This window comes from Mus musculus, chromosome 14, assembly GCF_000001635.26.
Source record: "Mus musculus strain C57BL/6J chromosome 14, GRCm38.p6 C57BL/6J".
Taxonomy (NCBI): domain Eukaryota; kingdom Metazoa; phylum Chordata; class Mammalia; order Rodentia; family Muridae; genus Mus; species Mus musculus.
The window spans coordinates 30,692,348-30,948,207 of record NC_000080.6 but is presented as its reverse complement, the minus strand read 5'-3'; the positions used below and the strand labels follow the sequence as shown (position 1 = coordinate 30,948,207).

The 255,860-nt window shown below is 45.3% G+C and overlaps 6 protein-coding genes, 1 long non-coding RNA gene and 1 pseudogene across 28 annotated transcripts; 3 read left to right on the top strand and 5 right to left on the bottom strand.

Moving 5' to 3' along the window:
- The first annotated feature begins 4,918 nt into the window (after positions 1-4,918).
- Itih1 (inter-alpha trypsin inhibitor, heavy chain 1) lies at positions 4,919-19,028 on the top strand. Of its 3 annotated transcripts, none has more exons than NM_008406.3 (22): positions 4,919-5,049; positions 5,294-5,314; positions 5,582-5,748; positions 6,180-6,284; positions 6,564-6,726; positions 7,223-7,336; positions 10,124-10,249; positions 10,335-10,451; positions 11,084-11,252; positions 11,380-11,505; positions 12,312-12,493; positions 12,742-12,927; positions 13,962-14,101; positions 14,696-14,850; positions 14,933-14,947; positions 15,323-15,343; positions 15,729-15,806; positions 15,895-16,008; positions 16,846-17,047; positions 17,795-17,967; positions 18,307-18,418; positions 18,569-19,028. In NM_008406.3, exons 1-22 carry the CDS (start codon positions 4,942-4,944, stop codon positions 18,696-18,698), a joined length of 2,724 nt encoding a protein of 907 aa, NP_032432.2. In that variant the 5' UTR covers positions 4,919-4,941; the 3' UTR covers positions 18,699-19,028. The 3 variants fall into 3 exon arrangements, with proteins under 3 accessions (NP_032432.2, NP_001293007.1, XP_006518647.1); NM_001306078.1 differs by having other exon boundaries at positions 5,570-5,748; XM_006518584.3 differs by lacking the exons at positions 4,919-5,049; positions 5,582-5,748 and having other exon boundaries at positions 5,297-5,314.
- Positions 19,029-24,420: 5,392 nt separating this feature from the next.
- Itih3 (inter-alpha trypsin inhibitor, heavy chain 3) lies at positions 24,421-39,636 on the top strand. Of its 6 annotated transcripts, none has more exons than XR_003950825.1 (22): positions 24,421-24,751; positions 25,368-25,388; positions 26,172-26,338; positions 26,442-26,546; positions 26,766-26,928; positions 27,432-27,545; positions 28,792-28,917; positions 29,144-29,260; positions 29,765-29,933; positions 30,421-30,546; positions 30,795-30,976; positions 32,391-32,576; positions 32,728-32,867; positions 33,401-33,555; positions 34,157-34,159; positions 35,015-35,140; positions 35,297-35,332; positions 35,479-35,592; positions 36,079-36,283; positions 38,335-38,507; positions 38,699-38,810; positions 39,396-39,636. XR_003950825.1 is itself a non-coding variant. In NM_008407.2 (22 exons), exons 1-22 carry the CDS (start codon positions 24,659-24,661, stop codon positions 39,523-39,525), a joined length of 2,670 nt encoding a protein of 889 aa, NP_032433.2. In that variant the 5' UTR covers positions 24,621-24,658; the 3' UTR covers positions 39,526-39,636. The 6 variants fall into 6 exon arrangements, 5 of the variants coding, with proteins under 5 accessions (XP_006518650.1, XP_006518648.1, XP_006518649.1 ...); NM_008407.2 differs by having other exon boundaries at positions 24,621-24,751; positions 35,015-35,047; XM_006518588.1 differs by lacking the exon at positions 35,297-35,332 and adding an exon at positions 25,028-25,143 and having other exon boundaries at positions 24,660-24,751; positions 35,015-35,047; positions 35,398-35,592.
- A 6,585-nt stretch (positions 39,637-46,221) lies between these two features.
- Positions 46,222-61,732, bottom strand: Itih4 (inter alpha-trypsin inhibitor, heavy chain 4). 4 transcript variants are annotated; one of them, NM_018746.4, is made up of 23 exons: positions 61,590-61,732; positions 60,243-60,403; positions 58,531-58,635; positions 58,249-58,411; positions 57,999-58,109; positions 57,431-57,559; positions 56,711-56,827; positions 56,336-56,504; positions 56,130-56,255; positions 55,761-55,942; positions 55,487-55,672; positions 53,041-53,180; positions 52,650-52,804; positions 52,368-52,397; positions 52,046-52,105; positions 51,438-51,650; positions 50,635-50,685; positions 50,319-50,351; positions 50,112-50,228; positions 48,720-48,888; positions 47,169-47,323; positions 46,977-47,073; positions 46,222-46,573 (listed from the first exon to the last, which is right to left on the bottom strand). In NM_018746.4, exons 1-23 carry the CDS (start codon positions 61,677-61,679, stop codon positions 46,504-46,506), a joined length of 2,829 nt encoding a protein of 942 aa, NP_061216.2. In that variant the 5' UTR covers positions 61,680-61,732; the 3' UTR covers positions 46,222-46,503. The 4 variants fall into 4 exon arrangements, with proteins under 4 accessions (NP_061216.2, NP_001152771.1, NP_001276562.1 ...); NM_001159299.2 differs by having other exon boundaries at positions 50,635-50,682; NM_001289633.1 differs by lacking the exon at positions 50,112-50,228 and having other exon boundaries at positions 50,635-50,682.
- Positions 61,733-66,597: 4,865 nt separating this feature from the next.
- Mustn1 (musculoskeletal, embryonic nuclear protein 1) lies at positions 66,598-68,951 on the bottom strand. Its single transcript, NM_181390.3, has 3 exons — positions 68,593-68,951; positions 67,459-67,591; positions 66,598-67,284 (listed from the first exon to the last, which is right to left on the bottom strand). Exons 1-3 carry the CDS (start codon positions 68,599-68,601, stop codon positions 67,178-67,180), a joined length of 249 nt encoding a protein of 82 aa, NP_852055.1. The 5' UTR covers positions 68,602-68,951; the 3' UTR covers positions 66,598-67,177.
- Positions 68,952-70,997: 2,046 nt separating this feature from the next.
- Positions 70,998-122,633, bottom strand: Stimate (STIM activating enhancer). Of its 2 annotated transcripts, XM_030247992.1 has the most exons (9): positions 122,318-122,633; positions 85,280-85,328; positions 84,941-85,020; positions 83,684-83,779; positions 81,464-81,585; positions 77,345-77,457; positions 76,650-76,727; positions 75,509-75,658; positions 70,998-73,830 (listed from the first exon to the last, which is right to left on the bottom strand). In XM_030247992.1, the coding sequence occupies exons 2-9, from the start codon at positions 85,280-85,282 to the stop codon at positions 73,732-73,734; spliced, it is 741 nt and encodes a 246-aa protein (XP_030103852.1). In that variant the 5' UTR covers positions 85,283-85,328; positions 122,318-122,633; the 3' UTR covers positions 70,998-73,731. The 2 variants fall into 2 exon arrangements, with proteins under 2 accessions (XP_030103852.1, NP_083115.3); NM_028839.4 differs by lacking the exon at positions 84,941-85,020 and having other exon boundaries at positions 122,318-122,614.
- A 2,853-nt stretch (positions 122,634-125,486) lies between these two features.
- Positions 125,487-233,359, bottom strand: Sfmbt1 (Scm-like with four mbt domains 1). Of its 11 annotated transcripts, none has more exons than NM_001166531.1 (22): positions 232,967-233,041; positions 209,578-209,669; positions 182,107-182,245; positions 178,315-178,409; positions 174,083-174,323; positions 170,216-170,304; positions 164,019-164,265; positions 163,419-163,507; positions 162,293-162,394; positions 160,601-160,751; positions 157,392-157,474; positions 151,756-151,882; positions 150,519-150,632; positions 148,425-148,467; positions 146,289-146,350; positions 145,537-145,676; positions 137,803-137,912; positions 136,644-136,819; positions 132,956-133,134; positions 132,555-132,800; positions 131,332-131,460; positions 125,487-130,500 (listed from the first exon to the last, which is right to left on the bottom strand). In NM_001166531.1, the coding sequence occupies exons 3-22, from the start codon at positions 182,132-182,134 to the stop codon at positions 130,360-130,362; spliced, it is 2,592 nt and encodes an 863-aa protein (NP_001160003.1). In that variant the 5' UTR covers positions 182,135-182,245; positions 209,578-209,669; positions 232,967-233,041; the 3' UTR covers positions 125,487-130,359. The 11 variants fall into 11 exon arrangements, with proteins under 11 accessions (NP_001160003.1, NP_062333.1, NP_001160004.1 ...); XM_011245121.3 differs by lacking the exon at positions 232,967-233,041 and adding an exon at positions 233,242-233,331 and having other exon boundaries at positions 125,495-130,500; XM_011245120.3 differs by lacking the exon at positions 232,967-233,041 and adding an exon at positions 232,333-232,585 and having other exon boundaries at positions 125,495-130,500.
- On the bottom strand, positions 142,808-144,002 carry Gm15667 (predicted gene 15667; annotated as a pseudogene).
- Positions 170,184-177,529, top strand: 1700087M22Rik. Its single transcript, XR_874489.3, has 2 exons — positions 170,184-170,379; positions 177,496-177,529. It is a non-coding gene; the product is annotated as an RIKEN cDNA 1700087M22 gene (long non-coding RNA).
- Positions 233,360-255,860: the final 22,501 nt, after the last annotated feature.

The following is a 255,860-nucleotide window of genomic DNA, read 5'->3' as shown; positions in this document are numbered from 1 at the left end:
TGGTGAAAATAAGAAAGACTGGCCAGTGACATGCTCAGCAGGTAAAGGCTGATGCTCATCCTAATGCCTTTTAAGTTCCACCTTCAGACCCGTGTGGTAGAAGGAGAGAATTAGCTCACACAAATTGTCCTTCGACCTCCACATGCACATACACAGTAGCACAAGCACACACACACACACACACACACACACACACACACAATTGATAAATTAAAAAAAAATAAAAGTAGTTGGGTATAGTGGCACAGTGTGAAATCTCAGCATTCAGGAGGCAGAGGCAGGAGAATTTCCAGTTGAAGGACAGCTTGAGCTATTTAGAGAGACTGAAAAAAAGTATAAGCTTTATTCTTTGCATATTTTGGCACAATAAAAAAGTTACTTTTAAGCGTTTTTTATTTATTTTTATTGAGTTTTATTTGTTTTGTTTGCTTGTTTGTTTGTTTGTGATATAGGATTTCAGGATCTTCTGGCTGTCCTGGACCTTACAACATAGTCCAGGCTAGCCTAAATTCACAGAGATCTGCCTACCTCTGCATCCTAAGTACTGAGGTTAAAGGTGTACACCATCACACCTGGCCAGAGTTTTAGGCTATAAAGTCAGGTATAGAGCAATTTTCCAACCTTTCTTTCAATATCACCTTAAGGAGACTTTTGTTTGTTTGGTTTTGTTTTGTTTTTTCGAGACAGGGTTTCTCTGTATAGCCTTGGCTGTCCTGGAACTCACTTTGTAGACCAGGCTGGCCTTGAACTCAGAAATCCTCCTGCCTCTGCCTCCAAAGTGCTGGGATCAAAGGCGTGTGCCATCACTGCCTGGTTTAACAGGGTTTCTTACAGAGTGCAGAGCTCATCGATTTGGCTAGGCTGGGTGACCAGTGAGCTTTGGGGATCTGCCTCCATGCCCCAGTGCAAGGCCTTTATGTGAGTCCTCAAAGATCAAACTCAGGTCCATACAGGCACATTACCATCTGATCCATGTCTCTAGGCCCTGGACAGCTTTTTCTAACCAATTCTACTTTTAGTACCACAGATATATTGTCTGTCTGTTCACATGTTGTGACTTTTTGGAGGGCTACAATCCATTGTGGTAATCTAGGGTTTAGGGTAGGCGATGTTTTGTTTTCTTTTGATTCTCTTTAAGACTCAATAGTTGCACCATCTGAGACAACATCTATTTTACTTCTCCCTAAAAAGACAACTTTTTGTTGTTGCTAGTTTTTGAGACAGGGTTTCTCTGGGTAGCCCTGACTGTCCTGGAACTCACTTTGTTGACCAGGCTGGCCACAAACTCAAAAGTCCGCCTGCCTCTGCCTCCTGAGTGCTGGGATTAAAGTCGTGTGCCTCCACTGCCTGGTTCCTAAAAGGACATCTTTGTCCTTTGGGAAATCTTCCCCATTATCCCTTTCTAGAATGTTCCAGATTCTCCTACTGTCCTGTCCACACTGGTTTTCCTTTTGAGTACTTCTGCTTTCTACTGGTTTGATGTCTCCCAGGGTTTGGTGCTGTTTGTATCTGTGCTTTAAAATGGACAGACAGAAGGACGAACAGACGGATGGGCAGGCAACAGACAGGCAGGCAGACATCCATATGCTATGTGGATGGTGAACAGCTGTTTACAGAAGTCTCACACAGCCAGCCCCATAGGGACCATGGATGAGGTGAAGAAGAAGAGCGGGGAACGAGGATGGAACAGTGTGGAGCATGGTGAATTTTTTTTTAACATCCTTTTCACATCTTTGTTTTTTCTTTGTTTTTGTTTGTTTGTTTGTTTTTTAGCACTACTCTGGATTAGACCCAGGGCTTCTCAGCTGCCCAGCAAGCAGTCTGCCACTGAGCTGCACTCCCAGCTGTATGAGTGACTTTTGCTGCCATCACTAAATATCTGCCGAGAATCCACTTAAGGGCCTTTGGCTCACAGCCTGAGGGTTCAGTCCATCATGGTGCAGAGCGCACAGCATCAGGAATGGGAGGCAGCCATCTTCCCAGGCCCTCAAGCTTAATCCTTAGCAACCTCATCTGCTTCCTGTCTATCTCCTCTTCCCATAGCCACGATTGGGCCAATCGCACTCTTCATCCTAAACATGGGGTTTGGAACAGTAGCTGACTCCTGGGGGAAGTTGAGAACAGCAATGGAATGGGGCATACAAGATGCTCACACTGGTCATTTTCCCCTCTCCTTGTCCTTTTCTGTCACCTGCCACCCCTGGAGCCAAATCAGCATGCTCCTCGTTTCCTTCTGTGAACCGGATTTGGCATGACTCATCTCTCTCAACAGCCAAGAATCTGCTTGTGTTCCTTGCTGTCCCAAGCTTCCATGGACCCTTGATCCTCAACTGATCCTCTTGCCTCAGTAGCTGGGACTGCAAATGTATACCACAGTAACTAGCTCTCAGCATTCCAGTCTTGGGCACCTCGGTGTTTTCCATCCCACAAGCTAAGGGTCTACAGATACTCCGTCTTAGTTTTTTTGAACTGTCAACTTGACAAAGCTTAGAACCACCTGAGTCTCAGTTGAGGGATTGCCCAGAGCAGATTGACATGTGGTAGTGTCTGCAGGGGGTTGTCTTGATCGTTAATTGATGTAGGAGGGCCCAGCCCACTGTGAGCAGCACCATACCTTATGCAGGTAATCTTCAGCTAGCTAAGCATGGGTCCATGAGTGAGCCACCAGGTAGCATTCTTCCATGGTTTCTGTTTCACGTTCCTGCTTGGAGTTTCTTCCCTGGCTTTCCTCGATGACGCCTTGTAACCTACCAGCTGAAAACAAGCCCTCCTATCCTCTAGTGTTTGTAACAGCAACAAACTGAAACTAGAACCCACTGGTTCCATCCAGTTGATCCTGATCACTTGCCAAAGTTCCTTCTCTCCCAATGTTCACTTTCCCAAGTGTCACACTTCCCCAGACACCTTCTGATTCCCACGGAGATGAGTTCCCAGGGTCTACAGATCTTTAGGCATCCCCAGCCTCCAGACAGTCCCTAGGATTCACTGTTCCACTGGTTTGTCTCCCTTCCCGATCATATCAGGGCAACTAAGTTCCATCATCCTTGCACCCCAGCTCCTACCATTGTGCCCAGCCCACCAGGCTCTTTTTGTGCTGCTAAAGAACAAAACAGACCCTCAAATGTACAGAAGCATGCTGACCTGTCTAATCTTCCACAAAGGCAGAAAACAGGTCAGAAGGTCACCCTGCCCCAAGGCCAAAACCCTTTTCCCAGAAGCTGCCTCTGGGAGACAAAGTCCAGGATAAGCAAACAGCTCTTCTGCAAGGTCCCCTTCATCTCACCAGGGTCACATCCCAACCCAGGTCATAGAGTGACCTAACCAAATGACTGCAGCTGTCCAGTGGATTGTCGGGGACAGGGTTTGCACATAAAAGCTGAGCCACTTGTTGGGCAAGCCAGGCCTCTGAGGACTCTCCCCTCTGGGGTCTCCACTCTGTTTTCCCGGCTTTGTGTCTCAGGGCATATGCCTACCTCTCTACATGATGGGCGCTGGAGCCTGAGACCTCAGTTCAAGTGTGGCTGTCCCAGAGACACATGACTAGACCTTAGACAGTAAAGAACAACTGCTCGAGGCTTCCAGAGGCCTTGATTCTAAGAAGGTGCTGCCATTGGTGTCTTCCATGGTGACAGCATGCTGGCCTGGTGGGAGCAGGACAAAGCTGACTTCTGTTTTTCTTTCCAAATCCAGCAAGAAGGTCAGCGAGATGATGCAATACGCCCGGAGCATGGGTCACCGCTGTGCTTCCCCCAAGCCTCCCGAATCATCAGAACCAAATGTGTCACTGGGTGTCATAACACCCAGTCACATCTGTGGCCAAAGCATGACTGGAAAGTTTGTTGAAGAATTCTGGACGAAAAGCTTCATTAAGCTTAGAAATTCTATTGTATCGCCTCTGTCCTCTTGCCAAAAGTTAACTGTATATGAGACTGGTGCTGCCTGGTACTTGAGACAGGAAAGGAAGCATTTGAGGGCTCCACAAGCCTTCTTGACGGAGTGCAGATAAATACACAAGGGCAATCTGGAGTCTGGCAGGGACTTTCCACAGCCCTGAGCTGCCTGTTTACAAGAAGAAAGTAGTAACTGCCATGGTTTTAAAAGTTATTTTTCCTACATGTGGGCCTATGCAGTACCCACAGAAACCAGAAGGGGGTGGCGGTTCCCAACACAGGGGCTGACAATTAAACTTGAGTCCCCTGGAAAGGCAGCAAGACCTCTCCGCTGTTGATCCAGCTCAGCACCCTTCCTCACCCATGTTTAAAGACAAGATCTCATATAGCCCAACTGGTTTCCCAATGTAGCTGAGGCTTGTCTTGAACTCATCCTCCTGACCCCACCTCCCTAGTGTTAGGATTGTAGGTGTGTGCCACCAAGCCTAGCTGCCATGAACACTTTTTGTTGCTTTCTCTCTCTGTGTGTCTGTCTCTCCAACCATCTCTCTCTGTATGTGTGTCTGCCTGTCTTTCTGTCTCTGTCTCTCTGTCTCTCTGTCTCTCCATCTCTCCGTCTCTCTCTCTCTCTGTCTCTCGGTCTCTGTGTGTGTGTGTGTGTGTTTGTAAGTACATTCATGCCACAACCCATAGGTGGAGGTCAGAGGATAACTTGAGGGAGTTAGTTCCAAACTCAGGTAGTCAGGCTTTATGGTAAATTTCTTTACCTGCTGAGCCATCACCCAGGATCTGCAAACTTTTTCTTCAACTTCACTTAACATGTTGAGATATATATATACATATTCCCCTAGGAATTAAATCCAGAGCTTAGTGCATGGCACCTACCAACAACGGTAGACAAACCATCTACCAGTGAGCTACGTCCCAGCTCATTGATTCCCTAAACCCTGCTATTTGCCTCCGCTGTGTCTAATGTTTAAACTGTGTTTGTCCAGCACAGTATTAACTAACAGTCTGAGGGAAGTGACGGGGAATTGAGAGCCTGGAGATCATGGAGGGTGCCACAGGGCTCCGGGTGCTGCTGTGCTTGCTGCCGCTCCTCACTCTGCAGGCCAGGCCTGCTTTGGGCTTGGCAACAGGCAGACCCAGGGGCAGTGAGGTATGTGAGTAAGCCCTTAGCATAGATAGGCAGTTGTCCCTGCACTGGGCCCCGGGGCTGCAGCTCCTGCATCAGGGACATGAGCCTCCCTCACCCACTGATCATTTCTTCTTGAAGAGGAAGCCTCCCAGCGGCAGGAGGGAGGTGGAGGAGGAGAGCACACAGACCCCATTCCCACCCTTAATAAATGGATCAGGGTCCCTGAGCGTCCCCACTCACACTTAGTGGTGGTTTTGTTTTGCAGAAGCGACACGCTGTGGACACTGTAAGTTATTTGGCCAAGGGGTCCAAGATGGGGCCCTTACTACAGGTTTGCTTTTTCCCATCCCTGTATGCCTCTGTCAGTGCAACAGGCAGGGGGCTCCCATCACTTGAAATGTGACCTCATGTCTCCAGCAAAGAAAGAGGGTCTTCTTGGGAGGTCTGGTGTATTCTTTGGGAATCTGGGCACTTTGCTCTAGAGTGGGTAGAGTCCATTATTATTATTATTATTATTATTATTATTATTAATTATTATTAGTATTATCTTCAGTCAGTCAATGGTGTGTCCATCAAGAGCTTGAAAGTCAATTGCAAAGTCACCTCTCGCTTTGCCCACTACGTCATCACCAGCCAAGTGGTCAACAATGCTGATAAAGCCAGGGAAGTGGCTTTTGATGTGGAAATCCCCAAGACAGCCTTCATCAGTGACTTTGCCATGTGCGTGCGTGCCCTGTCTAACTCTTACACTCTACTCCACTTGTGTCCACTCACCTGTTCAGCCTGAGTTCAGAGTAGTGAGATCTCACTTGGGTCATGGCCAGCCCCAGCTTAGAGGGGTAGGAGGAAAGAGGTCCATTAGAGGTCTCACCTCCCACCTTACACAGAAAATCAGAGCCTCTGACTGCTTGTTTTCAAAGCTTTTGACTTGGGGAGCAAATCCAGTGAGTGATGTGGCCTCTGTGACTATGGTTATCTACTGACTTCCTATGGGTCCTCTCAGCAGTGGACAGTAGAGGCAGCAGACAGCAGAGACTCCCTTTTCAAGGAGTTGTGTGGACAGGGTCCTAGGCTCAGAATACTCAGTACAAAGGACAACCCAGGCAGTGAAGTCAGGCCACCACTACTGGGGGCTTTTCCCTTTCATGCAGAACATCAGATGGGAAGGCGTTCATTGGGGACATAAAGGACAAAGTGACTGCATGGAAGCAGTACCGGAAGGCAGCCGTTTTAGGGGAGAGCGCTGGCCTTGTCAGGTAAGTTCCAGGCCTTAGTGGCCAAGCTTCCAGGGCTCTCCCTTCTGACCATCCAGGATGGAGCTGGGGACTGTGAGGAGGGAGCACCTCCAGGAGGATGGAAGCTTGAGTAAGCCTGTCTAAGCTGGCATCTGGGGCTAGGGTGGGGTACATCCTTGAGCTCTTGCCTTGGGGGGGGTGGTGTGATAATAAGAGGAACTGGTTCTGAGGGACAAGCTTTAGGTGTTGAAACTGTACATGTCACCCTTTGCCTATTGCTGCCTCTGGTGACATGTTCAGAGCCTCGGGCAGAAATATGGAGCAGTTCACCATCCATATCACTGTTGGAGCCCAGAGCAAGGCCACGTTCCGGCTCACCTATGAGGAGGTACTAAAGAGGAGACTGATGCAGTATGACATCACCATCAAAGTCAGACCCAAGCAGCTGGTACAGCATTTTGAGGTACTTTGCAAGTTCCCAGACAGGATTCCTCACGTTCTTTCTCCCACCCCCAATCCCACACCAACTGTGGCTTTCAGCAATGGTTCAGCCCTCTCCCTTAGCCCAGGCCCAAAAAATACAAGGAATGAGAGTGAGTCCTTAGGACGGGTTCCTGTGGGCTCTTCCGCAGCAGGAAGCCCCTTGAATCTCCCAGCTTTCTTGTCATCCATGATCCCCCAATTTCTGTACCTGCTAAATACATCCCTGCATTTCCCAAGACTGCCACCAGATTACAAAAAGTACTGACACTTATGTGTCAGTCAGCAGGAGGGGCCAAGTTGAAGGGTTCAGGCATGGGCATCTTTCAGTCAGTATTTCTGGACTGACTATGATGAGCCAGGCCCTGCTAAGGGCTGGGTGGATCCTGCACACAGTAGAAAGGCAGATCCACAGGGCTCTTGGCTGAAATTTGGTGCTAGCCCACATGGGCCTTAGCACAGAACTGGCTTCCATGCAGATCGATGTGGACATCTTTGAACCCCAGGGGATCAGCAAGCTGGACGCTCAGGCCTCCTTCCTCAGTGAGGAACTGGCTGCTCAAACCATCAAGAAGTCTTTCTCAGGGAAAAAGGTATGTGAAGAACAATGGGATGGGGATGGGACCTTAGAGACTTCTCAGCTCAACTCAGCCTTTCTAAAATATCCAGGCTGGGCACAGGACCAGGCAGTGTAATTAGGCTGTCCCGATGAGTTATTAGTCAGACTTTCCATCAACTGTGGCAAATCCCTGAGAGAAACAGTTTCAAGGAAGAGGGATTTAGTTTGACTCCTGGTTTCTGAGGTCTCAATCCATGGTCAGCTTGCTCTGCTGTTTCTGGAACATGGTGGGGTAACATTATAGAAGAAATGCTTGCAGGAATAGAGGTTGTTCAGCTTATGCAGCCAGGAAGCAGAAAGAGAGGGGGGAGAAGGAGGGAGAAGGAGAGGGGAAGGGGGAGGGGAAGGGGGAAGGGGGAGAGAGGGGAGGAAGGGGGAGGAGGGAGAGAGAAAGAGAGAGATAGAGAGAGGAGGAGGAGGAGGAGGAGGAGGAAGAAGAAGGAGAAGAAGAAGAAGAAGAAGAAGAAGAAGGAGGAGGAGGAGGAGGAGGAGGAGGAGGAGGAGGAGGAGGAGGAGGAGAAGAAGAAGAAGAAGAAGAAGAAGAAGAAGAAGAAGAAGAAGAAGAAGAAGAAGAAGAGACTTTCAAAGGCACTTTTCCAGTGACCAACCTAGCTTCAATTTTCTTGGTTAAATTTTGTTGTGATTTATCGAGGCAGGGTCTTATTATTCAGCCTAGACTGTCCTTAAACACACAATCCTCCTGGCTCGCCCTCCCGAGTGCTGGGATTACAGATGTGATCAACCACGCTGGGTAATTATCTATTCATGTTCTGGATTTGTCGTGGATCAGTCCACTGATGGAGGCAGCACCTCAGGATCCAGTCACTCCCCCAAATCCAGGCCTCAGAACTCCACTTGCCTCACTGACCTTCAACATATGAGTCTTTCAGGAAGATAGTCTATATCCAAACTATAATGGGTGCATGTATCCAGGTGGAATCTCAGAAGTGTTCTAGTCTCCTGCTCATCTGAGATAGGAAAGAACTAGTCTCAGCACACTGGCTGTGTCTTGACAGCTTGTATCAGTTTCTTCTTTGCTTATATCCTGCCCTTGGAAGATCATTGGGGCACATCAAACAACCCTTAGCTTTTTGTTTTGTTTTGTTTTGTTTTTGACACCCAACTTTGGAAAGGTCTGTGACTTGTCACTGACCACCCAGGATCCCCAGAAGTTCTGTTCTTGCAACACCCTACTTCCCAAGTAGCCCTGAACCCAGGCCAAGAGCCATCTTTCAGCTCTCATGCCCTATGCACGGGGGCTCCATAAGTCACTGAGAAAGTGTCTCTTACAATTCATCAGTGTATTGGCTAGTTTTATGTCAACTTGACACAGCTGGAGTTATCACAGAGAAAGGAGCTTCAGTTGAAGAAATGCCTCCACGAGATCCAGCTGTAAGGCATTTTCTCAATTAGTGATCAAGAGGGGAGGTCTCCTTGTTGGTGGTGCCATCTCTGGACTGGTAGTCTTGGTTCTATAAGAGAGCAGGCTGAGCAAGCCAGGGGAAGCAAGCCAGTAAAGAACATCCCTCCATGGCTTCTGCATCAGCTCCTGCTTCCTGCCCTGTTTGAGTTCCAGTCCTGACTTTCTTGGTGATGAACAGCAGTATGGAAGTGTAAGCCGAATAAACCCTTTCCTCCCCAACTGCTTCTTGGTCATGATGTTTGTTCAGGAATAGAAACTCTAACTAAGACAATCAGGAAACCTTTAATTTTCATTATTTGAAAAATTATTATTAATAATTGTTTTTATGTGTGTGCAAGCATGCCACAGTATGTGTTTGGAGGGATGAGGACAGCTCCATGGGTCACTTGTCTTCCATATGTTAGGGTTCTGAGGCTCAGAATCAGTCATCGGGCTTTTCAGCAAGCGCTTCACTTGCCAAACCACGCCCTAAATCCGGAATACCCTTTCAACAAAGCCAGACAGACACCTTGAAATGTTAGCAGGTTTATTGTTGACTGGGTGGGGATGGGTCCTCTTCTAACAGTCATTGTCAAGCCTTCTATTTTAAAAGATGAACATATCTTATTATAACAAGCTAATTAGCCTTTAACATCCTTTAAAGAAAGCATAGAAAGTCCAGAGCAGAGAGAGTGGTGAATCACCGGTAGCTTCCGTGAGTGTCTACATCACTCAAACTAGATGTCATCATCTTCCTGGGCCTGCCCTCTCCTCTCTGCTTTTTGCCAATCAAATGACCAAGGGTTGTTGTTGGGGGGGGGGTTTGGTTTTTTTCCATGCATAAGATTGTTGTCTTACTTTTTGTTTTTAAAGACCATATCTGCTCTATCACTGTGGAGCCCAGGCTGGCCTTGAACTAGAGATCCTCTTGTCTCAGCCACTTGAATGGTGGGATCACGGGATCATGGGCATTGCTATCATGATGGCTCATCGCCTTTAACCCCACAGTTTGAGATGACTGATATCTTTTACACTATCATACTGCTATTATTTTAATCTTGTTCTTATACTCTAAATACTGGTGGTTATTATAAAACTTCCAACAATTCAGGAGCAAACAAAAAAAATTAGTCTTTTCTCTTACTACAGGCAAGTATACTCACTCAAACCTAAAAGAATGACCCACCACTGGGCTTACTCCTATGCCTGTAGGCAATCATATTCAGGTGTACACACACACACACACACACACACACACACGCACACACGCACACACACACACTCACAACACACCCCTTAAGCTATCTAGCAGACATCCTATCTGTACCCCCCCATGCCTCACACCTTCTTTGCTTTCAGGGTCATGTGCTCTTCCGCCCCACTGTGAGCCAGCAGCAGTCCTGCCCCACATGTTCTACATCCTTGCTAAATGGAGAATTCAAGGTGACCTACGATGTCAATCGAGACAAGCTCTGTGACCTCCTGGTAAGCCTAAGGCTCATGGTGCAAGCCCTACAGGGCAGGGAAAGTCAACTGGGAGAAAGGTCTCTCTGCCTCTTTTCTGTTCCAGGTGGCCAACAACTACTTTACACATTTCTTTGCCCCCAAAAACCTGACCAACATGAGCAAGAACCTGGTTTTTGTGATTGACATCAGTGGCTCCATGGAAGGCCAGAAAGTGAGGCAGGTAAATGGCACCTTTGGGCAGCTCACCCAGCTGCAGCGTCTCTGGCTCGCCTTCATGTCGTGAAGGTTTGGCTGTAGAGCGCCTTGGGACTTGTGCTGATGGACAGAGAAAGGGATGTAACTGGAAATCCCTGCTGGGGAATCAACGAGTTTCCTTGCTGTGCAAATACAGGTGAGCACAGCTCTTCTCAGTTTTGAGACAGAGGATAATGGTGCCTGCGGGTCACACGGAGTTTCCCATGGAGAAGTGCTCAGAAGAGAAAGTCCATGCTCTGAAGATGCTGGGAGTGATAGAGGGTCTATGGGTGGCATCTAGTGCTCTCAATGCTTTACCCAATGGGCAGGGACGACATGTCTGCACAAGACAGGTTCTAGAAAAACAGCTCTGGTAGGAGATGGGGGATATACTCAAACTCTCCGGCATTTCTTCTCCCTATACTTGGTCCTTTTGCCTTCTCTGTGCCCCTCAGACACCCCAAGTCCATCAGGATGCTATTTCCTTGGGGACTGTCTGACCGTCATCTCTGCTTGTCCACTGTGCATTTCTACAGTGGCTACCTGGGTTCCCGGAAAGAGCTGTCCTTCACCACCTAGCAGCTCTGTCCCTCCTCTGACTTCCTCCTGTCCTTGCAGACAAAGGAGGCACTCCTTAAGATCCTGGAGGACATGAGGCCAGTAGACAACTTTGACCTGGTCCTCTTTGGCTCTAAAGTGCAATCATGGAAGGGCTCCCTGGTACCTGCGTCTAATGCCAATCTGCAAGCAGCTCAAGACTTTGTGAGGCGCTTTTCTTTGGCTGGAGGTAAGGAAGGGGGTCTCAGAATAGCCTGGCATCATGTCTGTTTCAATGGAATATGACTGTACACTAGTCCAATATTATTATATTATATTATATTATATTATATTATATTATATTATATCCTTTATAGCCACAAACCTGAATGGAGGCTTGCTCCGAGGAATCGAGATCTTAAACAAAGCTCAAGGAAGCCACCCAGAACTCAGCAGCCCGGCCTCAATTCTTATCATGTTGACAGACGGAGAGCCCACTGAAGGTGAGTACTTCAGGGGCTGCCCTGGGAGGTGGTGATCGCCTCACTTCCAGAAATGATCAAGCTGATACTGGAAATTCATCTGTTGGAGAGGCCACTGGGCCAGAAAATCAAGTGCTGGTCTGAAAACTGTTCAGACCGCAGTCTGTGGGAGCTATGCGCACCTCTGTCCTGCGAGTTGGTAACGGCACATGGTTTTGTAAGAAGCTGGGATGCTTAGGGGCCCCAAGGATGGGCAGGATTTACCTACGTTGTGCCAAGCCCAGGGCAAGGGGCTGAAAAGAGACACCAAGAGAATGAGATGTGTCTTTTCCTTCAGCTGATGTAGAAAATCTCTACCATGGAAGCTAGAGGGCCAGGGTGCCACGGGGCCATGCAACTCCTGACAGGGGTACCTGGCTCCAGAGAGGCCTGGGAAGGCCTCTTGGACGAAGTAAGCCCTGAGTTGGAAGAAAGCAAAGGGGACAGGAAGAGATCTCGCAGGGCCTGCCCAGTAAAGAGGACATGTGCCGAATCAGGCAAATTTGGGGAGGTGGGGTGGCCTGGCCTCACAGGCTATGGCAAAGAGCCATAGGAGAGTTTGGCGCAGCGTCACGTCTGCCTGTGATGGGTCTATATGGTCAGGCAGGGCCTTCAGTGAGCTGTTTCCAGCTGTCACAGTTGCCCTGTGCTGCCCCCAGTTGTCAATGGGGACTGAGGTTGATCCGGGATGAGAACCTTGCTTCCCAGGAAGTATTTTCCAAAGGTTTCTAGGGCTACCCTATGCCTGAAATCTAGCATCTCATCACTGTCTGGATGTGTGGCTGCAGGGGAGACGGACCGTTCCCAGATCCTCAAGAATGTACGCAACGCTATCCGGGGCAGGTTCCCGCTCTACAACCTCGGCTTTGGCCACGACCTGGACTTCAGCTTCCTGGAGGTCATGTCCACTGAGAACAACGGATGGGCCCAGAGAATTTATGAGGACCATGATGCCACCCAACAGCTACAGGTCTCCCTGACCCCTCCCATTCACCATCAGCAATATGCCAAGGGGCTCTGGTGGCCGTTTGCCTAACAGCCTAGAGAAGACAGATATCCAAAGTTGAAGTCAAGTACACAAGTATAAGTAGTTACTTAACCTCTCAGAGCCTAGATTCCCCCTCTAAAGTGGGATACCAGCATTCCACTTTGCTCCTAGTCTTCTGGTCAGGTTCCTGGGTGCTCTGTTTGAAGGAGACTCCCTTTCCATCCCTGCAGGGTTTCTACAATCAAGTAGCCAATCCCCTGCTGACAGATGTGGAACTGCAGTACCCCCAGGATGCTGTCTTGGCTCTAACCCAGCACCGACATAAACAGTACTATGACGGCTCGGAGATTGTGGTGGCTGGGCGCATTGCTAACCACAAACTGAACACCTTTAAGGCTGACGTTCGGGCTCGTGGGGTAAATGGTGAACAGTGGGGGGGGGGGTAGAAACTGGACAGTGCCTAGACACTTAGAACTCCCCCCTTCTGACCATCCCAAGTAGTGTCTATCTTCCTCCTAGGGGAGGACAAATATGCCCAGGCCCAGAGACTGGACAGGTTGGAATGGAATCAAAGTGGCGTTAATTAGTTGTCATCCGTTAGCTCAGAAGGGTCCCTCAAAACTCCTCACATCCTCTGCTCGCAAGCATGAGAGAATGGGAGGCCAGCCTCTGCTCTCACTAGGTCTCATTCCTGGACATACATACCCTGTGTACCAGGCCCAGCATCTTGGCACAGTGAATGCAACTACATACACATCTATGGAAGGTTCTAGGGATACGAGACCTGGCTCATCCTCCAGGGTGTGAATTCAACCCACAGTGAGGTTGAGGGCTTAGGACTTTCTTCCCTGGAGAGAAGAGAGTTAACCAGACTCTAGCCTGGCTCTCTTCGGCTTTCTAGGCTGTGCTTTGTCTGTACTGCAGTGGTAGCATGGCCCCGAGTGGGTGTGTATGCGTCGTGGGGAAGTGGACTAACCCACATAGTACCAGATGCAGGCGTCGGGATAAAGAACATCTTGGGAAAGACTTCATTATTGTAGCTGGGGATCACAGCGTGTGCCTATGCCATGGCAGGCTGACCAGGGCAGCCCAGCTGAACTCTGTGACCCTTGGGAGAAGTGAACAGCAGAAACAGTAGGTGTTTGTTGGACTCTTCCACAGAGAGTGACTCCATGTGGACAGGCCTGCACCTCCTGTCCAACTGAGCCTTAGGCCTAGGCTAAGCCTGGCTCACAAGGGGTGATTAGCCAGCATCTGTAGAATGAACACACAAATGAATGAATGAATGAATGAATGAATGAGTGAACATAAATGACAGCAGGCAACAGACAGGTCACTGTACTGAGAATGAAGATACAGAGACCAGATGAGGGTGCTTGCCAGAGCCGCGGGTACCATCCAGGGCATGTACTGTCATGGCTTACGGCCTTGCTCCCCTTTCAACTCCCAGGAAAAGCAAGAATTCAGGGCAACCTGCCTAGTGGACGAGGAAGAGATGAAGAAACTGCTCCGAGAGCGTGGCCACGTGCTAGAGAATCATGTGGAGAGGCTCTGGGCCTACCTCACGATCCAGGAGCTCCTGGCTAAGCGGTAGGGTCCCTGCAGCTGCCAGGAGTAAACTCCGTTTACTGTAAACCCTGTTCCTGGTAGACAGAGAGAGGTGGTTCTGAGCCAGCAGGCCGAGGGGAGTGGGTGTGCTTTCCCCCTCTGCCTTACTCAGGGTCTGCAGTGTGGGTCTTCCACGTGGATGGGGTTCAGGAAGAGGAGAGTCCACTTGCCCCATTGAGCTTCCTCAGAGCACGTTCCACTTACTACAGAACTGCTATGCCCAGACATATTTCTCCCTCATCATCTCTACTTAATGGGAGAGCAATACAAAGCTCAGAGAGGCCGGCTACCATGGCCCTGTAGCACGTAAGCTTCTTGATTTTCTCTGAGGCACACACACACACACACACACACACACACACACACACACACACACACAGAGAGAGAGAGAGAGACACACACATGCCTCTGCCCTGTGATAGGTCTCGCAATCATGAGATCCCTGACGCACAGCCATTGCTTTGGCTGGGCGCTGTGAGTGCTTGGATGTTTGATGAATGAGGGAAAGAGTGAGCAAGCAGAGCCCGCCATCACGTGTACAGAGGCCTTGGAGTCAAGCACATGTCTCATACACAGGATGAAGACGGAAGGGGAGGAGAGGGCCAACCTGTCATCCCAGGTCCTGAAGATGTCACTGGACTATCATTTCGTAACGCCACTGACCTCTCTGACTATCAGAGGCCTGACAGACGAGGATGGGCTGGAGCCCACCATTGACAAGCCCCTGGAGGGTACAGGCGTGGGGGATCTGTGGTCAGCAGGGTCATGGGCCAAAGTCTTCCCCGGGTTAATTCTCTTCCGTTTCCCTTTCAGATTCTCAGCCCTTAGGTGAGTTTTCGGCCTGTTGGTTTAGCACCTGGCATCACGTGACTGGAAGCTGCCGTGTAGTATGCTCGCCCTGCCCCCCAGCACAAACCCCATTGTTCCTGCATCTTCCCCACCCCGCTCTGTCCTGGGCTTCTGAATCTCAGGGCTGCATCCTTCATGCATCACGAGCCTTTGCCTTCCCTCGGGTCTCCATCAAGCCCCTCTCCCCGGTGTCTATCTGAGGAAGTCGAGGGCATTTGAGAGGCCCCTCAGCTTCAGCAGGGCTGAGCCTACAGTAGTTCATCTCTCACCCTGAGGTTCACTTGAGGAGTGAGCTACATGCCCTGGAGGTGGGCTTGGGTATCAGAGTAACAGTGTTTTCCTTGTCTTTTGCAGAGATGGTGGGACCCAGAAGAAGTAAGTGGTAGCCATCTTGGGGACCCCCTTCTTCACCCCTTCCTCCTACTTACCCTGTTGGCTAGCCAACTGAGCACTTAGCTCTGACCAGAACCCTGGCTATCACTAGCTCTGGTTCCCTTTGGTGCTTCGGTGGGATTCCTTAGGACAATGCCTCCGTACAGGCTTGGCTTTCCCAGGGTCCCCATTATAAAAGACATAGGAGGCCAGGTCATCTCCTAGGACCAAACTTTTGTACCCAAACCCTGAGAGGCATGGAGCATGTGTGCTGCTTTAGTGTCCGCATTGTTTGTAGTGTCAGGCCAGCTCCATGGATAGGGGTGTTGGTCTAACTCTAGGAGACTGTGCTGCTCTCCCCCTCAGCACCGTTTGTTCTCACCTACAGCGTTTGTGCTGTCAGCCATACAGCCATCTCCTACAGCCCACCCCATAGACTCAAAGTTGCCACTCCGTGTGACAGGTGGTAAGTCTTGGGAGGGTCTAAAGGATTCCCCTAATCCACTCCATCTGACCAACCCCTCAATGGAACGGACTCCATGTTGTGTTCCCAGTGGACACCGATCCCCACTTCATCATCTATGTGCCCTCAAAAGAGGATAGCTTGTGCTTCAACATCAATGAGGAACCTGGTGTGATCCTGAACCTAGTACAGGACCCTGACACAGGTATGGTGGGTAATGTACCCTCCGCCAGGTGGGGCAGAGCCAGTGTTCCTGTACCTTCCCTAGTTAAACAGAAACTATTGGGGTAGCTTTCACTCCTTCTGCCTTGCATACTGTCCACTTGACAGGCACCTTGTCTTCCTCTTACTCCATGTCCTTCCGTATGAGTGTGTGACTCATACAACACACAGAACCCATGACCAGATGAGTCCCCTACTTAGTCTAACGCTCAGGCCTTGCTCTCTTGACATCCTTGGGAATTATTTTTAAGGAGCCTCTGTCTTATATCAGGGCCTGAACATCACATGGGTCCTGAGGCACCTGCCTATAATCATGGCTGTGCAGAGCTGGAAAGCACCCCTCTAGCCAGGCTATAGTAGGGAAGGCTTTCCTGACCCCCAAACCCCCTCCTCATCCATCCCTCTGACTCCATGTCTGTTGAGCATTGACTAGGGGCTGGGAAAGGGAGGGAGGAAGCAATGGGAGATCTGTTTCTCCGAGTGTCAACTTAGGAGCACGAGACTCAACTTGGGGTCAGTGAGGACAGGGCTGTTCAGGGTCTGGCAAATGTATTTCCAGACCTCCTGTGAGTCTGTCCCTGTGTGAGAAGGATGTCCAATCCTTTCCTCAGGAGTCCAGAGCTCAGAAGAGAAAGCTAAATATAGGGTATCTAGTAGTTACGGTATGGATGGGGGGAGCGGGGAAGGAGCACAGGTGGTCTTGGGAGCAGGGCCAGTCCTGGAGGTGACATGGCCTGTGGCATGAAGGGGACCTCCTGGGAAGGATATTCGACGTGCCAAAGGCCCCACCTTGACTGGATGGCTCCTCACCCCACTGCAGGCTTCACCGTGAATGGGCAGCTCATTGGGAACAAGGCCAGCAGCCCTGGGCAACACGAGAGCACATACTTCGGGAGATTGGGAATCTCAAGTCCCACATCAGACTTTCAGCTGGAAGTGACTCCTCAGAACATTACACTGAACCCCAGCTCCAGCGGGTCCATGTTCTCCTGGAGGGACCAGGCTGTGCTGCAGAAGGATGGGTAACAAGGCCTGGCCTGGGCAGGAGGAAGGAAACCCACTGCGACATGGGTCAAGACGCAGAGATCTCATACCACCTGTGTTTCCTGAGCCTGCAGAGCCCACATTTCCTAAGCAGTGTGACCAAGGGACACGCATAAGGCCTGTACAGATGGCCAGACTCTGGACTACTCCACCATCCATGTTTTCTCGGTTCCTGGGCATGAGCTTTGGGACTGGAGTCTTGAATCCCACCCCTACCTTCACTCAGGCTGGCACAAGGGCCACTCCTTCCCCACAGCCCTCCTACTTACAGCACTGAATTCCAGTCCTCTGGGCTTCCTTTTTGGCTCTCTCATGTCTGTTCCTTCCTTTGCTCATTCATTTATTTAACCAAGTCCTCAGATCACCAGCATAGCTCAAGGAAGAGGTGTTCTGACAAGGATGGAAGGTTCAGGAATGAGCAGGATTCATAGGACGCAGACTCAGATAGCCACTGACTACCAGCTATATGACTTCGAGAGCATTACTTAATCCCTTTGAACCTTGGTCCTTTCACAAGGTCAGAGTGAAAATTGGGTGATTCAGTTTACACAGAGGACTTGGCACTGGGCCTGGGACATTTTAAGGCATACAGGACAGAGACATATGGGAGGGAACAAATAGCAACCAGACCTCTCAGAGTGAGGGCCACCAGGTATAGGTGTAATATCTGGGTCCCAGAGGATGAAGGCGGCTAATCTTGTCCCGATGCCTGCCTGGCCCTGCAGGGTAGTGGTGACAATCAACAAGAAGAGGAACCTGGTGGTGTCTGTGGATGATGGGGCTACCTTTGAGATTGTCCTGCACAGAACATGGAAGGGGAGTGCAGTCCACCAGGACTTCCTGGGTTTCTATGTGCTGGACAGCTTCCGGATGTCAGCCCGGACAAAGGGGCTACTGGGTATGACTGGCCAGCTAGGCAGAACTGTGTGTTGGTGCTCCAAAGCCAGTGTGTGTTCACGAGTCCTCAGTGACAGGCCCATCTCCAGAGCTTCAGAGCTCTCCAGAGCCTGAAGTGAGGGCCCTGTCCCTTTTGGAGATGGTGACCAAATGTAGGATGAGACAAAAGCTAAGTGAACTGGGGGATGATGGGCAAAACATCACTTCACAGAAAGGTCAGAGGTCACCAGAAACCTCATATGAGTGGCAGCCATCGGTCACCAGATCGGTGTAGCACTTCTGTTCTTCCCCCCTCTCTCTTCATTCACCACTAAGCCCGGCTTCCAATATACCTTTGCAGGACAATTCTTCTCCCCACTGGATTTTGAAGTATTTGACCTCCACCCAGGCTCTGACCCTACAAAGACAGATGCCACAATGGTGGTGAAGAATCGGCAGCTGACAGTCACCCGGTGAGTGGGTTAGTGAGTGACCAACGTTTCTGTTCTTGACTGCATTTTGTTCTCCCTCATAGGTCTAGGCCTTCCTCCTGGTGTCATGTGGGTAGGGTGAACCTCCTGGGAGGTCTAAAGAGGGACAGCAGCTATCTTGCCTGTTTCCAGAGGGTTGCAAAAAGACTACAGCAAGGACCCCAGACATGGAGCAGAAGTGCCTTGCTGGTTTGTCCACGACAATGGAGCTGGACTGATTGATGGTGTTCACACTGACTATGTCGTCTCTGACATCTTCTGAGCCCTCCAGCTAACACAGCAGCCTTTGCCTGGAACGGCCTATGAAGGAGGAGAGGAGAGCAGAGCATCAGATTAACTCCACCTTCCTGAGCATACTGGTCCCTGTGTCAAGACATCCTGTGATCTCATTAAAGAGAGGCTGTGTCCAGTGCAGAGTTGGCTGCCTTTGGGGAGAGAGGTAGCAGGGGGTAGCTCAGGACCTCATCAGACTCAAAGATGGGCAAAGAAGACAGAAATGGGAGGAATCTACCGATTCTGCAGCATTGACTGCATCCTGTTCTCTTCTTGGCACATGGCCTCTGAATCCCTTGAATAAACCCTTCACACAGTCCAGGAACCCAGAGATGTGTGACCAGCACAACTAACCCAGAGCTTCCTATGGGCAGGCCCATTAACAGATGAAGAAGTGGAAGTTAGGTGACCTGTTGAAAATCCCTCAGCTAATGAATGACAGACCTGGGTTCTCAACCCATGCTGTTTGACACCAAGCAGGTCACACGTATGTCCTGTGTGACTCTTCCAGTCAGCTGTGAGGTGCGTGGTAAACATAAACACTTGAAGACTCTTTGTAGGTAGACTTGGGGTCCTGAGGAAATCTTACAGGAGCGTGCACCTTAGACTCTCCCTTTGTCACATTTCCTTGTGGGGATGGCAGCTTGTGAAAGTCAGATTGGTACATCCTGAGGACAGAGACAGCCACTGTCCAAGGCTAGGATTTTAGGGTCCTCGAACGGGACCCCATTGTCTCCTCATACTGTCTAGAATTGTCCTGTTAAGGCTCCTTTCCCTGGGTTGATCACAGGACTATGTTACAGTGAAATGTCACACAGCACAGGACGATGCACCCCAACTTGGGGGAGCCATTGCCCTTCGTGTGAAAGTGGACGGGACCCTGCCCACTCTGGTTAAGAGTTTCTCTTTCTCTTCTGTCTTCGGACAGTCCCCATGACAAACAAAACTCACCAGGGCCCAGATTAGACAAAGCCTGGTCTTGAGTAACAGATTATTATATTATGGTCTCATTTGTGACAAAATAATTTTAAAGAAGAAAATTTTATTTTGGCTTACAGTTTGAAGAGATATAATCCATCAGCCCTGAGAAGACATGGTGGCAGAAGCAGGAGGCACCCACAATCAGACAGCTAGCTCATGAGTGCTTGGACTTAGCTCAGGTTTTCCTTTGTATTCAATCGAGAAGCCCAGCTCCTGAAACAGTACCACCCAATTTAAAGAGGGACTTCCTGATCAGATTAACCTAATATAGATAATCCCTATAGGCATGCCCAGAGGTTAACCTAATCTAGATATTACATCACAGGTATTCCTAGAGGCTTGTCTCTTCAGTGATTCTAGATCCATAATCAGAAGTAATTGTCACAAGTTTATCCCTGTCAGTCTGGCACTGGAACATATCACTTTTAACATATACCCCCTACTCCTTTGTTCTCTTAGGCTCATGGGCATCTCAATGCAAAATGCATTCAGTATAACTTGAAAAAGTCCCCGCAGTCTTTTTGTATTGACACAATTTACAAGTCCAAAGTCTTTTCAGAAACTCAAGGCAGTCTCTTAACTGTGAACTCCTATAAAAATAAAAAGCGAGCCACGTGCTTCTAGTGTTTGCTGGTACACAAGTAAACACCCCCATTCTAAAGGAGGGAGAATGGGGTAATGGGAATGACTGGGCCGAAGCAAGACTGAATGAAATTCAGAAGGGGAAACGCCAGGTCCTGGAGCTACATGTTGAGCGTCTATGAATCACCTGGGTGCTAAGGAGTCTAGGCAGCCATGCCTCCCCAGCTGCAGCACATGCAACCTCTCTCTTGAGTCGGACCCACCCCACACATGCAGAATTCCTCAGCAGACAGCTCCAGGCTTGGGCACCTCCATATCCTGGAGTCTCCATTACAACTGAGGCTTCACCTTCAGAGCTTCAGACTGGTTTCTCAGGGCTACCTTGCAGGGACTATGACCTGCCACGCAGGCCTAAAGAGATCTCTGTCAACTTGGATCTTTTATGCCTGCAAAAACAGTTCCACTTGGTTGAATGTTGTATAGCAACAGTTCCACCGAGATTGAAACACTCCACCCTGCAGGGAATCTCATTAAGTCAAGAAGTAAACGACTCAAAATAGCTTTAGGAAGCTCCTGAAACTGACCAGATTTCCTAGGACCCTTCTTTTCCAAGAGTATATGTCTTAATTACTGTTAACACTGCTAGTATGTGTTAGTTTCTGTGAAGAGATACCATGATCAAAGCAACTCTTATAAAAGAAAGCATTTAATTGGGGCTGGCTTACAGCTTAGAGATTTAGCTCATTATCATCACAGATGGAAATAGTCAGGCATGGCTCTGGAGCTGGACCTGAGCTTTGCATCCTGATCCACAGGCTGTAGGCAGAGAGAGAGAGAGAGAGAGAGAGAGAGAGAGAGAGAGAGAGAGAGAGAGAGAGAGAGAGAGAACAAACACTGGGCCTGGTGTGGTCTATTGAAACATCAAAGCCCACCCAAATTGACACACTTCTTCCAACAAGGTCACATCTTTCAATCCTTCTCAAACAGTTCCACTCTCTGGTGACCAAGCACTCAAATATATGAGTCTCTGAGGACACCCTCTTTTAAACCACCATAGTATGTAAACAGCAAGAGCTACTTAGAGTCACTCTTAGACAAGACAAACAGACTGGAGGAAGCAGAGACCCGTTGAACTGCCTAGAAGAGAAAGGACACTCCCCACCCTATTGAGAGACCCATTGAACTGCCTAGAAGAGAAAGGACACTCCCCACCCTATTGAGTGCCTGCAGGCTGTGCCCTGTGCTCCAGATTTCTAGCTACTGTGAGCTGCCACCAAAGCCGGGTGACCTTTGGCGATGCAGCTGTCTTTGAGTTATTTCTGCTCTTATAAAAATTGCCTCTCAGCCAGGCGTGGTGGCGCACGCCTTTAGTCCTAGCACTTGGGAGGCAGAGGCAGGTGGATTTCTGAGTTCGAGGCCAGCCTGGTCTACAAAGTGAGTTCCAGGACAGCCAAGGCTATACAGAGAAACCCTGTCTCAAAAAACCAAAAAAAAAAAAAAAAAAAAAATTGCCTCTCTCAGGCCCCTTGGTCTTTCAAACTTTATATGCCCCAACACCAGGGCCAAGAAGTGGGAGTGGGTGGGTAGGGGAGCAGGGCGGGGGGAGGGTATAGGGAACTTTTGGATAGCATTTGAAATGTAAATAAAGAAAATATCTAATAAAAAATGCCTCTCTCATATTCCTGTAAGTAACCCCAATAAAACTCATTGGTTCACCAAGTTGGACTTAGGTGGCAACCTTTCCTTGGTTTGTCATGGCCTATCTATCTGGAGTGAGTAGATTTTGTGAGCATGCGTGCATGTGTGTTTTGTGCTGTGTTCCTCACAAAAGTCTGTCACACACAACAGATTCTGTGATAAAAATACCCTGACAAAGCAACTTAAGACAGAAAGTGTTTATTTTTAGCTTACAATTCAAAGAGCACCCGGGTAGGCATGGTGGCAGGAATAGGAGGTGGCTGGTCACATTGCATCCCGAGTCAGGGAGCAGCGAGCAATGAGCTCTTGTACTCAGCTCATTTTTGTTTTGCTCAGTCCTGGATCCCAGCTACTGGAATGGTACATCCACAGCTAATGTGGGTCTTCCCTCTCTAATCTAGATAATCCTTCCTAGTACCCTGAGAGGCTTGTCTCTTCAGTGACCCAGGTTCACAATTTTAGCATCACAGATGCTGAGCTCAAAGGCTACCCCAGGTTGGGGAACACAGAGTCCTTCAACAGCAAGTCCATCAACTCGCTGTGGGAGGAGAGATCAATTTACCTCTCAAGGCATTCTGGGAAAACAGGACTGTCAATAGACTGGGCCAGCCTACTCATCTTCCCCTTCTGAAGAGTGGGCGGGGACAGCCTAGGGATGGAACGGAATCTCTACAATTCTAATTTTGCATGATTCTCATTTTCTCCAAATTCTTGGCCATCCTTCTTCTTCTCTTCTTTTTTTTTTAAAGATTTATTTATCATTATTATATCTAAATACACTGTAGCTGTCTTCAGACACACCAGAAGAGGGCATCAGATCTCATTACGGATGGTTGTGAGCCACCATGTGGTTGCTGGGATTTGAACTCAGGACCGTCAGAAGAGCAGTCAGTGCTCCTAACCGCTGAGCCATCTCTCCAGCCTCTTGGCCATCCTTCTTAAGTAGCCATAAAATTCCTATTTCAAGTTTTCCTTGTCCCCATACTCAGAGCATCTAGGGAGAAGGCAGGTTCAGATGAGAGGCAGGAAAGGTTCCACAGGTAGCTGTGAGACCAGAGAAGCAGGCTTCCTCCAACCCCAGCCTGCTGAAAATGGCCATGTGACTGGGACGTGCCCAGCTCTAAGAAAGAGGCCTGGTTTTGAGGGATCTTCTCTCTACATCAGGTGTTGGTGTTCTCTCTACATCAGGTGTTGGTGTTTGTTTGTTTGTTTGTTTGTTTGTTTTTTAAGAACAGGTAGGTGCTGCCCAGCTGGGTGTCTCTCTGCAGCGGCCTCTGTCACCCCAGCCTCTGTGCTGACTTGGTAACCCTGCCACTATTGCTCTGTGTCTCTTGCCACATCTAATCATTAGGCTAAGCCTTTCTGCAGCCTACCCCACCTCTCCATGTCTGCTCTCAGCCATCTCTCTGTAGCCAGAGCACTCTCCACATGTCTGACAGGCATGCCCAAGCTCTGCATGTCTGACTGACAGGCATGCTCAGAGCTTTCCGTGGAGAGCACGGTGCTGTCCATACGGGAGCTGGCCTCAGCTCAGATAGACAAGGGTCTACTCTGCTCAGCACATAGAGGGTACTCAGAGAAGTCACGTCATGGTGAGCATGGGGCATCTGTCCTAAAAAGGCCAGAGGCAGTAGGACCCTGGTGTGGCTCCGGAGGTCCCAACCCTCATGCAGAAAGTGCCAAGAGTGAACCCTTGGCAGGGTCCTAGGGTACACAGTGAGCAAATTAAGGCTTGTCCTATCCAGGAAGGGACAGTCCAGTATAAGGTGACAGGATGGACTCCCAGAGTACCTGTTGGGACCAGGGAAATGGCTCAATGATAACCTCTACTACTCTTGCAGAGAACCTGAGTCTGTCTCCAGCACCTATGTTAGGGTCAGGCACCTACACTCACATACACATATGCCCACACTGACAAATGGACACACACACATAAAATAAAATAAAATAAAATAAAATAAATCTTTTAAAAAAGAAATACACTATCATACTGTGAATGACCACATGACAAGGACTTGATGTCTAAGAGACATCCAGAGCTTTTTTTTTTTTTTTCTTAATTAAGAGCATCTTTTGTCTAATAAGGAAGAGGGAAGCCAGGGTCCTTGGGCTGGCAGAGGAAGATGATACACACAGTGAAAGACAGGCACACAGTCAGGGGAGAGACACTGAGAGAAGCACAGTTTGGAGTCAGATCCCAGAGGGAGCTAGGGTACAGGGTCCCTGGCAGACACATCAGGTAATAGAACAAAGGGCTCAGCCATGGGGGGTCTAGCCCTGAGAGTGGCTGCCTTGTGAGGACTGGAGCTGGGATCTAGGCCCAGACTAGAGGCAATGTGGGTGGTAAGGACTAAAACACTGAGCCCTAGATGCAGAGATGCCAGCTGTTCTAAATGCAGCTCACACCACCCTCACCAGGGAGAGTGGGGGTCACTTGGTTCACACAGCTTCTGCCTTCCTGAGGGCCTCCAGACTTCAGACTATCAGGAGTGCCGCCCCAACACTGTTATTGTATCCACGGGGTCCTCTTCACACAGACTTTCTGGGTGGTTACTCCACCCACCCCCAGTTCCCGGAGCTGCTGTCTGCTTCCTGAGCTCTGGCCCCATGGTCCAGGTCCTTGACCCTGCTTGGAAAACACTGGGCTGGCATATATAAAGAAAGCAGGCCAGGCCCCTGTGCTCAGCAATGAGGACTATGTGGTGGCCCTGCCTTGTCTTGGCTCTGCTCTCTGGCTTGGAGACCTCTGGCTTTCCGAGAAGTCCCCTCCAGCTGCTTGGGGTGAGTCGAACTTCCTATCTGATATCAGGACTTTGAGGGTCATACGGGCAGAAAATCCCCCCCCCCAAGTCCCCCAAGTGAGGGGAAAAGGAAGCTTAGGACTGGACAGTGTGTTACTGGGACATCGTTGGACTCCAGAGAGCCAAGCTGCAGACAGGACTGATAAACAAACATGCTATTTAACACTAAGCAGGGTTCCCCAAACTACCAGGCCTCAGTTTCTCCACCTGTCAAATGAATGATGAATTGTGAACTTCTCATCTTGGCCTACCTTAGGTGCAAAGCAGTGCAGAGGCCTCTACAAAATGCTAGGTTGAGCCTGATGGGCGGGCAGGTGTCCTGGGAGGATGACTAAAGCAACCAGAGCAAGGGAGAACAGAGTGAGAGGCCAAGTAAGTTGGTGACATACGGAGCAGGAGGCAGCTTAGGATCTTCTGATCTCCTCCATAGGTGACCTGATGGCATATCCCTTTCTCCAACTATTCATTGTCCCTCTCTAACTCATGGCTGGGAGGGACCTGTGTCTCTGAGCCCTGGCCCTAGCCCAGAACCTGTTCCCAGGCCTCTGGTGAGCTTGTGCTTGCCCTGACCTCTTTGTTTATCTTTGTATTTACAGAAACGGAGCCTCCCAGAGGGGGTAAGAACTTCAGGGGGACACAGACTGGGCGTGGAGGGGGGCAGAATGGAGTGCTTGTCCACTTGCTGAAGGTACAGATCATAACAGCAGCTGTCCCAGAGCTGGAAAACAGCTCATGGCCCCATCTTGGCAGAGCCCCATGTGACCCAAAGACCCTTGGGAAAGGGCATTGTAGCCACGGTCCTCCAGCTTTGTCAGGGTCTGCACGAGGGCGGGGGGGGGTGGGGGGGGTAGGTGGGGGGGAGGGCCTTCCTTTCACTCACACTGATCAAGTTCTTGCTGGCTCTTGGCTGCTGGAGGACTGGGAGCAGATGGTGAAGCACGCGGTTACAAAGTATTTAGATTCTTTCTTTACCCAGCATGCCCTGCTCTATCACCCCTATTGGAAAGAGAGTGTCTGGGAACTTGGCACAGGAAGGAGGTGTGTGTTTGAATAAAAGTACCAAAGGACATAGGAAATAGAAAGAGTAAGATGGGAGAAGAGTGTGGAAAACCTAGGGCCAGGTGGAAGAAGAGCCCGGGAAAAGATCTGGACAGCTGCAGCTGTGTGCTGATTGCAGCATTAAGAAGGCAGTACACGAGCATTGTGGCAGTCAACTGAATGTGGGACAAAGGGCACTGTCTAGATCCCCAGTGTGGATGACTGGGAGGACTAAGACACCCCGAGACTTCAGAGCCCATGAGGGGGAATTTGGAAGGGAAGCAGCCAGGCTGGTGAGTTGGTTTCCCAGGATGTAGTTCAGCTAATTACCACCCAGTGATCCTGGCCCACCTCTCCCACAGGTGGTGGATGGCATTGAGGTTTACAGCACCAAGATCAGCTGCAAGGTGACCTCCCGCTTTGCTCACAATGTTGTCACCACAAGGGCTGTCAACCGTGCAGACACAGCCAAGGAGGTGTCCTTTGATGTGGAACTGCCCAAGACAGCCTTCATCACCAACTTCACCTTGTGGGTGCCACTAGAGCTGCTCACTCTAAGTTCCTTGCCGGGGTGGGGTGTGGTGGGGTTCTGGCCCAGTGTGACAGCCCCTTCCCCTACACTCAATCTGCAGGACCATTGATGGTGTCACCTACCCCGGGAACGTCAAGGAGAAGGAAGTTGCCCAGAAACAATATGAAAAGGCTGTGTCCCAGGGCAAGACAGCCGGTTTGGTCAAGTGAGTGTGGCTCTTGGGCTTTGAGAGAAGAAAGCAACTATGACTGTTGCTATGGTAACCATACATATCCCCAGAATATCCCATTGCAAAGCAACTGAGGTTTGGAATAGATAGGAAGGTCTCTAACCTAGGATCTGAGACTTGAACCCAGAGCCTTGAATGAAGGAGGGGTTCCTGAAGTCTTTGTGCTAAGGACTGTCTTGCACCCCTGTCCCTTAGGGCCTCTGGGAGGAAACTGGAGAAATTCACAGTGTCTGTCAACGTGGCTGCAGGCAGCAAAGTCACCTTTGAGCTAACCTATGAAGAACTGCTCAAGAGAAACAAGGGCAAGTACGAGATGTACCTTAAGGTCCAGCCCAAACAACTGGTCAGACACTTTGAGGTAAGCAGCCATTCCTGCATCCTCTGCTCGGAACCACAGAAAGCCCAGGGAAGGGCAGTAGGGTCGAGGTGGGAGAAGGAGAGCATGTCTCAGAGCTGAGCCAAGGACATGTCTCCAAGTCCCTGTGCTGGGCTGAGGAGGGTTGGAAGCAGCACATTGGCTTTAGCTACAACAGTTGGGAGCCAAGGGGAGGAGGCTTCAGCACCGGGGCCCTTGAGGACTGTATCACAAAGCACTTCAGAAACACTGCAACTGGTCCGTTTTATCTACATCAAGGTTAAAAGGAAAAGGAAATAGAAATACTGTGGTTGTGGAACTCAGGATCAATGGCAGACAGATGACGCAAATGTTTTGTGCCACCATACCCTTTGAACTTTCCTAGTAGTCATCACTATCATCCGGGAGGCTCCCGGTATCACCACAGACCCATGTCATTTCCCTTGAATGTGTCCCAGACCACTGCACCATTGCAGTATGACATCTCCTTCGTTTGGCCATTTCAGATTGATGCACACATCTTCGAGCCACAGGGCATTAGCATGCTAGATGCTGAAGCCTCATTCATCACTAATGACCTCCTGGGAAGCGCCCTCACCAAGTCCTTCTCAGGCAAGAAGGTGATGTAGATACCTCTGGGGCTTGGGGTGCAGGGGGTAGACCATCAGCCTTGACTTTGCTGATCTAAGCATGGTGGGGGTTGTCTGTCTGTGATGTTGCCGTTCTCCTCAGTCAACTGGGTCATCAGGGTGAGTGCTAATGCTAACCTGCTAGAAGATTTGGGGTCTCAACAACTACCAGTACAATGGGGGAGACAGGAAGCCATTTATAAAGCCCAGTTCCATTCTACCCTGGCAAATAAACAGACGGGGGCGGGTTTGCAGACCAAGAAACTGAGGCTAGCTTTGCTGACTCCGCATTAAGAGATGGGAGATTTATCTTAGTCAGGGTTTCTATTCCTGGACAAAACATCATGACCAAGAAGCAAGTTGGGGAGGAAAGGGTTTATTCAGCTTACACTTCCACAGTGCTATTCATCACCAAAGGAAGTCAGGACTGGAACTCAAGCAGGTCAAGAAGCAGGAGCTGATGCAGAGGCCATGGAAGGATGTTCCTTACTGGCTTGCTTGCTTATAGAACCCAAGACTACCAGCCCAGAGATGGTCCCACCCACAAGGAGCCCTCCTGCCTTGATCACTAATTGAGAAAATGCCTTACAGCTGGAATCTCATGGAGGCATTTTCTCACCTCAAGCTCCCTTCTCTGTGATAACTCCAGCTTGTGTCAAGTTGACACACAAAACCAGCCAGTACAAGATTCAGGATATTTGGTTTAATTCTCATTCTTGGTGCTGGGCAGTTGACACCAGTCACTAAGCCCCGTGCAATTCCAGGGCAGGAGCCCAGTGCCAATGGAAAGTGGATGAGGAAGTATAAAGATCAAATCTCAGCTGTCTAGGCTCTCCAGAGAGACGTTCAAAGAGCCTACATTCAAGAGAGCTGCTAGCGTCTGGATGCTCCCAGTCTCTAACACCCACTTCCCCATTTGCATCCTTCTGCCCTTTGGGTACCAACTCAAAAGTGCAAACCACTCAGCACAAGGTTCTCTCTTACGGGGCAAAACTCCCATGCCCAAGTAACTTCTGGAGCTGAGCTAAAGAGTTAAGATGAGGCAGTCAGAAGGGAGGAGAAAGACTAAATGAAAATGACAGCCTCCCCACCCCAGACAGGTTCTGGTCAGCCAGGGAGGGAGGTATTCAAAAAAATGGGGTCTGGGAGCAGCTTTATCCAGGAGGAACTGCCTATTCTTTCTGTCTGCCAGTGCACCACCCTCACTAAGCTCAAGGCTCTTCCCTTCTCCCCACAGGGGCACGTGTCTTTCAAGCCCAGCTTAGACCAGCAGCGTTCATGCCCGACCTGTACAGACTCCCTCCTCAACGGGGACTTCACCATTGTCTACGATGTGAACAGAGAGTCTCCAGGGAATGTGCAGGTAGAGCTCGATGGCTCTATCAGGCTTGCTTGCTAATTCATCATCATGGTGGGGAGAGGCCCAGTATCCTAAGGGGCTCCAGCGGTGGTCCTTCCTCCTGTCTTTAGCACCAGATCCCTTGCACAGCAGCTCCTGGAGAGTGGAAATGACAAACCTTTGACTTCTGCTTGCAAGACAAGGCATTGTTAAACAGGCATTGGCCTCCCCCTCTCTTCCACACTTGCAGATAGTCAATGGCTACTTTGTGCACTTCTTTGCACCCCAAGGCCTTCCAGTGGTGCCTAAGAACATAGTCTTTGTGATTGATGTCAGCGGCTCCATGTCTGGTCGGAAAATCCAGCAGGTTTGTCTTCATCCAACGCCCTCCCAGCACCCAGGGCAGCCCTGGGGTATAGAAACATGAGGAGGAAGAGATTTTGTTTTTTAAATTATTATTATTTTTTTTAATGTATGAGTACTCTATCTGTTTATACACCCATATGCCAGAAGAGGGCATCAGATCACATCATGGTTTTGAGCCACTATGTGGTTGCAGGGAATTGAACTCAAGACCTTTGGAAGAGCAGCCAGTGCCCTTAACCGCTGAGCCATCTCTCCAGCCCCAAGATTCTTTTATTTTTTTTTTAAAGTGGGAAGATTCTAGTATTTCTGGTGGAAAAGGAAGGATCAGACAGAATGTAAGAATATGCAAAGCTTTTACCCACTTCCACAGGGAATTGGGGGCCTTGGGCAATGCTAACTCATAAGGATAAGGCTAATAGGCGATCCTCTGTCGGCCTAGGCTAGAAGCAACTGGCTCATTTCTCTTGCGTGTCTTTATGGTCTGTTTGTCTTCTTCTTCCTGCAGACCAGGGAAGCCCTTCTTAAAATCCTGGATGACGTGAAAGAAGATGACTACCTGAATTTCATTCTCTTCAGCACCGATGTGACCACCTGGAAAGATCACCTAGTTCAAGCCACCCCTGCAAACCTCAAGGAGGCCAAGACATTTGTGAAGAACATCCATGATCAAAGCAGTGAGCTGGGGGGAGGGGACAGATGAGCACTCCGTGCCGGCAGCCCCTCTCCTTTGTGTCTCTCCCTTGGGGTAGACCTCAGACTTGAAGACCAGACACCAGGGTGCCTCCTTTGCTGCCTAGGGAAACCTGTTCTCCGAACTTCTAACCCATCATCCTGGTGCTCACAAGTCTTATCGTGATAAGGCACAGGGACATGACATCTATATCATTTCCTTCCCACTCCTGGAGACTCCACCTGACTTCTTGCCAAACTGCTATCATCTCACATGCTTGGAACCTCTTAGCACCCCTTTGATGCCTGTGTGAAAGTCTATGCTGTTTGTCCACATATGTCAATGTTTTCTGAGTACTTCTATGTCCAGGATGACACAGTCCTTGGCACAAGAGCAGGGTCCACTGCTCGAGTCTCCTTCAACAGCCTTGTACTCTGGTGCCCCAAGGACACACCGTACCCCACTGGTTCTGTCTCTCTGTTGGTGTACAGTGACCAACATCAATGATGGGCTGCTGAAGGGTATTGAAATGCTGAACAAGGCCCGAGAGGACCACACTGTCCCAGAGAGGAGCACCTCCATCATCATCATGTTGACAGACGGGGATGCCAATACTGGTGAGGGAGAGGGAGGCTTGAGCCCAAGGTGAGAGCGTGTCTGCTTGCCTGCCTGCCTGCCTGTGTGGCTGACTCACTACAAGACCTTGGATGTCTTTTCTTGGGGTTCCCTAGCATCTTGTGAGCCCCTTAAAGGCAGGTACATGCCTATCCTTGTCAGGGCTCCCTATGAGCTCTGTATATAAAGAGCCAGGTCTCCCCAGCATAGCCGTGGAGATGATCCTGAACATGAACCATGCTTTCTACAGGCGAGAGCAGACCAGAAAAGATCCAGGAAAACGTCCGGAATGCCATCGGGGGCAAGTTCCCTTTGTATAACCTGGGTTTTGGCAACAATCTGAATTATAATTTCCTGGAGACTCTGGCCCTGGAGAACCATGGGCTTGCCCGGCGCATTTATGAAGATTCTGATGCCAACTTGCAGCTGCAGGTACATCTTACCTCACACGCTATTTCTCAGGCAGCTCTTTCCACGTGACAACTTCAGGTGTCAGATGGAGCCTCCTCTCTGTTAAAGTGCACCCCTGGCTGCATCTTGTTCTATTCTATATAAAACAGAGTTGCCTCCTCTGCAGGACTGGTAGATCAAACACAGGACATTCTATATTTGTCTCACGAGCAATAAGACATTTTTATGTAAGCATGCCCAAACATTTCACAGGACAACGGTTTATTAAGTCTGTCGTAAGGAATAATATGGCAACTGACAAGGTGGCTTAAATAACAGAAACATTGTCTCACAGTCTTAGAGGCTACAGGTATGAGATCAAGTGACGGGGGTTGGTTCCTCTCTGAGGGAAAGGTCTGCATAGGCTTCAATTTTTGACTTGTCACAATCCTCTTCTTCTTGGGCCTTCCCATGCATTCTTTTCATTGTGTGTCTGTATCCAGTTTCCTCTTTTTATAAGGACACAAGGGATACTGGACTAGGGCCCAACTTCATGACATCATTGGATTATCTGTGTAGAGAATTTACCTCCAAATAAGGTTGCACTCTGAGGATTAGGCTGTTGGAATTGCAGTACAAATCTGACTCATGACAGACACAGATCTTTATTCAATAAAACAGTATTTAAAAATATTTGCTAGCCAAATGTAACTGTGTGTCACACTCTTCAATCTGAATCTAGGACCTCCCACTGGTGGTGGACCACACCCCCACATGTAGGGGACTCCAGGGCTTTCCTCCCCTCTGACCACACCCCTTTCTCTGGCTAATATTTCTTTATCTAAAGTTCTGCACCCAGAATTATGTCCTTTCCTTCTGTCCCCTCTAGTCTTTAAGACGGTGGGAACAGCCAGGCAGTAGTGGTGCACACCTTTAATCCCAGCACTGGGGAGGCAGAAGCAGGCAGATCTCTGTGAGTTCAAGGCCAGCCTAGTCTACAGAGAGAGTTCTAGGACAGCCAGGGCTACACAGAAAAGCCCTGTTTTGAAAAACATAATAATAATAATAATATAAAAAGAAGCTTAAAAGCTTAACATTTATGGGCTGGAGAGATGGCTCATCAGTTAAGAAAACTCACTGCTCTTCCAGAGGTCCTGAGTTCAATTCCCACATGGTGGCTCAGAACCACCTATAATGGGATTGGACGCCCTCTTCTGGTGTGTCTGAAGACAGCTACAGCATACTCATACAGACAGTGACCTCGTAGGAGACTGTGCCTTCGTAGACTCCAGGGCACAGCCAGGACTATTCAGAAATGAAGACCAAGGGAAAGGATCTGTTCAGCCCTTGAGAACCAAATGTCACCTCATAGCATTTGTGAGACCAACCTATCCTGGGCTTCTCCATGTCTCCCCTGGGAGGTCTGAGGTGACCAGATCCCTGATCTGACTTACAGGGCTTCTATGAAGAGGTAGCTAATCCACTGCTGACTAATGTGGAGGTGGAATACCCCGAGAACGCCATCCTAGACCTCACCAGGAACAGTTACCCCCACTTCTACGATGGCTCTGAGATTGTTGTAGCAGGGCGCCTGGTGGACAGGAACATGGACAACTTCAAAGCAGATGTGAAGGGCCATGGGGTGAGTGGGAACAGATGCCTGGGGCATGCTGGGAATGAAGAGTCGGCAGCGACAGACACGAGGCTTCTTGGAGTGGTGTCCTCTGAACCCAGCCACCACAGCTCCACAATCCGGCTCTCAAGTCTCTCAGTTGCCCCATTTCCCCACCCAGGCCTTGAATGACCTGACCTTCACAGAGGAGGTAGACATGGAGGAAATGGATGCAGCCCTGAAGGAGCAAGGCTACATTTTTGGGGACTACATTGAGCGACTCTGGGCCTACCTCACTATTGAGCAGCTACTGGAGAAACGGTGAGTTGGCCTACCCTCCCCTTGAGGAATACCCAGCTGCCTAGCACCGTCCACAGCTCTGATTGTGTTCTGGCAAAGCCAGAGGAGTAAGACAGCCACCCACTGAGGAAGGATGTCACTGTGAACATTCTTACTGCTCTGCCTCTCCCCTAAGATGTTCCCTTGTGTCCCACCCCTCCTGCTTGCCCATCTCAACCAGCAAACACTGCTGAAGGCTGAGAGTGCCTCTAGGGCAGAGGAGGGCTTTTTCTCTTCATCAGCACCACCCAGTGATAGGGAGGTTGAAGAGCAGTGATGGGGGGCAAGCCCCAACACCCTGAGGGTGTAGCTGAGCACCCTTGAGAGGACAATGTGTCTGCTCCCCCACCCCCATTCCAGTGAGCTCCACTGAGCAGGAGCAAGGATGTGGGCAGTGGAGAGAGGGGAGTTGGTCCCTGGCTGCCCCTGGAGAGTCTGGTCTGGTTGGGGAGTTAATGGGAAAAGGAAGCAGTATGGTGTGTTCTGGGCTGACTCTGAGCTGTTCCTCCTTCCAGCAAGAATGCCAAAGGGGATGAGAAGGAGAACATCACAGCGGAGGCCCTGGATCTGTCCCTCAAGTACCACTTTGTAACCCCACTGACCTCCATGGTGGTGACCAAGCCTGAGGACAATGAAGACCAGACATCCATTGCTGACAAGCCTGGGGAAGGTGGGCACAGGGAGAGAAGGCCAGACTCTAGGATCTTCCCTCTAAGTCCCTGGACCCTAGAATCCCAACAGAGGACTTGGCTAGGCTGGGGATACCAGACCTTTTAAGAGAGGGGCGTATTTAGAAGTATCTGCAGGGGTATGAAAAGAGTGAAGTGGTTATCAGGGGTGTGGTGTGGGGGCCAGTAGGAGTCTCTAAGTTTCTCAAGGGATGGAAGCCAAGAGAGCACTCCATCTAGGGACAGTTAGACAAGAGGTGCTCCTAGCCCCAAATTTAGACCTGTGACAAACTACCAAGGACCTGGGATGTGTGAGAAAAGAGGCCCTGAGATCTGGAATCCAAGACCAAACATCTTTAACAAGACCCCAATTGTACTCACCAGGAGAGCCCCGAATGTATATAGCGACTTCATGGGGAGCCTGGCACTGAGAGGCACAGTCCCTGTTTTCTAGGAGTGCTTTGTTCTAGGGGACACCCTATGGGGACAAAGCTAGCTCTAAGCCAGGCCACAGAGCACCCTCACTGGCTGCAATGGACTTAGTCAGTAGCCTATGTCTAATATGGCTTTTCTTCTTTCTCCCTCGCTATGACTGCATGTTAGAAGGTAAGCTTCATGTGATGGATGGAGGGAGAGAGTAGGGGAGGGAGAGAGGGAGTGAGAAAGGGAGGGAGGCATAAAAGGAGGGAGAGAGGGACTGAAGAGAGCTTTCAGACTCACGCCAAGTCTCAGGGTTCCCATTCATTAAATTGAAGATGCCTTCCTTATCTCAAGATGGGCCAATCAATGACAGTGTCCTATTAATCTGCAAAAACGATTAATTTTGATATCTAGCACTTTTACATGACCCCTAGCAACCCATATGTGACTCTTTTCCAACTCTCATTATGTGAGTGCACGAAGTCCAGAGAGGACTCAGCCAGTAGCTGATCTGGGACATAGGCCTAGGCACTTGGGCCCGGTGCCCATGCTGAAGGTGTCTGGGACCCAAGGCCCCCATTTCTCTCACTGTGAAATCAGAACACTGTACCCCTCCAGTGCGTTAATGTCAAGCAAGACTCAGCCCCTGGCAAGCTGCCCACCTGAATCTCCAAGGAACACAAGTACATTAGGTCACCATTTCCCCTCGGGAGCAACCAACCATGAAGGAACAACAGACATTGTGGGTCTCACCCTATCCCATCTAGGGGCTGAAGAGTTCACAGAGAGCTGTGAACATTGGGCATGAGGGGTAGGCTGGCGATGTGATAGATTTACATTTTAGCCATATCAAAATATGCTCCTGTCATTTTATATGACACCTGCACTACCAACAGCTCTGAAAGGGATTTCCTGGGCAAGTCTACCAATGTTGGGGCCCTGGTGGGGACCAGTAGCCTTCAGGCCAACAGGAAGTACAGGATTGGGAGCTGGGGGAAGCCCTTGGCTGTTGCTCATGCCTGCCCTTTGATGTTTTACTAGCCATCGCTGAGACCACGACCATGTCCTTCTTGAGTGAGTACATGAGGCTGCACCCAGAGCCTTCCCTGCTCCAGCCCCTCCTGTAGTGTTTCCTCAATCAACCTCTGTCACAGGCCGATTGACCAGGTGTCCTGGGGTGTCTGCATGCTGGTGGAGGGGAGAGAGGGAAGGAAATCATTGGGGGGTCAGATTGGGAGAGGTATAAGCCAAATTCCGAATGGAGGTCCCAGATCTCCCCAGGACAGCTTGCTTTGTTCAATCTGGTCTCCCTTTGCTCCGTAGCCACTCAGCAGTCCAGTCAGAGCCCCTACTATTATGGTGAGTTGCTTGGCTCCTCCCCTGGTCAAGGTTCAGTGTTACGGGTGTCTTGCTCCTGCCCACAGGCCCAGGAGTCCTGGGAAGTCCAGGAGGCCAGGGAAGTCTTGTGGCACAGGGTGTCAGCCCATTCTCTGATGTGCTCTCAGTGGATGGGGACCCCCACTTTATCATCCAAATCCCGGGAAAAAACGACAGCATCTGCTTCAACATCGACGAGAAGCCTGGAACCGTGCTGCGCCTGATTCAGGACCCAGTCACAGGTGGGGCTACAAGCTGGGGTGCTTTCTGTCAGGATCTGAGAGCCCAGGTGAGTCCATGGCCCAGATCCTCCTGACTCGAGTAATTAATTATTCGTCTTCACTTATAGAACACTCTGCACAAGGGAGGAGGGGCCAGCCAACCAGCAAGACCCACTAAGTACCTAGTGCTATTAGGGACAAACCCACTATAAGTGTCTAATGCTATTAGAGAATGGTAGATATGGGAAGCCTGGCCTGTATATTGGGAGCAGGTTTTCCCTCTCACAACACTTCCTGACCCAGGAAAGAGAGAAGGTCCACAATGTCCCAGCATGCCCCAGACCCGAAGCTTCTAGTGTGGAATTTGGCTCTGACCCTCTGGTGTTTCCTTGGGACTCTGCCTCTGTTTCCCCTCAGATTACCTTGCTAAAGAGGAAGACATCCCTACAAGCCATAACGGATTCAAAGACCTCACTAGTCTCTCTTCTTGGCTCACCCTTCCGGCAGGTATCACTGTGACCGGACAGATCATCGGAGATAAGCGAAGTAACGCTTCTTCCAGGACAGGGAAAACTTATTTTGGCAAACTGGGCATTACCAATGCTTGGATGGACTTCCGGGTTGAGGTGACCACGGAGAAAATCATCCTAGGGACTGGGGCCGAGCTGAGCACGTTCAGTTGGCTAGACACAATCACGGTCACACAGACTGGGTAAGTTCTCTGTACCTCCAAGGCTGAGGAGGGAGGGAAACGCAGGATTCCTACAAGAGTCACAGGAGAGACTGACAGCCTGAATCCAGATCCCCAAGGGTGGTAACCGTGGGATAGAGCACCAATCCTGAGACCCCTGCCATAGCCAAAATTTGTAGCTGGACAGTATGCAGGACTCACTTTGAGGACAACCATGACAGTATGAAAGCCTTAGGTGGAAGCCAAATGCAGAGGCACACACATAGTCCAGTGCTCTGGAGGCCTAAGGGCAAAGGATTGCTTGAGGCCACAAGTTTAAGACTGGCCTTGGTAATATAACAAGGCGCCATCTCTAAACTTTTATCTATCATCATCACCATCACCATCATCACCATCACCATCATCACCATCATCACCATCATCACCATCAGTATTTCTTCCTCTGCCCCTTGCTCCATGCCGCTTACAGCACGTTGTGAGTAAGTCAGAGGACGACTTTGTGAACTCAGTTCTCTTTCCTTCTGCCTGAGTTACATGGGTTCTGGAGGCTGAACTCAGGCCACCTGGCTTGTGTAGGAAGCACCGTTGTGCAATGAGCAATTTCATCCGCCCTTGCAAGAACCCATTCCTAGACAGACAGGAGGGTTGAGTGTGATTGCAAACATCTTTAATCCTGGCAACTGGGAGACAGAACCAAGATGATCCCAAAAGCTCCAGGTTGGCCTGGGTTACATGACAAGTTCCAGCCTAGCGTGCGAGCTCACAGAGACTGTGCCTGGAACTTGAACGAGACCTGCATAGTTGAGGCCAGATGAGGTGTCAGCATGGAGAAGGGCAAGCGGACTCCAAGTCCTACCCCTCTCCAAGAAACTACTTGAAGTTGATACCTCATGGCAAAGGAAGAATCTGTTTTCTCCAGTGGAATGTCACTGGGTGTAACAACTACGTTCCAGGGCAGCCCACGCCCAGGAGTAGTTAGCCAGTGCAAAATCCACTCCATGGTGTTTTGCTTTTTTTTTTTTAGAACTTCTTTTCTTAGATTTTATTTATTCATTTAATGTATATGAGTACACTTCAGACACACCAGAAGAGGGTATCGGATCTTATTACAGATGGTGGTGAGCCATCATGTGGTTCCTGGGAATGGAACTCAGGACCTCTGGAAGAGCAGTCAGTGCTCTTAACCGCTGAGCCATCTCTCCATCTTTTGTTTTACTTTGCTTTTGTGGATCTTTTGTTTTGTAGTCTGTTTTGGTTTGTTTGTTTGTTTGTTTTATTGGTCTTTTGCTTGTTTGTGTTTATTTTGATTTTGTTTTTGTGTATCTATCATCTATCTATATATCATATATCTATCATCTACCTATCTATTATCTATCTATCTATCTATCTATCTATCTATTATCTATCTATTATCTCTCTATCTCTCTATCTCTCTATCTCTCTATCTCTCTATCTCTCTATCTATCTGTCTGTCTGTCTGTCTATCTATCTATCTATCTATCTATCTATCTGTGTGTATGTCTGAGGAAGAATGGGCAGGAATATATAGCTGGGTTGGGAAGATCTGGAAGGAGATGGGGAAGGGAAACATGATAAAAGTATATTGTATAAAATACGTTTTACTTAAAATATTTTTAAAAAATTAAAATTAATTTTACAACTAAGCAGGAAAGGAGGGAAGGTAGGCGGAAGGAAGGATTTGCGAATTCTCTTGCTGAATCTGCTGATTCCAAAGCTTCATAGCTCTTCTTGTTTTAGAGTCCCAGGGATCCCGCTATTCCCACTAGGCTCAAAGAGGGTACAGCCTGCCCAGGACCACACAGAGCCTGAGCTGGTCCCAGGCCTATAGGTTTCTAGACCTCTTTCCTGCCCCCAGAAGAACCAAGGTCCATTCTGTAGAGGGCACAGATAACATATTTGTGGTAGTCTTATCCCAACATTGAGGTAGTGTCTGGCATCTGTGTGCCTTCAGGTGACATACACTTTGGAGGACTTGTGGAAAAGCCCTTGATTCAGATTGTTAATGCCACGGCCGCATGGCCTCCCTGCCTAGGCCTCCTCTTCTCTCCTAGGCTGTCTGTAACAATCAACAGGAAAAAGAATATGGTGGTGTCCTTTGGAGATGGGATTAGCTTTGTGATCATCCTACACCAGGTTTGGAAGAAACATCCAGTTCACCAGGACTTCCTAGGGTTCTACGTGGTGGACAGTCACCGGATGTCAGCACAGACACATGGGCTGCTGGGTATGAAATGCTAACACTGCAGGCTGCTTAGTTACATGGAAGCACTGCGAATAGATGCGCAACAAGCCACTTAGTCACCCATACCTGGTTCACAACATGCCTGTTCAGCCTTTGCTCCAGTCCTGAAAAGCCAGTGGCCATGGCCCCCCTGGCAACAGACAGAGGCTCACTGTTAATGTTTTCATTCGCAGGCCAGTTCTTCCAACCCTTTGACTTTAAAGTGTTTGGCATCCGCCCAGGCTCTGACCCTACAAAGCCAGATGCCACAATGGTGGTGAAGAATCATCGGTTGACTGTCACAAGGTGAGGTGGCATCTCTGACACCTTCACCCCACCTGGTACCAAGACAGGAAGAAAGAACCCTCCATGCATGGCACCCAGTTTGGCAGGCTCGTGTTTCCTCCGGGGTACCCTTATTTCTTTTTGAGGTTTTGGCCCTCCTAGTCAAGGATTAGCTCAAACCTGGCTCCCTCGAAAGAGCAATCACAGGACACAATCACATTCTCGACAAAAGAACTCTAGTCTCTTCAACCTTAAGCCAGGCATGGTGGCATGTGCCTGCAATCTCAGTCCTTAGAGGTGGAGGTAGGAAGATCAGGAGTTCAGGTCCTTGGCTATTTAGCAAGTTCAAGGCTAGCCTAGGCTATAGGAGACCCTGCCTTAAACATTAAAATATCAAATAAAAAATAATATATCAAAAAAATTTCAGGAGTTAGATGGAGGGATACAGCAAGGTGGTAAAGTACTTACCTGGGACAGGTGGGGCCCTGGATTTAATCCTAGCACTGCAAAACCACTAAAAAAAAATCTCCTTCAACTTTCAGTCCATGATGTCCATAGGCAAGTTGTTCACCCCCTGCCTTACAGCATCTCTTTCTTTTCTCCCAGGGGCTCCCAGAAAGATTACAGGAAGGATGCCAGTGTTGGCACCAAGGTCATCTGCTGGTTTGTCCATAACAATGGAGAAGGACTAATTGATGGTGTCCATACCGACTATATTGTTCCCAGCTTGTTCTGAGTAGCATGTCAGCTGCTGATGAAGTAGAAGGCCTGGGTGGCCTGGAAAAAGGACACAGAATGGGGCTTGTGGGAAAGACCGGGACAATAAAGCCCACCATGTAAACCAAAATGACTGTTAGTCTCTGAGAGCCTTCATGCGCCACCACTCAAGAAACAGGGTGGCTGTTAAGAAGGCAACTTCCCGGGGTCTCAGATGAGACAAATGTGGGACAGAGTTGGTTGGGGTGACACCTTGGGGAATCCACAACTGATGATGAGCGAAGGATCTCCAAGTCATCAGGAGGGGTGCAGTGGGGTGAGGCTAAAATCCAGGGATGTCTTACATCAGGGGTCATGGCTCAAGAGCTCCTTCTCACATCGTGGTGACAAGCAGCAGCATAATGGAGAAAGGGAGGAGGGTTTGAGAGGATATAGTTCATCATGGTGGGACACACATGTAGTTGGAATGACCTTGGTCAGGGGTGGTAGGAGCTTGCCACATGGCTTCCTTATATTGAAAGATCAGAAGCAGAAACTGGAGCGGGAAGCAGGTCTAGTCTAACTCATGAAGACATGCCCCCTAGTGACCACTTCCTCCAGCTAGGCCCCACCCCTTAAAGGTTCTATGACTTCCCCAAACACAGTGCTACTATCTGGTGGACTGAGTGTTTAAACACTTGGAGGACTGGAGGACATCACACACTTACAGAATAACAAGAGGGGGCGTTCATGTTGGCTCACACTTCCAAAGTCAACTTATGGCTGCTTGGCTCTGACACTGTGTTTGTGTAGTGGCGCAATCCATCATGGTAGGAGCATGTTCCAGCAGAAGTCTGTTTACCTTATGGTAGCCCAAAAGGAAAAAGAGCCAGGCATGGTGACACATGCCTGTAAGCCAGAATTGGAAGGCAGAAGCAAGATAATTGAGGTCATCTTAGGTTATATAGAGAGGTGCTGACCAGCCTGGGAACATAAAAGACTCCATCTCAAAAACAAAACAAAACAAAAACAAAACAGAACAAAAACAAAAAAGAAAAAGAAAGAAAGAAAGTTAAAAACTGAAGGAGGACTGGAGAAGGAAGAGGGGACAGGGGGAGGACAGAGAGATGCAAATGATGGCTCATTCCTGTGATTCCCAGCACTGGGGAGGTAGAGAAATGAAGATCAGGAGTTCAAGGCCAGCCTGGGATACAGGAGACCCTGTTTCAGAAAGAGAGTGAAGGAGGTGGGGAGAGGGGGAGAGAGAATGTGTGTGTGTGTGTGTGTGTATGTGAGAGAGAGAGAGAGAGAGACAAAGAGAGAGAGAGAGAAAGAGAGAGAGAGAGAGACAGAGAGAGAGAGACAGAGACAGAGGCAGAGAGACAGAGGCAGAGAGACAGAGACAGAGACAGAGAGACAGAGACAGACAGAGACACAGAGAGGGTTCCCTTCAAGGGGCCCAAGTTCCTTCCACTACGCCCAACCTTCTGAGGTTCCATCGCCTCCTACTAGAGCAACAGACTGGTGACCAGGCTTTAATTACATGGGCTTGTGGTGACACTCCAGATGTAAAACATAACACCACTTATCTACTCAACTACCCACCCGGCCAACCACCCACTCACTCCCCTCCATGCATCCAACCACCCTTGGGGTCAGCAGCCCAGGTGTGATACCCACGGCAAGGATCTGAGGCAGAGTGTAACACAGTTCTTATCTTCACAACTGTCACTGTTTGCCTTCAGGAGGGCCAGGACTCGACAGATCCTCCTGGCACCTCGTGATGACCACTTTCTCCCTTCCAATGAACCCAGAGTGAATTAGGGAGACACAGGGCTCCCTAGAGAGGAACTTGAAGGTATCTCCAGCCCGAGTGCTTGGTCTTCTAGGGAGCTTTGTTTACAAAGAGCACAGCTGACTTTTGCTTTACCTGAATCTGTGCACTAGCACATCCCCTCCATCCCTCTGTGCACTAGCACATCCCCTTCATCCCTCTGTGCACCAGGAAATCCCCTTCATCCCTCTGTGCACCAGGATATCACCCTTCATCGCTCTTGGGACAGGAGGCCTTCTGTCCTCTTTACTTTCTGTCCATACTCCAGGTGTTTCTCTGTACCATTCAGCTTCCAGACACATGAGCCGCTTCTAACTGTCATGTGATCATCCTGCTTGGATCCTTTGTGCTTTCAGCGTCTCTGACTGAGGGCTTAAGGGATGCTGGGCAAAAGATCCTGGAGTGGAAGCAGTGGGTAGCTTGCTAGATGGCTGAGCAGAGATTTTAATAAAGCTAGTGTAAGGGATCGAACCTGGGACCGTCATCAATGCAGAGTACATGTGTGTGTGAGTGTGCATTTGCATGCATGCATGCGTGTGTGCGTGGGTGTGTATGGCACGTGGCTATCGGTCACAAAAATTGTCATACCTCCCACTACAGAAGGCCCACAGAATTTCCCACGGCTAGTGTCATGTGTCATAGCTGGCTTTCCAGTGCTCAAACTGGCCAAGGGCCTGGAGGGGAGGGGAGGTGACTCCTGGTTGCTACTACTCTAGAGTGAGTGTTAATATGAGACTTGGCTCCCAAACTGAAGGCCTTCCCCTGATCCAGGGGGAATGTGGGAAGAAAGCTGGAGAATTAGCCCAGCCCAAATGCTGCCTCTTCCTCAACACACAAGCAGGGAGGCAAGCCGCTCAGGAAGACATTAGGCTGGCTATGTTTTCACCTCCTCACAAAGTACCCCAGCTCCCCCAGTCCTTGCTGAGAGCCATACGTGGGAACCTAGGCCTTGCTCCAGGTGAAGGGTGTGCCACCTGGGCTGGCCCTTTCCTAGCCTACAGCACCTTTTTTTTTTCCCCTCTTTCCCAGAACTCAGGTAAGTGTTCCGTCTCTAGGCCAGGCTTCTGCTGGCCCCGTATATGGGCGCCCTTGTTCTATTTACTCAAAGTAACCTTCCCTTTGTCCTTCAGAATTACCCCTAGGAGGCCTTTCTTGCCATCTCCAGAATGGGCAGGAGCACTAGCACATTGCCTTTGATATCCATCAAAGTTAATTTCACCACCTTGACAGAATCAGAACCACTTGTGAACGGAGTCTAGTGGAGGACTTGTTTAAGACTTGGTCAGCCTGTAGGGGATTTTATTAACTGGGTTAGTCCAAGTGGGAAGACACCCCCTGGAAGCAGGCAGCAGCATTTCTTGGGCTGGGCCCTGGACTGAAAGGACAGCAGGAACCCTCTGAGTGCCGGTGTGAACGTTCATCCATACTTCTCTGCTCTACAGTGTGGATGCGATGCGGAAATGATCCACGCAAGACAGACAATGGGACTAATTAAGCCGAATAAAAGTACATAAATAATCTCATTAGCCAATGTTCAAAAGAAGACTCATATCTCTTGGTATTGAAGACCAGAGGTACAACATTTTAAAAGACAAAAACCACAATTACATCACTGTTTAGGGGAGGTTGAAGCAACATCTGTAGTTTTGTGGAGCTTAGCAGGATTTTCCAGATACCACATGACAATTACTTCTGATTTACGCTTCTTCTTCTTCTTCTTCTTCTTCTTCTTCTTCTTCTTCTTCTTCTTCGTTATTTTAGTTTTATGTTTTAGTTTGCTCAAACATCAGTTATTCTGGTTAATATGTCTGGACCAGGGTTGGGGTCACAGACAGCTCCAAAAGATTTGCAAAGGCAGATGTGGCTATTGGAGGTACTGTGATGTGTGTGTGTGTGTGTGTGTGTGTGTGTGTGTGTGTGTGTGTGTGTAAGGAATGTCTAGGCAGACACAAAATAAAGTCAGGAAAAGATGGGTCCCCGTAGCCATTTCAATGTGACTAGCTGAGTTAAGGCCCTGGTTGCCTTAACTCCCACAATGATAGACTTTGTAACCCGAAATCATCACAGACACCTTTATCTCTTAAGTTGCTTCTGTCAAAGTGTTTTGTCACAGCAACATGGAACAGAATGAAGACAGTGCCCAGTGTAATCCAGCCCTTGGCCCAGGGCCCTGAACAGCCCCCAGAGGGTAGAAAAGTGAAGGCTGGGGTTCAACTGTCCTGCAGGTGCTGGACAGCACTGACTTTTGTGTCCTAGGAGGGTGAACTTGGGCCAAGCTAGTCCCACAGGAAGTCCCTCGTCCTGGGCACGAAGTCCCCTGCCAGGGTGGCTAGGCGGAGGAACCTCAGTGCAAGACGAGTGATCTCACACACTGGGCAAGGCTGCCAGAAGTTCATCCACTGGCCTGACCCCTCATTCTTACAGAAAGACTCATTCCTCCAACACCCCCCACAGCTCAAGAGCTGGCACGGAATAGTTTTCTGATGATCTGGTCTATTTCCCCTAACAGGCAAGTGGGCTAGCTCACTTGGAGTTTTATCCTGGCTACGAAGTTTAGAGCGTAGTTGTGGCCAGCTGAGCGTAGTTTGGTGGCATCCTCTATTTTGATGGCTGATTTTACCCTCCGACTGCTTGGCTCTTTTATTCTTATGCCTGTGGTTTTATTCTCCTTATAGTGACTATCGGTAAGCCACAGGTTATGCTCTTATTTTTCTAGAAGCAGGTTGTTATAGGAGTCCAGTTGTCCCTTGGTCTCCATAGAGGATTGGTTTCAAGACTCCCTGGGATACCAAGAATCCACAGATGTTCCAGACCGTTATGTAAAACAGTGTTCTATTCATTTACAACCTGCTCATGTCCTCTTGTGCTCTGTGCATCATCTGCAGGCCACGTGTAATTCCCAGTGCAGTGTTATACAAAGCTAGGAAAGAGCCAAGGAAAACTCTGTACCTGATTTGTACAGTTGCAACTTTTGGGAATAGTTTCAGTCCACAGTTGGTTGAGTCCATAGATGAAGACACTCTAGATACAAGGCTTGTGATGGGGGTCTATGTAGCCTTGGTTGGCCTGGAACTTGCTATGTAGGCCAGGCTGGCCTTGAACCCACAGAGGTCTGTCTGCCTTTGTCTGCCAAGTGCTGGGATTAAATTTGTGTGCCATGAAGCATTATAACACAAAATTAATATTTCGGGTGGAATCTCCAGGGTGCTTAACTCTGTGGAATGCTCAGGAAAGGCGACGTCAACAACGTGAGACTTGAGAGCCTCATCACCCCTATATGAGAGGCTCCTGGAAGCAGCCCTTGCTCTCCTCTTACAACTGGGCCTCACCATCGTCTTCTTCTGCTGGTAGGGTGTTTGTTTGTTGTTTGTTTTGAACCAGGCTTTGGGTCTGTACCTAAAGCCTAGATGTAAAAGTCTGGGAGCTGGACTTGCCAGGTGCTGTGAGGTTTTTTCCTCAGACGGGAAGTATTCCCCACCCCCACTTCGAGGAAAGAAGGCAAGGGAGGAGGGAGGAAGAAAAAGGGAAGAGGGAGGAGGGAAAAGGAATGAGGGAGGAGGGAGAAAGGAGCAGTAAAAGATAAGGAAGCTCAGAAAGCAACAATCTTCTTCCCCAAGCTGAAATTGCCAGGGGAGGAGACTCTGGTAAAACTGCCTGCAAGCTGGGCAAGGTGCCCTAGGCGGCAGTGGAGGGGGATTTCTCTTTCTCTCTGCTTCCCTTTCTCCCTCCTTCTCCTCTTCCTCATTCTTTTCTTCTTCATCCTCCTCCTCTTTCCTTTTCCTCCCTCCCTCCCTCCCTCCCTCCCTCCCTCCCTCCCTCCCTCCCTCCCTCCCTCTCCTTCTGTCTCTGTGTAGTGCTGACTGAATTAGAACTCCACATACAGACTGGCCTGGCCTTGAACTCACAGAGTTCTGCTTGCTTCTGCCTCCCGAGCACCAGGGTTAAAAGAATATGTCATCACGTCCGATTCTTCCTCTTTTAAATAAAGGGTTCAATATTTTATTTTTCACTTACTTCTAAAATGTAATTTATTTTATCTTGTGTGTGTGGGTGTTTTGCCTGCATATATCTCCATGTACCACTTGCACGCAGGCAAGAAGAGGCCATCAGATCTACTAGAAATGTCGTTACAGACAGTTCTGAGTCACTATGTGGGGCCTGGGAATCCAACCTGGGATCTCTAGAGGAGCAGCCAATACTCTTAACTGCTAAGCCATCTCTTCAGCCCCTTAGAACATTTTATTTTTGGGGGGGGGGTTTCTGGGAACCAAACTCTGGGAACAGCAAGGGCTCTTTTTTGTTTTGGTTTGGTTTTTTGGTTTTGTTTTGTTTTGTTTTGTTTTGTTTTGTTTTGTTTTGTTGAGACAGGGTTTCTCTGTGTAGCCCTGGCTGTCCTAGAACTCACTTTGTAGACCAGGCTGGCCTCGAACTCAGAAATCCACCTGCCTCTGCCTCCTGAGTGCTGGGATTAAAGGCGTGCGCCACCACGCCTGGCTAGCAAGGGCTCTTAACCACCGGCCAGCTCTCGACCCGACAGGGATGCATCTTTCAAGGGTGGGTGGGATTTACAGGGCTCACTGGTATTCTTGTATGTAACCCCCATCCATGACCCTGCAAGTACTCAATAAACTCACTGCTTTACCAACTAGACTCGGTGGAATCCTTTCTTTCATCTGTCGCTGGTGCCCTCTCTGGGATGAAAAGACAATCATTCACTTCTCTTCAGGAACTAAGGCGTCATACACCTGCCCAACCCAGTTTACCCCTTTTGAGTAAAGCTGGTTTTCATGGTCCAGGCAATGCCCTGTTCTCTCTGGAGGGAGAGTGCTCTGAGGCCTTCACTTGGTGCTGCATTGACATTGTGAATGGCTGGTTTTAGATTCCTGTGACAAAGACCAAGATGGTGTGAAAAGTTTCCCTGGTCCCAGGCTGTCAAGGGCCAGTTCCAGAAGAGTTTAATGTTCTTTGAGACAGAATATACAGGTTGGGACCCTAAGTCCCACAGGACTGGCCACATGGAATCATGACATCAACTGCCTGGGTTCACACTGCCCTTCTTTATTTGTAACAAGGGAGCATCCTCTTCCCATCAAGGTCTCGGCCTCACAGGCGTCCCTGTTGGCATAAGGTGTCATCTGCCTGCGTACGAGGACAACATGGCAGGGAGTGGCGCTCCTAACAGTTCTATATCTCCACTGTCCAGCAGGAAATCTCTGCTCCTGGGAACCCTTCTTGGTAACTCAACTTGAGCTCTCTGGGGTAGGAAGACAACAGAGAAAACATAGGTAGGTGGCCAACCAATCTCAGGTAAGATGAAGGAGATGGGGGAGGGGTTGTAGACTGGAGCACAGAGTGCAGAGCATCTCAAAGTCCCTCAGAATTCCCTCTGATACAGGCCAGGAAGGCCCAGTTGCCCAAGGATTATTCAAGGGGATTTCTTTGTGATGTCTTCTGGGCCCAAGACTTTGGAAGTTTGAAAGCGGCAAGGAAACCATGGTACTGCCCACAACCTAGAATCCAAGCTGACCATCCTCTGTGGGGATGTTCTCAGTTCCCAAGCATGGACAGGAATGGGGTTCTGCAGATCCCAGCTCTCACCCACACCCCCAATCCCTACCCGACCATAGCCGGGCTCAGCGGCCTGTCTGCAAGGTTACCTGGTAGCCAGGTAGTCAACTCCTTGAACTTTGACTGTCCGTTTTGTATTATCTGGCTCGACGGGTGGCTCCCAGACGATGTCCCGGTAAAACTGACCTGAGGTAAAGGGTAGGTTGGTGAGGGTTAAGGACAGTGAGGGAGATGGGCAGAAGTGAGTGGCCCAGCCTGTGCCCAGTCCAGTGGAATCCTACCAAGCTCCCCTTTAACGTTGTTGGAGAAGTGCTGGGTGTCATTCAAAAGCAGCATTAGTCCTCTCTGAGGGTCATCCAGGGACAGGAGGCCGATGGTGACTTTGTCTGGGCCACTGAGCTGTAGGAGTCCCATCATATTCATGGTCATCTTCAAGCTGCAGAGAAACACCAAACCCTGAGCAGGAAGGCAGAGATACCTGTGTGGAGGAGTCTCCGTAGGCTGTGCCTCAGCAGCAGGGTGGGACCTCTGCTCTTGACCAGGAAGTCACTGTGTAGCCTTAGACAGAGCGTCCCTTTAATCTTCTAGGCTTAGTTTCCTCATTGGCAAGAGAGCACTGAAGTGAGCTTAGTGATGTCCAACTTCTCTGCATTGTTTGTAAAAGAGAATGGTGAGTCCTTTGCTCTGGGTGTAAGTTTGCTTTCTCATGAGGGAATTTTATATGATTGTATTGGGGGTGATGGGTAACAGTCACTGTCAATTTGACTGGACCAAGAGGCACCTGGAATAGTCATAAAACTCATCTCTGGATGTGTCTATATTTTTGGAGGTTAAGTGAAGGGGGAATCTGTCCTGAACTTGGGCCACACTATCCCAGAAACTGGGAGTGGATGGTATAAAAGGGAGGAAGAGAATGCTCTTTATTTCAGGCACTCTCTGCTCTGCCATGTCCTCTGCCCTGAGGGACTGAGGCCTCCTGTGTGGACAGGATAAGTCCTCCCTCCCTCAAGCTGCTTCCTGTGGGTTTCTGCTCACAGCAGCAGGGAGTCTGCTACACCTATGTGTTTTCAGAGCTTAGCTAAGCTGCTCTCTTCTTGCCAAAGCTTCACACAGACTGACGATTCATTTTCATTGTCAATTTGATTGGACTGTGAACTATTTAGCAGATTACAAAAGAACCTTTTCTAATGTATTTATTAAGGCATTGCAGAGACCATTGTCATGTTAAAGAGCAGCTCAGCAGGAAGGGCTAACCTGATTACATGCAGCAGCATGCATTAGGGTCGGCCCAGATGGCACAAAAAGCAGAAAAAAGTTTGTGAGGCCGGCTAGACCCTTTGCTTTCTCCACCTCTTGGCTGCCCTGAGGTGAGCCGTGCATGCTTGCGTCCCCTTAGGCTCGCCATCATGATGATCTCTGTCCAGGTCCAGAGACAGTAGAACTTCGTACTGCTTGGCCTGAACACTGGCCAAAATAATCCTTTGTCCCTTGCTCCTCCCAGGTGTGTGTTACAGCAGCACTATTCACCTACTGCAGGTGAGAGTAACATTCATGAGCCCTGATGTCAGGCCTCGGGCTTTTCCTGAGTGCCACCTTGAGCTCACCAGGCAGGACATGTAAGACACTCTGTACCTGAGTTAGTGATGAGGTCCAGGTCCCAGGACAGGGCCTCAAGAGCAACAGGACATTACAATGTACCCCCACCCCCGTCCAGCCAGGAGTGCAGCCTACTGCCGGGGACTCAGAACCAACCACTTCATCTGTGGCCTTGGGCCACCCATCATCCTTAACATCATGGCCAGCACAGCCTGGGACCCTGCCCTGGGACTTACCCAGGTAACACAGAGAACAGCGTCTTCTTCCACTTGTATTCAGTGTTTTTTCTGCCTCGTGTCACCACCAGTCGTTCAGGGGTTGCATGGACCTGCAGGTGAGGCTTCTGGATGGTCACTTCGAGCCACGAGAACCCAGTATTCTCATACTTACCAGTCACCTCCAGACCTAAGAAGGCCAGACCAGAGATTTCAAAGTCAATTCAGAGCAATGGCCCAAACAAGGAATCTCCCCTATGTCCTTTCTGGAACGGGGTCCCCAGAAGAATCTTTCTTCTTCTTCTTCTTCTTCTTCTTCTTCTTCTTCTTCTTCTTCTTCTTCTTCTTCTTCTTCTTCTTCTTCTTCTTCTTCTTCTTCTTCTTCTTCTCCTCCTCCTCCTCCTCCTCCTCCTCCTCCTCCTCCTCCTCCTCCTCCTTCTCCTCCTCCTTCTTCTTCTTTCTTTTTTGAGACAAGATCTCACTTGGTAGGCCAGGCTGGTCTGGAAACTCACTCTGTAGACCAGGCTGGCCTCAAAATCAGAGACCCGCCTGCCTCTGTTTCCCGGGTGCTGCTATTAAAGCTGTGTGCCATTGTGCCTGGCTCAGGTCTAGTTCTTATAATCTCTCCACTCAAGCTTTCGTTTCCTGAGGTTTTGTCCTTAGATCCAGCTGATGAACACCTTGCTAGACTTTTGAGAAGTGTGTGTGTGTGTGTGTGTGTGTGTGTGTGTGTGTGTTGGGGGAATCTTGCTTCAAGTATGGAAGCATGCATCAGTCCTCTGCAGTGTACCTAGGTCCCGAGCTTGCTCTATGGCTGAGAGTGAGGTGGAAAGTTCATGCCTCAGAGAGCAGAGCGGCTCCAGAGCCTGGGTGATGATGTAGGAGATCACATGATTCTCAGAGGTATGAGGGGACTGTGGCTCTCCGCGGGGTATTTTGTGGCTCAGCCTGAACATTCCTGAGTTCTGTACATCCCTGTGTCTGCCTGGATACTTCATCTTGACCAGTGAGGCCAGTCCAGGATTAGTGAGCCGGTCTGGCCAGCACATCTGCTTCTCCAACCATTCCCCTCCTCAGTACTACGAGGAGCCCATGGAGACACAGCGGGCATGTGCTCTTCAGCTCTGTCTCCTCTACCGGGAACATCCTTACCCTGTTCTCAGCCCATCTGACAATTTTGGGTGACCCTGCATAGCTCCCTGACACTAGGCGACTTTGGCCCTCTCTCAGCTCTGGAAATTGACCCATGTGTGCAGGCCTTGTGGAGTTCCCAGGAAAGCTTACAGGTGTTTATGGGAGGAAGGGCTCTTTTGGTGCACAGGACATTTGCCCACGCTGGGCATGCTGCTGCGGTTAGTGTTAAGTCATATGAGGTCTGGGTTTCAATGTAGATATCTGGGATTTATCTCTTACCCTGACTGGGGTCTACGAACAGCTTCATGGGCTTCTCAGAATGTAAGATATCCACACAGAGCTGGTCCACACTGGATCCCGGAAGCGGCAAGGTAATAGTAGGAACCTGGGGGTGGTCTAAAATAGCCGGTATATAGTTCCTGTGGCAGGAAGCAAAGTCTGGGGGGGGGGGGCGCAAAGGTATAGGGGGGCAGGAGGAATGCTTACCTGGGTTTGGGGATTCCTCTGGTATGGTGCTTTCTGAAAGAAGGAAGAAAAAGTCTGGGTTCAGGGCATTGTGGATAGGGTGGTAGGCAAGTGTGGTTCTGTCTCTCTTTCCACTTTAGCATGGGCAATACCATGTAACAGGTTACAGAGACCCAGGGTTTTTCCTTTTCAATATCTTCTGGAGCTATTGGGGGGGGGGTCTGGTAAGGGTATCTTTATGTTCTTTGTTTGCTTTCAGTGCTGTGGAGCAAATTCAGGGACTGGGCTGCATTTCAGGCAAACGCTCTATTGCTAAGCTAGGTTAAAGCATCAGTACCTTTACTTTTTTCCGTCACAACCAGATGTGGGTCAGCAGGATATTGTGCTGCTGAGGGGAGCGCGTGCACAGGAACATTGGACAGCCAGGGAGAGGCCGTCAGGATGCAGGGACATAGGGCAGAGAGGGAGAGGCCGTCAGGATGCAGGGCCTTCTGCACCCGAGGCCCCTGACCCTTCCTTACGGTCCACCAAGCTCAGGCCTGGGGGGCAGGGGAGATTTCAAAGAGACAGGTCCCAACTGAGTCTGAGTTCAGACTGGGAACAGAAGCAGGATAAGGGACCATAGTTGGTGCTGGAAACAGGAAAGCCTTCCTTCTCCATCATGGGAAGTGGATCCTCAGGGAACAAAGGAAGTGTAGAGTCCTGCTCTGGGGGAGGGAGGCCTGGTGTCCAGGAACTGGCTGGGGAAGAGGTGCCTGGAGAAGGGAAGAGCTGGCCACGGTGGTCTAAAGAGCCTAGTCATGAGCCCTCTTGGGACCCAGGTTTCACAAGTGAGGCTACATTGTCAAAGTTTGTGGGCCGGCAATCTAGGGAAAGAACAAGAGCCGGGAGAACTCAACCCTGAGATAAAATGGTGAGGACAAGGCAGAGAGAGGCTGGCTGAGAACTAGAAAACTGAGGGCAGGAAATAGTATACTTATCCCCAGCCCCTGGCTCCTGGCTCTGCCTGAGGACAGGGTCTCAGCTAGGCCTAGTCTCCCTGCATGTTTTGGCAAATGCCCTTGCTGCTGTCCCTCTATGGGCCAGAGTCATTAAGCTCGGAAAAGAATAAAGCCCACTGTGAGTCAGAAAGGGGCTCACCAACGGAGGGCAGGCTTAGCATCCTTTCATAGGAAGGCTGAAGGCTGAAGTCAGAGCCAGAAGCAAGAGGAGGTCCAGGGGGTGCAGGAAATCCAGGAGGTCCAGGAGGTGCAGGAAATCCGGGAGGTCCAGGAGGTCCGGGGAATCCGGGAGGAATGTATTGCCTAGATGCCCTAACGGCATCACCGAGTCTGGGTATCTGGGACCTGCTTCCTAGTTTTAAAACATTGACATGAACAGTTTATCACAGGCAATGTCCTGGGTCCCCCACAGTCAGGACTAGGATGTAGAGAAGGTAGGTAGCCCCTGCTTCTTTCTGGAGAGCCTCCCCTAGCCAGGAGATGGACACTTGTGGAACTCTTCCCCATGGAGGGTCCAGCCTTCCTGGGCAGTGCCCCTTCAATCACCCTGATTGCTGAATCCTCTGGGCCGAGTAAGATTCTAGACAGCCAACTCCTAATTAAATCCACCTGATCTTTACACATGGGCCTGTGACCAGCCAAGTGACCGAGGCTAGGCACTGTCCTTCCATAGCCAAATGTAGAGCCCAGCCTATTTCCTGGCACAGTTCTAGAAACCTCCCTTTGCACCCCAGTGTGACTTGTCACCTTTCAGCACGGTCATCAGTTTAGATCCTCTGACAGGAGGCCTGAAGGGGTGGGCTTGAGCTGGAAGACAGGGAGACGTGGGTTTAACTCTTTGGAGCCAGCTCTCTGAGGCTCCATTCTGGGTGGGGGTCTGTGTACCTAGAGCCCAGGGGCAAGGTCTGCGGGGTAGCCAGTATTTGGGCGAACGAGCGAGCGACTAAGTACACAGGCATGTTTGGTCAGATGACACCAGCTCCCAGCAGCAGGGGGTGCAGGGGGAAGGTAGCCCTCAGAAAGCTGGTGGACCCTACATAGGCAGGCCTTTGAGCTCCGAGGCCCTTACCTGCTAAGGGGAGTCTCTGCATGCCATCACCTGTACAAAGAAGCAGGAAGTGAGAGAGGCGGGTATGATGGGTGGTTCTGCCACTTTCAGGAGCTTTTGTTTAAATTTGCTCCTCTAGCCCTGGACTCTAACGTGTGCACGCAGTGAGTCTGGGGGCCGGGCTGCAGGACCTGTCCTCAGTTTCCACTTTAGTGAGTTAAGACAGGTCTCTGGGAGTCTATGATGGCAGGGTCAGGGCCATGATCTGAAGCAATGGAGGCTGAGACCCAGCCCCACACTCACCGACTTCCACAGGCTTCTCAGCAACTTGGAATTGTTCTTGACCTTCAGGTTTGGTGACCACCATGTGCGTGAGAGGGGTGACAAAATTGTACTTGAGTGACAAGTTCAGAACTTGGGCCTCGAGGGCCTCTAATTCGGCACCTGACGCTGAAATCCTGCGGGTTGAAGGCATGAGAGAGCTCAGGAGGTCCCTGGGTATCTCGGCAGCACCCCCCTGCCCCCACCGGCCCCTTCTTGTGAGTGCCGTTGGGAGAATGTAGAGTTTGGACATAACACTTCATGCATACCTGGTAGATAGCCTGTGCCAGATGTGCCTGCCCCACCACTAAAAGGGCTCAATGGTGTCACGTGAAAGCCACTGCAGTGCCTTACAAGGGTCAGGGTCACTCACCTCTGCTCCAGCTGTTGCTGTATAGTCAGCAGTGCCCACAGTCTCTCCATAAAGTTGTGAAAGATGTACTTGGGGCTCTTAAACTCCTTCTCTTGTTGGGCTACGCTGGCCTCCGTTTGGAAAGTGATGTTCTGCATGTGCTGGAAAGAGGTGCCCATCCAGGCAAGCACAGTGAGGGCTTTGGGCCCACACCTGCCCAGCCTGCGTTACTGTTCAGCATCATGAAGCTGGGAAGGGAGTTCAGGAGTATGATGGTCTCCCACAGGTGCTCCGGGGTAAGAAGGAGGTCAGGTAAATGTTAGCAGCTGATCGGGTGTCGCAAGACAGCTGTGTAGCCAGGAGCTTGGGTCAGCTGACCTTTTATAAGAAGGGACAGCAACTTCCAGGCCAGACCAGAAGGAAGAGGCCTCAAACACAGTGTGGGCCAGAAAGGTGTCCGCGTCCCCAGACATGGGGGAAAGGAAGGGAAAGGAAAAGCCTTGCCCAGTAGTTAGCAGTGGGCCTGAGACCAGTATTTCAGAGTCCTAGCAAGCTGTCTGCTCCACATTGCCCCTCTGCTGGGACAATGACACCCTGACATTGCCACCCTGGGACAATGACAGGAAACAAGAGCCTCAAGAAACACAGTCTGACTGCTTTCTTCCCAGGTGGCTATGGTCTTAAGTTGGACCAGATGGCAGCCTAGGAAAGGGGGCCAGGAGCAAGGATGTCCCAAGCCTACTTCATCAGAAGGACAGGCAGCTAAGAGGCCCTGTGCAATCTTCTATTAGGACATAGAACCTTCACAGGACCAAGGGTCTCTCCTCCTATTGATGACCGACTAGGCCATCCTCTGCTACATATGTAGCAAGAACCATGGGTCCCACCATGTGTTTTCTTTGATTGGTGGTTTAGTCCCAAGGAGCTCTGGGGGTACTGGTTAGTTCATATTGTTGTTCCTCCTATGGGCTACAAACCCCTTTAGCTCCTTGGGTCCTTTCTCTAGCTCCTTCATTGGGGACCCTCTGCTCCATCCAATGGATGGCTGTGAGCATCCACTTCTGTATTTGTCAGGCACTGGCAGAGCCTCTCAGGAGACAGCTATATCAGGCTCCTGTCAGCTTGAGTCTGACGCCTTAGACCACTTGGCCATCCTGACACTCATCAGGCAAGAGTTTATCTTCCTGCTTGGTGCCCTAGATTCAATTCCCTGCACTAAAACCAAAGTGTACACAGCCCTGTCCATTATGTTTGAAGTCATGTTTGTGATTACACAGGGCTAGGAAGTATTCCATGGTAACTCTACGAAGTAGGCACCTGAATGAACTACATTTGTGTTCGGGAGGAAACAAGTTTAAGTCACTTGTCACCTATGGGGTGACAATTAATGGAGGTTGGTTTGAAGACAGGTTGTTTGGCCATACAGTCTTCAGGACAGTCCTACTATTTGACTATGTCTGAGATGAGGCCCTGGGCCCCACTCCATCCCCACCCACTGCTGTTTCTCGCAGACAAGGTGCCCTGATGGCATATGAGCCCATTTCTGGGTTCTGCTGCTCCTATGGCTCGCTCAGTCTCAGCAGACCCTCTACAGGATTCCCATTCTGACCCCAGGTCAGTGCTCCCAGCACTGTTCTTCTGAATTCCTGGATATGTGCTGTCAGGCACATTCTAGGCTGTCACTCTGTTTTTGTACAAGTTGTCTGTCCCAGGAAGGTAAGGAGGGTTGGCCTTATTTACTGCTGCATCCCTCAACCTTAAGACTCTGACAGGCTGAACCTGCTGCACCCAGAGCCAGAGGCATCAGAGCAAGGATGGGCCAGCTCTGTGAGGTGAGCCAGAAGCAGTGGGGACCAGCGTACGTTGTCTGTCCTACCTGGAGCTTGCTCTGCTCTCCTGTGAAGTGGGAGTAGTTCTCTCTGTCTGCCCACACCCTCAAAGGCCTATTATGAGGGAACAGGGCATCGGGAAGGTACATCTGCTGCCATCTGATTCTCCAGAAGAGTCAGGAGGCAGCAGGGTAGACCGAGTTATCAGTTCCTATATGCGCTAGAGTCTCTTATGAGCAGTAGTATGTTGTCTTACTGGATCTCTACCATGAACCCACGCAGCCAGGGCTGGTATCCTTCAGGAAAACCCGAGGAAAAGGGACCTTAGACACTCACTCAAGGCCAATCAGCTGGAATTTGGTATGACTAGTACTTGAGCATAGTTCCTTGGGAGCAAATACGAAGGCTGTCCAGGCTGCCCAGGCTGCCCAGGCTGCCCCAGGCTACCCCAGGCTACCCCAGGCTACTCCAGGCTACTCCAGGCTACCCTAGGCGGTTCCAGGCTACCCCAGGCTGTTCCAGCTTCCCCAGCTTCCCCAGGCTGCCCCAGGCTGCCCCAGGCTACCCCAGACTGCCCCATGCTGCCCCCAGCTGCCCCAGGCAGCCCCTTTGCTCCAGGATGACTCCCCCAAGCTTACCATCTGCCCACTGACTTTGGCTAAGAGGACATCAGGACCCTGGTCCTGGAGCTTCCCAGCCACCACCATCTCTGAGCCCTTAAAGTGGTGTTGGAACTTGTACCGAGTGACTTCCTCCACAGCATCACTGGGGTATTCGAAGGCCACTGATGAGAGCAGTGGATTGGCTACTTCGTGGTAGAAATCCTACGGTGGGGGTGGGGGACATGTCACAAAGGCCAGGCAAACGGGGTCTGCCTAATGGTCTGCACCCAACCTTGGATCAAACCGGTACCTGAAGCTGCAGTGCAGAGTCTGAATCCTCATAGATGCGCCTGGCCAGGCCACCATTGTCCAGTGCCATCTTCTCCAGGAAAGGATAGTTCACATCAAAGCCGAACCCCAGGCAGAAGAGGCTATACTGCCCATTGATGGCTTCCCGCACGTTGTTCTGGATAATCGTGGGGTTGGTTTCTCCTAGACACATGGATTTGGGAATCGGATGAGAAAGAATGATTTGCTCAGTGGATAGTTCTGGAATTTCAGAGCCAAAGGGGTCTTAACGATTCTCCCTGTCCCCGTCTCAGGTTCCACAGCCAGCCTGGAAGCAGGTCCAGCCTCGCTCCACGTCTAACATGCCCAGGAATGGCCACAGTGTCCTCACCCACAGTGGGGTCACCGTCCGTGAGCAGGATGATAAGGGAGACGCTCTTCGAGGGCAGTAGCTCAGCTTGGTTGCTTCTGTCCAGCAGCTCCACAGCCAACAGCACTGCATTATTGATGTTGGTCCCTGAGGGGCACAGACTCAGGGTTGGTCCCAGCCAGTGACCCATGGAAGCCCCCAGCCTCTTAAGATGCAGAGGCACCCACCTCCGTGAGCCCGGATCCTGGAAGCATAGTTTACAGCCTTGTTCAAATTCTCTTCTGTCGCTTGCACCAGTGACTGCTTCCATTGGTTTGCTTCCCCACTGAACTCAATGAGGTTGAACTGGTCTTGGGGGCTGAGGTCTTTCAAGATCTTGACTAGGGCTTCTCGGGTCTGATCAGGGTGGAGAAGACAAGGCAGGTATCTTAGAGGAGCTCTCCAAAAGTGCATGATCCTTGGAGTAGTGTCCTGGTATCTTAGGTGGGCTCATAGTGTACGCTTCGGGCCAAACTTGGTCCCTGGAAGCCCCCTACCCCCCACCCAAGATGCTGAAACAGATGAGGCGGCAGCTGATCTCAGGGCCTGGGAGACAGACCTACCTGCTGGATTTTCTTGCCTGACATAGATCCGCTTTTATCAATGACAAAGATCACATTCTTGGACATTGTAGGAAGGTTCTCTGGAGCAAAGTGGTGCACAAAGTAGCCTTCCTCAATCTGTGACCAGAGCGAGTCCACACTCAGAGGATCAGAATGTAAGCCCCACCCACCCCCACCCACCTCCATCAGGCCAGATCACCGTCCTCCTTTCATGACTCCTCCCCATGGCAGCTTCTTACCTCCCCCTCCGAATCCTCATCACCTCTCAAAGCTCAACCCCTCGCTAACAGAAGACTTAGGTATTCACGCATCACCCTAGAACTCTCTCCATAACTTCATTCCCCGCTTTAGTATTTGAGGGAGCTTATACTAACAGACACTATGAACCCAGTATCCATCAAGCGGGAGCACTGGGGGGCGGGAGGGCAGGGAGTAAAGGGAAACACAAATATGAGTAGCTGTCAGACTTGCACATATGTAACAAATGTATAGAGGGAGACTCCACAAGGTCAGCTTTTGCAGAGACAACCCTTTTCTGCCTCCAGAAAGAGAATAACATCCAGGATCATGATGGAGCTGCCTGTTTTCTGTCTGAGCCAACCCCTAGCGCAGAGTACAGAGGAGGGGCCGCCATTTTCCTTTTCCAGAACCCTCACGCTTAGACGTGTGAAGGAAATACAGACTTTGAGGTTTCGTTGCTCTTGTCTGGAGTCCACCCACCTGAATGGAGCCCCCAGAGTCAGACCGGTTGACATCATAGCGGACGATGAAGTCCCCATTCAGCACCGTGTCCTGCTCACTCTGAGACTTCTGTTGCTGGGAGAGCGTCGGCTTGAACCGGATATGAGCCTAGAGGAACAGTCGAAGCTGAAGTTGAAATGAACAGGTGGAGCATGCTCTCTCTGTGTGCACTTCAGAAAATCAGATTCCAAATGTGTGCAGCCATGGGCAAAAACTTGAGGGGACTTTCATTCTGAGCTGGAGGGTGACAGCATGCATTCGGTACGTGTACACGGGCGTGCACATATATGCACCCCACCTCTGGGGACGCGCAACCAGCTGGGCTCAGCACAATCCAGTTCTCTCTGAGGATCCTCCCATCAGTCTGCTCTCCCCCATAGACTCCAAGCTCCTAGAAGGGCACACTGAGCATCTCCAGGTCATACTGTCCTGTCTTTTTGGTAGTGGTTTTTGGAGACACAGCTCAGGGAACTCCCAACTGTTTGGGGGAATCTAGCCCCTGGTCTCAGGGCTGGTGTCTTCACTTTGATGGTCATAGCATGCCCACCTTGGTCTTGTTCTGTGAAGTGGTAAGGGCATTTGCCAGCTCCGGGGTCATGAAGGTGCTCTCTGTCTCCAGGATGCTAATACCCTGAGGCTCAAAGATGTAGATGTCCATCTGCAAGCAAGATAATACGGGTCACCAGGGAAGCCACGAGGTGGGCTGTGCTCCCAAAAAGCTAAGTGGACAAGGGGAAGCTGCCTTAGTTGGGAAGGGATTATTGATGGGGCTTCCTGGAGAAGGCAGTGCCAGGTACCTGAAGGTGCTTCACCAGCTGCTGAGGCCTCACTTTGAGGAGTAGCTCATACATTCCCAGTCGCCTTTGGAGCAGTTCCTGGTATATGAGTTCGAAGGTAATCTTGGAACCAGGGGCCACGTTGACTGACACTTCAAACTTCTCTGTCTGCCTCCCAGTGGTCCTGGGGGATAAGAACAAGAACCCATTCGGTCAGGTAGGGGATGGCTCCTGGAGGGGACAAAGCTGAAGGCCAGGGGAGGAGCAGTCTCTACCTATCCACACCCTCCCCTATAGGCTCACTTGACGATGCCAGCACTCTCTCCCCTGCCCACGGCGGCACTGTATTGTTTCTGGGCTTCGGCCTTCTCTTTGACAACCCCTGGGTAGGTCACGCCATCGATGATCCTAGTGAGGAAGAGGACAACCGAGAACCTTCTTAGAAAGACTTTTCTAGAATTCGGTGAGATAGATGTGACTCCTGTCTTTGCCTGGGACAATGGCATTTATTATGCACCTACGGGGTAGAAGACCCCATCAAGGACACTGGGAGTGGCTTTCATCTATCCTGAGACATACACAGTGTTGGGACACATGGGTGTTACTATAGGGACAGAGCAGAAAGTTACAGAGAAAGCAGGACTGGGATAAACTCAGTCCGCGTTCCACTGCCCCTTCACCCTTATGAACTGTTCCAAAGCACCAGCTAATCATAGCAAAACCAAGAGAGTGATGAGTTGTTCTTTACCCAGCCCTACATCTGCCTCTTGTGTGGTCAGACTTGAGCAGGAAGGAGACACAGGACAGAAGGCTCTGATCCTATTTCTTTTCCCTCTGCCCTCCTGCTTAGCGCAGGTGTTCCAGGGAGCTTGGCATCTCTGGAGGCAGATTTGGGGCACCTAGTGGTGGACACTCCTGGGAATGTAGACACGTTTCTGGAAGCTAGCCTTTGATGCGGAGAAGGGACTGCCAGGGCCATTTCTCTGCACACAAAATGGCTGTTCCAGGAGCTTCTTGTGGGGTGAATAGGGACTAGAAATGGTGACCTGCTCGTCCTGGGAGTGGTATGGGAGGGTGGGGGTGTGCAGAGACGGGGGGGGGGGGGGGAGGGGGAAGGGAGGGGACCTAGCTGAAACCACAGAACAGGCGTCTTCAGTTCCCTTCTCTGGCTAAGTCTTGGGCCAGAATGGGAACAAACAAGGGAAGCCTGGCTCCTTCTCCTGGCTGGAAAGTTCATCCTTTCTCCAGACTCTCTGCTGGGGTGGGGGTGGGGGGTGGGGACGCGGAGACCTGCCCTGCCCCGCACTTCTCTGTGCAGTAGAAAGACCCGGGGCCACTAGCATAAACATGGGGGGGGTGACTGTTCTAGGGTGGAGGTGGGTGGGGAGAAAGGGAGGAGCCAGCCACAGGGAACCTAGCCTGCCCCCTCCCCCCTAGCTCTCCTCCCCCTCTAAGTGCTCCCCCTGTCGGGAGCAGCCTGCCTTCAATTGCTGCCTCTCTGGGAGGCGAGGGCCAAACATGGACTTTTGCCAAATTCAACAAACATTGCAAAATAGATCAGGGCAGCGTTGCAAAGGGACGAAGAGGGCACAGTAAGGACTGCTGCTGGCTCGGAGTCCTCAGGAACCCTGGCATCTCCTGAGGAGGTAGAGTAGAGCCACCTGCCCTCTGCAGTGACAAAGGGAACCCCAGGAGGTAGGGCTTATGCTTCTCCAGCTGGAACCTGATTTTGGTGACTTCCTGTGTCAAAGCTAGCATTGGCCTAGGCTTGGACTTCTGGAAGGCAAAGACTCCAAGACAGTGTGGTTCTTGGTCTGTCACCTAGCAGTACTTAGTGAGGAGGCAGGATGACAGGCGGGACCGAGGCATCTCTGGGCTTGATAACATCTTGTTCCCTTTGAGGCTGACTCATGGAACAGAGGTCCTGAGTGCCCAACTTGTGGAACTCCATGTCTCAGGCCCAGGGGAGATGGACTTGCAGGACTGGGTTGTAGAAGAGGTACGGAGACACCTACATGGAAAAGTTGGTGATGAAGGCTTTCCTGGGTAGCTCTACTTGGAAGGTCGCTTCTTGAACAGCATCGGCTCTGTTGACCACCCGGCTGGTGACAACAGTATGGGCAAATCGGGAAGAGACCCGGGAGTCCACCGTGAGGCTGTAGATATCGATGCCATTCTGGACAAGGGACAGGGAGGAGGGCTGAGTTGTTTACCTGCCACCCCCCAACCCAATTTTTCAAGAGTAGGCTTCGAAGCTGGTCCCAGACCAACCTCCACCCTTCATCTGGCCCGGATACTGTTTAGGCCTCAGACAGAAGTCATCACACATCTCAGTGAAGCTGAAGGCAGCTGTGGACCTCGTTCCCCACAAGACAGCCCCATAGAGCAGACCTACAGAGACCTCATGGGAAACAAAGCGCCCAGGCTAACAACGCAAGCCTGGACAAAGCACACTTCTCATCTCGGCAGAGGCGAGGGGCTCAGAGTCGGGGCCCTGTGTGCAGGTTGAGATCTGCCTAGTATGAGGGGTCTTTGATTTTTGGAAACTCTGGCCTCAGTGAAAGTGGGAGAACACTCCTGCCACTCTCCTATCAGATAGTCCTGGGAATCTGTTGACAATCAGGTTTCTAAGGAGCGATGCTCTTCTTCGTCAATGTTCCCTGCAATGGACTCTCTGCCCTGACCCCTCCACTGGGTACTGCTCGACACATACACGGTTTACCCCAAGGCTGGCATGTCCTTAAGAAAAGGCATGTGCACACACACAGCCCCGTTCCTCTACCTGCTCCATGTGCCATGCTGCACACACACAAACTGTTCAGATACTCATGGTTACCTGCCCCAGTTTAGGACAGAGTTTAGCAAGCATCAGCTCTGTACCATGCATGTGTGGCACTAAACACTTCCCAGGTATCATAAGCTTGATTATCAACCAGCACAGCACTCAGACTATGTTTTATTATCACAGTCTTTCAGATGAGGAAACTGATAGGTAGACCATGTAAGTCATTCCCAGAGGTCACTCATCTAGAGCAGAAGCGCTGGGCTTATACAGCCACATCCCGACTTTCTTGGCTCTGCTGTCAGCCTCAAGGGGCAACTGGCTCTCCTCTTTCATCTATAAAGTGGCAAGAATAGGACTATCCCATCTATTAAATGAAGGAGCCTTAAGGATCTCTGGGTACTGCCTGGTTACCCAGCGATTAGCAACATGCCCTGCACACACACTGACCTGCACACCTGCCTACTTAATTACATGCATACTGAAGAGGCACCCCTAACTTTCCAGATGTGTCTGCTCATTACCCAGCTTGCACCACACTCACACAGGTAGACACAGAGGCACCTATGGGTACTGCTACCTTCTCGGCAGTAGTGGTCGGAAGCACAGCCAACAGTGAAGGCAAGAACAGCACAAGGTTCCACATGTGGGCAGGGGCAGGGCTCTTCATCTGCCTTCAGTTGCCCGCCAGACTGCTTCTGAGCCCTGGAGCAGGTGGGTTATAAACTGGCAACTTGCTGGTTGGCCAGCCCCTGCTGGTGCAAGTTCTCGGAAATGCAGGTTTCCAAGCCAAAAAATCCCAGAGGCCTCAGATAAGGACACAAGTGACCTATGTCCAGTAAACTTTGCTGATAGAAGGACATACCCTGGGGAGAGGCAGCTGGGCATTAGCAGGCCTTCTGCTAGCTAGGTTCAGAATTCCAGAGTCACAACCTGATGTAGACATCCATCATGATGTGTAGGGCCAGAGGCACCCAGCAGTGAGGCTAGTAAGCTCTCAATGAGCCCAGGAGGAAACATAAGCTTCCGTAGAAAGACCAGGGCTGGAAAAAATACCCTAGGTGGCTTCCTGGAAGAGACAGGGCCATATTAACCTGGTAGGTAGGCATGCCCGTGGGATCCCTGAGACACCGAGAGGACCACAGACGCATCTGAGGACATTAGCAAGATTGGGCACTTTTTGGAGCAAAAGATGCTGGGTCCAGAAACCCCTGTTCACTCTCTGGTACCAGGCTGCTCCATGGGTCCTATTAGTATAACCAGGCTGTAGGTTCAAGCCAAGCAGACTCTCGAACAGGTCTGCAATTTGACAATACGTTAGAGTTGTAAAGATGCATACCCTGAGCCTAGAGGTGTGATGTTGGACAGTCTATGCAGGAAGGTGAGGCACAGGGATAGAATTCCTGAAAGCTGTGTACAGGTAGAGTGTGGGCTGACTTTGTCATAGCAGGCCCTTGAGAGCGGCCCTTAGGTGCTGCTAATACCTTTTCTCAATATGTCCTTGAGAAAGTAGAAGCACTGATTTATTTTATTTTATTTTTTGTTGATTTTTATTTACTTTCCATCTCGGTTGCAGCTTCCCCTCCCTCCTTTCCTTCCAGTCCCTCCCTCTCAGCTCATCCCCAACCCACACCCATCCACCCCTCCTCCCCTTTCTCCTCAGAAAACAGGAGGCCTCCCGTGGATATCAACCGGTCTTAGCACACCAAGCTGCAGGCTTATCTTCTTCTTGATCTTAGCCATTCTGAAGGAGCTGGAATTTCAGAGTTGTTTTGATTTGCATTTCCCTGATGACTAAGGATGTTGAAAATTTCTCTCTCTCTCTCTCTCTCTCTCTCTCTCTCTCTCTCTCTCTCTCTCTCTCTCTCCTTCCTTCCCTTCCTTCCTTCCTTCCTTCCTTCCTTCCTTCCTTCCTTTCTTTCTTTCTTTCTTTCTTTCTTTCTTTCTTTCTTTCTTTCTTTCTTTCTTTCTTTCTTTCTCTTTTTTCAAGACAGGGTTTCTCTGTGTAGCCCTGGCTGTCCTGGAACTCACTCTGTAGACCAGGCTGGCCTTGAACTCAGAAATCTGCCTGCCTCTGCCTCCCAAGTGCTGGGATTAAAGGCATGGGTCACCACTGCCTGGCTAAACATTTCTTTAAGTGCTTCTTGGCCATTAGAGATTCCTCTGTCTAGATTTATGTATAGATCTGTACCCCACTTTTTAATTGGGTTATTTTGTTTGTTGACATCTCACTTTTTGAGTTTTTGTATATATTTTGGATGTCAGCCTTCTGTTGGATGTGGGGTTGGTGAAGATCTATGCCCATTTTGTAGCCTGTCATTTTGTCCTTTTGACAGTGTCCTTTGCCTTACAGAACTTTTCCATTTCATGAGGTCCCATTTTTATTTTTTAAAGGATTTTACTTGCCGGGCAGTGGTGGCACACACCTTTGATTCCAGTACTTGGAAGGCAGAGGCAGGCGAATTTCTGAGTTTGAGGCCAGCCTGGTCTACAGAGTGAGTTCCAGGACAGCCAGGGCTATACAGAGAAACTATGTCTCAAAAAACAAAACAAAAAAACAAAAAGAGAAAAAAAATTTTACTTATTTATTTATTTGATATATATGATGAGTACACTGTAGCTGACTTCAGACACACCAGAAGAGGGTATCAGATCCCATTACAGATGGTTGTGAGCCACAATGTGGTCGCTGGGAATTGAACTCAGGACCTCTGGAAGAACGGTCAGTGCTCTTAACCTCTGAGCCATCTCTCCAGGCCAAGGTACCACTTATTAATTGTTGATCTTAGTGCCTGGAATGTTGGTGTTCTATTCAGGAAGTTGTCTCCTGTGTCAATACACTTAAGGTTATTTCCCACTTTCTCTTCTATCAGAATTAGTGTATCCGGTTTTATGTTGAGGTCTTTGATCCACTTGGACTTGAGTGTTGCGCAGGGTGATAGATGTGGATCTATTTGTAACTGTCTACTTGCAGACATCCTGTTAGACCAGCAGTGTTTGTTGAAGACGCTTCCCCCCCCCCCCTTGTATGGTTTTGGCTTGGCAAAAATCAAGTGTCCACCGGTGTGTGGATTCACTGCATGTTCAATTCCATTGATCAACCTGTCAGTTCCTTTACTAATACTGTGTAGTTTTTATTACTATTGCTCTGTAGTACACCTTCAGATCAGGGATGGTGATAACTCCAAAAGTTATGTTATTGTACAGGATTGTTTTAGCTATCCTGTTTTTTTTTTTATTTTTCCATATGAAGTGAAGTTGAGTATTGTTCTTTCAAGAACTGTAAAGAATTATGGGTTTTTTTTTGTATTTTTTTTTTTTTTTTGAGACAAGGTTTCACCATGTAATAGCCTTGCTGTCCTGGAACTCACTTTGAGGAAAAGGTCCTCGAACTCACAGAGATCTGCCCATCTCTGCCTCCCAAGTATTGGGATTGAAAGTGTTTGCCACCATGCCCAGCTGGTTTTGTTTGTTTTTTGTTTTTGTTTTGTTTGTTTTTGTTTTTGTTTTTCAAGACAGGGTTTTTCTGTGTAGCCCTGGCTGTCCTGGAACTCACTTTGTAGACCAGGCTGGCCTCAAACTCAGAAATCCACCTGCCTCTGCCTCCCAAGTGCTGGAATCAAAGGTGTGCGCCACCACTGCCCGGCTTTGTTTTTTAATTTAACTTTTTGTTGATTCTTTGTGAATTTCACATCACCCACCCCAATCCCACTCATCTCCCCACTACCTTTTGCCCTTGAAACCTCCAGCCCAAAGTGGGTAAATCTTGTTGTCAAAGCTGTAATGTGTGACTGTGTCCCACAGTATACTCTTTTGTTTATACTTTTTTACTTGGAGATGTTCACTGAAATGAGTCATTGGTCCCGTTGGAGGCTTCTGGCTCCTGCTATGCTATAAATACTGAATCCCCTGAGAGGGACTCCTCTTGGAAATTCTGTTGTGGCTCTGTGTCTTGGAGACCCTGCATCTTTATCTGTAGGACCAGCCCCTTCACACGCTCCGGCAGTTCATGGATGGGGGAGATGCTGGCATGGGCCAACTCAAAGCCCTAGATCTGGGCTTGGGTGGTAGCTGAGCTGGTCCACCCTCCATCTCTCCTGTACCCACAGCACAAGGCGAGTTCTCCAGCACTGCCCGGGCTAGCTCACCTAATGCCACAGCCAGCAAGGACAGTCAGCTCTCCTGGTCTCATGCTCTCCAGCAGAGCCAGCTCTCTTGCGGTGTGCAGGCAAGGGGCAGGGCCTGTTCTCCCAAATGCTGCAGTAGATGAGGCACAAGGCTAGTTCTCTAGCTCCCATGACCTTGGGGCCAACTCTCCCGCCTGCCATAGGTGGGAAGGGTCAAAGGGTGGCATCTTCCCCTTGCCCATGCCACCACATGTCAGACAAGTGGCAGGGCTCCCATGCTCACACCCTCTGGGCTTGCTCACCTGCGACCCACCCCCACTCCAGGGTCAGCTGTACTGCAGTGCTCAGGAGAGGTGCAGGGGTCTGATCTCTGGAGTGTTGTAGCTAGTGAGGGCAGAGCCAGCTCTCCCTCTCTCATGAGTCCAGAGCCATTTCTCCTGCCTGCTGTAACTTTCAAAGGATGAGGTAGAGGTGGGGGACACCTTACCCTCACCCACTAAGTACTTTTTTTTTTTTAAAATAATAGACACTGTAATAAAGCAAACAAATATTGAATACTTGATGCAGCTGGAGTTGGTGTCCTCTGGTGGCCCTGGAAAGTCCACTCCTGAGTCTACGGACCCAGAAGTGTGGCCAGCTACTGGTGTGTTGTCTTCATTGGTGTGGTTTACCTCAAGGCTGGTGGCATCTGTCCCTAGGACAGGGCGTTGGAAACTTTGAGGAAATTTCTGTTGCTTCTATGAAAACCCTGCCTTCCCTTGCAAGGCTATGGTCAGAGGCCACACTCCTGTGTGTCCGTTCACCCTCCAGGCTCTGGATGGGAGTGGGGTTGGACAGTACACAGTTCTGCTGGGAAGGACATTATTAAGAGGTCCAGTGAGCAAGTGCTGGCTCTGTCCCCACAAGACGTCTGCTCCTCTGGGACCCAGAGGATAGGCCCAGCCTGGAGCCAGAGCTACCTGCCCAGGGGTCACAGGAGCTTCTCAGGAGGAGTCATCCATGAGCCAGGCCCTGTAGGTCTGCTCTCAGGAGCCATTATTGGCCTGCCTGTGTTCTTGCCATTCTAACTGGGCAAGCTTTTAGCTTCCTCAACCTGACACAGCAGACATAGGACACAGGTCTGAGGAGACAGATGGCACACAGCTAGGAACCTGGTGTTCTCATACCCCGGCCACCATGCTGGGGGGCGGGACATGGTTGCTGAGGAGTCTTGGAAACTCACGGCCACTGGCCAGAGGAACCACACCTAGTTTGGGCTTTGAGATGGAGACATACAGTCCAGAGACACCATGGGCAAAGGAGTAAGGATAATGGGCTTGGAGGACCCTGGAAACACTGCAGCACCTTCTGAGGCAGGCAGAGGGAGCTCGGCCTCCAACAAGGTCTCTCTGTTACTGAAACCTGCTTTATGCCATAGACATTAACTCAACTCTCCTGCTGTGCATGATGGGAAACCGAAGGTTACTTTTCCATTTCATTTTTATTTTAGGTACGTGAGTATTTTGACTACAGGCATACCACACGTAATGCAATGCCCGCAGGGGCCAGAAGAGGGTGGCAGAGTTCAATGGTTATGAGCTACCATGAGGATATTTGGGAACTGAACCAGAGTCCTCTAAAGAAATGGCAAGTACTTTTAGCTATGGCACCATCTTCCCAGCCTAAAACAGAGATTTAGGAAGAACTGTCTCCTACACGCATCAGAAAGTCCGCACCAGGACTCCACGGCTAAGGCTCTGCCTGGAACACCTCAGTGGTTCTGAGAGCACACACATTATTCCCTGTCCCACCTCAGAGTCCAGGAAGGGCACCAGATATGCTATGTCCCCACACTTCCCTCTCTTCTGCAGGTAGCGGCCATGGCAACGTCCCAAGGTTGGGGACATTGGGCATACTCTTTATTGGTGTTTCCAAGGGCTAGGGTTGTGGGAGTCATGATGGTTCAAGAGACAGCAGAGGAAAGGCATCTTCCAGCATTACAAAAAAAAAAAAGTTCGTGGGGAGGCTCCTGTGTCCGGGTGGATGGTGCAATGTGCATGTCTCAGCCAAACACGCTCTTGGCTGGTCCCTCTTTGGGCTTCTCAAAGACTGTCTCGGTGCCTGTGCGGTTGCGGCTGAATACAGATGGGGCAGCTGAGCCGGCTTGCTCTGGAGGCAAGAGATGGAGGAGGTGACATCAGGGACCTAAACTGGTCTTCTCAGAGGCAGGGCTCCCTATGCTGTGTGCAGCCCCTCCTATGCCCAGAGACCCTCAACACCTCTTAGCTACCACCGGGGGATGCTTGTGTCTCCAATTCTACCACATGCCCGGGGGACACTCACCGTAGTCCCGCATGACCTGGTATGTCTTAGACTTGATGTCCTGGTTCTTGGCCAGGGTCCCTCGGGCCCCCTTCAGGTCTTCTTCCTTCACAGGGGGCCGCTTCTTCTTGATGGGGCCTTCAGGAGTGCCAGCCTTGGAAAAGTCGAGAGCCTTACAATTCAATGCCTTGAGATGAAGACCCCCCAACTTTGGCGGGGGCTCCTCCTTCCCAGGCTTCCGAATTAAGCCGATTCAAAGCTCACTCCTCTCCCAACTGCAAGTTCCCCGCCACCTCCCTGCCTTCTTAGCCTGACTTGGACATCTGACCTTTCCCCACAGACAGGGAGGGAACTCCTGGGGGTGGTGACCACTGCATCCTCACACTGGCCTGTTTGTCAGGCCGAGTTCAGGACTGGACACAAGGGCGGAGAGCAAAAAGATGAACTCTAAGACTGAGGAGCCCTTGGTAATCTCAGGAATTCTAAGATCTGTTCACAGAGGTGGTGAAGTCCGTAAGACTGCCCCTCCCCCCTTTCCCTAAAACAAAACCACTGATGTTTACTGTGTTTGGGGAGGGATCGGGGTAGACAGCCATGGAGAAAGGAGCAAGGATGACCTTGTTGTTCTTGCCCAGTAGAGCCGGGAAAGCCAGATTTAGTGCTCACCCTTCTCTACCACCCGGGCGGGCGCCTGTGAGGCTGACACCTGATTCCTTCTTAAGCCCTGCAGGCAGGTGCAAGGATTCCCTCACTCAGCCTGGGCTGAGCTCCCAGGGAAACGCAGGCCTGCAGACACACCCTCACAGGGAGACAGACAGATCTATAGGTACAGTCTCCGCCCCTCATCCTTCCTCCAGATTACAAATGTGTACACATCAGGACACACTAAGCCAGCAAGGCTAGCTCCCTCATCTCCATACAAAGGCGCACAGTTCTATATAGGCACTCCCCACCTCCAACCCCTCACACGCCTGAAGTGTCAAGGCCTTTCACCAGAGCCTGGTGAGACCCAGGGTGTCCAGAGGCCAGCCTGGAAGGGCCACGGTGCTTCTGTTTAGCTTTGGCTTTTACTTCAGAGCAGGCACTACTACTTAGTGTCCAGCCTTGCCCTCGCAACTTCCTTGGCACCAACTAGTCCCTTCTGGGCCTCCTTACCTCGGACATGTTGGATGCCAAGCAAGCTCGCTGTTGGTAGCTCTCTGGCAGGCAGTAGCCACAGGAAAGGATCTGCGTGAGGCCCAACCCTTGGGAACTTATATAGTCTGCTTGTGCGTCCTGGGTAGTCACTCCCCTCCTTTGGAAGCTCTCAGATGATTCAGATCCACGCAGCGACTAGCTGGAGTTTATTCTTGGCGATGATGGGCAGCTGCCCTGGTGAGAGGAGATGGCCGCGGGGACCCCGCATCTCTGGGGACAGCTGCTTACTCGACGGTGGGAGGTGTTGGCACTGTTGTTCACAGACTGTGTTTATGAATGTGAACCCTGGAATGTGTGAGACAGCCTGCCCAGGCTGACTGCAAGAACCCATCCCAGTGGCAGGGGTGGGAGGGGAAGTCTCTGAGGAGAGGGAGGGCCCTGAACAAGGGTGGATGCTCTGAGTTTGTTTAGCTTTCTCTTCTACTCCTGGATTCCACTGGAAATAGATTTTCCATCCCAGCACATTAGCAGGGGAGAAACTTCCTTTCTGTTGCTTGGAAACACTTCCTCATGGTGAGCACAGCCAACTCAGAGTGAGTAGCCAGGAAGGCCGAGACCCTGTGGAGCTGCCATATCACAGTCTTGTTGGTGTCCTGGTCCTCTAGCCAGCCCTGGGACAAGTTTAATAAAGAGACAAAGCAAGGTACAGTATAGGCCCGGAGGAGACCATGCTTGCTAGTAAAGGCCTATAGAGGGCTTCTGTCTAAGATGGACACTTGGAAGCTGGCTGGCAGGACTTTAGAGGGCTGGGGTGAATGCCACTTCAGCTATTAAGCTGTAGTAAAGAGTAGAGCTCCCTTGGAAAATCATTTAGCACCCACCACTAACTTCATCTTTGCATGGAAAGATCACTGGTGGCAATGCAGGGACCCTAAGCCTGAGGTGGGCTGTGGTAGATGTGGGTTGGAGGTTTGTCTTAGACTTCTCTCCACTCCCTCCCGTCTACAATGGACATTGTGTTTATCCCTGAAGGCACCAGGCAGATGAAATTCAACCAGGCACTAACAGTCATCCTAAATGTCATTCCATAGCTGTTGTGCCTCGAACTCTATCCCATTCTTGGTTCTGGGCCTGGCTCCCAGTAGGTCAGTGTGTGCACCATCAGGTCTATACGCAGGGACCTGAGCAATACCCATGATTCCAAGGGGAGGCCAGGCCATGCCTTGTGAGGAGTACCCACAGCTGGCTGACTAGGACAAGGATAAGGGATGCCCAGCTCTCACGACCCAGGAGGAAAAGCGGGTTAGGCTCATCAGGATGATGGCTAGACCACGCTAGGCTCCTTTCATCGCAGACTCTGAGCCCACTGCAGCCAAGCCATCAGGTTTATTAACCCGTTGAGTTGGTTGTGAGTTACAGGGCACAGGGCACACAACCAACGACCACAAAAGTGCTGGGTTTTTTCCTCCTTTTTCTTCTTTTATATAATAAGATGTGAAAATTTACTGTAAACCAGTTTACAATGGAAGTACACCATCTTCTCTTTCATCTAAAAAATGTGGTTTTGTGACCCATGCATGACACCATGCTTAAGTGTCACTGGCAGCTGAGGTGGGATGGTTTCTGTGACTCATGACTGCGTACACAGCCTTGATTGGCAGCTGAAGTCACTCATAGGTCTGACTTCTAAGTAAACCCAGGAAAAGAAAAATTTAGAACTAAACCAGGCAACCAGTCCACCAACCAATCCACTCACCCACTCAGGACTCAGGGTGTTCAAAGCAAGGCTGACCACAGGCCCCGCACTATGAACAAGTCTCCCATTGAAAGTTGTGGAAATCTTCATTTAAGAGTTAGCTCACTTCGGGGGTCGGGGGGTGAGTGGAGAACACCTTTAATCTCAGCACTTGGGAGGCAGACGCAGGCAGATCTTTGGGTATGAGCCCAGCCTGATCCACAGAGCTAGGTCCAGGACAGCCAGGACCACACAGTAAAACTGTCTTAAAAAAACAGAAACAAAACAAGACTAGGTTACATCCTATAAGGTTTGCTGCCTGGCAGGAGGGACAGTCTGGGTCTGCTCCTTCAAGGTCTTGGGGCACCTTTCAGATGTGCATCCTGAGCTGTAGCCAGCAGGCCTATACTGCCAAAGAGAAGTTACAACTTGAACTTGAATCTTTTTGTTTTCCCCAAGAAAGGAGGCAGGAGAGGTGACATGAACCCACGACTCCTTTGGTGCTCGGGAGTTCACAGTTTAACATCTGAGGCAGGAGGTTGCTCCCAACATGCCCCAGGGCTGAGGGGCACAGAGTCTCACCTCACACACCTTCCGGACCACTGCCACACGGGAGCTCACCATTCACCGCTGCCTTTCCCAAACTCCCACCAACAGGTAAAGGAAATAAAAAAGCAACCACCATGTCTCCGAGTTAGGTGTCAGCTCTCTCTCATTGGTTTATTTCTGTTAGTTACAAAAAAAAAACAAAAACAAAAACAAAAACAAAAAAACCTCATTCTTCACCGTGGCTGGCAAGCTTCTACCAAGAGCAGCTTGGCCAAGGTACCTATTTGGACAAATCAGATTGACAGCACACCACAGCTAGGTCAGCATTCCACACTTCTTGTTTTTTTTTTTTTTTTTTTTTTTCCCTAGCTCGGTGTCGCCCGCAATCAGCCAGTAAAGGGTCCCACCTCATAAGGCAACTTGGAACAAGTGATGTGGACACTTGTTCCGGGGAGGGGGGACAGCTCAGGAAGAAGTCCTGACCAGAGCCCTCTACATCCACTCCAGTGAGACAGTGCACCACGGTGACAGAAAGGCCTTGTCGGCCACCGGAGGCTCTCCCAAGGGATGCGGAATTGTATGTGCTTTTGCTGTATGGTTGCATGCGCACATCCACAGGGAGAGGGAAGGACAGACACACACCACGCTTGCACACAGACAGGCTCTAGTGGCAGATCCCTGTTGGACCTCCTCTCCTACTGAGCCAACTCCACAGCTGCAGCCCAGAGACGACAGTCCTTAGCGGAAATCAGGGTGCAGAAGGAACTTGCACTCACTTGCTTCCTGTCCTCCAGGCCCTGTGCCTGGGAGCTGGGAGGACCTTACAGACCACCTCTGTGAGGCTGTGCACCCGGAGTTGCCATCCTTCCGTCCTTAACAGCATTTCCCCCACCTCTGTGTCTAGCTTGGAAACTCCAGGAGCTTGAGTCTGAAAATGAGGTTTCAGCTCTGAGCTCCAGAGGGATGGCAGGGGTGTGCGCAGCAAAGGCCAGCTAAAGCACAGCAAAGGGGAAGGGGACGTGAGGATGACGTCAGCAACACCCGGGCGCTGACCAGCTCACCAGGAGTTTGAGCTCAGTGGAAGCTCACTAGAGAAGGGGAGAGAATGACCACTGCTGAACGATGGAAGAAAATGGGAACTGAGACCAAGGCAGGGCCTGGCGGACCCGTTCCAGGTCATGGCCTCTGCCTGACAGGAATGTGCAGCCTCCCACAGCAGACTCACTCTTCTCAGTGACTTGCGCTAGACAGTGAGCTGAGAGGGCCACCCAGAGCATACCCTTCTGTCTGTGACAAGGAAGGTTTCAAGTGGCAGAAGACAGCCCAGGTATCCTGGGCAAGGGCTAGGGTCACGGGCCACAAGCATATTTAGAGCCTGTATGCTTATGCAAAGCACACTCTGACCTAGGCTTAGGGGTTCTGAGGAGAGCTGTCCTCTGTGCTTGTCTCACCTAAGGCCTCAGCCCGTGAGGCGGTGGGTGTTCTTGTGCTCCTTACCACTGAGAGGCCATCAGACAGTCCCGCCCTGCTGCTCCCACAGCAGGGACAGTGCCAGGCCAGGCTGGCCCACAGGTAAACCACAGCCCGGCTGAGGAGTGGGTGTGGCCAGCAGAGAGGAGCCAGTTAGAAATGCCTCATACAACCTACACATTCAAACACGACTCACACCAGTGTCTGCTCTGCTGCAGTTATTTCACAACTTTGTAGGGCATCATGACAGGCTCTTCCGGCCAGGAAGAGTTCTCTAGACAGCTAAGCAAGCAAGCAGGTGGCAGCTGGTGACAGACCAGGGCAAAGGTTGGCTCTGCAAGCTGCTGTACAGTCAAGGCTGCTGTACAGGCAGTCAAGGCTGAGGCCATTCTAACACTTGCAATTTAGAGACTGAGATAGGCAGGAAACCAACAGGAGTAGCCGGAGGCGGTCTTGAGTCCTCTGGACACAAACGTGTAACTCCTGAGTGAAGTTTAACCATTGCCTCCAACACGGCAGCTTGTATGCCCTGGCAGGGCTCTGTCTGTCCCCACACTGGAGCAGCTGCCTCCTGTGCAGGTTCTGACCTTAACTATGGATCTGTGAGCGCAGATAAGCGCTATCTCTCTACCTTCCCACCAGGGCCGTTTATCTCACCATCGATGTTACTTAACAATATTCCTGCCTCCAAAACTCCTCATTTTTACCCACCTCCCCCTAGCTCATTCCCCATGAAAGGCAAACAAATCCATGTCTTTGGGGATTAAAAAGAGTTTTAAATACAATAGTATGAAAATATAACTTAAAAATATAAAAGTCCAACAGTATACGGAAGACTTAAAAATCTGTTTGCCCATTAGACCCATAGATACTTTGTAGGAAATGAACACATACTCAAAAAACAGTAACACTGTCACAGCTCATAAAACTGGCTTTAGAAATAAAGAGTTACAAAAGCCATTTTGAGTTAAGAAAGCATTCCTGTTCCAACTTGGGTCAACCAGCAACTGCTAACCTCAAGCACAGCGCTTGTCCACAAGGCCGGCAGCCTCAGCTCCAGGACCCGCAACAGTCTGTGTGCTGTTTCCTTCCACCATGCCACCTGGTCAGACAGGACAGGGGGTCTTACAGAACCCCTAAGGGACAACAACAAACAAACAAAGCTCTTCGCTTGCATATTTGGTCAGTGTTTGTAGTGCAACTGAGTGGGCACTCCAGCTGCCCACAGCCCCCTCGGGCATGGGTCCTCTTCCCTCTTTTAAGTCACAGTCGTCTGGGGCGGGTGGAGAGCGGGCAGAGACAGCAGGAGGAGCAGAGGTAGAAGAGGAGGGCAGAGAGGAGGGCAGAGACGCTGTTGCTGCAGGGCTGGGCCCCAGGACTGTCACCCGCAGCGTGGGAATGTGTCATACAGGCAGCCCGAAGCGGTGCTTCTTTTTCACAGGTCTCCGGAGGTCCTCCTCGGCGTCAGACTCCTCCATCTCGTCGTCAGCTGAGATCAGGATCTGAGGCGGTCAAGAGGCAAGGCCTGAGATTCCAGCGCCTTCTGTGCTGTGTCCTCCTTGGAACCCAGCCCCTGTGGGAGGCCCCATGTCTCCCACACCCTCAGAGGAGGGTTGAGGGAAGTCCCCTCTTCCACAGCGAGATGTGCTGGCCTGTTGAAGCTAGCATTGAAGTCACCACCCCTAATCTGCCACCCCCTACCCAATCAATGCCTTCACTTGGCTTCCAGCCAGACCCAAAGCTGATCAAAGCCAAGCAGGCGCCTGGAATCTCAGGGTCCTGGAATCCCCTTACATACACAGTGTCTTTCAAAAGGGACTGGAGTCATCCCAGGGACCAGTCAGGCAGTGTAGGTTCAGAGGGGCTGTCTTGAGCCACCTCTGTCATGAAGATGAAGAGGGAAGCGCTCTACCCCTCCATGCAGCCAGGACACTGAGGACAAACTTGCTCACTCCTGCCGCAGCTGCTGGCCTTAGACCTCTGCTTACCACGGGAAGATCGGAATGGCCTGCATGAAGGTTTAAGGGCCCAAAGCCTAGCCATGCTGGGGAATGTGAACTCCTACTTGAGGGGTGGGACAAACAGCCTCACTACCCTTCCTGTGGACAGAGTCACTTGATAGCTCACGGCTCCCTGCTCTGGCCAATGTGAACTTCACTTTAATATCAGAGACCAGACCATGTGGTTGTGAATGCCTATAAGCGTAGTTTCTGCTTTATGGCTTTTTGTCATTTGCCAAATGTTGGCCAATTATTAGGATGTAATACAGCCCTATAACCAGATACAAACTTGGAGAAAATTGGGGCTTGCTTTCTAATCTATTCATCATTTAAAACTCCTCCAGCCTGCCCAGGGTTCCCCAGGGCTGGTGCGCATGCTCAGTCAGACGTACTGCACACATGGTGGTAAACCAACTGTGCGTTTGCTTTTCCTCATCCTCAAGTCTCAGGGTGGCAGCCATCTCAGTCACTCTGGGGGTGGCTGGGGGAGACAAGGTCTCACTATATAGCCCTTTCTGGCCTGGACTTTGCTATGTAGACTAGGTTGACTCCGAACTCACAGAGATCTAAGTGCCTTTACTTTCCAAGTGCAGGAGTAAAGCCATGTGCATGTGCCACAAGCCTGGCTAATCTCAGCCACATCTCTAGCTCCCACTGGCAGCCCAGCACTTGGCACTATGGAGTTTCCGCAGACACTGAGGCCCAGGTCACGGATGCTGCTGCCCAAGGGACACACTCCCAGCCCTGTGCTATCTGTCCTCATGCACCTTCCTTATGTCAGGCACCAGCGGGGAGAGGGAGACGAGGTTACCTCTGCGAGGTTTAGCTAGTCCTATATTTTATAAGTTTTTCCCTTGCTTGTTCATGAAGAACAGGGCTCCAAGTACTTTAACGCTCCCCTGGAGTAAGGCAGATTTCACCTTACCTAGCTGTCTCCACCGCTGCCGCAGCAATGGTCTATAGCAAATCTACATACTACGTCCTTTTGGCTTGAGACAGCACATGTAACAGCAGATGTTGGGCTCACGCTAATGAGGCTCTGAGCGACCTGAGCTATTCTTTAGCTCAGCTTCTTCCTTCCCTCTGACTGGCACTGCGAATTCAGGTACAAACTTAAGAGCAGAGACCCCCAGAGCCCAAGGTATAATGGCCACGCCCTTGGGGAGAGTCAGGCTCATACCTCAGACTCAGACTCCTCATGGGATGCTGCCCTTCGGTAGCGAACCTTGCTCCCATTCCTTGAGTCCTGGTTGGCTCCTCTTTCTTCTAGTTTAGCTTTCGTCTTCCCCTTTCTCATGAGGAAATTGTCCACTACCCAGAACATGAAAGCCTGTGGGAAGAGAAAGGTGTAGGTCGCTCTGGATAAATCAGAACAAAGCAAGCAGAAGGCTGCATACCCACCCCTTCCACAGACAAAAGAGAAGCCGCACTCAGCCCTGACGTCTCCCAGAACATCCAAGAGAAACAGCGGCTCTCTTTCACTTGCTGTACTTTTATGATCAGAGGACAGCAGGGTAATTCTTGCTGTGGTCAATTATGGGTTTATTGTTGGGTTAAATGACAGGCAGCCCAGAGGCAGGCATGGTGCCGCACGCACACCCTGCATCACAGCACTGTGGAGGCAGAGACAGACTCATTTGTGTTTGAGGGCAGCATAGTCTACTCTAGTGAGTTCAAGGACAGCCAGGGCTGTGTAGAGAGACCCTGACTCCAAAATCCAAACCAAACCAAACCAAACCCAAAACCAAAAAACAAACAAAAAAACCCCAAAAACCAAAAAAAAAAAAACCCAAAACACCCAACAAACAAACAAACCAGGCAGCCTGTTTCGGGCCAAGAACCCCAGTCTCTGCCCGTTTTGAGCCTCATGGGTCCTTCACAGGTGGCGACACTGCTGCTTCAGGGAGCCCCCGATTCCTTTAGCGCTCTACATCACTGGTTCTCCACATGAGGCCACTATGCTCAAGAGCTTCTCTGAGGTCTATACTCAATAGCAAATACCTGGAGAACGCTTTGACCCTGTTCTAGAAGTCACACACTTCACCCACAGGCTGGGATCTCTCAGCAAAGTGGCCTATCAGGGAAGGCAAGTCATAGTTCCTAGGATCCTCTGCCTGAAATAGGGGCCCTAGAATGGATACCTGATTTCTGAGGAAGGACTCCTACCAAGTTCAATACTGGTTAGGGGACGGACTAGCTACACAGATAGAAAGGATTGTCTGAGGCTGTAAAGGTGACTTTTGTGTCACACTCAGAGTGTTGAACAGGAAACCTTAGTGGCAGGGTACAAGCTAGGATAAGACACTCAACAAGGCACTGACATTGACAAAGAAGGGGACTATCAGCATGACGATGGCCAGCTTCAGGTCGGGGTTTTCAATTGGATTCAATAGGGCCACCTGCAGAGAGAAACAGACACAGTGAGGAGACCACAGGGGCAGCACACAGGAGACTCAGACACTTCCCAAGAGCCACTGGAACAGCCCCTCACACCCATGGCTGCACAGACCCTAGATCTGACTGTTGGTAAGGACGGGTCAGAGCTGCTCTGGGCCACTGGCTCTGGGGCAGCTTCCCCTGTGGACCCGAGGGCCATGGGCTTACCCAGGTATTAGCATGTAGGAGAGTAAAGACCTCAGAAACTGCTTGTGGCTTCAGCTGAACTAGCAGACACGAGTGTGAAGGACATTTACCAGTGAGACACATTCACAGTTACCAAGTCTGCAGACTGAGCAGACCAAGCAACACAGCAGAGGGGGCTGGATCTCCATTAGGCTTACACATCCCCAGGTTTCATCTAGAGAAGATGTGTGTTTACACCAAGTGCACGAACACCAAGGACAAGAATGACAAACTAACGCTCTTATAATCAGCTGCTACGTCGGACCAGACCCAGGACTCACGCATGGAGCTAAAACAGAAACCAGCAGGCCGGGCGGATGCCAGGGCTGGGGATGACGGGGCTGTCGTTTAACTCGGCTTAGCACAGAGCGCAGGAGCAGGGATGGAGGCAAACCTTTTTCCACTGGAGTATGAGGAGGACGATGAAGACCACGGACTTTTCAAAGATCATGATCACGATGTAGAGGGCGCACTGTCCTACCCAGGCCCCGCACTGCAGAGGGTCTCCTGCAGGGACAGGCAGGTGCTTAGCCACACACACCAGGATCTGAGTAGTACAACACCACCACCCAAGCCCTTTGCAGCTCATTACGAGCCCTCATGCCCCTAGCTGGATCCCAGAACCCTGGCTCTAAGGTACTTTATGAGTCTCTAAAGCTCTACAAATCACCTCATTTCTAAAAGAGGCAGCCCTCTGAATAAAGCCAGAATTCCTAATTTGGACATACCAGAATGTTTTTCTTAGGAAAAAAAAAATTCTAGGATAGAGTTAAGGGGAACTAAACTTAGCGCTCACTGCTGGCTCTGTCCACTGGCAGCAGCAGCTGGGTTAAGCAAGAGTGCTATTTTATCTGCAGTTGATTTTTCCAGCGACTGCTGCTAACCCCCTTTTCTCCGACGCTGTGCCTATAACTGCAGTAATCAACTTCTTTGTCCATTTCCTCCTTCCGGCCGCCCCATCCCCCAATCTCCCTGCGGTTCTTAGCCCTGGGTACATCAGACTGATCCAGAGAGCCTCAGAGTCCACAAACTCACGCAAAAGAACCACAAGTTAATGGTTCCCAGGGCTTTTTCATAGAATTAACCAAACACAAATTTGGGAGCAACCTAATTCATTTTGGGGGGCCATGTAACACCTTGGCTAGGAGAAAGAGATCGAAGCCTTTAAGACAGGATGTGGCAGATACGGCCTGAGGCCAGCGGCTACAGCACAGGCTGTCAGTGGGTATGGTTAAGAAGTGCTCAGGAGGGCTCCAACAGTCCAAAATGGGGACCACCTGGACCCTGCAGTGCCTCTAGGGTACGTCAGAAACAGACTCATTGAAGGGTGGGACCAGCCTCTCTAGAGAATGATCGAATGACACGCAGAATCTTAGGCCAGGCCTCCACAGAGTGGGAGAGGGTGGCAGGGCCTTGTCCTGAAAGCTCAGCCAGGGTGACCTGCACTCCACGGACCAGAACAGCAACAAAGTGACATTTCAGGAAGGCCGTGAGAAGAGGACCTGGTCCGGAGAGACATCTCCAGGCACCCATGCTGTAGGCGGCATCCCTGTCTGGGGCCGCAGGCCGAACACAGTGGAGGCAGGTGAATGCCTTTCCACAGCTGTAATGGACCACCAGCAGAACACGCCCCTTCCTCTTCTGGACAATGGCAGGAGAAGGGCGGCAAGCATGCAGCAGCACACTGAGTGCCTAACCTAAGGCCTGACCCTTTGCTCCACCTCCAGGGCAGGGCATGTAAGCCTCAGCGGAGCACCTGGAAGTCACTCTTCCTGGCAAGGCCTAGCAGGAGTTTCCCAATGCTTTTGGTAAACCACCTGATCTTACTGAGAACAGGAGAGGAAACTGCTTGCTCAACTCCCAGGCAAGAACAGTGATCCCCATCTAGGAAGTACCACTGGGAAGTGTCTGAGAAGGACTGGGGTATCTGGGAAAGAGCAGACAAAGGACACCATTTGTTCACTGTTGTGAGGACATTCACTTGCTCAGTGTGCACTCACTCCATTGCCTAGAACGGAGGCTGTGAGTAACGGAGAAGACAGACATCAGTTTCCTCTTCTTTCTCAGTTTGTACAGTGCAGCTTCCACGGCCTGTTGTTGTTTTATACTAAAATAAAAATGTTGAAAACCACCCACGAGAGATAAAAGTGCCCGTGTCTAGCTGATATACCCTCGCTTTCGGTGTACCAGGCCACAGGTCACTGGAGGCGGACTGAGTGGACATGTGACAGTTTGTTTGATTATTTCTGTTCCCTTGACAGTCTTTCAAATGCTCCCTGAAGTTCTGTCTAGAGGACAAATACGGTCAGTAAGCATGCCAGTGTGCCCTGTTTTCTACTGTATGTAGTGGGCAACCTCAGGGACATGGTTTGTTCCGGTAAATTATTCTCGCAGGCTGTTATGGGAATAGGGGCCAAAAGGAAGGAACACGTGTGTGCTGAGAAGCCTCTGGAAGGGAGCACGTGGATGAGCCGGCAGGAAAGCCTATGATATACTGTGCCACTGAACACTATCCTGTCTTCAGGGCAAGAGAAACTTGGTCATCAGACTACAGATCTCACCTGTGACTCAAAAACCGTTCACCCCTCAAACCAAACAACAGTGCTTATGTTTCAAGTCCCATGACTTCTCCTAGGAACCCAACATGCTATCTTGAGAGCAACCCCTTCTTCTTTATTTCCCTGAGAGCTGTGAGGCCTACATGGAGTTCCTAGTGTAGAAGGCAGAATAATGGTCCTGCAAAGATGTCCACATCCCAATCTCTGGAACCCATGCTATGTACTGTGACCCAGGCAAGGGGAATTCTGGCTGTTAATGGAATTAGGGTTTCTATTCAGACTTTAAATGGAGCATCTGGAGTGTCCAGACGCACTCAGGGTAAGCACAGGGCCACTTCAAGGTGGAAGGTCAGAATGTTATACCTTGAGAACTTGGCTGCTGGCTTTGAAGGCAGAGGGAGAGAATCATAAGCCAGGGACCCAGACAGAACTAGAGGCTGGACAAGGCAACCGAACAACATCTGCATCACTTCTAGAATGACGCAGCCCTAATGCTGCCTTCGTGTTTACCCAATAGAACTGCGTTGGACTTTTGAAGGGACCACAGATAAATCCATTTGGGTTGTCTTAAGTCACTAAGCTTGTGTTGATTTCTTACAGCAGTGCAGAACAACAACCAACAACTACGATGCCGCAGGCAGCAGGGAGACAGTCCAGGGAATGAGGACTTGGGGTGGCCCTTGACAAAGGGATGTTTTCTCTGGAGACACTTGAGGACTCTGGTTCCCAACACCAGTGACTAGTTTAAGGGGTTGGGCCAAGAGGACAGGGCTCACACAAAGCTACTGCCTTTTTCCCTTCTTTCCATCCTTGGGGAGGAGGCAGATAAAACTTGCTTGAGAACTGGTGGTGTAGGGGACCAGACCGGACCCCTGTTCTCAGTCAACCGATACAGTGTCAGCTACTGTGTATCTGACAGCTCTGCCTTCCACACAGGGATCTCTATAGCTGAGGTGCAGGTAAGCAGTGCTGGTGGAGGTCCTGGAAGTTTTTAGGACCCCTGATGCAGAGGACACAGAGCTCACAAACATGTCCTGACCAGGTACGTCACTTAACTCCTAGTTGCCTGTTTTATAAATGAGAATGATGTCAGACTGGTCCACATGTGCTGTGGCCATTTCTGTCCCGCAAGCTGAGAACTCTATGGGTTTGGACATCTTAGAAGCCTCCTTCCCTTGAGTCCTGAGGCACATGCTATGTTGGGCCCTATCTTAAGTCACTGACTCACTGGCATCAAGTAACAGGCTAAGAAAAGCCCTCCCCTGAACTCATACTCCCTCACTGAAGACAAACAATTACTTAAGATTTCTAGAAATACCCAAGGCACTCCCCAGCCAGCTCCAGCAATCATGTGCCCTTTTAAACTGTCATTCTCTCAGAGGTCTTCAACCACCTAGAAGACAGTAGGTCTCTGGGCCCAGAGCCATGGCATGGAAGGAGTGTGGATCCAGATTGTACACACTTGTCCTGGCGCCCTCTTGTGGTGAGCTCCTAACACTGCTCCTTACGAGTAGCTCCTCACCAGGATCTCCTCACTAGGCAAACGTTCTAGCAGAGTAATCGGGTGACAGGACAATCGCAGGATGGTAGTGGAAAGAGGGACAGGCTTTCACCTCACTGTGGACAGCCTTCCCAAACAACAGCTGCTCCCATCTATCTGATGTGGTGGGCAGGGGACATGAACTCTTTGGGAAGCTCAGCAGGACGAGGTGGCCCTGCAGTCCTGCATGTGGGACCAAGTGCCTCTGGGGGAAGGGCTGTCTCCTGGCTTCTGCAATTCTTTTCCCCCACAATGGAGATCTTGGCAGTGAAATACTTGCTCCCAGCTCCTAGGAAAGTGAGTCTCAAGCCCTAAAGTGAACTTCTCTGTGTCCACACAAGAAGACAGTGAACAGCCCAAATCCTCCTGACTTCAGAGTCCCCAGCAGGCCCTACCCAGTGTCCCTGGACATTACCATATTCTCCAAAACGCAGGGATTCCCACTGCTGCCACTCCACCAAGACACCGACGGCGCGTACGCCCACATAAATGAGCAGCATGCCTACAGTGGCGTCCAGAAGAAAGTTGATGAGGTACCTAGAAAGAGAGGCCATACCAGCATGGTCAGGGAATAAAGCCACTAAGCTGTGGCCTCACTGTGGCACTTACCAGGGTCCCAGATGAAGGCTAACAGACCCAGCCTATGTTTGGCTTTACTGAGGGAGAGTAGTACTCCAACATGCAAGAGACTACAGAATGGTGGCTTCCATTTCCAGGAGTCTGAAAAGGTGCTAATATCAAAAACTTGAAGAACAGGAAAGAGAAGGACAAAGAAGCTTTATAAACTTCAAGTGTATGTGCCAAGGCCAAGATTCAGCAGAAGACAGCACACCTGGAAGTAGCTAAGGGAACCGAGGAGAACAAACCCCCATCGACAACAATAAGTCCATCGAGTGGTTCTGTTCATCCCGGTGTTTCCAGGCCAGGGAGGTGGTGTAACTGTGCCACTTTCCTAGGGCATTCAAGGAAAATGGTTTCTGAGACTTCTTAGGCAAATCAGGCAGGGTCGCACAGCTGCATGTTCAGCCCTGTCTGTAACCACGTGTGCAAACAGTATTTTTATTTTTTTATTTTTAGTGATGGAACCTAGCACTGTGTGTATGTGTGTGCGCGCGCTAGGCAAATGTTCTATCAGAGCTATAGTCCCAGATGTGACTTTTATACTTCAATGAGAGAGTTCTGCTGCCCCAAGAAAAGGCCAGAGGATTGGAGAAGGGAACATGGGGAGGCATGCCAATAGTGACCATTCTTATAAGGTTGGCTTCCACTTTCCTGAGATATAACCTTGTTTTCACCAAGGTAAAGCCCCTTGTTTACCTAGCCTCCTTCTGCGTAGATCCAGCTGAGCACCACTGGACACAGGCTCCAGTTACTGAGGCAGACTAAGATGAAAGTGAGGCCATGGAGCAGATAATGACCCTGTGATACTAAAGGGCTTTGAACTCCCTGTGGATAAGCTCAAGGACCGTGCAAGACTTGGCTTCAAGGAGCTTCCAAGTTGCTAAGGCTGAGACACTTTATGTAGACCAGCAGACCTCTGCCCCCGTCTGGGCTTTGTGATGTGCATAATACTGCAACACGGGGCCAGCATACTGTGCTTGGTCCCCAGAACCCAGAGCACTGAGAGGGAGGCAGGCAGCTTGCTCTTCCTCCTTAAAGACACAAGGGGTCACTCTCAGACCAGAATCAGAAAGAATAGTCCCAGCTTCCAAAGCAGTTTCCATTCTGGCAGGAGGGTCCTGCTCTGACACTATCTCTAATTGGTGTAGAAGGATATTCACACCTGCAGGTTCACATCTGAGATGAAGCCTGAAAGATAACAAGGACAATGGGTATATCCAGTCTTGCATTCACTTATATACTTGTCAAATACTTCCTGAGCCTACTGTGTGCTGCCCTTGGAAGCCAAGACCAAATTTGACTCTGCATTTAACACAGAGGATTCATTTAGGCATTAGAGCATCATGGGGGTACTGATGTGTACAGAGTACACAGACTGGTCTATGTCCAGCTTCACCATGTCTGCACTGTGTGAACTTTAGGTACTATAGCCTTCTGGTACCTCCCACTTGAAGTTGGAAAAGGGAAGTAAGAGTTGGAATTGGAGTGAAACCTCTGCCACTCTGTCTGCTAGGGGAATGACTATTCCTCCTCCAGTAAGATGTAAAGTGTTTTAGGGCATGGATAAGGTAGCAGACACATTGCTCTGCACCTCATGTGGAAGGCAGTCCACACTGACAGATGGATGCTCTGTGTGTCAGAGAGGCCAGTGATGCCCAACGATAACTTTGAACATCTCATAGCACAGGAAACACCCGTGTGCTCTGCATCTAGCACACAGCCGTTCTTGAGTGTTATCCTTTCCTGATGAGGGGCTGCTGTGAACTTGGGCACTAGAAAGACAAAGGACTGAACTTAGACTGATGAACAGAAAGCCAACACACAAGGTAACTGTCAAAGTCCTGAGAACCAACCAAAAGTGGAGTGTACAAACTCATGAAGGCACATACAGGATGAAACTAGAGAGAGGAGAAAGGATGGGTACCTCCCCCAAGCTAGAGAGCTGTGCTGGCAAGGGAAGAGAAGGCCAGTCCATATCTTCAATGGAGGTTAAGTTCAAATACAAGCCACTCACAGTGAACAAGGGTCCTCTTCAGTGAGATCTGCTAGGTACACATTTGCAAAGTGGATGAAGAGCATCCCTATGGCTTGTTTGGAAGTGTCTAAAAACCTGCATAAAACAGAACCAGCAAGTGTTACCAACCGGACAGGAGAGCAGCAACCACCTTAGGGAAAACAGACCAAGTCTGTGGCCAAGCCTCATAACCATCCCTACACCCAGAGGCCAGGAGACACCAAAGGATACCACGCAAAACACACAGAGGGCCTAGACCTAGGTGTTCTCGGTGTTCCTTACTAACCGTGACAGCAGGACTAAATGCCCAGATTCGGGAGACTCAGTGACAGGCGAGTACAAGTAGGAATTCTCAACATACAGGAGGAACGTCCTTAGCAATCAGTGAGTGCATGGGACAATTATAAAGCACTTTTATTGACATGATGATGGCGTCGCTACTGAAGGGGAGTGGAAGTCTCATTAGGGCAGGAGTAAGCTTACTGTAGCCCACACTGCTACCAGAGGCCTGCCTGTCTCCTTCCAAATGACTTACTGTTTGGGAATTTTATCCTTGGAATCTATTTCTGAAGCTTTACTACTACATAATGAACATACAACTGCTACTGCAGGGTCATCCTACACAAAGTGAGTATGCTTGATATTCATGTATCTACATTAAACACTTGATCTCTGCCCCAGACCCAAAGTCCAACCCCCTGTAATGTCCCAAGTGCCAGGGGTGTGAGGAATATCTTTTTGTTGTTGTTGTCGTTCCAGGCTCCCTCACAGAGAGAGGTCTAATCCTTTGGACTGTCCTGGGTGATAGGAGTATAGTTTGTTCTAAAAAGGTGTCTGTAGTTCCTAGAGAGCTTTAGGGTGGGGCAGGCCACTGAAAGACTGAGCCATGAGTAAATAAGCCCCACCATACTCCAGGGAGAGGAGAAGGGCTACGGACTACATTAACAACCCATAGGCCTCATGAGCCTTAAAACACAGTCCTGGAGTGTTCTGGAACCAGTGAGCAAATGAATTCATTCACAGAGAGGATGGTGGACATAAGACCCATGCTCACAGAACTGGGCTCAGGAATTGGAACATCCCAGCTCACTGAACAAACGGCTTCATCTAGCCATTCACTCATCTGCATGCTTTATGATAATCCAGGGGATGTAAACACTGTTTCCTTAAGTTTTGAGTCACATCTGGTGAGGGGTGTGATAAGAATCTCTGAAATATGACTAATTTCCAAATAAACTTGTATTTGATTACACATACAGGCATAATCTCGTAACAGTCAAGATGGAGAAGCTCACAGCAGAGGCTGCTCCGTTCACATCGTCTTCCATCTTCCAGCACTGAGAGCAGCATTATAAATAAATGTAGGAATCAAAAGTTTTTGAAAACAAAAAACAAAGCAAAACAAAAAAACAGAACTATTTTCATATTATACAGCATTCGTATTAACTCAACTGAGGGATCCCACTACTTTATTCGGTATGTAATTTCTCCTGTTCCAAGTTCTACCTATCCCAATACTCCACCATCAGTCCCTAGAGCAAACTCTGACACCTTGGCAAGTGCTTTCTCGGGGTGAGCCGGCACTTTGGTACGTACCATATCCTCCACGGCCGTCTTTCATGCTTTGGTTCTCTGAAGCGTTTAACTGAAAGAACAAACAGACATTGGGAGTTTCTCAAACCAACAGCAACACAAAGTCCATATCCAAGGTGTGTTACCACTGTTATTTACATTGCTAAGTTAAAACACGTAGTGTGGCAGCATATTTTGCTCAGTGAAGATTACAGAGAGCCTGCACTGCGGTCTGTCGGCAAGGACGCTTCAGAACTAGATACTCCTTCCTGAACCACGCCTTCTCACAGTGTGTGCAAACCTGCATCTTCCCCTGGTGACAGAGCTCATTTAGGTGATGACTAGAAGCACCGAGGGACAATGTAGTTGCTTCCAGCTCTAGCATATGTTCTAGGACAACACACCCACTCACCCTGAGGCTTACTGTACTCCAAGCCAGACACCGGGGATACAAATGTAAAGTCAGCCCCCTAGGAAATGGGAGAGTCGTACAGTGCAGGACGGGAAGCTCTGCAGAAGAGACAGCTCTGAGGCTGGACGCAGGAGTCAGGACAGGCTTCCCTAATGGAAGTGAGCAAGCCAGGTCCTCAAGGTTGAGGGAGAGCTTGCTCAAAGACACAGAGCAGTCACAGCTTTGAAGCTCACACGTACAGTCACAGAGCATAGCAGAGTGTTTAGAATAATTTAATTTGCTTCATTACAGTGTATAAAGACAAAAAGCCTGCTGGAGATACAGCAGGTAAGAGGGTAACACATTGAACACGGGCCTCATGCGGGGGCTCCTGAGTGCTGGGTCAGAGGGCCTGCCATGAGTCCTGCAGGGCAGAGGGACCCAGGAGAATCTAAGCCGAGCAGGCTTAGCCCAGCAGCCCCGAGGACTGAGCGGAGGCTGAATTTCCCAGGCGGAGGCACAAGAGGAGATGCTGGCTGTGCTCACAGCTCCAGGAAGGGGCAGCAACAACCCGCTCAACCTTGGCTGGCAAGGGACTCCCAGGGCAAAGGTGTGTGCCTTTGTCCAAGCTGTCTAGCTCAGCACGCTGTCTGCAACAGGGAAAGAAAGCGTTTTGGCTCCAGGTGCCCCTGAAACTCTTATCAACATTGCGCAACTAAAACAAACATCGGAAGTGAGGCTTGTGTGAGATTTACTACACCAAAGTGCTAAGAAAGAATCAGACTGACTTAAGGCATGAAAGACCCCTGACCAGAACGGGCAGCAGGAGAGCACCGACTTCTGGAGAAGCCCCAAGCCGCCAGAGACTGAGCAGCAGCAGGAGGAGGGTTTGCGAAAACAGAACGCAAGTTAGTGAGCCCTGCTCCGAATAAATGCAGCAGCCTACACCTGGCAGGCCAAGGCTGCTGTACAAGCATTGGCATGACAAGCCTTGTGCTCCCAGTCATGCTGGCACTGAAGAGACTGAAAAGCTGGTGGGACTGTAAGGAAGAGCGTTGTGTCCTCCACACATGGTATACCCAAACCTCAACAATGCCATGGAATCTTGAGCTGAAGCCCAAGAGGCCCTGGGGCCTGAATGGCCCTGGAGAACAGAGTTTGTCCTGGAAACACCAAGTGCCACTGAGGGGTAGAGGCTCAAAAGAGACTTCAGCTGGGACACAGTCACTTTGTGCTTCTCAGTTCTGCCCTCACCATCCTGACTTCTACCACCATTATTGTTTTTCAAGACAGGGTTTCTCTGCGTAGCCCTGGCTGTCTTAGAACTCACTCTGTAGGCCAGGCTGGCCTCAAACATGGTGATCTGTCTGCCTGACTCCCTAGTGTTGGGGTTAAAGGATGCTTGGCTCTGTCTTCATCATTACTAAGGACATCAGATACTGGAAAAGGAGAAGATTCCTACAAGATGGACACTTAGGTAGCAGAGAGGCTATAACTTCCCTTCAAATGGTGTGTATTTAATATATATAGTAAATGGATTACATAAAACGATATAATTATAGTATAACCAGACACAAGTTAGGTCATTATATAATAAATCTACTACTGTTATACCATTTTATCAACGTGATGTATAGATAAAGGGAACAACTGCGGGACCATGGGGTGAATCCCTGGTGACTGCTTGCAGAGACTGCTTTTGAAGAAGTGACTGAGGTAAAATGAGGTCCTGTGGGTGTATCCTAACCCAATATGTTTAGTGTTTTTTAAAAAGAGGAATCCAGCCGGGCATGGTGGCACACGCCTTTAATCCCAGCACTTACTCAGGAGGCAGAGGCAGGCAGATCTCTGTGAGTTCAAAGCCAGCCTGGTCTATAGAACGAGTTCAAGGACAGCCAGGGCTACACAGAGAAACCTTGTTTCAAGAAACAAACAAACACCAAACAACAACAGCAAGAAAAAGTAGCAGCTATCCACTGGTTCCTCAGAAAACTGGGATTTGATCTACCTCAAGTCCCAAACCCAGCTATATCACTCTTGGGCACACACCCACAAGATGCTCCATCCTGCCACAAAGACACTTGCTCAACTATATTCATGGCAACTTAGTTCAAAATAGCCAGTAACTGGATACAACTTAGATGTTGCCCAGCAAAAGAATGGATAAAGAAAATGTGGTACATTTACACAGTGGAGTATTACTCAGCTGTTAAAACCACAGACATCATGACATTTGCAGGCAAATGGATGAAACTAGAAAAAAAAATTATCCTGAGCGAGGTAAGCCAGACCTATAAAAACAACTAGTTTCTATTTACTTACGAGTGGACATTAGCTGTTAAGTAAATGATAATCAAGCTACAATCCACAGACCCAGAGAGGCTAGGCAAAGAGGAGGGCTCTCGAGGGGAAGCAAAGGAGAAATAGAACAGATTTTGTGAGTGACAAAAACAGATCAGGTGGTGGGAACTGGGGGTGAAGGGAGAGAGTGTGGGGAGACAGCTGGAGTTGGAGGGGCATGGCGGGGTGGCAATCTAGTTCAGTGGAAGCTTCCTGGAATCTGTGAGGCTCCTAGTGAAGACGGATACGCAGTCTGACATGGTCATCTTCTGTAGCAGACAAGGCTGCCAGTGCTGGGATCATGTGGCATTCGGTTGAGATTTTAGCTGAGGGGTCCCACAGAGATCCCTAATCAACTCAGGCTGATGCTAGGGTAGAGGGTCGCTCTCTGAAACGGACATTGGAGCCCCGTTTCTGAGGACAGCATCCACACAGCTCAGTGAATGGAGAGGTCAAGCTGGGGCCTCCACAGTCTTTACCCCTATGTTCTACTCTCTTTGGTATGGGGAGGTAGTCTGCAGGATATGGAAAAAGAAACCTGGACACCATCCCAGACACAAAATCTTTGACCTACAACCTATACTGCCTACGAGATGCACTGGTGCAATGGTAGCACAGAATCTGTGGGCGTGGCCAACCAATGTCTAGTTTGACTTGAGGCCCAGGCCATGAGAGGAAGCCCATGCCCTACACTGCCTAGATGGCTAGGAACTAGAGACTGGAGAGCTCAGACACCTATGGTAGAACAACAACAAGAAATCAATGAAATGATTTCTAGTGTTCTGCTACACTTATAGATCAATGCCTTGTCCAGTGTCCAGTCATCATCAGAGAGGCGTCCTCTAGCAGCAAATGGGAGTTAGTGTAGAGACTCACAGCCAGACATAATATGGAGATTCTAAACTGGAGGTCTCCATTGGGTCCCTCCCATTGGGAGACTGGGGAACCCCACAAAAGAGGGGGTGGAAAGATTGAGTTGGAGGGGATGGAGGACACACGTGTTCAGAAGAACACAGCTCACTGAATCACCTAAGCAGGGCTCACATGGGCTCACACAGACTGAAGCGGCAAGCACAGGGCCTACGTGGGTCTGCACCAGGTCCTCTGCGTGTCTGTTATGACTGATAGCTTGGTAGTTTTGTGGGATGCTGAACAGTGGAAGTGGGTGTGTCTCTGACTCTTTTGCCTGCCCTTGAGACTCTTTTTCTCTTAATGGGTTGCCGTGTCCAGCCTTGATATACAAGCTTTTGCCTTGTTTTATTCTATCTTGTTTTGTACTGTCTGGCTGTTGTCTCTTGGGGGCCTGTTCTTTTCTGAGGAGGAAACACCTGCTGACTAGCCCTTTCTTTTTGGACCTGACCTTCCCAGAACTGAAAGAAAATAAATGTCTATCATTTAAGTCACCCAGTGTGTGTACTGAGTTACGGCAGCCAGAGAAACTTAATCATGTAGAAAGATAGTAATTGGAAGACAAGGTGAGGCTTTTCAATAGGCCCAATGTCCTCTGCTTAAAAAGCTGGAGAGAAAACATACTCCAGGGGTTCAACTTGGTGAATCTACAAAGACCTAACAACTCATGCACTTTTACACTGCATTCTGTGAAGTCCAAGGTATATATCCATAAGTACCAACGCCAATGTATGAAATAAGTACTAACAAATCATCTTAGTAAATTAACACACATATAAGTATGCACATAGACATATGAACTTTTGTGTAAGATAGCCCACTCAGGAGAAGTGAAACGGCAAAAGTCGTTGCCTTCTTTACACAGAAGGGCGGCTGAGCTCCAGAGCACATCAGTGGTGTGAGCTGAACTCTGCCAAGAGTCTGGGGGCGGGTGTGATCTGTTTGTGAAGAGTTCTAGGATATCTAACTGAGGAAGGTGCAGGGGAGTCAAACAGACTTCACAGTGAGGCGCGGCAAGGGCTTCTCTCTTTTGCCTGTGGTAATGGATGGATGCTAAACTGAAGTTCACGTAGCAGCTTCACTCTGCTGCTGTGCTGACAGCAGCCTAAAGAGGGTGATGTGGAGCAAGGAGACCCATTAGATACCCTGGGCCAAAGGACAGCACATCACATGCTGCCACAGGAAGCTGAGGAGAAGAAAGAAGATTCTAGCTGGGGTTTTTGTTTGTTTGTTTGTTTTTAAACCTTCAGCTAACAGAATTAGCTATGGACATGAGAGAAAGAATGGTGTGGAGGCCTCTGTTGGTGGGAATTCAAATTTGCCCCATGGTACAAGGAACCCTGGGAAGGGTGAAGTCTCTCTGCAGGTAAAAAGCCAGGAGCTAACATTAAAAACATGGTTCACAGAACTCAGAAAGAGCTCCAGGACAAGTGGCCTCCTCATTAACTGCACTCCTGAAGAATGAAGAAAATGGACAGAGCCCTTTCGTCAAGCCTACTACCTAAGGCCTTCAGGATCTGTATTCCTGAGCTGACGGGCTTCGCTGCCCCTCCCCAGCCGGTGCTCACACTTGGAGTGAGTTCTTACAACAATGTATAGGACCTCAAACAGCTCCCATCTTCTCCAACCTTCTGAATTAAAATACACCTTTTAGGAAGTGCATACATACAGGAGATATATAAAATTTAAGGTACACAGCTTTCTTTTTGTGAGATATCTTGCTGGAGAGCCAAGGCTGGCCTTGACTCTCTTCCCATCTCAGCCTCTCAAGTGCCGAGATCACAAGTACGCCCACCATGGCTAGTCACATTTTTGGGTAGCATTTTTATAAAATGTCTTTTCAATCTCTTTCAACTTAATGTTTCAGGTAGATTTGTTGTAAGCAGCATTTAGGTGAGTTTCCCCTGAAATCTAGTTGGTAATTGCAATAGGCTGCAAGGTAGCCTCCTTATCTCTAAACCGTCCGTTTTGTCTCGTGATTAAACCGGGAGGCAATTCAACCAACTACTGACACCTCCTGTCATAAGAGACAGTGACTCATGACAGTTTACATCACACACACAGTATCTGAACAGCAGCGTTCAGGTGATATAGAAAACAGTGACACAGAAGCTACCTTCCAAGAGGGGCCTTTGCAGAAGCACACAACAGGAACAAACACTGGACGCCTGTCTAGCACATGAGTCACCCTCAGCAACGAGAAGGATGAATTGGCTGGCCCTGTCGTCAGGACAGAAAATCTAGGCCACACCTGCTCACCACAGCCAACAAGCACCTATGGGGAACTGAAGGCCCAAGAAGTCAACTGATACAGCTATCTGAGTCAAAGCCTTTTTCTGGGCCGAGATGGGAAGGATACAGGATCACAGGTCACCTTCAATCACACTTTTCCCGTTATGCCAGCCACAGAGGCCTCTCAACACCCACATTCCGTCTTTTTGCACCAACACTGCTACAGATCAGCAAGTGGCCTCCTCTCATCCTCCTGGTTTTTAGGTCACCTCCTTGGACACCCACATCTACAGGTGCACCACGCCCACTCATCAGCCTCCTGTTTAACCTAGCCACTGGATTCCGATAACACCACGGTCTCTCTTTCCTATTTCTTTTGGTACTGGTGACTGAATCCAGAGCTACAAATGCCAGGCAAGCACCTGCCATTGAACTACATCCTCAGCCCCTTTGTATCTATTTTCATTTTGTATGTATGTGTATGTATGTGTGTGTGTGTGTATATATATATATATATATATATATATATATAATATATTTTTTTGTTTGTTTGTTTGTTTTGTTTTTTTGTTTTTCGAGACAGGGTTTCTCTGTGTAGCCCTGGTTGTCCTGGAACTCACTTTGTAGACCAGGCTGGCCTTGAACTCAGTAATCTGCCTGCCCCTGCCTCCCGAGCGCTGGGATTAAAGGCGTGCGCCACCACGCCCGGCTCATTTTATATTTTTATACTTTGATTTTGGGACAAAGTTTAACCGTTTTAAGCTGGCCTAGAACTCACTTTGTAGCCCAGGCAGACTCTGAAATCATGATCTTCCTGTCTCAGCCTATGAGTAGTCAGGACCGCTGGCTTGAGGCAACAGGCTTGGCTTCTCCTGTGTTTTCTGGACTGTCTTACTTTCGATACCATGTCCGCTCTCTATGTCAGAAGGATCTGTTCAGGTCAACCCTATTCACCACTGGCACTTAAACAGAGCCTGGCTCACATCTGGTAGCTGAATAACGTTTTATTGAACAAAAGAATTTATTTAGATTCTCATCCAAGCTCCATTTCTTGAGGACTGTATAGGTACTTATTTTGATTTCAATAAGTTCCATGAATTTTCATGATAGGTTCTTTCAGTTTAGCTGCAGAGATTAAAATTACTTTGGAAGCTGCCAGCAAGAAAGCCAGAGGACAATTTCTCCCCAAGGCAAGGCGGGTCAGCAGCTTGTGCTAAAGACCCAGGAGTGAATTATTGTCTGTACAAGGGATCTGTTGATGGGAATAACAGCTGATAAACACGAGTGGTAAGAAGACTGATGATGCTGATTTTGAAAATGCAATGTAATTCTTTTTACCAAAATGAACACAGATCAATAGGTATGGTGAGAATTTAAAAATAGGCATTCCCTGTTGTCAGGGTGGCCTCAGCAACCTGAACATTCTGGACCAGAAACGCTACAGGGAGATGTGTCTCTGGTGTTGCTTTGGGACCTGACTGGGGAGGTGTTCAGGATGCAGTCTGATCCAAGACCTGTGAATCTTTCTTAATGGGGCTGGAGTGTTGTGTAACTCTGCCCTTCATACAGATGGAACGCCCAGTAGGAACATGCTGTCCTGGAGAGACGCCCAGCTAACCAGTGCACTTAGGCAGCAGGGGACATTCTAGGAATCAGACACTCATGAAGACATGATGCATCCTCTCCTATTTTATGTCACCTCTGCTTTATTATCCTTGTGTCCTAGGAAGAAAAATGCAGAAATTTAATTTAATCTCATAATAAAGGGTGTGTGTATGCATGTGCGCGTGTTCTATCAATGCACAGATCACCTGAAAAGTTGGGGGTTACTCTGGGAACACTGGTTATTGTGTTCATTGGGAAATAAAGCATGACATAGGGGAGGTGACTGTGTGTCAAACTGACAAGGAGTGGACTTGTAGTTTTGGTTGTGAGTCTAGCCTTTAAAGGCTGAACCATCTCTCCAGCCCAACAAGGGACAAATTTGTGATGACTATACGGTTGTCACCTTGACTGCATCTGGAATTAACTCTAACCCAATGGCTGGGCATATACCTGTGAGGCATTTTTTTCTTAATTAAATCGTTTGAATTGGCAGACTCATTTCTCCTTCTTATCTCCACGGTTGGAAGACCCACATCTTTAATCTGGGTCACACCATATAAAGGACATGGAAGATGGAAGCTTCACTGTGCCTGGCTGCTCTCACCTCACTGTCAGGTCCGTTCCTTTGCTGGCAGTTGGATCCTACTTCTTCAGCACTCTGGAATGTACTGAAGACCAGCTGAAGACATCCAGCCTCATGGACTGAACAGCTACGGGATTCTTGGACCTTCTGGTTGGTGGACAGTCATTGTGAAGAGTAGATGGACCACAGCCTATAAGCCATTCTAATAAATCTCTTTCTCTCTCTCTCTCTCTCTCTCTCTCTCTCTCTCTCTCTCACACACACACACACACACACACACACACACTCACTCATTCATTCTACAAGTTCTGTTCCTCTAGAGAACCCTGGCTAACACAGGTTTTGGTACCAGGAGTGGCTCTACAGCAACAGAAGTATAAGGATGATGTTTTTAAGGATCTGGAATAGGTGTTTGCCAAATTACCAAATACAAATTACCAACACAATTACCAAAGCCTCTCTGGTTACTGGGAGCTCAGAGAGTACTGAAGACCCATGCTATTTTACACACTTAAGGAGACAAATGCATTTGATTATCTTAATTCACCAACTGCGGGAGGCAATGGATTTGGTAACTCTGTATATAAGTTTTGACAACTTGTGGGGAAAAAGACAAAGAAAATGATGCTGCTGGATAAACTGACCAAGGAAAAGAATGAGCTACAAGAGAAAATTAACCAATATGTAGCATCTCAGACTACAGCGAAGGACTACAATAAACTCAGTGATAAGCCTGATGGGCTCCGGATGCACGCTGACAGTCTAAAGGCTTCTAAGTGTGCCCTAGAAGAGAACCTTCCCTCCGATGGTCACAGAGCTCGAGCTGAAATCAAACCGTACACCTCATTAGAAGATTGGCTGAGTTACGGGAAAAAATGAAGTCTCAACTTTGGAGAACTGTCATCTGTTAAAGTAAGGGCATTAAATGGTGAGGAGTGGGGTCCTGTAACTTGGGGTGGGAGGACCCTATTGAAGCTGAGAACTCTGAACCCTCCGATTCTCACCTCACCAGAGGCAGCAGCAGTCTCTCCTCAGCAGAAGATACACCCTCACCCCCAAAGCCTGAAAGAATCACTTTTTCTGCCTTTGACAGAGGACATTTATTCTTTATTCTCTGCTAAATTGCAGTGACTTTCTCTGAAGGAGATGCCAGGCAAGATAATACTAATGTCCCCCAGGGCCCACCAATAGTAGCCTCTAGATCTATAACCCGACTTAAGGCTAAACAGGCTCCCAGAGGGAGACAGAAAGTGTAGTCCCCAAGGAGAAGTCTGCTAGGTCATCCAAGCAGAAGTCTGTGAGGTAACGGCAGAAGGAATATAAACTGGATCAGGCTGGCTTTATGGATACGGGCCCACCAAGTGGGATGGCTACGAGGAATACGGGAACTTGCACAGTAAGAAAAAAAAAGTGTCACTAGTTCATCTGAATGGTTGGCTAAAGTATTTGTCAAAAGATGGGGTCAGAGGTGCCTGATATCCATTGGCTTAGTGTTGATGAAGAGATTTTAAAGCTCAGGGAAACAGCAATTCTAGAGTATACACGCTGTATAAAACCTAATTCTCCACACTGGGAAGGTCCAGACGCCATGCTCTTAACGAATTCTGTAAGGCACATAATAATGAAGGGGGCACCTGCACATCGGCAGAGCTTTGGGGTCCCCTTCTTTTGGGGTCCCCTTCTTCTTCTGCCACGCCTTAGGCTTAGGGAAGCTGCTGCTTAGTCAGGTGAATTAAACATGAGGGTTTAGTTGGGCTCTGAGGTAGCAGGGGCCAAGAAGCCTACTGCATTTTTGTTTGATCAGTGTAAGTGAAAAAATTATCAAGCAAATGAAAAGAAGGATACAGGGGACCATGGCGATGGTAATCTTGTTCCATGAACCAATTTCACACTGGAGTGGAGACGGCCAGGTTTCCCTGAGGAAGGACCTCGATAGAGTTCCTAAGAGGTTTTTTTTTTTTTTGTCCTTCCTCAGAGACCTAAAGCCTCTTGCAAGGGTAACAGTACACTGGGGGAAAGGAAACTTTATGGTTTTCGCAGACTATCCACATTGGTGCACTATATTGATGACATTATGCTGATCCCACCAAGTGAGCAGGAGGTGGCAACTACTTTGGACTCATTGGTAACACATGTGCATCAGAAAATGGGAGATAAATCCAACCAAAACTCAAGGGCCTTCTACATAGTGAAATTCTTAGGAGTCCAGTGGTGTGGGGCATGCAGAGATTCCTTCTAAGGTGAAGGAGAAGTCACTGCATCTGGCCCCTTCCACCGTGAAAGAAGCACAATGTTCAGTGGGCCTATCTGGATCCTGGAGGCAGCACGTTCCTCACTTGGGTGTGTTACTTACTCAGGCCCATACACCATGTGACTCGGAAAGCTGCTGGCTTTGTGTGGGCCTGGCTCAGAGGATCTTCAGCAGGTCCTGGCTGCTGTTCAGGCTCTATCACACTTGGACCATACGATCCAGCAGACCCACTGGAAATTGACAGTAGCTTCTGCCTTGTAAGCTAGGATGTCAGAACACCGCCCTGCTGATGTGCCACTTTGGGAAGGCAAAACTCAGGGAAAGGCGCTAGGCTGCCTATCTTCCTTGCCACTGACAGGTCACTCAGGGAAAGCAAAATCATAGTCTAGGATAGGGGCCCCAGCCCATGGTTCTCCGGGTGAGAAATGGCAGGGGCTGGGATGGAGGCTGTGGCTCTCAAATTCTTGTGCACCCAGATGCCACTGGGAATCTGGAGGAGTTGAGAATGGGGCCTGCGGGCTTGCAATGAACCCAGGACAGGAGGAACCTGGCTTAGCTCCGCGTGAGTGCCAGGCGTGTGGAGGGGCTTCTATGGGAGACTTAGGCGTGGCTCTCTCTGTATGATGAAGCCTCCCACTCCATCTACAGTGATACAAGAGATGAGGATGCGTGCGTCCCACTTGGGTGGATCAGGGATTAAACACCTTTTGTGGGAAGGAATGCCCAGGAAGGGAAGTTCATTGCCTAAATATCTGGGGCCTAGCTAGATACCTCACTATCATGGAGCCTTGGTCACCTGTTCCAGGATAGGGAGCTGGTTGGGAGCTAGTCTGAACTCTTGGCATTCTGAATTATGAGATTTACCGGGGTTCTAAACTTGCTACTACCTTTCTGGTTCTGTCTGGTGGCATGGTCCACTGCCCCCATAAACCCATACTTGTCATGGCAGATAGGGATGCTGTTTCAAGCCTTTGGCAGGCCACTATAGGTGAATCACAGAAGAGACTTTTAGGATTTTAGAGCAAAGTTCTACTATCATCTGTGGACAACTCTTCTCCCTATGAGAGAATGTTCTTGGTCTGCTACTGGGGCTTAGTGGAACTTGAACATTTGACAATGGGCTGCCAAGTTACCTCACAACCTGAGCCGCCCATCATGCATCTGATCCACAGAGTCATAAAGTAAGATGAGCACAGCAGCAATTTACTATTGAATGGAAGTGGTATGTATGTGATCTGGCCTAAGCAGGTCCTAAAGGCCCAAGCAAGTTACATGAAGAAGTTGCCCAAATGTCTATTGTCTACAGTTTCTACTCAAGTTACAAGGGCTGTCTGCTGCCAAGCATGTACCTGTAGTCTCATACGGTGTGCCCTATGCTCGTATGACTGAGAGAGAGAGAGAGAGAGAGAGAGAGAGAGAGAGAGAGAGAAGACTGGGGCCTCATTTACTGATGTTCTGTGCATTACGCAGGTACCACCAGGGAGTGGACAGCTGCAGCATTACAACCCATTATAGGACAACCCTGAGGGATAATGGCAAAGAGAAATTGTCACAGTAGGCAAAACTCTGGGCAGAACACATGGGCAGACATTTTGTTTGGAAGGAGAAATGGCTAGGTGTGCTATTGTTCACTGATTCAGAGACTGTAGCCAATGGGTTTGCTTAATGATCAGAGACCTGGAAACAACATGACTGAAAAATATATGAGAAAAACATCTGGGGGAAGAAGTATGTGGACAGAGCTCTCTAAATGGGTGAAGTATATGAAGATACTCATGTCCCATGTAAACTGTCATCAAAAGGTGACTCCCAATCAAGTAGATAGGATGGTCCATTCTATGGACAGTCTGTCTCTTTACTCAGCTACCCCTGTCATTGCCTAATGGCCCATGAACACAGTGACCTTTGTGGCAGAGATGGGGGTTATGCATTAGCTCAGCGGCATGGGCTGCTACTCATCAAGGCTGACGTAGCTATAGCTGCTGCTGAGTGCCAGATCTGCCAAGAGCAGAGACTAAGCCCCAGACATGGCCCTGTTCTCCAGGTGGGCCAGCCAGTGATCGATAGCAAGCTGACGACACTGGAGCACTTCTTCTGGGGAAAAGACAATGCTTCGCTCTTGCAGGTGTAGATACTTATTCTGGTTATGGATTTGACTTTCTTGCACTTACATACTTCTGCCAAAACCATCAATCATGGACTTGCAGAATACCTTCTCCACGGTCAAGATATTTCATACACTATTGCTTCTGACCAAGGAACTCACTTCACAGCCAGAGAAGTGCACCAGTAAGCCCATGATCATGGAATCCACTGGTCTTACCATGTTCCCTGCCCTTCTGAAGCAGCCGGCCTGATAGACAGACAGAATGAGCTTTTGGAGACACAGGCACATGGCCAATTAGATGGCACCTGCCTAGAGGGTTAGGGCAGGGTTCTCCAGAAGGCGGGATATGTTCTGACTCAGCATCCAACATACGGTATGTTTTGCTTTTGTTTTTTCTCCTGTAGCCAAAGTCCACGGGCCCAGGAATCAAAGGTGGAAAAGGGAATCGTTCCACTCACTATCACCTCTAGTGACCCACTAGGAAATTTTTTGCTTCCCGTTCTGGTGACCTTAAATACTGCTATTCTAGAAGTTTTGGTTCCAGAGAAGGGCCTGCTCCACCAGGAGCCATACAAAATTCCACTGAACTGGAAGCTCAGACACCCCCGTCCACTTTGGGTTCTGATGCCCCTAAGCTAACATGCTAAGCGAAGACTGTTTGTTAGGAGGGGCATCTGATCCAGATCATCAGGGCTAATCGGACTGCTTCTCCACAATAGAGGTAAGAAAGATTATGTCTGGAGTGCAGGAGACCCTAAGGGTGTCTCTTGGTGCTACCATAAAGGCAATGGGAAACGACAAGAGCCTAATCCAGGGGGATCACAGAGGGCAGAGAGAGAATCATTAAGAATGATTGTATGTGTCACTCCTCCAGCAAGCGAGCCAAAGACCTGATAAGGTTATTTCAGAGGGTAGAGGAAATACAGAATGGGTGGTAGAGGAAGGAAGTTATAAATACCAGCTAAGGCCATATAACCTGCTGCAGAAACAAGGATTATAATTGACAAGAGTGTTTCTGTCAAATTTTGTTAAGAATGTGTCTGTGCGGATACTTGTATTTTTTTTCCTCAATTCTTCTATCATGTACTGTAACATTAACTAATAGGTTATCAGTGGTTATCATATTTAAGTTGAGATGCTAAAAGAATGCCCCTCAAGGGACATTGCCACCTATTCTAAATTTATAATGTGTTTGTGGTTGTATAAGGGATAATCATATCATGTTAGGTATAATTATGAACTTGTTAAATATATACTGCATTTACAACTGTACATGGGATGCTATATCACGTTAGGTGTAATTATGAACTTGTTAAATATATACTGTGTTCATAACTGTACATGGGCTGTTATATCATGTTAGGTGTAATTACGACTCAGTTATTGTTTTCATTTGGAAATTAATCATGTCATAGGAGATATGATTGTGTGTCAAGTTGACAAAGGGTGGACGTGTGATGGTTATTCTTAGTTGTCAACTTTACTGCATCTGGAGGTAACTAAATCCCAAGCGGCTAGGAATACCTGTGAGGGGTTTTTTTTCTTAATTATATCATTTTAAGTAGGAAGACCCACTTCTAATCTGGATCTTTTTGAGGTGGGAAGGTTCACCTTTGATGTGGGCCACACTTTCTTCTTGCAGCCTATATAAAGAATATGGAAGAGGGAGCTTGCTCCCTTTGCCTGCTTGCTCTCAATCTTGATGGCAAGCCCATTCCTTCACTGGCATCAGAGCCGCCTTCTTCAGGATTCCAGTGTGCACTGAAGACCAGCAAAGACATCCAGCCTTGTGGACTGAACACCAACTGTATTCTTGAACCCATTGCTGGTAGACAGCCATTGTTGGGACTAGTTGGACCACAGCCTGTAAGTCATTCTATTAACTTTACTGCATATATACACTCTGTTAGTTCTGTTTCTCTAGAGAATCCTGACTAACACGATTTATTATAATGCAATGGAGTACATAAACTTGAAATGAGTGTATTTGGTGGCACATAAAGTTATACTCTAAAGTTGTTTAGAAGGTAAGACAAGGCTAGGGTGCAGCTCAGTGATAGAGTGCTTGCCTATCGTCAGCTAAAACCAATAAGGATGTAGGGCCATCCGCAGCGCAACGGAAGAATGTCCTAAGCAATGGTGAAGAGCAGGTTACTAAAACATGTGTGGCACACCTAGCTTTACTTAAAGGGGAAGGAAGGAAGGAAGGAAGGAAGGGAGGGAGGGAGGGAGGGAGGGAGGGAGGAAGGAAGGAAGGAAGGAAGGAAGGAAAAAACAGGTGATTTGTAATCCTACCCCGGTCCATAGGTTTAGGCTGGAGGATCAACCACAAGTCTGAGGCCAGTGTGAGTTCCAGGCCATGACAGGAGTCTTGGTTTTTGTTTTTTAAGCAAACCAGGTCCCACCCCCATGCCCCAAAATATAACCCAACATACACAAACATGATTAGCCTTAGAGCATGGCATTCTGCTAAGCTTATTTTCACTGTGTTCTAGCTGTGTACAGTAAACACACATTACTTCAGTAGTAAGAAAAAGACCCAGGGACAGGTAAGACGGCTCAGTCAGTCATGTGCCTGCCACAGGGGCTTGAGGGCCTGAGCTCGGATCCCAGCACGAGTTAAAACAACAACAACAGGTAGGGCACAGCAGTTTCTGTGAACCCAGCACTGGGGAGGCAAAGACAAAAGATTCTGCAACTCATCTCCAGCCAGCCTGAGTGGGGCACTCCAAGTCCAAGTTCAATGAGAAGCTTTGGTTGAAGAAGATACCTTATGTTGACCTCTGACATCTCTCTCTCTACACACACACACACAGACACAGACACACAGACACACACACACATACTCACATACACACACAGACACACACACACAGGCAGAGGAAAGTGTCCAGCAGGTAGAACTCACATGAAACCATGTCTCTTGAGCTGGTACGGCATCCCACCAATGGAAAGCTAGGGCTACTGCTACAGTTCTCCCACTGCAAGCACAAGTGCGCCGTGCCCCATCCGCCAGGCTAGAACTCCACTCTTACTCCACAGGAACACACAAGATAAAATGTCTGTTGTATGCTCCCACTTTTTAAGAAATTAGTTTTTATGTGTATGTATATATGCTTGTATGAGTTCTGTGCACCATGTACCTACAGAAGCCTGAAGAGGACACTGGATTCCCTGGAACACAGAGTTAACAGGCAGTTGTAAGCTGCCCCATGTGGGTGATAAGAACTGAACCTGGGACCTGGGTCTTCTGTAAGAGCAGCAAGTGCTTTTAACCAAAGAGCATCTCTTCAACATTTTTCTACATTTTTAAAAGGATTTTCCACCTTTACTGTCTTTTATATATATAATAGGCAATCAACAATCAATTCAGTTGTGCTGAATGAAATGCCTCTGGCATTTAATAAGTCCTCTACCTAGTAAAGGACTAATTTTCTAACCAACTCTGTATCTTACCAAACTTAGAAAACTGGATGATGCTGGGGTCTGTCTGTGTTTTATGTGCTCCAATGGCTCCCTTGTTCAACACCACCAAAAAGCTGATCCTTAGTTACTTCTTTAAGAATTTTCTTTTTTAAAAAAATTTCTTTCTCTCTCTCTCTCTCTCTCTCTCTCTCTCTCTCTCTCTCTCTCTCTCTCTCTCTCTCCCTCTCCCTCCCTCCCCCCCCTTATTTATGAGTACACTGTAGCTGTCTTCAGACACACAAGAGGGCATCAGATCCCATCAGACATGGTTGTGAGTTACCATGTGGTTGCTGGGAATTAAACTCAGGACCTTCTGGAAGAGCAGTCGGTGCTCTTAACCTCTGAGCCACCTCTCCAGTCCCCTGATCCTTAATTTTCTAGGCAGAACAGCTTATCTGCTTCCTGAGGCAGAAGAGATTGCCACTAGCCCTGCCACATAATGGTGACCTACAAATCACAAATTTCCATCCCTGTAACCAAGGTTTTAGTATGATTCTGGCAGCTTAGGAAATCCAAACATGGCAGAAAGAGACACTATACTAGGCATAGAGAAGGGGGTTTGTGACGTTTTCACTGTGTGAGCCCTGAAAGAAAGCCAGAAGGTCTTGGGACTGAACACCCAAACCAAAGGACTGGATGCAAAGTTGCTGCCATGGTCTGGTCACTCAACTGCACAGCCCTTCATTAAGAGAAAACAGTACAGTGCTTCATTCATCATTGACTCCATCTTTCCTCTTACTACTCACAGGTCATACGTGGTCAACGCCATTATTTGGCATTTGTGAAGGGGCCACATTCACAGAGATTCTTTGTCCTCCACAGTCCTGGTGAACAGTGTGTGCTCTTATGAAGAGTTGGCCCATTTGGGAGAGCAGTCTGGGGGTGACTGACTGGTAAGGACAAGTTCATCCTATCATGGTCCCCAGAAACACCTCACCGCATCTTCAAGGACAAGCAGACTCGGCTGCTATCTAAACTCAATGTGCGTCCGGCTGAGTTCCCCTGAGGACATGTGAGGCAGCCTGATCAGGTAAGGTATTGTCACATCAGTGAGACTGGTGGCTCCCAGCAGGCACTCCTTAGGAGGGAGATGGAAGCAGCCTGCTTTCTAGATGAAGAAACGATGTGTAGAGCAGTCCAGGCCCTTGCTGAAGGCCTGCAGGTAGTAAGTGGTGACACAGACCAGGACACTGTCAACAGTTACTAGCCTGGAGTCAGTGTCAGGAATGAGGCTGGCCTCCAGGTGCCAAGTAAGCTTGTAAAACTCACACCGCTATGTGTAGCCTGGATTGCAAGAGTCAAGACGAGCATCAAAGAGACGCCACCCTCGGAAGGTAAGTCTAGAGCTGGCAAGATGGCTCAGCACGGAAAGGCACTTCCTGTACAAGCCTGGTTACCCGGTGTCAATCCCGAACCTATGAAAAGGTAGGAGAACTGATTCTATCAAGCTGTTCTCTGGACTCCCTATGTCCCCAAATGCCAGCCTTTTTTAAAAAGGTAAATCCAAATGGCAAAGCCACCCCAGAAGGCCATTTAGTCCTGAAGGTGGAGGGGTGTTTATGTAAGAATGAATCCAAGTTTCATGACATATAGTAGAAGTCAACTGAAACCTCAGGGTAGGTTAGCAGCAAGGGCATTGGACTATTAAAGTTCATTGGTACCGTCAAACCGGTTCCTGTGGTGAGCTCTGCTGGTGGCTTCTATGATCACCCCTAGCAGCTCAGGCTCTTGGGCAACTGCACACCTGCTCTGCCAGTGGGAGTGGGCCAGGGGAAAGCTTATGTTTCCCAAGAGTCTGCAGCATCCCCCACCATCACTACGGGCTTCAGCCACCTTCTCCGTGGCTGCTTCTCCAAGCTCTACGTGTGGACCGTGGTAGCCAAGGGCACAACATCAGTTAAGACAGTTGGTTTATACGTGGGAAGAAGGCCCCTCCTCATGCCGCAGTGCAGAACAAACACTGGGCAGTGATCAATGACCAGTCTCCAGAGAAAAGCCCTCTGCTGTGGAATGAAGGATGCTACAAGAACATAGTTCGGCCGGGTGAGGGAACTATATATTTACCCAGATGCTCTCTCCACCCCCACCCCACCCCCACCCCCCGCCGCCCCAACCCATTTACCTCTAGGAACCAAGATATTCTTTAGGACTTTACTCATGGAAGCAAATTAATAGGTAGCCTTAGAAGAACAATTAAAAGATCAGCGGACACTGGAGGGACACAATTACATTTCAGATCTTACCCCAGCTCTTCAGCCCAGTGAGGTTAGCACTCAAAGTCACCTTTTTTTTCAAACAACACAAACTGTATAATCAGCCAAAACAAAGACACTTTGGGAGTGAAGTGGCAAGAGGCAGGATAGCAGAGAGCAGTCTTAACTTCACAATAACTACACCCCAGGAAAGCTGAGGGTTATGAGTGGGGAGATCACCCCCCCCCCCCCAGTGAGCTGCCCACACAGCCCCCTCTGGCCGTCAGTGGGAATTGTATCCAGAACGGTCTGACATTTTGGGTGCCTCTGGGTTCTTCTCATCTTTTTCCCCCACTGAGGAAGAACAGGTGGGCGTGGAGAGCGGAAGTGACACACGAGAAGCCCAGCAGGAAAGGGAGCTTTACTAGGAACAGAGACCCTCAGCAGAGGGCAGTGTGGAGGAAGAGCAGCAGGGCTGCACTCATGAAGCTTGGATCCCTCATGTTGGGAACACTCCATCTGTGTAGAAACTGGGATGCACTGTGTGGAGTGGACCCCAATCACTATGGCTGAGGGGACTGCCTGGTAAAAGATACAGTTAAAAAACAGAGGTCTGCCTTTGTCCTTGAGAGCTACAGACTCCAGCTCCATGGAGGGAGGGAAAGACACTTCAGCATTTAGAGGTCTGGAGAGGGGCTGGCTGCCTGACATTTCTGAGACTGACTCACAACGATGCTCTCCCTTGGCTTCTGGTTCTAACCTTCCTAAAGTCTAGAATGGAGCTAAGCCAAATCCTGAGAACTAATATATCCCAGCTTTCTCCTTTAAACAGGCATGCTTACGCCACCTACCATGCAAAAAGGCTGTATACAATCCACAAGGTCCCAGAAGAAAAAGGAGATACAGGGCTCTCCAACCAGGGAAGACAGAAGTAACCTTTGGCCTCACTCTCCAGCCAATCTATCTGCAAGACGCTTGGCTGGGCTCGTCCAACCTGATGCCATGAAAAAGGATCCACATGTGGCAAGGGCAAGGACAGAGCCAAAGAAAGCAGGATTAAAACTCACTGCCAAGAAGTAACCAAGCCATGTTATCAAGAATCAGAAGGGGTATCACTGGAGAGATGCTCACAGTTAGGAACATTGGTTGCTCTTGCAGAGGGCCAGAGTTTGGTTTCCAGCACTTACATCATGGCTCACAATCACCATAACTCCAGTTCCAGGAATTCTGACCTCTGTGGGCACCAGGGATGCAGGTGGTGCACAGACATAGATGTAGGCAAAACACTCACATATAAAATAAATCTTAACAAAAAGATCAGAAGGGGCAGGGGGGGGCAGCACAAATCACTAACGTGCCCGCTGTGCAGTCTTGGGGACTTCCACTTGGATTTTCAGTACTCAGTGTAAAACTGTGGTGCCTTGATGTGTGGCTGTGACCTCAATTCTGTAGAGACAGGTGGGTCCCTGAAGCTCAATCGATGGCCAGACAGCCCAGCTGAGCTGATGAGCTCCAACTGGAGTGAGAGAGCTTGCCACAAAAGATGATGTGGAGAGTGACAGTGGAAGGTACCTAACTCTACACACACATATTCATTCTCTCTCTCTCTCTCTCTCTCTCTCTCTCTCTCTCTCTCTCTCTCTCTCATCAGAAGAGCCGGTGGTTGAATGAAGACCTATCAGAGCATCATCCTCTATCTTAAGGCAGAAAACACAGCCAGGCTCTGCATTGTACATAAAGTAAGACTTCAGCACCTGAGGGCTCTGGTGCTGCTTTCCAGTGAGAAGTGAATCCATCAAGTACCCCTTACATGGAGAGTTGGAAACAAAGCCACAGCTGAGTTTTTTAAAAAACAAAAGTATACAAAGTCATTACACAGTGAATAGATTTTTTTTTTTTTCAAACACTGGTCTCTGTTTGACTTCCACGTGTGACTCGGAGCCTGTAATCCAGCATGGACTGTAGAAGCACAGATTTCTTACCAGTTAAAGTATAAGCAGACAGCAGTCTGGAGGCTTGCTAGGAACAAGGCAAATCTAAGAGAGACAAATTATCCCAGGCTCGGAAGATGGAGGACGTAGGCAGTGCCTATGCTGATGTAGATGTCTGCTGGTAAACCCGCCTTCCAGAGCATGGGAGGGTTGGCAATGGATCCAAGACTATTCACTCCACCTTAGCTCTCACCTCCCCTGGAGGCAGACACACAGGTATTCAAGATCAGCTTCTGCAACAGAGCAAGCTGGAAGCCAGTCCCTTAAGAGAAGGAATGGGCAAAGGAGCAAGGGAGGAAGTTAATTCCTTCCTAATGTATATAACTTCTGAACATCCCCGTGAGCTATGAGACTATAATTAAAAACCTTAGGGGGTCCAGTGGCTAAGATGGAATCAAAAGGCTGAATCACTTGCTTTGGGTAAAGAGGGACCAAAGGGTAAAGATGTATTTTTAAAATATTAATTTTTTAATTTTAATCTAATGTGTGTGTGCCTCAGGATGCCAGAAGAGGGTGTTGATCTCCCAGAGCTGGAGTTACATGTTAGCTGCCTGATGTGGGCGCTGGGAACTGAACCCCAGTCCTCTGGAAGAACAGGAAATGCCCTTCACTGCTGGGCTATCTCCCCAGAACCCTTTATCTGTTAAAAACCATTTCACTTTCATTCATGAGAGACATTTTTCACTGGATACAGAATCCCAGATCGACAAGGTTTTACTGTACACATCTGAAAGATGACCCTTTGTGTTCTGGCTTCTGGGTTAGTTATGTTTATTTCTCCACATGTAAAAATCTTTTTCAGACTTTTACAGTTTGTTTTTCTATAACTAATCAACAACCTCACTTCACTGAGGCAGTATGATTTTCTCTGTGTGTGTGTGTGCGCGTGTGTGTGTGCGTGTGTGTGTGTGTGTGTGTGTGTGTGTGTTTTCTTGGAGTTGGACCTGTGAGTTTATAGTTTCCAGCAACTCTGGAAAATGTTTAGCCATTATTTATTTTTTTCACATATTTTTTTTCCCCTGCTCTTTGCTTTTTCATCTCTTCTTGAAATCCCACCATGTTAGGCTTTTGATACTTTGTATGGACATCAGAGGTTTGTTTGGCTTCTTTCAGTCTGCCTTCTCTCTCTGTGCTTCAATTTATAAATTTCTGTTGTTACATTTTCTTTTTTTCTTTTTCCTTCTTTCCTTCTTTCTTTCTTTCTTTCTTTCTTTCTTTCTTTCTTTCTCTTCCTTCCTTTTTTTTTTTTTTTTTTTTTTTTTTTTTTTTTTTTGGTTTTTCGAGACAGGGTTTCTCTGTGTAGCCTTGGCTGTCCTGGAACTCATTCTGTAGACCAGGCTGGCCTTGAACTCAGAAATCCACCTGCTTCTGCCTCCCAAGTGCTGGGATTAAAGGTGTCTGGCACCACGCTGGGCTCTGTTGTTACATTTTCATGTTCAGTATCCTTGCCTACAGTCTAATTCTCTGTATGCTTGTCTACTGAATGTTCTGGAAAATTTATTTTCCATTCCAGAAGTTCCATGTGGTTCCCTCTAAAACCTTTAGCAAGGTGCAGTGGAGATGGCTCAATCTGTAAAGTACTTACTAGGCTAGGATGAAGTTCAGATCCCAAGCACCCAAGCAGAAGCCTGCTGTGGCAGCCTGTGTCTGTAACCCCAACACCAGGGGAGCAGAGAAGACAGATAGTTAGAACTAACTCACTAGCCAGAAAGCCTAGTCCAATCAATGAGCTCCAGGCTCAGGGAAAGACCCTGTCTCAAAAAAATAAAGTCCAGAGCAATTGAGGAAGACAAGTGATGTTAACCCTGAAATCTCACACATGTGTATGCACACCCATGATCACACAAACTAGCTGTTCAGGCTTGCTAGTACACTTGCTACTTGTTTCTAGTTATATTGATTGAGTTTTCAAATGTATCATTTAGTCCCACACCTGCCACTCACCCCAAGGTCACCATTATCTTACCTGTTGTCATTATAGATTAGAATTCCCTTTTTCTAAGATTTCATATAATGGAGACACACTGTAGTTTTTTTTTTTTTAATTTGGCTTCCTCTGCTCAGCATTTTCAACCATAAGCATCAGCCATACTATGTGGCTTATTCCTTCTGGGTGCCAACTTGTATTCCATCATTCAGACATCCATGGTCATCTATCCACAAGTTCACACACACTTGGACTGTCCCTCTTGCTTTGTTGTTACACATGTCCTCTTCCACTGAAGAACCGAGAGATAAAACTGCTTGGTAGTATGGGACATGGAACTTTACAAGACACTGGTAAGAGATTTTCCACGGTGTGTACTGCTTTAATGTCCAGCTCTAATATATAAGTAGAAAAGGTCATATTCTTTTTATACTTGGTCAGTCTTTTTAATTTTTATTCAGTTGTGTGGGTGGTATCTCATCACTTTTTAATTAGAGTTTTCTTGATGACTACGATTGTCTTATCATGTGCTTATTGGCTATTTGTGGACCTTCAGGAGAAATGACTATTAATAGCCTTTTCCTTATTTCTAAGTGTATCATCCCTTTTCACTGAGTTATAAGAATTCTTCATATGTTGAAGTTATAAACGCTTGGTCAGATATCGACATTGTAAATAATTTCTCCTAGCTTATAGTTTACTTTTAAAAAGTGAATACTATTTCTGACAGTCTATAAGTGTATTTAGAGGGTTCTCTGATGTTTGATACATGCATACGATGTGGAATGATTAAGTCAGGCTAATTCTGCATCCATCATGTTCATTAACATATTTTCTAATAAGATTTAATATTTCCCCTTTCAATTATTTTAAAATACAGATGTACTCCTTTTCTGAAATGTTTGAGAGCAATGTTCCTGATTTTAGAATCTTTCAGATTTTGGAATATTTTCACATACTTCCTAAGCATTCGTAGTTGAAAATCTGAAACTTTGTTTTTTAAACGGTATGTGTGTGGGTGTTCGAGCCACAGCGTGTGAGAGGTCAGAGCACAGCTTTGTGGATCCAGGCTCTCCTCCCACCTTCATGTGCTCTGGGGACGGAGCTCAGGTCCCCACACTGGTGTGGTACGCGTGTTTACCCACTGAGCCATCTTGGTGGGGAAAATCTGAAGCCTTTTTTTTTTTCAGTGTCATGCTAGATTTGGGCTAGAGATGTTCAATCTCTACTGAAAAGAATAATATGTAAATTATTCTTTTAAAATAAGTGTGTGTGTGCGCGTACACACACACACACACACACACACACACACACACACACACACACAAGGTTAGAAGACAACCTTGTACAGCTGGTTCAAGGGATCAAATTCACGTCACCAGACTTGCATGACAAGCATCTTTACAGCCATCTTGCTGGCCTCATCCAAATTAGTCTCCATTGTAGTCATCTGCACACCGACTTGAACCCTTTAACCAACAACGCCTCTGCCTCTTCCATGTTTTAAAGAATAGAAATTTTAAGCTGGGCATGAGGGGCACACACCTTTAATCCTAGCACTTGGTAGGCAGAAACACAAATCTCTGTGGGCTCAGGGCTAGTTGGCCAACATAGTAAATTCCAGGCCAGCTGGGGTCACACAGTGAGACACAAGAAATAACAAAGGAATAGAAAGTTTAAATAAATTCTAATTTATCATTTTTAATGATAAGCTTTTAGGGTCCCCCCAAAAATCTTTGCCCACAGTCAGAATTCCTGTTTCCATGGTTTTTTCTAGAACTCTGGCTTCCATGTCTATATTCTGATCTGTAATCTATTTCTAGTTAATTTTAATGGGGCGCTACATCGTGATTTCTTTTTCCTTCACCCAGTGTTCTTAGCTTACTTTTGTAAAAAAAAAATAGCTTTTGAGAAAGCAACTCATTACATAGCTCAGGCTGGCCCAGCCTTGTGCTCTTCCTGCTTCCGTCTCCTGAGTGTTAGAGGAATTCCAGTCTTGCCTACCTGTCATGGCTCTAATATCCAGGGAGATGGATCTGACTTGACTTCCATTTCAGAAGAGATTCTGATGATGAGCAGGCTCTGCTGCTCACCCCACTTGGTCTATCATTAGTATTAGACCTTATTCTTTTCATCCGATCACATTTCAGCATGTCTGTCCATGCTGCAGTCATGTCAAAGCAGTGAGGTCTCTTTATAAAAGCACGGAAGTTTCCCGAAGCTCGATGTCTGTGGATTGACAGTGGGCAGTGCACTTGGAGAGGCCATGGGCACTCCACACTCCTTCCTTCCTGCAGATGAGTCTTCTTCTGTATCCTTTGTTAATATCCTTGACAAGAAACCAGTAAGCTGGGCAGGAGGGAGAGCTTGGTGGTTAAGAGCACTTGCTGCTCTTCCAGAAGACCAGAGGTCAGTTCTCAGCACCCACGTCTAGCAGCTCACAATCACTAGCTACAATTCCAGGGGTTCCAACGCCTTTGGCCTCTGACAATACCTGCCTTCATGCACACATCTGCACACCACTGCCCCCCCCCCACCACACACACTAAAAAGAAGAAACCTAAGAAATCATTTATCTCCCTGTGTTCTTTGAGCCACTTGAACAAATTAACCAAACCCGATAGCGGGCTGTGTGAACTCCAATGTACAGTCAGTGACCCAGGAGCACAGCTAAAACCACCTGAGGCTTGAACTGGCAGCTAAATAATGAAAGATGGTCTTAAAGACATCCCTCCTGCAGGACCAGGCACGAAGCCTGAAGAGATAATGCCAGAGTGGAATGAAATAGGATGACACTGCACAGGTATCTGCTACTGCAGAGTTGATGATGGCTTGTTAACTGACTAAGAGAAATTCTAGTTTGTCTCTCTCGCCTCAGGGAAGGAGTTATTAGCCAAGAACAGTGAAAGAAACCCCCCACTTCTGGGGTCAGCAGTAGTCCACACTGTGAATGTGTGGCAGAGGAAAGTGAGTTTTGTTTCTTTAATACATGTGTAAAGGCTTCCTCTTTTAAGCTATGTACTGTTTGCCAGAGCTAGACACTCGGGCATCGCTCCTCTGAGGTACTTACTGAATGCCTCCGGTGTTAAGACCTCTCCGCTATAACCACAAAGAGCTCGGGTGTCTCTTGGGTCCTGCGAACTGCTCGAAGCGTAGCAGCTGCTCTTCCTCTTCTTCCTGAGCTTCACCCCAGCCGTCAGAGGTGAGTCTATTCCAAGAGTCTTCAGGGAACCAGGGGCAGATGTCTCCAGCCTTTCCTGGGCAGCTCCTTTTCCTACACACTTTTGGCTATGGGTGGGTCCTCGCTGCTCTTAAATGTAGACACAGACTCCAGGCAGGATGCTGGGGGAAGACCCCATGACTCACCTCCTTATCTCCTTCCCTTGGGGAATGCCGTCCCAAGTAACTGTCGTTCAAGGGCTACAGACAAGAGTTTTGTATGTTTTGGCCTACTTTCTGGTTGCTTATAGGAAAAGGATAAGTCACTCTTTCATAAGCAAAAGCATTTATCTTTGCACAGGATCAAGTCAAATCTATCCGCGGTGGAAAGACCACTCTGGTCGGTGACCCAGCCCTATCCTTCTCCACGTTGTCCATCATACCTAGAAAACACTGCTGATGAGCTCAGTGGAAACCCAGTGGGTCGTAGATAACAGGACCAGATGATGCTGAAGATCTACTCACAGAAGACACGGGGCTCTCAGTTAGGAAGCGGCATCCTGTGGTGTGGACACAATGGTCACTGCACACACCAGGCCACGAGGCAGGCCTAGAGCTGGACTAAGAGCCATCGGGTTTGAGTCACAGTCTTGCCAGTAAACATGAACTGTTTGGTACCTCTGTTTTCCCACGTGTGAAGCAGGCTACTATAAATATCATCCTTGAAGGCTCACATATGGAGGAAGGTACTTACAGGCCCCAGGTCCCAGTGAGTCCTCTACACACAGTTACCAGCTCAAACTGGCCACAACGCCTTCACTCTTTACTTGTGATCTTAACTGCCTCACCATTGAGGCTTTGTGAGAACACTGACAATCAGTTCCTGTATTTGTAGTTTTAGAATCTCACTTGGGGCTAGGGCTAGGAGCAGGCGTGTAGCTAAAGGGTGCAGTATCTGGTCAGCACTGACTGGCTCACGGGGTTCAACACTCAGCTCCTAGCACCACCAACACACTAAGTCAAGTCTAAGTTCCATGTTAATTACACAGAGACTTCACAGCCGACAGACTTAGAGGCATCATCAAGTTACTAACGAACCAGTGCTGGTGCCTCGGATTAGGACCAGGGAGACACTAACATCACTTATGTGGCAGCTCTGCCCCAAACATGTAAGGCAGAAGCTATCACAAGCAAAATGCAGCCCTGTTAGCAGGACAGAAGAGTCATGACAGCATCAGGGTGACTCAGAAGTGTAACTATGGGGCTAGGGAGACAGTTCAGTGGGCAAACTGCATGCTGCACAACAAGCACAAGGACTCCAATTCAAGCCCCAGAACTCATGGAAAACCCTAGGCCTGGCAGCATTGTTTGTGGCTCCAGCACGGAGAATCTGAGACAGGGGGATGCCTGGAGCATGTGGGCCAGCCAACCTGGCCTATCAGCAAGCGGTAGGTCCAGTGGAAGATCTTGTCTCAAGGAACAGGGTGACCAGCTCCTGAGGACCATCATCCAAGGCTGACCTTGGGCCTCTACACACACACACTGGAGACAGAGGAAGAGAAACAGGCACAGGACAAAGAAGCGTGCGTGGGGGTGAGGGGAGGAGGCAAGGATGGGCGTAACAGGTACAGGGGCAGCCCCTGCATGTCAGTATCTGCTAACAGGGCAGCTAGCAGGGAAGACTATGCTGGCTACAGCACCTGCAGCTCAGAAAGTGCTGCTAAGAGGTCAAGGCAGAGGTCAAAGCTATAAGCCTGGCCATCCTGACAACCACCAGGACACCATCCTCATGTAGCCTGGGTTCCTACCATAACGCAATGGCAGCTGTGGCTCGTGAAGAGTCCAGCAGTTCCCATGCCACAGAGCAGGGGCTGACGAATGCCTCAGGTGGCGCTCTTCCATTTACCCTCTATGTCCTGATGCTTTATGTCACGCCAGAGCAACAGTCACCTGCTGCTGTCCACGTGGGCCTGGTCCCAGGACCTCCACCTGGTGGATACGGCATTGGCCCCCGTGACAATGAGATTACACTCTAGACAGCCACAGCCGGGTACGGTGGCACCAGCACTTGGGGGGCTGAGGTGAAAGGACTTCCCTGAGTCTGAGTTACACAGCCAGCATCAGGCCAGCCAAGCCTACAGAACAAGAACAAAGATAATAGCTGTACTCCGAGTTCTGTTGCATCCATTCCAGTGACACCATGCCCAGCTGTAGCATTCTTGTTGGCTGCCCCTGAATATTCCCCACTGTTTCTCCAGTGCTTTGGGGTATTAGTTATTTTCTTAAACACATCCTGGGGGAAATCACTCTTAGTTAAACTAATAGACTTTTTTTTTTTTTTTTTGGTTTTCCGAGACAGGGTTTCCTAGAAACTCACTCTGTAGACAAGGCTGACCTCGAACTCAGAAATCTGCCTGCCTCTGCCTCCCAAGTGCTGGGATTAAATGTGTGCACCACCACTGCCTGGCTACTAATAGACATTTAAAACCACCTTTGTTTACTCTAATTTCATGTAACAGAATTAGAATGTTTTTGCACCCAGACCCATGCGTGCTAGCTCTACCATTGAGCCAAATCCCATCTGTAAATCAGAGTTTTTGACAAAATTAACAGTTTTTCAACACTGCGACTGTAGGAACCGGATATATTCTTTTCTCTGGCCCCTCGTGCTGATCCTACTTTGGGGAAGCCGTGAGCCAATAACTTAGACTTGCAGTTTGCTAGCAGCAGAGAGCCACACGTGTGACACGTCTCCCATACTCCTCTCTCTAGATGAACACAACAACGGTGGGCACAAACGACCTTGCTAGCTACAGTAGCTGACAAGTATTTCATCCTGAGTATACTGCTCAATACAAAGACCTCTCGAAGGCTTTGGCTACCTCAACCAGGACATTCACTCTGCAGGATCTATGCAGCAGGACAGACTGCGGCTGCTGGGTTTTAGTTCTCTGAAAACGCAGTTACTGCCTTCTCTCTCTCCATCAGTTGTGATGACACTGAAGTGTCTTCTAGGAAAGTGGAAAAGCCCATGAAGATGAGTTTAAGAGGCCTAGGAAAGCCTGAAGCCTAGAAAAATATTGAAAGGAGGAAGTTATTTAGGGACACAGCTATAAAACAGGTTTTGGGCCCACGTGTGACCTGGCCTGTGCATATAACTGAATGAAGAAATAAAGAAATTGCACAAGAGCTCCTGATACTCATTAATGGGCAAGGATAGGAAAAATAACAACCGTCTGGACCAAGTCTTTACGGGGGCCAATGCCGTATCCATCAGGGTACTGGAGATCTGTACCACACCTTTAAAGAAGTGTCAGAGCTGACAAGAAGACGGGGCGGCAAATCCCCAAAAGCTCCCCTCTTCCTCTCTAGTTCCCTTTCTGTGTGATACCTATTCCCCCTGCAATGGTCATAATGAACTCCCTACTCCTTTCCAAAAGAGCTTGACAGGAAGGAACCTGTGTCTTGCACAAAGTATCATTCAGAACAAAAGTCCCAGAAGCCAAATGGAATGGCAAGGAGACAGCCTACTGATAACTCAGGGTTTCAGAACTCAAGGGAGAAGGCCTGTTCTCCTGGACACTAAGGCCCAGGATTCCAGAATTTGCTGACAAGTAGAACTCTCGTTTGGAGACATTCCAAGGCAAAGGCCAACCCTACCAATGTCTGGGGCCATGCTTACAGGGTGGGCAACAGCAGTTCCCAGAACTTGCACTACCTAGTAAGATTCTCTGTGAGCGCCAGGCAGTGGTGGCGCACGCCTTTAATCCCAGCACTTGGGAAGCAGAGACAGGCAGATTTCTGAGTTCGAGGCCAGCCTGGTCTACAGAGTGAGTGCCAGGACAGTCAAGGCTATACAGAGAAACCCTGTCTAGAAAAACCAAAACAAACAAACAAAAAGATTCTCTGTGAGCACCCCTGGGAGGTGCCCAGAATCAGGGCTAGAATGAGAAACGGAAGGAGACTGCTAGTGTGGTTATGTGCACCTTCAACCCTGGCATTCTCCAGATAGAGGCAAGAGACAGCACAATTGACAAGCTGCAGGTTAACCAGAATTAGAGAAGACCACACCTCAAAACAAAACAAAAAACAAAACCTAGGGCTGAAATGCCTACTTTCCCTAAGCCTATGAAAGCGATGGATAATCAATAAAAGCCAGTTAACAAGGCCCCTCCTCTGGGTTTCGCCTTCCGGAGCGGGATTACGCGGTTCTGCTTATTGACTGTGTGACCCCGAATAAACCTCTCTATAACTCAATTTCCACATCTATAAGGAGGTACAAGTATTTGGGTGGCTGTGAGGATTAAATGTCTTCCAATGCCATATCAGCCTGCATGTCACAATCATCTATGCTAGAGCACAGATGCGACATGCTGAGGCTAGGACAGCCCTTTGTTAAGTTCTGACAGTCCACCGTTCTCATACTTGGGGACGGAGAGGACACTGCTCTGTTACTGTGATCTTAAAGCCGCGTCCTGTGTAAGGCACACACTGAACAGATCCAGTGATTCTCAAACAAGGACAACTGTACTCCCAAAGGACACTTGGCAACGTCTAGAGATATTTGTAATGGCTGTCACGATACAGGGGTTACTACAGTGTCCAGTGGGCACAGGCCAAAGATATTATAAGTGCCTTAGAGTGCAAAGGACAGGTCACCACCACAAAAATTAATATGATTAGAAATGCCAATAGTGCTAATGTAAAAAGGGACAGAAGGATAACATGTTACCAGTGGGATAATCTCAGAGACTGACTGCTTCTGTGCACAGAATAACGTACAGGAGAAAACTCTTAAAATCACTAACAGTCACAGAGCACAAAGCAAATGGCTATGAACTCTGGGTTCAAAATAGGTATCCATAAATCACACAGGGCTCTGGAAATTTCTTTCTCACCAGTTAGCAACTCCTGTAATCTCTTCATTTGCTGTTCAGATACCAGACCTCAGACCTCAGAGAGGAGAACCACCACCTCCTAAGGGCTAAGGAAACATTCACAAATGCAAAATGTAGCTCAACATGCATGAAATAATTTGTAAATCACTTCAGATGTATTTATGTAAATATTCATAAAATACATCTTATAGGTTTCCATCCTCCTATACTTTGCTTATTTGAGACAGTTTTACTATTTAGCCCAGGTTAGCCTGAGGATAAGCTCTTCCTGTCTCAGCTTCCCAAATGTTAGGCCTACGGGTGTGAAATCCTATGGTCAGCTCCACATTCAGGCTCATCTACACTGGGGGGCTCCAGGTCTCATCACAGAGCCCTGACTGGCTTAAGACTCACTGTATAGATGAGGTTGGCTCCAAATTCATGTTTTTAGTGTTATCAATTATCACAAGATAATTTAAAGTGACAGGCAATATGTTTGACAAGAAAAGAAAGAAAACCACACTGAGCAGCATGGTGGTACACCCCTGTCACCTCAGCACTCAAGAAGTCAAGACAGGGAGACTACCACCGTCGGGGCCACATAGTGAGCCCTGTGTCAGAAACCAGAGTTGGGTAGAGGAAAGATGAAGGAAAAAGAAAGAAATCGGACTGCTCAGAACCAAATCTGCACAGAGAGCTGTTGGTGGCTATGAGAGGGACAGACAGGACAGAGAGCTGTTGGTGGCTATGAGAGGGACAGACAGGACAGAGAGCTGTTGGTGGCTGTGAGAGGGACAGAGAGGACAGGCAGGAACGGAAAGAACACAAGAGTACTTAAAAGTTCAAGGGGCTGGGATTCTCTGCATCTATTAACATGAAGGCACAAGATCAAGTTCCTTGCTTACAAAACGACAACAACAAAACCTCCTTGCTTCAGGATTCCTGTGAGCATATCAAGTGCTCAGCACAAGAGCCAGCAGAGGGGGCTCAGGGAGGACAAACTGCAGGAAAGAGGCCAGTCCTAGTGACTCTACAGCCACCTCCCAACAAGAGCCCTGGCAAGATCAAGCCCATGAGGAGGAGGCAGGTTTGTCTCCTGGACGTTGCTTAGCCCTGGAGGACGCCCTGCTCCTGAGGCCCCCTGAGGCCTCCCAGGTAAAGAAAGCACAGGAAAGGGTTGCATAGGACAGGAAAGGGTTGCATAGGACAGGCATGGCATCTCCTAAAACCACAGCTCTGGAACACTCTCATTCAGAATTTACACTGACCTTGCTGGTAGGGGAATAGGTTTGTTTGCCTTTTAATTTTTTTTGTATTATGGACTCTATGAAGAGGGCTAAAGGTCCTTACACTGTTTAATGTAAGGACGGTGTGCAAACAATGAGGGTAGAGAGGCAAGTCCTTAACTCCATTCATAAAACCATGTGTAAGCACTGCTCTTCCCTGGGACTTGTGAACGCACAAAGGAGGAGGATGGCACCATCCCGGACCCCAGACCCACAGAGAGCCAGATGTGTCCCTACCACCGATCCTTGACGACTTCCAATCCCCACAGGCCCAGAACAGAGAAATTACCATTGCCATCTTCCGAGGAAGGCAACTGAGGCTTTGAGAACCACCTACATTGCTCAAGGACAGAAGAGCCTGGATGTGGACTGCATCCACAGCCATGGTCCTGCTATTTCTAACTTCAACACAACTTCATCTTCATGCAAATATTATACTAATTACAAAGGGTTTAAACAGGTCACTAAAGCAGCAGAGGTCTGACAGGCCCCTACAGAGCAACACTTGGCCAGCGCAGCATTTAGTAATTTTTAAAAATGCATTTAATGAGATTATTCTACAATTTGGATCATCCCCTAATTCATAAAACTCCAAATGAATAAACTTTTACTATAAATAAAGCAGCAGAATGCCATGGACAAAAGCTATCAAATAAATGAATATCTAGAAATCCAAGTCTTTTGACCATGAACACCCAGAAGCAGCACGCTAACGTCAGCCACAGCATAGGAGAGAAAAAGGCACGTCCTTCCTTTGCACAGGGAGAGGACAGAGTTTGTGCTGGGTGCTAGGCCCAGAGAGCGCAGCCTTTCCTACCTCACAGTCCAGCTCCCAGAGAGGAAGGAACCTGTAGGTGAATGGTCACTGAGGAGCGGGGCTTTCACTCACTTAAGGCATCACAGTGAGAATGACACTTTTATAAGGGAAAAGTGAGAAAATTTCCCACTCCTACCAAGAAGTAACTGGCCTTTCTCTTTCTATTTCTTGGTTTATGTAGCCCTGGCTATCCTGGAACCCACTATATAGACCAGGCTGTGCTCAAAAGAAATCCGCCTGCCTCTGCCTACCCAGTGCTGGGATTAAAGGTGTGCACCACCACTCAGTCAAGGACTTGCTTTTTCTAAGAGCTACAGCCTCCTGATACTGGTTATATGATTTTAATTGTTCCAAACTGGGGAAATACTGGGGTCAATGACACAACACAGACCCCCAAGGATACACCTAGAGACCTGTAGAATGTGGGCACTTCAGTTACCAGGCAGGACTCTTCCAAAGGCCAATGTCATTAAAAACTCAAAGTGGGGCTGGAGATAGAGCCGAGGGGTAGACACTAGCCTGTCATGGTGAGGCCCAGGTTCAGTTTCAGGACTCCAACAGCAAAGTCCAAACCAAGCACAATGTATGGCCCTCTGCTGAGTCAGTTAAAAACAAAACACTCTAGCTTTAAAATAGATGGCACATGGGAAACTGTGAACACACAGTGAACATCAGATGGTTAGACAGAGGGGTTTTGTTTGTGTGCTTGTTTTCATTTTGGTTTGGTTTTTCCAGACAGGGTTTCTCTGTGTAGCCCTAGTTGTCCTGGAACTCACTCTATAGGTCAAGCTGGCCTCGAACTCAGAAATCCACCATATAGGGTTATCAATCCTCTTAAGTGTCCTTATTCTTAGGAGGAGACTGAAGTGTTGAAACATAAAGCGTGGTAGCAATTCCACCTTCTCTTCAGAAGGCTCAGAAAAAGAAAGTCACATAGAGAAAGCTTGACAAAGTGAAACGAGTTAGCAGGCAGGCGTTCGCTGTTCTGGCATTCTTAAAGACGAAACTATGATGGGACCTAGAGAGGTGACTATGAGAAACAGATCCAGAGAGGTGACCGTGAGAAATACTGTGCCAATGGCGCACACAGGGAGGCCGGGTCTGTGGGAGCGAAAATTCCACACAGCCTTATCCGAGAGTAAGATAGCAACGCTGAACGTAAAGACTTGAAGTTCCTAGCACGTATCCTTCTAACCATTCCTAGTAGAGTTACAAAGTTTGTGATTTTGCTTTGGGTCACAGAAAAAAAGCTACCACTTCTTAACGGCAGTGCCCTGTTGGTAGCATACGGAGCCATTTCTAGTTATTTCTACCAGCTTGCTAGGCCCCTTATCTGCAACATGAAAGCACACAGGCAGATTTACTTAAGCTGTCAAAATGCTTGTTTTGTTAAAAGCCAATTCTGTCCACACTTCAGCTCAGAACCCTGCCTGCGCATGGTGAAGGAAGCTTGAGTTTGCTCTGCACTCAGTCCTGAGAGTAAACTCCCCAAACGCTAACACACACAGGCCAATGCCGACCTTTGGCTGACAGCTGGATGACTCTCCTACACTGGAGTAGTTTGCCAAGCTTCTCAACTGCTCAGCTACGTTCTGCTGCAACTCTAGTCTGAGTGACACGCCATGGACTAGAAACAGGGACACCAAACAAGAAGAGCTGTTTGGCAGGCAGATCATGACAAAGCCTCTGGCTTCAAAGTCTCTATGTAGATGCCCAGAGGCCCAGTCAGTTTCATAACGACTCAGAAAAACTCAAGAGTGGCTAGAAATTTTATTATCTGGCTTGAGTTTGCTGGGCATTCCTTAACAGGGGGCTCCTTAGCTGAAAGCTCTGGGAAGTCCATCTACTTTCTTAATTCACAAAGTGCCCATGAATACACCAGTAGCTGGTGGACTCTAACAGTCTGCACGCTTATAAAGATAGCACGAAGATCAGGATACACACAGAACCTGGCATAGATGTCCTCAGCCCTCTAGTCTGAGTCAATGTGCAACTTCCAGATATAACACAAGGCGTCTACCAGAGTATCAGGGGAAGAGACACTTAGGGGAACCCAAATTCCCCTAGGTGATATGAAGATAATGTCCAAGTTCTTCCTTTAGTACAACGCCCACCCACAAAGGTAGAAAACTCAGCAACACGGGCAAAGTGATTTTATGCATAAGAATAAACAGTAGATCTGTGGATGTAAAGGTAGAAGACCTCAGTCTGTCAGGCACAGAAGTGGGTCTATTATACTACAGCAAGAGCAGGCCCAGCAGGAAAACTGAAGAGTTCCTGTAGTCAGAACTGGGTTGGGACCCAAGAGAGGCACTGACTCGACTGCCTCAGAGGACACGGTACTGCAAAGGGAAAGACCTCAGAGAGTACAGACAACACTGTTGGTTCAAATTGTCCAGAAGAATGTGCCTGAAGACCATAAAGAGAGGACTGCCAGAGGAAAGTGCTTCCCCCCCCCCCACCCCACTTCTTCAGGAACTTCCAGTTGGGCTCTGGCCCAGAAGGCTGGCCCTTGACTCCAGCAGCTCAGCCAGACATATTTGTGACCAGGAAGACAGAGTCTGACAGCGGCCAGATGTACTTCCCCAGCAAAAATCCAGTCCAAAAGTATAAATTGGCCCCTTAAGAATTCCTCCCTCAGTTGGGTGGAGGTGGTGGCGCACTCGGGAGCCAGGGGCAGGTGAATTTCTGAGTTCGAGGCCAGCCTGGTCTATGGAGTGAGTTCCAAGACAGCTAGGGCTACACAGAGAAACCCTGTCTCAAAAAACCAACAAAACAAAACAAAACAAACAAACAAACAAACAAAAAACACAAGAAAACAAAACCCAAACCCCAAAACCAAAAAAGAATTCCTCCCTCCTCCCTCCTCCTGGCTATTCAAAAGGGAAAAGCCCTATAGTTCTGTTTCAACAGGACCAAGAAATCTAAGCCATATGAAAGGTGCTTCCCAAATGGGCTGCAGCCCAGGAGGCCTCCTGATCTAGTACAAAAGTCCTGCCACCTTGGCTTGCTCTACAGGATAGACCCAGTTGTGGCCATCTCATCTCTTGTACATAACACTACCACTCACTGGCCCAGGGCCTTCTGCCATGATCATGAAGCCCTTCCATATCGAGCCTTCCTCTGCACAGGAATGGACTTTCTCACTTAATATATGCTCGCAGGAAGTCCTTAGCAACCCTGGGATGTGTGCATAAACTCACACTGAAGATTCAGTGAGGAAGTGAGTCCCCGAAGACTTGCAGGGCCAGTACCACCACTCTGAACAAATCTACCCTGACAATTCTCATCGGTGAGCAACTCTGTCCTGACATAATGGCATGTCCCTCTCTGAATCACAAGTGAGCCTGGGAGTCACACAAATCAAATCCATGAGAACAGTCAGCTCCACACTACAAAATCCCAGGTTTTGCATAATAAAAATGAAGCCTATAGTTTCTTGAAAAAAGACAGTGGCTGGAGGAGAGAAGAGTGGGAAGGAGCAGAAGCCCATTCATAGTATCCTGAAAACACAGGCACAAAAGAATCTGCACCTGTCAGCAACCGATTCTGGTTAAGTTGTCACAAACTATCATTTTGAGAACAACTACACATTAGTTTCAGCAGAGAAAATGGCAAAGAAGCAGTGGCAAGTTGGGCACTTCTTGTTCAAAACCAAGCAGCCATAAAGAAATAGTGGTCAGAATCAGGGGCTATCCAGGGTCGCTTGAAGCCTGGGCGAGTTTGCCCAAAGAAACCTCTTGTTATAAATAAGCAAGGATAACCCTACTGCATCTGCATTCAGAGCTGCAGCAGGACACCCCCACCCCCAGTGAAGACTACATCCTGCTGGAACTCCCCATTCTGCCCACAGAGCACAGTTGTGAAAACATGTCAGTTTTGGAATTAATGCCTCTATATAATAGCTTAGTTATAACTCCTCTCTAACACATCACAGGGACACTCTCAGGTCTACGTGCCAAGAGAACTCCATCCTTTAGTGTCTGTGTGTGTGTATGTGCCCATCAGAGAAACAGCACAACCTCCCAACCCAAGGGCAAATATGACCCTTCCTCCAACCCCCATTGGGCAACAAGGGCCATCTGTGACTTCCTTCTTTACTATAAAACTCCCCAAGAAGTGCCTCTGAGACTTTCCCGGAGCCTCTAGCCTCCTCCATCAAGTCAACCAGGAGGGTTGTCAGAGTTTCACGAAAAAAGAGGAAATTTAAAAATGTAAATAACAAACGTGGTTTGGAAGAACAGCAAGCGGAAACTTCAGATACAACTTAATTGGGAAAGCTCAGGACAGAGCTGAACAGGTGAAAAGGGAGGCTGGGATGTGGGTACCGCGGCAGTCAGAGAGGATCTTCCCTGAACAATAGAGGGAGTAGGGCTGGGGGTCGCGCAGCAATGTGGGAGCACCGACTGCACTGCCCTAACACTACAGGTGGGTGTGGGTGAGTCTCCCCACACCCAACAGAGAGGGCAAACACTGGGAGTGAAGGTTCAGAGAGGAGCCCAGCATTAGGCTAGCAGACACTTAAGGGTGTGGGGGTCTAAGAGCCAAGGGGAGGAAGGCTACGAGGAGCCCCTGAGAAGAAGCTATGGGGGGGGGGGGGTAATCTCGGTCCATACCGAAAAGTGAGGTAACCTTAATTTGCGACGGCAAAGTGGGAGGGGACCAGATTTAGGCTGACATCAGACAAGAGACAGGTCTAAGGTGGAGGTGGTGAGGGGCAGGGTCACTCCTGGCCAAAAGCTCTCAGCCCAGGGTCCCGGACTCCCTTCTAGTCTCGAATAACCAGCACCGTCTCGCGGGAGAGGGAGGCACCGCAGCCCAAGGGCCCGGTGCCCAGGCCGGAACTCTAAGGGCAGGAGGGTCCCCGGGGTGGGGCTGGGACTGCGGCGGTCGACGTGGGGACGGGGAGGGGCTGGGGTCCCGGACTCACGCATCAATGTGCTGAAGGCCACGACGCCGAGCAGCCCCTGCAGGAAGATGCCGAAACTGTGCATGAGCGCGCCGCTCTCACAGCGGCCCGCCCCGGACGCGACCGTGGAGGCCGGCCCGCTCGGCAATCCGCGGCTCACGTTCCCTCCCGGGCCTTGCATGGCGGCCTGACGGGAGGGCGCGAGGGGCCGCCGGCCTCGCTGCAGCCCGGGTCGCGCTGCCCAGCCGCGACCCCGGACCTGGAGCTGGGTGCCGGTATCTCAGCCCGCGGCCGCCTCCGCGCCGCGCGTAACCCGACGTCCGAGATCGTAGAGCTTGATTGGTTGAGCCAGGCGTGAGGCGGGCTTCGATTCCCTCCGGGGCGGGGCTCTAGCCAGGGCTAGGGGCGGGGCTGGAGGAGAATCTCTGCAGGTAGGTAGAGCAGGTGAGCCAGACTGTGTAAAAGGAATCCCCAGAGCCCTGTGTTCTAGGTCATGAGAGCAGTGTCAGGGACAGTGATGGAGTCTGTTGCTAAATCCCTTTCCCCTCCAAGGCAAATCTATAAATGCCCTGGACAATTTCCTAAGAATACTCCTACATTCTGCCCTCAGATTCGGTTCACTACTTCGGAAGTGGAGTCCAGAACCTGAGGCAACATTATGCTAAGGCACGGTATTGAGTACAATAGTCTCAGCCGTCTGAGGTCTTCTTCCCACGCCAGGGATTGAGTGTTCTACTTTCATGGTCAAAAGCCAGAGGATTCAACTCACTATTCAAAGCTCCAGGGTGAATCCCTGTTCCCAAACATAATTTGTGGGGGTTTTGTTTTGAAACAGGCACTTTCTTAACCCTGCCTGTCCTCAAACTTAAAACAAGGACCTAGAAACAATGATGGCCTTGAACTCCTGATCTTCACACTCACGCACTCTAAGTGAATTATAGGTAGGTCTGTGACACCAGTCTGTCTGGTTTTGCTACTTTGCTTGAGATTGGTCTTGTTGAATTGTCCAGGCTAATCTGAACCTTTGGACAAAAAAAATGATCTTTCCACCTCAGCCTCCGAGGTAGCTAGGACTGCAGTTAAGTGCCACTACACTTGTCCCCCACCCCCACTTTAAATGGTTACTTCAATCCAGCCACTTTTCGCTTTATAAAAAGGGTGAGTTTAAGTGCAAAGTCAACATGCACAAGTCCTTGCTCTGTTCACTTCTGAGATACAACTACAAATAGAACGGATTTTGTTTTGAGACAGCATCTGGAACTCATTATGTAGCCCAGAATCTGCCCGACTTTCTCTAAAGGCATATGCCACCACACCCAGTCTGGTTTCTTTTCTTTCTTTTTTTTTTTTTTTTTACCTCCAAACCACCGGTGTGCACAGACTCCAATTTAAGTTTGTCTTACTACCCAGACCCCTAGACATCTCTGCTGTCTCTCTAGACACCTCTTGCTGGTGCCCTAGAGCTCTGACTTGTCTGCTGCATGTCAATGGGCATGTGCATGGTACAGGTCTAACCTACATCAAGGTATCTTTTTGGAACAATAAATACTAACTTTAAAGACATTTCCTCAAGAAGTTCTAATTATCAAAGAGGACTAAATGCTTTCCAAAGTTTGTTTGTTTTATTTAACAGGGATATAGACTCTGCAATCCATAGGAAATGCAATTCTGCAGCCTTTCTCTTACCGTCTCCTCGCACACCGGTATGGATACTACTCTCTAGCCCTGTGCCATGAGCTGCTGCCTAGGCGGCAAGCCACCTGTCTGCCCATCTCCACTGCACCTTCACCTTCTGTGTGCTCTGCTCCACCAGCACTTTCAGCTGTATGTATGTTGGTTCAGACAGCTAGGTCTCTCCCCTGGTATGAGCTTTCTAAAGGCAGAGCTAGTGTTGATTCACTCTTGGCACAGATTTGGCACACAGCAAATGTAAATTTACCTGAATTTTAACTTATGTATATTTAATTTATTGAAATGTAAATTTATTTAAAGTTTTTTTTATTGAAAAAGATTGTGAAACTAAATGAACGTATAAGGGAAATGTAAAGTCCCATCATTCCCTTTAAGTCCGAGAAGGACCTTACACACTAAGCACTCAGCAGTTACAGCTCATGTTCAGGGAGAGCCAGAGGATCTGTGTGTTAAAGCAAGAGAGGCCGTGGCTGGGCACAGGGAGATTACTAGTTGAAGACACAGAGTTCATGAAAAAACTGCACACACAGCTGACAAAAGAAGTCTGGGAGAAATACCGCTCTGCACACTCAGGTGTGACACTGCTCTGCACACTCAGGTGTGACATCACTCTGTACACTCAGGTGTTGACACCGCTCTGTACACTCAGGTGTGACACTGCTCTGCACACTCAGGTATGATATCACTCTGTACATTCAGGTGTGACACCGCTCTGCACACTCAGGTGTGACACTGCTCTGCACACTCAGGTATGATATCACTCTGTACACTCAGGTGTGACACCGCTCTGCACACTCAGGTGTGACACCGCTCTGCACACTCAGGTGTGACATCACTCTGTAGACTCAGGTATGATATCACTCTGTACACTCAGGTGTGACACCGCTCTGCACACTCAGGTGTGACATCACTCTGTACACTCAGGTGTGACACTGCTCTGCACACTCAGGTGTGACACTGCTCTGCACACTCAGGTATGATATCACTCTGTACACTCAGGTGTGACACTGCTCTGCACACTCAGGTGTGACACCAATCTGCACACACAGATATGACAACTGCTCTGCACTGTCAGGTGTGGATGGTTCTCAGGCCTACAGAGTCTTCAGAATTTGAGAACAGAATTCCCAGGTCTTAGGGAGTAAGAAGGATTCTGCTCACCCCATCTCTTCTTAGTAATTTGAAAAACAACAAAATGAAACAAAACAAAGCCTATCTAAATCCAGAAGGGATAGGCAGGACACCAAGGGGTGGAGGCTGGGATAGCTTCTAGATTTGTATTTAAGTAGGAAGGGCCTCTCTTACTCATTTCAGAAATGATTCTCTGAGGCCCTACTAAGAGTTTGGAAGAATGTACTCCAGCTAAAAGCCTTTCTTACTGTAAAGTTAGCACAAATGAAATTAGATTAATACCTTTCTCATAGCCACTTAAAACTGTCATATAACAAGTTTACTATAAACTTATTTGCTAAAAAGAAAGAAAAGCACGCATATATTCACTCAAAATATTTTTGTTCTGTTTTTAATCCTTAAAAATTATACCATCAAACTTGATGGGAGTTATTTTAATAGGTATTCTTGTGCATATTTCTCCTTAAGAATACTTTGTCTTTAATGCATAAAATTGTAAATTAAGAGGAAAAACAGCAAGCAGGAATGATACAGTGCCGAAAGCATCTCATTTTGTTCCAAACAAGCAACTTGTTTTTTGTTTCTTTTGTTTTTTTTTAAAGGCAAAATACATTAAACAAAGTGCATTACTTCCAAAGAGAGGGTACTGGAGAGAGGGCTAAGGATGGTGCTGGAAGCAGCCTGGAGTCCCATCCTGGCAAGCCCCTGATTGTCTTTAGGGGGAAAAAAGGAGGAAGGTGGGAGGAAAATGTGAGCAGTTAAAACCTCAGAGATTCTCACAAAGGACTAGAGACTGTCTGCTTCTTCTCAGCCTCTGCTAATAATTGTGACTTGAGCTAGACATAGACAGAATGAGCCATCTAGGAACCCTTCTGCCTGAGTTTCCACTTGAGAGCAGTTCCCCTCTCACACAAGTTCCCTCCCTCCCTTTCTTCCTTCCTTGCTTCCCTGTGGCTCCACTCTGCACTTTACTGCTGGTAGTGACAACCGTCTGGTCAATCTGTTGCTTGTCTTTTTTTCACAACACTTCACCATGGTAGGTACCTACCACACCAGACTTGTCAGAAAAAAGCATTATGAGAGTTTTAGACCTGCTTTTTTTTAATCCCCCAACCTCCCCTACAAACCTTCATCCCGGTTTTGCTGGTTCTTAGAAAGTTTTGATTTCTTAAACACAGCGGCAAGAAAATCAGCATGTGCTGCATTGACACCCACTACCTGTGTGCCTAAGGCCGTTCCCAGAGCAAAGTCACCCATGTGGCTGAAGACAAGCAGTAAGGAAAACAACCCCAAAAGAGTGCACCTGGAACCAGATCCATTTGGACTGGACTTTGAGTTTAGAGTTCTTACAACAAAACTCCAGGTCAATAGGTAGCTTATTAGAATAAATTCAAATTCCCCAAGTACATACATTCTCATACAAAGCAATCATCGAAGTTCATGAGTAAAACATTTAAAGTAAATAAAACCAATAGCAGGAAAGTGACTATTATTTCTTGTTTGTACAGGAGGCTCTGTCCTTACAGAGTTTCTGAGCCAGCATCATGGTCATAAGACACAGAACTTACAAAGATCCCAGGACCAAAGACATCCAAATTTATAAAGGGAGCATCTTGTCTGCCCAAGTTCTCTACTTCACTTCATAAGAACACTTGGGAACTCGGGTGGTTTTCCACACACATGGAATATGCCCAGTATGTAAGGCAAGTTCACACTCTGTTATTTCCAGTCTAACGACTCTCCCAGCACTGTTGGCAATCACTCAAACTGGACAAGCTCTGGTGAGAGGTGCCAACTAAGAGTAAGTCCCAGTGACAGTTTTCATGATTTTACAAGTTGTTATACTGCTATTACCTTTCATTTAGACTCCCCCCTCCCCCGATGTTCTGTGTCCCTTGGAAACAATGTTGGGCTGAGAGGAGTGGGATGTTTTCATCCTATTTGCCTTATTCAGGCATCACATCAGTAACTAAAGTGGTTCTAAAGAGCATGTGAAATGTATTCAAGTCTTCAGGAAACTTTGGTCTAATGCCCTTTCCCTCAGTGAAAATACTTTTATTTCTCAAAGAGACATACAAAGGTCAAACTCTAAACTGGTTTTCTATGTCTGCCTCTTTTAAATACAATAATAAACATTTACCAAGATCTTCATTTCCAGAGCTTGGCCAGTACCCTTCCTATACCTGTATTATAAAAACAGGGAGCTGTATAAATTGTTAAAGAAAGGCTAAAGGTGTAATTAAAAGGCTCTATTAATGTATTCCCTGTATTTGAAAAGGATGAAGATGTTTCACAATGGAAATCAGCAGATATGATCAAAATTTCAGAGCCAATCTGTACATAAAGTTGAAGGTTTCCCTAGAAGACCAATATAGCTGTAAAGTCTAGTTTTGGTCAGTTAAGTTTCCAAGTCTGGGAGGACAGTATAGTCCATTCATGTATTTCTAAGTTTGTCAACTCAAGTTAAAGATGGATCATAAAAAATTTGATTGCAGGCAAGCTATGAGGACAGCTGCAGGTGAACTCCACACACTCTCCTCACAGCATACCTTTAAAAAGCTTGAGGCTGGCTGTCTCAGAAACAGACTTCACATACAAATGAGCAACATAAGCCACTTACCCCAACAATGCAAGCTATTATCGAACTTAAACCATCCCAGCATCGGAACTGCTACCCAGCCTAACCCCTGCCTCTTTGATACATGAAATAAAAACAGTTTTTAAAAAGGGCAGGGTCTCATATAACCCAGGCCGGCCTAGAATTCACTGTGAGCCTCGTTTCCACTTCCCAAGCACTGGGATCAAAGGTATATATATCACCACACCCAGTCTGGGATTACAATTTTATACTTTAAAAAAGTCCTCTGCAAAATTCTCATAGAATTATCCTCTTACTGTGAGAAGGGATGGGGAAGATAATTCTTTGATGTGACTGCCAAGTACACTGCATCCCAATAAGAGTGCCAAGAAATATTTAGGGAAGCCCCCTCTTGTCTAACTCACGGCTGGTCTTCCTATAGGAGAAAGCAGAGACTGAAGAGTTATGGCTGCCCCCCCCCCCAGCCCCTCTTGGGCGGGGCGGTCATGTGCTTCCCCTTTCAGGCACGATCCCTGCCAACTCTGACAGTTCTACATTCTGTCATCTGAGTCAAGAAGAAAGTAAGTTACAGCCACTGCTGTCACCTTTCATTTTACTAAGGTAACAATGTAAGATCCTACAGGCATAGGTTTTATGTCCTCACAAGACTCCCTTTGTATCGGTGACTCAACTCCTGCAGTCTCAGGAGATTCTATGAAGAGAGCCACGGCTTGTCAGTCTGCCAATACCGTTTCCTAGTATCACGCCTGCTTCTCTTCATGGCATGAAAGAATCACATGTTTAGAAGATGGATCTCTAAGTAAGCTCAAATAAATGAACCATTACGTAAATGGAGCTTCCTCCCAGATACTCCTGTTGGTCCCTACATGAAGAGCTACTGCTTTCAGACTTCGTTAGATGGTTATCCAATGAAGAAGAGAATTCAGACTACAGACTTTCCCAGTGTCCATAAAAACAGGTGGGGGTTGAGTTGAGAAAAGAAAAAAAAATTCACAATTTAAATTTGTAATAATATTACCTTATATTTGTATACTTGTTCAGAAGTTACTCAGTTTGCAGTTTTAAAACATTTTCAATTCTTGAGGAAAAATGCTTAGGGTATAAATCTGTAGGAATTAGGGTAATCAAAAATAAATAAATAAATAAATAATCAACAAGGAAAACAGCAAAAGAGGCAACTGTGTACACACATCTTTCCTTACTCACAGCTGTGGCAGAGCAAGTGCTGTTCTTCTATAGTAGCTAACAATGCCATTGAAAGTGAAAATTCACCTGGAACTTCATGTCAACTTGAGTTTAATTTAAAAAAAAAAAAAGAAAGAAAAAGAAAAAACTTCAAAAGAATGAGCTACTGAGTGGGAATCTTCAGACTGTAATTACATTCAATTTAAGTTGGTTTAACTGAAGACAGGCATAAATGCGGCTAGACAGAGATATCCAGACTCCTTAACCACCTCTCCCATCCAAGTACCAACCAGGCCCTGCTTAGCTTTCCAGAAGGATAAGATCTGGGACATTTGGGGTAGCTTGTCATAGACTCAACTACCTCTCAGTACTCATAACCGAGGACACTATTAAGGAACTTCATACTTTGTGCCATCCCCAAAGATACATTTCTGTGCTATGTGTCTACCTGGACATACCTAGAAAACCAGAAAAATGGGCTTGACAGTGGGTCCAAAGAACACGTACTGATTTTTCACTGAGAGCAGAAACTCCAGAAATAAAACAGAGGTAGTTAAACAACTCTAACAGAAGAATAAACATAAAATAAAGCCACTTAAATACTTTTCAGAACTAACAGGGAGAGAGTAATTACCCATTGGTCTTTGTAAAGCCACTTAACAATGGTGACCAAAACCGGGTCATGATGGAGGACACAACAGTAGAATTCTTAGGACAAATTGGTTAAGGGACTGATGGTGTAAGTGCCGGCATGATATCTTTAAGAAAGCAGGCAGTGCCTTCTCTAATTTCTGTCATAGTTTTAGCATTCAGCTTAAAAATGGCATCATACAAAAAAATGTCACTCATGGCTGTAAGCGCAGTCATCAACAGAGGTAGTAAACCAAGGAACTCCTAAGAATAGATTTAAAATGGATCAAAGTGTGACTATACATTCAAAACCCTAGAGCCACTTAATTATCCCCAAATGAACTGCTTTAATTTAAAAAAGCTTAAAAACACAACAATGAAGCACTGATGTGCCTTAGGCACAGTCCCAACCAGTGCTGACTTAAAGCTATGTCCTCTCTTTTCAAGAAAGAGAAAGCAGAGAACAGAGTCCAATCTACAGAGGGAAGGAACAGAATGAAAATAACCAAATTGGTGCTGTCCAGCTGTCACCATCATTCTTTGTTTTCAGGTCCCATTAATGGTAATTCAGACTTTTACGGTTTTCTCACAACTTTTTTTAAACTGGAATCTTCTAAACAAAAGTCCATATTTCCACTGTAAGAGAGCCATTTTTGTGCTGTTTTTGCTTTCTCAGTGTGGGTCCTCCTTCCCTGAAAGTGCAAAGATAGCAAGCCACCACTTGCAGGCCGACAGGACAGCCCAGGACTCCTGCAGTCACCTGCAGAGCAGGGCGAAGGGTTTGCTGCACTGTGCTTCAAAGACCCAGCTCAGTCGCTCGTCCTTCTCAGTTGGCAAACTGCTCATAAAAAGCAAACTTGATTCTCTCTATGTGATGGCAAAGCTTGATGGCGGGGCCCAACTTTAAGTCCATGCACTCTTGAACAGTGGGAAGGGTAAGGAGCAAAAGGGCCTGCCCGTCGATTTCCTGTTAAGAATAAAGAACAAAGGCTGTGATATGCACACAATCAGACTCTCCTAGCATCAACCCTTACAACTACAGTTCTGGGACCCCCCTATTACCTTTCCCTTTGAAAAGAACCATAGTCTGCTACCCTGAAAAGCCTTCAGAATTAGTAATAAATTTACCAACCTTGATACTCTCAGCTACAGATTCTGCTCAGCAGAAAGGCAGTACCTAAGGAACCCTATAACTAATAACTAATTATGAAAAGAAAATACTTTTAAAGCACTCTATCTAAATCCAAAACTATCTGAAAATACTAACTATAAACCTTAATGTTCGCCTACCTTGTACAATTTATAAAAGAATTCAAAGATGATAGGGCTGTTTTACTTTTGAGACGTGGTCTTACTATGTAGCTTGGACTGGCTTCAAAATCACTATGTAGCCCAGGCTAGTCTCCGACTTGTGAGCCTCTATCCCAACTATCCAGGTATGGGGTAACAGTCATAGATGTTGTTGTGTATGGAGCTACATCTGTCTGCCATGACTATTCGTATTTCACCATACCTGCATTAAAACTGGTCATCACTCTAGAGCCTGGATATTAGAGATGATACATTTTTTTAAAAGCAGCAAATCACTATTTTTTAAAAGATGAGATTGATCAATACATGCCTGAATTTAAGTCACTTAGAGGATAGACTTAGATTCTGAGGGAACACAGCCATACCCTTGTGGTGTAGGTCATGAGTGACAAAAGAGAACAGTCTTTTTTCTTAAAACTTGCTATTTTTACCTATAATGTGCATAGTTCTATATAAAAGAGACATTGTTAATACTGTCTGTGATTACCTGATCAAGGAATATTCTTGCCAACGGAGCACAGTCAGTGGACCTGATGAACCGCACGACATCGGCCACACTCCACTTCAGTGGGTTACTGTCCAGGTGAAGCCTTTCATCAACTTCAATCCTTATTTCCTTCATTCCCAAGAATGAGATCAAACCAAGTGGTGTAAGAACTCATATACTTTAAAAATGTCTCCCAAAGAAATGAAACCCCCTCCACGGCAGGCCTCAGTCCTGAGACTGACATTCCCCACTCCCGTTACTCGCTTGCAGACTGATTTTTTTACCAGCAAAGAAGACAAGAAGCTCACATGCATTAGTTATTTGGGAAGTTTATAATACACATTTTGTATGATCTTATTTATTGATGTTCCCCATGTGTTTCTGGATGTTCCTAGCTGTTCTCTGGTAGGATGCTAGAGCAAATGCTATTTCCAATGAGAACATGAAAAATAAATCTTCTATTGCTCCTGTTAATGGGACATTTAAAGTCCAGTTTAAAATGTAACTTAGTTTTGTTTTAGAGTGATTTCCTGTTGCCCACACGAGCTTTGAACTGGTCTCCTGCCCCACCTCCCAAGTACTGGGGCTACAGGAGTATGAGTGATGCCATACCTCGTTTTATGCTGTACTAAAGGTTGAACTTAGGGCTTTGTGCATGCTAGGCAGGCACTCTACCAATTATTATAAAGTTAATTATAATAGCCTCTAGTATTATACAGGTCATACAATGTACATTTATGTACACAGTAAATTGCTAAACAAGACAGCTGAATGAGAGAATTAAATGAGTAAATAATTTGTTTCTAGAAAATTACACATATTATAAAAAATTATTTAAACAACACTTTTCCTTAAACCAAATGGCAAGTTATAAATAAGCTAGCAACAAAACTTTTTTTTTACTTAAAACCAGCAGCTTCTCTGAAAATGTCCCTTCACTAATAATCTCCAAATAATGCTTGTGGCTCATGAAGATCACAACTTTGAGGATCACTTTACTTATTTGTAATTTACTTGTGTTTGTGTGCGCACGTCCATGCTGTGCCCACAGGGGACAGACAAGGGCATCAGTATTGGAATTCCAGGCAGTTTTGTGCAATAGCCTCCATGGGGACTGGGAACCTAATGAGTCTCCAGCCCGAGGCTCACTTTAAAATGGCCCTAGACATTCTTCCTAAGTTTATATGGAAAGAAGTGGAATGATGACTCTTTTCACATGGTACCTTTGGTGAAGGAGGCTTGTTTTCATCGTCTGAGACGGAGGAGGTCTGGGCATCTCTCTTGTTGGTCTGCGTGTCTGGGGGTAAGGGGGTGGGCGTCTCACTCTGGGTGGGAGACGAGGAGCTAGATTTTTTCTCTGACACCTCAGACTCCTCCTGCAACTCCTCCTGCTGCTCGGATGTACTGCCCTCAGTCAGGGAGTCTTCGTCTCCATCATCTGCATCCTCCTCATCTTCACCCCCACTTCCCTAGAGGAAAAGGAAAGAAATCTCACTTTAACCCAGGACAAACCAGTCACTGGCACAAAACAATCTACTGACCAGAAGGTGGAGTTAAAAAGATGTGTAGGTCCTATGTGTACAGACAAAGCAGAGATCACTTGGCTCCTAGAGGAAGGTTATACCTGGGGTGAGCCCACCGGGGTATTGTCAACAGATGCAGAAGAACGCTTCTTCTTATGAACAAAAATATTCTTCCGCCTTTTTCTCCTCTTACTGCTTTTTTTCAGGGCACAAGATAAATTACTATGCCCACCGGGTGGCCTCCCAATTCTCTTATTTTTCTTCTTTCCATAATAGTGCGCTAAATATAAATGATCAAAAAGAAGGAAAAAAAGTAGCTTAATTATTGTTATATACCATAAAACCACAGGATTCAACTACCACAGCAGAAAATGGGTATACTACATTTACAGTTTAAATTCCATACACTAGAATAAGCAGAGAATACATAATTTGATTTGTACTAACATGTAGAAATGTAAGCAATCCTCGGTATGTCAAGGCAGAGAACATATCTATTGATACAGAGTTCTCAGAGCAACCACTTTGCTAATTCCCATCACTGCAGATGAACTTGCTCTCTGCAGAGCCACACAGTGGGCATTGCTTTATAAGTTGCTTTCTTCATGCAGTGCGATTTGTTTTAGCCCCTCTCTTCTGTCTGTTGGTGAGCAGGAGTCTACTGTATGGAGGTGCCTATTCATCTGTTTCCCTGCTGGTGAGCACGCGGGCTATACTCAGGTATTCACTGTGATTAAAGTTGTAATGAACAACTCGGGTTCTTTGCAGGAGCAGAAGTGCACTTATCCACAAAACTATTTCTTTAACCCTGCACACAAGGTGTGTTTTCATTGCTTTACACAAATACCAGATAACTGAAATGCTGGACCTTAGGATAGGTATCTTGAACAATTTAATGTTTGCGTAGAGAAATTTCTCATTGTAGCTTAAAAAATAACAGATAAATTTATGTGGTAATGACATGATATTCCAATATGTGTATAATATGTAATGATAAGATCACGGTAAACAATAGATTTCACTTTAAACATTTATATTTTTTTGTATTAGAAACATCTGAAATCCTCTCTACTATTTTAAACATAAAATTAAATGTCACCAAAAGTTAGCCTTCCCAGTCAGTCTAAGTGGTATCTCCAAGAAAAATAAAGGGCTTTTGTTTTAATCAGGGTGGACGGTGTTTCTGAGCCTCATCAGGAATCTGTCCAGAGCCTCTACACAGGTGTGCACACAAGAGCAAACACCTTTAATTCTACTGCATTACTGTACCATCAATCAACTCCTCTCCATTCCCACTTCCTGCACACTCTTCCCAGGCTCTGATAAGCACTATTCAATTCCTGACTTTAGCCTCCACACAGAAGTGAGAATATTCAGTATTTTTCTTTGTGTGTCTAACTTATTTCACTTTTCATAACACCCCAAAGTTCTATCCATGATGCTACAAATCTCAAACCTTCATTCCACAAGTAACAACTGACTCTGAGCTACTCTCATGTGCTCACTGCACATTTGTGTACTTTCTTCCATGTCTGTGCAAGCCTTTCATTAATTGTTTAAAACTGTTTTCTTTTTATTTTATTTAAAAACAAAAAACAAAAACTTGTGACACTGTAGACTGAACCCAAGATTGCACTAATGCTACAACACTGAGTTGTAACTTGTTTTTTACTTGAGATAAATTCACAAATAAAATTCACCTGGTGGCCTACTGTTTAGTGCCTTCAGTACTGTCTGTATGAAATCATCAACACCAATTCTAGACATGTGGAACCCCATAGGAAGAATAATATCAACTAACCAGACCACTCAGAGCGCCCAGGGACTAAACCACCAGCCAAAGAGTACACCTGGAGAGACCCATGGCTCCAGCTACATATGTAGCAGAGGATGACCTTATCTGGCATCAGTGGGAGGCTTAATGCCCCAGCATAGGGGGATGGGATGCTAGGGAGGTAAGGTGGAAGTGGTTGAGTGGGTGGAGGAACACCCTCGGAGAGGCAAAGGGGAGGAGGAAGAGAGGGGATTTGTGGAAAGGAAACCAGAAAGGGGGATATAATTTAAAGTATAAACGAATAAAATGACTAATTAAAAAAAAAGTCTTCTCCAAGGGGGGAAAAAGAATTTTTAATTGAACTCAAAACTATAATTAACTACTGTAAGCATACGATTCGGTGGGAGTTAGTATTTTCAAATGACATGCAGCTATCAGCTCTGCATCACCTCAAAACTTCCCCTTTCATTACAAAGTTATGGAAATTCATCAAATGTTCTGGAATCTAGGCTATACACACATTAAACATATTTTGCCAATATGATGGCTTGGTGTCCTCTATTTAATGGCAATCTTGAGAACCACACCTTCCCTTGGCCTTATGTGTCCTGTTGCCATGAGTACTTCTGGGTCCTAACTAGAAACCTTTGCTTGCCCTGAGGTCTGGAGATGACTGCTTTCTTCTAGAAGCTCTGTAGTTCTAGTTCTCACAAAAGGCATCCATGATAGGTCTAAAGCTGGTGTCTGTATATTGTATGCGCTATGATCCACAGAGTCTGGCTATCCACTGTTACTGGGAACACCTTAAACTTAGCTCTCTCTTCACTACTTGTCACCCAAATGCCACTCTACTTCCAGATCCTGTTTCAGCCCCTTGTTTTACTCTGATCCTCTTTAACACTAGAATCTGTCCATGATTATAGTTTCCACTGTGGTTACAAAAGTAGGTCCTTCAACTTTATTTTTGTTGCTTCTTTTTTCAGGATTAAAAAGCTTGGTTATTCTAAACACTTGTTATTTTTCTTTAAATTTAAGACTATAGAGAAAAACCACAACTGGCATAGTGGTCTATGCCTATTATCCCAGTAACTGGAAGGCTGAGTAAAGTAGACAGAAAGCTGCAGGCAAGCCAAGGCTATACAGTGAGTTCTAGGCCAGTCAGGGCCACACAGAAAGGCTGTTTCAGAACAAGAGCTGGGTATGGTACTGCACACCTGGGCTACATGATAAGACCTTGTTCCAAAAAAACAAAAAGTCAGACCAAACCAACAAAGCCCCCAAAACTAACCCCTCAATATTCCCACCCCTCCCTCCACACACACGAAGAAAAGGAGGGCTTGGGATGTAGCTTAGAGACAGGATGCTTGCCAAGCAAGCATGAAGTCCTAGGTTCAATACCTAATACCTCACAAAGGAGAGAGGGAGGTGAAAGAGGGGAGGGGGGAGACAATTTTAGTTATGTACTAAAATAATATAAAAATTCAATATAATTTCCTGCAAAAATAAATTCGTTGGTCCTTCCATTTTTAAAGATTTTTTAAAAAATAAGATACACGGGCTGGCGAGATGGCTCAGCGGGTAAGAGCACCCGATTGCTCTTCCGAAGGTCCAGAGTTCAAATCCCAGCAACCACATGGTGGCTCACAACCATCCGTAACAAGATCTGACGCCCTCTTCTGGTGTGTCTGAAGACAGCTACAGTGTACTTACATATAATAACAAATAAATCTTTAAAAAAAAAAAAAAAAAAAAAAAAAACTTAAAAGGGGGTGGGTGGATATGGGGGACTTTTGGTATAGCATTGGAAATGTAAATGAGTTAAATACCTAATAAAAAATGGAAAAAAAAAAATAAGATACACTAAAACAACAAGAACAGAATAAATGAGATCATATGACCCATAGTAAATCTATCATCTGAGCCTTCACAGAAGCTGTGCTTCTGCTAACATGAATGTCTCTGCAAGATGCAGCACAGTAATGTTATGGCTAACACATTTAAAAACCATCACTCACTGTATTTGGTCTTTGTAAGGACAGAGCAATTCTCAGAACATGTATCCAGAACCATGCGTGGACCAAAGAGGTTGGGACAACATTCCAGCTTGATGCATGTTTGCCGGCAGAATTCAGTCACTCGGTCTGCTGTTCTCACTATCTCAACAGTAGCTCGGTAACTCTTTCCTTTATATCTACAATTAGAAAACATCAGATGCCAAACTTATTCCACCAGTGATAACTCTGAGAAAAACTGATCAGAAGTGGGCTGGAAACTGCTTTGTCTAAAATAGTTTGAGAATTCTTTTTAAATGGTTTATTTATTTTTATTCAATATGCATTTGTATTTTGCCTATGTGGTATGTATCTGTGATGGTGTTGGACCCCATGGAGCTGGAATTACAGACAGCTGTAAGGTGCTATATGGACTCTGGGACTTGAACCAGGGTTCTCTGGAAGAGTGGCCAGTGCTCTTCACTGCTGAGCCATCTCTCCGACCCTCACAGTTTGAGAATTCTTAAGTTCTGCCGTCTGTACTTAAATCTGGTATGCTACAATAAATGAAAATTAAGTTATTAAACAAGACAAAGGCCCAGCTTTCTGTTCTAGGTGAAAGTGTGCACTTACGCACTTCCTCAGTCATCTGCTTACGCCATCAAGTGACTCCCCAGGGCCTCAGCATGCCAGGGAAGCGCTCACCGCTAAGCTCTGCTCTCCTGCCTTCAGGAACTTTAAATACTACTTTTACTAACTACTATAAAAGCACCGTTTTCATTCAATCTACTTTTACCACCCCCCCATCAGTGATTCTCAGAGTCTGGCTCGAGGACAATATGACATGCCAACTGCCATCTATCCATAAAAAAGTTCAAGTCAGAAAGCAATAGTTAAGTGTTCATAAATTTTCACAGAAGTTTTAAAACATAATTTTATATATCTTCACGCTAGTAAAAGTGTTCTTGTATTTAAGTATCTTAATCTTAAGGTTCTTATTTCTTGGAATTAATTGTTTGTCACATAATATCTATAGGAAGTAAAAAAGGAAAAATTAGACTGGTCCTTTGGCACAAATGGCTGCAGCAGCTCTGCTCTGGGCACACAAGTGATCTGGTGCTGTCAAGAAGCTACCTGAACTGTGAACAACAGACATGAACATGGAGTGAGGGCCTCTACTCACTTGGCCTTTAGGACTTCCCCACATCCGTGCCACACAGAGTCTTTGTCCAGCTGGAGCTCACGGAGGACGCGGCTGGGTTTGTATGCTGCGTTGATAAGCAAAGTAAGAACCTGCGGGTTAAGGCAGACAGTGGGTCAGGAGGACAGAGAAAGCTAGTGGGAAGGCTTTAACACCAATCTGGAGCTTATTTCCATTCATATTAAGAATGTTAACAAAAGTATGTTAGCTGCAATTCAAGAGTAACCAGATTCTTTACAACATTCAGGAAAAAACACAAGCAACACCAATCTGAAAGTCATCTAGCGTGTACTTCCGACTGCTTCTCCAGCATGCTGTACATAAACAACTGTATCTATTTGGGATTCTCCTAGTTAGGGTTACTACCGCTATGATAAAACACCATGACCAAAAATAACTTGTAGAGGAAAGGATTTATTTGGCTTACAGGTTACAGTCTTTCACAAGGAGAAGCCACAGCAGGAACCTAGCGGCAGAAACTGAAGCAGAGACCATGAACAGTTTCCTGGCTTGCTTCATGAATTGCATGTCCTTCTTTCTTATACCCAGGACCACCTGCCCAGGGCCAGCACTAACGACAGTGCTCTAGGTCCTCCCATGCCAATCACCAAAATGCCCTAGAGACTTGTTGAAAGTCTGATGGAGGCATCTTCTCAACTGATGCTCTTCTTCCCAGATTGTTCTAGCTTATGTCAAGTTGACAAAAGACAAAAAACAAAAACAAAACAAAACAAAAAACAACCAGGAGAAGGAAGGACACTAGGTAGACATAAGCCTTCTAATGGCTAGGGGAGTGTGGTCCAGAAACTCTATAGCTTCCTCAGATTCTGCCTTGCCATTCTGAAGACTGACAGGTTCAAGGCCTCATCTACATTACTTACAGTGGAACATACTGACTAAAGGTGCCGAAAGTCTGAAAGACTCATAGCTTGATCATGGACTCTAATTAATGCCACAAACCTCTTAAGTTGTAAACTAATCTCACAGTAGACTCAAGCACCTACACACACAATCTTTTTAACACAGGGTCTTGCCTTACTCAAGATTCTTCTGCCTTCGCCTCCTAAGTGTTGGAATTCTGTGCATGTGCTCCTGTCACCCCCATCAGCCAGCCAGCCACGGAGCTGATCCAGGCTTGCCTGGAGACTGAGCTTAGAGTTCCAACCTACAACTTCAGACCAGGCATCCCAGTCCAATTACACCCATACACTGTCAGCCACCTCACCTACTGCTGGGCGCTGGGCCATATGAAACTGAATCCCAATGCAGTGTAAGAGACCTCCACCTACCTCACTCGTGGTGTGGCGACAGTGTTCTCTGGGAGAAGCTCTCCCTACTCCAGTCTCCATGCTGCCACTAGCCAGCCCTCATGGTGTAAAGACACAAGTAACCTATCTGTACTCCCTGGCACAGACCTCCCCAACTCTGCAGCTACTGTGCCAGATCCATCTTCCAGGGTGAGCCAGACCTACACATCCTGTGCTCTGGGTCAGCTTCATAGGTCACCTGACCCTGCTCTGCCTGCAGCCTCCCCAGTTCACAGAAAACAAATGAAGCGAATAATTACTGAAACACAAGCTACAACTAAGAACACAAACAACAAAATGAAAACCCCACAACTGAATGACTACAATCACATACCTTTCAATAATAACTTAAGACATAGGCTGGCTAAATGGATTAAGAAACAAAAATCAGAGCTGGGCGTGGTGCCGCACGCCTTTAATCCCAGCACTTGGGAAGCAGAGGCAGGTGGATTTCTGAGTTCGAGGCCAGCCTGCTCTACAGAGTGAGTTCCAGAACAGCCAGGGCTATATGGAAATATAGAGAAACCCTGTCTCAAAAACAACAACAACAGCAAAAAACCAAAAAAAAAAAAAAAAAAACCAAAAAGAAAGAAAGAAAGAGAGAGAGAGAGAGAGAGAGAGAGAGAAAGAAAGAAAGAAAGAAAGAAAGAAAGAAAGAAAGAGAGAAAGGAAGAAAGATAGATCTACCTTTTGCCTACAAGGAACTCAGCTTAAAAGACAGGCCTACTTTAAAAGGATTTAAAAAGTTACAAGCAAAAGGGAACTGGAAGCAAACTGGCAGTTATCCCAATATCTGACAAAATAGACTTAAAACTAAAATTAATCAGAATAGACAGACACTTCACTCTCATTAAGGGTCAGAGAACAATCACTGGAGAAGATATAACAACTCTAAAAGTGTATGTGCCAAACTTTAGAGTACACTAGAACTAAAGACACAGATGATCATCAACTCAGTAGCAGCCAGTGATATTTAAGACATCTGGACAAAATATAAACAGAGACAGGTCAGAATTGAATGACATCATGCATCAAATCCAACCTAATTAATACATGCAGAGTATTCCACCCACACACTAAATAAAACACATTCTACTCACATCGTGAGACATAAAACAAGCTCAGAATAAACAAAATAATTGTGTATCCTATCAGACTATAATGTAGTAAAACATAACTGACAACAAAGTAATCTACATGAGCTCACATAGATTAAACTACCCCTTACTGAATGAGGAATGAATCAAACAACTAAATAACAATGAAAACACCACACAATTAAATGTCTGGGACACAGAAAAATCAGCCCAATATGGTTAATTTAAAGCTCTGAGTGCTTAAATTAAAAAAAAAATCACAAAAAAGCACAAACAAACTAATAATGCAGCTAAAAGATTTGAAAAAACAAGAACAAATCAAGTCAGTACACGGCAAGAAATAATAAAAATCAAAACAGAAATTAATGAAATTCAAATAAACCCACACAATCAATGAATTTAAGAGTCTGACAGAACTTCAGATAAGATAATCAAGATGACAGAACTTTAAAATTTCAGGCACCCAGCACAGTTCCCAGCTTTTCAGTTTCCTCTACACAGTCTCATTGGTGTCTGACAAACACCGTTTATTAGCTAGAAGTGAACTTATTTGATGATTTGCTTGGGGGAACGTTCCCAGAGGAATGGAAATAACTGTGTACCAATTAGCCATGTAGGGACAGTAGTCCCCAGTCTTCTCTGTGGTTTTGTATTCTGAGTTTCAGCCACACATGATCCACAGTGGTCTAAAATCCAGAAAGAATTCACAAATTTTTAATTGTACACCACTTGAGTAGCCCAATGAAATCCTGTACCTTCCTGCTAAGGCACATGAACCTCTGCCTACTCTGCCCATGCTGTACAGACTCTGCACACTATAGCCTCATAGTAGCTGTGCCAGTTATCAGATCAGCTCAGCTCTTAAAATATCACAGTGCACATGGCTCAAGCAACCCTCAAAGTAGTCTACTGCCACATCGCTCATCATGTAAGCACTGATCTGATCTCACCAAATAGGAAAGATGACTTTCAAATAATTTTCTATTTTATTATTTGTTGTTATTGTTAATCATTTACCATGTCTAACATATCAATTAAATTTTAACTAAGTGGACATAGTTTGAATATGTTCCCCCAAAGCGTGTGTCAGAATCTTGGTCCCTAGTATGTAGAAGGATGAGACCAGGTAAGAGGTTGTGATGTGTAGTTTTAATTGTCATTTTGACACTGTACTATCACCTGGGGAGGGTGTGTCAATGAGGAACTGTCTAGATTTGGCTCCCTCGTGGGCATGCCTGTGGGGATTATCTTGATTATGCTGACTGACCCAGCCTAATAGTGAATAGCAGCGCTCTTTGGGTTTAGGGTCTGGGGTGTATAGAGGAGGAGAAAGTGAGCAGAGCACAGCATGCATGTATTCAGTTCACTCATCTGCTCTTGACTGTGGATGAAATGAGAGTAGCTGTTTCCAGTTTCTGCTGTCTTGACTTCCCTGCAATGATGGATTGTAATCTGCAATTATGAACCAAATAACCCTTTCTCCTCTAAGCTGCTAAAGGTCCTTGTCCCCAACTGTTTTTTGATCGATCAATAAAGATGCCAGTGGCCAATGACTGGGCAATGGGAGAAAGGGCGGGACCCTTACAGTTGCACTAGGATGCAGGGGGAAGAGACACAGACAGGGTCACCAGGCTGCAGTGGGAGATGGAAGAGGAGAACTGCAGGAGAGCCAACCAGCCATTAAAAATTTGGGTAAGTGGCCACTGGCCACTTCCCTGATTGGGCTTGGGGTAGCAGGGGATGGTTTAGGAGTGCCCAGCCTTTGAGGTAGCCAAGACATTTTAAAAATAAGCTAATGTGTGTGTTTGTCTTTCTTTCCTTTTTTTTTTTTTAAATTTTTCTGTGTTTATTTAAATAGTTCTTAAAACATTTGAATTGGGCCTCCTTTGGTAAGCAAAGGACCTGAAAGATCATATTTAAAAAATGAACAGGCAGTCTTCATCCATGACACAGGTGTGGTGTCTCTTCTCTCATTCCACACTTTGAAACACCCAGTGTTTTCATATAGTCTAAACGCTAGAGAACAAGAGTCCACCTGTGGTGGAAAGTATTGTCACTTGCTGATCATTAGTTGAAATACCATTATCTCCTTGTAACAGCCTTAAGAAACAGCCTTTTAAAGGCGTATATTTGTAGCTCTTATTCCCTGCTATATATAATACAGATTACATAAAGGCTGACACAGCCACATTAATGTAAGTATTAAACACTTGTCATATGGAAAGATTTTTGTTCTAATACTAGACGTACAGAGTTATAGCATATTTTTAACACGCAGGTATATTGAATATGTCAAGCTTCATGGACTCCTGAAAGAAAATGATTTTTACTTAATTTTTAATTTTTTTACTGCTAAGACTGGTTCTGGCTAAGCACTGGTATTTAGAGAGAAAAGTAAACATTAAACTTGCTGATTGTTGCTTTTTGCCGTCTGGTAGCATTTTACACACAGGCTTCCATCTTCACAATACCTTGGATTCAGTTTTTAAAAACCCTTTTAAAAGGAGTTTTGTATAATAGAAACTTCTCAGCACTCAGAATTTGGACTGTAAAAAAGCACATGCAAAACATACTTTTCTGAAAACACTTAACTTGGAACAAAGCACCGAACTACACGAATGCAGAATGAAAACAGCATTTCAACTCCACCAAAGTAGTCACCATAAAAGGTGTAAAAGTCACCTAACTTCATAGGCACTGTTCACTTTTTAAACAGGAGACAATAGAAAATATTGTCCACAAACAATATTCCAGCTCTATGGCAGGTTTCAGAAAGTCTTCATCTTTGACTTGTTTCCTCCACGACTGTAGTAAGGAGGTGACCGACCATTTTCTGTAAATCTGATCTCTGTATTGAGCTGCTCTCCTTCCTCCTCCTCCTGTCCCTGTCCCTGCCCCTGCCCCTGCCCCTGCCCCTGCCCCTCCGTTTGGTCTGCTGTAACAGTCCTGGTCATCATATCCCCAATCCTATCCTCTGTTACAACAGTCTCGGCGGGCGGTGTGACCTGCCATAAGTGTGTCTCCTGGTGTTGGGGTATGGGGCCTTTTTGATAAAGAGAAAGCGACCCTAATTCATCGCCCATCAAGGTCCATTCCACTGGCACGTTCTTTAGCTTCTTTGGCCTCATCTACATTTTCAAAATATACAAAGGCAAATCCTCTTGAACGTCTAGACTGCTGGTCATATTCAATAGACAAATCAGCAATGGGGCCATATTTAGAGAATACTTCTCTTAGATCTCTTTCTGTGGTGTATAAGCTCAACCCAAATACTCCAAGACAACAGTTGCAGTCGGGATTTGCCCGGTTCCCAACGTGACACCTTCGAGCAGACATGGGAGAATGGCTGTGGCTGTGGTTATGGCGCCTGTGATCATCTTGGCTGTAAGACCTGCTCCAGGATCATCTATGCTAGCGAGATCCTGGTGGTGACCGTGACCTTCTAGAACTTCTTCTGGATCTAGACCTAGATTCAGATCTGGACCTTGACTTTGATCTAGAACGCCTTGGAGTGAGACCCTTGCAGGTGTATGCCACGCAGACTTCCCTGATCCGTGAGCACTTCCACTTTGGGAAGCAGAACAGGGTTCCCATTCGCCATAGTCTACTTGCTGATGTCACTCATGATTCCAGGTTGCTGTAACCGCTACTGGCCTTTACTGAAGCTGTAAAGCTCCCAGCTTCCTTCCAGAGGCTCCGCCACAGCCTAGTGGGACACCACACTTTGAGAGTAGCTCAAAGCCAACAGACACGCTCCCCACCACCTCTGCACAGGTCTCATGTGTGTCTTTCATTCGCAGATCCAAAGATAGCTCATAGGCCATCCACCAGGAGCTAAAACCTCAATAAAACTAGAGGTCCTTACACATGCTCCACTATGTTCATAGCAGCCTTATCTATAATAGCCAGAAGCTGTAAAGAACCCAGATGCCCCTCAACAGAGGAATGGATACAGAAAATGTGGTACATTTACACAATGGAGTACTACTCAGCTATTAAAAAGAATGAATTTATGAAATTCCTAGGCAAATGGATGGACCTGGAGGGTATCATCCTGAGTGAGGTAACCCAATCACAAAGGAACTCACACAATAGGTACTCACTGTAAGTGGATATTAGCCCAGAAACTTAGGATACCCAAGATATAAGATACAATTTCCTAAACGCATGAAACTCAAGAAGAACGAAGACCAAAGTGTGGACACTTTGCCCCTCCTTAGATTTGGGAACAAAACACCCATGGAAGGAGTTACAGAGACACAGTTTGGAGCTGTGACTTAAGGATGGACCATGTAGAGACTGCCATATCCGGGGATCCATCCCATAATCAGCATCCAAATGCTGACACCATTGCATACACTAGCAAGATTTGGCTGAAAGGACCCAGATATAGCTCTCTCTTGAGACTATGCCGGGGCCCAGCAAACACAGAAGTGGATGCTCACAGTCAGCTATTGGATGGATCACAGGGCCCCCAATGGAGGAGCTAGAGAAATTACCCAAGGAGCTAAAGGGGTCTGCAACCCTATAGGTGGAACAACATTATGAACTAACCAGTACCCCGGAGCTCTTGACTCTAGCTGCATATGTATCAAAAGATGGCCTAGTCGGCCATCAGTGGAAAGAGAGGCCCATTGGACACATAAACTTTATACGCCCCAGTACAGGGGAATGCCAGGGCCAAAAAGTGGGAGTGGATGGGTAGGAGAGTGGGGGGGAGGGTATGGGGGACTTTTGGGATAGCATTGGGAATGTAAATGAGGAAAATACCTAATAAAAATATTTAAAAACAAAACAAAACAAAACAAAAAAACCTAGAGGTCGTTAGAAAAATTAGAACCATGACCTCAAAGGGGACAGTAGGGCTCCAGTTGCTCTCACATTTCTGATTTGGCAGCATTATTCTTCCTTACACATATAGTTTTCAAAAATTTGACCCAGACAAGATCTTTAACAGAAGTCAAACTGATAAGGACCATTTAGTCTTGAACTTTTCAGCCTCCAACACTATGTACCAAATCTTTTGTTCCTAACTAACCTCCTTCAGGTATCTTGTTATAAGAAAAAAAAATATTAATACAATACATACAAGAAACAAAAAAGACATAGAATCTAAAGGCTTGGTAGTTTTCACACTTCTAGGCACTATCTGAAGTCTTAGAATCGCATCTGCCATGGCTAACTATACCTTAGAACAGTTAAGTTATTTTGATTGGAACCTATGGTTGTTACATCAATGGTACACTCTCTGCATGAATGAGCCTAGGACACTCAGTTTACCTTCCAAGTTCTGCCCTAGGTCACAGTCTTACCTCTCTAAGTACCAGAACGCAGTTCCCAGGTCCCACACATTGAGGCAGCTCAGCAATTCTTCCTTTATTAAGATATGGCCCTGAGAAGCAACGGTGGTTGAAGTATATCTTTGGACAACAGTATTTTCCATTGATCATCACTAGGAATGAAGAAATAAGAATTCAAAGCATTCATTCACTGTCTACTCCATGTTTCCAAAGATGAGCTGGGGTTGGCAAGTGGCACATATGCTATTATATGATTAGCTTTAAAGTTACATTGTGTGTGTATGCCTGTGTGTAGGTGGACTTGCGCATGCCATGCAAGCATTGAGCTACATATTTCTAGCCATGGAAATACGTATTTTGAAGCTTAACATAGAATGTTCTTAAATATCTTATATTTACTTTATGCTAGCTTACAAGGCTTATCACTATTCAGAACTATATATGTTCATTAATTCTTGGGTAATGTGACACAAATCTAGAGCCCCACACTTCTACTGATAAAGTGGAGGACCTACCTACTCCATAAACTCACCAGACTTGATGACCAATTATTTCTTTTCTAGTCCTTCAAAATCAACTGTTGAGTGATCTATTCTATAGTACTCCTAGGGATAAATGCTGAAAATGAACCAGACTCACAGTCTGACTCCTAAGCCCCACCTTAATTGACATTTCAAATGTACAGGAGATTTGTTTACTTTATTTCGAAATAAGAGTCACTATGTAGCTCTAGTTGGCCTAGAGTTATGTCACACATACTATACCTGAGTGGGTAGAGTTCAGCTGATTCTTCAGGCCCTCGTGGACAGTTCTTGAAGACAGTATTCTGGGTTCAGAAAACAAAGGAAAATTGTGAAATTGCCAGCAAAGCAATTTCCTTCAAAGTTTCCTTCAAAAAAGTGAATGTGGCAACTTACAAACCCAAAATAGAATGCTCTTCAACCATAATATATTATTTTTTTAAGTAGAAACTGATTTTAAAACCATGCATAGGACAACAAGCCAAGAATCTCTAGACATGTGATACTATATGTTCAAAAATTACAAAACTGTATTATAAAATATAAAAGCTTCTTGTAGGATTTTGGTTGTTGTTGTTTGAAACAGAGGCTCCATAAATATCTCTGGCTGATCCAGTACTCACTATGTAGCCCAAGATGGCCTCAAACTCATGGTGATCATCCTACCTCAGCTTCCTGTATGCTGGTATTACAAGCATATATCATCATGCCTGACTTTCTGTGAGATTCTTAAATAAATGATTCATTTTGTTCAAATCATACAATAAAAACATTTCTTGTGGATATGCAGGTATGTTGATATACACTGGGTATAGAGGCCAGAGGTCAACTGAGATATCACATTTTTTTTGAGAACCTGAGATGACCAATTCAGCTAGACTGACAGGCTAGCAAGTCCCAGGGTCTCTGCTTGTCACTGTCTGCCTAACACTGGCATTCCAAGTACACCATCATGCTTAGCTTTTTATTTGGGTTCTGGGGACCAAACTCAGGCAGGTCTTCATACTTGGTCAGCAAGAATTTTGCCAATTGAGACATCTCCTCAACCTCTCAGAAACATTTCTTATACAGTCTTCTGTCAGTATGTATACATATAATTAATAAAACACTAGAGGTGCATTCTACATGGAGAGATCCTTGAAATATTATACGATATTTTGGAATGCTTCACTACTGAAACTTTGGTTTGAACTTAGCAACTAAGAAGTTATTGTTGCTATCTCACTTATGCATCAGGGGTAAAACTGTATGGCCTTTCACTTTTCTTCTATTAGCAGTTTTATTACCTACATAGCCACAAAGTAGCTACAAATTATTTACTAGGTTATTGCAAAAGTGGCTACAAATGGGACTGTATACCTCAAAATTCATTTATTAAAATTATAAAATTCATTTATTTATATAACCATCAATGTAACTGTACATGAAGGTCAGGCTTTTAGGAGATAATTAAGACTTACTTAGAACTTAGATTCTAAGAGTAAGATCATCTAATATCCTTATAAGAGGAGGAAAGACAAAGACAGGAAGAAGGCAGGGAAAGTTCTTCACTGTTGTGAAGCCCCAGCTAGAAGCTGTCCATTGGAACTCCAGGATGCAAGGCCTTACAAGGAATCATACCAACTGCCATTCTCATCTGACAATTCCTAGCTTAAGAGCATGAGAGAATTAGCTTCTGTGGCTTACATCACCCAGTCCGTGGTAATCACCCAGTCTGTGGTAATTTTGTTATGGCAGCTTATGAGACAATATAGAATATAAAATTTGAAATTAAACATAGAGACTTCTTTATTTTTAAGATATAAGATACTACACCCCCTGACTGCTTCTTAAAGACTGTAAGAGTGTGCTACAAAGAATTTTCTGATGGGTTTAAAGGAGGGATGTAGCTTTTCTTTTCCAGTTGCTCTTCTGTACATCAGGATACTGTGATGAATCATTCCCTGACTTAACAATTCTTGCTTTTCTTTCACAAATATTTTCTTTATTTATTTTAATTGCCTTTAGTATCTAAAAGCTTAAAAAAATTTTATTTTGGGAAACATCTTGATATATTTGCCCTTTTTGTATAGAGGGTTTTACTACATAACCCAGGCTAGTCTGGAACTCAGTATACAAACCAAGCCTACCTTGATGATCCTCTGATCAGCCTTTAAAGTAGCTAAGATTATAGGTGTACACCACCATGCCTAACTTTATAATGCAGTTTTAGGAAAGGCGTATACTGAAACAAGTATTTAAGCTACCAAATTTGACTTAAAAGTTTATGCTTCCATCTGAGAAAATAACACAAAGGAGATATATTCCCTTAAATAGTTATTTTCCCCCTAAGTAGTCTAAATTTAACCTGAACTGTTAGACATCTATTATATTACTTACTGTTTTTCTGGTTGAACCACTGCGATTTTCCTCAGTTTATGCCCTATAAGAAGAGAAAGCAAATGTCAAAAAAATTTAAAGATGAAGACAAAGGCTCACACTTTTAACCACGCCCCGCTAATCAGCACTTTTGATACCTGGTTGTATGTAAATAACTACAAGTACTTTTAAATTAATCTTTAAGTGTCAACATTCTAACTGAAGAACATTTTTTCTGGGTTCTTAAAAAAAAAACCAGAATATTTTCAAAGATCACTAGGCTAATCAATGAATAAAATTCTTTCCAGCAAAAAAACAGATACTGGAAAGGAAGGCTGATCAGACCAGCACCCTAGGATCAGAAAGCAGAAAGTCTCAACACAGTACTAGAGAAATACAACATCCATATGTGTAAAGCTAGACTCTTAACTTACATCACTTATAAAAATGAAAGGAAATTACTAAAACACAGAGATAAAACTTCAAGATTCTTACATACGAGAAAACGTTTACAGCACTAAATATGTAGATACCTTTAAATATGACACAAAGAACAGAGGTGACAAAGGAATTACATTGGAATACATTAAACTTTAAAGCCTGGTATTAAAAGACAATTAAGGGCCAACAAGATGGCTCAGTGGATAAGGGTGCTTGCCACTAAGTCTGACAATCTGAGTTTGATTCACAGTAGCCACTTGGTGGAGAAAGAATCAACTCCCACAAGTTGTTCTCTGACTTCCATCACCATGCAGTGTATTTGTATATACATCATAAACACAAATACATATAATAAATGTAAAAAACATAATTAAAAAAGAGCAAGGGGGCTGGAGAGATAGTTCCGCAATTAATACTTGTTCTTATACAGAGGACTTAGGAAGCAGAGGTAGACTAATCTAAATCCAAGGACCCCCCTGGTCTTCATACCTTGACCCTAGCTAAAAATAAATAGTAAAATACAAACAAAAGATAATAGGTGACCTGGAGAGATGTCTCAGAGGTTAAGAGCACTGGCTGCTCTTCCAGAGGTCCTGAGTTCAATTCCCAGCAACCACATAGTGGCTCACAACCATCTATAATTCAATCTGGTGCCCTCTCTTTTCTGTGCAAGGCATACATACAAGGCAAAAAAAGAAAACAAACGAAACAAAAACAAAACAAAAGATAATAGGCTACCTAATTCCAATAGAAGCCAAATGCCAGTTTTTGAGTTGCCCTATGAAAAGATCCAATTAGCAAAGAACTTCAGCCAATGCCCAGCAAAAAATGAAGTTCCTCAGTTCAATAGCCCATGGAGATGAATTCCTGCTGCTATGGTCTGTACTCTCAAATTAATTCTGAAGCTTAATTAGGAGGTGAAGTATTTGGTAGGTGATTAGATGATGAAGGTAGAATTTCATGATGCTCCAGAGAGTAAGCAGTCTGTTTTCGCACGTGAACGCCCAGCAAGACCGTCTCTGGGCTGGAGAGACGGCTCAGGCGTTGAGAGCACTTGCTGCTCTCACAGGAGACCCTGGTTTATTTTCCAGCCCCAACATGGCAGTTCACGACCATCAAAACTCCAGTTGCAGAGATTCTGATGCCTTGTTTTGACCTCTGGGAGCCTCAGGCACCCACATGATGCAAAATATACATCCAGGCAAAACATTCAAATACATGATAAAATGTTTTAAGCCTAAAAATGAAAAAAGAGGGCCTTGTCTAGGAAACAAACAAACAAAAAAGATCCTCATATATGCTAACACCTTATTACCTGGACTTCTTACTCCAGTGATAATAGGTATTATTTTACAGAATCTTGTTATCAAAACCAGAATGGACTAAGACACTTGCTAGTAATCATTTGAGTAAACTTGGGGAGATTCTCCTCAAGTCAAACCCTAAGATGATGATTCCTGCCCTGGTGGAATCCTGTGAAAAATAAAGATCACCTAAGTTTAGCCCAGACTTCTAAGCTAATAAAAGTTTGTTGCAATAAATAACTGCCTACATATACAAAAATATAATTATCATTTTGTTTTTCTCTGAAATGTTTATATTCACCCTAATTGGAAGCACCTATGCAAGACATCACTTAATAACCAATCTTCTAATCCAAAAATAGACAGGTACCTCGTGCCCGGCGAGGAGTACTGAGAGGATGGCCATTGGTTTCACACCAGCCCAAAGGAAATATATTCATCGACTCTGCACTTACAATAAATTCGGGTACAGGCTTCTTAGAACCTGTCAGAATAAGAAAACAATTTTTTGACATATTAAAAAGCTTCTTTTATAAGCTTTTTTGCGAGTGTATGTGTGTGTGCTTTGTTTAGCTTTAAGGACTGGGTCTCACAAGCTAGCTTTGAAATAAGTGATTCCTATACCGTAGCCTCCTAAGTGTTGGAATTATAGGCATACACAACCATGTCTAGTCCTATACATTGCTTTTTATACCATATTATAATAATATAGGCACAAGTCTCTTAAATAATCTCTCATGGAAGTCACATATTTTATGTTATATAAATATTATGAAAAAATAAGTTACCTTTTATATATAACTTATAATAACCAAGAAGGAAGTATATACAAGTGAACTTTAGCAAAGAAACAGCAAAGAAGCAACTGGAGCTATGACTGGTGTCATTCATATGACTAACAAGTATCAGTCATTTCCTTGCAATAACAAGAGTAAGAAGGCAAATTGTCAAGTTTACTTGAACTACCAGAACTAATGTCTTGCATTCTTGGACTAAACCTTAATATCGAACAAGGAATACAAATCAGGAAAAGATTTGCAAAATTGCATGGCAGATGTTCCACGGATGTCTGCAGTAAGTGCTGTCCTTGATATCTGCATATCTGATATCAGTTCTACAAATCAGAGACGGAAGGCATCTTTTAGATACCATTTGGCAGCAGGATGAAGAAAACAGGCCACATACAATAGTGGCAGCATTGAACACTTAAATAGCTTCATCCACAAACCTGTTCAATCACTAAATATTACATTAAGACAGACAATTCAAGTTTGTCTACACACTACCTGGTTCTACTGTCTTGAGACAAACACAATGTTACCTTTTCAATAAGTGAGGCAATTAATGTTACACTAATGTATTTTGGTAATACCAAAATATATATTATATTGATTTGCCCTTATGAAAATAAAGGACTTTAAAGAGCTTTCAGCTGCTTTCATTTCTTACAACTTAAAAGCCCAGGACAAAAGGTAAAACTTTAGCTTATATTCTTAAATTTAAATTAGATTACTATTCAACAAGTCCACCTAGCAAGCTACACTACAGGAGTGAGCAGGAGAGACAGAGGAGTGGCTACAGGGAATTCGTCAGGGCTGGCACTTTACCTTCTAGCTGGAGCCACAGGTACGAGCCTCTCACTGCAGTAACGGTGGCAATGCACACTTCTTCAGGGAAAAGAGGGTTCACTGCCTCCAGTTTCATGTTCTCCTTAAACTGGTGCTCAGAAATTGACTAGAAGAAAATCAATGAATCAAATGCATTAAGTAGATTAATACTTAGCATTAACTCATGTGCTCAACTGGTATGTTTTGTAAGCAGTATTAAATCCCCGTGTCTGCATTAAAGCAACAAGCATATTTTGTTCTGTTTTGTTTTCAAAGAAGCACATGTCCCTGATCAAATGTCTTTCAACCACATTTGGCTCCCCTTTTCTCTTAGAGGGCACCAGTATATCCTTTAATATGTATCATAAGGGTAGTCAGGATAAAAAAAAATACTACAAATAGAAGGAAACAAATTTTAAGACTTAGTTGTTTTCCTTCCTGATAACTCAGAAAGAATTGTTGGTTTTTAAGGGTATAAACCTAGGGCTATATCAATGGACTCAGTGAGCAAAAGGTACTTTTTTGATACCCAGAACCTATATGGCGGACGTTGAAAACCAACTTCTACAAGTTGATCTCCATATGTGTGCCACAACATTTGCACATGTACACATGCACACACAAAATAAATAAATTTAAAAATAAAACCATAACCTAGTAGGATGCTGTGGTGGTTTGAATATGCTTGGACCAGGGAGTGATGCTATTTGTAGGTGTGCCCTTGTTGGAATAGGTGTGGCCATGTTGGAGGAAGTGTGTCACTGTGGAGGTGTGCTCTAAGACCCCCATCCTAGCTGCCTAGAAGCCAGTCTTCTCCTAGTGGCCTTCAGGTGAAGATGTAGAACTCTCAGCTCCTCCTGCCCCATGCCTGTCTGGATGCTGCCGTACATCTGTCTTGATGATAAAGGACTGAAGTTCTGAACCTGTAAGCATCCCCAATTAAACGCTGTCCTTATAAGACTTGCCTTGGTCACGGTGTCTGTTCACAACAGGAAAACCTTAACGCACATAACAAGAGAGGAAACTCAGCCTAACAAAGGTTGATACACACAAGATGGCAGTGAAGAAAGCTAAGAACTGTTAGAAGCAGGACTAACACAATGGGAGGCACAGGAGAAGTAGCCCAAATAAGGACGGACTGATTTGCATGTTTCTTCTGTTTTGTTTCAGCTAGGTCTTGTGTAGCCCAGGCTAACCTCTGACTCTTGCTGCATGCAAAGGTGTGACCTTTCTTCCTGATCCTCTTACTTCTACCTCCATGTGCTGGGACTGCAGCAATGCACATCATACCTTGTTCATACTGCTTTGAGGACCTTACTCAGAGATCCATGCATGTTAAGAAAGCACACTAAAATGATAATGAGCTACATTCTACATTCCCTGTCTGTCTGTCTCAATTAAAAACAAAACTTTTTTTGAGATGGGGTCTTATACTTAGAAATGGCTGGCCTCACATCTACATCAATCCTCCTGCCTCAGCCCCCTAGAGCATTGGAATTGCAGATGTGTACCTTCATGCTTGGAAAACCTTTTTCTTTCATTTCTTTTCTTTTTATTTATTTTTGACAGGAAGAATTTGTTAGAGACATTTTGAATGCATTTACATTATGGTATTATATACTATTACATACCTCAGGGTAATTGTGTCTTTCCCTTCCCTACAGAAAGTGAGATTTATTTTCTGGAAAAGATAAAATACAAGATCTTTGGGCAGGAGGACACAAACAAATTTTAAGGTGTGTATATGTAGTGAAGGCCCAGCCGTAGCCACTATATATCAGACAGGGGACAAAAAAATCTTTTACAGTAATAGGCTAACCTATAAAGACATACATTTAGAGTTTTCTTTTTCAATAAATGGCCAGCCAGATCCCATTCTGTAGGAAGAACCAATGTTGACAAGCCTCATTCAAACATGCTCAAAGTTTCTAATAAGTTTTTGTCTTAGTTCCCCATTTTAAAATACAAGCAGCAACCCAGAATGATCACATATTTAAGAATATAAAATCTACTGACAAAACCAACAACTGAAGAAAGCAGAGAACACGCAAGGAAACCTTCCAACCAGTCGTGGTATTAATTAACATCTTCCGGGAGACAAGATCTAGTCACACTTAAAGAACAGTGCGCCATTAAACTAAAGAGTGATTAGAGCTGGGTGTGGCAGCACATGCCTTTAATCACAGTGCCCAGGAGGCAGAGGCAGGCAGGGAGATCTGAGTTCAAAGCCTGTAAGTCTACATAGTGAGTTCCAGGTCAGCCAGAAATAGAGAGACCCTATCTAGTCAGTGAGACTCCATCTCAACAAAACAAAACAAAATAAAGAACTATTCAAAGAAATAGTTCTCAAAAAACAAGAAAATGTAGTGCGGTAAATTTTAAAAAGTTGGGTTTGGAGAAATGATTTAGAGGTTAAGGGCACTTGCTACTCTGGAGAGGGCCCAGGTTTGGTGCCAGAGTCCTCTTGGTGGCTCACTGCCACCTCCATCTCAACCTCCTGGGATCAGCCTCTGAGGGCACTGCGTGTGCACAAACAAAATATTCAGACACATCAAATAAAAACAAAGACTATTTATTTAGGTATTTTTTGAGACAGGTTTTCCTTGTGTAGCGGTGGCTGTCCTGGAACTCAATCTATAGACCAGGCTAACCTCAAACTCAGAGATGCACCTGTAACTTTCTACAAAGAAAGGCAGGTTCATATACAAAAGTCACAAGTAAAAATTGCCTTTCAATTTCCAAAACACTAGACGTTAGACAAGTGTGTAGTATTGTTAAAATACTGAAGTACATCCAACCTAACTTTCATATTAAGCTAAACTATGAATATGTCCATAGAATGAAAATTACTATATAGTGCTTATTAAAATTTACCCAGGGCTATACAGAGAAACTCTGTCTTGAAAAACCAACAACAAAAAAAATTCATGGCCCTTATATCCATGTTTTAGGAAGCTACTAAACAATAACAGGCTCTGTCAAAACAACCATACAAGAGGCCCGAGAGGTGTCTAAACAGGTAATAGCATTTTCTATGAAAGCAGGAGGACCTGAGTTCAAATCCTCCATACTTATGTAAAAAGCTAGATAGAGAGACCCTATAATAAGTACTATATAGTAATATAGTAGATCCCTGTAATGCCAAAATTACATTTTTTGGTGCATAGTGTGGAAAGCCAAGTGATGCCACAGGCTCTCTGGCCATGAGTCAGCCTTTTAGAAATAGAAAGCTTCAAGTTCAGTGACGGACCCTACAGTTTAGAAATGTGGAGAGATGCAAGGAGACACCCAACATCACCCTCTAGCCTTTGCATGTGCACATGTCTCTTTCTCACACACACACACACACACACACACACACACACACACACACACACACAGACACACACACCACGTGACAGTAACAAAACTACTAGGTAAGCCTCAAACGCAGCCTGTCCTGGGAGAGAAAAGTATTAGGAAACATGATCCTCTGACTGGACTGACTGTGTTATTAGTAACAAGAAGCTACCAGACAGTATGAAAAGAACTAACATCAAACACAAAGAACATTAGCCAAACAGGGTCAAAACAGCAATTATTAACATAATTATAAACAGCAACTATAAAGACAAATGTTTAAAAAAGGAAACAATCATAAAATCCTGCAGCAGTCACCTGTTAATGTTTGCATGCACATAATTCAAAACCTCAGCCAAAACTTCATCACAACTAAACAGTGATGGCTAAGGCGGAAGGGAAGGTAACATAAAACAGTTAACTGTTCGTTTACTATAATGTCATCAACATAAGTGTCCAAAATTAACACCTCAAAAGACTGCATTGTATTATTTTGAAAATAATTCTTACACAAATACAAGAATTTCAGTAAAAGAAAAATCTATTGTGGTCACTGTATAAACTGAGGACATGACCTCTCCAAGTTATGGTTGAGGGGCACATATTTATTGTAGCTTTAGAGTAGAGCTAGAGGCATCTGGAAGAGTCCAGAGCAGGAAGAGAGCACTAGACTGAACATGGCCCACAGGCTGGATCGGACCATGAGAGGGAGAGAGGTGGAGAGAGAGAGAGAGGGAGAGAGAGAGAGAGAGACAGAGAGACAGAGAGACAGAGAGAGGGAGGAAGACAAAGGGAGTCCAGGCAAAGGAGAGAGACCAGAGAAATGGAGCCAAGCGAGTGACCAGTCAAAGGCCAATCCACAGGATTATAAAGGCATGAGGAGCTGAAGGAAGGGAAGCCCTGCTGACCGCCTTTAAGGTGGGAGGCTTTGCTGAGAAGAGCTACAGAGGCCACCATGCACTTTGGTATACTAATAGGCACCACAGAGTTTCTTTTGGACATGACAGTAAGTTCCAGGACAGGGCTTGCAAAGGAACAAGATAAGCATTGTTCTATATTCTCAGTTTTTATTGCTACTAGGTTCTCCTAACTATTGTTTTGTTTAATTAATTGAATGACTGGACAGAATCTTACTATTGTAGACCTGGATGGCCTATATAGACCAAGTTGGCCTCAAACTTACAGAGACCCAGCTGCTGGAGGCTGGGATTAAAGGCAAACAGCATAAGCGCAGCCAGAGGGTTATTTTTGAGATAAGATTTTGTTAAGGTGAGCCTGTCTGGTCCATGGCAATCCTACTGCCTCAGCCTCCCAAGTGCTGGAATTACAGGTACACATCACCATACCCAGCAGCTATCCGCCTGCTTTGTTTTACTCCTTTTTTTTTTTTTTTTTTTTTTTTTTTTTTTTGGTTTTTCGAGACAGGGTTTCTCTGTGTAGCCCTGGCTGTCCTGGCACTCACTTTGAAGACCAGGCTGGCCTCAAACTCAGAAATCTGCCTGCCTCTGCCTCCCGAGTGCTGGGACTAAAGGCGTGCGCCACCACGCCCGGCTCTCCTTTTTTTTTGAGACAAAGTCTTGCCACACTGCCCAAGATAATCTAGGACTTACTCTGTACCCTGATGGCCCTGCACTAGTAATCCTCTCCTGCCTCGGCCTCTTGAACATGGTTCTCAGCCTTCCTAACGCTGCAACCCTTTAATACATTTTCTCATGTTGTGGGGACACCCAGTCATAAAATTATTTTTGTTAATACTTCAATAATTCATAACTATAATTTTGCTTGTTATGAATCATTATATAAATACTTGTAGGCAGGATATCTGATATGTGGGTCATATGATATGTAAAAGGGTCATCTCACCCACAAAAGGGTTGTGACTCACAGGTTGAGAACTGGCATTATAAGTGTGTACCACCATATCTAACTGAAGAGTGATGCCCTAACTATTTGGCCTTTTTAAACATGCTGTTGTATTGTTGGGATAGAAGTATTTTTAAATAAATGTAGCCATTCTCTAATATTAACAGTTTTGATATTATTGAGCCACTAAATTTTGAAATAAAATTTCAAATGCACATGACCTTACCTAACAAGAAAAAATAAAATATATAAACTTGTAAAACTATTATATTTAGCAAACTACCTTATGCAGTGAATGTGTTTTTCTTAGGGACTGTCTTATGATCAACAGGTGGTTATTGAGTTAAGTGAGCTAACTGACTTTAGAGTAACAATCATAGGAAACACGACAGCACCACAACCCCAGCCTGGAGCAGGTCACTAAGGGGTCTCACCTGCGGGAAGCACTTCTGGGGAGCAGCTTCAGCCCCACACTGCTTGAGGTAGTCGGCCCAGTCAAAGTCCTGGCTCCGGAAGCCTACAGAGACAGAAGAGCAACGACTCACACCCAGTGCCTGCTGGCTCTAGCTCTGCCAAGGTGTCAGCTCAAACTCCTCATGCCACTGTGATCAATGTGGAGGGGCACTTGATACATTCTTCCTGCTAGGAAACTGAACCCAGGACTATTACAATTAATTTTATGAAACAGAATAACTTGGGCAAATTATAATTATATAACAAAATACAAGAAATAAGTGTTTAAATTTCCAAAATTCAAACTAGGTATTTTTGAGCAGTATTATTATATGGCTAGTTACTGGCAATTTGCCAAGAGTTTAAAAAAAGTTATACAGACTTTATTTTTTATATAGAAATTCAACATTATTGATTTTATTAGGACTTTTAATTACTGAGGACTTTTTCTTGATAAGGCTAATGTCTTAGCTAATACCAATATATAATGACTTTTTTTTTTTTTTTAAAGACAGGATCTCATGTAACTCAAACTATTTTGGAACTCAAATAGCCAAGGATGACCTTGAACTTTGACCCTCCTGCATCGTCCACTTCCAAGGTCTAGGATTGCAGGCATATACCACCACACCCTGATATAATACTGTTTCTAGATTCCTGTACTACAGAGTGTGTCTAATATTCTTAGGGATGAAGAAGATAGTGAGCACAGGGGTGCAGCTGGATATGAGAAATAATTTCTAATGTCTCTACTAAGCTAGGATAATTATGGGTGACAAAAATGAACTAAACACCTAAAATTACTAATCCACATCTACTAAAAAACTAGTAGCAAGGATTCTGACTGCTCACAATACAAAGAAATAACATTTTATCTGACAGATATGTCTATTACTACAACCTGATCATTATACGTTGAATCTGTTAAAATGCTAACCTGTCCTCCAAAAATGCATATAATGTGTCAGTTAAGAAAACATTTTAAAACTCTAAATGCTCTTATATAATCTGAATCATAAATTCTACTCAGACTAAAAGAAACAACTCTACTTCAGCAATCTATCAAGGATCTTGGCAGAAAACTAGTGTCTGACTCAGCCCCATCTGTGGGGGAGGAACTGTGTGGTTGAGGTCCACTTTGTCTAAATTGTTCTGTCTCAGAGCTTAATCACAGGCTACCCGACCTGTGCCTTCCTACAGGCAATAGTCTCTTTTCTGCTCCAACAAGGGCCTCAGCTCTTCCTCTGATCCAGTCTCACTTCCTGACAAAACATCATTCTCTGACATGTTTCTTTCTTAAATATTTTTATTTTTATATATGTATAAGTGTATACATATATGTGTGGATGTATTCACACATGTGCTGGTAGCTGTAGAACGAGAGTTGTAGGCGGCGCTGAGCCCTGAGATGGACACTGAGAACAGGCCTTTGGACTGTGGCAGAAGCAGCAAATGCACTTAGCCACTGGGCCTTCTCTCAAAGCCCCCATGTCATTTTCATTTACATAACTCGCTATTTCCCCTCTGTTACAAGGTCAACTGGCTGTCTACAGTATGCCTAAAACTCCTGTACCTTTAATACTCATTTCCTACCTGTTCATCCAAAGGTAGCAAGCAGTATAAAGAACTTGATATATCCTGAGATTTCCTACAAAGCAACACGTTCTTAGTTTAAGTGTTCAATAGCACACCTTCCCACCAGGTGTCCCTGTGCTCTGCTCACTGAAGGGAGAGAACCTGGGAAGCCCTGTGCGTGTTTCCTCCCACACAGCTCTGGAAAGGCTAGATGATCCCGTCTCTACCTCCTCAGTGATGCATTCATGTTCACAGCAAACAGTGATAAATGTTTATTAACTGAATGAAGGCCGGGTGGAGGCCGTTATGAGCCAACGCAATGTCCCACCGTTACCCTCCAAGTGGAGCCTTGCTTACCAAATACCTACGACGTCAAAACAATCTGCTTTGCTAAGAAGAGAGAAGCAAATAAACATCTGACATTTTCCAGAAACTACAAGTTTAAAATACTAAAAGTTCCAGCCAAATGTAGTGAAACGATACTTCAGTGCTTTAATCAGAAGGTCAAATACCATATTTCACAAAGTTACAAGAACAAGTAAAACGAGCTGTTACCCATTTAGATCCTGATCATAAATTCCCTGATTAGTCACCTCCATTACAAGGCAATCATCCACCTTCTAGCTCTGGCCCTAAGAAGCCAGATTTAAATGCTCAGTGTTTATCAAGCCTACTGTGCTAATTCATTTTTGTCAACAGAAACACAGACATATCTGGAAATAGAGGGATTGCCTCCATCAGGCTGTCCTGAGGGGGGGGTCTGTAAGGCATTTTCTTGATTTGTGATTGATATAGGAAGGCCCAGCCTACTGTGGGCACTGCTACCTCTGGACAGGTGGTCCTGGGCTGTATAAGAAAGCAGTCTGAACAAGCCATAAGAAGCAAAGCTAAGCACAATTCCTTTAGAGTCGCTACTTCAGTTCCTGCCTCAAGTTCCAGCATCAACTTCTTTCAGTGATGGGTTTTAAGTATAAGATGAAATAAACCCATTCCTCTCCAAAGCTGTTTTTGGTCCACAGCTTATCACAGCAACAGAGAATCAAACTGGGCACAGTTACCCCTCTGTGACCTCCCAACAGATTCTAAACGGAACAAACAAGGGAACCAGAACAGAATCCAGGCTTGAACACATCCTTCTACCTGGCTATACAGATACATGTCAAACAGTGAGAAAAATACATACTGACACTTTACTAGCTTATGACTTCAAATACTGCATAATAAGCTGGGCATGGTGGTGCATGCCTTTAATCACAGCACTCAGGAGGCAGAGACAGGTGGAGCTCTGTGAGTTCAAGGCTAGCCTGGTATATATAGTAAGTTCCAGGCCAACCAGAGCTACAAAATAAGACCCTTTCTAAATAAAAATATTAGAATCCAGATCTCATTTATCTTATTTTGGACCTCCAAGATACTCAAGACAGAAGGTATAAAAAAAAATCTTGGCAATGCCATCCAACACATATTTCAAGGGCTAAGACTGGTAGATTAGGAATTTAAGGGCATCAAGTGTCATATAGTGAGTACACACACTCTGCTACACAGTGAGACCCTACACAATTAATAATGATAATAATAATTTTGAGAAACAACATGGAAGAACTCAACTCCATACCTGGAGGAGGATTGATATGTAAACCATTCTTTAGACTCCACTGCACAGGAAAGATACCAGGACTGTTAGCATGGCACACAAATGATCGCCTTGTATGGTCTTCTGGCCGAAGGTCATCCATTTCCACTAGAAAGTACTTATCATCAAACACCTGTGTAATCAACAGATGAAACCGACAAGTGGCTTATGTGTGCTATACACATACACACACACACACACACACACACACACACAAACATATGCGCTCTCTCTCTCTCTATTTATATATATATATATATATGTATATATATATATATATATGCACACAAACATATCTAACACATACATATTTGTACTTTCCTTAGCACAATCAAACATGTTATATAAGTTCATTTACATTCACAATGGACTATTGAAATATTCAATAAATGTTAGTTTTAGATCAGGTACTATTTTAGTTAAATGTCTTTCAGTATTTACTCAGTTTTACTTTTTGTAACAATCTAATGAGGGAGGTGCCATTTTCAATTCCATTATTTAGATAAACGAAATTAATTCAAAGAAAGGTAAAGTAATTTGCCCAGGTTACATAGTCAAGAAAGTGCAAACTTGACTCAAGCCAAGTTATTTGTTTCAAAGCAAAAGTTAGTTTAAGCTTAGCAAGGGGTCAACTCCATTACTAGACTAAGTTCAAATGGCAGAATGAGAATTAACGAATTCCTCTGGAACCTAAGCAGCCTGCACTCTCCAGACTCCAGACAAGGTTGGAAGGTCTTAGTCTGAAGTCTCACTCTCTGTTTCTGTCTCTGTGTCTTAAAGATCTGTCTGTATTTCATTGCGTTCATGTGTGTGTGTCTACATGCCATAGGGTGCATGTGCGGAGAAGAAGCTGCAATCCTGAGTGGTTATGAGCTACACTGTATAGATGCTAGGAAGTAACTGGTTCTCTGTTAAAAGCAGAACTGCTCTCAACCACTGAATCATTTCTCAAGGTTCCAAAGGTCTTTAGGACAGGTTCAAAAATCCCTCATGGCTCTAGGAATAATCTTCCACTAGTCAAAGAAAATGCAAATCTCAAGTCAGACAAGACTCTTGGTAACTATTCCCACATAGTTATAATCCACCTTGGGCTCTACTTCCACTAAATAGACTTCTGCTCTAGACCTGAACCAAAATGCTATCTATTCCACAGTACCTCAGTAACTGTGCCTTGACAGTGTGGTCAGCTGCTGTGGTTACTCTTAAAGAGTCTTCATTTTATCAGCGGCTAGAGAGATTAAAGTCTGATTCTGGACACACAGCTGCAGCTATCCTACTGATGATGCCAATTCTGTGATTCCCACAGGTCTCTCTGTTTGCCCCTGGTTAGATAAGTGATGGCACTGACTGGATTCATGCTTTATAAAGCCCACAGCCTGCAGGCCAGTCAAACACTTTTTAGTTGTACAAAGTAAGACTTGCCCTAAACAACATTCCCTCTACTACTTTGATGCCCTGACTCTGCTCTGCCTTGGTTGCACAGGACTACTAAGCTCTGAAACAGAAAGGGCACACACACACAAATTGTACAAAACAGCACAAACATACAGAAGTGATTCTGCTTTACAATGAATAGTATCAGTATAGCTTAAAGGTAAATCCACCGTAATTTCCTCAACTAGTCATCCTGATAGCAATTCTTTCCAGAAGAATAATTAATTACTCCCACTTCACCTTAGCAATCGTTGCAGGAGAAATCCCAAAAGGAGACCACGGGTCCACAGCTTCCAACTTCATGTTTATAGAAAATTCATGGGTTCCAATAACTTGCTTATCCTGAAATGTATACAACAAAGACTATAGTACAGCTGAATTAATTTATACTTATATATAGTTGCATGTTTCTGATAATGAATCTCCACTGCCATGAGACTGAATATAGAACTGCTCGGTGGCATGCTTCCGGATATGCCTTTGGGGAATTTCCAGAGAGGTTTAACCAAGGAGGGAAGAGATATACTGTGAACATGGAGACTATCACCCTATGAACTATGGTCCTAGACTGAATCTGAAATGGCACAAATGAGCTCAGTACCAGCATTCGTTCCCCTTTGCTTCCAGCCTGCATGTACATTGTAAGCAGACACTTCAAGCTTCCCCAGCTATGATGCTCTACGTCCCTTCAAACAATGGCCCAACTAAACCCTTCACTCCTTAGGTTGCTTTGTCTCCAATGTTTCATCACAGCAACAAGAAAGGTAATCTAGTTAATTAAAATAACACTATTGTTAATGGTAAATCCTGAATTTCCCCCCTGGGAAAATCTATTCAGAATAACAACGATGATGATGATGATGATGATGATGATGACGACTCATAGAAAGTATTCCTCTCTATATTTGGTATATAATGGACATCTGAAAGAAAAATCCAATTTATTTCTAAACTAGCTACAGATATGTACATAAGACTAGAAAACAGAAAGCTGAATGGTGGGGTGGTGGCGCACGCCTTTAATCCCAGCACTCATGAAGCAGAGGCAGGCAGATCTTTTCAGTTAGTGACCAGCCTGGTCTACAGAGTGAGTTCCAGAACAGCCAGGGCTACACAGAGAAACCCTGTCTCAAAAAACCAAACCAAAACACTAGAGAGGAAAACATTCAAATAGCTTGAAGAGAATCTGCAGAGAAACCCAGGGTGACCCTGCATAGTCCCTGCAGTGCGACCCTTCCTTCCTTCCTTCCACAGCAGAGCTACAGCACCCCTGTCTCTAGGGACCGGTTCTCATTCCTTACCTCCCCTGGTCGCCATTCTCTACTGTAAGGGGAAATCAGTATTGTTCATGAGTTTCTGTTCTTACCTTAAATAAGTAAGAGGGTAATGGCTCTTCCTCTTTCACTTTGGCCAAAATCTCTTGCCAGTCAGCTTCACTCTTCAGATGTTTGATGGCTTTAGTGAGAAAAACAGCATGTTTTAACAGGAGAAACCTATACACAGTTCACTTTCTGAGAGCGAGCGAGCGAGAGTTCACATAAGCAGAAGGACTTTCTACTATCCACACCACCTTCATTCAGATGAATGTATACCTTAATCTCAGTACTGGACTCTGTTTAGGAGGCCAGAAAATTAAAATTTGTTAAAATATAAAGTAAGAGTAGAAGTATTGCTGTGGCACATGAAATAATACAATAAATTCTCAAACTGGATTACTTAGTAATAAACGCTAGTGAGCATCAAATATTGGTCAGAGGAAAAGTCTGAGGTATAAAATCATATGTATGCTAAATTATAAGTGTAATAACAAAATCAAATAAATATGTACACTTATATTTTGTATAAATATGAAATACTTTATGTGAATTAAGAAAGGTTTTCATTATATATAGAATACATTTCAGCCTCATAGGTATTAATAAAAAGCAATCATAGAAGTTGATAGGAAAGCGCTTTTCCTCCTTACCTAATGGGGGCTGAAGGTCACATCCTTGCTGAGCAGCCCAACCAATGTGATGAAGAAATGGATCTAAGTAATACAACCAGTGTTCAAAACCGTCACGGCTCTCAAGGCCTTCATACCGCAGCTTCAACCGTCCCCCAATGTTCTCCACAACAGTAACAAGCCAAGTGCTTAAAGAGTCCCGAAAATCCTGGCATTCTAGTTTGGACCCTGGAGCAATGAGATCTAAAGGATTCCTTCCATTACGGAGCTGTAGGTTAAAATATGAAATTGAAAAGGTTAGTTTCTTTTTAAAAGTCAAGTTCTAACCTTTTGTCAAACTAATTTTAACATTGTTTTACTCATCCCCAAACATTGGCACTAAATTACATTGTCTACAGATAGCCTCCCACAATATCACTTCTGGATGATATTAATATGTTTGCCATAAAGAAAACTTTAACCTGTGACACAATGAAGTTTTAACAAGTATCTCTAGATTATTATTTCATTTAGTATCTATACATTTTCTTGTTTTTCAAGGCAGTGTTTCTCTGTGTAGCCTTGATTATCTTGGAACTTGCTGCATAGATCAGGGTGGTCTCGAACTCACTGAGATCTACCTGCCTCTGAGTGCTGGGATTAAAAGCATGTGCCAACACTGCCTGTCTTAATTTACTTAATTTTTAAAATGGAATTTTGTCTCTGATTGTGAAAGCAAATTTGATCACCATTAAAAAGAAAATCAAGCACACTTACTCTCTTTTATAATCCTAAAGACCTAAAATGATCACAGTAAATACTTGGTCTATATACTACACATAAGTCAGAATTGATTTCTGCTTCTCATGGTTCTGGTTCTTTTTTATCTTTTTTTTCAAAATACATCCTGTTTTGCACTTATTAGATCACAGATCTATTTTTATCAGAGCAGATGCAAGCTTCCACACTACCTTTTATTCTGTTCTTAGGACTTTGCATTTAAGTAAACTGCATAAAGTGAGATAACATATTCACTTTTGATGAGATTTTACTTGTTTCTGATTTTTTTTTTTCCCCGCCCATTTCACAATGGTCTTGTGAAGGCAGTAAATACTTCTGGCTACAGGGACGGGAAGGGAACATTTACAGGCTGGATGAGTAACTCAACAGTTAGGAGTGTGTCTCGCAGAGGACCTGTGTAGTGGCTATTCCTGGTTGTCAACTTGACAATATTTGGAATGAACTACAATTCGGAATTGGAAGGCTCACCAGTGACCCTTATCTGGAGGCTTGGAGATCCTTATCTGGATCTTGGTTTGAAGATCTTGAGCCATAGTGGCTATGGATTCCAGAAGATTGAATCTCCGAGTTTAAGGAACACACCTTTAATCTGGGCTACTCCTTTCATCTGGGATTAAAGGTGTGGTGGAACACACCTTAATCTGGGCTACACCTTCTGCTGGAGACAATATAAGGACATTGGAAGAAGGGAGTCTAGCTCTTGCTCTTGCTCCTTCGCCTGCTTGCCGTGTGAGACTGAGTAACTGCTAGATCCTTGGATTTCCATTCACAGCTGCGACTGAACAATTGTAAGGAATTGGGCTGCCGACTGTAAGTTATCAATAAATTCCTTTACTAACTAGAGACTATCCGTAAGTTCTGTGACTCTAGAGAACCCTGACTAATACAGAAGTTGGTACCAGGAGTGGTTCTAGAGTAACAGAAGTACAAGGATGAATCTTTTAAAATTCTGGAATTGGCTTGTTGATCCACCAGCACTTTCAACTATTGAAACCTCTCCAGATTCTCTCCCTCCTGGGAGCTCAGAGAATTTTGAAGACCCATGGTTGAAACTATATTCCGAACTTAAAGAAGCTAATGCCCTTGATTTTCTTAATGAATTAGGTGATTCAGTGCACAAAGCTTTCTACAAGATGGGGAAAAAATCGAAAAATGATTTTACTGGCTGGCTGCTCTTAGTATCTGTGGAAAAAATGATGAATGAAAGGAGCTTCAGTTGAGGAAATGCCTCCATGAGATCCAACTGTAAGGCATTTTCTCAATTAGTGATCAAGGGGGAAAGGCCCCTTGTGGGTGGGACCATCTCAGGGCTGGTAGTCTTGGTTCTATAAGAAAGCAGGCTGAGCAAGCCAGGTGAGGCAAGCCAGTAAAGAACATCCCTCCATGGCCTCTGCATCAGCTCCTGCTTCCTGACCTGCTTGAGTTCCAGTCCTGGCTTCCTTGGTGATGAACAGCAGTATGGAAGTGTAAGCCGAATAAACCCTTTCCTCCCCAACTTGTTTCTTGGTCATGATGTTTGTGCAGGAATAGAAACCCTATGATCAACTGACCGAAGAGGAGAAGACTAGAGCCTGGTTTACTGATGGCTCTGCACGTTATGCAGGCACCACCCAGAAGTGGACAGCTGCAGCATTACAACCCCTTTCTGGGACAACCTTGAAAGACACAGGTGAAGGGAAATCTTCACAGTGGGCAGAACTTCGGGCAGTACACATGGTATTACAGTTTGTTTGTAAGAAGAAGTGGCCAGATGTACGATTATTCACTGACTCATGGGCTGTAGCCAATGGATTGGCTGGATGGTCAGGGACTTGGAAAGATCACAATTGGAAAATTGGTGAGAAAGACATCTGGGGAAGAAGTATGTGGATAGATCTCTCCAAATGGGCAAAGGATGTGAAGATATTTGTGTCCCATGTAAATGCTCACCAAAAGGTGACTTCAGCCGAGGAGGAGTTCAATAATCAAGTGGATAAGATGACCCGTTCTGTGGACAGTCAGCCTCTCTCCCCAGCCATCCCTGTCATTGCTCAATGGGCACATGAACAAAGTGGTCATGGTGGTCGAGATGGAGGTTATGCTTGGGCTCAGCAACACGGGCTTCCACTCACCAAGGCTGACCTGGCTACAGCTGCTGCTGATTGCCAGATCTGCCAACAGCAGAAACCAACACTGAGCCCCAGATATGGCACCATTCCTCGAGGTGACCAGCCAGCAACCTGGTGGCAGGTTGACTACATTGGACCACTTCCTTCGTGGAAAGGACAGCGTTTTGTTCTTACTGGAGTAGATACTTATTCTGGTTATGGATTTGCCTTTCCTGCACGTAATGCCTCTGCTAAAACCACCATTAACGGACTGACAGAATGCCTTATCTATCGTCATGGTATTCCACACAGTATTGCTTCTGACCAAGGAACTCATTTCACAGCCAGAGAAGTACGACAGTGGGCCCACGATCATGGAATTCACTGGTCTTACCACATTCCCCATCATCCTGAAGCAGCTGGGCTGATAGAAAGATGGAATGGCCTTTTGAAGACGCAGTTACAGCGCCAATTAGGTGGTAACAGCTTGGAAGGCTGGGGCAGAGTTCTTCAGAAGGCAGTATATGCTTTGAATCAGCGCTCAATATATGGTACAGTTTCACCCATAGCCAGGATTCATGGGTCCAGGAATCAAGGGGTGGAAAACGGAATAGTTCCACTTACTATCACTCCTAGTGACCCTCTAGGAAAATTTTTGCTTCCTGTCCCCATAACTCTAGGTTCTGCTGGCTTAGAAGTTTTGGCTCCAGAGAGGGGAGTGCTCCTACCAGGAGCTACAACAAACATTTCATTGAACTGGAAGCTCAGACTTCCCCCTGGTCATTTTGGGCTTCTAATGCCCTTAAACCAACAGGCTAAAAAAGGAATAACAGTGTTAGGAGGGGTGATAGATCCAGATTACCATGGGGAAATTGGATTACCTCTTCACAATGGTGGTAAGCAAGATTATGTCTGGAGTGCAGGAGATCCCTTAGGGCGTCTCTTAGTACTACCATGTCCTGTGATTAAAGTCAATGGGAAACTACAACAGCCTAATCCAAGCAGGATGACAAAGGACGCAGACCCATCAGGAATGAAGGTATGGGTCAATCCTCCAGGAAAAGAGCCAAGACCTGCTGAGGTGCTGGCTGAAGGTAAAGGAAATACAGAATGGGTAGTAGAGGAAGGTAGTTATAAATACCAATTAAGGCCACGTAACCAGTTGCAGAAACGAGGATTATAAAGTAATATGAATGCCCATTGTAAATTTACTAATGCGTTTGCGATTGTACGAGGGATAGTTATATCATGTTAGGCGTATTTACAACCTTGTTATTGTTTCATGTGAACATGAGATATTATTTGTGTCAAGTTGACAAGGGGTGGATTGTAGTGGCTATTCCTGGTTGTCAACTTGACAATATTTGGAATGAACTACAATTCGGAATTGGAAGGCTCACCAGTGACCCTTATCTGGAGGCTTGGAGATCCTTATCTGGATCTTGGTTTGAAGATCTTGAGCCATAGTGGCTATGGATTCCAGAAGATTGAATCTCCGAGTTTAAGGAACACACCTTTAATCTGGGCTACTCCTTTCATCTGGGATTAAAGGTGTGGTGGAACACACCTTAATCTGGGCTACACCTTCTGCTGGAGACAATATAAGGACATTGGAAGAAGGGAGTCTAGCTCTTGCTCTTGCTCCTTCGCCTGCTTGCCGTGTGAGACTGAGTAACTGCTAGATCCTTGGATTTCCATTCACAGCTGCGACTGAACAATTGTAAGGAATTGGGCTGCCGACTGTAAGTTATCAATAAATTCCTTTACTAACTAGAGACTATCCGTAAGTTCTGTGACTCTAGAGAACCCTGACTAATACAACCTGAGTTCCCAATACCCAGGTCACATGGCTCACAACTGCCTGTATCTCCAGCTCCAGGGGATCTAATGTGCAATCCTGGCCTCAACAGGCACTCATACCCATGTGTACAAACCCATACTCAGACACATACATAACAAAAATAAAGTCATAAGCTGGGCATGGTGGTGCACATCTTTAATCCTAGAACTTAGGAGCCGAGACAGACAGATTTCTGTGAGTTCCAAAGCTACCATGGTCTATACAGGAATAGTTGAGGCTACACAGTGACTCACACACATTCATATCACTCACACACACACCCCAAGAAATTAAAAGAGAAACTTAAATTTTACTATCTAGGTAATGTATTTGAAGCTACAGTAAATAATAGATTCCCAGCAGCCATGTGAAGTTGGGTGTGGAGGCAGCACAGGGAAGACAAAGCTAATAATTCTGAAAGGTTTGCTGGCCAATCAATCTAGCCAACTGATGAACTCCGGGACAAGTGAGAGCTGTCTCAAAAAATAAAGTGGAAGCCGGGTGTGGTGGCGCACGCCTTTAATCCCAGCACTTGAGAGGCAGAGGCAGGCGGATTTCTAAGTTCGAGGCCAGCCTGGTCTACAAAGTGAGTTCCAGGACAGCCAGGGATATACTGAGAAAACCTGTCTCAAAAAAACAAAAAACAAAACAAAACAAAACAAAACAAAACAAAACAAAAAATAAAGTGGAGAGTAACTGACACCCAATGTTAGTCTCTGACCTCTACACACACACCCCACACACATATAAACAGGCACGTGCATGCCCCTCCCCGACACACAGACACACAGATACACACACACACACACAGAAAAGGGACTGGAGGAAACTTAATTTGTACAGCAGTTACCTTGGGATAATGTCTCAGAATATAGGAGTGGGATGGAGTTAAATAATAAGAACATTAGTGAGCTCATTCTAACACCCCCAGGCCCATAGTTGTGCCTGGCCTTACACATTATGTAGAGCCATCTGGCATTGAACTCAGAAATTTGCCTGCCTCTGCTCCCTGAGTGCTGGGAGCAGAGTTGTGTACCACCACTTCCAGCCCACTTAACCACTCTTAACACTCACTGTAACATTTTTTTCCTAGTATACACTGTTCTGTGAAGCTTTCATATCTAGTTGTAGAAAAGAACAACTGAATGGTATTAAAAGGTACAAGTTTCAAGATGGCAGAATCATGGTCAATGCAGGGCAAGAATATTTCATCTACTCATTGTTCACAACCTCATTCATTCATTCATTTCATTTTTACCAGTGTTTGAGATGCGCCAGGCTCTGGGTAAGAATAAAAAAAAAAAATTGTTTGAAATAGAGTGTTCACAAATGGTCACTAAAGTATGTATCAGTAGAACCTTAAAAGACAACTGACTCAGAAGCTTCCCAGTCACTAAGTGCAACTTCTGAGACCAAACATTCCAATGCTTATGCTTATGACTCTATAATTAACAATCAGTTTTGGATTCCATGCACAGTTTTTCTATACTGGTTTAAGCAGTGATACTCACGCCCTCTAGCAGAGACACGGGAGGACCACAGGCTCCTATCAGGGTCTGCTGTAGGAATGCATTCCAATCAGACACTTTATCTCTGATGCCTGTGTAAGAGAAGAAATGGTTATTATTCATGTCATAGAACACAAAGAAACTTGACATACACAAACTGCTTACAGGTATGTTTATCATTTAAAAGTCAGTGTGTGCTTCTTTGAGAGCTTGAGAAGACCAAACAGCTACAAAGCCCTCTACTCCTCAGGGAGCATGCTCTGCTAGTTATGTCACCTTGATGTATGTTGGGTCATCTGGGGAAAAGCAACTTCAACTGAGAAAGTGTTCCCAGAACACTGTTCTGTATAAAGTCTGTGGTGCATTGTCTTGATTAACGACTGATGGGGAAGGTACTGAGCCTGGGCAGGCAGGACTGAAAGCAGGTTGAGCAAACCATGGGGAAAAGCCAGTAACAATATTCCTCCATGGCCTCTGCTTCAGTTCCTGCCTTAGTTTCTCTCAACAGTCTACAGCCAGTGGTATCTATACCAAATAAACTCTTTCCTGCTCACATTGCTTTTGGCTATGATCTTTGTCACAGCAATAGAAACCAAACTAAAATAGTTACTCTCTAAGAATTGTATATAAAACAGAGACTAGGAAGTTGTACACAAAATAATTCCCTTAACTCAATTTTATTTTTAAAAATGCCTACTTCATTTACTTATATAAAAAAATTTCAAACATGAATAAAAACACAGAAAGAGGGCTGGGCATGGCAGTACTTTGAAAGGCTGAGCAGACAGATCCCTGTGTGCTCAAGGCCAACCTGATCTATGTAGCAAGTTCCAGGCCAGGGCTACATAGTGAGACCCTGTCTCAAAACTAACTCACTCACTCACTCACACACACACACACACACTCTCTCTCTTTCTCTCTCTCTCTCTCTCTCTCTCTCTCTCTTTCTCTCTCTCTCTCTCTCTCTCACACACACACACACAGAGAAAGAGACAGAGACAGACAGACAGACAGACACCTTGTACCCGCATACCAGGCAAGAACACATCCACTGACTTATGCCCCAGTCCTACCCCATCTATTTTCTACAAAACAAGAGTTTGAGCCAGAGCTTGATCAAACTCATGTCTAATTTTAATTTTTCTGGAGAGGAGAGAGTAAAAAGATTTTACAAGCGGAATTATATCCTTCCACAAAGAGGCATGTAAGGTCTACTTGTTCCTCTGTAACATTAATAGCTTTTTACATATTGTGTGTCTGCATGTGTGTTGTGTATATAACTGTTTATAATCACCCGTGAGCACACATGTGAGGACAACAGAGAATGCCAGGAATACCACTGTATTATTTTTCAACTTGTTCCAATAATTCATAGTCTCTGTCTTACTTACAACTCTTATTAACTAACCAGAGGTAGCTGTCTTAGTTTGTTTCTATTGCTGTTTTTCAAGTAGGCTGGGTAACTAGCAAGACCTAGAGATTCTCTATCTCAGCTCTCCATTTTACTCGGGATACAAGCACATGTAGGTGCTGGACTCTGGGCTCAGGTCTCTCAATTTTACACAGCAAGCACTCTTACCATCTCCACAGCCCAAACAGATTTTGGTTCTCACTACATAGATACTCTGTTTCATTGGGGGCTGTCCTAGAACTCACTCTGTACACCAGGCTAGCCTCAAATTCAAGAGCCTCTCTCTCTTTATAAATATAAAAAGTCCTGAGTTTTTTTTTAATCTGTATTCTTTCTTCCTTTATCCCATACCTCTCTCTTAATTTTTTTTTATATTTACTTACTTTATTTTAAATACTGAGTATTTTGCCTATGTATATGTTTGCACACCACATATACTCCTGGTGTCCACAGAAGTCAGAATAAAGCATTGGATTCCCTGGCATTAGAGTTGTGAACTGCCATATGTGTGCTGGGAATCAAACCCAGGTCCTCTGCAAAAGCAAGAAGTATTCTAAACCACTAAACCCCCAAGCCACCTCTCCAGCCCCTTTTCCCTTTTAAATTTTATTTAAAAAAATTTTTTTTTGGTCCTTTGTATCTCCCTCCAATTTAATTTATAGCCTACTGTAAGTAGGATACCTTCCCTGGAACAGAGCTTCAGCTGGCTCATTTTAAAAATTCATAGTACCATATACCTATAATCCCAGCATTTGGAGGGCTTGCCAAGTTTGAGGTTAGCCTGTGCTACAGAGTAAAGCTCTGACTAAAGAAAAAAGTCTGTAATATAGTTTACAAGACTACTTATGTGTAAAAGGAGACAGGAAAGAAAAACAGAACCAGGGAATGGTGTCTCAGACCTGAAATATCAGATAGATGGGAAGGTTTAAGCAAGAGATTTTCAAGTTCAAGGCTGGCTTAACTAAAGAGTTATAGCCTGAATCTACAAAAAAAGCTGGTAAGAGGACTGAGTATATCAATCTGGCCTGCAATCAGTTGAGGTGTGTTAGCACATACTTGTGATCTTAGCTCCCATGAGGATCATGAGTTTGAGGCCAGCCGGAGCTACTCTATGAGATGTAGTCTCAAAAAAAGGGTGGGGGGCTAAGATCTATCTATGAAGAAGACCTCTCTACTCACATTTATAAAGGTTCTGGGTTCAATTCCCAGAACAACAACAAAGTCCCAAAGCTAGAAAACAACAACCAGATCTCCAAATCCCAAATTCAGACAGCCTCAGTCTGAAAAGATGAGAAACTACGGTGTTGACAGCCATCAACATACAAACAAAACTCGATGCATCTTTATTATAGAGAAAAAAAGTAATAGGGAATCACAGGACCAGAGGCTCAGTTGGTGGAGTGCTTGCCTAGCATGCACAAAGCACTGAGTGACCCCAACATTGCATAAATGAGGCATGGTAGCAAATGCTTGGAATGCCAGCATTCTGGAGGTAGAGTAAAGACAATGAAACTTCAAAGTTATTCATGGCTACATAGCAAATTCAAGGCCAATTAGAGATCTCAAAAATTAAAAAATAAGTAACAAATAAAATAAGAGGTTGGAGAGATCACTGGTTGCTCTTCCAGAGGACCTGGGTTCAATTCCTAGCACCCACACGGCAGCTCACAACCAGCTGTAACTCCAGCCTCAGAGGATATGATATCCTCTTTCTGGCATTCTTTGATTATAGTAGAAGCTTCTGAGAAAGCCTCAGCCAAAGGGGACTGAGAAAGACTGGGCCTCTCAGTACAATCCCAAACCAGAGCAAAAGGAAACAGACTAATGAGAAACCATAAAAGCTGTGACCAAATAAAAACCTGCTGTGTACTGGTCTGGCTGCACATGCCTGTACACCCAGCTGCTTTGGAAGGAGAAGCAAGAGGGTAGCTGGCTGAAGGCCAGCCTGGACTACACAGCAACTCAGCCATACCTTGGCAGTTTTCATGGGGCGGGGGGGGGGGGGGGGGCCTGGAGAGGTGGCTCAGCACTGAGGAGCACTGATTGTCCTTTTAGAGGGCTTGAGTTTGATTTGCAGCACTAACATGGCAACTCACAACTGTCTAACTCCAGTTCCAGGAGATCTGACACCCCCTTCTGGCTTCAGTGGCAAGCCTTATATACTCATAGGCACACACACAAACAAACAATAAAACACACACACACATGCAAGCACACACACCTGAATATATACAGACACACACACACAATAAAAAAATTTTAAATATTAAAAATATCAAGAAAAATCATAGATAATATGATTTCATTTTAAAAACAGGGAAACGTGTATTACTTCCTATAAAAACTATAGTTCAAAACGTTAGCCTAAAATGCTTTGTAAATCTATATGAGAGTGAACTGAAAAGCTTAAGATTGGCCAATCTAAATAGTCTTACAGAAATATCCCATCATTTTACTACCTTCTGGAGCTTCGAGGGTCTTCTTGTTCTGCTGACACCACCCAATGGGGTAGAGGCCAGCTTTCCTGATGTCACACCAGAAGTCTGCTTTTCGGTCTTCCCCATAGCCTTCATAACGAAGCAGGAGCAACTGCTCACAGGCGGTGATGATGGTGGCAACCCAATAAGTCTCAGGGTCATTTTTCAGAGCTACCTCCAGCTTCATCCCAGGAGCAAATCCATTTTGCAAACGTATATCCACCTAAAGACACAATTTTATGAGGCACCAGACAAACATTGTATGAGTGTTTCTTTACCTCACATTCTTTTAAAGATCTAACATTTCTGAAACACTAATTGCCAGTAAAAAATCTTCTCAAGGTAAACCCGAGAAATTCCAATTCTAATTCATAACAGTGGGCTAAAAAAAAAAAAAAAAAAGTAGCTACAGAGCTCTGCCTCACATGACAGTATGGAACTTGGTTAACAACACAGTCTTATGATTATAGAAAGTATCTCCTAGAAAGCATATACATTACTAAACATTCACACTTTCATAATGTTCAACATGTCTTCAAGAGTGACTTCTATACCACTCGACAAATAAAGTCAGGAAACCATAATAAGTTTCATAATAGGAAACAGAAAGTCAGAGATAATAAATCAGTAATATTATGTCCTACATGCAGGAAGCCATCTTTCCAATGTCAAAGCCCATCCTTCTGTCAGCTGTTATAATAAAGTGTATAATCAAATTAGATGAAAAGCTACATGGTGACAAAGGTACGGATTAGCAAGTCTAAAGCATATACATAAACACACTGTGGATGAACGACACTCATTGTGGGAGAAGTTACAAATTAAAAAGGGGGGGAACTGGAGTGAATCCTGTCATTCTGGACTGGAAACAGCTATATCTAAATAAAAACACCGTAACTGATAGGAAAGCAGTATCGATATGGATGTAACTGTATGTACATTTCTTAGCTCTGAACTCAGAGGACTACAAATACACAACTAAACAAATTTAGTGCCCAAATCTTGTTTTTTTACATATCATCTTCCAATAAATAAGAACATAGGGAGCTGGGTGATGGTGGCACACGCCTTTGATCCCAGCACTTGGGAGGCAGAGGCAGGTAGATTTCTGAGTTCGAGGCCAACCTGGTCTACAAAGTGAGTTCCAGGACAGCCAGAGCTATACAGAAAAACCCTGTCTCAAAAAACCAAAAAAAAAAAAAAAAACCAAAACAAAAACAAAAAAACATAGGATCACAGAGAAACTCCTGCTTACAATTCTAGAAAAACAAGAAAAGTACAAGCCCGACATGTCTTGTGATATCAAACAGAAATAATCAAAACATGACAGGTGCAGGTCAAAAGGAAATAAAAGATAACCAAAAGGATCACTCAATGGTAACAGTTGCAACAGAAAAAATGATGGAAAAATATAAGCAGGTGGTTCTCAACTAGTTCTAGCATTCAAGCGACAGAGGTAAGAGGACCATGGACTCCAAGCCTGCCTAGACTACATAATGAGATCTTATTTCAAAAAAAAAAAGGAATGAACGAAACTGTCAGCAGACAAACATCATATAAATAAGCACAGCGAGCAAGAATTACTGACAGATGCTAAAACTACTACGATGAAAACAATCTTCGCATAATCTCAAAGGATCACTCTACAAGATTCTTATCAACTGCAAAAGGCAAAATAGTAACATTACAGTGAGTAAAACTGGCAGGTAACACCTTAAACTGATCAGACTTAGTGTGATTCCTGAAACATCAATGCGTGATTATATACATTTGCCTGACGTCATACAAGAAAGGGGCTTTATTTCCCTGGCATGCTTGCCACATCTGCATATGCTTAAGTTAACCAAGGGGGCGGCTCTAAACTGAGAAATACTGCATAAAATAATGACAAGCAGTACACATTCTTTAAAAGAATCTAGTTCAAGGAATAAGAAAGAATGGTAACTGGAGGAGACTCTGGGTATAACAAATAGAGCAAGTCAAGGGCATGGGGAAACCTGCCACCAAGCTTCCCTGCCCGAGGTCTAGCCCTGGGAGAACCTGCAAGCTGTCCTCTAACCTCCAGACATGCACTGTGGCAGCTGACATACATTTATACTCACACAAATAAGTAAAAATGTAATAAAACCCAAAAACAAATGGAAATGTAGTCAGAGTCACTGGATAATGAGTCAAGTCCTTAAATGAGCCAAAGAAGCAAAGTCAATGTTTTTTTAAATAAATCTTATTTCCTTAAAATAAAAAGCCAAAGTGTAGTGTGAAATTCACACTTGAAAGGTTTTTTTTCTCAGAAATCTAGCACATGCCCAAGATTTTACACTGTCGCTCTAGAACAGCTCTAAACAATACCAAGAGCTGATGGAGCTTATGGTTCAAGACAGAGAGCATGTTGACTATCAGCTACTTCTCAAGATTCTGTTTTGTATTTTCAAGGGAACTACTACCCCAATATGCATATGATATCCTGAGACGAGGGTTTTGAAAGTCATTTAATCCTTAAAACTGACCATTAAATTTGCGCTGTCTATAACTGAATCTTGACAGTGTTTCAGAGTTCAAAGTTCAAAACCCAAGGAAACAACAGTTTCTATCCTAAGAACACAGCCCACCTCCACCACCCATTCCTCCTCAACTAGGGGCTCTGCTGGACAAACCGCTACCACAGCTATAATCACTGGAACAAGCCTCTGGTTTTAAGAACTAGTACCGTGAACACAGCCTAGCCTGCCTCTGTCTGCTCTGCAATAAAAGACTTGCCTCCAGTGAGTCCTCATCTCCCACATGGTCGCCTTGGTGGCTTTGTCCCTCAAGCACACTGAACTCAGGCAGCGGGTACCTTAACTTGTAAGTCTGAGGCATTTAGTTAGTTATTAACAGTCTCTCAGTCTTCACTGACAGTGCCAATGAAATTTTGTGAAAAATAGAGAGTTCTGAACACAGAATCACATTATTAGAACTGCTTTTATCTAAAATAGCCCTTCCCACGCCAGGTGTGGTGGCACAAACCTTTCCTCCCAGCACTTAAGAGAGGCAGAGACAGGCAGATCTCTGTGAGCTGTCAGCCAGCCTGGTCTGCAAAGCAAGTTCTAGGACAGCCAGGACTACAGAGAAACACTGTCTTGAAAAACAAAAAGCAAACAAAAATCCTTCTTCTCAATCAGCCTCTCTCCTCAGTCCAGCCCCGATCATCAAAAACCAACTCCACAAAGTAAAGCAAGCCTTCTTTCTAAGTGTTAGCTCTGCGTTTCCATAAAGTTTCACATCCCCCACCTGTCCAGTGCTGGGGTCTCAGGTGAGCACAACAATGCCGGACTGTTTGTGTGGGTGACGGGAAGCTGAACTCAAGCACTGGATTTAAATGAGCCATGTGCCCAGCCCAGACTTTCCTTTTTTAGTTTTACAGGTGAATAAAACAATGGTTTCAGTCTCGCTTGGTCCAGTATTTCCTCAACATGCCCACTTTCCTCCTGGAATGGTAATGTATATTCCATGTCAATGTACATTAAAAGTACATAATTTGCTTTTTGATTTTTATAGGGGTTACTATTAAGAGATTTCCTTGAGTCTCAGAAGAGACTTTGGACCTGTAAACAGTCCTGACACTCAAAGGCTATGGGGACTTTTGAAGTTGGGCTAAATGCATTTGGCATTATGATATGGCTGTTGGCCTATAAGAACAGGGAGAAGAGTTGTTGTTTAAATGAGCATGGCCTCCAGGGGCTCACACTTGACTGCCTGGACCCCAGTTGGTTTAGGAAGGATGAGGAGGTGTGGCCTTGCTGGAGAAGGTGTGTCACTGGGGGTAGGCTCTGAGGTTTCAAAAGCACACACCACTCCAGTCAGCTCTCTCTCTGCCTTGTGGTTGCTGTCTCAACATGAGTTTGTGACCTGCCCGCGTGCTGCCCTGCCTTAATAATCATGAATCTCTGAAACTGTAAGTGCCCGGCAAATTCTTTCTTCTGTTAAGTTGCCTTGGTCATGGTGTTTTGCCACAGCAACAGAAAAGAAACTAAGATATAATACAAAGATTAAAAGAAAAGGGGTGAGCCAGGCATGGTGGCATATATCTGTAGTACCAGCACTAGAGCAAAGCAGATTGATCTCTCTAAATATGAGGCCAGCCTGATCTATATAAAGTTCCAAGACAGCCAGGGCTTCACAGTGACACCCTGTCTAAAAGGAAACAAGAAGAAAAATGAAGGGGTGTTGCCTACATGTTTAAACGATGCGTAGGGAACTGTGGTGGAGCCTGTCTCTTCTAGATAATCTTCCCAGCTGAATTCTTCTACTTCTACACCAGACCCAAGATCTGCAAAAGAAAGCAACAACAAAAAGTTATATCTTTAAGTAAACTCGTTCTATAAACAACTCACTGAAGGACAAGTTAATTGATTTTACACACAAAAAATTAAGCAACTTTTACTTTAATGGTAGGTTCCCTTAAGTCAATCCAACGTAACAGTCATTTGATATATTTGCTCATGCTGGGTGTGCTGGTTTGGATAGAAATGAACCCCATGGGCTCATAGACTTAGCGTTTGGGAGCTAGCTGAATTAGGGAGTAGCACTACTTGACAGGAGTTTGGCTGAGTAGGTGTGGCCTTGATGGAGCAAGTGTGCCACTGGGGACGGGGCTTTGGGGTTTCAAATGCTCAGACCAGGACTAGTGTCTCTCTCTCTTCCTGCTGCCTGTCAATCCAGATGTAGAACTCTCAGCTACTCTCCTGCACTATGAATATGTGCACACTGCCATGCTTCCTACCACGACAATAACAAACTAAACCTCTGAACTGTATGTAAGCTAGCCCAGTTAAATGTTTTCCCTTGTAAGAGCTGCTGTGGTCATGTTTCCTCACAGCGAAAGAACACTGACTAAGATACCAAGGAAACAACGAATCTAAAGTTTACTCAAATAGATCATATAAAGCTAGAGTAAATATAAAATTACTTGAATTACTTTAGACTCAAATATAGTATCTAATACCAACACTAATGATTCTTAATAGACATTTCAAATTTAAAATGTGAACTTGATTCTAAGTATTTTTCAACCAAATAAAAATACTACTAGCCAATATTAGCAGTCAATCTAGAAAGTGTGAACTTCCTTTCTGTCCCCTCCCTTTTTATTCAGACCTTATATATAATCCAATGAAGCATATCCTAAATCTATTTCTCATGATATCCACTGCTATCTCTGGAGCAAGGCCTATTTATATACCTTTCACTCACACAGGACCCTTCCTCTTTCTATGAACCAGCCCACAATTCCCTGTAGGTTCAGCTCTTGAGGACCTGATGCCCTTTGGCCTCTGTGGGGACTGCACGCACATGTACAAGTTTATACTCATATATATATATAAAATCTCAGTACTCGGGAGGCAGAGGCAGAGTTAGGTACATCTCTGAGTTCAAGGCCAGCCTGGTTGACAGAGTGAGTTCCAGGACAGCCAGGGCTACACAGAAAAACCCTGTCTTGAAAACCAAAGGGGGGGGGGGGGGAGGGTATTAAGCTCAAAATCTTTTTTAATGGGGGGCTGGAATCTTCCTCTTGCTGACTAGTTTTCACATTACTAGGTTGTAGAGAAGAAAAGCTATCAATACTTTTACTCAGCCATTGATTCAGAAGGTTTCAATGCCAACCTAGTGGTTAAGATGTGCTCTAATGGCATGACTGCTGTGAGGGTAACCAACTGCTTTCTCATTGGATGTGAGGCCTGCTCCACAGGAAGAAAATTCATACCTGGTACTGTAAATTTGGTCAAAAGCCCATGGCTAGGGGAGTCACAGGCCCTAGTGGAAAAAAATCTCCCACTGTTGTTTTGCTAAATGAATATACTATGGCCATTAAGTCACCTTATATTTATTTATGCCCACAGAATATTGCTCCCATCAGCTTTGGTTAGAGAAACTTCTCTCTGCCATGAGTGGCAGTTACTTCTGAGATTCATAAGTGGTCAAAGTGCTGAGAATAAATTAAGTGCTCAGGGCTGAAGGAGGCACAGATATTATTCACTCTATGAGGCACAGAGAACACAGTACAAAAGGAAATCTATAAGAGCCAGAAGAACAGAGAGAATGTTGTAGAACGCTGTCTTCAGGGCATGACATGGTCACTGCATTCATGAACTCATGGCTGCCATAATTATCCATGTAATTACGCCTGATAAGCCTGGGCCCTTCACCAGTCTAAGGCGGAGGGGAGGGGAGAGGGAGCCGGGAGTCTGTGTCTTCCCTGAGGAGCTGTCTCGGCAGAGAGTGGAGGCTTGGAGAGGATGGGACATGTTGTCAGTCGTGTCACTGCCCAGGCTGCTGTAAATAATCTTTGCCAATGCTTGTATAGCAATGCTTACTCACTGGATCACCAAAAAGAAAAAGGCGTGAAAGTAAATAAGGAACTAGTTGGGAAGAGGAAAGAGATAACAGAGTGTAAGAGGGAATGAATATGGACAAAATATAGTAAATAGTTGTATGAAAGTTGTTATAGTAAAATGAAACCTATTACTATGTATAATTAATATACATGAATAAAGAAAAAATTAGAAGAACTTAAAAATGGCTACTCTGGATAACAGTATGACAGTATTATCATGAGGCCTATCATTTTTAAATTGCACTCAAAAAATACTCACCCCCAAATGAAGTATCTATATCACACTAGCTCCTCCCCAGGGCTCAGAGGTCATGAAACTGTGACTTCACCAATCACAAAACTTGTACAAAACCAAGCAGCTAAAGAGTTATTGGCAATTAACAGCTGCTGGAGGAGAGAGTATCAGTTTTCTCTAGATGCACCCCTAGTGGGCTGCCCATGTTCTAACAGATGCACATGTACACAACACTAAGTGGACTCACTGGATGCTTTTAAAAGTACATAATGTTAACTGGAAAAATTGTTGGGGCTTGGGACAGTTAGAGGGGAGAGACTGGAGAATGGATCTGATCAAAACACATATTCATATATAAAATCTCAAACATAAGTTAGAACAAAATTTAAAAATGAACTCACTGGCATTTTTCCTCCCAAGATAGATTACTGTATCCATAACTATTAATAGCAACTTATTTGCAATAGCTAAAATTAGAAAAACCAAAATGTATGAAAAGATGAGCAGTTGAGACAAGTGCAATACATTCATGAGATGTGACTCACAATACACAGTAGCAAACACAGGCTGGCAAGATAGCTTAGCAGGTAAAGGCACTTGCTGCCAGGACTAATAACCTGAATTCAGTTGTTAGAGCTCACATGGTTGAGAAGAACCAAGTCTTCCAAGCTGTCCTCTTACCTCTACACATGCACCATGTTATGCTCACACCAAACAAATACACACGCACACTAACTCATTCATTCATTGGTTTTTGTAAGTAATAAGCTTTGATATGCAAGACTGTCAACTCATCTCAGGAGTATTATTTCAGGGAAAATATATATTAATATTAATAGTCATATATTATTCATGGGGCATTAAATGACAAAATTATGGAGATAGCAGATGACTAACTGCCTCTGATTAACAGTGTGATGAGAAAGAGAAATAGGAAGCTCTTCATGGTGACAGAAGACTAAAGTAATACTGAAAGGAGAGTACATGTGTGACAAAACAACACAGGACACTTTATGCTCATTCTTGCTTCTTCTATGGATATTTTTTATATAATATTTTACTTTATAGTTATATGAGAGAAGAGAACTGAGTTGACAGGGGACATGGAACCTGTGACACCATCTTTGTAATTTCCTATGAATTAATAACATATTTTAAAACAATTAAGTAATAATCAAAATCCAATGATTTTGAAAACAAGGTCTGTTCATAAACTTTTTTTCCCCTAGCAAACAGTAGTGTAGTCCCTAGTGCCAAGTTGTAACGCCCAAGGGATGCAATGAAAAATTTAATACTTCAAAGGAGTTCAGGAGTATGATGTCAAGTCAGACCACACAGCACAGGGAAACCACCTCCATCTGCACTCTGGAGAAGGAAGGGGTTTAGCAAGCCCAATACCTGCATCAAGCTGCTGCTCCCCGCTCATCTCCACAGCACAGGGGCTACCTCTCCCCCAAGTAATGAGTAGGCCGAGGGCTCTGCTATGTTACCAAGATGATCTGAAGCGTCAAGTTTCTGTCCAGTGGCATCCACGGATCTAAACAAAAGTGTTTAACAGTTAAAAAAAATTAACAAACATGGAAAAATTCAAATATACTTAGTTATTCATAAGACAGCATTTGACTGGGTTGAGAGGTAAGAGGAAAAAGAAAATCACTTAGAAGAAATACAGTTACAGAGATGAGCGTGACACTTTTTCCAAATTTAAAAGTTGTCTAGATGTGTGTGTACAAGAAGACTGTCAAATCCTTTATATGTAAGGACTACAATAAATTGTGACTGAAGAGATGGCTCAACAGTTAAGAGCACTGGCTGCTGACCATAGGATCCAGGTTTGAGGCCCAGTACACACATGGTGGTTCCCAACCCCCTGTAACTCCAGTCCCAGGGGACCTGGGTGCCTTTTGTCCTCCTTGGGCAGCAGACAGGAAAGTGGTACAGAGACATACATTCAGGCTAAAGACCCATACACATAATTTAATAAAGATTATAATATACTGACATATGTTTGAGTCCTAAACTTTAAACTTGATATCACAGTTGCTAATCACAAAAATTCTAATCTTCTATCCATGAAAATTCTAATACCTAAAAGAACCACTCCAAAATAAGTTCTAAACCCAGGCATATTTTAAACCAGCTTTATTGGCCAGGCATGGTAGCACACAACTTTAATCCCAACACTCAGTAAGAACCAGCCTGGTGTGCATGGCAAGTTTCAAAACAGCCAGAGCTACAGTGAGACCCTGTATCACAAAACAAAAACAAAACACAAGTTTCCTGGGATAGAATTCACCAAAACTCACATTTGAAACATACTTCTTAATTTTAAATTTAATCATAAATAGAAATCTTTCAATTAATTCACAGAGGATTTAGCTATTACTATAAACCAGGTTTAGAATATTTGTGTCTCGCTTAAAAAAAAAAAAAGACTTCACACCCATGCTCACTAACCACACTACAAGGTTAGCATCATCATCATGAGCTCACAAACACAAAGTAATTTATCATACCTGCCCGGCCCCGGAAGCAATAGCTAGTAAGCAGCAGAGCCAGGCTTCTAACCAAGGAAGACGCCTTCATTTCATGTTCTCAAATACTGTACAACGGGTGATGACTTTGAACTTCTGATCATCCTAACTCTACTCTAAACGGTGGGATGCATGACTGGCATGACTAATTCTAAGAAAAAAATTAATAAATATTTACCAGGTAGCTAAGGAAAAAAATCCCATTAGAATATTAGAATTTACACACTGTTCTGATCCAAAAGATGTATATACTGTTTAAAGTATGCTGCTAAGTATGGTGAAGACTGTAACCAGATGCCCCTCCCACTTTTCAGATTTGCAGCTCTAACTCCGCCCCTGGCAGGAAAAGGTTACTAAAAGTCACTTTGTTTCTTGTTCCCCAGGAGTTCAGATTTCTTCTATTGGCCCTTCACTCAACAACACTCAACTATTGTTCCCTGAATTGGTCTGCTTCAGACAGTAAATTAAACTAGCGTTCTAAACTTGATTTTCAGGATAAAAATCTTTTGTTGATTCATTAAGTTGTTTCTCCTGGATAATTTTATTGTTAATCCACTCCTACATATCTAAAAAGATCAAAAATTAAAGTCTGACGAAGTTCAGGTTTTAAAGCATTCTGACAGACATATCTTAGCCATCTATATAATCTAAATTAAATCTGACCATAATGTAATCTTTTCAAGTTTATGTAAATTAAACAGAGCAGTATCTGTCTTGGCTCAAAAACTAGTACTAATAAATTCAATGAACACCTAAAATTGTTTACTTTTAGAGACAAGTTCTAATGCCAGACTGGCCTTTCCTCAGGACTTAAGTGATCCTCCTGGAAGCTTCTCAAATAATATCACACCTGACAAATAATGAGAAGGCATTAAAAATAGGACGCAAAAATATAAAGTGTAAAATATAGCCATTAATTTTGTTTTGTTTCAAGACTGAATCTTTCTGTGGAGTCCTGGCTGTCCTAGAACTCACGATGTAAACCAGATTCACCTTGAAGTTAACAGGTCTGTCTGCCTCTGCCTCCCTAGTGCTGGGGTGAAAAGCATGCAATACCAAGCCCAGCCATTATGAATTGTATTAATGAAACATTTTTCTTCTCAGTCAAATCCCCAAGGAAGTGTTTTACTCTGTGAAATGCTGATTTTTAAAAAAATGAACATGTATATCCAAAATAAAAAGTGAGGGTGAGAATGTAGATCAGACCCTGAGGGTACGGCATAGAGACAGATCATTTGTTAAGAGACCCTAGATTTGACTCCATTAACAAGAAAACAGCAATAACAAAACAACAATAAAATATACACACATAAATGGCTTGGGGCTGGTTAAACACTTGTCGGTTATGCAGCTCCAGATCCTGTGTCTTTTATTTGGGAACTAAATGATCTGAGTGGGATAAAAACCCCTAATATATATTTAAAAACAAGGAGGTGTAGCAAACCCCCATAATAATAATAATGATAATGATAATAATAATAACAACAACAACCACTACAGAACGTACTACATGGCTAGACTGACACCCCTGTGCCTGCTCCTCCAGTGTGGTGATTACAGATTTGGACCATTGCACTTGGCTTTTTTTTTTTTTTTTTTTTTTTTTTTTTAAAGCATGGGGCATTAGGGATCTGACCTCAGGTCCTTGTAAATCAATTCCTTTATAGACCACGCCATCTCCTCAGCCTCTGTTTAACTGAATCTCATGACAAAAGCTCTAAAGCGTTTTAAAAATAGTACTTATACTAAAGGAGTCTGTTAGTTGAATTTTGTCAACTTGACACAAACTAAAATCACCCAAGAAAAGAAACCTCAATTGAGGAACTGATTCCATAAGATTGGCCTGTAGGCATGGTGGGGCATTTTCTTGATTGATGATTAACGTTGGAGGGCTCAGCCTACTGTGGGCAGTACTAACCCTGTGCAGGTGGGCCTGGTTGTTTAAGAAAACAAGCTGAGCAAGCACAAGGGGCAAGTTAGTAATAAGCATTCTGCCATGGTCTCTACGTCAGCTCCTGCCTCCAGGTTCCTACTTGAATTCTTGCCCTGACTTCTCTCAATGATGTACTGTGATGTGCAAGTCAAACTAATTCCTTTCCCCCATAATGATTTTGGTCAAGGTTTTATCAGAGTAACAAAGAAGAAAACTAGTACTGAAACGTCTGTATTCTTACTTTTTGTTGCTGTGATAAAATACTATAATGAAGCTAACTTATAGAAGGCTGAGTTTATCTGGGCTTACGGTCCCAGGGAGATAAGAGGCCATTATGGAGGGGAGTCATAGCAGCATGGTGGCAGGAGTAGAACTTGAATGATCATTTTGTACTACAAGCAGCAGTCTGGGGAGGATGGGGGAGCTCACAACATGGTGGACACAGAGACAGAGAACAAACATAAACTGGAAATGGAAGTGAGGCGAGGCTATAGACTCTCAAAGCCCACCCATCCCCAGAGACACTACCTCTCAAACAAGGCTGTATAACTCCCTGAGTAGTGCTATCAACTGGGGACCATATGTTCAATACCTGAACCTGTGTGGTCCCAGCATTAGTAAATAGTATTTAAAGTCAATACTATCTTTCTCTGAATTTGTATGAACCACTAACATCACTTATTTAAGAAAGCTTGACAGGCGGTGGTGGCGGCACATGTTTAATCCCAGCACTCAGGAGGCAGAGTCACGTGGATCTCTGTGAGTTTGAGACCAGCCTGATCTCCAGAGTGAGTTCCAGGACAGCCAGGGCTACAGAGCAGCTTTGTCTTGGGGGAGGGAGGGAGGGAAGCTCTATACAGTAATAGCAACGATAGTATAAGCTGCTACAGAATTCTTTTGTTTGGTTGGTTTTTTTTGTTTTGTTTTGTTTTCATTTTTTGAGACAGGTTTCTCTGTAACGCCCTGGCTGTCCTGGAACTCACTTTGTAGACCAGGCTGGCCTCGAACTCAGAAATCCGCCTGCCTCTGCCTCCCAAGTGCTGGGATTAAAGGCACATACACGGTAAAATTGTTTAGTTAAACAAAGGGCAAAAGCTTTTTCAAAGAAGATTATATTGATTGATTGATTGATTGATTGATTGATTGATTTTATATGAGTACATTGTAGGTGTCTTTGGACCCACCAGAAAAGGGCATCAGATCCCATCATAAATGGTTTTGAGTCACCATGTGGTTGCTCGGAACCGAACTCAGGACCTTTGGAAGAGCAGTCAGTAATCTCTGAGCCATCTCTCCATCCCCCCAGAATTCTTTCTTATTTACTCATTAATTATTTGCTTAGTACAGATTAACTGACATATCATACTCTAGGTAAAGGAATATTCTGGGATAAAAAATAAGAAAAAACCTACCTCATTATTCTACAATGCAGAATAAGTAAATGGTAGATAACCCCTATAATACATTTGATGAAAAAATGTTACTGGAAAAGCTATAAGAGGCAGGAAGTACTACTTTCAGTTGAGTGATCAAGGTCTTAATGTAGAAGACATGAGCCAACAACTGAGGGGAAGTAAGGAAACAAACCATATAGACAGCTGCAGAAACAGGAAGTACAAGACCCTGACTCAGGAGGCTGTGTAATGTTAGAGGCCACTGTATTTGGAAAAGAATGATAAAGTCACTAGGAAATGAACTCAAGAAGTTTTCAGGGAATCACATTACATAAGAACACATGTATAATGCTGGTCCTAGTGGCACACGCACTTGGGAGGCATTTGGGAGGCAGAGGCAGAAGGATCTCTGTGAGTTCAATGTTAGCCTGGTCTACGTAGTGAGATGCAAGGACAACCAACGCTACGTTTGTGAGACCCTGCCTCAAAAAGAAAAAAGAAAAAAGTCAATGCTGTATCCCGAAAAGAACACGTGTAGGCTGCTGTGAAGATTTTGGCTTTGGGAAGACACTGGTGAACTATGAGCAGAAGATGGACATAACCTGACTTTTTAAAGGGTCACTCTGTGGCTATGTTGAACAGCACTGAATCAGACTATAAGCAAAAGCAGAAACAAAGATCAATTTTAAAGGTACTGGAAGAGTCCTGGTGAGAGGAGCACAGATTCATGAGGTAAGCTTGGGTCTAAACAACTGAAAGGATGGAACTGTGGCAAAGACTGGAACTGTTAGAGATGAGTGGCTCTGGCAAGAGAGCACCCATTACCCAGAAACTAGGGGCACATGCCTGTCTGCTTTCATCACTATTAAATCTTGGTTCCTTAGGCTTTCGAGGAAACGTTGCCAGGTAACAGAAATGTAATTATACCTATGTATATGTGTTAATTTTTGGTTTATGTTATTTTCATATGCTAAGCTTCACCCGAGTATAATAAAGCGCCCCCCCCCCCTTTTAATCTAGAACAGGGTTGATCTTGGGGAGGAGGGCGCTCTGGGCTTTTCACCTTGCAGCTTTCCTGTGAGCTTCAATCCCACCTTACATTTCTCTCTCTCTACATGTACTGACCAGTCCTGAAGGTATTTCCCCATGCTATCATTCATTTACACTAACTTTAAAAACAGGTTATTTTTACTTTATGTGTACAGGTGTTTTGCTTGCACATATGTCTACAGAGTGAGCACTACTTTTGGTTCAGGGCCCTCAGAGGGCAGAAGGAAGCACTTTATATCCTGCAACTGGACTTGCAAACATTTATAACCTGCCACATGGGTGCTGGGAAGCAAATCTGAGTCCTCTGGGAGAGAAGTCAGTGCTCTTAACTGCTAAGCCATCTTTCCAGCCCCTATATTACCTTTTTATGCCTCAATTTTGAAATAAAATTCTAATAAAGGCCATTTAATGTCAATTTTTCTAAGCCTTAATATATATTCAAAAATCTCAGGCATAAATACTATATTAACTATACAATAATAATATTGGAAATCTAGTTGTGATCAGTTTATAAGTCCCAGATTTACAATTATTAAGTATGACTACAATCATTTCCACAGCAATTACTAATTAGTACCTACTTCTATGCAGTTACCAAGATTATTAAATTATGATTTTGAAATTTCCTTTAACTATATTAAAAGATGGCATACATTTTCAGGTCACTTATTTATCCTATTTTGTACACTAGAGAAATAGTAAATCTCCTACAGTTGATATGACCATATTTTTCAAAAAATAAGTTTTATTTAAGGAAGCCAATAACAGTAACATCCATTGTTGTTTTTATTGCTGTTTTCTTTTTAGACAGGCTCTCACTGTGCAGCTCTAGCTAGCCTGGCCTGGAATGTCTGTATAAAAATGTTCAGACTGCCCTTGGACTCAAAAAGATCCACCTGCCTCTGCTTCCGCCTTCCAAGCACTAGGACTAAAGATGTACATCACATCTAACAGATAAATACATTTTTAAGTCAGCATGTCTTGTTCTAATGAAATAAAGGACTCTAATTCACTAGAATAAGCACTATCAAAATGTACCAATGTATTATAAAAGGACTGTAAAAGCTGAGCTGCTTGGTAACCATTATCAAGAAAAGACAACTTGTAGTATTTAAATGAACTGGACAGTTATCAAAAGTAGTAGTATAAATGGCCAATAGATACATTTAAAATTCTCATTCCTTATACCTCTGGGAAATGAAAAATCAAAACTATATTGAATTCATCTCACACCAAGAATAGCTCTACCAAGCAAATAATAAAAACTAACACTGGCAAGGACTAGGGGAAAGATCCTTCTTAAACATTGCTATTGGGAATGTAAATGTGTATAGCGCCTATGAAAATCAGCATGGTGTTTCCTCATACAAACAAAACCAGGACTATCATGAGACAGCTTTATCACTCCTGAGTATACTTTCCAAAGACTCTAAGTCAAAGTACATGAAATGTTATAATAAAACTCATTATTTTGCATTCCATTTTAATTTAATTAATTAAACTAATTAATTTTATTAATTTTAATAAATTTCAAAGTAGCCAACTTGAAGGTCCCTGGGTGTTTTATATGCTAAACAGTAGATAAATATCACTTGGTGCATGGCAAGCTTAACTGTACAATTGAAGTTTAATAGTATCAAGACTGCTTTTTAAAATGCTAACTTCATTTTACAGGTAAGGAAGCTGAGGCTCAGAGACATCAAACAACCTGTCAGTTCATAGGGGTGAGGGTGGGGTAGTGGGGGTGGGTAGGCAGCAGGGTACTGGGAATGGCAACTAGTGAGTTATTAATAGTTTTTGCTTAAATTGCAATCTATTACTTCTGACTTTGGTTTCCTTCTCAGCTAAATAGTGGGTATCCACTAGCTATAGTAAATACTAAATGGTAACTTATATGAGATATAGCACCATACAAACAGTAGGTATCTAATAACTTCATTTATTAAAATATTAGAAATGCCTAGTAGGGGTGTTTTGTGTGTGTGCAAGCCACAGTGTAAGTGTAGAGGTCAGAGGGCAGTTACCATAGTTAGCCAGTCCTCCGTTTCTACCTTGTCTTTGAGACGCGTTTGTTTGTTTGTTTGTTTGTTTTCTCACTGCATACACCAAGCTAACTAGCTGGCCCACAAGCACCTGGGCCATTCAGTTTCTGCCTCCTATTTCCCAAAGGAATGCTGGTGTTAGACTCAGGTTTTACTCACTGGGCGATCTCCCTGGCCCTAGCAATGTAGGTTAAGCCTTGTGTTTTCATGTCTCTGTGCCTCCCAGCTAAGAGAGCTGGAGAGCACATATTTAAGGCTAGTAAACCTAGACTACAACTTTCAAATGAACAGGTTTAATTTTAAATTTTTAAGTAGTTAACAGCTCTCAAAAAAACAAAGAAAATCAAAGTGTGTGAATGTTCAACATGTCCAAAGCTACTAGCCAGTCCAAGTAGAAAAGGCCTTCTGAGACTGGACAGTAGGTACTCAGCCTACTTGCTTAGAGTAGGTTAAGTAAAGTACAGCAGGCCAACTAACTAAACAACTGTGTCTCAGTGCACTGTCTGTAAAATGGAAATATTAACATCAGCATTAAGTTATATAAATTCTTAAATACCACAGGAAATTTCTAACACAGTGTCAGGAGAGATGATGACCCAGCAGTTAAGAGCATTTTCTGTTCTCCCAGAGAACCTGGGCCACTAGTACCCACATGTCAGCTTGCAACTGTCTGTAACTCTAGCTCCAGGGGATCCAACACCATCTTCTGGCCTGGCCTATATGGATACTAGGTATGCATATGGTGCATAGACATATAACGATGCTTGCGGGCAAAACATCCAGATACATAAAGTATAAATTTAAAATTTTTTTCCAGCAGAATAAAGCTCAAAAATACTAGTTATATGTTTAAAAGACCACTTACCAGAACAAATGTTTCCTATTTCAAAGATAACTGCTAGAATATAAAAGATTTGAAGTTCCTAGCAAATATCCTTCTAACCATTCCTAGTAGAGTTACATGGTGTGTGTGTGTGTGTGTGTGTGTAACATACACTTCCTTATTAATTTAATAGAATAACACTGAATTTAGAGAACGACCAAGCTAAAAAGATATCATTATAAGAAACAGTCATAGAAAAGAAAAAAAAAAGAACAAACAAACCATTATCAGCAAGGAAAACCCACAAACAGAGCTTTCGACCCCTTAGAGCATGCCAAAGCTCTACCTTATCCCAGAGGCCTCAAGAAGAGACTGAAGGGCAAGTTGTAGTAACCGACATCTGAGACCCTTGGAAGGCTGTTTTCATCCAGTTATTACCCAGGAAGGTTCTGGTAGGGTTGCTGCTTTTACTTGGTTATAGTAGGCACACAGGAAGTTTTAAAAGAATTATGTCTTCCTTCTTAGAATGGGGAACAAAATACCCATGGAAGGAGTTACAGAGACAAAATTCAGAGCTAAGATGGAAAGATAGATCATCCAGAGACTGCCCCACCCAGGGATCCATCCCATATTACAACCACCAAATCCAGACACTATTGAATATGCCAGAAAGATTTTGCTGACAGGACCCTGACATAGCTCATTCGTGTGAGCCTATGCCAATGGCTGGCAAATACAGAAGTGGATGTTCACAGTCATCTATTGGATGGAACACAGGGCCCCTAATGAAGGAGCTAGAGAAAGTATCCAAGGAGCTAGAGGGGTCTGCAACCCTATAGGAGGAACAACAATATGAACTAACCAGTACCCCCCAGGGCTGTGTCTCTAGTTGGGTATTAGCAGAGGATGGTCTAGTTGGCCATCAATGGGAGAAGAGGCCCTTGATATTGCAAAGATCATATGTCCCAGTACAGGGGAATGCCAGGGCCAGGAAGCAGGAATGGGTGGGTTGGGGAGCAAGGGGGGGGGTATAGGGGACTTTGGGGATAGCATTTGAAATGTAAATGAAGAAAATATCTAAAAAAGAATTATGTCACAGATTTTAGAGAATTCAAAATTAGACACATGTACTATAGAATTAACTCATTGCAATGTTTTAAGAGTTTAAGGCCCCCTAGGAGAAAATTACTAGGAAGCTAAAAGTATGGAGGTATTTTGGAAAGGTTTCTGCCCTTCAAAATCATCGCAAGCTTTTTTGTTTTTGCTTGTTTGTTTAAAAAAAAAGGGGGGGGTCCTACAAACAGAGCAAATAGCAGCCATTGAGAAGGCACCCCAACTCTAAGCTAACACTGTTGTCAGTGGGGAATAATAGAATTGTAAACACCCACTGCACAGCACACCACTGAGCCTTTAGGTCAAGGTCTAGGAAGCATGCTATGACACTTAACAAACAGGTGTAAGTTATTTAGAAAAGGCATATAGTTAAAAAACAACTCTTCAGTAGTTTTAAGGCTTTAAAAGAATTCATCTCTGATTTTTTAAAAGAGACACACTGTAAACTATGTTAAATCTGTAAAAGGTTAAATAAACATAAGAGAAGAAAATAGACCAAATTATTCTCATTAATTAAGGATCTAATTGTTCACAAGCAAGATGTAAAAACCAAAGATTTCACTAGGTGAACAGCTCTTACAGGATATGTTTGTTGGGCTGTTACTAGAATTAGTTGTACATTATTACTTGTTTTTATAGATTTTTAGCACCCATACATATTAATTAATATAGATTTTAGCACCTATACATATTAATTGTGTGTGTGTGGAAGTGCTTTGATAAATGTATGGAAAATTTTTGTTGAACTGTCTACAACTTTTAACCAAGTTAATAACAACAAATGATTCCTTCCACCTCAACTTCTCTATTCTTTCCCTAAAGACATTTGGGATTTGCCCCTACTATTAAATTATTATTCTGGCAAGCTTAAACACCAAGATTACCAACTTTCTAAGATTAGACTTTACTATATCTACCTTTTTAATTCACTTTACATTCCAATTGATGCACTCCCTCCTGGTAACCCCTCTCACGATCCCTTCCCTCTTCCCCTCCCTTCTCCTCTGAGAGGGTGAAGGCCTCCTCTGGTATCCCCCTACCCTGGCACATCAAGCCTCTGCAGGGCTAGATGCATCCTCTCCCACTGAGGCCAGACAAGGCAGCTCAGCTAGAACATGTTCCACAGACAGGCAAACAGCTTTTGCGATAGCCCCTGCCGCTCCAGTTGTTAGGGACCCACGTCTACTTTTTAGAGCTAACTACAAAATTGAAAGAAAAGGAGCCACTCAAGACCCCCAAGACCAAGTTCTCAGCATAAAGGAGATTTACTTGCACTACAGGGACAACAGGCAGGGAATAAGAGACAAAGACAGGAGATAGAAGATGAAGGAGAAGGAGAAGGACATGAGGGAGATATTTGTCATCTGAGGACAAAGGATTACATCTGGATAGAGAGAAGACAGACATGGCCCATTGGAAGATGTCATTTTATAAAGGAAAAATGAGAAAACCCCGTATTAGGATGAGGTGTTTAATTGGGCATGTTAATTAGGTCAGCCAAGGGGGCTTCTGACTGCTGAACTTTAATACTTTGATAGTTGAACCTTGGTAGTCAGCCTCAGGAGGAGAAAGTGGCCAAATACGGGAATAGACCTTGGTGGCTACCTTTAGGAAAGTAATTCAACGGTTTTTAGCAAGACAGAGGGAATAATGGAGAGGGGCAATGCCTGCCAGAGCCATGCTCACCAATGCTCAAGCTGGCCAGACTCCCTTCAAAAATTACATATAATGATAGTGTCTATACTGATAATGTTTTCATGCTTTACAGAAAACATGTTTTCCATAATGCTTTCATGTTTCTTTTTTTTTAATTAGGTATTTTCCTCTTTTACATTTTCAATGCTATCCCAAAGGTCCCCCATACCCACCCCCCGAATCCCCTACCCACCCACTCCCCCTTTTTGGCCCTGGCATTCCCCTGTACTGGGGCATATAAAGTTTGCAAGTCCAATGGGCCTCTCTTTGCAGTGATGGCCGACTAGGCCATCTTTTGATACATATGCAGCTAAAGACAAGAGCTCCCGGGTACTGGTTAGTTCATATTGTTGTTCCACCTATAGGGTTGCAGTTCCCTTTAGCTCCTTGGGTAATTTCTCTAGCTCCTCCATTGGGGGCCGTGTGACCCATCCAATAGCTGACTGTGATCATCCACTTCTGTGTTTGCTAGGCCCCGGCATAGTCTCACAAGTGAGAGCTATATCTGGGTCCTTTCAGCAAAATCTTGCTAGTGTAGGCAATGGTGTCAGCATTTGGAAGCTGATTATGGGATGGATCCCTGCATATGGCAATCACTAGATGGTCCATCCTTTCGTCACAGCTCCAAATTTTGTCTCTGTAACTCCTTCTATGGGTGTTTTGTTCCCATTTCTAAGAAAGGGTAAAGTGTCCACACATTGGTCTTCGTTCTTCTTGAATTTCATGCGTTTGGCAAGTTGTATCTTATATCTTGGGTATCCTAAGTTTCTGGGCTAATATCCACTTATCAGTGAGTACATATTGTGCGAGTTCCTTTGTGATTGGGTTACTTCACTCAGGATGATACCCTCCGGGTCCATCCATTTGCCTAGGAATTTCATAAATTCATTTTTTTAATAGCTGAGTAGTATTCCATTGTGTAAATGTACCACATTTTCTGTATCCATTCCTCTGTTGAGGGGCATCTGGGTTCTTTCCAGCTTCTGGCTATTATAAACAAGGCTGCTATGAACATAGTGGAGCACGTGTTCTTCTTACCGGTTGGGACATCTTCTGGATATATGCCCAGGAGAGGTATTGCGGGATCCTCCGGTAGTACTATGTCCAATTTTCTGAGGAACTGCCAGACTGATTTCCAGAGTGGTTGTACAAGCTTACAATCCCACCAACAATGGAGGAGTGTTTCCCTTTCTCCACATCCTCGCCAGCATCTGCTGTCACCTGAGTTTTTGATCTTAGCCATTCTGACTGGAGTGAAGTGGAATCTCAGTGTTGTTTTGATTTGCATTTCCCTGATGATTAAGGATGTTGAACATTTTTTCAGGTGCTTCTCTGCCATTCGTTATTCCTCAGGTGAGAATTCTTTGTTCAGCTCTGACCCCATTTTTTAATGGGGTTATTTGATTTTCTGGAGTCCACCTTCTTGAGTTCTTTATATATATTGGATATTAGTCTCCTATCCGATTTGGGATAGGTAAAGATCCTTTCCCAATCTGTTGGTGGCCTTTTTGTCTTATTGACAGTGTCTTTTGCTTTGCAGAAGCTTTGCAATTTTATGAGGTCCCATTTATCGATTCTTGATGTTACAGCACAAGCCATTGCTGTTCTATTCAGGAATTTTTCCCCTGTACCCATATCTTCGAGGCTTTCCCCTACTTTCTCCTCTATAAGTTTCAGTGTCTCTGGTTTTATGTGGAGTTCCTTAATCCACTTAGATTTGACCTTAGTACAAGGAGATAGAAATGGATCAATTCGCATTCTTCTACATGATAACCGCCAGTTGTGCCAGCACCATTTGTTGAAAATGCTGTCTTTTTTCCACTGGATGGTTATAGCTCCCTTGTCAAAGATCAAGTGACCATAGGTGTGTGAGTTCATCTCTGGGTCTTCAATTCTGTTCCATTGGTCTACTTGTCTGTCACTATACCAGTACCATGCAGTTTTGATCACAATTGCTTTGTAGTACAGTTTTAGGTCCGGCATGGTGATTCCACCAGAGGTTCTTTTATCCTTGAGAAGAGTTTTTGCTATCCTCGGTTTTTTGTTATTCCAGATGAATCTGCCGATTGCCCTTTCTAATTCGTTGAAGAATTGAGTTGGAATTTTGATGGGGATTGCATTGAATCTGTAGATTGCTTTTGGCAAGATGGCCATTTTTACAATGTTGATCCTGCCAATCCATGAGCATGGGAGATCTTGCCATCTTCTGAGATCTTTAATTTCTTTCTTTAGAGACTTGAAGTTCTTATCATACAGATCTTTCACTTCCTTAGTTAGAGTCACGCCAAGGTATTTTATATTATTTGTGATTATTGAGAAGGGTGTTGTTTCCCTAATTTCTTTCTCAGCCTGTTTATCCTTTGTGTACAGAAAGGCCATTGACTTGTTTGAGTTAATTTTATATCCAGCTACTTTATTGAAGCTGTTTATCAGGCTTAGGAGTTCTCTGGTGGAATTTTTAGGGTCACTTATATATACTATCATATCATCTGCAAAAAGTGATATTTTGACTTCTTCCTTTCCAATTTGTATCCCCTTGATCTCCTTTTGTTGTCTAATTGCTCTGGCTAGGACTTCAAGTACAATGTTGAATAGGTAGGGCGAGAGTGGACAGCCTTGTCTAGTCCCTGATTTTAGTGGGATTGCTTCCACCTTCTCACCATTTACTTTGATGTTGGCTACTAGTTTGCTGTAGATTGCTTTTATCATGTTTAGGTATGGGCCTTGAATTCCTGATCTTTCCAAGACTTTTATCATGAATGGATGTTGGATTTTGTCAAATGCTTTCTCAGCATCTAACGAGACGATCATGTGGTTTTTGTCTTTGAGTTTGTTTATATACTGGATTACATTGATGGATTTCCGTATATTGAACCATCCCTGCATCCCTGGGATGAAACCTACTTGGTCAGGATGGATGATTGTTTTGATGTGTTCTTGGATTTGGTTAGCAAGAACTTTATTGAGGATTTTTGCATCGATATTCATAAGGGAAATTGGTCTGAAATTCTCTATCTTTGTTGGGTCTTTTTGTGGTTTAGGTATCAGAGTAATTGTGGCTTCATAGAATGAGTTGGGTAGAGTACCTTCCGTTTCTATTTTGTGGAATAGTTTGTGAAGAACTGGAATTAGGTCTTCTTTGAAGGTCTGATAGAACTCTGCACTAAACCCGTCTGGTCCTGGCCTTTTTTTGGCTGGGAGACTATTAATGACTGCTTCTATTTCTTTAGGGGATATAGGACTGTTGAGATCATTAACCTGATCTTGATTTAGCTTTGGTACCTGGTATCTGTCTAGAAACTTGTCCATTTCATCCAGGTTTTCCAGTTTTGTTGAGTATAGCCTTTTGTAGAAGGATCTGATGGTATTTTGGATTTCTTCAGGATCTGTTGTTATGTCTCCCTTTTCATTTCTGATTTTGTTAATTAGGATGCTTTCCCTGTGCCCTCTAGTGAGTCTGGCAAAGGGTTTATCTATCTTGTTGATTTTCTCAAAGAACCAGCTCCTTGATTGGTTGATTCTTTGAACAGTTCTTCTTGTTTCCACTTGGTTGATTTCACCCCTGAGTTTGATTATTTCCTGCCTTCTACTCCTCTTGGGTGAATTTGCTTCCTTTTCTTCTAGACCTTTTAGGTGTGTTGTCAAGCTGCTAATGTGTGCTCTCTCTATTTTCTTTTTGGAGGCACTCAGAGCTATGAGTTTTCCTCTTAGGAATGCTTTCATTGTGTCCCATAAGTTTGGGTATGTTGTGGCTTCATTTTCATTAAACTCCAAAAAGTCCTTAATTTCTTTCTTTATTCCTTCCTTGACCAAGGTATCATTGAGAAGAGTGTTGTTCAGTTTCCACGTGAATGTTGGCGTTCTATTATTTATTTTGTTATTGAAGATTAGCCTTAGTCCATGGTGATCTGATAGGATGCATGGGACAATTTTAATATTTTTGTATATGTTGAGGCTTGTTTTGTGACCAATTATGTGGTCAATTTTAGAGAAGGTACCATGAGGTGCTGAGAAGAAGGTATATCCTTTTGTTTTAGGATAAAATGTTCTGTACATATCTGTTAAGTCCATTTGTTTCATCACTTCTGTTAGTTTCACTGTGTCCCTGTTTAGTTTCTGTTTCCATGATCTGTCCATTGGTGAAAGTGGTGTGTTGAAGTCTCCCACTATTATTGTGTGAGGTGCAATGTGTGCTTTGAGCTTTACTACAGTTTCTTTAATGAATGTGGCTGCCCTTGTATTTGGAGCATAGATATTCAGAATTGGGAGTTCCTCTTGGAGGATTTTACCTTTGATGAGTATGAAGTGCCCCTCCTTGTCTTTTTTGATGACTTTGGGTTGGAAGTCAATCTTATCAGATATTAGGATGGCTACTCCAGCTTGTTTCTTCATACTATTTGCTTGGAAAATTGTTTTCCAGCCTTTCATTTTGAGGTAGTGTCTATCTTTTTCTCTGAGATGAGTTTCCTGTAAGCAGCAAAATGTTGGGTCTTGTTTGTGTAGCCAGTTTGTTAGTCTATGTCTTTTTATTGGGGAGTTGAGACCATTGATATTAAGAGATATTAAGGAAAAGTAATTGTTGCTTCCTGTTATTTTTGTTGTTAAAGTTGGCATTCTGTTCTTGTGGCTGTCTTCTTTTAGGTTTGTTGAGGGATTATCTTCTTGTTTTTTCTAGGGCGTGGTTCCCGTCCTTGTATTGGGTTTTTTCTGTTATTATCTTTTGAAGGGCTGGATTCGTGGAGAGATAATGGGTGAATTTAGTTTTGTCGTGGAATACTTTGGTTTCTCCATCTATGGTAATTGAGAGTTTGGCTGGGTATAGTAGCCTGGGCTGGAATTTGTGTTCTCTTAGTGTCTGTATAACATCTGTCCAGGCTCTTCTGGCTTTCGTAGTCTCTGGTGAAAAATCTGGTGTAATTCTGATAGGCTTGCCTTTATATGTTACTTGACCTTTTTCCCTTACTGCTTTTAGTATTCTATCTTTATTTAGTGCATTTGATGTTCTGATTATTATGTGTCAGGAGGAATTTCTTTTCTGGTCCAGTCTATTTGGAGTTCTGTAGGCTTCTTGTATGTTCATGGGCATCTCTTTCTTTAGGTTTGGGAAGTTTTCTTCAATAATTTTGTTGAAGATGTTTGCTGGTCCTTTGAGTTGAAAATCTTCATTCTCATCCACTCCTATTATCCGTAGATTTGGTCTTCTCATTGTGTCCTGGATTTCCTGGATGTTTTGAGTTAGGATCTTTTTGCATTTTCCATTTTCTTTGATTGTTGTGCCGATGTTCTCTATGGAATCTTCTGCACCTGAGATTCTCTCTTCCATCTCTTGTATTCTGTTGCTGATGCTGGCATCTATGGTTCCAGATTTCTTTCCTAGGGTTTCTATCTCCAGCGTTGCCTCACTTTGGGTTTTCTTTATTGTGTCTACTTCCCTTTTTAGGTCTAGTATGGTTTTGTTCATTTCCATCACCTGTTTGGATGTGTTTTCCTGTTTTTCTATAAGGACTTCTACCTGTTTGGTTGTGTTTTCCTGTTTTTCTTTAAGGACTTGTAACTCTTTAGCAGTGTTCTCCTGTATTTCTTTAAGTGAGTTATTAAATTCCTTCTTTATGTCTTCTACCATCATCATGAGATATGCTTTTAAATCCAGGTCTACCTTTTCAGGTGTGTTAGGGTGCCCTGGATTGGGCGAAGTGGGCGTTCTGGGTTCTGATGATGGTGAGTGGTCCTGGTTTCTGTTAGTAGGATTCTTACGTTTACCTTTCGCCATCTGGCAATCTCTGGAGTTAGTTGTTATAGTTGTCTTTGTTTAGAGATTGTTCCTCTGGTGATTTTGTTACCCTTTATCAACAGACGTGGGAGACTAGCTCTCTCCTCTGAGTTTCAGTGGTCAGAGCAGTCTCTGCAGGCAAGCCCTCCTCTTTCAGGGAAGGTGCACAGTTATCTGGTGTTTGGACCTCCTCCTGGCTGAAGATGAAGGCCCAAAACAGGATCTTTCCCAGAAGCTGTGTTGCTTTGGCCAGGAAGGTGGCCGGTTGTCTGGAGCCGAAGATGGAGCCACCTCAGAAGCTCTCTGGCTCTCACCTGTCCCAGAAACGGCTGGCCTCTGTATCCCACACCCTCAACCGTGCCTCATGTTTCATTTTTAACAATCATTTTTACAACAATTTTAGTATGTCTTTTGATTTTAAACAAAATTATACTTAGAAAATATATCTGAGTCATAAAAAGCTACCAAGAATTTTTAAAGTCATTATTTGCAAATGTAAAATACAAAAGGAAGGACTGGTTATTAATATCCCCTCAAGAGAAAAACAACTAAAGTACTGCGTAGGAAACTCTTCTGATCTATGTTTCAAAGTTAGTTGCTTTGTAGGAAATTATTTTGAAGGGCAAGACTGGTGTTTAATTTGTTGTATTTAAACTGTGTAGGAAACAAATAGAGTTGGCCAAAGCACAGCCAATGGCTCAGGACAAACAACACCCAAAACGTAAAATCAACTCAAAGAACCCACCTGAGGCCACTCTGCTGGTTCGTTTCTGCCAACTCCACAGAGACCTACACAACCCTGGGAGGAAGAAACTCAGCTAAGGAACTGCCCCATCAGTGTGGTCTATGGGCATATCTGCGGACACTTTCTTTTTGTTTTGTTTTAGTCTGGGTTTTTTGAGACAGGCCTTAGCTAGCCTGGAACTCATAGAGATCCACCTGCTTTGCCTTCTGAACCCCAAAATTAAAGCTGTGAGAACCATGGCATGGCTTTTTTGTTAGGTGTTGTGGGGTTTGGGTACATTTCCTTGGTTAAAGAGGCTGTGGAAGGGCCCATCCACTTACCCCTGGACAGGTGGCTAAGAAAGAAAGTTGAGCGAGCCAGGCAGAGCAAGCCAGGCAGACTGCTTTCCATCATGGTTCCTGCCTCTGCGTCTGAGTTTCTGTTCTGACTTCCTTCAATGATCAACCATGATCAGGAATAATCCAAATCAATCTTTCCTCCTCATGTTGCTTTTGGTTATGGTATTTCTCACAACAGAAAGGAAACTAGGGCAGTCATTAACACATTTTTCCTCAAATTATTAAGGAATAGTAGATAAATACAATATTGTTTTCTATTAGGGCATTAAAACAAGCAAGCAAGCAAACAAACAAACAAAAAAAACAGTAGTTTAATTCCTCCAAAAGAATATTTTGAAGATTTCTAGGGTTTCTCTTTTTCCAACCTCAAAAATTCAGGTAGAGAATCATCAAGGATAGCTCCTGATATCATCAACCTTGAACCTCATACACATGTGTAAAAATGAACCCACACAGATGCAAACATCCACGCATACACACAACAAATACTAGCAATTTTTAAATGATGGATAGCCCTCTAAAATAAGTCATAGATGTAACTTGACTACAAATATGTATGTATGTATCCATTTGGGATTTTAAAATGGTGGCACTATTTTAGAATATTAAGTTCATGAACCTCCATAAGGAAGTAGGTCACTGGAAACAGGTCCTTGCGAGACTGACTCTTTCCTGTCATAATGGCACGCACATGTGGCAAAAACTACTCACTTACCTCTCCTTCATGCCCCCACTGCTATAATATTCTTCCCAAGTTCATGCATGGCTACCATGGGCTGAACCTCTGAAAACTTGACCCACAAGAAACCCGTCCTCGTTTAAGGTTTTTTGTTTGTTTGTTTGTTTGTTTTTGGGGTTTGTTTTGGTTTGTTTTTTTAAACCAAGGATTCTATAATAATGGTGAAGAAACTAACTTGTTTATCTATAAGGCCATGAAATCATCTTTTTTACAGAATATCTATTAAAGTAATAAGATAGCTGTTTGGGAATGTCTTCCATATAGTACATAGTCAAAATGGTTCACAGTCACTTCTAACAAGTTAAGATGTGATACCACTTCTAGGTAATTCTAACAAGTAGACTTTCCAATCAAATAACTTTCCATACTAGGAAACCATTCTAGCAAACCTGGCATAGTGGTGCATGCCTTTAATTCTAGTACTCAGGAGGCAGAAACAGGTGGTTCTCTCTTGTTTGAGGCCAGCCTCTTCTACATAACAAATCCCAGACCAACTAGAACTACATAGTTAAGAAGAACAACAAGAACAAGAAGAAGAAGAACAAGAACTAGAAGAACAAGAAGGAGGAGGAAAGGGGGAAAGGGGGAAGGGGGAGGGGGGAAAGGGAAGGAAGGGAGAAGGGGAAGGAAGGAGGAGGAGGAGGAGAAGGAAGGAGGAGAAGGAGGAGAAGGAGGAGAAGGAGGAAGAAGAACCATCATCCTTCACTCCAACATCCTTCCCTTTATATAAAGGAACCAGACCCCTAATGAGACACTGCAAAGAGCAAAGGCTAACCTTCCAACACTTTAGACATATCTCATTTCATTTTCACACACACTGTAAAATGATAGGCTTACAACTAGGAAGCCAAGGCTCCAATAAAACCAAGAAACCTACTCAGAATTCAAGTCTAAATCCAAAACCTAAGCCTCTCCCATACGCTATTTCAGTTATTTCCAGCCATGACTGAGAATAACCCAGCACACATGCTTTTCCATATCCTGTGCACTCACAGTACTTCCCTACTCCAAGAGTTCTAAGAATATCATCACTGTAAAACAGGACTTGTTTAACTTCTAAGTTTTTCTCCATCAGTATCTCCTGAATGTTAAAATAAATGCACCCACTCTCTTATCTTACAACTGTTGACTAAAAAAATCACCAGGGCAAAACAAGGCAAATTTCCTAAAATGCATTTATCTTTAAGCAATTATCCTTAAGCAATTTATCTTAGTCCCACTGTTTATAAAAAGGTTTTCTTTTTGTTTTGTTTTGTTTTTTGTTTTTGGAGTTCTAAGGCACACAAAGAGAATCTAAGAGTTGAATATGGATGAAGAGAAGGTTTCATATTTACTTTTACTAGCCTGCAGAAATTAAAGATTTTCTTCACATGCAGGCAACGAATCATAGTACCATTAGCTATAGATAGTAAACTATTAGCTATAGGTAGTAAACGATAACTTTACTACCACAAAGCACAGATAATCATATCACAACACTATAGGTGATATGTAACTGGTTTCTTTTTTAATTGTTATTTACACCCATTTCTCAGAGAACATTTAATGAGCTATTGTGTATGTCAAAAAGCAAAAGAACACCTGGTATTAGGGATTGGATACAGCTCAATGGTGGAGTGCCTGCCCAACATACAAAGACCCTGTGTTTAAGCAAAAACACTGTAATATGCACATGCAATAGGAATAAGCGGCTGGGTATGATTATTGCCAAGAAGATCACTAAATAAGACTGGAAAATTCACAAGTGTGTAATCCAGACAAAGAAGCATAAAAAACATGACAAAGGCAATGAACCTTTGAAAGATCACAATTCCTCAATTAAGAAATAAAAACACATTGAAATTGTTAAATTCTGAAGAAAAAAAAACTATTAACAAAATACAAAGAAAACTTTGTTATTAAAAAATTACAAATATTTCCTATTATCATTGCAAAATCCTAAAGCACAGTGTTGTAAGTAAAGCCGCTGAGGCAGCAGTCCTCCAGCAACTGCTCTGTGAACTGCTGTGCCACGGGTTTTATTATGATGATGGCAAAAACACACTTTCCATCTCTTCTAGTAGTAAGCCTTAAAAGAAAACAGGACAACCCACTCATAAAACTGGCTAAGTTATAGCTTTTACATTACAATGGTTTGTATTCAAAGTGATAAAGGTGGTCATTATTCTAATCCTTTAAATGAAAAAATTCTTCAGAGAGCATTTTTAAAATAAGAAAGACAAAAAGGAAGCCAAGATAACCCTAAAACAAGCTAAAACAACACCGTGGGTACAGTTGGTGGTATCAACAGCTGGTTTGAATTTACTTTTCTACCAAAAAAATGAAAAAAGTCATGATATTAAATATAAGAACTGTGCCACCAGATTAAAAATAATCCAATCAAAAGATTCCTCGTGGAATCTTGAATTTATTCAATGTAACAGGCATTCCCTCTATTTACAGAACTACTACCTCAGACATAAAACAAACTCCACCTATGAAGACATGCCAGCAGTTTACCATATATAGAAAGACATAGTCATGATTTTCAGTATAAGGATGAAAAATCCTTAAATGTATGATCTGTAATGTATCAGCATCATCATAAATTACTGAAACAAACAAACAAACAAATAACTGATAGAGTACAAGTAAAAGATGTCTTCCTGTAAATAATTTGTATTTGACAGACCTGGGTATATACCTTAGTTGTTAGCTTGTTTGCTCTGGTTTGAATCCCCAGTATTATAATGAGGGTGTGGTGGCTATAATGAGAGAGAGAGAGAGAGAGAGAAGAGAGAAGAGAGAGAGGAGAGAGAGAGGAGAAAGAGAGAGAGAGAAGAGAAGAGAGAGAGGAGAGAGAGAGAAGAGAGGAGAGAGAAGAGAGAAGAGAGAAGAGAGAAGAGAGAAGAGAGAGAGAGGCAAAAAGCATAAAAATTCAGGGTCACAGTGAATTCCCTCCATCTGGACTACAAAAGCTCTATTCCAAGAAGAAGACAAAAAATTGTGTTTTGTTTTGTTTTTAACTAATACTACATCTTGTAATAGTTAATGATCTAGCTGGACATACTGGCTCACATCTTTAATACTAGGCACTCCAGAGGCAGAGATAGGCAGGTATCTGAGTTTGAGGACAGTTTGGTCTACAAAGAGTTCTAGGACAGCCAGGGTGTGGTGGTTTAAATATGCTTGGCCCGTAGGAATTGTACAGTTAGGAGGTGTGGCCTTGTTGGAAGAAATGTATCACTGTGGGGATGGGCTTTGGAGGTCTCCTCCTATGCTCAGGCTCCACCCATTGAGGAAGAGAGCTTCCTCCTAGCTGCCTGAGGATACCAGCCTGTGCCTGGATGCCTTCAGATTAAGATGTAGAACTCTCTGCTCCTGCTCCAACACCACGTCTGCCTGCTTGCTGCGATGCTTCCCTCCATGATGATAAACTGTAAGCTAGCCCCAATTAAATGTTTGCCTTTATAAGAGTTGCCTTGATTTCCAGCAATAAAACCCTAACTAAAACACAGAGCTACATAGAGAGCTTTCTCAAAAAAAAAAAAAAAAAAATTGGGGGTGGGGGGTGGGGAGGGAGAAAGAAAGAAAGGAAGAAAGAAAAGAAAAGAAGAGAAGAGAAAAGAAATAGAAGCAGTAAGTGTATAGAATTGATTTTTAAAGTGTATAAATTGTAATTATTAATAGTGGTTTTAAATTACATCAGAAGTGTTTTAAATTTCAGATTCTAGAACATTTGCATAGACTTTGCCAGTGAGCATCCCTAATGAACAATTCAAATTAAAGATGCTCAATATGTGTAACTAAGTTTATTACTATATTTACTCTCGCCAAAAATGCTCTCATCATCTTGGTACTTTTAAATAATAGCTACTTTAATTACTTCAAGGAGGAATACCATTTATTTATAAAGGATATTCTTCTTTAAATAGACTGTTCTGAAGTGAGGGAGGAACAGCTGACATTAGTGATCACTAAACCAAGCACAATGCAACATAAGTCATCCACCCAGTCAACATTTGAAATATTCCCATTTTAAAGGTCAAAGAATGGAAATATAGAGAAATTGTATTATTTCATTTACACACAACCCATAAATGAAAGGCAAATTCGAAACCTAAATTCTTTCACAACTATACTAATCTACTGGCCATCCAAAAGAGAAAACAAGAAAAATACTTTATGTGAAAGACTTTAAAAAAATGGATTTTCTCATCTTCTCTCATTTCCTCTCAGACACTTTGCTGTATGCTCTAAAGCCTCAGCATAGGAAAGAAGACAGCTAACTATCAATAAGAAGGTTTGAGAACTATAACCCAATGAATCAGTAAACAAAAAGTAATAAACACACCTGAGCACTGCTCCCGATAATGGGTCTTCCTTTGTAAAAAGGCTCTAAAGGACAACAGTGCATGCAGTGTATTTCAAACCTTGTTCAGCAAAGCTATATTCTTTATACCTGTTCCACAAAATCAAGCGTCACCAGGGTATGTTCTGGGTTCTCTCAGCACTGGACTGAGGTAAATTTTGGTTTTTTAAGATCTATTTATTGTGCACTACAGCAAATGTATGCAGGTCAGAGAACAACTTGTGGGCATTGAGGTTCTCTCCTTCTACTATGAAACCCTGAGATTAAGCTCAGGTCATCAGTCTTGACATATAGAGTACCTTTAGCCCACTAAGCCACCACTATAGCCCAGTAGGGGACTCTTAAGGACAGGACAGACATGGAACTCGTTTATAATACCAACAATCTGGAGGCTGAGGCAGGAGGATTGCAAATTCAAGGCAAGATTGGACAAGATTCTTTTTTTTAAAAAAAGATTTATTTATTATACATAAGTACACTGTAGCTGACTTCAGACTCTCATTACAGGTGGTTGTGAGCCACCATGTGGTTGCTGGGAATTGAACTCAGGACCTTCGGAAGAGCAGTCAATGCTCTTGCTGAGCCATCGCACCAGCTCCAAGATTCTTTTTTTAAAGGAGGGGTGGGAATGGCCCTCAACATATGTTTACAGGGTGATAGATGAATAAAGATATATACCCAGGGCTAGTGAAGAAGGTAATTCAGGGGTAGCAGCACCTGCCTGGCATGTCAATACCCTGAGTTTGATCCCTAGAATAGTAAAGCAAAAAGAAAAAAGAATCATTATAAACTTTAACACAGCCTAGATTAATTTTCAAGCTAGGAATTATTGGAGTAGCCAATCTAATGTTGAATAAAATCAACTTCCAACCAAAAGTTATCAAAAAGGATAAGGAAGAACACTTCATACTCATCACAGGAAAAGTCTACCAAGAAGATCTCTCAATTCTGAACATCTATGCTCCAAATGCAAGGGCAGCCACATTCATTAAAGACACTTTACTAAAGCTCAAAGCACACATTGCACCTCACACAATAATACTGGGAGACTTCAACACCCCTCTCTCATCAATGGACAGATCATAGAAACACAAACTAAACAGAGACACAGTGAAACTAACAGAAGTTATGGACCAAATGGATTTAACAGATATCTAAAGAACATTTCATCCTAAAACAAAACAAAAATACCACCTTCTCAGCACCTCATGGTACCTTCTCAAAAACTTACCATATAATTGGTAACAAAAAAGGCCTCAACAGATATAAGGAGATTCAAATAATCCCATGCATCCCATCAGATCACCATGGATTAAAGCTGATATTCAATAGCAACAAAAACAACAGAAAGCCCACACACACATGGAAGCTGAACAATGCCCTACTCAATGATAACTTTGTCAAGGAAGAAATAAAGAACGAAATTAAAGACTTTTTAGAATTTAATGAAAATGAAGGCACAACATACCCAAACTTATGGGACACAATGAAAACATTGCTAAGAGGAAAACTCATAGCTCTGAGTGCTGCCAAAAAGAAACTAGAGAGAGCACACACTAGCAGCTTGACAACACACCTAGAAGCTCTAGAACAAAAAGAAGCAAATACACCCAAGAGACAACATGAAATAATCAAACACAGGGCTGAAATCAACCAAGTAGAAACAAAAAGAACTATATAAAGAATCAACAAAACCAGAAGCTGGTTCTTTGAGAAAATCAACAAGGTAAATGAACCCTTAGCCAGACTAACCAGAAGACACAGAGACAGTATCCAAATTATCAAAATCAGAAATGAAAAGGGAGGCATAACAGAAAACTGAGGAAATTCAAAAAAATCATCACATCAGATCCTACAACAAAAGCCTATATTCAACATAACTGGAAAATCTGGATGAAATGGACAAGTTTCTAGACAGATACCAAATACCTAAGTTAAGTCAGGATCAGATAAACCACCCAAACAGTCCCATAACCCCTAAAGAAAGAGGCAATCATTAAATGTTTCCCAACCAAAAAAAAAAAAAAAAAAGCCCAGGACCAGATGGGTTTAGTGCAGAACTCTATCAGACCTTCAAAGAAGACCTAATACTCTTCAAACTATTTCACAAAATAGAAATAGAAGGAACACTACCCAATTCACTCTATGAAGCCACAGTTACACTGCGTATTCTCCCTTGGAGATGGAATGATTTGTCTAATCAGGAGCCTGTCACAATTTTCTTTCATAGATGGCTTCATAACAGATTTTTTTCTACTTCTATCATGTTTAATGCTCCAAATAGATTTTAAAAAGTTGAGTGCAAATTACCTTTAGCTTCAGAAGACATCATGTATATTTAAGAGCATTTAACTATTTTAAATTATTTTGATGACAAAAAATATAATACTGAGTTGTATATTTTAAAATAAATTTTATTAGTTTAATTTAAAAAACGTTACCTTGGTCATAGTGTTGCCTGTTCATAGCAGTAAAACCCTAAGACACCTAGCAACCTGAGTTCAGCCCTGGCACTTGGAAAGAAAGCCAACTCCCAAAGCTGTCCTCTGACTTCCACCCACATGGGACATGTGCAAAACACATCAGAGAAATAAGGAGGTAGTAGTTTAAAGCATTTAGTGTTCGTGCAGAGGATCCAAGTTTGGTTCACACACACCTTGAATCTCAAAAGCAGGCAGAACATGGTCTACATAACAAGTTCCAGGCTAATCAGGGCTTTAAAAAAGGAGAGAGAAGAAAAAGAAAAAGAAAAAAGAATGAAAGAAAGGAAGGAGAGAGGGAGGGAGGGAGGGAGGAAAGGAAGGAAAAAGTCTTTATTTGCCTCTCTGCTGTGCTAAAACACTACCCAAAACCAACTTGGGGAATTTATTTTAGCCTATGGACTTTTAGGTCATTTCCTCCACCACCAAGGAAGTCAGGCCAGAAACATGGAGGTAGGCAAAGGCCATGAAAGAATGCTGCTTGTTGGCCTTTTCTCCATGGCTTCCTTAGCTTGATTTTTTTATTTCACACTTATTTATGGGGAGTGGAGGACATAACATGGCATGCATGGGAGGGCCAGGACAAACTGTGACAAAGACAACTCCTTTTCCAACAAATGGATCCTGGGGAATGGAACTCAGATCGTGTTCGGTGAAAAGCACCTTTATCTGCCTATCTCCCTAGCACCTCAGCTACATTTTTTTTAATGCAACCCAGGACCACCAGCCCAGGGATAGTACCAATGACAGTAAGTTAGACCCTCATAGATCATCAATCACAAATAAATGTCCCACAGACTGGCCTACAGGCCACTCTTAAAGATTTCCTTAGTTGAGTTTCCTTTTTCCCAGATGACTCAAGCGTATGTCAAGTTGAAAAAAAATTAACCAGCACAGAAAAACCTAAATTTTTTGTCCTTCCCCATCCCTTGAGGTGGTGAGGTGGCTTAGCTGTAAAGACACTAAGCTCAGTTTTGAATCCCAAGGCCTACATGGTAGAAAGAGAGAACCGATTCTCATGGGCTGTTTTCTAACCTCCACACTACCACATGGATGTCACAGCATCCATGCACTCACCGGCACATACATACTAATTAATAAATGCAGTTTAAATTTTTTAAGAAAGCATTAAGTCTTTAACTAATTAAAGCAAAATTAATTTTCTAGCAAAATATTAACACTACAAACACTATCTGAAAAACCAAATTGCAATAAGTGCCTTTAAAGTATATACAGCAAAGTAGCATGCTGTAATAAAGAGCACTTCATTTCTTCTAAAACTTGCAACTCCACCAGTATGCTCCAATAACAGACGGAAATTAAACTTTTGGACCTTTTCCTTCCATTCTACAATTAACTTTGTTTTAGAAATTAATAAAAATATTTTATTATGCCAGAAAAAGTAAAATACTTTGAAGCACACAGAGCATTAATCAAAACAGCAAATGACTAATACATAAGCACTCCACATAACTCTCCCTCAGCAACTAGAGAGAAACAGGGGAGCATTAGAAATAACATAAAATTTAAAAGTGGGGGCCCAGTTACCATGCACTGTAACTCTTACTGTGCTGTTATGTTCACAGCCACACATTAACAGTTCCTGATTCACACCACCCAGGCAGTCTGTGGACCTGCCCACAGTCCTGGGTCTAACTGAAAGAGATGGCTTTGGCTGCCTCTACTTTCAGAAGGACAACTAGTAGGAACCTCAGGAAAATTAAACAATTACATTAATGAGGACGCAGCACAAGAGCTCAAGGCTTAGTACGTTATTTTAAAAGGAAATATGAAATTACTTTATTAAAATTTACTTTCTCCATTAAAACTTGAAGTATTTTGCCTGGTATAGTTGTACATACCTAGAATCCAAGCACTTGGGAGATGGAGACAGGAAGAGCAAAAGTTCTAAAGTCATCCTTTGTTACATGGCAAGTCTGAGGTCTAATCTTGTCTGAAAACAATACAAAAACCATTATTTAAGTCTATTTTCTACACCAACAACACAATATCCACACTAATTTCTACACTAACAAAACAATACAATTGAGTAAGTATCCTTAGACCAATTAACTCTCTAATCTTTAATCCCACAATAACTTGTTTCTTAAAACAACTCTACAAAGATGGTAGCCTATATCTCTGTCACCACAAGCTCTTTCACATCACTTCTCAAGGGCACAGAACTTAATCAACTGTGCATTCCTTACACCTCCTAGAACCTTCTTCACACCGCAGCTACTTAACATTCGGCATGTGCATTTCTATATTAGATAGAGATACCTAACTCACTAATGTCTAGTCCTAATATGCCCAGTATAGCTGGTAGAAGAATTGGAGAGGCCATCAAAGAGGCCCTGTAAATTCCTTAGGTAGCATCTGGAAGCAATCTGATTGGCTCTCAGTCCTCTTGAAATACTATCAAGAGATGTCCCCAATTTTTTTTGTTTGTTGTTTTTTGAGACAGGGCTTCTCTGTAGCTGTGGCTGTCCTGGAACTCACTCTGTAGACCAGGCTGGCCTCGAACTCAGAAATATGCCTGCCTCTGCCTCCCAAGTGCTGGGATTAAAGGCGTGAGCCACCACACCCAGCAAGATGTCCCCAATTTATGTACACACACACACACACACACACACACACCTGCTGTGTAAACATTGTACGGCACAACTTGCCAGGTTGCCCTGTTCATAAGTCTTTCAAAGTACAAAAAAACTAGATTAACCCTAAACAGCTGCTTATGGTAGCTAATCTCAATTGTCAACTTGATGAATCCTCAATCAACTGAAAAGCTTCTGCATACCTGTGAGAGATTAGGTTGATTAGGTTAATTCAAGTGAGATAACCAACCCACTATGGGTCTCACCATTCATTCCCAGGGGTTCTGGGCTGTATAAAAGGAGAGCTGAGCACCAATGTGCATCAGTCTGCTTCACACTGTAAGTGCCAATGTGACCAGGTCCTTCAACCTCCTGATGCCAAGACCGTCCCACCGAGACTGAACAAACCTATTAACCCATGAGCCAAAATAAACCACTTTGTCCCTTACACTGTTTTTATCAGGGTATTTGGTGACAACTGGAAAAGTAACCAATATACTGCTAATATCCACGTTTCTTTTGCACAGAACATTTCTAGAAATTTTGTAATACTTGGATTTTGGGTATAGTTGTCTTAAGTCCAGTGCTCTAACATTCTTTTGTCTACCTTCATGAGTTAAAACAAAAGTTGCTAGAACAACAAAATAAATGTCAAAAAGAAGGCCACAGAAGAATGAGAACACTTTGAATGAGAAGATCTGGCACAGGGAAAGGGACCTATAGGGTCTAGTAAGCAGCCAAAAATGACTGTGGACTTCTGATCCTCCAGGCTCCATCTCTTAAATTCTGGTATTACAAACGTGTACCCATTGTGCTCCATTTATATGGTGCTAGGAATCAAAGACATGGTAGGCAAGAACTCTAACAATAAGCTATAGCCCCAGCACCCTCCCCCAGCCCTCTAAAAAAAAAAACAGTTTTTAGAAAAGCATTTTATTTTTGGATTTTTAATTGAAAAAAATTTATATAATATATTCAGATCATGGATTCTCCTCCCCAAACTGCTCCCAGACCCTCTCCACCTCCTACCCACCCAACTCCATGCCCTTTAAACAGGCAAACAAAACAAAATTTTAAAAAGACAAAAAAAGAAATGTAAGCAGACACACACACACCCCACCCTAGACCCATAAAAACACAAAATTGGAAGCCATGATATATAAGCAAAAGACTAGTAAGAAAAAATGCTCAAGCAAAGTCATATGTGACAAAAATCTAACAACATCATTGTCTGTTTTGTGCAGGGCTATCTACTGCTGGCATGGGGCCTATCCCTAAATGTGGTTAATATACCCAGTGTGATCCCACTAGAGGAAACTAACTTTCCTTTGTAATTCTAGCACTCCTATGGTAAAACAGGAAGCAGACCCAGAAGAATCACCTTCAGGCTTACCAGTCAACTAACCTGGAGTACACAGCATAGCAGAAACAATAAAGACCAGTCACATTTCATGCGAATATGAGATGCTTATCTTTAATAGTAAATGGTTTCCTGTAACATTTTCTTTGTAAGCTAACTACAAATTCTAAAATTACTGGAGTCCAATTTTCCTAAATTTGCCCCAATCAATCCCATCCAGTAAAACACTAAAGATCAACATACATACACAAATGCGTGCATGCCTTTCCCTATTTACGGAAGATGGGGAAGGAAAACAATAACCAACAAAGCCTAATGCCTATAAGGTCCTCTTGTGCCCCAGTAGCTGTCTCCCTGTCTAAGAGATCACAGGTTCTCCCCAGATGCAGGCCTAGAGCAGGTATTTATTAACAATGGTGAAAGGCAAGTGGAGCAACAGACTTGTTTCTGAAGCTGCCATCCTGCAAGGGACATGCTCTCAGCAGTCACCCCAGGGCAATGCAAGTGAGCGTCCTCCACTCCACTCCCACGCTGAGCCTGAGAACTAGGTGCTTCTTCATAACTCCTCCTCCCTCAAAACACAGCAAACGGCCTGGTGCTCAGTCCTGAAGGTTCTGCTGAGAGCAAAATACACTGCAAATATCTGAAGAGGCTCAGCTTTCTTGGGAAAATGGACATTATAAATTACTATGACTTTTTAAGGTTTTTTTTTATTTGTGTTTTTTTCAAGACAGGGTTTTTCTGTATAGCCCTGGCTGTCCTGGAACTCACTCTGTAGACCAGGTAGGCCTTGAACTCAGAAATCCGCCTGCCTCTGCCTCCCAAGTGCTGGGATTAAAGGCATGCACCACCACGCCCAGCAGTATTTTTAATTTTTTTATGTGTATGTGTGTTTTGCTTGCATAGACCTCTGTGCACAATGTGCATACACAGTGTCTGCAGAGACCAGAATAGAGTATCAGATCTCCTAGAACTGGAGTTACAGTCAGCTGTAAGCCACCATGTGGGTGCTGGGAATTGAGCCTGGGTCCTCTGGAAGAGCAACCAGTGCTTTTAATTTTTACTACTGTAATTTTTAGAAGTGACATTGGGGAAAGGAACCTTGCTAACCTAAAACATTAATCAAATAAGCCCTGTATCATGCTGTAATGAGTTCACTCCCAGAGTGAGACTATCTTGAAAGAAAGAGGAAAGGAAGGAGAGAGGAAGAAAAAAAAAACTGCAAGCAACAAAACATGGCAAGATACTGGCTTCTCACCTTTAAAACCAAAACAAGCCTCGAAATTGCTTGTTGTCCACATACCTCCACTTAACATGCATATATGTCCAGACATTCTTCTCAGTACTAGGAGGCCATGATGAATTCTGTCTTCCCAACAGCCTTTACCATCTTCACCAGAGCAGCTGTGCTAACTGCAAAAGACCCTCACCTGAGATTCCAGCCACTTATGCCTAAACCTCCATTCCAGCTGTATGTTGACTTTGTATAAGCTGCAGATAGTCTCAGGAGGCCATAGAGTATACAGTGCCTGAAACACGCAGCCATGAAGAAGTCACCATAATGGGATGAGACCTAGCGATACTGCTGCTTTGGCGTTACCTACAGTCCTGTACGTAACCCCTCACCCCTCTGAGCTCACCAAGCTGGACTCTGGTGGAAGTGTTACTCAGACTGTCCTTGGTGTCTGACCTGGGGAGAACCGGTGTTTGCTTTTATCACCCCAGGAAAAGCAACAAAGACAAACACAGCTCTTGTCTACATGGATTTCCCAACAGTAAATACAAGCAACAGTGAATTAGAGAACATACTTCTATTTCTCCAACAAGGAACAGTATGTAAAGTATTCTTATATGCATCAGTTTTAGTATTTATTAAGTATGTTTTAAAGTCTTACAATGAACTAAAACTAGCTAAAAACAAGAGCACGTCATGTAGGAATAAGCATCATAAATAAAACCGTGACAGGAAAGGAGCACCTAGCATGAAGGTAATAACAGTCAGGACTGAGTAAGACAATGGAGCTGACCCTCGCTCGCCATCAAAGGTCACTAGGTCCAAGGCACTTGAGAGGCACAAATGGTCCATGCGGAAGGAGTGTGGGACAACCGAAAATGGCAGAAGTGGGCAAGGAAGCAATCACAAGGGCAGTGCTGGCCACATGGGAGTTTAGATTGGTTTTCATCCTCACGGAAGGCTCCCGAGTATGGGAATGACAAAATGAGATCTGAGCAAACAATTGTTTCACATTTACAGGAAATTTACATTTTTAAATAAAAATAACTTTACAAATGCTGTCCCAGCCTAGCGTTTCTGTGTCTTCAGTTTTTATCTTTAGTAATTTATCTAGTATCTGTTTGAGGTAAATTCTGTGTATGGTATTGAAGAGAAATAACAAAACTTTAATCCCAGCATTTGGGAGGCAGAAGCAGGTGGATTTCTGAGTTCAAGGTCAGCCGGGTCTACAGAGTGAGTTCCAGGACAGCCAGGGCTACACAGAGAAACCCTGACTTGAAAAAACCAAAAAAAAAAAAAAAAAAAAAAAACAACCCAAGTCTCTAACCTTGAGCTCATAGAGCCAGGGGAGGGTTGACAAATAATTAGAACTGTAATATAAGAAGAGTATGTACATGGTGGCCCATGCCTTTAATCCCAGCACTCAGGAGGCAGAGACAGGCGGATTTCTGAGTTCAAGGCCAGTCTGTTCTACAAAGTGAGTTCCAGGACAGCCAGGGCTACACAGAGAAACCCTGTCTGGGGGTGGGGGGGAGTATGTAGACTGCTGTGTGTGCCAGGAGAAAAGGTGATTGATACAGCCTCAAGGAGTCCAAAAATGAAGCTCTGGCCTTATAAAGCAAGCAGGGACTTGGCTGATGGAGAATTCCTCTAAGTGCTACCTTCAAACCACTGGTGATATAAAAGAAAATCCAGATACTACTGAAAACTCTTCCTTTACAGCAGTTATAGAAGATTATTGAAGTGGAATGGGGAAAAAGAGTTAATACATAAAACTTGCAACTGTGGTGTCACGGGTATTAATGATTAGAACAGTTTTGGTTTTTGGTTTATTCATTTGTTTTGTTTTGAAGAAGAACAAAAACAACTCTAATAATCTGGTAGGGTGTTCTGGTAGAAGTGTTTACATGTACTATGTTCATTAAAATCTACTACCTGTGCCAGGCATGGTGGCACACACCTTTAGTCCCAGCACTGGAGGCAGAGTCACCTGGATCTCTGTTGCGTTTGAGACCTGGTCTACAGAGCAGGTTCCAGAACTACACAGAGAAACCTTGTCTCAAAAAACATCTTTAAGTAAAACCTAACAATGTACCTCAGAATCTTAAACAAAAATAAGCCAGGCCCCAAAATTAGAGATAATAAATTCCACAAATGAAATGGTGACAAAAGGACAGAAGGGATGATACTCCTCCTAAATGTCAGGAAAACAGAGTTGGTTCTCTGAAAAAATAATGAGGTAGAGAAATGCTGAACCCAAGAATGCACAGACCCAAATTAATAAAGTTAATTAATGACGTGAAATTCAGGGGATCAATAAATAATACTCTGAAAAAGGAATTGCAATAAATTGGAAAATAAAGAAACAGACTAATTTCTAGATACCCATGACCTAACAAAATGAAACCATGAGGATATATATTAAAAAAAAAAAAAAAAAAAAAAAAACCTAATCAGATCTATAATGAGTAGTAATACTGAAGTGGTAATAAAGGATAAAATAACATTACTGCTCCTCAAATTATTCTCAAAAGCAAACAGGCTAATCTTGGCTGTCAACTTGACTACATCTGGAATCAACTAAAACTCAAGCATTTGAGGTGAGAAGATTGACCCAAACCTGGGCCACACCTTCTAGTGGCAGCCTACATAAAAGGACTTACTACAAGAAAATTTTTGCTTTGGCCTGCTTTCCCTCACTCTAACTAGCTAATCTGTCTATCTTCCAGCTAAAGCAGTCTTTAAGGATACTAAAACCTTTTTCTTCTGGATTCCAACACATACTGAAGACCAGCTGAGACATCCAGCCTCCTGGACTGAACTACCACCATATTCTTGTCCTTCTAGTGAGAAAACAGCCATTATTGGACTAACTGGACCACAGCCTGTAAGCCATTCTAATAAATCCTGTGTGTGTGTGTGTGTGTGTGTGTGTGTGTGTGTGTGTGTGTTTGTGCATGCGCCTGCTCCCTGTTCAAAATACATGGAGTAGTATAACAGAACAAGGGCAAAATTAGCATCGTCATCACAACAGATGCAGAAAGCTGTTTAACAAAGTTCAACACACCCTTTTATGATAACTCCAAAGAAACTAAGGACTGAAGAGCCATAATATAGACTATAGCCAATTACAGTAGTCAACACAAACAGACAAAACTGAAACTGTTTCTAGTCTAAAACAAAGAAGGGGCCAACTCTCATTATTCAGTACAGTGCTTAAAATCTTGGCCAAAAGCCAGGTGAAAGATAAAAAAGAAGACAAGAATTATCGCTTTTGCAGACGATATGATTTTATTCTTAGAAGGGCCTAAAGTCTTCTACAACACTCTTATAAACACATTTAGTAAAGTAGCAGGATGTATCAGTGGCTTTTGTATACACTAATAACAAAATTGCTGAGAAAAAAATTAAACAATCCTAGTCACAAAAGCTTTTAAAAAAATTAAATCTAGAAATAAACCTACCCAGAGAAGTGAAACATATACAATGAAAGAGTTTTTTAAAAGAAGAAAAATAATGAATTCATTAAAAGATGAAAGAAAATCTCAGGTCACAGATCAGGAGAATTGCTAAAATGGTCATAAAAACACCATCTACAGATTCAATGTACTCAACATCCAGAGTCCAACGGCACTCTTCACAGAACTTTAAACAAACTTAAAATGCATACGGAAGCCCAAAAGTCTCAATAAGGCCAAAGCAATCCTAAACAAAACCAGCAATGCTAGAAGCACAACACTTCAAAATATCCTACAGAGTCATTCTAACAACATGATACTGATGCAAAAACAGACACACAGAGAAATAGAATAAAATCTAAACCATACACCTATGTCCACCTAGTTTAAGAGAGGTGCCAAAAACATGCTTGTTAACAAACAGAGCTGAGGCAAATCCATTTCCACACACAGGAGATCTAGACTACATCCCTCTCAACCCAAACAAAAATCAGCTCAAATGGATCAAAACTCCTAATGTAACATCTGCAACTCTAAAACTGCTAGAGGAAAAGGTTGGAAAATACTTCAAAATGGAAACCTAGGCAAAGACGTTCTGAATATATGACTCCATTAGCCCTGGACATAATAGCAAAAGTTAACTTATGTGATTGTATCTAATTTGAAAGCTTCTACACAGAAAAAAAAAATGCCAGAATAAACGTATAGCCTACAAAATGTGAGAAAAACTTTGCTAACTATTCATTCCACAGGGAATTAAAGATTTATTTTTAATTATGTGTCTGTACATGAGTATGTGCACATGAGCGCATGTGTCCACGAAAGCCAGAGGTGTAGGATCACTCTGAAACTGGAGTTACAGGTATTTATTGAAAACTGACATACAAGCTGGGAAAAGCAGTTTATGCTCTTAATGACTTAGCCACCTCTCTAGCCCTTCATGTGGAACTGAGTATCTAGAATATATATAAAGAATTTAATTTTTTTAAATTGGAACAAGTAACCCAATCAGTAAATGGACAAGTGAACGACACACTTTTCAAAATAAGAAGTACAGATAACCAATACAGGGAAAATGTCAAAGTGTCTTAGCCATCAAAGAAACACAAAACCACATTGAAGCTAAGTGTGGTAGTGTACACTTATAATTCCAGCACTTAGGAGACAAAGACACCAGGATGTGGAGCTCAAGGCCAGCCTCCCCCCTGCCCCCACTTCAGGTCAACTTGGGCTACATGAGAGACAGTCTCTCAAAGAAAGGAAGGAAAGAAGAGAAGGCTAGGAGGAAGGGAGAGAATAAAAAGAAAAGCCCCACTGAGATCCTATCTCATCTCAGAATATCTATCACCAAGGGAAAAAGACAAATGTTATCAAGGGTTCCTCATTAGCCCCTGCACCCACTTACACATTCCCCCAGGCCTATGACCCCTGCAGTCTTGAACTGTAGTCACCCACACAAGACTTCACAAGGTTGGGGCCATCAATGGTTCCTCTTGAAGAGGATGGAGTGCTCACAAGGCAGGTACTTGAGACATTCCCCTCCATGAGTAAATAGGACAATAGCTGAAGATAACCACTGTTCTTTGTTGTAGCCACTCTGAAAGATGCTCTTGCTAATGGACATAATTCCTCACCCCAGCTGCTGTAAGTAACTACAAAGGTTTAGATTGGTCCCCCAACCTCCATGTTGGCAGTATTGTTTCTTTGGTTGCACTCAAGCCCTATATGGGATGAACAGATATTTGTACAGTTCTCTCTGGCAAGTTACTAGGACAACATGTGGGTGGGATGTTAACTAGTACCCATGGGGCCCAAAAGAGGGTGTCAGATTCAAGGGAGCTGGAGTTACTGACAGCTCTAAGCAATCTGAGGTAGAAGCTAAGAACCAAATTCAGGTTCTCTGTAGAAGCTAAAAATGCTCTTTAACATCTGAGCCAATTCTTCAGCCCACTAGAAGTTGTTTTTTTAAGCTTTATTTGTATGAGTGCCTGCCTACATGTACATAGGTATACCATGTGTTCATAATCACACACATATACATTATGAGTAAAATTTCATTTCAAAAGAATTTACAACTCCTCAGCATGTAACTACTCAACTCCTAAAATCTTTAATTCTGTAAGATCATTTCCTCCATCTGACTAGATTTATATTTTATAAATACAGATTAAATATTACATATCTAAAAAAAGCATTGTGCACAGGGTTATTAAGTAAGTCAATAAGCTTACCTAAATGTTTGATAGTTATCTATTAACTCAGAAGTGAGAGGAAAAGGGGACCACACTTAGCCTAACCAGAAAAGGTAGTGCTATGTCCAATTTTCTGAGGAAACACCAGACTGATTTCCAAAGTGGTTGTACCAGCTTGCAATCCCACCAGCAATGGAGAAGTGTTCCTCTTTCTCCACATCCTCACCAGCATCTGCTGTCACATGAATTTTTGATCTTAGCCATTCTGACTGGAGTGAGGTGGAATCTCAGGGTTGTTTTGATTTGCATTTCCTTGATGATTAAGGATGTTGAACATTTTTTCAGGTACTTCTCAGCCCTTCGGTAATTCCTCAGTTGAGAATTCGTTGTTTAGCTCTGTACCCCATTGTTTAATAGCGCTGTTTAGTTTTCTGGAGTCCAACTTCTGGAGTTCTTTATATATATTGGATATTAGCCCCCTATTGGATTTAGGATTGGTAAAGATCTTTTCCCAATCCGTTGGTTGCCTTTTGGTCTTATTGACAATGTCTTTTGCCTTACAGAAGCTTTGCAATTTTATGAGGTTCCATTTGTTGATTCTTGGTCTTACAGCACAAGCCATTGGTGTTCTGTTTAGGAATCTTTCTCCTGTGCCCATATCTTCGAGGCTTTTCCCCACTTTCTCCTCTATAAGTTTCAGTGTCTCTGGTTTTATGTGGAGTTCCTTGATCCACTTAGACTTGAGCTTTGTACAAGGAGATAAGAATGGATCAATTCAAATTCTTCTACATGCTAACCTCCAGTTGAGTCAGCACCATTTGTTGAAAATGCTGTCTTCTTTCCACTGGATGGTTTTAGCTCCCTTGTCAAAGATCAAGTGACCATAGGTGTGTGGGTTCATCTCTGGGTCTTCAGTTCTGTTCCATTGATCTACCTGTCAGTCACTGTACCAGTACCATGCAGTTTTATCACAATTGCTCTGTAGTACAGCTTGAGGTCAGGGATGGTGATTCCACCAGAGGTTCTTTTATTGTTGAGAATAGTTTTTGCTATCTTAGGATTTTTGTAATTCCAGATAAATTTGCAAATTGCCCTTTCTAACTCTGTGATGAATTGAGTTGGAATTTTGATGGGGATTGCATTGAATCTGTAGACTGCTTTTGGCAAGATAGCCATTTTGACTATATTAATCCTGCCAATCCATGAGCACGGGAGATTTTTCCATCTTCTGAGATCTTCTTTGGTTTCTTTCTTCAGAGACTTGAAGTTGTTATCATACAGATCTTTCACTTCCTTAGAGTCACACCAAGGTATTTTATATTATTTGTGACTATTTTGAAAGGTGTTATTTCCCTAATATCTTTCTCAGCCTGTTTATCCTTTGAGGAAGGCCACTGACTGGTTTGAGTTAACTTTACATCCAGCCACTTCGCTGAAGTTGTTTATCAGCTGTAGGAATTCTCTGGTGGAATTTTTGGGGTCACTTATGTATACTATCATATCATCTGCAAAGAGTGATATGTTAACTTCTTCCTTTCCAATTTGTATCCCTCTGACCTCCTTTTGTTGTCTAATTGCTCTGGCCAGAACTTCAAGTACTATATTGAATAGATAGGGAGAAAATGGGCAGCCTTGTCTTGTCCCTGATTTTAGGGAATGCTCTATTTAATTTGATGTTGGTTACTGGTTTGCTGTAGATTGCTTTTACTATGTTTAGGTATGGGCCTTGAATTCCTGATCTTTTCAAGACTTTTACCATGAAGGGGTGTTAAATTTTGTCAAATTCTTTCTCAGCATTTAATGAGATGATCATGTGGTTTTTTTTCTTTGAGTTTGTGTATGTAGTAGATTACACTGATAGATTTTCATATATTGAACCAAAATATACACATAAATGATAAAATGTTTAATGTACCTCAATTATTTTTATGCTCTAGGCAGGGATATGTTATGTGTAGCTCTAAGGTTATTTTACAAAGACAAAAGTAAAAACAAACCAAAATAGTATCTTGAAATTATTGCTACAATCTGTTACACATTATTTTTATCAAGAGAAATTTGTGTATGTGTTTCAAAAACTTATACACAATGGGTGGGGTGGCTAGAGCAATGGCTCATCAGTTAAGAGCCCTTGCTACTCTTACAGAACAGGGCTCTCTTTTCGTAGGACCCACATGGTGGCTTACAACCATCCCTAATTCCAGTTCCAGGAGTTCTGAAATTCTTTTCTGACTTTCTCCAACACCAGGCAGGCATGTGGTGCATAGACATTCATGCAGGCAAAACACTCATGCACATAAAATAAATAAATCTTTTTTTTTTTTTTGGCTTTTTTGAGACAGGGTTTTTCTGTATAGCCCTGGCTATCCTGGAACTCACTTTGTAGACCAGGCTGGCCTCGAACTCAGAAATCCACCTGTCTCTGCCTCCCAAGTGCTGGGATTAAAGGCGTGTGCCACCACTGCACAGCTAAATAAATCTTTTAAAAATATTTAACTCCTCAGAGGACAAGATTACTAAATTTGACCTCAAGCAAAATAATTGTTGTTTAAATAGCTTTAAACTGAACAACAATAACAAAATAAACTGTATATCAGCAAGAAAACTTTTTGAGCTATTTAACTAATTACTAAACTTCTTATTTCACCTTATGTTGTCATTCCAAGTGTGTAGCCTTGACTACCATGAAGGCAAATCTTAGCTATCAACCTGACTACATCTGGAATCAACCAAGACCCTTGCGGCTGGGTATGTCTGTGGGGATTTTCCTATAGGGGGGCTTCTGAAGCCTCAAGGCACAGAGCTCTGACTGACCTGGACGTGTTTCTGTGGACCAGGCTGGCCTCAAACTCACAGAGCTCTACCTACCTCTGCCTCCTGAGTGCTGGGGTCAAAGGCGTGCAACACCATGCCTGACTGAGAGATTTTCTTAACTGGGTTATTTGAGGTGGGAAAAGTCACTTAAATCTGGGCCATACCTTCTGGTAGAAGCACACATAAGAGATATACAACAAGAAAGCTTTTTCCTGTTTGCCCTCACTCTAGCTTACAAATCTGTCCATCTTCCTGCTGAGGCAGTCCTTGATTACTAAAAACTACTTTGGGATTTCAACACATACTAAAAACAACAACTCTACAGAAATCCTCTGAACTCCAGGACCAGACTGGAACTGCTGAAGACACCCAGTCTTGTGAACTGAAAAACTACCAGAATCTTGGCCTATCAGTTGGGAGAGACTACGAAGACCATAGCCATAGTCTGTAAGCAACTCTAGTAAATCTCATCCATATATACACATATATACACATATACATACATACACATATACACATTTTATACACATCTTTTGTATATGATCTATACACACATCTTTTCACACTTATCAGTTCTGTTCCTTTAGAAAACACTAATACAACTATTAACAAACCATCTTCCATCCAGACCATAGCAACTCTAATAAATCTTTCATATACATATGTGGATATATATATGAATATATATGTGGGTATATATGAATATATATAGTATTTTTGTATATATGATACATGCACACATACCTTTTTTTCATGCTTATCATTTATGTTACTTTAAAAAACACTAATACAGCGGGCAGTGGTGGCTCACCCCTTTAATCCCAGCACTTGGGAGGCAGAGGCAGGCGGATTTCTGAGTTCGAGGCCAGCCTGGTCTACAGAGTGAGTTCCAGGACAGCCAGGGCTATACAGAGAAACCCTGTCTCGAAAAACCAAAACCAAAACAAAACAAAAAAACCAAACCACTAATACAACTACTAACAAACCACTTTCCATTTCTCATTTAAGACCCTCTCTGAGAACTGTAGAGATGGCTCAGTGGTTAACATAGTTGTTCCAAAGAACCTGAGTTCAATTCCCAGTACCTACAGCAACTGCCTGTAATTCTAGCTCCAGGAGAATCCAAACCTCTGAATTCTGAGGGCACCTGCACATTCTCACATGCACATACACGTAAGTTTTTAAATAATAAAAATAAATCTTAAAAAAATACACTCTCTAAGTATTACCTCATCCCAAAACCCAATCCTTCCCACAAAGTCCTCAACTACTCTATCTACCCCAAATCAGTTTAGTAATTAACTTCTTTCTATGCTAAGTAAAACAGTAAAAAGGAACTACTACATACTACTGTGCACCATGCCATGAATGCTGCTACTCCTCCACGGTGCTCAGTTCACTAAAATAGCTGACAATCTACAAAGTTCAAGACATATTTCACATCATTTGACAGAATATGGACTCGAGGCTAGAAAAATGGCTCACTGGTTAAGAATGAATACAGGCCCCAGCATTTATGTGAGGTGGCTCACAACTACTTGTAACTCCAGCTCCAGGGAACCCAACTCTGGGCTCCTCAGGCACTGTGTTCATGTGCATATAACACATAATTTGGGCACACACATGCGCATGTACACACATACACAGAGAGAGAGAGACAGACAGACAGACAGACAGAGATGCCCAGACAGAAAGGGCTACACAGAGAAACCCTGTCTTAAAAACCAAAGAAAATCCTGAAAGATCACCTAAAGACAAAGAGAGTTTAATAAAGTTTGAGATTTTTTTTTTGGTTGTGCTTTTTAATGAATTTTATCTTTAGTTAGTTCAATATACTATGTATATGTTTAGCTATCAACTTGACTACATCTGGGTATGTTTAACTCTACTTTAAGGTATTGTACCTATATAATGTGAAGTTCTAGTCTTTGAATGCTGCTATTGCAAACCGGTTGAGGATAATTAAAAAATGCAAGTCAGACAAACAGATGATCATATTAGGAAGTAGTTTAGTTAATTACAGAAATATGTTTCCAAGGTTGAACAGATAGGAAATAGCTAGAAACAAGCAACATTTGCCTATTCAGATATACTACAGATAGATGAATGGTCTTTAAAAACCTCAGAGTTACAGAATATGGCATTTAAAGATGTTTTATTAATAAAAGGCCTATTTTGACAATGAGACAAGTCTGCTCCTGACTGCACCCCCATGCTACTTCAAAGAAAATGATAAGTATCAAAGAACCTCCATACGGAATTTGCCTCAAATATGTGGCAAGCTAGTCGCTTGGGCAAGAAACTGCCCTTGCTTCAACTACAGATAGAAATGTTGTCCAAACTGTACAAAACAAGATGCAGGGAAGTCAACTGCTAAGCTTTGCTAAAACAAGGTAGGCAGTCCTTCATATGCCCTGCTTCACAAAAAACGTCTGTCAGATATTGTAGCAGAATTCCCCCCCCCAATTAATTTAAATATTAATACAACAAGAAGCCTGTGATTGGACAGGGAAAAGGGAGGTGAAGCTAAGAGTTTCAGGGACAAGGACAGGAACAGAGAGAAGGGGAGGGAGGAGGGGAGAGGAGAGGGAAAGGGAGGGGAGAGGAGAAGGAAGATGGGGGAAGAGAGAGTTTTGACTTACTGGATTAAGGGGACTTATGACAACTAGTCACGGGGGGGAAGGTGGCTGAAAAAGTGCAAGCAGCTCTGAGGCAGGCGAACCACAGCTGGGAAGGCTAGCCAAGAGGCAGTGAGACCATGGGGACAGAGAGTAGCTGGGTGTAGTGCAAGTGGTACCATTTTTTTATTATTTCCCGCAACAAGATATTCTGGGCCAGAAGGCTAAAGACGATGCTCCAACGATACAGGGAAATTTTGGAGGACTGACCAGGCAGTCAGCTTTGTCATGTCTATACTTTTGGAAGCTGTTTGCCTGCACTCCCTACATACTCAGGTAATATGTATTCCTTCTCAGATCTCTGATAGAGTTGAAGACTAGATAGTTATAGTCCCACAATTAAGATTAAGTTGTTTAGGGTTTAGGAAAATGTTTTAAGTTCTAAGATGTTTTAGGTTGGTAATAAAAGTTGTGATTAAAAATTAATTTAGGTACAGAATTCTCAACTCACCAAGATAAGATAGATAATAGAATAGCTTCTCCAAGATTGGCATATACATATGGACTGCTCAATGTGAATGCAATCTTACCTGATAATTTTCATAATTGTTATTACTATTTACAGTTTATTATTGAAAGAGAAAGAGCCTTTTTTTGTACTAAAGGGGGACTAGAGAGAGAGAATCTCTTGTATTGAATAGAAGCATCCCCTATCAAGTAAAAGCTGATTGGCCAACAAGCTGAGGCAAGAGGAGGGAGGTGGGAGTTCTGACAGAGAGAGGAACTCTGGGTGCAGCAAGAATTTGCCCAAACTCTGAGAGAGATGGTTGCATAAAACTGAGGAAGAAGTAACTAGCCACATGGCATGATTTAGACTTGTTTAGAAAGGTAACTGATTTATGAACTAGCAGAAAAAGCTACTGGCTTAGGCATTTATTCATATATGAGAAGTCTCAGTCACTTTGGGTAACTTGGGCACAAGTGGAAAAGCCCATGGTTATAATAATTTTCACATCCCATTGAAAAGATTGATCATTTTTCTTTAACAATAACATGTTCTATTACATTTTTATGGCTATAAATACAACTGTTAGATCTCTTTAAGGCAACAAAGACAAGGAAACTGTTAAAACGAAAAAGGAAAGGAGCCCTTCAGAGAGTCTGGTCAACGCCTCTTACCAAGAGAAAACAAGAATTTCAGCACAACTACCAACTGCTATCATAGAAAAACATTCCTTTCATATACAGATACTTTATGTTAAAAGTATTTTTTCAAAATTGGCTTAAGACCTAAATATGTATGTCCTTGGATAGGGCCTCATTCCCCTCCCTCTGGGTGATGTTTGGGTTTTGCTAGGACAGAGTTGCAGGGCAATGCCTCCAGGACTAGCCTGAATATGGTTTTCCTAAACATGCTTTGAACACAGACAGACTAGAAGAATTATATACAAATCCTCGGGTTCTTCCCATTATCAGAAAAGGTGTGCACTGTGCAGGAGTAGGAGCTTTTTTTTTTTTCAAGATTTATTTATTTATTATATGTGAGTACACTGTAGCTGTCTTCAGACACTCCAGAAGAGGGCATCAGATCTCATGACAGATGTCGACGCTCTGAACCGCTGAGCCATCTCTCCAGCCCATGAGTAGGAGGATCTCTAACATGGTGTACAGTACTGCGTGTGTTGACTGCTTTTTATGTTTTGTTTAGTATATATGTGCTTTGTGAGAAGGATTAGATTTTGAGATGAGGTAATACTTAAGGAAGGTCTTTTTTTAAGACTCTTGTTAAAAATTCTGCAGTGAACTGACAAAATGGCTCAGTTGGTTAAAAAGCCAGATTCATGAGATGAAGATGCCTCAGAAGTTTAGAGGACTGGTGCTCTTCCAAAGGACCCAAGTTCAATTCTCAGCACCTACATGGCACCTTACAACTATCTATAACTCATCTAACACCACTTTGTGGACCCTCAAGGGTACCAGGCATACATGCTGTTCATGGCCATACATGCAGGCAAAACACCAATACATGTACTAAAATAAATTTTTTTTATTTTAAAGACTCTTTAAATGGCAGTGGGGGGGGGGGTCTATAATCCTGGAGGTCCTGTAGTGAAATGGGAGGTAGAAACAATAAGAGATCGTGCCTCAAAAAACAAGGCAGAAAGGACTAGAAAAATGATGGCTCAGCAGTTAAGACCACTTGCTATTCCTGACACAAGACAGGGGCTCAGTTCCCAGAGCTTACACAGTGGCTCACAACCATTTATAACAGTCCCAAGAATCTGATCCCCTTTTCTGACCTCCACTGACAAAAAGCCAGTGCACATACCTACATGCAAGTAAATCATTCATTCATGTAAAATCAAATTTAAACAAAAAACCAAAATGGAACAAGTAAACAAACTTAAAAATTAGTCATCTGATTTCCACACATGCCCACAGTCATACCAACAACAACAAAAGAATTTTAATAAAAAGAGAAACTTTTTCTTTTTTTTTTTTTCCCCCAAGACAGGGTTTCTGTGTGTAGCCTTGGAACTCAATCTGTAAACCAAGGTGACCTCAAAATTAGGGTCCTGGCTCTGCCTCCTGAGTCCTGGGATTAAAGGAATGAGTCACACACCACCATCCAGCAGAAAACTTACAGGAAAGTCTCTATTTTTTCTTTAATAACTTTTTTTTAAATTCTCCTTACCCTCACTTTTGAAAACTTTAAACATGAATTCTCAACAACCTAACTACATCTTTTCTGTTTGTAAATCATTTTCCAGTAGGGCTCGTATCACTTGAAATACAGTAGCAGCCTAACAAAATCCCACTCCCTAAAGTCTAGTGGCTGAAAACTTGAGTAACCAAAACTCCCAGACACCTGCCACCAGCTTAACAACTATATATAAAGAAAAACTGTTTTCAAATAGAAAAATAAAAATTAGATACAAATTGTATTCATGAAAAGGAAAACACTCTGCCAGAACAAATCTGCAGTACTTACCAGGAACATTTTTAAAAATCTCACTGAGATTGCTATAAAATATTAGCTATCAGCCAAATAATGCCATAAAGTCTGTTTAAATTTTTAAAATAGAAATTTTAATATAATATTTAGCATTCAGATTCCTGTATAAATAATATTTACTATGTCATTTAATGTGACTATAACATAAGGCCATAATAAAAGGTCGATGAAGTTTGATTTGTTCATCTTTTCTACAGACATTAAATTCAAATGATATCTTCCACTACACCACATTTCTAAAGCTGAGCCCAGTCTAGATCACTATGAAACAAAGGTCACCATACAAACGTGTAGGCACACAAGGATTTTTGCACTTTGGTGGTGGTTTGTTTTTGTATAGTTTGGATTTGGGTTTTTGAGTCCAGGAAAAGTCTCATATAGCGCATGATAGCCTAAAACTCACTGTGTAGCATAGGACGGCTTTGAATTCCTGATCCTTCTGCTTCCTAAATGCTGGCACTGCAGACCTATATCATGATGCCCGGCTGCCAAAAGTTTTTTGGTTTTTTTTTAAATATATCCCTTCCCTTTATTTTTTTAAAGATTTATTTTTATGTATATCAGTACACTGTAGCTGTTTCCAGACACACCAGAAGAGGGCATCAGATCTCTTTACAGATGGTTGTGAACCACCATGTGGTTGCTGGGAATTGAACTCAGGACCTTTGAAAGAGCAGTCTTAACCACTGAGCCATCTCTCCAGCCCCCAAAGCTTTATTTTTAACATTTATTTTAAAATCTCTGTATGTATATTTGTGAGCACCTTCATGGCAAAGCACTTTTAAAGGGAAAAAACATGGTCCCCAAAGAAAAAAGCCCCTTGTATTTTCTGTTTTTTACATATGCCCTCAATTGCATCCCAAAGATTCAGCAGTTTTTACAATGAAAAGTTAAGAATTCAAAAGCGGGGCTGGAGAGATGGCTCAGCAGTTAAGAGCACTGACTGCTCTTCTGAAGGTCCTGAGTTCAAATTCCAAAAAAACTACATGGTGGCTTACCACCATCCTTAATACATCTGACACCCACTCCTGGTGTGTCCCAAGACAGCTACAGTGTACTTACATATAAAAAATAATAAATAAATCTTAAAAAAAAAAAAGAATTCAAAAGAAAAAAAAAAAACCTCAGAAAACTCAAGCAGTTCGTGGGTGGTGGCTAGGTCACTGTGTATTCTATTAGTTCTTGAAGCTGTAAACTCTGAATGGAATAACCAAATTCAAATTAGTTGTGGGCCCATCAACATGTTGAATAGATAGGGAAAGGAAAAAACAAAACAACAACAACAAACCTCTGACCTTTTGTGGATCTACATAAGTCTCTAACATGGATAGTAAGCCATTCCAACTTTCTACCACACAGATGTCTTTGCAGACCAAAAAAAAAAAAAAAAAAAAAAAGCCTAGGAGTTTGCAAGAAGCTAACAAGATAAGCATTCACTTAGAAGCTAACCGTCTTCTTTAGCAGTAGAAACAAAAAGCACATGGATACATTCAAAGATATTTGGAAGACACTGGCCAGTTACTGCAGCAGTATTCCAGTTGATATTGAAAACTCAACTGTTTGGCTAGGGTTCTAATACAAAACAGTGGCTTTAATTAAAGGACTTTACAAAAAACTGCAGCTGACACAACTTTTATTTATATTTTGTTCTTGCTTTTACTGTTAAGTTTTTAATGAAGTGATAAGCCAGGTGTGCATCCTACATACAGGGCCAGCAGAAAAAAATGGAAACAGGCAACCTTGCAACGGACGTAGGAGGTTGGGGGAACCCTCCAGAACACACCAGAGACCTGGGAGATGAGAGGCTCACAGAACTCAGGAGGAGGGACCTTAGATGAAATGCCCCACAGTAGGAAGAGGGAACTTATAGAGCCCACCTCTAACAGGAAGACAGGGCATCAAATGAGGAAGGGGGGTTGCCATGCCACAGTCAAAAATCTGACCCATAATTGTTCCTGTCTGAAAGAACTGCAGGGATGGACATGTAGAAGAGCCTGAGGAAAAGAAGGTCCAGCAACAGGCCCAAAGTGGAATCCAGCTCAAGGGGAGGCCCCAAGGCCTGACACTATTACAGAGGCTATGGAGCTCTGACCTATCATGACTGTCCTCCGAAAGACCTAACAAGCAGCTGAAAGAATCAGATGCAGATATTTGCACCCAACCAATGGACAGAAGCTGCTGACCCCTGTGGTTGAATTAGGGAAAGGCTGGAAGAAGGAGGAGGAGGACCAGCATCTCAATTAACCTGGACCTTCAAGATCTCTCAAACACTGGACCACCAACCAGGCAGCATACACCAGCTTATATGAGGCCCCCAACACATATACAGCAGTGGAATGCCAGGTCTGGGTTCAGTCAAAGAAGATGCACCTAACCCTCAGGAGACTGGAGGCCCCTAGGAGTTTAGAGGTCTGGTTGGTTGGGGGTTGGGGACATCCTCCTGGAAACAGGGGTGTGGGGAGGACATATGGGATGTAGAACAGTTGGAGTGAGGGGTGGGGGGGAGATAAAATCTGGAGTGTAAAAATTAGATAAATAAAAGACAAAAAAAGAAAAGAAAGCCAGGTGTGGTGGCGCATGCCTTTAATCCCAGCACTTGGGAGGCAGAGGCAGGTGGATTTCTGAGTTCGAGGCCAGCCCCTGATCTACAGAGTAAGTTCCAGGACAGCCAGAGCTATACAGAGAAACCCTGTCTCAAAAAACAAACAAACAAACAAAGAAAATATTAGTAAACTAAAAAAAAAAAAAACTGTCATTTTAAAGGTAGTTAAAGCAGTATACCCATATTATGAATTCACTAGACTTTTAAAAAAATCAATTTTCATTCAATTGTCTTTGCAAATTCTAAGCTTAACAAAATTAATTCATCTGACACCTTTAACTCTTAACTTGTTCAAAAATTCATAATTTCTTCCTTCAAACCTACTCTCTACAAATCTGTATCCCAAAATGGGAAATGATATAATAATATAACGACTATAAACATAAAGACCCCCAGAAACCACAATCCTAACACACCAAAAACTGCTCAGTTAAAAATGTCCTCCTGAAGCCGGGCAGTGGTGTGGTGGCGCATGCCTTTAATCCCAGCACTCGGGAGACAGAGGCAGGCGGATTTCTGAGTTCGAGGCCAGCCTGGTCTACAGAGTGAGTTCCAGGACAGCCAGGGCTATATAGAGAAATCCTGTCTTGGGGGGGGGGGGGAGTCCTTCTGACCACAAAGACCAAAGGTCATAGTCTTAAGACCCTGTAGATACTGGAACCCTACACCAGTACAGCATCAGGACCAAAATGACATCTCCAAGGATACCTGCTATCCTTCAATAGTTAATACTGCCCTTTCACGTTCTAAAGGGTCCTGCTTCAGACAAGATCCATTGGTTGAGTTAGAAGTCAGGCCAGAGGTTGCCTTAGGGAAAGGGCAGGTGTTTACTCAATTAGAGGAATCCCTTGGTGGGGGGAGGGCTGGAAATGCTCTGTTCTGTATCTTAATGTGTATATGGCCATCAAGACTTATGCATATGTAAAACAAGGCCGAACTGTCCTTTCCCGATTTCATTGTTAAACTGTGAAAGGTGTAACTTCTTAAATATATTGAAATGCCTTCTTTAAAAGTCTGTGTTCAAATAAAGTCCACAGAATTATTCTGGATTTAGCTAACAAGATGTTTTTTCCAATCTATTTTTAAAAAGACACATATTGTGAGTGATTTTATGTAGATAGAACCTTTCAAAACTTTTTTAAAATCTCATTTTAAGAAGTCTCCAAATTTTAGAACCCAAAGCATGGTGATCTACTTATCCCACTTTTGCAAATAATAAGGAAGATAAAAAAAAACAAAAACAAAAAACAAAAAACTACACTGGGTAAGACACCTACCCAAAGATAAAGTGGCTCGCCAATGGTAACTGAGTAATAACCTTATAACACAACTGGCTCCTTCTCTCAGGTCCCTCTAGTTCCAACTGGCTGTTCCTGACACTGCAAACAAATCTGAACTCTGACTCTACCTGTGGCCTAAGAGAGTTCATTTGCTGCGAGTTAACAGGCCCCAATGTGTACTTACGAAAACACGTTCCTCCTCCTCCACCCCATCTAGACAGCTGACACAACAGTTACACGCTCAAAGCATTCATTTTGCTTCAGATGAAATAAAGTATGACATCTTAAAAATCGCGGTTCAGGAGAGGCCATACGCAGATAATGACTAATTCCATGTTACTTCCTTCAGATCTTTTTGATGAATACAGCAATCACAAGACACACACCACTTGGGGCCAGTAACTGCTGTGAGTGACCCGCGGGGAAGAGCGCCCACCAAGTTAAAAAAAAAAAAAAAGCCCTACAGGACGCGTCCCACCCCACTGCACCGCAAGCTCTAAAGATGACCTGGCTTTGACAGCTTAGTTTGAGACCCCACGCGAACAGCTGGCATCTCGGGGGGGAAACTTAACACGACGTCTATCCTTTCCGCGGGAATTTATCCCGAGTCTCACAAGGCTTTTCTGCTCCGCAAAGAGCAGGCCTTGCTTCCCAGGACACAGGGCTCGCCCCTCCAGCGTCTTTACAGCGAACAAAACAAGACTTGGGAACAGAAAACGAAACGGTCACGGACCTGCCGAGCGGCCTCAGGACGCTCCCCAGATCCGCGCAGGGGGTCGGGCGGCGGTGCCTCCCCAGGCGAAGCGCCTGAGAGGCCGGAGCCACCGGTTGCGGTGGAGGCTCAGACTCGGCCACCGCGCTTGCTGTCGCCGCCGCCGCTGCTGCTGCTGCCGCTGCCGCCGCCGCCTAGGCCCTGAGAAGTTGAGCGGCCGCGCGGGCTGCGGGTTCGCGCCCCGCCCGGAGCGAGCCCGGGGGGGCGGGTCCGCGGGGGCTCGGCGGGAGGCCGCTCGATGGGGGCAGGGGACCGGAGCCTGCAAGTTGGGAGCCCGCTACCGCCACCCGGCCACTTTGGCCTCTCGCGCCCAGCTGGGCTGACGCGCGCCGCTCGCCCGTTCTCCCTCTCTCTCTCTCTCTCCCGGCGCCGCCGGCCTCCGCCGCGTCCGCGAGGTGCCCGGGCGCGTCCCCGCAGCCCCCGCCGGCCGACGCGCCGAGCCTCGGGACCGCGCCAGGCCGCGCGCGCGGGCGCCGCGTCCCCCCACCCACTCCAGTCGTCCCCCCCGCCCAACGCGCCGCCGCCGCCCGTTGGCGCCTCAGATCGCGCGCTCGCTGCCCGCTGGCTCCCGGCGCTTCCCGCTGGCAAAGTTGCTGGGCCTCTTTGGGAGGGCGCCGCACCACCCCTCAGGCCGCCGCGCGGGAAGGCCCAGCCGGCCGCCCCGCTTTTTTTACCTGACGGGAGTTTTCGCGCGCGCGCTTGCTCGCTCTCCCCGCTCGCTCGCACGCCCGCCCGCTCGCTCGGTTTTCTTTCTTTCCTTCTTGGCGCTCGCCCGCGCGGGGCGCCTTTTCCGCTCGCGCTGCTCGCGCCCTCCTTCCTGCTGAGCCCGGCAGAGCGGGGCGGCCGGCAGCTCTCCCCGCCCCCCTGCACCCGCGCTCCGGCGGAGGCGGCGGCGGCGGCGCTCCGCGCTCCGACTCATTCCAATATGGCACGGACGCAAGGCGCATGCGCCCGCGGCCCCCCCACTCCCTCCCCCAGCTCCGCGGTCCTCCCTCCCGGCAACCCGCGCCCCTCGCTTCGCGCGCGTGGCACTCCCGACCCGGCCTCCCCAAGCCCACCGGCTCGCGGAGCTGGAGCTGCACGGGAGACGACGCGTCCGCGGGCCCGGGTCCATAACCCGCCGCTTTGCTCGCGTCCCCCTGTCCGCACCTCGCCGAAAGACACCCGCGAGGCCGTGGCGCTGGGCGTCGCGGCGTGAGCCTCTGATCCCCGACGGCGCCATGGACGGAGAACGGCTTGGAGACGGCGTCCTCGGGCTCCGGAGGCGCGTCCTGGCCTTGCTTGGGATTCTGGAAAGAAAGACCTCACCTCGGGCTTCTGGACAGAGCGGCTCGGGACCCCGCGAAGTCCCTGATCCATCCGTCCCTGGCGAAGCGCGCCACTGTAGCCCGCACGTGACCACCTCGAGCAAGATGGTATTAGCAGAGAGGCAGCAGTTCTGCAGGTCCCCAAGGGGCGCATACCGTGGCCGAGGGAGCTGCGCCCGCCCGCCGGACCACGTCGGGAATCCTACACGTTCTTTGAGATCTAGCAGGGCACTCTAGTGCTCGTCTACCGAGTCCGACTCGAACGCCTCTACGTACCTCATGTCCAGGCTCAGTAAATGAGTTGTCCTGCCGCAAAGGGGCACAGGTTGACCTAAGAGCTTCAGGAGAAGCTCAAAAATGCTGTGAATCAGCCTCGAATCGGAAGGTGCCCACAGGCAGTTACGTTCGGCTACTCAACCCTTCTTCAGCGAGCACAGGTGTCAATAGGAAGCACACCCACCTGCTCCAGAAAGTTCCCTCAGAAGAAAATCCCAGCGCCTGTGGGATCCCGGAGTGCCAATGAGACCAGACTCTCCAGCCTAAGATGGCCTCAGTCAGGGGCTCCTACTCAAGGAAGACTCCTTTCTTTTAGAGAAGAGGAGGCGAGACACACACACACACACACACACACACACACACACACACACACACACACACGAAGGTCTTGGGATGCTCCCATTAGCATCTTTCTCATGTTTTTGGGCAACCTTGGGAAATATGCACATTACAAACGCCAGATGATTTTTTTCTTTTTGTAAGTGTAAGCACCATTGAAAAGACAAAGTAACAAGAAAAAAAAATAAAGAAGAATATAAAAGGATATTCAATTATTGCTACACAATTTGAGCTCCCACCCACCCCCTCCCAACACCCCCCCCGCCCCGGCCAAAAACAAAAAACAAACAAACAAACAAACAAAAAAACCCTTCTTCATAGATACATGCTTGCAAGCACACATTTTCATTTATTTGCTACTATGACTAACATTTTTTGTTTGCATGGTCGTTTTTAAGGTATATAGTTCCTGCTTGTGTATTTTATTACATTGCAGTTGTCTGCTAACACATCCATGCGGTCCACAGATGAGCTGAGTTTCTAGGAATGGGAAAGTTTTTAGGTAGAAAGCTGTGAATGGCCCTCTCTTGCCCCAGTTCTTTCACCAGCAAGGAAGAGTGTAAGGAATTGAATGCACATTCCTAAACACTGAGGGACAACTTTTCTCCCCTACATTGAATGATGCCTAGTTTAAGGTGACCTTATTTGGCACTTCTTGGATGACTAAACATTCAAAATTTCCCCATTTGCTATCTGTATTTCCCCTTCTGTACATAACCTGTTGTTCATATCTATTGTCTCGAGTTGAATCTCTTCTAACTTAAAAAAAAAAAGTTTTTTTTTTCTTTTAAGGATCTTTCACTTTTGTTATTGAAGGGAATGTTGCCCCTGTCTGATGTTCTTTTTTGCTTTAGTTTACAGTTCATCTGTCATTCTAGTCCTCTGGGTGTTGGTTGTTTGTTTACTTGTTTTTGTTTTTGTTTTCATTGTTGAATGCCAACAAAGTGAGCTTTCATGCACCTGTCTACTGGTATAATTTCTTTGCATATTTTATTATTCTAAGATCATCTATCCAATCTTAGTTTTGCTCTGTTTTGGAGTAAATAGATAAAAATGTAGATCTAATTTCCTTCCTCTATTACAATGGTTATTGTTTATGCAGTCACCATTTATTAAATAATTTCCCCTTGTTTTTTGCTTAGCAAAACCTACATTTTTTGCTAAACTTTTGCTTTTGGATTGTGTATTTCAGAATCATCCAGTTCCTCCCATAGACCTTGATTTCAGCAAATACTGTATAGTTATAACTACTGGTTCTTTGAAATAGTTTTTACATCTGACAAGGGTCAATTTCGACCATGAGAACATTTTTTTTAAAGATTTATTTATTTATTATATGTAAGTACACTGTAGCTGTCTTCTGACACTCCAGAAGAGGGAGTCAGATCTTGTTATGGATGGTTGTGAGCCACCATGTGGTTGCTGGGATTTGAACTCAGGACCTTCGGAAGAGCAGTCAGTGTTCTTAACCGCTGAGTCATCTCTCCAGTCCAAGAACATTTTTTAAAATAGGGTTTACATGCCCATACATGCCCTTATAATTATAGAAGGATTAAGAGCATTGGTTTCAGGGCTGGAAAGATGGCCCAACGATTACCAGTACATATTGCCCTTGCAAGAGACCCAAGTTCAATTCCCAGTGCCTACATGGAGTCCCAAGTTCAATTCCCAGTGCCTACATGGAGTTCACCTCAGACTGTACTTGGGCTTCAGGGGATACAGTGCCTCAGACACCAGCACTCACATGTTCATGCCCACACACAGGCACATAATTAAAAATAAATAAAGCCCTTTAATTCCAGCATTTGGGAGTCAGAGGCAGGCAGATCTCTGGTCTACAAAGTGATTTCAGGACAGCAAGACTACACTGTAAAACCCAGTCTCAAAAAAAAAAAAAAAAAAAAAAAGTCTAAAAAGAACAAAGAACATGGGCTTTGAGAGTAAACAAGGCTCAACAATGAGCAGCCCTGTGACCTAAGTTACTGCCTAGTCAGGCCTGACAGTTTGGGTTTATAAATGGGGATCAGAGTAATACCACCTCACAAGTTCAATGGCTGGCACATAGTAAATGCTTAATGTGAGTTACTGTTGTTAATCATGTCTTCTGTTCCAAAGAAGTAAATTATGGAAAGTTGCAGTGAACCCATTTCTTTGTACAATAGCACTTATAATGATGGTAATAATAATAATAATTGTAGCCAAAGGTGGCTGTACGAGTAGTAGTAGTAAGGTTGGAGCTGGAAGTGGAGGTGTATGGCCAGTGGAGGTGATTTTCCAGCACCTGGAGGTCCCAGAAGGAAAGTTATGAGTATCAGGTCAGCCAGGCCTACATAACAGAACTCTATCTTTAAAAAAACAAAGATGTGAGCCAAGAATGGTGGTGTAGGCCTTTAATCCTAGCAATCAGAAGGCAGAGGCAGGCAGACCTCCATTCATTAAAGCCATCCTGGTCTATTTAGCAAGTTTCAGAACAGCCAGTGCTAGCTACATGGGAAGACCCTGTCTCTTCACACACGCCCCCACATAGGGTTGCAGCTGACACTGGAGTTGCATTAATAGAGGAACTGGTTTTGACAGATAAAATATAACATTTCATTTTTCAGCCACCACCTATGCTGTCTTTCAATTTATTCAAATACAAACTTTCAGAAGCCAACTCTCTTGTTGCCTCCAGTATTTCTCCACTGCTCACCTCATGACCCCTAATGAAGAAGGGCAAGGAGGCGCAAGGAACTGTTCAAACTACCATTTGAACACCTGTCTTTGGTTGTGCATGCTTGTGTGTGCGTGTGTGTGTGCCTGTGTGTGTGTGTCCCTTCCAGAGTCCCTCTGGATGGGCCTTGCTTGCATTCCCTACAACAAACTAGGAGCTTTCAAGCCATCCTCAATGAGAGACTGAGCTAGGCCACAAGGGCTGCCAGTTCCTGGACTCTTTTAAAACGTTTTATATGTATATATGGGGGGGGGGTGAGTGTGTGCCTCAGCACCTATATAGAGGTCAGAGGATGACTGAAGGAGTTGCTCTCTCCTGCAACCGTATAGATTTTGTATATATGGGGGGGTGAGTGTGTGCCTCAGCACCTATATAGAGGTCAGAGGATGACTGAAGGAGTTGCTCTCTCCTGCAACAGTATAGATTTTGAGGACTGAATCAGATCATCAGGCTCATGGCCCCTTTACTCACTGAACTGCCTCACCAGCCCCAGCTCCTCAACCTTAGAAGAGGCACATGGAGACAGGGTAACTTATGGCCGCCTGCTTTAGGGTCTTGATACCCTCCCCATAAAGGTTCTCCAAGGCAGGGCGGTGGTGGCACATGCCTTTAATCCCAGCACTTGGGAGGCAGAGGCAGGCGGATTTCTGAGTTCGAGGCCAGCCTGGTCTGCAGAGTGAGTTCCAGGACAGCCAGGCCTACACAGAGAACCCTGTCTCAAAAAAAAAAAAAAAAAAAAAAAAAAAGGTTCTCCAAGGTTTCCCGAAGCGCTTTGTATACTTCCAAGAGCTTTACTTCAAGGTGCTGTTGAGACTGGCCCCACCTGCCTTCCACTGTGTCCCACTCACCGACTTGATCCGCTTGATCCCCAGAGGCAGTGGTGCTGCACCTGCACCAATCTCCTTTCCCTTCCCTGAGTAGGCCTCAGCCCTTCCTACCACAGGACACTGGCACCCTCTCCATCCTGCCTCCTATACCCACCTCCACATAGCTACGACCATCTCATTGCTCTAGTATCTCTTTAATGAAGTAATTTCCTTAGGCCTCTGCCTACTCATCCTTGTGTGTGATCCAGGCCTCCCCACTTCCCTCCCTCCCTCTCTTCTTCCGTCTCTGCTCATTCCATTGTCAGTTTATGCCCGCACTGTCATTGCCTCTCTCCATTTCTCCAACTCCTGACAAAGACAAGAGTCACGCTGAGAACAGAGACATGTTTGACTCACCACTGAGCCTGATTCCCTGAGAGGCGAGGGTAGATAAGATAGCTGGTATGCTAAATGGTGGCTCTTAAGAGCAGAGGCTGGAGCTGGGCAGTGGTGGCACATGCCTTTAATCCCAGCACTTGAGAGGCAGAGGCAGGCAGATCTCCAAGTTTGAGGCCAGCCTGGTCTACAGAGTGAGTTCCAGGACAGCCAGAGAAACTCTGTCTGGAAAATCCGGAGAGATAGAGAAGCAGAAACTGATGTACCCCTAAGGATCCTTGACAACCTCCAGCTTGGTCTCCATTCCTCACTGGCTCCGTGTGTGGTGACCTGCAATAAATACCATGCCCTCAATGACCAAGGGGTCTTGACCTCTTCCCATCTTATGCAAACCTCTCTTCCCAAAGTCGAGTCTACTCATAGGCGATAGATATCAAGTTGGAGCCTTGTATCAAGTGAGAATGTGAAGTCTAGGCCCTAGGAACCAAAAGCATCCTGATCCATCAGATCTTTTCCAACAGGAGATCCCTCAAGCCTGCTACGATATCCTGTCAACAGCCAAAGGTTTACCACTGGAGTTGACCAATCAACTCCCTATAATCACCCCTAGGAGAGGCAGGTCACATAGTGACTCCCCACGGCCGGCCACAGGTGATTAGTAGGCAGATCATATAGTGATGTCCTGTGGCCAATCACACGCGGCCAATAGCAGGTGATTGCTACCAAAAAGTCTTGCTAGTGCTCAGGTGGCTTGGATGGCCCTGCTGCCCTGGAAGTCACAGGCCATTGCTAAGTGACCTCTAATGCCTACCCTGCTCCATATCCTTGACTTGGCACCTGCATCCGTGCTTCTACCCCCACTTTCTGCATCACGTGAATGGAAAGGCAATAGGCTTGGAGATGGAGAGCTCTGTGGCAAACACAGACTTAGTCAGATTTTCTCAGACCTTCGGTGGATCTCTCCTTGTGGGAGCTCAGTTTCCTCAACTCCATAGCCAGGGATGAAACCTCCTACCTTGCCAAACCCTGAGGATCCAAGAACAAAATGTTTATAATCACTCTGCAAACTATAAATCACAACGGAATTAAACCATTGTCTTGAGGGACAGAGGACATAGGTCAGTGGTAGATCTTCTCAAAGCTCTGAGTTCCATTTCAGCACTACATCTGTATTATGGAGGAGAGGAAGAGAAAGGAAGAGGAAAGAAGAGAGAGGGGAGGGGGAAAGGAAAGGGGGAAGATGGAGGGGAAGGGGGACATTAGGTGAAAGGGGAAAATGGCTGGCCCTTCTTTCTTGTCTTCCTTGTCTTGCTCTATCCCCAATCAATTGCCTTGGCCCGGGCATAGGCTCTCAGAGTCTGTTTTCCATCCTTGAGCACCACCAGCCCAGGGAGCCCCCACGTTGTACCACAGCCCCCTCTCTTTTTGTATTACGGAGGAGTGAGAATAATTCATATACACACGACTCATTTTCACTCTTTTATTTCTGAGACAGGATGTCGTGTAGCACACACTGGCCTCAAGCTCTTGGTAAAACTAACTAAATAAGGTGTCCCAGTTGCAGCTCAGTTTGGAAACTCACAAGTACTTGAGTTTCATACCCAGGACCCATATAAAAAGCCAGGGGCAGTGGTATGCATTTGTGATCGCAGTACTAGAGATATGGAGACAAAGGATCGCTGGGCCTAGCCCACGTGGTGAGTTCTAAGCTAGTGAGAGAATGTCTTTTTTAAAAAGCCAGTAAGAGGGCTCAGAGGTTAAAGATGCTAGCTGTAAACCCCAGAATCCACATGAAAGTGGAAAGAGAAAACCCGACATAATCGTCTTCGATCACTACACATACACGGTAGTATGTGCATCCCTTGTGTGTCATGTCCCCCCACAATAATAAGTAAGTACATTTATCAATTAATTAAATTAAACATGAAACCAGGCAGATGTTGGGGGGAGGAACACCAGATGTTGGCCTCTGGACTCTGTACACATGTGCTTTTGCTTACATGTGCATGTGCACACATATTCATCTATGTATACCCCTTCACACATACACACACAAAGTGAGTTTATTTTTTTTTGTGAATATTATCTAGATTAAATAGCATGAGAAATGTGTATAGTGACTGCTATAGATGACACAGACTGGCAGCCCTTATGCCAGATGTGGCTCCTATGGTGCTCTGCGAGACCAGCACAATCACCACACACTCTCTTTCATTTTCCAGGCATAATTTATAAGCAGCAAAGCACATACACACACTGCTTTCTTTAGTGCAGACAGAGGAACATCCCCTGTAAATCACCACCACGACCAATGTTGTGGCAGCATGTGACCAGCGTAGTGGCATGTGCCTATACTCTCAGCTACTTGGGAAGCTCAGACAAAAGAATGTCTGTGTCCCAGGCCAACCTGAGAAATTCAGCAAGACCCTGATTCAAAATTTTCTTTCTTAATTTAAAAGATGGGGGATGTGAGCCCAACATGGGGACAACACACCTTTAATTCCAGCACTCAGGAGGCAGAGGCAGGTGGATCTGGCCAGCCTGGTCTACAATGAGTTCCAGGTCAGCCAGAGGTACACAGAGAAACTATGTCTCCAAAAAACAAAACAACAACAACAACAGATGTGGGTGTGGTTTCATGTTGGGGTGCTTGCCTAGTATAGATAAAGCCCCCATTCCCTACAAGGAAACATCAGAGAAGAAAGGATAAAAGGAACATGATGATGGATGGAGGGCGATGCTGTTTTCCATACATGTCTTGACCATTGCACTCAGAAGCTCACCCTAACCATGGTTACCTGCTTAAGACACACACAAGATCAAACCAGTCAAAATTCCAGCATGGGTGGTAGAAGAGTTCACAAGGCCCCACCCCAACTTAGGAGTAATTGGCAGTGTAGGACTGCCGAGGGAATGTCCTTTTTCTTTGGGGTTGTGGTTCCTGGTGAGCTGTTCGTGCTCCAGTGGATGGTCTGACACTCTCGTGCACATGAGCAGCACTAACTGGATTCCGTGGGTTATCTAAAATTAAGAAATTGTAGCTGGGTGGTGGTGGTACTCATCTTTAGTACCACTTGGGAGGCAAAGACAGGGAATCTCAGAGAGTTCAAGGCCAGCCTGGTCTACAGAGGGAGTTCCAGGACAGCCATGGCTACACAGAAAAACTGTCTGAAAAGCAAACAAATAAGAAAGCATAAAGTTGGGGCTGGAGAGATGGCTCAGTGGTTAAGAGCACTAACTGCTCTTCCAGAAGTCCTGAGTTCAATTCCCAGCACCACATGGTTGCTAGCTAGACTATCTGAATCAGCAAGCTTTGATTCAAAATATAGCAAGGGGTAATCAAGGAAGACACCTGATGCCTACTTCTGGCCTACACATTGCATACGTGCACACATTCACAATGCACACACAGGTGAATATGCATTTATAGATGTACAACACGCACACCACACACACACACACACACACACACACACACACACACACACACTTGTGCATCCCACACCCAGACTCATACAGGAATATTCAGAACAGTTTAGTTCATTAAAATCCAACATAGACAACAGACTAGATCAACAATAGGTGGGTCACCTATTCTGTCGGCTATGGTTATCAGAGATGATACAGATGAACACCTGCCTCACTAGGCAAAAAGGATGAACCAAAATAATGCAGTGTTGCTCAGAGAAGGCAGAGACTGAAGAGTGAATAAAATCCTGGGACAGCAAAACTGGCCTTTGTGAGAAGAGACCATATGGTGGGTACTTCTGGGGCAAAGGACACAGACAGTGAAAAGGCCCAAAGGAATTGGCCAGAGTAGCAGAGCCTGCAGGGGCCAATGGTTATATGGCATGCGTTGCCAGTCACCCCATCATCCGAAAATTTAAAAAGCCTCCAGGGCATGCTCTCAGAGGAGCCTCTTGGGTCCCACAGTAGTACCCTGGGGCTGCCCCCTCTCACCCTTTAGGAGTCTGGATGGGAACTGTACCTCCAGGTGTAGTGTTCGGACACCAGAATGTGTTAGCCAGTGAATGAGGTCATAAACATGCAAATAGCGGGTTACAGAGATCTGGGAGGCTTTTCTCACCGCCAGCGTGCCAGTGTCTTTGATGGCGCTCATAAATACACCTCCTATTAGAGCTGTAGCAGATCACAGCCAGAGGAACCAACTGACCTCCCGGCCACAAGTGAGGGATGAGAGTCACCACAACACTGACAGATGATAGGATTCTCTTTCTTTCTTTCTTCTTTTCTTCCTTCCTTCCTTCCTTCCTTCCTTCCTTTCTTTCTTTCTTTCTTTCTTTCTTTCTTTCTTTCTTTCTTTCTTTCTTCTTTCTTATTGAGCCATGTATCCCAGGCTGGCCTTGAATTCTCTATGTAGCTAAGAATGACTTTAAACTCCTGTTCCTCCAGCCTTTGTCAACTAAGTACTGAGATCATAGGCATGCATGACCAGGAGCCGTCTTCTATGTACTGGCTGGTTTTGTGTCAACTTTCACAGAGAAAGGAGCTTCAGTTGGGGAAGTGCCTCCATGAGATCCAACTGTAAGGCATTTTCTCAATTAGTGATCAAGGAGGGAGGGCCCATTGTGGGTGGTGCCATCTCTGGGCTGGTAGTCTTGGGTTCTATAAGAAAGCAAGCTGAGCAAGCCAGGGGAAGCAAACCAGTAGGTAACCTCCCTCCATGGTCTCTGCATCAGCTCCTGCTTCCTGACCTGCTTGAGTTCCAGTCCTGACTTCCTTGGTGATGAACAGCAGTATGGAAGTGTAAGCTGAAAAAACCCTTTCCTCCCCACCTTGCTTCTTGGTAATGTTTGTGCAGGAATAGAAACCCTGACCAAGACAGTCCTGGAGATCAAACCTGGGACTTAGGCATGCTAGACAAATACTCTACTGACTTCGTTACATGCCTAGTTCTAAGCTTGGGCTTTCTGAGGTCTTGGAAATCCATGCCTGGGGTAGGGCACGATTGCCGGCTGGAGCCAACCTTGCTCAGGGCACTTAGCTCAATACTATTTTGTGTGGCACATGGGAACAGGAGGTAGACCTTAGCAGACCTTAACATTGGCGCCCCATTTCCCCCCATTGTGTCCTCTCGGTTTACTTTTTCCTTCCTTCAAGCACTGTCGAACTTCAGATTCCCTACAGACCTGCTGCTTTCTGAGCACTGACTCTGCAGGACAGTCATACATACATTGTGCTGTCGTGGTATTCCACACATGAAACCACCACACACACAGCAACCTGCATGAACACACAGATGTACACAGTACACATACACATGGGCACACATGTGAATAAGAGCTACCATAATAGTCTTTATTTTTTGGCTCCTGATAAATATTTGGCTTTTCTAATTAAGAATTTCTTATAAACCAGGCGGTAGAGGGACACGCCTTTAATCCCAACACTCTGGAGGCAGAAGCAGGTGGATCTCTGAGTTCGAAGCCAGCTGGGTCTACAGAGTGAGCTCCAGGACAGCCAGGGCTACACAGAGAAACCCTGTCTCAAAAAAACCAGAGTGAGACAGAGACACAGAGAGACAGAGACACAGAAAGACAGAGACACAGAGAGAGACAGAGGGAGAGGGAGAATTGGCTTATGAGCTGAGCATGGTGGCACACCCCTGTAATTCCAGCATCCAGGAGGTTGAGGTAGGCAAATCTTTGTTTTTCTGAGGCCAGCTTGGTATAGATAGTAAGTTACAGGACAACCAAAGCTACACAGTGAGACCTGTCACCCAAGATGCAGGGACCCCAAAGACTACCAAGGGGGCAGTTCCAGTGCAAATACATAAAGGTCTTTCTTATGAGCTCCCTAGCAAGGCCTCATGGACATCATTGCAATGGGTCAGAAGTGAGAGTCTAGAGGTGCAGGATATTTATTGTAGTTACAGAAAGCTTAGGGAATTTCCACATAGGTCAGCAAGTTAATATTTTAAAAACCGCATTTCTGGCGTAGTCTACAGGACCCAAACACGGGGGCAAAACTACCTGATACACAGGCTGGCTAGGTTATCTATTTGCTGCAGGATGTCTCAGGTTATCTATACGTACCTTGACCCTGCTGTTGTAGCCTGACTGGCTGTTGCTGGCGTGGGGGTGGGGGGATGGGGGGCAGGGGCAGTTGCCATAGGATGTTTGCTTAAGTGGACTTTGTGGTTTTCCTCCTGGAATTGGAGTTTAGCCCCTGGAGCTTCAAAAACAGAGTTGGTTGAGCTTTGCATATACTATGTTGTTTTAGATGTTATGTCCTCCAGTGGCCTCTTAATTCTCATCATACACCTGGGGTAGGCAGTATCTTGCCCATAAATGACAGAATAGAGACTTAAAAGCCACCCACCTGTGATCCACCCACCCACTGAGCCCTGGGCAGTCTCCATTGCGACCTCAAGAGCTACAGCAAACAGAAAGCCTGTCCATCCCCCTCCCGTACCCCACCCCACCCTCCACCCCCGCATGCCTCTCTGGTCACATTCTCCCAGGTAAGTCCTTCTGTGATCACCATAAAGTGAGCTCAAGACCTCCCAATAGGCTATGTCAGTCTTCAGTTGTTTGTCCTTTATTTTCCTGGAGGCCTTCCTTGGTGGCTACTAGACAGGAAGTCCAGGGAATTCTGTGAATGGGCAGGAGGACGCTGGGAGAATTAATACAATTGCAAAAGATTGAACGATGTGGCCTTGGCGGTGGTGGCGCATGCCTTTAATCCCAGCACTTGGGAGGCAGAGGCAGGCGGATTTCTGAGTTCGAGGCCAGCCTGGTCTACAAAGTGAATTCCAGGACAGCCAGGGCTATACAGAGAAACCCTGTCTTGAAAAACAAAAGCAAAAAAAAAAAAAAAAAAAAAAAAAAATTGAACGATATGCTACTGTTTGTCAGGAGCACTTTTTAATATTTTACATATTTATTTTGAGACAGGGTCTCAAATGTACCTCTGGCTACTTTAGAACTTGCTATGTAGACCAAATTGACCTCAAATTCACAGAGATCTACCGGCCTCTGCCGCCCAAGTACTGGTATTAAAGGTATAGACCACCACACCTGGCTAGAAGTATATTTTTAAAAACTTCTAAGTGGGCCAGGTATTGTATATATGCCTTCAATACCAACACTGGGGAAACAAAGGCAGAACTCTTGAGTTCTAGGCCAGCCAAGGTTACATAGTGAGGGCCTGCCTCAGAATTACAAAACCAAACCAAACCAAACCAAACAAACAATAATAACAAAACCTTGTAATTAATAGAAAAAGTCACATTAAAAGGCATCATTTTGAGAAAATGTCACATCACCATGAGAGGTGCAAGAAGTCCCACACAGGTTCTTTAGAGTATGATGTGGTAAGTGCCACACAGCTCAGCAATTCTACCCCCGCCCCAGTACCTCAGTAGACAGTGTCAGGGAGAGACCTGCATGGGGTGGGGCCGGGGGCAGGAGAGGCTGGAGGGGCGGGAAGGAGCAATGTCCACAGCCAGTCTGTAACAGCACTCCATTGGAAAGAGCATAGATGTCCAGAAACAGGGACCAGACTAACTGTGCCCATTGTCCAGATGCGGAAGTGATATGTCAATTATAAGGAGTGAAGAGGAGGGGAAAGGAAATGGATTGTTTAGGGGAGCTGTGTCTACGGAGAAAGAGCATACTCCATGAGGCATGCAAGAGTTCCGTAGACTTCTGGAAACACTCTAGCTCTGAGATATGAGGTTGGAAGCCAGTCCCCCTCACCTCTCCACCCACCTAACCATGCTCAGCAGGAAGAAAGGAGAAAATAAGTTCTGAACATCGAAGCTTAAAGGGATCTTTTCATTTTTAGATAGTGTCTCGATCTAGTCCAGCTAGCTTAGAACTCATTACGTGGATCAGGCTACCCCTGAATTTGCAACAATCTTCTTGCTGAAGCTTCCTGAGTCCTGGGATTGCTGGCAAGAATCGTCATGCTTGACAGACTGTGTTTGTTTTTTATTTCTTTCTTTCATTCATTTGTGTGTGCAGAGGTCAGAGGACAACTACAGGAGCTATTTCTTTCCTCTCCCACGAGGATCCTATGATCAACTCAGGCTGCCCTCGAAGCTCAGTGGCAAGTGTGGTTATTGCTAATTATCTTGCTGGCCAGAGGTTTAATGGTTTTGTTGTTGTTGTTGTCTCTCCCCCAAACCCCCCACATCACCCCCTGCCCCAGATAGAGTTTCTCTGTGTAGCTCTGGCTATCCTGGAACTCCCTCTGTAGACCAGGCTGGCCTCTGCCTCCCAAGTGCTGGGATTAAAGGCTACCACCTGAGGTTTAAGGAATTAATTTTGAATAGCAAAATGAACGGACAGAGATAGAAAGTCAGGGGTCTCATGATGTCACTGGCTTTGCTGCCCTGGAGGGGGGGGGTCTTCTGCAGAGGGGGCATGACCTCAGGAAGATAAATTAAACTTCTTTCACCTAATATTTAATAAACCGTTTATATGCCCTTTTGTATTTCTTAATTCCTTTCATTACTGTGTATCTGTTGGTGGGGGAGGGTGGAGAGGGCTCATGCTGCCCTGTGCTTGTAGAGGAAAAGGGACAAACCTATACAGTTCAGTTCTCTCCTTCCACCTTTAGGAGCATTCTGGTAGTCGGGCTTTTTCCACAAGTGCTTTCTGGCTGAGCCCTAAATCTTGCCAGTCCTAAATGAGTTATACGTTTTAGACACACAAACCACCAAAACTCATTCTTTGAAATACAATAACTTGCTTTATAGTATTAGTATCCTGCTCTCTTTATAGGGGGCAGGGAGAACCAAACTGCTTACCTTTCTGAGTTCTGAGCCTGTGGAGACAAAGGAGTACTTTGATTTAATTTCATTGCATTGTTTTCTGTTTGTTTTTTTGTTTTCTCTTCAGACAGAGCCTTGCTATGAAGCCCAGACTTGCCCTTGAAGTCCTTTGTAGCCTGGGATGGCCTTGAACTTGAGGTTTTTCTACCTTTGGAATACTGAATTTACAAGCATTGGTCATCACCAATCTACCGAGCTTTGGGGTTTGGGTTGTGATGGTGTTGTGCTACCCAGGCAAGCCTCGTACTCTGCTCAGGCAATCCTCCTCCCTCTCCAAAAGTGGGAGCACAACTGTGTGCACTGACTGGGACACAGATGTGTGCACTGGCTGGGACACAGATGTGTGCACTGGCTGGAACACAGGTGTGTGCACTGGCTGGGACACAGATGTTACACTGGCTGGGAACACAGATGTGTGCACTGGCTGGCTTGTGTTACTTTTTTCCTTTTCATTTATTCACTTGTTTGTGGTTTGTTTGGAGACATGGTCTTTCTATGTAACCCGGCTGTTCCTCACTGTAAACCAGGCTGCTTTTAACTTCACAGAGACCCATCTTGCCTCTGCCTCCTGAGTACTAGGATTAAAATTTGGCTTGCATTATATTCTATTTGTTTGTTTTGAGACAGGGTCTCACTATGTAGCCTTGCCTGGCCTAGAACTCCCGATATAGAACAGGTTGGCCTCTAATCCATAGAGCCTCCTGCCTCTGCCTTTCAAATGCTGGCACTGGAAGCATGTATCACCATACCCAGCCCTTGTTTTTTTTTTTTTTTTTTTTTTACTTATTCACGCTATATTCCGCTCAGTGACCCCCCCTCTTGGTCACCCCCTTCCACAATCCTTCCCCTAATCTCCTCTCCCCTTCTCTTTTGAGTGGGTGCCCCCCCGCCCTGGTATCCCTCCTATCCTGGCATTTCAAGTCTCTTCCTCTCCCACTGAGGCCAGACAAGGCAGCCCAGCTAGAAGAACATAGCCAGCCTACAGGCAACAGCTTTTGGGATAGCCCCCATTTCAGCTGTTAGGACAAATAGTGAGGTTGAACTGACGTTTCTGGTGTCATTAAAAACTCAGCGACTGGGATGAAGAAATAGCTCAGGAGTTAAGATCAATGGCTCCACAGAACATGGTGGCATCTGCCTTCTAAGATAGTCAGAGATATATATTAGAGAGACCCAGTCTCATTTTAAAAAATTTTTAAAAAGGACAGCTGCTCTTTCAAAGAACCAGGTTCAAGTCTCAGGACCCACAGAGTAGCTCACGACCACCTGCAATCCCAGGAGGAGGCAATGCCCTCTTCTTACCTCCTCAGACACCAGACATGCATGTGGTACACAGGCACATATACAGGCGAAACACCCAAATAAAATTTAAGTTAAGAAATTAAGGAACAGGTGCACACCTTTAATTCCAGCACTTGGGAGGTAGAGGCAGGCGGATTTCTTCGAGGCCAGGCCAGCCTGGTCTACAGAGTGAGTTCCAGGACAGCCAGGGCTACACAGAGAAACCCTGTCTCAAAAAAACAAAAACAAAAACAAAAAATGAGAAAAAACAAACAAGCAAACAAACAAAAAAAGAAACTAAGGAACTTCTTTCTCTGGAAGACACTATATGGCAGACTACCCTAGCACAGGCAGATGTCTTGTGGGGGTCAGGCTAGAGAGACCAAGGAAGCTGGTGGAGCCTTGGCAGTGTGGCTCTGGTCACAGCGACTATACAGGGGAAGGCAGAATGCAAGGCCCCCATACCAGCCTGGGCTTAGTTCTCATTAACTATGCTGTTCACTGTTCATGGGCACTGTGGGGCCTCCTTCTTAGTAGCCTGAGACTCTGTGACCCAACCTAGGACCACTTAGGGCCTCTAACTGGTAGTCACCTCTAGAAACAGTGTCCTCGGGACTCAAGGGTGCTCACAGACCAGGATCCCTGGGTCACATTTCTTGGGACTCTGCTCTTGTGGCATGAGCTTGGGTACCAGGCACTAGAGCGAGCAGAGGGATCTTGGGATCCTTGAGAGGCGAGGCCCAGCAATGCAGCCGCTAGGGGGCAGGACTCTCCCATGTGTTCCCTCTGAAAGCTGGCAGCAGAGGAGCAACCACAGGGAGACTGCCCTCGGGGTCCAGCAGAGGTTATAATGTTAGCCAGAAGTCCATGTGGACCCTGAGCCTCAAAAAAACAAGCAAACCAAAACAAAAACCTTCTCTGAGGCCACGGTGAGGTGGCGGGGGGTGGGGGGTGCGGTTAAGGTACAAGCCTGACAGGAAGGATACCCACGTAAGCTGGAGAACCCGACCTGGACTTGACACAAGCGTGCTTTGCCTATGGGCTCTCCATCTCGAAAGCAGAAACACAAGTGGGGATGGGAGGTGGGCTGGGGAGCACGGTGCAGGTCTCAGTTCTCTAGGAAGAGACCCTGGGCCTCTGAGACTTGGACCCCAGGAGCAAATGTGAACCAAGTAGAACAGTCAGGCTTTCCTTGCCTTTACCAAGCTGCTTGCTAGGCTGGGGTTGAGGGTCAGGAAAGCATCCAGGAAGCTCCCGGACCCTCTGTGCCTCTCTCAACCGTCCTGTCTCTCAGCTTCAGCCCCGGAGAACAGAGAAGAAGAGCCTCCGTTCTGGTCACGTGAAGAAGACTCCTTAGAAAGGCGAGTGTGGGCCTGGCCTGCCCTGGGGCCTCTGGGGTAGGCTGTAGATGTTCAGTGCAGCCTAGGTCCTCTAGACAGCAGAGGATTCACTGTCCCTGGCTCTGATGCACAGGAAGCCACGGGAGTCCCTGTACAACACTAACGGCCCCAAGGGGTCTCTGTCCCTGTAGGGAACGGCCTGTCCCAGGAAGCTTAATGTCTCCAAGCTCTGACAAGGCATCAGAGCTCCAGCTCTGTACCTGTCTCGTGTGTACACTTCCCTATTCCAATTAGCACTAATTGGACAAGCAGAAAAGACCACAGACCACGCAGCAAAAGCAACAGGGTCTGCTGGATCTCATGCAGCCAGTGTCGTTTATTTTAGGGGCCACATGAAATAGGCTTTGGGGGATGGGCCCTCAGGTGTCTGTGTCTCTGAAGGAGATGAAATAATGGGGTCACATCTGCCAAGGACCCCTGTGAGCCTCCTAGAAGATGGGAGTCATTGCAGGACAGTGGATGCAGATGAGGACCAAACAGCCCTTTTCTCAGCCTGACATTTACGGCTTTTTGAACTCAGCCTACCAGATTCCTCTCCCCAAATCTGGACAGTCTCATTTCTTTTGTTCCCACTCCTTACTACCCAAGTCAACCATTCATACCTCCATGTTTTAGGTGTCCTTGGGAGTCCCTTCTTGAGTACCCCCTAGGGACCACGGAGATGGACATGCCAGACTTGGCTGGCTGGGAGCCCTCAGAGGCTTGCTGAGTGGCTAGGCCCTTGTTCTAAGGGCCCAAGAGCACAGATTGGTCAGAAGAGAACAGAGATATAAGGAGTGAGGCTGGGGAACAGAGAAGGCTTAACTACTTCCCCACTTGAGCAGCCCTCTCCTCCTCTGCCTACTGCTATCTAGGCCAAGGCAATCAATCCCCAGCTGGCCCTTTCGTGCTTGGTGGAAAGGAAGGGGCCAGGTAATCAGGCTACGTGCTTGGAAATGGAGGCCTCAGCTGCTGGCACTCCAGGTGAGGCTGTAGGTTCTCTGATCCTTCAGACTAGGCTCGGGTGATGAGCCAAGTGGTGCCCATATACCAGGCAACAGGTGGAAGCTGAACACTAGAATCAAAAGGCTCCAAATGTGAGCTCTCTGGGGCGGGGCTAGCCCTCAGGAGAAGGGTACAGCCTGAGACATCTAGTCGTTAAGGATGGCAAGTATTCCCTGAATAAAGGGTTGCCTTTGGAACGCGGTATACCTGGGCAATCTGGGCCCTTCGTCTCAGAGCGAAGGGCAGAGGCAGCCTGGCTTATTTGTTCTACACCGACAGCTCAGACACCCTGAGCTGTGGTAGTGGGAAGAATGCTTTCTATTCTTCGCAACAATCTCTAACAAGGAGATAGAGGCTTGGCTCTGCACACCCCACCCCCCTTAGAGACCAACCTGGTCCTGGGCAATTTGGTGTTGCCATGACAACCACACACTTCTTAGCCTTACTTAGCCGACTGAATTCGAGTTACAGATTAAATCCTGGTGAGTTGTCTTCAGACACACGAAAAAAATCTGTGTGTCCCCCCATGTCATCCATGCCTCTGATACATGCCCCCTGTCTCTTGCTGTCTGAGGCAAGGAAGATGCATCTGTATACTCTCTCTCCCTATGCTCCTAGGGTAGACATAAACGCAAAGCTCACTTGCGATATGGCCGCGGAAACACGTGCTTGGCAGTACTGTACACGGTGGCTAAGCTAAGTAGGCCTTGTAACTGAATGATGGTCCTTAGATCTCTCTGTTTAGGATGTGCCCTTAAGGACTTGGTTCACCAAGTCTGGGACTTGCCTATGTGTGAACTAGCACTCTTGTATGACTGGGACCTTGGACCTAGGGCTTCTAGCCTGAACCTTTATATGTTCCCCCAAATTAACTTCAGCCTCCTTTGACTGGGTATAGAGAAGAATCGCCCACGTTGGCAATGGGCTTAGCCCTGCTGGATAGGTAACAAAGAGCAGCCCTGTCTGCAACAAGCGTGGTGCAGGTGACCCTAGAGAGATGCCTCAGCCTGGCAGTCAGGTAGGGATAGTTTATCCTGGCAGTCAGGTAGGGATAGTTTAGCATGTTAACATAAAGCAGCTAGGTGGTGGTTTTAGAAAAGCACAGATCTTCCTGTCAAGCCAAACTGAAGGTCTGGCTTGCTCTCAGTCTGAGATAGAAAATAGGTTTGGAGGGATTCACCACAACTAGTCCCTTAGGATGGACACGAAACCTGCCCCTGACCTCTACCGTGAAGGTCAGAAGCCCCTGCTCTGTGTTGTAGGGATTACATGTGAAACGTCCTATTCATGAGGCTACGGCATCCCTTGGTCAGAGGCAGCCCATGACCATAACTGTATCTCTTAGTTAGCTCTACACTTCTGCTCCATCTTTCTACTCTTCGGAGCCTTAGCTTCCCAGTAATCCCAGCATTCAGAAAACAAAGACAGGGGGTCCCCAGGGAAAACTGGCTGGCTAGAGTAACTGAACTGAGTCTGTGAGCTCCAGGCTCAGTGAGAGACCTCAGTAAAGAGGGCAATGGAGGGAAGATGCCTCAGCTCAACTGGCCTCTGCATATCCATATACACACACCTACACAAACACATCCATATACATGTGAACACACACATGGGCATGTATACATACCATAGGCACAGGTAATAACGCAATACACAATATCAAGAGATAACATCACTTATCATCAAAAAGCACAGCACGTAGACACATTCAGACTCCATGGTGAGCACTACACTGATCTAGCACTCCTACTTGAATGTGGCTGTGTCCAGGCTCTGGTCTTGAAGTACACAGGCCCACTAGCTCTCAACTCCCCATCCCACCACTGAGGGACTGCTCAACTCTGACTCCCCTGGGCTTCTATGATTTTTTTTTTTTGTTTTTGTTGTTGTTGTTCTGAGATAGTATCTCATTCCGTAGCCCAGGCTATAAACAAACTTCCTGTTCATCTTCCCAAGTGTTGGGATTAGAAGTGTGTGCTACGCTCTTGTCTTCTTGCTCCTGCTCTGTCTTTTTGTCCCTTATCCCCTCTCTCCCCAACTTCCTCCCCCACCTCTCCCTCCATATGCTCATGGCCAGCCTCCTCTCTCTCTCTTTCTCTCTCTCTCTCTTTCTCTGCCTCTACTACCCCTTTACCTCCCATCCTCATGCCCTGAATAAACTGTATTCTATTCTATACTATAAAAAAAAAGAAGTGTATGCTATCTATATACCTGGTTTCATAATGTGAAAAACACACACACACACACACACAGAGAGAGAGAGAGAGAGAGAGAGAGAGAGAGAGAGAGATCCCTGATGGGTGCTTGAAAATATAGACATGAACATAAGCTAATTTCCCACTGATGATGTAGAAGAAATAAGATAACAGGACACCCTCTGGTGGCCTTCCATCCAGTGCCAGGCCTTCCATTACTCGGTCTGTTGCAAGGATTGCCAAGAGGAAGCAGAGGCAAGAATAACCCGTGGACTTGGGCACTGTGCCCATGAGCCCTGCTGGCAGCCAGAACCACACGATTTCACTCAGTTACAAAAGAAACAAATGTACGCAGCTCTGTCCTTCAATTGCCCCCCATGGTCTGACATCTGCACACCTGCAGAACATGTTCTTGTCATTACAGACATGCCTCTTAGGGACATCAGAGGCCACATGGGGAAGAGAGTAATCTTCAGCTCTAATTTGAGAACATAAAGATGTACCATGCTAGTCTGTCTTTTTCTGAAATTATGTCAACACGCTAGGGAAACAAGAAAGACTATGTGAGGAACATCTCTATTCTGTCCAAGTATGTACAGAGGAAAACACTGCTGTTTGTCTTCTGGCGACAATGGCTTATTCTCTGGAGTCTTTGTGATTTCTCCCATGGAACCCAAGGCAGGCTCTGTCTGGAGGAGTGGGGCAGACAATGTTGTGGGGCTAGACCTTTACCCATGAAGTCTGAAGTTCCGGGATTGCCAGCTTCTCTTTGTGAGCTGATGCCTAACTCTCCCAAGAACTGAAAGCCCTTCTGAGAGGGGCCTCTGGCAACCTTGTTCACTCTATCACCATTCACGATACCCTTTTTCTCCTGAGGCAGGGTCTCTGTAGCCTAGGCTGGCCTCCTTCTGTCACGCTTCCTGAGTGCTGGGATTGGAGGCTCAGCTCATCACACCTACTATGTCATGATTTTCAAAGAAGGTTCCTAAGAGTGAGGAGTGTGTGAGACAGGGTGAAGTCTGGTCTCCCCCAGACTTCCCTTTTTCTCACTCAGCAGGCCTGCAGGAAGCCACACTAGATCCACACACTGGAAAGAGTGCCAGGATCTCCCAGACAGGAACTAGAAACATGCCTTCATTTGTCGCCTCCCAATGTGAGTAAAGCAGTCATGTCTTAGTTAGTCAGTGTTCACTGATGGGCACTGATGGAGAACCCAACTTCATTCCACAGCCCAGGCCTTGTGACAGATGACAGAGGTGTGGATAAGATTCAGAGTAGGAGGCTGGTGGGAAGGAAGGCCTGGGGCTGTGACATTTTCACCTTCTGTCCCCAGTGACCCAGGGAAGACAGGTGACTTCTACCTAAGGCATTTGCCAAGCCAGAGAGACATTATTGTAAGCCATTCCAATCATGATGGCTACTCTTACGGCCCAGACTACTCTTACGGCCATTTCCATCAAGATGCAGGCAGCAAGCTCCACCCTACAGGCTGTCTATGATTAGGCCACCAATCTCTGAGCTTGCCCCAAGATCAGGTCACAAAATCTTACCACCACTCCTAGGCCACCCTGGAAAGTCACTCGCCCTTAAGAAGCACCTATATAAAGCCTGCTCAGGCTTCTGCTTCGGGTCCAGCGACTTCTCAGCTGAGCAGAGGTGGCCACCCTCTTGTGATGTTCCCAATAAATCTCTTCTGTGAGGTCTGTTGTGCAGAGTGACTTTCCCTGCCTGCCAGGATACATTTCCCTTCAGAGCTGTAACACTTGCATTGGGGGAAACCTTTGACCTCAGAGCTGTTCCACAATTGTGACAGTAGCAACAACTCCTTAACTTAAGGGCACTTTTTACTGCAGAAAAGGACAGAATGTAACACATGATGATGGAAAAGATTCCTTCTGCAGGGAAGCTGTTCTATTACAGGACCCCACTGAGCGCCAGGAGCTGGAAGGCAACCCTAGATGAACCATGCTATTCTACAGAGCCTCTAACTAAAAACAGGTAGGCTAGGGCTCACCTGATGCCAGGGTGTCCCATCCTGACTCACTTGTGATGTATAACCTACAGCAGTTGCCTTACAAGGGGCCAGCTCCATTTCTCCTTCAGAGGTTCGTGCTTGACCGCACAGATGGAAGATGTGATGGCAGGCTGGAGGCAAAGTGTTGAAAGTGATGGTCTCAGCAATGGAGAAACATAGCCACTTCCTGGAAAGCAGTGCCTTGGCTCTGGGCCCTCCTCTTTCTTTCAGTTGCCTACCAGCCTGCTCCCTGCTGTCACTGTCTGGGCCCCAATAGAGATGAGAAGTGTCCCATTGTGCACCTAGGAGGAGCTGCAAGTCCGGCCTCTGCCAATCTCAGAATGAGGTGGTCTCCTCAACTCCTTAGGCCATGGCTGTATTCACCTGGGCTTTAGAGAACCCAGACTGCACAGTTGAAAACTGCATGGCCTGGTCCAAAATGTCAACAGCTGAGAAGGCAGGGGTTGGTAATGAGAAAATGCAGGGCTGTAGAAAGAAGGAGGCAGGGTGTGGGAAGGAGTCCTGAGCTGCCATCCTTCTGCCAGTCCATCTTTTAATAAAATGTTATAGTAGCTTTTGGTGGACAGCGTGCGGAAAGGTGAACAGAGAAAGGAGCCTGTGGTCTGGCTGTAGAGCCTCCTCCCCACCCCGGAGTGAGAATCTCCTGGTCTTGATCCCATAGACTCAGAAGTCACAGACTGCCGCTGCCAGGAGCAGACAACAGATACTGTGGGGGTGGGCGTGGCTGGTCCTGGCCTGCTAGGAAGGAGGATGACACACTGGACTCATCTTGCCAGCATCATAGTTAGGTGAGCTTGCTGAAAAGCTCAGACTTGAGCCCCCAAACGGATTCTGAAGGTGTAGCATAGATCCAGGAACCTCCACTTCTGAAAACCCAGAGACTCTGAGGAAGGCAGCCTAAGGACCATGCTCTAGGTTTGGGATTAAGAGGGCACGTGGTGACAGGGTTCTAGGGAAGAGATGGGGGTAGCCAGTAGAGAAAGGGGCTCATGAGCTCTGATGGCCCATTCCTATATGCTCATAAGACAGCAAGAAGACATGCGGAGGAAAGCTGCTTCCTGTGTGCTCTCCCCGATACTCCAAGGAACTACTCACTTCTGAGCTAGCTTGGCCCAGGCTTACATAAATACAATTGAAACTATACTTTTTAGAGGGCTTCTAGTCATCCAGGATACCTTTCATTTAAATACTGTCCCTGAAGACATGCGGAGAAGCCTCTGAGTAGATAAAAACACACCCAGGTAGCCTGAACACTGGCTCTATGCCCTATCCCAGTTATTCAGGAGACAGGGGGGTCACAAGTTCAAGGCCAAGCAAAGCAACTTAACAAGATCTTGTCTCAAAATAAAACTCTTACAGAGGGCTGGCGGCGTAGCTCAGTGTCACAGCACTGGCATAGTCCCCAGTACCCCAGAAGAACAAAGCACATGTCAAGGTCACTGGCCCAGTCTTACTATACTGCTGACTCTTGACGTCCGGGCCTCTCTGTATTAACTCCTAGCAAACGGTTTTAAATGATGCTCTTGGGGCTGGCAATAGGGCTCATAAATGAGAGAGCTTGCCACACAAGCCTGACAACCTGGAAAGAGAAAGCCAAGTCCTATGAGCTGTCCTCTGACCTCCATCACACGGGTGCCCACACGAGCACACATACACAAATCATACAACATACA

Bases quoted from the DNA above. Each gene is read 5' to 3' on its own strand.
- Itih1 (NM_001306078.1), top strand. From the start codon at position 4,942: ATGGAGGGTGCCACAGGGCTCCGGGTGCTGCTGTGCTTGCTGCCGCTC. The intron at 12,494-12,741 runs GTCTCCCTGACC...CCATCCCTGCAG, and splicing joins ATGCCACCCAACAGCTACAG to GGTTTCTACAATCAAGTAGC. The intron at 18,419-18,568 runs GTGAGTGGGTTA...GCCTGTTTCCAG, and splicing joins CGGCAGCTGACAGTCACCCG to AGGGTTGCAAAAAGACTACA.
- Itih3 (XM_006518585.2), top strand. From the start codon at position 24,659: ATGAGGACTATGTGGTGGCCCTGCCTTGTCTTGGCTCTGCTCTCTGGC. The intron at 29,934-30,420 runs GTGAGCTGGGGG...GTTGGTGTACAG, and splicing joins GAACATCCATGATCAAAGCA to TGACCAACATCAATGATGGG. The intron at 32,577-32,727 runs GTGAGTGGGAAC...TTCCCCACCCAG, and splicing joins CAGATGTGAAGGGCCATGGG to GCCTTGAATGACCTGACCTT.
- Itih4 (NM_018746.4), bottom strand. From the start codon at position 61,679: ATGAAGAGCCCTGCCCCTGCCCACATGTGGAACCTTGTGCTGTTCTTG. The intron at 60,404-61,589 runs GTAGCAGTACCC...TCCCTTGTCCAG, and splicing joins CGACCACTACTGCCGAGAAG to AATGGCATCGATATCTACAG. The intron at 52,805-53,040 runs GTGAGTGACCCT...TTCAACCCGCAG, and splicing joins CAGCAACAGCTGGAGCAGAG to GATTTCAGCGTCAGGTGCCG.
- Mustn1 (NM_181390.3), bottom strand. The intron at 67,285-67,458 runs GTGAGTGTCCCC...TCTTGCCTCCAG, and splicing joins CCAGGTCATGCGGGACTACG to AGCAAGCCGGCTCAGCTGCC.
- Stimate (NM_028839.4), bottom strand. From the start codon at position 122,477: ATGCAAGGCCCGGGAGGGAACGTGAGCCGCGGATTGCCGAGCGGGCCG. The intron at 85,329-122,317 runs GTGAGTCCGGGA...TTGTTCTTTCAG, and splicing joins GGCCTTCAGCACATTGATGC to TTAAACGCTTCAGAGAACCA. The intron at 83,780-85,279 runs GTACGTACCAAA...TGTTTTATGCAG, and splicing joins AGACGGCCGTGGAGGATATG to GTTTTTAGACACTTCCAAAC.
- Sfmbt1 (NM_019460.2), bottom strand. From the start codon at position 182,134: ATGAGCGGGGAGCAGCAGCTTGATGCAG. The intron at 178,410-182,106 runs GTATTGGGCTTG...TTTCTTTTGCAG, and splicing joins GGAGCAGCAGCTTGATGCAG to ATCTTGGGTCTGGTGTAGAA. The intron at 170,305-174,082 runs GTAGTAAAATGA...TCTCTTACACAG, and splicing joins GACCCTCGAAGCTCCAGAAG to GCATCAGAGATAAAGTGTCT.